The sequence below is a fragment of the Toxorhynchites rutilus genome, chromosome 3 (assembly GCF_029784135.1).
Source record: "Toxorhynchites rutilus septentrionalis strain SRP chromosome 3, ASM2978413v1, whole genome shotgun sequence".
Taxonomy (NCBI): Eukaryota; Metazoa; Arthropoda; class Insecta; order Diptera; family Culicidae; genus Toxorhynchites; species Toxorhynchites rutilus.
The window spans coordinates 268,980,679-269,250,875 of record NC_073746.1 but is presented as its reverse complement, the minus strand read 5'-3'; the positions used below and the strand labels follow the sequence as shown (position 1 = coordinate 269,250,875).

Below are 270,197 nucleotides of genomic sequence, written 5' to 3'. Positions count from 1 at the left end.
CGACATTTGAGTTTGGGATCCAAACTATTCTCTATCAGATTAGAAGGCTAAAAGGCAATTTTCAGTTGGTAAAATTTGAATGAAAATATCTACTTGGTATTATTCAATTAGTTGAAGCGCGTAGTCCTAACCTTAACTTAACCTATTTCCCCTGAATTTTCAGATATTCCTACTAAAATGTATTATTATAATATAACGTAAATTTCAGACATAATTTTTGTATGAGATTTTCTCACCACTTGCAGGAAAAAAGTGATTTGCATTCACATAGAATACTAATTTGATTCGTAAAAGTTAATTTTCATTCATAATTTACACTTTAGAATTCGGTTTTTCTCCTCAAAAATACATCATAATACTCGTTTCACAAATACAGACTGTTCCTTTCAGTTTCAGAGATGCCAGATTATTTTAGTTTGCGAAAATATATGCAGGTTATTTTATCTGCAAGCAAATGTTTTTATTCCATAAATGAGACTATGACAGTAGAACCCCGATTATCCGCGAGCGGGTGATCCGCCCTGCGGATTATTCGTGACTGCGAGTTCCATAGTAAATCAATAGGCCTTTCCGGAATTTGTTAGTGAGTGGTAGTCCCATGCTCTTTTGTTGTGGTCATGGCTTTTACATTATTTAGCCACTGGTGTACACGACCTTATCGGGATTCTACTGTAGCTTGAATTAACACATAATGTTTTTTCGTCTGTGATTTTCCCAGATCTTCTCATTCTCCAAATTTTATAGCGGAGTTCGAAGAAACACACAACCCGATCACTAGCGCAAAGAATGACCGAGTTCAACGTTCAAAAATTCCTAAAACGTTGTTAAGTTTCATCCACTCTCTCACCATCACATTGTCAGTTTACTTTGAAGTTTTGATTTGTATCGTGAAAAGTACCGTATTTTGCTATTCAAAGTATCGGTTTTCCAAACCAAAAGCTTCCATTTATGATTCCTACAATTTCAGTAGTTTATAAATTTTAATTGCAATCGCAAAAAAGACTAACAAAAATTAAATGTGCGCTTGCATATCTGGCAACTCAAGGCCCATTTATACGTTGCTAGTAGCTGGCTTCAAGCCGGGTTCAGACGGTGCGAGCAAGCATACGAGTCGGTCTAGTCAGTTACTGCAGTGCAGCTACTCACACCGTGTGAACACATCATGCCAGTTATTGTCATGTGTGATCCGGCGTGCGAGCTACTTCAAAGTTTTTTGAATTTACTCGCACTCGCATGCTTCAAAACGTCAAAAACAGAATTTAGCGTTCGAATCAGGGATGCCAAATGTAAAGAAATGTCTCTATTTTTAAGATATTTGAAAATATGCGAAGATATTTATAGACTTGAAAATTATTGGAAAAACAAATAAAACCCTCATAGTTTCTTAACGAAATCATTGTTATTCCGTTTTGCACGCTGGCGGGGCACGCTTTCTTTTTGAGATAGTTTTCTGGAGAATGTCTAATATAGAATCATTATCAGGCACAATTTTCATTCAAAATTCACTCACAACTTGCGAAAAAAAGTAAGGTTCTAAGAAACAGAATACATATTCGATTTAAAAAAGTACATTTTCATTCATTATTTTAATTTTTGACGCGTGTGAATAAAATTTTAAAAAGTCTTCTAGACTATCATTTAAAGCATCACATACTTCCGGAATTATCTTAGCTATGGATGCTTTCGAGATTCTAAAAAATATCGACAACAATCTGAACAATATTCCAGAAGAAAGGCATATTAATGTCATTTATATTATCACTCTTGCAGGTACAGCATCCTTCATGAGTGTATCTTGGCGTTGTATTTGTGGAGCAATTAAATTCAACAGTTTTTCCACTTGTTCAGGTGTTATTCTCAACACTGCTCTGTAATCTCTATAAAATTGTGTAATGATACATTCAACTGAAAACCTAAGATGAAAACTACCAATAAAGAAGTCGATTTCGGACCAATCATTTGACAAATTCGGACCTGATTGCTGTTTCTGACTATTTGATGGACATTTGAAAAATCGCCTGGCATCCCAGGTAAACCCGTGCCGTAGTATCTAGTTTCTCGCCAGCAGCTCACACTATGTGAACGGACAAGGCGAGTCAACCAATTGTCAAGCGAGTCCACCGGGTCAGTAGCTGCTCATTGTCAAGTCAGCTACTAGCAACGTATAAATGGGCCTTCACAATGAGCAGCTACTGACCCGGTGAACTCGCTTGACAAATGGTTGACTCGCCTTGTCCGTTCACACAATGTGAGCTGCTGGCAAGAAACTAGATACTACGGCACAGGTTTTCCAGAGATGCCAGGCGGTTTTTCAAATGTCCATCAAATCGTCAGAAACAGCAATCAGATCCGAATTTGTCAGATGATTGATCCGAAATCGACTTCTTTATTGGCAGTTTTCGTCTTAGATTTTCAGTTGAATTTATCATTACACAATTTTATCGCTAAACACACACTGGCCGTGTTTAAAAATACTTTGTGCTGAATTTCTTTGAACTGAAGGTACTATCCGGAAAAAGCAGAAAGAAAAAAGGATTCGGTCCAGGAATTGGATGCAAAAAAAAGGAGCAACAAATACAATATTGAAGTAACTCTACGATGATGATCCCCGAGAGTACAGAGCAGTGTTGAGAATAACACCTGAAAAAGTGAAAAAACTGTTGGATTTAATTGCTCCACAAATACAACGCAAGATACACTCATGAGGGATGCTATACCTACATAAGTGAAACTAGAAATGTTGTACCTTTCTTCTGGAATATCGTTCAGATTATTGTCGATATTTTTTTAGAATCTCGAAAGCATCCATAGCTAAAATAATTCCGAAAGTATGTAGTGCTACAAATGGCAGTCTAAAAGATTTTTCAAATTTTGAATTATTTCGCCTTGACAGCAGCTTCGTGTACCAATTTGTGAAATGAAAATGATAGTAGATTTGCAGGAGGAATGAATACGCCTCAAAAACTAAAATAATGAATGAAAATCTACTTTTTTAAATGGAATATGTATTCTGTTTTTTAGAACAATACTTTTTTTGGAAGTTGTGAGTGAATTTCGAATGAAAATTGTGCCCGATAATGATTTTATATTTAGAATCCCAAGAAAACTATCTCAAAAAGAAAACGTGCCCCACCAGCGTGCAAAACAAAATAAAATGAGTAAAAAAACTTTTTAAGTTAAACGGTTTATTTGTGATTAAACATAATAATGTACTAAAAGCTAGAGAAAATAATTAGGCAAGTTGCAGTTAGTAGTTATCACACCTCTCCTTCATTAGTCTAGGGCATTGATAAGACTAAAATAAAATAGTGGGACATATGATGAAATCACTAATTGTGGATAATGAAAATGAATGGATTTTATAATTTAAAAAGTTTTTGTTTACTCATTTTATTTTCTAGTTTTTAGTACATTATCTGTTTCATTAGAATATTTCTCTACAATAAAGGCATTGTACTGTATTCTATCAGTCAAAAAATTTCATTTGATACCGATATTGAGTAGATTGCAGAAAATACATAGTGTGTTCTCCAAGTCAAGTTCGTTGGTTTGATACACATATCTCAATCAACCTTTTTTTTTGAGATGATATGGAATCAGCGATTTTGAGCGGAGGCCAAATTGGATTTTTCAAGATAAGCAGTTTTAAAATGACAGCAGTTCCTATCCGGTCAGTTCCTATTGGTCAAATTTCTATTACTGTGGGACAATCCTACAGACATACATACATACATACGAACAGTTCAAGCTAAATAAAACCGTTTAATAAAGTATATTGCTATTTTGTGATTGCGGCCATCTTGGATTTTAATTTTTCATGATCTACTGTGATCTACTATTCAAGCCCTTTCATTTGATACCCATATTAATGGTGTTTTGACATAATATGTAGTCCGCCATTTGGTAGAATTTTGATGGATTTGCATTTTTCATAAATAACCGTGTTCTGCTAGTCAATCCCTTTCATTTGATACCCATTGTTACGGGGGTTTCGGAGGTTCTATTCAGCACGCGTTTTTATCAATGTATAGCGAGCTCAAAGCTGTATTTATTAAGAGAAACAATAATTAAACAAGAACTTTACATTATTAGGTTTTACCTACATTTGATCTCCTCGTTTTAAATTCAAAGCACGACAGGATGATTCAATTATTTAACAATTTGGGAATTCAACTTTATTTTGGGTTCTATCTCTACTCCTTTTTTGTGATTAGCAAAGAATGTGTGGTACGAGAGAAGTTTTCAGAATGACAGTGATGACAGCTAGCTGTCAATGATTGTCTGGGTGCGTCATGGAGTGGCACCGTCCGGATGCGCAGGTTCAGATCAAGTCATCAGTGGCGTAGTTTGCTTCCCCCCAACACCCATATTAATGAAGTTTTGGGAAACTATGTAGTCCGCCATTTAGTAGTGGCAGCCATCTTGGATTTGCATTTTTCTTAAATAACTGTATTCTGCTAGTCAAGCCCTTTCATTTGATACCCATATTGATGGGGTTTTGGAAAACCCACATTGATGAGGTTTTGAGGAAGAAAGGGATCCGCCATTTTGTAGCGGCCTCTATCTTGGATTTACAAGATAATGAAATACGCAGTTTTGTAATGACTACAGAGATAAAGGTGTGTTCCAAATTTCAGATCAATCGGTCAACAAGAAGGGGGTCAAATTTCTACTAATGTGGGACATGTTACAAACATACAAACAGATTACAGGGCAAGCTAAATAAAACCGTTTAATAACAACGATTCCGCTTAGAAACTATGAGGGTTTTATTTGTTTTTTCAATAATTTTCAAGTCTATAATAATCTTCGCATATTTTCAAATATCTTAAAAATAGAGACATGTAAAGACAATGTAAAGATTTGGCATCCCTGATTCGAGCGCTAAATTCTGTTTTTGACGTTTTGAGGGATGCGAGTGCGAGTAAATTCAAAAAAATTTGAAGTAGCTCGCACGCCGAATCACACATGACACTAACTGGCATGATGTGTTCACACGGTGTGAGTAGCTGTACTGCAGTAACTGACTAGACCGACTCGTATGCTTACTCGCACCGTCTGAACCCGGCTTCAGTCTGGAAGTCCGTGAGGTAAAACGTCAACATCATGCATCCATATGAAATGTCACGATATTGATGCTCGAAAATCAGAAAATCCGAATTTCTGCGTCGTCGGCCATGTTCAGCTGTCATTATGCTCCCAAATGTCATCATATTGTCAATAAAGTTGACCGTGTAAGGTCCGCTTTATACTTATGACAGACATACAGCTGTACTTGCGTTGTACTTCGAAAATTGTTTGTCTGTCACCATGTACAGCGCTAGAACCATGCAAGCAACTCGGTACAATCGCTGTACCTGTACCGACCTGTTTTACCGCTGTACATGGCTACAGTTGTACTGTGCGCAGCGCCATAGACGGTTAGTGGTGGGTAGCATGAACAAGCAGAATCAAATCACTTGATAAACGTTCTTTTCATTGACTTTCTTTAAAGTTAATAACTCAGATTGGAAACTTTTTTGTTGTGTTTGATAGTTTAGACACTAAATAAAAACCTTTTTCATTGAAATATGTGGTGGAAATTGGAAAAATATCTGATTGTCAGTTTGACATACGGTACAATGTACAACCAAAGTATGTCTGTCATGGTACGATGGTACCTGTACAACGCTGTACACGTACAACGCAAGTACAGCTGTATGTCTGTCCCTGGTATTAGGTTGCGGGTAGGCAGTAGAGCTGCAGATGCAACAGTGTTGGCCTACGCTACGAAGTTTCCGATCATCTTGCCCAGGAATCATCGAACTACGGATCTGCTGTTAGATTTTTATCATCGGAAGTACGGCCATGCCAACGATAAGATCATCGTCAACGAAGTGCGTCAGAAATTTACGGTTTTCACGAAGATACTCAATAAGAGTGTTCGCCACACCACCCTCTAACAGGTCTGTAACGGTGTGTAACGCAACCTTATCGGATGATCTGGGAAGTATAGGAGAAAGCGACAGTAGGAAAAAAGGTAAACATAAACGAAACAGAAATTATACAAATAGCTTTTTGTTTTTTCTCTAATGTCGCTTTGTTTATGCTTTTTTTGTATTTTTCTGTTTTGTTTGTGTTTACGTTTTTTTTCTCCTACTGTCGCTTTCTCCCATACTTCCCAGATCATCCGATAGGGTTGCGTTACACACCGTCACAGTCCTGTTCGATGGGCTGGTGCGGCGCTATGCGGCGAACACTCTTATTAAGTATCTTCGTGAAAACCGTATTCAAATTCAATAGTTTTATAAAGATATTGAAAAAAATCTCACACTGACTGTTTATCACCAAAACCATATAAAAAAGCAGTCAACAAAATAAGCTCTGTCCGGAAGCTGGCGTATGGTTTAGCCGAAATGAATGGTATTTATCACCCTTTCAATAGCCAAAAGCCATTAGTCGGAATAGATTAGTTGGCTGGTCTTAGACAGCGCCACCCACAACTCTCACTTCGAACACCACAAACAACTTCCGCCGCCAGGGCACAAGGATTCAATTGCGTTGCAGTCAGGAAATTCAACGATTTACTGGAGAACGTGATTCCAGTAACTATCTTTTATCTATCTTTTGAGATTCCAGTAACTATCTTTTATCGATAGGAGAAGGAAACTAAACATTAGTATCTTCATTCAACAGGTGCAGACCAAAAATTCAAAAATCCTAGCAATGCGGGGAAAAAAGCAAATGAGCGCTGTAAATTCAGCTGAGCGTCGAGTGCTGAGCACGGAATAACGATTATAAAATCTTCCACAGGACAACCTGTGTTGCTACACAATTCAGCTCCTCTGCGGACGACGATGGATGGAACCAATGTTATCGATGCCACTAACTGCACAGATATTCTCTGTTCCTGCTTTGAAAATTGCATTCCAATCACTTTGATCACATTGTTATTTTTTGTACATGCAAACTGAATGAAACCCAATGAAATATACGTGATAGCAACAACATAGATTTAGCTTTCCTTTTATGAGCTTGTTACGTTATTTCCTAGCGAAAACATGCTTAAAAGATTGAATCAACTAACATGGTCAAATTGCCCCGCACGGTGGCCCATTTTGCCCTGTAGTGCTTACGATCATAACGATATAAATTTTCCACATAAATCTTTTTTAAAGCATATTCATACAATATACATCGACCAATAAGGTTTCCAATCGTAAGGTTTCAACATGTAGCATAATTTATGAATGTTCCTACATGATTTAGGACGTTTCGTTCTCAGGGGGACCATATTGCCCCTATCTACCCTATGTACAGACATCCTCGTTCTGCCCGGTGCTCATTCTTCGTGCAAAACGAGAATCGGGTGAACATACTTGTACAAAAAAAAAGACAACAGCTAGAAAATATGAACACTTTATTCAGTAAAAATTATTTAGATAGGGAGCAAGTGTTTGGCTTCATCCAGATGGATGGCTATGTCATTTCGTTTACCATAACATTGTTCTATTCAGTTAAAAAGTATGAAGTAAAATTTAGCTTACATCAACGGAAACTACAATGGAAATTATAAATATATTTTTATATATGAATTTTTGTTTTAGAAGATCGTAAAATTTCATTCCGAAATTCAATATTGCAGCGCCATCCGTAGCATTAATCTCCCACACCAAAGAGATGATGAAATATGAAAACTTGCCATGAACTCGCCATGAACAGGGAAACAAACCAAACACACACGATTTTCTGGTAAACTGTTTCTGAATTACATTCAGACTTCGACTATTGGATCAGCGGGCTGATTTTCTACCGCTTCGTCCTCCTCTAAAACTGGAGGTGCAATTGTCACTTTGATTGGATTAGTTCGCTCGTAGACTATCACATGGCTTCCGATTCTATCGGTAGTATAGTCGGAGTGGAAAAACTTTACTTTAGCTTCGTAATTCGAGAGAAAATCGCTTATTTGTGGTTCCAAAACGTCGAACGCTATGACATGAGAGGGCAAAGCGCTACGCGGATAGACAGGGAGGTTCTTACGAATCCAGCCAGACGGGTCCTTGTAAAACATGTCCGCTTCATCTAAATACTCTTCCGCGTTCTGGAAATTCGGTTCACAGTGTAAGAAGCGCATCGTCACGTTCTGATGGATATGACTCAGATGCGGTGTTGAATGACATGGCATAAGCACGATGAATTTCGCCGGTTGATCGAATTCGTCCCGATAGTTGTGCGCAATGGATTGCAGTGTAGTCATCACATCTAGTGTACCTCGTTGGTGAATCCGGCTTAAGTAACCTGCTGGAATGGCGTTACAGATCAGCAATACCAATGCGCAAAACCAAACAATTTTGCTAGAATAAAGTCATAATCAGCGAATGAAATATCTTGAACAATTATATAATGTACCCGGATGCTTTCCTACTCCATCGTGATAAATAGTCAGCTGACATGTACAGGCATATCGGTAAGATCTGGAGCAAAAATCTGAATTCCTTGTGTGGGAATAAAGAATATATAACCAGAGTGAAACCGATGGTGATCAACAGAATCAAGCGCTCCTTGTAGGTCTCTCTATGGCGAATAGTTTCTACTGTTGCAAACAGGAACGGTATTGTTCCAATTCCAAGCACTGTCGGAAGTCCAACATTCGCGTACCAATACCAGGGATGTTCTCCATAGAAACTGCCGATTCCTCTGAGTACATTGAAACGAGCGAATTCAAAGGATGAGAAAAGCAGAGAACCGTAGAAAAAACTGTCAATAGCAACTGTAATAACTCCAACAATTAGTCCAATCAGGAGATATCGTTTCAAAAGCAGTTCCCAAACTGGGTGCGAAGATTTTTTCACGTGATACAAACATAAAGGTACCCAAGGAATTGCCGATGTTGGTCTCATGAAGACAGACAACGCTACTGGCCATAAAAACGTTGTGTCTTCCAAGGTAGACCATGGAAAATAGCTAAGCGCAATGATTGTCAAAGAGGCCTCTAATGTGTTAGCGAGGGTGCGGGAGCCAGTGTAAAACCAGAACCACGATGTAGCCAGTACAAATGCGGACCATTTGCTCTTATTGGACCACATATAGAATCGGTAATCAGAATATGCCGATAAAAGTGCTTGCATCACACGTGGCAATAATATTATCAATTCAACGGAATCTAGTTTGGCCAAGGCAAGAATTTTGTATATTCCGGCGATAAGGGCTGGATAAATGTAGCTTCGAATTCCGTGCGTCCATTCCCAGGTGAGATGTCCATATCTGTGGAACGATAAAAAAACATTAAACATCTCTAGTCCAAAACATATGAGGAGTAAGATTTAAATATGAAAGGCAAAGCAACGATAATATACACTAAATTATTCTTGATTTCTTGCAATGACCAAAAACAAGTAATAAGACTACTCGGTCACAAAGGCTGCTTTCTGCGTCATTGATTGGTGACCGTGGTCTCCGCAGACCGCGTTCTTTTCACCTCAACCATTTATTTTTATATTGGGTGACCCCTACCATAAATGCAAGCACGGACACAAACCACACTCAGATATTCATTCGCAAGCATTTCGGTACTTTGTATACCGCGGATAACCCTAAATTTAAAATCTACCTCACTCAACCACCCCCCCTAGAAAATTTTATGAATTTCCAAATACTCACCCAAAAGCAAGCCGATGAGCCACTTCCAGGCTTTGCCAATATTCATCCGGAACGTACCAGGTACCAACGATGAAAACCGACGCCAACCGCAAACCGACGAAGAATAGCAATATTTTGTTTATCATTTCACCATACGCCTGTTGACCGGGGTTTGGATGAATTCCAAATTTTACCGCAAGCAAGTAGCGTGATGCCTTGCACTATTGGAATTAGCGTTCGAATTTAGCACTTTTTCGGTTGTTTTTCATATACCAACCATGCATACAATCAATGTAACCATTGATAGAACATAATTGATGCTATCTTCCAAATAAAACTTTTGAAAATAATGGGAAAATGGTCAGAAAACTAGAAGCACCTCGCGGAAGCTGAGCCTCCCTCAGAGAAATACATACACACACACAACCACTCACACACTCAGATGATTGCTTCGGAACGAAAATAAACCTTTCAATAATATTCTCTCATCCCACCCCACACAAATCCAACATAAAAACACACGACAAGATACATGCGGCTACTGATGACGTTTTGTTTTCATTTTATGAATGACGTAACCCTTCGCGCTAACCGCCATTGGAGCAGAACGAGGGGTTGCTCAGTGTAACAATATTACCATTTCCCTATTATATTCCAAGGTGAATAAAAAGTATACTAAGGTGAGTCCGTATCGTCAGTAAGTTGTCGAGGGGAGTGGTAAGTAGCGAAGCTTGTAAGAGGGGAATGTGTACAAAAATGCGGGAGGGAGAGAGATGTGTACAAACTGTCAGAACCGTTGAAATTCCAGGGCATTGCGAAACGAATAAAACAGAATGCTCCCAATTCTTTTGTTTTTTATGTTGAAGAACATGCGAAAGTCGGGAGACAGAAGCCATTCTACCCGACGACTGGAAGTAATGTTTAGATATTTCCAATTTCTGGAAGAGAGCCGATACCACGCTGCTTCAAATTACCGTATGTGACCCATTAGCGCGTGGGCTATACTATGATGTAAATGGATGAGAAATTGAAAAAAAACATGCTCTACAAACATTGTGGGGGGGCTGGTAACACGTGGAGGCAAATACATGTTTTTCACTCATCAAATGCGCTTGTAGTCGTATGCTCTAGAAGTCCTTTAAATTTTGTTGTAGTAATAACCTCATTAATTGAATTATTACGATCCCGCGGTTAGTCGAATCACAACATACAGCATTCATAAAATTGTTTAAGCTATTTTTGGTGACCGAAAGTGTACGTAGCAGTACGGAAACGCGTTAGACGATTGAGTTCTTGTAAAAACAGAAATTTTATTAAATATGTACGTGTAAATTTTTGAGAAAGTATATTTTCATTCTTCTATCTAAACAGCAGCTCATTATAATTTATGATTATGATATACAATCGACCTGATTCTACGCGGCGTGTGAGGTGAGATGACAATTGTCACATCACCATCACGCAACTCTCCTCACTTTATTCCTCCAGTCGTATCGGATGCCGTGTGAGGTTCATTTTAGGTATGTGAGAGGATGAACAGCAATTGGCAAGGCGTTCATTCTGCTGGTTGCCAAATCTGATCAGAGATGCCACATTCGCACATATGTTCACGAATTTGCAGACATTTAACTTTTGTCGCAACTTTTTTTTCTGATGCAGGCTGTTTAAAATAGTGACAAAACATTATTGATTCCATATGATAAACGAAGCTGGCCAGTATGTCAGACATTAGCACATATTTACAAATATTTCAGATTTTTATCGCATATACTTGAGAAAAAACATCTGGCATCCCAGAATTTAATTTGTTTCGCTCATAGAGGTCAGATATTTGTTTTGCTACAGTCAGTACCGTATCTATAGATCTGATTTAACTTGGCTTGTTGTTAGCATAAAAATTTCGTTGTGTATCAGGACATTCTGCCGAATTTGCAGGTATTTGATTTAGATTTAGTGAAACGGTTGATTGTATCCTGTGAAGTTCAACATTTGTGTTTGTTTTGGTCGTAGTTGTTGCTGCTCTCTGCGCTCTCAGTGTTAAATTGTTGCTCTGGCTCCGGCTCCGGCGTATACCACGAAATGCAGTTCGGTGACGATGAATCGCGGCTAGATAGTTGAAACACAAGATCCATGTGATAGATATATTTTAGAGAAAATGAATAGATTTCATGAAATGGAAATAATTCCGGTGTGCTTATTCGTCCGATTGGGGTATAACAGATTCACTACCGCTTTCACAAAAAATTCAAACTACTTGCAATTCGTCACTCGCACTGTGAAAATTGAAGATAAATTGAATGATTGATACATACAATACCATTACTATCGATTCTATACGACCCAAGAAGACAATTATTATTCCTCTTCCATTTTTCATTTGTTTTTATGCGCTGTCGACACCTCAAGACATGTCGACGATTGTCACTCGCACTGTGAAAATTGAAGATAAATTGAATGATTGATACATACAATACCATTACTATCGATTCTATACGACCCAAAAAGACAATTATTATTCCTCTTCCATTTTTCATTTGTTTTTATGCGCTGTCGACACCTCAAGACATGTCGACGATTGTCACCTAGAAATCCCAGTTCATGTGACAATCGTCACGTGTATTTGAGAGCGGGAATGCGGTGAGAGTTCATTCAAGTGAGATTTCTCACGGCATACACCTGGTGGAATCGCGTGACATAAGTGACAATTGTCATCTCACCTCACACGCCACGCAGAATCAGGCCGAATGTCGTTGTTGCTTGAATCGATGCGAGTGGCTTACATAGGGTTGGGGAAAAAGAAATGTCGTATTTCTGATCGAAATTTTACACTTTATTTAACATACTTAAAATTATCCAATTTAAGTCAAATATGCGCCGTTTTGTTCGCAAACTTGTTGCCATTTAGAAGGCAACTTCATTAGCTCATAGTGGATGATTCCCTTGAAATCCCACCAAACACAGCAAATCCTTCCTGGCCGTTAATCTGGACTTGGCGATGGTTTGGGCCGGCTCATCGCGCTTTGACCACGACTTTTTTTCACTTTAGGTTGTCTTGTACCATGGACAGACATACAACTGTACTAGCGCTGTACGTGTACAGCGTTGTACAGGTACCACGATAGCGTGACACACATACTTTGGTTGTACATTGTACCGCATGTCAGACTGACAATCAGAAGTTTGAATTTATTGCATTGTATTTTCACCAATATTTCAATGAAAAAGGTTTTTATTTAGCGTCTAAACTATCGAACACAACAAATATGTTTCCAATCTGAGTTATCAACTCAAGAGAAAGTCATTGAAAAGAATGTATACCAAATGTTTTGATTCGTTTTGTTCATGCTACCCACCACTAACCGTCTATGGCGCTGCGCACAGTACAACTGTAGCCATGTACAGCGGAAAAATAGGTCGGTACAGGTACAGCGATTGTACCGAGTTGCTTGCATGGTTCTAGCGCTGTACATGGTGACAGACATACAATTTTCGAAGTACAACGCAAGTACAGCTGTATGTCTGTCATAAGTATTACGTGATCCACTTTTCAACACCAGTCACCATCTTCCTCCAAAAAGGGGTCGAGTTCGTTCCGTTTCAGCAGTGCATCGCAGGCGTTGATTCGGTCTAAAAGTTTTTTTTTTTGCGTCAACTCGTGTAGCACCCATAAATCCAGCTTTTTTTGGAATCCAATCTTCTGCAAATGGTTCCAAACGGTTTTTTGGTCTATACCCTGTTCCTGGCCAATCGAGCGAGTGCTCACATGCCGGTCTACTTGGATGATTTCAACGATTTTATCAGTTTCCACGACGATTGGCCTACCAGTACGGGGTGTATCTTCGACAGCCACTACACCAGAACGAAATCGACCAAACCAACGCTGTGCTGTGCGAATCGTTACAGTATCGTGTCCATAAACTACACGAATTTTTTCGGCCGCCTTCGTTGCAGTTTTACCTCACAGGTAGTAAAAATGTAAAATATGGCGAATTTCTTGCTTAGTGGATTCCATCTTTGACGCGCTATAACTTGAGACTGAAAAGGACAATCACAACACTGTCAAAAAGACACTTGTAGCTCAGATTGTCGTCTTTAAATAGCCGTATAGTATGACCCGATGCGATAAGTACATAAGTCCTCATCGGGATGTTCCAGAGCTAAGCTCATCCTTCCCGGTATTCTTCCTCAACCATCACCATTTGTTCGTTGATATATCCAATGCAGCGAATCAGTGCGATGAATATTTAACTTCAGAAGGTTTTGCGTACGTGGCCTCGATCGATTCCATCCTCCAATTTCACGTTGCCATCATTCGACTTCAGATCGCTATAAATAATATTGTCAGCGTTGCAATTGCATCTGCTATTTGACAAGTGTATTTACTTGCCACTCTTTCCTCAAACCAAGCCTTTTATAACTATCAATTTCTAAGTCAGCATAATTCAATCTTGGTTGGTTCCCGTTCATGATGTGTCGTGTTGCATCTGGTTCTCCGCAATAGCGCTGGAATTTGTTTTGGCATCGTACGGTTCGTTGGAAATGTTTACATAATGACTGCGCGGCTCGATGATTCTCTGACCTTGATGTGTAGTGTGGATTGTTGTGCTGCTGGGCTGGTTTCCGTACATAACTATATATATCTATATCTATATATATCGCAACCAATCTGCCAGGTAGGATAAGTGAATTTAACAAATTCCGAGCTGGCTTGAGAGTGGTCCGAGATAAATAAGCCACCGCCATTTGCCCGTCACCGCCACTATTACACCTCCCGCCTCGCCGCTCTCCACCTGTGCGCTGTTTGCCACTCTATTGCTGTGCATAAACACCGAGATTTTCCATCAAGCTCATTTCATCCGCTGTCGATTGCATAAACATTAGTTTTTGTGTATGTATGCTGCAAACCGGAGCCAATAAACAAAAGTTGGTTCCGCTGGTCTTCTCATTCTGCGCCGAAATCCGAACATCCACCCGTCATACAACAATCCCTTCATATTGCTGCCCAGCTTCATCACACAATTTGGCCATCGATTTCACAATCAAAAAGTAAACAAATTGTCGTCAACCTGTGTATGTGTAAACAGGGAACACTGGGAAACGGAACGAAACGCGCTCTAGTTGTGATTCTGAGAAGTAAGCGAAGCGGAAAAAGCACATTGGTCCCTGCAGCAGTGCTTCCAGTTCTGTTTCTGCTGTTTGTTCTTCAATAATAGTACTGCGATCTCAACGTTGGTTGATCTAACATAATGGAAATTTGTCACAGTTGCGCGTTAGCCATGACCAACCAAGAGGTTGTCTGCAAAGGTTTCTGTAAAGCGAATTTCCATTTTAATTGTGCAAAAATATCGGAGGCGCTTTACAAGGAAGTTGATAATCAGCCCGGATTTTTCTGGATGTGCAAAGGATGTCGTGACGTCATGGCGAACGCTCGTTCTAGAAACGCCATGGTATCGATCAATGCTGCTGCTAAGGAGGTAAAAGACGTGTACCAGAAACTTGTTGATGATCTGAAGACGGATATCAAGGAGAGTTTGATTGCAGAACTCAAGCAAGAGATCCAAGGTGGCTTCAATAAGCTGACCCCTGCTGTCTCGTCGCCTTTACCTCGTCATTTCAACTTTAATTTTGGTAATCGATCAACGCCGAAAAGAGGTCGTGATGAGGACATATTGCCGTCACAAGAACAACCAACGAAAATCTTCCACGGTACCGGTCAGTCCGTAAACAATACGCTTTTGAGATCAGGATCGAGAGCTGATGACAAATTTTGGGTGTATCTCTCCAAAATATCTCCAGATGTCAAGGAAGCAGATGTCCAACCACTAGTTAAGGAGCGCTTATCGACGGATGATGTTATTGCTAAGCCGCTAGTTCCAAAGGGTCGGCCATTGTCAACTTTGACCTTCGTCTCTTTCAAGATAGGCGTCAGTCAAGATCTGAAGGCCAAAGCTATGGACCCTTCTACGTGGCCCAGAGAAATCGAGTTCAGGGAATTCCTAGAGTATGGTACAAATGTACAACATTTTTGGAAGCCCCCGCAAGTCATCGACACGGGAACATCAGCAACGAACCAATCACAGCAACTCCCCATCCAGGGAGGGAGTCAGTAAACCACATCCCCCAACCAAGTTCTTCAACGCCTGATCTTGAACAACTTTGTCATCCAATACCTTCATCTAACGCAAATAATACACAGCTGACTGTCTACTATCAGAATGTTCGCGGATTAAGGACTAAGACCAATGACATGCTTCTATCACTTCTCGCCTGTGACTTTGATGCAGTGGTACTTACAGAAACGTGGCTTCATTCTGGAATATCAAGTGCTGAATTATCAAGTAACTACGTAGTGTATCGCTGTGATCGTAATTCACTCAGCAGTCACTTGTCCCGTGGCGGTGGTGTCTTGATTGCAGTGAAATTTGAGCTTAACTGTAGTTCGGTGCATCTAGTAGACTGTGAGAGTTTGGAGCAAACAGCCGTGCGCATCATTCTACCCCGGTTCTCATTGTTCATCTGTAGCATCTACATCCGCCCGAACAGTCATGTGGATACCTACGCCCGTCACGTTGAATCCATCCATCAAATTCAACAAATGGCCAACCCTGATGATGTGATCGTAATCCTCGGTGACTATAATCTCCCGAATCTAGTGTGGACCTTCGACGATGATTTCAATTCATTTTTACCTCTTAACGCATCTACGGAGCAGGAACTAGCATTAGTAGAACCAACACTGTCGTCTGGGTTATATCAAATTAACGACCTACTGAACGCCAACGGTAAGCTTCTTGACTTGACATTTGTTAACAACCCTGACCGTGTAAGTCTTGTCGACTACCCATCGGCGCTCCTCAAAGTGGACGATCACCATAAGCCGCTGGCTTTAATTGTTAACTTTTGTTCCCGAATGGAAGATGACTCTTCTTCTCGCTCTGAGCTTGATTTTTCTCGCTGTGACTATTATACTGTAAATAACAAAATTGCTTCTCTGGATTGGGACCGCATACTTGACCATACATCAGTTGACAATGCCGTATCTACATTCTATGAACAATTGAACGAAATTATTAGAGAAACAGTTCCGTTGAAGGCCCAGCCTTCTAGGAATTTTAATCAACCCTGGGGGACTCCACAGCTTCGAAATCTCCGCAATAGGCTGCGAAAAGCGAGAAAACGATTTCTTCACGACAAAACTCCAATACGCAGAAGAGAACTACACGAGGCCGAAGAAAAATACAAGAACTTGCAGCTTGAACGCTTCCGCAAGTACATAAATGCTCTTCAAAGCACATTCAAACAAAATCCAACTTCTTTCTGGAGTTTCGTACGGAACCGGAAGAACTTGACGCGGATACCGGACAAAATCGTTCATCAATCCAGCAACTCCGACTCACCACTTTCTTCTGCCAATCTCTTTGCCGAATTTTTCCAAAACATGTATGAAAGCAATTCATCTCAACCAACCCGCCAGTATATTGACAGTCTGCCATCTTACAATCTCCGTTTCCCAGTACTTGCGTTTGATGAAGATGTGGTGTATAAAGCACTCAGTTCAGTAGATGCAACAAAAGGACCCGGTCCGGATCTTATTCCCCCGGTCTTCATCAAGAACTGTGCAGCGATGCTCGCCAGACCAGTTTCTATGGTTTACAACCAATCTCTGCGCGAGGGTATTTTTCCCGAGACTTGGAAGCTTGCATCGATAACTCCAGTCCACAAGAAAGGCAGCTTTCACGATGTCGAAAACTATCGCCCGATATCGATTTTAAACTGCCTAGCGAAAGTGCTCGAGAGTCTAGTTCATGGTGCACTATGTCCGATTGTACAGCCTGTGATTTCAGAGTTCCAACACGGCTTCGTTAAAAAACGCGCAACCACCACGAACCTTATGGCATACACTCACATGCTAATCAACAAAATCGAGAAGCGGCAACAAGTTGATGCTGTTTACGTCGATTTCTCCAAAGCTTTTGACAAAGTACCCCACGACCTTGCTATTCTGAAAATGGATCGACTTGGTTTACCATCCTGGATCATAAACCTGCTAACCTCATACTTATCATCCCGCAAAGCTTTTGTCAAGGTCCACGGTACTAGATCCAACGAATTTACGATTCCATCTGGTGTGCCACAAGGAAGCATTCTTGGTCTTCTGATTTTTGTATTATTCGTTAACGATCTGTGCGAAAGGTTATGTTCGGAGAAAATTTTATATGCGGATGATTTGAAAATTGACCGAGTAATACATTCAAATTTAGACTGCTGCATACTGCAAGCTGACATTGAGCGATTAACGGTTTGGTGCCAGGAAAATGGAATGCATGTAAACGCTGAAAAATGCAAGGCCATCACATTTACGCGCTCTCGCTCCCCTATTGTACACGGCCACATGTTGAATCTCTCGCCACTGCAGAGAGTCAATAGAATCAAAGATCTGGGAGTTTTTCTTGACAGCAAGCTGCGTTTCCATGAGCACGTCTCGGTCACAATTTCAAGAGCAAATGCGATGGTTGGATTTTTGAGACGCAACACAGCTCATTTCGATGACGTCTACGCTCTGAAGTCGTTGTACTGTGCTTTTGTTCGCAGCGTCTTGGAATACGCAGTACAAGTATGGGCCCCATATCACGCTGTACATATCCAGCGCATCGAACGTGTTCAGAAACGCTTCGTAAGGTATGCTCTACGTGGCCTGCCCTGGAATGATCCAACCAACCTACCACCCTATGAACAGCGCTGTGCACTTATTGGAATGCAAACCCTGGAAAGCCGACGATTGATGCTACAGAGAATTTTTATTTTCGATGTATTGACAGACAAAATTGCAGCTATCTACTTCGAAACGTTAGCCTACACGCACCATCCCGACAGCTACGCCACCATCGAGTCCTGGCGATGCCTAATCACCGTACCATATATGGGCAAAATAATCCATTAGACGCTTGCTGCCGCGTCTTTAACGAGGTATCTGAACTGTTCGATTTTAATATTAGTAGGTTAATCTATAAGAATAGAATTAAGTCCCTATAAGCAGTCTGTACAACTATTAGGTCGAAGACGTTTGACATTAAACAAATATATATATATATATATATATATATATATATATATATATATATATATATATATTCTTATAAGTTCTATCACAAAATAAAATCTACACTCTTCATGTACCCGGATACAAACGAAGAATGTGAAAATGACTGGGGAGCAAACAAAAGTAAACATTAGAAACAATAACGAATTGCCATTATCTCACTTCAATCACAATTATATTTCGACTTCCTACAAAATCTGCTTCTCTGACCGTCCATGTTTGCTTTCTCCGCGCGAATAAACTCGACAGAACAACATAAAAATCAACGAGATCGTGCTTGCTTCCATCGAAGAGATGCTACTTGTTTATGATCAATGTATTGTGTTTTGTTTATAAACAGAACACAGTAGGCTTTCAAGATGGCTGCAGAGCGGTTTTAGCAGATTGCCCCACCTAGTAGTAATACTTCTATACATCTTGGTCGAAGCGAAGCTGCTGAGAGTAGAGTCGGTCCTAATTTTTCCAGGGGTTGGACATCAATTGAATATAGGCTACCCAAAATCAAAATCAATATGGCGTCATTTGTTTACTAACATATCATTTACGAGGATTGAAATCATTGAAATCACGGAGATAGTATGCTTTATTTTTAACTGCATGAGCGATTTTCATATTTCGGTTTACATGGAGGTGTTTAAATTTAACATGGAATTTAAAGATAGCCACTATTCGACTATATAACCTGACCGAGTTGTAAACAATAGTAAATGATAGAACCAAAATGTCAGTAAACCGCAGCAATATTGGGTACACTGGCAATACGAGAGATTTGACGTTTTAGTCATACCCCTGAATTTTTCACCTTCGAAGATTTCGGGCCCTGGTTGCAGATGCAAACTGCTTTCGGGCCTGCTGCCATCTATCAGATGGTAGAGATAATTTCGAAATCCCCACCAGACGTCGACACTGCATATGATTTAATGGGCCTGATCAAGAACGTCACTTCACGGTGAAAACGAACTAAATTGTATGCAATTTGTATGCACTTCACATCGTTTTCACCGTGAAATGACGTTCGTGATCAGGCCCAATTTATCCTTATGATCTAATCAAGGCGCCTAGAAGTATATACTAAGGTGGGCCAACTTGCTAAAACCACTCTTCAGCCATCTTGGAAGTCTACTGTATTTTGTTTGTAAACAAAACACAATACGCTATTGCCGAAGCTCGCTCGTGATCAGTCTGTCTCTTTCACGCTACAAGCAAATAATTCCCCTTCTACTTTCTTCCGTGCTGTTTTCATATACCGCTCCCCTAACCAACTTAGTGACGAAACGGCCTCACCTAGTACCATAGACCCGTCTTGGATCTAATATGATTTACTGTTCAACGGTTTCCCACAGCATGTAGTACGTATTTTCGCAGCAATACATTGATTAAAATAATACGTTTATGCGACTCACGAATTTCTATATCTTCTATACGAAAAAACGGCTATGCCCATTCTTGAGAAACTCTTTAGTTCAGTGGTCTACTGTCATATATCGCAGACATTGTGGCCATTGGTTTCCTCAATGTAGAATTTCTGAGATCGCGTACAGCACGTAAAATAGACAGTTGTGCTTTGCGCTATCCAGTCTCGTATCTCAACAGTTGATTGATTGATTCTTTGTTTTTAAGAGACTTTAAACTTTGCAGTTCATTCGCCTCTAACTCAAGAGTCATTGTCAGTCAAAGCTATTAGGAGAATATAATTACTTCGGCTTTGCGGATGCATTTTGGCCGGAAAAACGGGTAAACTAACTCTAAGAGTCCTCAAATGATTATTGGGAGATGTTCAGGTTTCGAGTAACAAAAGTTCAGAACACGAAGAGCCTAAATGCAATCATAATAGCTTAACGATCAATTAGAAGGTAGATTACGCTTTATTTGATGATTACATCCCGATTGTTATATCGATAGTCTTAAATTAATTTCTTTCAATTATTTTTTAGGGCATCCGTACCAATTGATTCGATAAATCCGCAGCAACTTTCGGGATCGAACAGGAACACGTTGTGATGGGGTGCTTCTTTCTGGGAGACGGTTTTTATGATTTCATGTGCGACAGCACCTCCAACGATTGCAGCCGCTGGCGAAATTTGTGCGAACAAGTGCGTGAGAGCCGAATTAGGAATCAGTTCAGCTGCAATTTCATCGCGTATCTTCATCAGTTTTAGAAGGTCTGCATCACGATCGGAATATAGTGGATCGCGATTTTCATCATCACGAAATTTCTGCAGCACTCGTAGTAATGGAAGTGCCGGCCCAGAGCGCTTCAGCTTGCGAGCATATGACTGGGCCTTATAATCGAAATCCAACAACGCTTGAAAAGCTGGATACTTCAGAATACGTTTAACAGTCGATGTTACCAGTTCAGTTTTTGTTTTTTCATTTGGTTTCGAAACAATCTTGTGCTTTACAACATCTTCGGCAAAATTGTGTTCTTGCAAATCAGCAAAACTGTAGCCAAACATTCCCCATAAATCAGCGGCAAAGAACTTTACTCCGGCTTCTCTGCATGCTTCATCAATACGTAGCAATTCGAGTGTCGGTGCCGCGATAATGCAGACCACGTCAAAATTCTTGAAGTAATCATTTGATTTTTTCGATAATTCTCCTTTATCAGCTTTCAATTCAACCATCGGATTCAATTGCTGGGCTCTTCCCAAAGAAGCTTCAGCCCGATTCGTCCCCAACGATGATCTCGGAGCCAAAAATTGTGAACAAAAGTCATCTTCTTTAACGTTCTGATCATCCAACAGAGTAACCGATTTCACGCCAGACAAAATTATATTTTTGGCGATTTCAGCTCCTAGTCCGTTAATACCAGCTATCAGAATGCGAGCTGATCTCAATCTGAAATTGCAATAGAAACATAAAAAGAATATTTTCCCGTATTTAATCCAAACCAATATGGTTGAGGTTAATAACATAGTTTACCTTTTCTGCGAATCAAGTCCCCATAAACGAATCTGTCGGTCGTACAATTCAGCCTCCTGTTCGGTGAGTTCAATACCATTTGTTTCGACCATTACGATTTCTCTACTGTGGTGTTTTCGTACAAAAAGAAAATTATTCTAGCGTCGTTTGCAATACGTGTTGACTGAAACCCGGCTTCTGTTTCATTGCAAATCAAAGATATACACATGAGGTGGAGCCAATTGAGGTGGAGCAGTATGCGAAGTGTATCTGTATTGGCAAGCAAATATCGTGTCGTAATTATTTACATTCAATATGGAATGTATATGGAAGAAACAAAACAATGTTGTCACGGTTGCATGATAATTTGAGCCAAAATTCTCATGAAATCATTCAACTGGTTATTTTTTTAACAGATGACAATTATATCGTGGCATATTTCGATTATTCATGTGGTAAAAAGGTCCAGAGAGCAGTCGTATGCTTAGTTCTCGTAAGCAGTAACATTTTCGGTGAAATTTTGTTTAATTGGCGATTATTATCTCACAACATACACACCGACACTGAGAGCCTTCGAAACATCAACTTCATAACGGTGAAATAATGAAACTTCGTTTGATTCTATGAACGTGGGGGACTGAAATTGGCGCATGGAATTATCATATTTATCCGTCTTTTTCGACGTGATTTCACAAATATTCACTCCACGCTATCACATTAGCCTCATATTCAGCGGAAGCTTTACAAAAATGTACGTTTTTAATTGATAAATTACTTCCTGAAAATAGCATTTTCACATGGATGCAGTGGGTAATCAAAGATAAACACAACGACTGACGTCACTATTTGCGAAATAGTTATGGCAGCGCATGCTATGTCGCTCGAAATTCGACCATCTTCGTTACCTTTTTTCCAGGACATTGAGGTGGAGCAATAGGCAGAGTATATTTGCATTGGTAAACAAAATATGGTGTTGTCATTATTTGCGTTCATTATGGAATGTATATGGAAGAGACGAAACAATACTTAAATAACTCACAATTTGATGATGTCATTAGCCAAAATGGTCATGAAATGTTGTAAGTGATTGTTTTTTAAAAGATGATAATTGTATTGTGACTTACTTCTATCATTTAAGGAGCAAAAACATCCAGAGAGCAGTCGTATTCTTAGTCCTCGGAAATAGCAGAATTTTCAATGGTATGTTGCTTAATTTTAAACTATTTTTCACAAATCACATTCACCGGTACTGGGACATTTCAAAGTATCATCATATCATCGCGAAAATAACGAAAATTTGTTCGTTTCTATGAAGATGAGAGAGTGAACATGACACACAAAAATATCACTTTTTTCATCTTTTCCTACATTATTTCACAAATATCCACTTCACACTTTCACATTATATGCATATTCAGTGGGAACTCCAAGAAAAGATCTGGTTTTAATTGATAAAGAACATGCCCAAAAAGCGTTTCCACATGGATGTGGAAGGCAATTGAATGTAAACACAATTCTTGACGTCACAATGAAAAAGTAGCTATGGAAGCGCATACTATCACGCACACTACGCTAGCAAACTCTGTCATCTGCTTCACCTAATAATTCTCGTGGATTGCAAATCTAAAATTTGATATCAGTAGGTAGGCTCATGCGGCTCATGACACACTAAACCAGCCTGAGGGCATCCGTATACTAGCACATAGGATTTGACAGCGTCAAACATGTCCGGGTCGCAAATGCAATTTGCGACCACCAAGCCCCGGGCAAGGGGATATGATCCGCGAGTCAAGATGTGCTACAAATTTAGCTGTCATTGCCAAACCTATCAAATTACTCGGCGAACTCAAGGCAAATCTATGGAACAAGGTGCGCCCATTCGCTAACTAAAAAAAGAATTGTTTTTTGAAAAAAAAATTTATGTGAAATGTAATGATCATGACAGAAAAGTAAATTTTCATTCATTATTTTTTGTTCTAGAAGTGTGTTAATTTCGTCCTTAATTTCGTTTTCCAAATGGCGCAAATCATTATGGTGCCTTCAACGCAAAGACAATAAATGAAACGCTTGCAGCGTAAAACGTAATGAATATAATGAATATAGAAATGAGTATTTCATAAAGTATCAGTATATTCCACAAATTGTGCTCAATCGTCTTAATTTACTTTTGTGTATTTTTTAAATGGCTGCAGAAAACCACTTCACGTTTTGACCCACCTGGTAGTATGTTAAGTGCCTTGTTTTACACCAGCTTGAGAGTTTGGCAGTTCTCGCGAGTGACAGTGGTCGCAAATTGCATTTGCGACCCGGACATGTTTGACGCTGTCAAATCCTATGTGCTAGTATACGGATGCCCTCAGGCTGGCGACCACTGTCACTCGCGAGAACTGCCAAACTCTCAAGCTGGTGTAAAACAAGGCACTTAACATACTACCAGGTGGGTCAAAACGTGAAGTGGTTTTCTGCAGCCATTTAAAAAATACACAAAAGTAAATTAAGACGATTGAGCACAATTTGTGGAATATACTGATACTTTATGAAATACTCATTGCTATATTCATTATATTCATTACGTTTTACGCTGCAAGCGTTTCATTTATTGTCTTTGCGTTGAAGGCACCATAATGATTTGCGCCATTTGGAAAACGAAATTAAGGACGAAATTAACGGTTTGTGAACTCTATTCAATAGAACGTTTTATTCGGCAAACGCTTCATTTTTTCCGCACGCAAAACGCAAATTTTCGAATAAAGCATGAGCAGCAGCTAAATACAACTGAAATTATTGAAATAATGCAGAATTCATTCAAACTCTTTTATTTCACTTAAATTCTTTCAATTTCTTAAGTTGGTTTACATTATAATATAATACTACATTTCAAGTGATCAACCTAGGGTTCTACGTTTTATATTATCATTCAGACCCTTGTGATCATCATGATCATTACATTTCACATAAATTTTTTTTTCAAAAAACAATTCTTTTTTTAGTTAGCGAATGGGCGCACCTTGTTCCATAGATTTGCCTTGAGTTCGCCGAGTAATTTGATAGGTTTGGCAATGACAGCTAAATTTGTAGCACATCTTGACTCGCGGATCATATCCCCTTGCCCGGGGCTTGCACTAAACGGTTTCACGGCGGTTTGATTTTTAGAGCATCCCCGCCAGCAGCTAAATTTCGGTTGCTGAACAAAATTAGGCAACCCTCCACCATAGCTTGACAACCACACCGGAAGTTGCCATTTTGGTTAGTAAGACCTTCTACACATTGGGCAACCGCAAACCGATCTGTGTTGGCGATGTCAATCATATCTTCAACTCGGCTTACAATCGAAGGTTTACAAATTACATACCGTGTCACGTTTTATATATTTTTTTGACAAACCGCGCGCGTCTCGACATGCTAGTTTTAATCGAAAATGTTGGTCCGACCTAAGTTGCCTAGAGTATGCTCCCATTTGATTACACATGCTCTCAACTTTTTTGCGATATTCGTTAACACGTTAAGCTCTCCCTGAGGGTCCCTAGGGGCCGACGTTGAGCTTTTTGGTAGGAAGGTGTTGACTGACTGGGACTGGCAGTTACAAAATAATAAAATAAAAATATATACGGTTTGTTTTCGGATTTTTGTAAAATTAACTTCACAACTGCTATCTATTCATCACACCCGAATGATTTGTCTGCCGGATTTATGTTGGTTGAGATGTTCAGCTGAGCGTCAATTTCTTATTTTAGCGGTGTCAATTAGTTTATCGTATTGTGCCGCCACCTGTGACTCTAAATTTCGCTTGTTGTGTGCTAGCGTTTTCTTTACATTTCCCCTCTCGACAATCTGAACCTGTCATATAAAAAAATCATTATTGTTTTGCTAGTAGAAAATTTTGTAAAACATAACAATAAAAAGGAAAATTGCTGAAAAAACTAACATACTAATGTACGCTAGCAGGAGTAAGCAACTTTTAAGTAAGAAATTGAGTCGAAAAAAAAATTCAATGGATATGATAAAATTTGCTTATGAAAGTTATACGTATCATAGAAGAAGCACTTACTTTCTGCCATTCTGAATCAAGACGCATTGGTGGCATCAGTACATTAAGCTACTCACTGAATTCCTCCCACCTTTCCTCAACTGGGATTCTATTTGAACTGCCTCCACAAAAGCCACGAGCAATGTCTACATTCGCTTTCTTTACCGGATACCGGATAGCTTCAAGGCCGGATAGCCGGATATTCGGCTTTTTATTTGCGAAAAAATACGAAAATGGAAGACACTGCATGTGTGCATGAAGCGAAGAAAGGATTACATTTTAGAAGAAATAAACACGTTTATACATAAAAATACTGAACTATGAAGAAATTTTCCGTTTTCGTGGAAATCCTTTCATAGAGAATCAAATTTTCTGCAAGTAATATTCAACAGGATTTTTTTCTGATAAGAATTGGACTACTTAGGAAAAGATCAAAATTGCTTAAGTTCAATCTTTTAGACCCGAGGATCAAGTCAGACTATTTAGGAGTTCTTGAAACGTAAAGAGTCTTGCTGGTAATCTTATTGGAGTAAATAAAATATCTTGCGACGAATCTTCTGAGAGTAACAGCTCATCGTCGTCTTCAAGACCAGTAAATGAAACAAGAGACGAAACTGAATCAAACCTTATACACGAAACTCACGGCACACAATTTGGGATTGTATCAACGAAGTGCCAAATAAAATAATAGTCGCGTCGCGTTGAGGAAAAAAATCCCGTTGCTAACGAAATCGACGAAATATGAATCATGATTGCGATCGATTCTAAATTTGGTGCTCATTAAAACTCAAGCAGCCAACCGATGGCCACGATTGCTAGAGTTTATCTTTCAGCTCCTTGCAGTAGTATTACAGCGATAACAATTCTCTGGAGTTGGCCTGGTGTACGAAACAAAGAGTAATCATCAACTTCTGAAAATGTATTATTTATTCATCATAATTTACCACTGGGTAATTTTGAGTACTGTTCATAAATTAATGTTATGAGTAAATAATTGATTTAAAAAAAAATCTGGCATTTGAGTAATCAAACCTTATTTTTAATTAGAGGTAAATGGATTTGCTATGCTATACTAGCTAGTCAATGAGCTGTTTTGTTTTGATTTATGTTGAGTCAATGAGAAATTGTGGATTTTTTTTTCAATATCCGGTGTCCGGCCGGATTGCAAATATTGGCCGGATGGACCGGATGACCGTTTCATCTCTGGTAGTAATGTTTATTTTATAGTTTCTATGTTTGACTTACTTTATATTCATAAGGAAAATCCTCTGTATTTTGTTTTTGAAACATGTTCAAAGTTTTGCTAAAAGTTATAAAAAATGTCATAATAATACCAAGTGGAAAGACCGCCCAAGAATATCAGGTTGAAGGCATGCGTATTTCATGAGGGAAATTGTCGTGGACTGCAATACAAAACAATCCGTACATTGCTTTTCCACAAGTTCCTTTTTATTAAAAAATAATGAAATAAATCCAAAATAGATTGTTTACGTCCATTAAGTACAAATTCAACCATATATCGATATGCGTCGGAAGTTTCCAGAACTTAACGAATACAACTTTATTGAATAATTCAGTTATCAGGATTAAGATCCAAAATGAAAACTGGACGTGAAGCATTTATTTTAGTAGTTTAAATGTTTAAAAAATATGTGAGCTTTATTTCTCTCCGTTTCAAATAGGGCAGTACTTGTTTTGAAAATATGAAACATAATATTATTGGGTTAAGGTAGGACATACCCAGCAAACATTAAATCGTATAACTTTGCACATGATAAGTTACATATAATTTCGACATGGAAAATCGTGTTTTTGCATTTTATACGAGTTTAGATATACATGATCCATATTTTGATTGATATTTTATGCGATTGTGATTTGATACGAATTTATATGTAACTTATCATGTGCAAAGTTTTACGATTTAATGTTTGCTGGGTTGAGTGGTAACGTTGTCGTATCAAATCGCATATCAGTCCAAAAAGCATCGCATATCATTATATACGGCTTTATATGCGTACAAAATATGGCATATACGTATATCGCCTCCACTTTTGTGTGTATATGCTAGTTATCTGCATCATATATCATACAAATGTGTCTTGGTTGAATGTATATCGCCTCCAATTATAGCTATTCATTCGACTTAATGTTTGCTGGGTATTCACAAAACGTTGAGAAAAAGATCAATTCTGCCCCATTCAGAAACATTCATTCCAAATAATTTATACTCCAAAAACTATTTCTGTATTGTTTATTTTTAATTCTGAGACATCTTAAAAAGTTACGTTATATCGAGGTTGCTTTATATCGAAGTTGCCTTATATCGGTATGACTGTATTGACAGAGTGATCGAACAGATCGTCAAAAAATTAGGCATTCAACAACTGAATATTTGCTTATCGTGTTTGTGTCAAATGTATTTGATTAGTACGCGTTCAACTTTTATCTGTCAAAAAGTGTCGGGAGGCGATCTGGCGTAGTAGTAACCCATACCTCTCACGCTAAGGGTCACGAGTTCAATTCTCACTCCCGACAAAATGTGTTGAAAGTCACTATAACAGAGAAAAAAAATTGTCGAATAGTTGGCTTCGGTCAAACAGCATATAACATCCTTAGCCTTCTTCAACCTCATCAAATATCTCCACTTTGAAATTATTATATACAATTATCGTCTGTTTTTATCTAAATTTTCAAAACAACTTTCCGAAAACGTGTTACTCTGTAACATACAATGTTCATTTCACAAGAAAAACATAAGTCTCAAACACATTTTTTTTCAGAAATGTGTATATTCCACGCCTTGAAAACCTTTGCAAGGATACGTGATGATACTCACGCAAAAACATACGCATTCCCACATGTACACACTCTTTACCCACAAATACATGAAAATGAAAATCACGAATCGTTCATTCCTGGGGTACACATAGCACTTTGTACTTTTGGTATAATTTGCGATGAAGTGCTTATTCAAAACTTTGATCAGATCAGCTAAATAAATGGCTAAACGTATTAGTATAAAACATTCACATGTGTTTTGAGGATACGCTAGACAAAAGAAAAAAATATTAGCATTAAAACACTACAAAAACCTTGACTTTTTTTAAAATCGATGCAAAAAAACAAATAGTTTTGTTTTTTAAACAAAGTATCTACAAAATTTATAGAATTTTTCTATCAGTGATGTGTTGCGTCATATGCGTTGTTGTACAAGACATTACTGGACATTAAGTAATAAAATGGAAGTGAAGCGAATGGTACAAATTGAAATAACAAATTTACTCGCTGAATGGTGTTTTGCTTTAATCTACGGTGATGCGATCGTTAGTTTGTGATTAAATATCATCTGATTACTTCAGCCAAGTATTTCAGTAAACACTGTCAGCAATCGCGACGCGACACCCAACGAGACACATTTTCAAATTGAATTGTTGACGCCACTCGCAACGCAACATTATCATCATTGCAGAAATATAATGAGAAAATCCAGCCGGCGATGTTTGGAATGCAATTTACGCTAATTTTGTCTCATTTCGTATCAGCTTGTACAAAATATGTTGCCTGAGAAACGAGAAAGCACAACAAAACAGCAAAAATTGGGATCAAAGAATAAAGCGCTACGAGTTTCAAAATATAAATACTTTAATCAATCGTTTGAGTAGGAGTAAATCTGTGAGATATTCACGTTTACGGCCATTTTCCCATAAATTCATTAGTCTATAAATTCAGATCTCACAAGTAGACACCACAGAAATGCTTCAACAAGAACAGCTGTTGAAGGTTAACCGGCCATGTCCTGATCCTGACACGAATGTAGCAAACGAAGCAAGTCCACCTCCCCCCAGTACGTATCAGATGCGTCCCACTCTTGAACAGAGCTTCAAATCCCAAAAGATCAAAGAAATTATCAATGATGTTTTAAATGATACATTAAGCGGCAAGTGTTTATAGCAACAAAGTGGTGTAATATTGATAATAACCAGGCTTCAATTGGTAACATTTTAGGACAAACCTACACTGCTGTTGATGCTGCCCGATGGACCAAAAACCTGGCCGATGAGATCAGCCTCAAGGTAAAGGATTTAGAGATGAAGCGATACAAACACGTAGTGCAGGTTGTACTCGGCCAGCAATTGGGCGCTGGTTGTAAGTATATAGCACGGTGTCGATGGGACGCCGAATGCGACAATCAAACGTCGAGCGAGTTCAAAAACGCCACTATATTCTGCATTGTCACTGTATTCGGTCTGTATCTGTACTGATGCAACAGAATGACAATAGCGCCCGCATTTACATCCCATGTATTGTCTGCGACTAATTTATTGAGTTCAATTTATAACATTACATACTGTATCGAGCGCAGCTTGAAATAGACGTAGGATTTAGCTTCGATCGTTGTGTTTTGTAAACTAAGATTCTAGTTATGAAGATCTCCGACAGAACTATAGGCGAAGGCCACCCAGTTTTCATTATTGCTGAGATTGGACAAAACCACCAAGGATCGTTGGAAATTGCGAAAGAAATGATACTGAAAGCAAAGGTACTAATATCGCTCTATTTTTTCATGTTTTATAGTCTGGAAGTATTGCAGGAAATTGGTGTCGACTGTGTAAAGTTCCAAAAATCTTGCTTAAATTCAAAGTTCACGCTGGAGGCTTTGAAACGTCCATACACTGGATATAATTCTTGGGGTGAAACATATGGCGAACACAAAGCTTATCTGGAGTTCTCTGTGGACGATTATCGTGAACTGCAACAATTTTGTTTTGAAAAAGAAATTTTCTTCAGTGCTTCTGCGATGGATCCTGTTTCCTTGAGTCATTTACTTGATCTCAAATTACCGTTCGTCAAGCTAGGTTCAGGGGATGCGAACAACATTCCTCTTTTGAGAGAGTCGATAGCGTCAAATATTCCACTGATTGTATCCACCGGAATGCAAACGTGGAGCCAGGTTCAGTGGATCTATCGAAATTTACGGAACCAATCAGGTGCTATACTCCATTGTGTCTCAGCTTATCCCACGCCACCATCTGAAGCACTTCTGCGCCTGATACCCATCTACATGGAACGCTTCCCTGAAGTTGTAGTAGGTTACTCTGGGCACGAGATGGGTATCCAACTCACCGTCGCAAGTGTGCTCTTGGGAGCGTGTATTGTTGAACGACACTTCACACTTGATAAAAGCAGTAAGGGAACCGATCATAAGGCATCCCTTAATCCCGAAGAGTTCGCTAAATTAGTTCGATACATACGAACGATAGAACAATCGGAAATAAACTGTGAAGTGCAACGCATTCCAGATGTGCTGTCGGAGATATTAGATAAAGAAGATTACGATCGTGAGGAGCTTCTTCTTGCTTTGCAGTCTACTTCTCCCGAGGACAGGAAATTACTGAAGTCGGAAATAGCATGTCATGACAAACTTGGTAAGTCACTTGTCTTTTTGAAAAATATCTCGGAAGGAAGTATTCTGAAGGAAGAACACGTCGGTGTTAAGGTGAGCCAACCGCATGGATTATCGCCCACGTTATACGACCGAGTGATTGGAAAGAAAGTTATAAGACGGTGCTGCAAGGACGAACCAATTTCGACGGGGGACCTTGTGGATATGTGAATTCATACTTCCAATTTACCCCAAGCACAGTTGTATGTTTAAATTTCCAATAAAATGCTTGCATTTCAACTATTAAATGATAATTAATAACAAAATGAATTTAATTTGTAAGAGCGCATATTTTGTAGTTTTACATCAGTTTGGATTATGTTTTTAACTGGTTAATTGCTATACAATGTGAAATTTAGAAGTACAGTTATTTTGCATCCTAGTTCAATTTTTATAGTAAAATCCGAATGCTATCTTGAACAACAATGAGTTGAACTATAACATTTTTCGGGAAACTGGAATTGAAGCGGTATGCGGACGCTGGAAATGGGCATATTTCTTAGGGTGACCACTATGCCCCCACTTCCGCTATATCAATATCTTTGACACTTATATATATATATATATATATATATATATATATATATTGTCATCGAAGTAGCAATCGGCTATTCTGGTTACACTGGATAGCAACGCAGGTTGTCAAGCAAACAAACAAACAGTGTAACGGAAGAGACACGTTTACTTTTTATTCACTCCATGTAAGCACTTCGTGCAGTTAACACCTTCGTTCTAATAAAGCGTTAATAGAAGTTTATTCGGTCTTTCTTTCGTGTTCCAGAACATTCTCAATAGGTTATGGTCCCATCACAGAAAGAGTTGACGAATGGAATTCCGCAGTTCCGTGGAAATGGAAGCGAATTTCAGAATTGGAGTTACCGAGTGAAGCTGTTTCTTGAAGCCGCTGGCGTATCAGAAGTGCTCACCGGGGTGGCCCCGGAAGTAGCAGCTGAGCGTGCGAAATTTGACGAATTGGACCGGAAAGGAAAATCGATGCTGGTGAGCTGTATTTCGGATGAGTGCTTGGAAGTAGTACGCGAAAAGAAAACTACGAAGGAGATGTGGGAAAGTCTCGAGGCAACGTACGCGAAAAAGTCCGTGGCGAGTCAAACGCTGATAAGGAAGCAACTGGCAAGGCTCCGGATGAAAGAAGGAAGTGACATGCGAAGTCATTTGGTTGAATTCGATGGACTAGTGAGGAAGCTCAAAACGGCCGGTGCAACTCTGGCGGAAGGCGATCTGGTTTCACAACTCTTCTTGACCCTTCCGGATTCGTTTGATCCATTGGTGACAGCGTTGGAGAACGTGAGTGAGCAGGATTTAACTCTTGATTTAGTGAAGCAAAGGCTACTGGCAGAGGAATCTAAACGGTCGGACCGTCAAGATGAACACAGTGAGGTTAATTCAGCTGCGTTTTCTGGAAGCAAATTTTTCGGAAAGTGCCACAAATGCGGCATGCGTGGGCACATGAAAAAAGACTGCAAACAACGTAGTCATGGCAACGGTAACAAAAACGATGGTCGTAGCAACAGTCATAGCAACGGACATGGCAAAGGCGAGGCAAACTGTGTTAAGAAGAGCGCAGTAAGCTTCATGGCAGATGCGGCAAATTCGACTCATGGTAGAACCAACAAAGTGGCATTCAAGTTGGATTCCGGCTGCAGCGATCACTTGGTGAGTGACAAATGGTTATTTTCATCTTTCCAAACGCTGGTGTGTCCCATCGAAATTAGAGTGGCGAAAGAAGGTCAAGCAATGATTGCTAAGACAATTGGAAAAATCGACGCGACGAGTAACAAAGGAGTCCTGTTTAACATGAAGGATGTCCTGTTCGTGCCGGATCTGAGGGAAAATTTAATGTCGGTGAAGAAACTGGCAGGAGCTGGCATTGATGTAGCATTTTCCGGAAACAAGGCCCTCTTGAAGAAAGGTGATGAACTTTTGGCGACTGGTAAGTTAGTCGGCAGTTTGTATGAAATAGTGCTGATGCTTGAAACCAAGTGCGCAAAAGTTTGTGATACGAAGCCGAGCAAATTATGGCACCGTCGACTCGGTCATATTAGCCAGCACGGAATGGACACAATGATAAGAGAAGGGATGCTGGGTGACGTCAAGAAAGATGAATCGGTTGGTTTCTGTGAAGCTTGTGTAAAAGGCAAGCAATGTCGTGAGCCGTTTAGTGGATATCGTAGCCGTGCGAGTCGGCCCCTGGAACGTATTCATTCCGATGTGTGTGGTCCCATAGACCCTCCAGCTTGGGACGGGTCTAGGTACATCGTTTCATTCATCGACGACTACAGCCATTTTGCGATGATCTACCTTCTGAGGAAGAAATCCGACGTATTCGAAAAATTCCGTGAATATGAAGCCAGTGTGTCGGCAGCATTCGGTCTGTCGATTTCGAGAATGACTGTTGATCAGGGACGTGAATACTGCTCTAATGCTCAAATGGAATTTTACAAGAAAAAAGGAATACAGCTTGACGTTACTGTTGCTTACACGCCACAGCAGAACGGAGTCGCTGAGAGATTCAATAGGACATTGGTTGAAAGAATTCGGACTGTGCTAATCGACTCAAGTGCACCGAAAGATCTATGGTCCGAGGCAGCGTTAGCGTGTGTGTATTTATTGAACCGAAGTCCCACGGCTGCTCTGCCTGTTGGAATTTCTCCGGCTGAGAGATGGTTCGGTTCCAAGCCAAGTTTGGAGAAGTTACGAGTGTTCGGGTGTCGATGTTTCGCATGGATTCCAAATCAACAAAGGAAGAAGTTGGATCCGAAGAGCCGTGAGATGATCATGATCGGATATGCACCGAATGGATATAGGCTCTGGAACATGCAAGCGCGTAAAATAAGCATTGCTCGTGACGTGAAATTCGACGAAGGAACGTTTCCGTATGCCCAGGTAAAGCCTGTTGATGATGACTCATTGGTGATGAATTTCCCGTACGACCAAGAGGGGGAAGTAGCTGATGATAAAGCTGTCGCTGTCGGTTCTGATGATGAGGCTGATGTTTCCATTCCTGACGGTGATGCAACCAGTTCTGGCGGTGAGAAAGCTGCTGGTAACACGATTGAAGATGGGGAAGACTGCGACGATTCCGGAGATGAGCCAGCAGACGCGCTCCCTTCGCAAACAGAAAGACACGACACTCTTAGTGAGTCGATGTCGAGGCGTAGCGAACGGGAGCGCAGGCTTCCAAGTAAGTTGTTTGATTTTTTCGTGAATTATAGAACAATTTCTGGCGACTCAATTTCCCCAGATGTACCCATGTGCTACGATGACATCAAACAACGCGATGATCAGCAGGAATGGCTGAGTGCTGTCCAGGATGAGCTGAAATCGATGGCTGCGAACAACGTGTGGCGTTTCGTAAAGTGTCCGGAAGGTGTGAAACCTCTTAAGGCTAAGTGGGTGTTCCGTGTCAAGGACAACAAAGACGGAATTCCTGTGCGATATAAGGCGAGGCTTGTGGCCAAAGGTTTTCTACAAAAAGCAGGACTGGATTACGAGGAGACGTTTGCTCCTGTGGCGAAGCTAGTCACTATACGAACGGTACTAGCAGCAGGTGTGCATCAGGGCTTCTTATTTCACCATATGGACGTTAAGACAGCCTTTTTATACGGAGATTTGAAAGAAGACATTTATATGACAGTCCCAGACGGAGTTAAGGCACCTCCGAACACCATATGCCAGCTGTTCAAGTCGCTTTATGGCTTGAAACAGTCACCAAGATGTTGGAATGAAAAGTTCAATGAAAAGCTGTTACAATTAGACTTCGTACGTTCTCGACATGATTATTGCCTCTATACCCAGATTAAAGATGGTGACGAAATCTACGTTGTCTTGTATGTGGATGACCTGTTGATATGTGGAAGGAAATCGGAGACTATCGTGAAGCTGAAAAATCAATTGGCGAAAATGTTTGCGATGACCGATTGCGGAGAAGTAAGAAACTTTTTGGGTATGCGATTGGACTACAATCTAAAGAAAGGAAAGATGAAACTGTCGCAGGAAACTAACGTTGACAAGTTGTTGGTGCGTTTCAAGATGGAGGAGAGCAATCCAGTGAAAACTCCCATGGAAAAAGGAATTCAGCTTACTCGAACCGGAGAACCCACAACCCAACCCTACAGAGAACTGCTCGGGTCGTTGATGTACGTGATGCTGTGTACTAGGCCGGACATATGTTATTCCGTGGGTTTCTTAGGACGGTTCCAGCAGAAGGCAACCGCACAGCATTGGCAAAGCTTGAAGAGAGTAGTTCGCTACATCAAAGGGACGAAAGCCAAAGGTTTATTATTCAATCGACAGAGCTCTGCTGAACCGTTGGTAGGCTACGTCGATGCGGATTGGGCCTCAGACGCCGATGATCGTAAATCAGTAAGTGGCTTTGCCTTTTTCGTGTTTGGCAATCTCGTAAGCTGGTCAAGCAAAAAGCAAGCAACGGTGGCAACGTCGTCAAGCGAGGCTGAATACATCGCACTCAGCTCGTCAGTATCGGAAGCAGTTTGGCTCTCTGGGATTCTCGACGATCTGAAATTGAAGAGCTCCAGTGTTCCAGTCACAATCTACGAGGACAACCAAGGTTGTATCGGGATGGCCAAGAACTGTGAATCGAAACGCTCTAAGCATATTGATGTGAAGCATCATTTCATACGGGATCACATTTCCAATGGCAGCGTGAAGATTGAACATGTGCGAACCGAAAATCAACTGGCTGATTTCTTCACCAAGCCGATGGAACACTATCGTCTAGAACAACTTGGACGCCGTCTCGGAATAGCGGATTGAGAGGGGGTGTCATCGAAGTAGCAATCGGCTATTCTGGTTACACTGGATAGCAACGCAGGTTGTCAAGCAAACAAACAAACAGTGTAACGGAAGAGACACGTTTACTTTTTATTCACTCCATGTAAGCACTTCGTGCAGTTAACACCTTCGTTCTAATAAAGCGTTAATAGAAGTTTATTCGGTCTTTCTTTCGTGTTCCAGAACATTCTCAATATATATATATATATATATATATATATATATATATATATATATATATAAATGGATTTATGTCTGTCTGTCTGTCTGTCTGATTCTTATTGACTCGGAAACTACTGAACCGATCAACATGAAAATTGGTATGTAGGGGTTTTTGGGGCCGGGGAAGGTTTTCGTGATAATTTGAGACCCCTCCCCCCTCTCTAAGGGGGGGCTGCCATACAAATGCAACACAAATTTCTTTAGTAAAAGGTGAATTCAACGGGGTTGATTAAAAAATCAATCAATGAACAGTTGTGCTATTGGACTTATGAACTTGCGCTTAGTAAGAAAACGTGAATGTTGGATAACAAAAAATAAATTTTGGGCGGGACAAAGTTTGACGGGTCAGCTAGTTATAAATAAAAACAAAAAAGTAATCTACAAAGAGCAGCTCGATGTAGATTCTCGTCTGCAGAGAATAAGGTTCTCATTGTTATCGAGTAAATTTTTGTGGTATTTTTCGTTACGTGAATGTTTTACCATCACTTCTCTTCCAGTTTATTGGATCAGCGGTGACGTTTTCTCCTGTTTACTCCAGAAATATTGACGAAAATAAAATACTAATCAAGTCGGTAAGACGGAAACTCCACTGACAAAAGACAAACATTTTGTTTTGAGAACAATTTGATTATCTCCTGCTTCTTTCATTAACAGATGCCCACTAACTATGTTTGCAAGTGCAACCACACATCATGGACGAATCAGCAGAGCGGTTTTCAAAACGTAATCTGAAATTGTGATTCCGAATGCCGGAAGCTATTTTACAAGCCCTTCTAGGTGATTTTAGTCTAGCCTTTTTGTTAGATTATTTTAAATGCATATTTGAGGACCTCCAAAACTCAGCGTACAGAAACTTGAATTTTCAGTTAGTGTCCATCAGTCTTCCGAAAAACACGTACATATATCCACGCGATGTGAAATTTTCACGATGATACTCAAAGATCAACATGCGTTGCCACATCATAAACAAACACGATGTTTATAATTCAAGCACTTCATGTCTAAACGTACCACCCGTTGTCGCAGTATTTGCTTTCGTTTCGTTTCATTTCACGCGCGGAAAAAATAATTCCTTTTAAAACATTTCTTTGTAGAGCACTTTTTCACAGAAACCAACTAGAAAACCAACGGTGACTGACAGTATAACATATGATAATAAAGGTAACGAATATAAGAATATAAGCTTATAAACATTTCCTTTCGAACAAAAATACATTCCACTACGATAACAAACGTTGGCCCTAATACGTTTGAAAATGTCCATAGAATCGCTAGAAAACCGTGGCATTCAACGTGTTAAATAATCCATAACTATTTTCCGTGAAAACAAAACATTCCCTGAATAGAAAGAAGCTTTTTATGAGATTTTTTTTCTCCGTGTGTGTTGCCAATTGAAATCTGGGGAACCGGGTGCACAGCATGGCGACGTCATACAAATGCTGACCAAAAAAATAAATTAATACCCAAAAATTAGTTTTAGATGGATGTTTTCAGGAAAGTTCACAACTACTCTTGGTATTTTGATGTGGGAAACTAAACATCTTCGCCACGCTCTAATCAATTTTAATACTTGTTCAAATAGCTGATAATAGCGGATGTTTCATAAATTCAATTCATAAATTGATGCGTGAACTAAATAATGAAATCAATTGTGAAGAACTCTGATATCAATTGATGCTTATTTTGTTCAGAAGAGATGAAGAGGTGTGTTTTATTTGCCCAAAATTTTAGACGACGCACCCATTATCATGATAGATTCTTCCCTTCCCTGTTCGATGTAAACACACCAACACACCGTGTGTTGAGTGGTGGTGGTGTGGTGTCTAATTCGGTTCTTTTACTCTACACATTGCCGTTGCTTGGGTGAAAATACAAGAGAAACTGCACATGATGTTTGAAACAAACATGTCACATTTTCAAACATTGGATACGAAAAAATCATGTTTGTCTACAAACACAAAACTGCGTGAGCAGCATGAACATTATTCGTCTCATACGCAGTGTTTTATGTAAACACGGAAGACTGGTATCCATCTTCCCCGCCAAGTCTCTGTCTTTCTCGACTAAATGTTTTTTTTTTCAAAGATGCCAAACACATTCATTTTTCAAAATTTCTGCCTCAATGACAAATTTTATTATGAAATAATTGTTAAATAATTATGTTGTGCGATAGCTATATATATTTTTTTTTGTGAAATTCACGGAAAAAAATCAACTTTTACTTAGGGTGTCCGTCATAACCACCTTTCCCCTACATGGTCGGTTCTTCAAATTCAATGATGAAATTTTGTAACAAATTATCCTTGTACAGAATTCATTGGAGTTTCCAAAACTGCCTTTCGATTTGCGATGCGTTCATTATTTATTGAACAATTGATCATCAAAGTCGAAGGAGAAATGTTTTCATTCAAACAACAAATATTTCAAAACTTGAGACTTTAAGCTTTAAAATAATGTAAAATAATGTACGTCCCATCTTTATGCGATTATTCTATGTACAAAAAAAAAGTATTTTATTTGTAATGAAAAAAATCGCCAATTATTTTTCGGACAACGCAATAGTTTTTCGGATAGTCTTAGCAGTATAAAAGACATTCACGCCTTGAAACAACAGATACAAGAATCATAATCACTTTCATTTGGATTCACTCACATTGCACTATTTCTGGTAATGAAAAAGCGGATTCACTCGCAAATCTGGGCAGTATTCAAGGCACAGTTTTAGAAAGGCCGTAGTGTATTGCGAATTTTTCTCCATTTGGCGACAGCCGACTCTTACCGCCAGGTGGTAAATAAAGAAGAAAAAAAATAACTTCATTTTCGACCAATGTTTGTTTTTATTAGAAAAAATAAACTCAAAAGTCTTCACAAAATGAAACGACCCTATTTCTGTTTCTTTGTTTTTAAGAGGCTTTAAACTTTGCAGTTCATTCGCCTCCAAGACGACCCTATAGTGAGTAAAAAGTTTTTAAAACAAAACTTTTACTGACAATTATTTCTGTGCAACGATCTAGGTTTTTATTATCGGCATATATAATAGCTTGACCTCCTGGCTTTGTTGGTTCGCATCGAAAAAGTGGCAAAAATCTATGCTTACACTCGACGAGGAATATGATTTTCGGATCAAAATATCAAATCAAACATGCGTCTTACATTATTTTCTCTATTGGAACAGAATGGGTAAAATTAAGTCCTCACTCTTCGCAGTTGCTGCTATAACGGGAATAAAAGTCTTTAAATAAAGAGAAATTTAGAGGAACTCTCTCTAAAACAAAAGTGTATCTGAAAAATATTATGTATCATACTAATATTTAGTTACACTTCATCTCATCTAACCAAACCGCGGTTCAAAAGAAACATCTTCCAATGATACCCGTTCTCACGCACGCGTAAACAACATAAATGAAACAACCCTCAAAAACGAAGGGATATCCTCTAAGACGAAAGAATACTTGCATGTATCTCATTTCCCGAAACATTCATCCACATTATCACATTGCTGCGTAGTCAAGCTGAATGTGGATTTGTCGCACGCCGATAGCTTCGAAGATCATCCGCGTGTGCTGCACTACATACCGGGGATCCACGTTTTTCGATACCTCGAGCTTGATAGCTCCTACGTAAACGTCGCTGCAGAGAGTCCAAAAACGGGGCTCTTGGACGCTGTAGACACCGGCAAGTCCGGTCACCTTTTGGTAGCACTGAGGTAGGACCCGATCGAGACTAACCGGCTGACGTTGCATTAGCACCATAACTGATTCTCTGATCAACGAGAGTGTGCTGAGGCCAATCGTGAGAGCTATGAATATGCTGCAAATTGGATCAGCTCGCATCCAACCGAACAACTGCATGAGGACGGCAGAAATAATCACCCCGACCGAACCCAGTGTATCAGCCAGAATATGCAGGAAGACACCGCGCATAATTTGCGAGTTATTTGACGAAATGGGCATTTCCACATTAACAGACGTAGAATGATTGTGATGATTATGCTCGACACCTCCGTGACTATGACCATGATTGCTGTGATTGGCCAACAAATGATTAGACTCAGTGTGACTTCCATGACTATGGCCATGTGAATGCCCATGACCGCCGTGACTATGGCCATGTCCTCCGTGGCTGTGACCGTGTCCACCATGCTGGAACGCGTAAATGCCAACCAGATTTACCAACAGTCCTAGCACCGAAACAACAAACAGTCGTTCGTGCTTTACCTCCGGCGGCTCTATCGCTCGTTCGACAGCCTCGGACATGATGAAGAATGCTATAAACAGCAGGAATAAACTGTTCACGAACCCGGCGAGTACCTCTGCTCGCACATAGCCATACGAGTATTTGTCGTTGGCTTTCCATTTAGTAATAACAGACGCAGCCAAACCAGCCAATAAGCCAGTGCAGTCGAAGAACATATGGAATGAATCCGAAATTAATCCTACAATCAAAACGATCATTACTGTAAATGAAAACCTCGGCGTATTCATTGCTCAAAGTCACCTAAACTATTAGTCCATATGCCGTACATCAGCTCGACAAACGCAAAACTCAAGTTCAGCAACAGAAACAAGAATAAGTTTCGTGAGTTCCGGTCCGAAAAAATCAACCGAACCAGACTGTTGAACTTTTCTCGTACTTTATAGGTGAAGCCACGGGAATCTTTATGTGTCAGTGGAAGCATCTTTGCAGCGTTTGATCAAGTTTGCTATTATAAGCTTTTTGTTTTCCACTTTTTTTTGGCTATTTACTCGGAAAATGGAGAATACAATCGTGAAGAGTTCTGACCCTGAAACGAAAAATGTGTAAACCCGATAAGAGTTAGTTACAATTGATAGTTACTGTAGTGTGGCATTGTCGGAAAAATAAACAGATTCTTTACGTCAACGATTACTGCATACGTGTTCGGACGTCGATTATTTTCCATTGAACAGATCCACGCATTGTATAATGGAATACTCGAATTACCTGAAGCCTAGAACTAAATCAACTAGAACGCTCAAACTTATCTGTACGCCATTCCAATTAATGAGATGCTTTTTGTTACTGAAGTAATTCGATTAATTTCTCATTACTAGGCTCTAATAACAGTTTTTTTTGCCAGACGGTCACAGTTCGTCATCACAAAAGCCGCATGACAGTTGTTTCTGACAAGGCGCCTAGAAATATATCCTAAGGTGAGGCCGTTTCGTAACTAAGTTGGTTAAGGGAGCGGTATATGAAAACAGTACGGAAGAAAGCAGAAGGGGAATTATTTGCTTGAAGCGTGAACGAGACATGCGGGCGCTACACGATTCGTCCAACGTTCCAATCGAATGTTGGACTCAAACATATGACTCGATGAATCGATAAATGTTGTGACGAATGTGCTGCTACACGGTGAAGTGAATGTTCGATTCAATGCAATCGGTCCAAACAATCGGCGAGTATTTGGATCGAATTTTTATTGTTTTTATTTACCATCAAAAACGTTTGGAAACTGGATGACGACCCGAGTGTTGAAATTGCTACCGTAGCAATTGTACTGATATCGGGCTGTAAATTAAAAATGTTTGAAATCAACATTATTAAACTGCAATATTTTGCCGAATATTTTGAATTTTATGAATCAATTTCATAGTTCCTTCATCTAAAACTAAAAACAAACCAATCTGTCAAAGATAGATTCGGACGAATTGTGTAGCGGTGTATCGAATATCATCGAGTGTCGAATCAACGAATGACCAAAATCCTTTAACTCGTGCCACTCGCGTTGGAAGGTAATCCACAACCAACGGATAACCTTCCAACGCGAATATTCGACGCTCGACATTGGAGGCTCGTAGCTCGTCCATCGACTACACGATGCGTCGAACCATCGAGCGTCCAATATTCGGGGGTGTTCGTAGCATCGTGTGGCGCCGGCTACAGACTGATCACGAGCGAGCTTGGGCACAAGCGTATTGGGTTTTGTTTACAAACAAAACACAGTAGACTTCCAATATGGCTGGAGAGTGGTTTAAGCAAGTTGGCCCACCTTAGGATATACTTCTAGGCGCCTTGGTTCCTGACAAGCAATTTTACGTCAAAGTTTGCGTTTTTAATTATGCAATTTATGCGTTTTCCGCAGCCTTAAGGCTGATTTAGACGATGCCAGTCAGCGCTCTAGTTGAGGTCAAGGCGCGTAGAAGTATATCCTAAGGTGGGCCAACTTGCTAAAATCACTTTTCAGCCATCTTGGAAATCTACTGTGTTTTGTTTGTAAACAAAACACAGAACGCTTGTGCCCAAGCTCGCTCGTGATCAGTCTGTCTCTTTCACGCTTCAAGCAAATAATTCCCCTCCTGCTTTCTTCCGTACTATTTTCATATACCGCTCCCCTAACCCACTTAGTGACAAAACGGCCTCACCTAGTACCATAGACCCGTCTTGGTTGAGGTATCCAGTGAACAGAGAACAGACACTCTGTTCAAGTTACTTGTACCAGTATCGAACAAGTAATAGCTGATTTACACATTGACCAGTAATTGGCGCCAGTTACTTGAACGTCAACGGCACGCCATATTTAGATCACCAGTTGACTGGTGCTGTGCGTTTATACACATTTTCAGCAACTGGACAGCTTGGCTGTCACTTTATCCTCGAAGACGAATGACAGTGGCGATTACCATTTTGGGAGGCAAATTAATCTTTATCGGTTTTGTAGGCCCGGAAGCAGTTTTAAATTGTCAAAATTTGTATGAAAAATTCTACTTCTCGTTAATTTACTAATTAATACACGTCGTACTGAACCTTCATCAGCTGTTTCCTGATATTTCCATGATTTCATTGTCTATTATCATTTTCGCTTCACAAATCGAACACATGAAGCACAATGCCGTCAACGCGAATGGAGATTCTTCCATGGATACGTTGAGGGAATTGAATTTGATGTTCCTTGTACCGTCGAACCATCCAGTGTTGGCAAATGTACAGATTTATCCGGAAAGGTATATTTTTTTAACTTTTTTTTGTTTTGTTCTGTACAGTAAGAACACAGATGTTTCTCATAAAGCACCGATAGGAACTGTTTTTAAACGGTTTTATTTAGCTTGCCCTGTAATTTGTATGTTTGTACGTTCATATGTTTGTAACATGTTTGTCTGTAGCGCATTACCACATCGATAGAAATTTGAGCCCCTTCCTGTTGACCGATTGATCTGAAATTTGGAAAACACCTTTATCTCTGCAGTCATTATAAAACTGGGAATTTCATGATTTTAAAACTCCAATATGGCTGCCGTTACAAAATGGCGGATTACATATTCTCCCAAACTCCTTCAATATGGGTATCAAATGAAAGGGCTTGGCTAGTAGAACACAATTATTCATGAGGAATGCAAATCCAAAATGGCAGCCACCACAAAATGACGGATTACATATTTTCTCAAAACCCCATCAATATGGGTATCAAATGAAAGGGCTTGACTAGTAGAACACAGTTATTCATGAGAAATGCAAATCCAAAATGGCCGCCACCACAAAATGGCGGATTACATATTTTCTTTAAACTCGATCAATGTGGGTATCAAATGAAAGGGATTGACAGTTATTTATAAAAAATGCGAATCAAAAACGGCCGCCACCACAAAATGGCGGATTACATATTTTCTTTAAACCCGATCAATATGTATATCAAATGAAAGGGATTGACTAGTAGAAGACAGTAATTTATGAAAAATGCAAATCCAAAATGACCGCAGTCCCCAAACAACTAATTACTTTTTAAATGGTTTCATTCAGCTTGACCTGTTTGTATGTATGTTTGAATGTTTGTAGGGTTGTCCCATATTAATAGAAAATTGCCCCGTTCCTATTGACTGATTGATCTGAAATATGGAACATATTACAATTCTACTGCCATTATCAAACTACGTATTCTATGACTTTGAAAAAATTATTTTGGCCTTCGCTAAAAATGGCTGAATGACTTGGCATGAAGAACACGAAACATAATAAACAACATAAATTCAAAAAGGTCGCCGCCACTAAATGGTCGACTATTTATTTTTTGCAATTCCCTCAATATCGGTATCAAATAAAATGATTTGACTAATAGAATACAATACATCATGAAAATATTCCGAAGAAAATTAGGTAAGAAATAAACGTTGGATTTCCATTATCCACAGTTAGTTGTTTCATCATATACCCCACGATGTTATTTTAGTCTCATCATTGCCCTAGATCAATGAAAGAACGGATGTGATAATTACTAACAGCTGCTTGTCAAATTATTTTCTAGCTCTTAGTACATTAAACCGTTTAACTTAAAAAGGTTTTTTTACTTATTTTATTTCCTAGTTTCTCTACATTAAAACCATCCAAAAAATATGTGTTTTTTCAATTTTTGTTTCTTACCTAACTTTCTTCGGAATATTTCGATGGTGTACTGTATTCTATAAGTGAAATCATTTCATTTGATACTAATATTGAGGGGATTGCAAAAAATACATAGTGGACCATTTTATGGCGGTGAACTTTTCGAAATTATGTTGTTCATAGTGTAGTGTATTCTCCAAGTCAAGCCATTCAGCCATTTTTTAGCGGCGGCCAAATCAAATTTTCCATTTTGGCCATTTTGGATTTGCATTTCTCATGAATAACTGTGTTCTACTAGTCAAGCCCTTTCGTTTAATACCCATGTTGATGGGATTTTGAGAAAATATGTAATCCGCCATTCTGTTGTGGCGGCCATTTTGAATTTGCATTTCTCATGGATAACTGTGTTCTACTAATCAAGTCCTTTCATTTGATACCCATATTGATAGGGTTTTGAGAAAATATGTGATCCGCCATTTTGTGGTGGCGGCCATCGTGGATTTGCATTTCTCATGAATAACTGTGTTCTACTAGTCAAGCCCTTTCATTTGATACCAATATTGACCGGGTTTTGAGAAAATATGTGAACCACCGTTTTGTGGAGGCGGCCATTTTGGATTTGCATTCCCCATGCATAACTGTGTTCTACTAGTCAAGCCCTTTGATTTGATACCCATGTTGATGGGGTTTTGAGAAAATATGTAATTTGCCATTTTGTAGCAGCCGCAATCTTGGATTTTTAAAATAATGAAATACCCAGTTTTATAATGACTGCAGAGATAAAGGTGTGTTCCAAATTTCAGACCAATCGGTCAACAGGAAGGGGTTTAAATTTCTTTTAATGTGGTAAAGCGCTACAAACAAACATGTTACAAATATACAAATTACAGAGCAAGCCAAATAACACCGTTTGATTATTGTCTTCACCATAGCCGAAAAAGATTTTTCCCCTTCCAGTACAAACAAATATATGGCACCACTGAAACTGCCTGGCATTTCGATTTCACACAAATGTCTAATATGACGCACTGTTTGGAAGAAATTGTCATTTATCTATTGGCGCCAGTATCTAGAAAATTATCTATTCGCTGGCGTGGCCAATTACTTGTGCGATACTTGCGCAAGTAACTGGAGCCGGGTGTTTACATGGCTCTAATAACTAGACTCTAGTGATTGGATTCTTCTACTAGCGCGTTGACTGGCACCGTCTAAATCAGTTGAAGTATACAGTGAATAGAGAATAGACACTCTGTTCAAGTTAGAGGCCAATTACTTGTTCGATTCTGGTACAAGTAACTTGGACAGAGTATCTGTTCTCTGTTCACTGGATACCTCAACTAGAGCGCTGACTGGCATTGTCTAAATCAGCCTTTAATTGGCCTCTAACTTAAACAGAGTGTCTGTTCTCTATTCACTGGATACTTCAACTAGAGCGCTGACTGGCATCGTCTAAATCAGCCTTTAAGCCGGGTTTATACGCTATACGCACAAATCAAATACGTACAAACCAAATGTAAAATTTTGTGGTATGTATGTCATTCGCTTAAGCGCTTAAGGCCAAGATGGTGAAGTTAACAGGTGGCTCGTAATTTACACTATTTAGAAAAGACGTATGAGGGATGACAAGACGAAAAGTTTGGATTTATTTATGTTATTACTTACGTTGGTATGGTTACATTTGATTTCGTCGAAGGTATTCGAAGCAGTATAATAAATAAACAGTTGTCGTTGAAAATAGTAACCTAGTAACCTTTATGCATATGCTTCTGCCCGCTGACTCGGCTAATGTGATTCAGGGAATGCTTTGATCGTGGTACCACCTCTGGCGCATAATTTGCAGCTTTGTTTTTTGTGCTGGTTCATAACGGTAATCAACCGTGCCGGCGAAACTGTAGTCAATGTTTAGTGTTGTTTGGATCACGGCGTTGTACTATAGGTGGACGGCAATGTCAAAATTACTGTTCGGCCATTGCTCGTGAAAAAACAAATTTGTTTACAAAACAAGTCGTATCTTTTGGTGACAAATGCATTCGTTGGCAAAATAGCTGCTCGCGCTTTATTGTCGAATCATAACAGTGCAGAAAGATGTTTTAGTATATCTTTTCGCCTTTCTTTCCAAGCAAAATGTACTTCTGTTTGGCTCCCATCGGCGGGGAAAAGAGTACTATCAGTAAGTAAAGAGCTTACGGCGATGGTGACAAAAAATAACGCTGATTGTGGCTCCACTGATTTCGCTCAGGGAAGAGGAGAATGCTGTGCATATACCGGGAAGGAGATCCGGAAAGGGCCGTTACAAGTAATTGGCTAGAGCAAAAGGAGGTTGTGCACTATATTCCACGAATATATATTTGCTTATTTTTTCCTTCAATTATTTTCCTTAGCGAGTTGACATTGAAATCATAACCACACACCCAAACAAAAAGTAAATAATTCTGAAAGTAACTTCTCGCTACTCGTTTCACGTCATGTCCTGAAAGTGTCAAGAACGAAACACCTATAGTTCAGCATCTTGGTTTGGATACCATCTATGTAAATAAGTTCAAACTTATAGCTGATTTACACATTGACCAGTAATTGGCGCCAGTTACTTGAACGTCAACGGCACGCCATATTTAGATCACCAGTTGACTGGTGCTGTGCGTTTATACACATTTTCAGCAACTGGACAGCTTGGCTGTCACTTTATCCTCGATGACGAATGACAGTGGCGACATCTGGTGGCGATAACCATTTTGGGAGGCAAATTAATCTTTATCGGTTTTGTAGGCCCGGAAGCAGTTTTAAATTGTCAAAATTTGTATGAAAAATTCTACTTCTTGTTAATTTACTAATTAATACACGTCGTACTGAACCTTCATCAGCTGTTTTTATATAAATTTCCTGATATTTCCATGATTTCATTGTCTATTATCATTTTCGCTTCACAAATCGAACACATGAAGCACAATGCCGTCAACGCGAATGAAGATTCTTCCATGGATACGTTGAGGGAATTCAATTTGATGTTCCTTGTACCGTCGAACCATCCAGTGTTGGCAAATATACAGATTTATCCGGAAAGGTATATTTTTTCAGTTTTTTTTTATTTTGTTCTGTACAGTAAGATCACAGATTTTTCTCATAAAGCACCGATAGGAACTGTTTTTAAACGGTTTTATTTAGCTTGCCCTGTAATTTGTATGTTTGTATGTTTGTACGTTTATATGTTTGTAACATGTTTGTCTGTAGCGCATTACCACATCGATAGAAATTTGACCGATTCATCTGAAATTTGGAACACACCTTTATCTCTGCAGTCATTATAAAACTGAGAATTTCATGATTTTAAAACTCCAAGATGGCTGCCGCTACAAAATGGCGGATTACATATTCTCCCAAACTCCTTCAATATGGGTATCAAATGAAAGGGCTTGGCTAGTAGAACACAATTATTCATGAGGAATGCAAATCCAAAATGACGGATTACATATTTTCTCAGAACCCCATCAATATGGGTATCAAATGAAAGGGCTCGACTAGTAGAACACAGTTATCCATGAGAAATGCAAATTCAAAATGGCCGCCACCACAAAATAGCGGATTACATATTTTCTTTAAACCCGATCAATGTGGGTATCAAATGAAACGGATTGACAGTTATTTATGAAAAATGCGAATCAAACATGGCTGCCACCACAAAATGGCGGATTACATATTTTCTTTAAACCCGATCAATATGGATATCAAATGAAAGAGATTGACAGTATAACACAGTTATTTATGAAAAATGCGACTCAAAAATGGCCGCCACCACAAAATAACTGATTACACGTTGTCTCAAAACCCCATCAATATGGGTATCAGATAAAAGAACTTAACTAGTAGAACACAGTTATACATGAGAAATGCAAATCCAAGATGGCGACCACTACAAAATGGCGGATTACACATTTTATCAGAACCCCATCAATATGTATATCAAATGAAAGGAATTGGCTAGTAGAAGACAGTAATTTTTGATAAATGCAAATCCAAAATGACCGCAGTCCCCAAACAACTAATTACTTTTTAAATGGTTTCATTCAGCTTGACCTGTTTGTATGTATGTTTGAATGTTTGTAGGGTTGCCCCATATTAATAGAAAATTGCCCCGTTCCTATTGACTGATTAATCTGAAATATGGAACATACTTTTAATTCTACTGCAATTATCAAACTACGTATTCTATGACCTTGAAAAATTTATTTTGGCCTTCGCTAAAAATGGCTGAATGACTTGGCATGAAGAACACGAAACAACATAAATTCAAAAAGGTCGCCGCCACTAAATGGTCGACTATGTATTTTTCGCAATTCCCTCAATATCGGTATCAAATAAAATGATTTGACTAATAGAATACAATACATCATGAGAATATTCCGAAGAAAATTAGGTAAGAAATAAACGTTGGATTTCCATTATCCATTATCCATTATCTCATCATTGCCCTAGATCAATGAAAGAACGGATGTGATATTTACTAACAGCTACTTGTCAAATTATTTTCTAGCTCTTAAGGTGGCCGTGCACTGTTTGCCCGGAGGTAAAATATTTGATATTTTTTGACAGATAAGGTTTGATTTGATATTTGTACAAACACTATTTTGTTTGCCACTCTTCAATTTTAAACAGTAGTAAACAATATCAAACACCGAACATGGAAAAAAATCAACTGAAATATCCAAGGTAACCTAACCATGTACCGACAGGTTCGAAGAACAGACTGAAAAAATATTTTAGGCATCCAATAATTGAATATTTGCTTGTCGTGTTTTGTGTAGAATATATTTGATCAGTACACGTTGACCAAATTTTATCTGTCAAAAAGAGTCAAATATTTGGCTTCGGTCAAACAGTGTATGAGCACCCTTAGTACATTAAACCGTTTAACTTAAAAATGTTTTTTTACTTATTTTATTTCCTAGTTTCTCTACATTAAAACCATTCAAAAAATTTATGTTTTTTCAATTTTTGTTTCTTACCTAACTTTCTTCAGAATATTTCGATGGTGTACTGTATTCTATTAGTGAAATCATTTCATTTGAGACTAATATTGAGGGGATTGCAAAAAATACATAGTGGACCATTTTATGGCGATGAGCTTTTCGAAATTATGTTGTTCATAGTGTAGTGTATTCTCCAAGTCAAGCCATTCAGCCATTTTTTAGCGGCGGCCAAATCAAATTTTCCATGAACATGGAATACGCAGTTTTATAATGACAGTAGAATTAAAAGTATGTTTCGATGTTTGTTGGGATTTTTCATGATCTACTGTGTTCTACCAGTCGAGCATCTTCATTTGATACCCATATTGATGGGCTTTGAGAAAAACATGGCGCCATTTTATGATGGCGGTCATTTTGGATTTGCATTTTTCATAATTCTCCATAAATTTCTGAAAATATGTAATCCACCATTTTGTAGTGGCCGCCATTTTAGATTTGCATTTTTCATAAATAACTGTATTCTACTAGTCAAGCCCTTTCATTTGATACCCATATTAAAAGGGTTTTGAAAAAATATGTGAACCACCATTTTGTGGTGGCGCCCATTCTAGATTTGCATTTCTCATGAATAACTGTGTTCTACTAGTCAAGCCCTTTCATTTGATACCCATATTGATGGGGTTCTGAGAAAATATGTAATCCGTCATTTTGTAGTGGCCGCCATCTTGGATTTGCATTTTTCATGAATAACTGTGTTCTACTAGTCAAGTCCTTTCATTTGATACCCATATTGATAGGGTTTTGAGAAAATATGTGATCCGCCATTTTGTGGTGGCGGCCATTTTGGATTTGCATTTCTCATGAAAAACTGTGTTCTACTAGTCAAGCCTTTTCCTTTGATACCCATGTTGATGATATTTTGAGAAAATATGTGAACCGCCATTCTATGGTGGCGGCCATTTTGGATTTGCATTTCTCATGAATAACTGTGTTCTACTAGTCAAGCCCTTTCATTTGATACCCATATTAAAAGGGTTTTGAGACAATATGTGATCCGTCATTTTGTGGTGGCGGCCATTTCGGATTTGCATTTCTCATGAATAACTGTGTTCTACTAGTCAAGTCCTTTCATTTGATACCCATATTGATAGGGTTTTAAGAAAATATGTGATCCGTCATTTTGTGGTGGATTTTGGATTTGTATTTCTCATGAATAACTGTGTTCTACTAGTTAAGCTCTTTCATTTAATACTCTTGTTGATGGGATTTTGAGAAAATATGTAATCCGCCATTCTGTGGTGGCGGCCATTTTGAATTTGCATTTCTCATGGATAACTGTGTTCTACTAGTCAAGTCCTTTCATTTGATACCCATATTGATAGGGTTTTGAGAAAATATGTGATCCGCCATTTTGTGGTGGTGGCCATCGTGGATTTGCATTTCTCATGATTAACTGTGTTCTACTAGTCAAGCCCTTTCATTTGATACCAATATTGACCGGGTTTTGAGAAAATATGTAAACCACCGTTTTGTGGAGGCGGCCATTTTGGATTTGCATCCCTCATGCATAACTGTGTTTTACTAGTCAAGCCCTTTGATTTGATACCCATGTTGATGGGGTTTTGAGAAAATATGTAATCCGCCATTTTGTAGCAGCCGCCATCTTGGATTTTTAAAATAATTAAATACCCAGTTTTATAATGACTGCAGAGATAAAGGTGTGTTCCAAATTTCAGACTAATCGGTCAACAGGAAGGGGGTTAAATTTCTTTCAATGTGGTGAAGCGCTACAAACATGTTACAAACATACAAACATACAAATTACAAGCAAGCCAAATAACACCGTTTAATAATTGTCTTCACCATAGCCGAAAAAGATTTTTCCCCTTCCAGTACAAATAAATATATGGCACCACTGAAACTGCCTGGCATTTCGATTTCACACAAATGTCTAATATGACGCACTGTTTGGGAGAAATTGTCATTTATCTATTGGCGCCAGTATCTAGAAAATTTTCTATTCGCTGGCGTGGCCAATTACTTGTGCGATACTTGCGCAAGTAACTAGAGCCGGGTGTTTACATGGCTCTAATAACTAGACTCTAGTGATTGGATTCTTCTACTAGCGCGTTGACTGGCACCGTCTCAATCAGCCTTTATGGTATACGTCCAAACGGCAATTCTGCCATTACGTTTTACCTTCCACTTCACTTTCCTTGCTTAATGGGCACCTTACACGATCAACCGGATTGACAATAAGTGTCTTCAATATCGTGACAGCTAGGCTTTCAACATCTGATCTAACCTCAATCAATATTTTTCCACCTTACACGGTCAATATCGCCCTCAACCCGAGACAACGAAAATATCCGCGATGGCTAGTGGCGACATTTGAGTTTGGGATCCAAACTATTCTCTATCAGATTAGAAGGCTATAAGGTAATTTTCAATTGGTAAAATTTGAATGAAAATATCTACTTGGTATTATTCAATTAGTTGAAGCGCGTAGTCCTAACCTTAACTTAACCTATTTCCCCTGAATTTTCAGATATTCCTACTAAAATGTATTATTATAATATAACGTCAATTTCAGACATAATTTTTGTATGAGATTTTCTCACCACTTGCAGGAAAAAAGTGATTTGCATTCACATAGAATACTAATTTGATTTGTAAAAGTTAATTTTCATTCATAATTTACACTTTAGAATTCGGTTTTTCTTCTCAAAAATACATCATAATACTCGTTTCACAAATACAGACTGTTCCTTTCAGTTTCAGAGATGCCAGATTATTTTAGTTTGCGAAAATATATGCAGGTTATTTTATCTGCAAGCAAATGTTTTTATTCCATAAATGAGACTATGACAGTAGAACCCCGATTATCCGCGAGCGGGTGATCCGCCCTGCGGATTATTCGTGACTGCGAGTTCCATAGTAAATCAATAGGCCTTTCCGGAATTTGTTAGTGAGTGGTAGGCCCATGCTCTTTTGTTGTGATCATGGCTTTTACATTATTTAGCCACTGGTGTACACGACCTTATAGATGGATAATTGATTGATTTCTGTATTGATAGAACATAGTTTTTATGTTGAAACATCTTTTTTTGTGTTTGCATTTTTTTTATCCTTTAATGGGTCATCCGCGATTTTCGTTAATCGCGGTGAGTTTGCCCAACTATTCCGCGGATAATCGGGATTCTACTGTAGCTTGAATTAACACATGATGTTTTTTCATCTGTGATTTTCCAAGATCTTCTCATTATCCAAATTTATATAGCGGAGTGTGAAGAAACACACAACCCGCGCACTAGCGCAAAGAATGACCGAGTTCAACGTTAAAAAATTCCTAAAACGTTATGTTTCATCCACTCTCTCACCATCACTTTGTCAGTTTACTTTGAAGTTTTGATTTGTATCGTGAAAAGTACCGTATTTTGCTATTCAAAGTATCGGTTTTCCAAACCAAAAGCTTCCATTTACGATTCCTACAATTTCAGTGGTTTATGAATTTTAATTGCAATCGCAAAAAAGACTAACAAAAATTAAATGTGCGCTTGCATATCTGGCAACTCAGTCTGGAAGTCCGTGAGGTAAAACGTCAACATCATGCATCCATATGAAATGTCACGATATTGAAGCCCGAAAATCAGAAAATCCGGATTTCTGCGTTGTCGGCCATGTTCAGCTGTCATTATGCTCTCAAATGTCATCATATTGTCAATAAATTTGACCGTGTAAGGTCCGCTTAAGGCCACGGTGATACTCGAGATGGAAAATGAAAGGTGGGAAGACTTTTTAAATCTGTGACGTCACAGATTTTGTTTATGTATGTTACTTTTCTTATAATAGCCCACTACATAGGAAAAGTGTTGTTATTAGAATTAAAAATAAGCAAATGAAATGAACGATCTATTTTTTTCCCTAAATCAATGCTAGCGTTCAAAATCATAAGGTCCCGACATTCTAACAGAAACTGAAATTTCAATATTTTTGAAGTGTTCTAAAATTAATTTCAATTCAATTTTACTTCTCGTTACGTCGACCAAAAACGTTAACGAACAAAGTCAGAGTCACACAATCTTTTGTTCCTTTGACGGATAAACATTTGACAGAGCATGGGAAAAAGGTTGCAAGTTATTTAATGTAAAATTAACTTGAAAAATAAATTTAATATATATAACGTATAACTTAGATTGAGACAAAAAGTTTTCCGCTTGCGTCTTAGTTTTAGACAACTGAAGTTTTCAGCACCCTAATTGTGAAAAAGTAATTACAATTGCTGACAAAAGTCAAACTTCCATGAAGTTGCTCTAAATCCATACATAGTAGATATTAGAATACTATTTCTGAAATCAAAGAAAAAATTAAACATTTTAGTTCGTGATATGTTCTGATTTTTTCCATAATGCGAAAAATATGAATTGGAAATTTGTAATTAGCTTTTGTATATCCTCTTTCAACGTTATTCGATGACACATTCAATTTTGTACCATTTGAGTAACTGACTGGTATGCCTGGTATGTGAACTTCCTATCTTCCTGGCTACTAACACAATCAAAATTTAACACAACCTAAACCCGTGAATCTTCCCACCTTCTATTCTTAATCTCGGGCGATACTGCCTGCAGCTTCTTACGAAAATAAGGCTGCACGAAACGCATACAATCGTGAGAAGTAAACAACCACATAGAATTGTATTGGTGTGGTTACATTGGATCGGAGTACGCACGAAAACATGATTGTGCGATAACTGACGAAGAGAAACAAACAATTTTGTTCGATAGAAGCTGACGAATTCGAACGAAGCAAGTGGAATGCAATGTAACCACACCAATAAAATTCTATGTGGTTGTTTACTTCTCACGATTGTATGCGTTTCGTGCAGCATTATTTTCGTAAGAAGCTGCAGGCTGTATCACCGTGGCCTAAGGCGGCGGTGACACTGGATGCAGAAAATTGGTCGTACGAAATGTATGCAATAGTGAAAGTAAACAACCACATTGAGTTGTATAGGTGTGGTTACATTGCTTCTCCCTTGCTTCGTTCGAATTCGTCAGCTTCTATCGAACAAAATTGTTTGTTTCTATTCGTACGATCAAATTTTCGTGCGTACTCCTATCCATAGTAACCTTAGCCTAAGGCGGCGGTGACACTGGATGCAGAAAAGTGGTCGTACGAATTGTATGCAATAGTGAAGCTAAACAACCACATTGAGTTGTATTGGTGTGGTTACATTAGAGGTGTGCAATCCAGCTCATCATGATGAACAGCTCAGATCAGCTCAGCTCATCTAGAAGAGCTGTTCTTTATGAACAGCTCTTCAGCTCAGTTGTCAGTGTCGACATCTGGTGGCGACTTTCAATTTGGGTCCCAAACTCGATAGTGTAATCTTTATCAGATTAGAAGACGAAGCCAGTTTAAAATGTTAAAATTTAAATGAATTTTTGTCTATACATTTCCGATATTTTTACTGAGACTTTTCATTATAAAGTAAAATTGTCTTCAAGAAGAATTTTTTGAGATTTTTTCACCGCCTACAAACAAAGTGTTTTAGACTAATTTAATACACAGATTTTAATTTTCATTCATAATTTTAATTTTAAAAACGTGTTCATTCTGCCTGAAAGACAATTATTATTTTTGGCGCCCCCTAAAACAAAGCCCAATTCCGTCAACCCGAATATAACAGTTGAAAAGACAAGGAACAAATGAAACTGAACTGATGTCATAACACGGAGAGCGAGAGACGGTCAGTTCATTTGAATCTTACAGCTCACACACTCTCTTCAATTCTACAGCTCTTTTCTCTCCTTCATCATCATCAAAGTGAGCTGAAGAGCTGTTTGATTTTTTTTTGCGAGCTGTTCCGCGTCAACTCACTTCAAAGAGTCGATTCTTCGGAACAGCTCATGAGCGGATGGCACATCTCTAGGTTACATTGCTTCCCCCTTGCTTCGTTCGTATTCGTCAGCTTCTATCGAACAAAATTGTTTGTTTCTATTCGTACAATCAAATTTTCGTGCGTACTCCTATCCAAAGTAACCTTAGCCTAAGGGTTAGGCCAGAGTGAACGCGACACACGATGCGATGCGATGCGACGCAAAAAGAACGCGATTTTTAAAGTGACATAGTGGCCAGAATGGACGCGATTGAATGCCGCAGACATACGCGACAGATGTAAACAAGAGGATTTATTTTCATGTTGTGTTCATGTTTCGAAATGGATTCTGACGAAGAATATTTAATGCCCGAAAGCGTACGTACGTAAGAATACGGAGAATACCGCCATCTATATCAAGACCTGGTTAAAGATCCGAACAAATTTCACAACTATACCCGTATGAGCATCGAAACTTTCGAATATATTTTAGGACATATTGAAGTTGTTCTCATGAAAAAGTGGACCAACTTTATTAAAACTCTAATCAGAAATAGCAGACTACTGAAGTATGGCCAGTTAGTGGAAATGCTGTCATCACTGGGATCCCTAGATCTCGACTGCGGCAGCTTTCGCAGTTCACGGCCAAAAGTATCCCGTAAATTTTGCCATTTTTTTAGCAGCATACTCTGAAATTCGAAAAATCCTTTCAATATATATTCAAACAATTTCATTTGTCTCACTTACCAGTGATTCCTAATTCATCCGAAACTTCTTTCCAACACTTACTAACAAGAACCCGGTTCCTGTAGTGTCGAGTTTGCTGATTCCAAAGTGCACTTCTTTGAAATATAGCTCCGATTAGTGCTTCCACATCCACAGACACATCTTCTTCCGCCATGATGTAAACAAAATATAAAACTGACATTCACTTGTCGCGTGTTCATCGCGCGAAAAAGCAGTGCATGTCGAGGTTGATTTTGTGTCGCGCAGAAATTCGCTTGTCGCGTCGCATCGCATCGCGTTTACTCTGGCATATGAAATAGTTTTTTGCCAGAATTGAATGAACGGAGCTTGGTCACGCGACTTGTCAAAAATTACGTAGTGTCGCATCGCATGTCGCGTTCACTCTGGCATCACCCTAACTCGCACCGAATAACTGACAACGCATTAACCCGGCTTTAGGGCCAAGATGGTGGGATTGACATGTGGCTCGTAACTTACACTATTTAGAAAAGACGTATAAGAAATGGCAAGACGTTAGGGTTTAGATTTGTTTATGTTACTTTCGTTGGTATGGTTACATTTGATTTCGTCGAAGAAAGTATTTAAAGCCCTATAATAAATGAACAATCGTTCGTTGAAAATAGTAACCTTGTAACTTATATGCATATGCTTCCACCAGCTCGGCTCGGCCAATGTTTGTCATAGTGATATGATTTATGCAGGGAATGCTTTGATCGCGGTACCGCTACTGGCGTATAATTTGGCAGCAGAAATCTCCGACGATTGCTTATGTGATGAACTGTAGCTCAATTATACATTTCCCCAATTTATGGCGGCTACTTTTTCATGACCGTTATGCAGACATTATAGGCTAGAGATGGGCAAACCGTTCACGAACGGTACGAAAGAACTAGTTCGCTGAAAAGAGTGAACGAGCGGTCGTTCTTTTTCAAAGAACGGTAGTTCTCCCCACGAACTGATTGCGAGCGAACGGTTTGTGAACGAACGGAACGAACTGATTCCGTAAGAACGGTTTGCGAGTGAACTGTTTGTGAACGAACTGATTCCGTAAGAACGGTTTGCGAGTGAACTGTTTGAGAGTGAACTGTTGGAGAGTGAACTGTTTGTGAACGAACTGTTTGCGAGTGAACTGTATGGCAAAGAACTGATTGAGAGTGAACTGTTTGGGAACGAACTGTTTGAGAACGAAGTGCTTGCTTGCGAACAAACTAGTGCAGCTGAACTGATTTGCGCTGGACGGAATGGATAAATATAACGAGAATGCTTGTAAGGAAAATAAAACGATTTGTCATTTATGAGCAAAATGCATGTAACATGGTTTATTTTGTTAATGTATACTCAATTTTGGGTTAAAAATTAAATCAGATTTTCGTAGTTTTAAAAGCAAAACTATATATTTTCAATTTCATGTATTTTTTCAATTCCGCGTAACAATCATATACTTTCTGATTATCAGAAAAAATCTGGGGGAAGCTGGGGCGATTCATGGATTAGGTGAACATAAAATATTATAGTGAGGGCATGTTGAGAAAAAAGAACGGTTAAAAAGAACTGATTCACTTAGATGAACGGTTAGTGAGTGAACCGTTCATCAAAGTGAACTGTTTTGCCCATCTCTATTATAGGCCCATTCGATGATATATGTCAAAAATGCTTCTTGTACTACAAAGCGTTATGGCGGGTTTACATTAGGGAGATCTATAGCTATAGATGGATTTATTCACGTGAAAATATGTGTAAACGGGTGATAATAAATATGATTCACTTATTCGAGGTATATATAACTTGAATAAATTCAGCATATGTAAACGCTTGTGAATTTCTCACTGGTGAGAAATCGCCAAAGTTGGATGCAGTTCTAGATCAGGTGAATAAATTCACCGAAAATATGAATATATTCATTATAGAAGTTCACGCTAGTGTAAACGGTTGATGCGATTTCTATAAATCTCATCATATTTCTTCACATGAATATATCGCTAGTCTAAACCCACCCTTAGATTATGTTTTCAAACCGGATATTTAGTGTTGCTTGGATACGATCTATGTAAATAAATATAATCTCTATGTGATATGACTGAACGGCAATTCTGACATACGGGTTTACCTTCTACTTTAGCGTCAGATCAACAATTGAGCATCTAGTGGAAAAAATTTAGTCCACAGACACAGTACAAAATGTTCCAATGCCAGTGAGACAAAGAAGTGCCCGTAGTGTCGAGAATATTGTCGCTACTAACATATTAATCCGGATTTTCATCGAAAAATAATCTTCAATTACGGTTTGGTGCGGTTTATGGTTCGCCGGCGTCATTGGGCCGTACTTCTTCCGTGATGATCAAGACCGGCACGTTACTGTGACTATTTCCTGTGGGACTACGTCAAGTCTATGGTCTATACCAGTATCGGCCGATTTATGCTTGAAAACCGTCGAAAATTGGGTTCAGCGTCTGGACTTCTGCAAACGTGCCCGTGGTGCCCATGCAAAAGAAATCGAGTTCCATACATAATGGCATTAAATGTACTTTCACAAGAATAAAGAATTTCATTGATATTCAAAACTGTGCAGTCCCGAACTAACGTTGGGGAAAAGGGGTAGTGAAACCAGGTTTCCGCACGTCTTACCTGCTTGACGGTTGAAGAGTAAAAGAGGACGAAATGACGTGGGTCGCTGCGATCAGCAGAAGTGGGCATTGATGTTTACAGCCAACGCGCAGGGTTGCCGTTTATGGTCAGCACATGACACACTGCCTCATGTACTTCAGTCCGTGCCACACAAAACGTTTTTGTTTTATTTAAAAAAAATACTTTTGATGCGCTCTTATTGAAAGACCCGATACTTGTCGATTTTCTGCTTGCAGAAGTTTGAAAAAAGTGAGTGAATGAGCCTGATACAAAAGTCTCCGTTGATTACTAGAAACAAAAGTAAACACTGAGACAAAAGCCCTAGTTTTTTTGACGATATTTTCGGCCAATAGTTTTATATGGGACGTTATGGAAATAATATCTCTCAAAAATTCACATACGCTATCATACTGAAATGTCTTCACATATTTCATCATATCTTCAAAATGTCGTCACAAAATCATATATCTTCACGATTAGGCAAATGGGTTCAAAATGAAGACATGTCTTCCAATCTGGCATCTCTGTCACTCGCGAGAACTGCCAAACTTTCAAACTGGTGTAAATCAAGGTGCTTAACATACTGCCAGGTGGGTCAAAATGTGAAAACCATTCTGCAACAATCTAAAAACAATACAATAGTAAATCAAGACGATTTAGCCAAATTTTTGAACTGTATTGATACTTCATTACATATTTAATACTATATCCATTACATTCATTACGTTTAACGCTGCAAGCGTTTCGTCTATTGTAATTGCGTTGATGGCACTGACCATTTGTCATTACGATTTGCACCATTTGAAAAACGAAATTGATAATGAATTTTAAGGATGAAATTAACACATTCTGTTTCGAATATGTATTCTATATAGTAGAGCAATATATTTTCTCGCAAATTGTGAAATAATATTAATCTTAAATGGTGATGATGATTTTATATTATAATAGTGAGTTTATGTGAACGTTGTGTGTTGTGAAATGTTTGGAAATATATTGCCAAATGGTTTGTGTGTTTTAAGAAATCGAATAACTTAAAAATCTCCATTCAAATTTTATAATTGCAAAACTGCCTTCTTTAAATTTAACGATTGTTTCGAGTTAAAATATATTTTGAAGTTTTTTAGTATTTAATTATTTTAAAAGTATTTTGATTCCTTGTAAACAAAATATAATAGTCTTGTGCGCGGTTTGTGAACTGTTCAATAGAACTTTATTATTTTTTTTCTACATGCAAAAAGTTTATTTTCGAATAAAGCATGAGTAACAGCTTAATACTACTAGAATAACCGAGAGAATGCGATTCAGATCCTTGTTATCATCCTTTCTTTTTAACATTTGACATACACAATTCTTTTCAATGTTTTTCTTAGTTAGCGAATGGATGCACCTTGCCGAACGAAATAAACCTTTGCATTCTGCATTTCAAGGTTGCAACATTTGCACAATCCGATAGGATTTGACTCGTTCAGATCAAGGGGGATAGGGGGACACGAATTTCGGACGTTTCCTCGAGCTCCGAAAAAGTAAAACAAAAAATATTTTTACCATCCATTATATCACTATTTGTTTATCTATCCTTCAACAATAAAACAAAAATTGAACGGAAAATAATATGTCCATAATTAGAATCTGATCAAGTGAGGGGGTGCAAAAAAAAGTTGTGCCATGGCGTACACGATTCCACCCCTTCTGGTTATCTGAAACAAACAAATCGAACAGATTCTGAATCAGTAAAGATGCCACTATCGCATGAACCTTGGACAAGTAAAAAATGTGTTTTTGACAAAATGGTGGAAATTTGAAGAAAAAAAATGCTGTTTAAAACATTTTTTTCAAGTTTCTTGATTTTTTTTTAAATTGTAAAGTTAAGAAATTGCGATAGAGAGATGCATACAGATTGTATTCATATAAACATAGATCGGATAAGTAGAACTTGAGATATCGTGTAAGCCAGTTCGAAAAAACATTTCGAGAAAAACGCGTTTGAAGTTAATTATTATGGCCGTACTAGATGAGATATCGCATCACTAAAATGGCTATAACTTGGTAAATAATGAGATTTTCGAAAAGTCTCTTCTATGGTATATTCTTAATTGTCTGAATTGGAGAAATATGAAGAAAAAAAATGATTTTTTTTCAAATTTCTAGACTAAGATTCCCTCTTAAAGAACGCAACATTGTGTTAATTTCAAACCCGACCAGATTCCGGAATAAGGGTTTATTTTACCGAAAAACACTTGAACGGACTTGTTTTATAAACGCGACGAAAATACATATTTGTAGCGAATTGTAAAGGGCAAATCATTCACAGAATGTTGAGTTAAAAAAATCTTAGCAAGTAAATGGAACCCCGAAGCAGGTTTTCGCTTGAAGAAAGTTGTGACTGGGTCTGGTAGAACTGGATGAAAATCTGTATCATGAGCTTCTACCAAGCAACTAGTTTCGATGAATTCCAACAAGTACTGCTAGCAGCTGAACGTATTAAAACAACGATCCAGAACGCTTCTAGGGCACTTCTGAAACTCCACTCGCCTTACTCACCAGATATTGCATCTTCAGATTATTAACTGTTAAGATTCTTGTAAGAACTTCAACTTACTGCATCGCATAAGTTCTGAGAGGATGGAATTCTCAAGTTGCATGAAGGATGCTGAAATAATCAGCAAAAAACGGTGCATATATGATCGAAAAGATGTATGTCTGGTTTTTTCCTTAGGGTGGGTTTAGACCTAGGTAGTGCGGACTGAATCAAAACGGCTGTCAAAAAAGATCCAATTGAAATGTCAAAAGAGATCCAACGATTAGGAGTGTTATTTTTCTTATGATAATCAACACTACAAAAGAGGTATTGTTATCAAAGGCAAACATAATTAAACTTATAAAATGAACGAACTTCATTTTTCCGTCAATTGTTTAATTGGCCATTGCATCTCTGAAAGAGAATCTCATATTGCAAGGTATCAGGACCTGACCGATCATCAACAAACTACGAATAACACTTAGTTCACTCCAAGATTTCAACGTGGGAGCGAAATTCGACATTGGCGAATTTGATACGTACATACATAGCAAAAGTGAAATGTTTTGGGTACTATTTTTTCTAACGTCGGTGAAAACAGTTTTGCTAGTGAAGCTGGCCGAATGAAATCCGCGTAATTATGATCCGCTAGTACTGGTTATGAATATAACGGTAAAGCAATCTGCGCTTCGTGGTTTCTTTTCCGGTTGAAATGTAACGATGTATCTCTATCAAAATTGTACAGTCACAAGCACACTGAAGAGAGAACAGATGCATGCGATGCAATCCCTCGACGCCAGACCCTAAAGTGCAATCCACAGCTCTCTTGCAAAAAGAAACGAACATGCTCCGCCAACGGATTGGATGATAGTTTTTGCTGTACAAGGACAGCACACCAGTTCGATTAAAGACAGCAGAGTGTACGCAACAGCAGCAAATTTGAAGCAGAATTTAAGAAGAAATTGAAGTGCTTGTATAATTTATAACTCTGTATAATTTCATGTATATTTCTATAGTATTAAGTAAAATACAATGTACATAGTTATAGTTTAGGCGTGTGTTGTGTTTTGTCTCCGATGAAACGAGTCCCTCAATCTGCCACAGTGATGTGAAGTTTCATGCGAATGGAAAATCCCCGCTGCATCACTTCAATGAAGGCAGTCTGCATCGCGCCCACGGGGGGAATTTGGTTTCTCAACGTTTGGCAATCCGCATAAAGGCTGCTTTGGTATCGCGCAGCGGGATTAACCAGCAATTTTTACAGTCCACTGCATTAAGACGCTATAAAAATAATCCTGAAAATGTGTATGAAAGGTTTGCTACAGTTTTGGTTTTCAATAATTCAAACATCGTACTTACTCCACAGATACGCGAATCCTCATTCGGAACTAGTTTGTCGTCTCCGCAAAAATCGACCCAGTGCGTCTGTAAATACGTTTCCGAAAGAATACGATAAAAGCTAACGCGAACATTTTCACTCGTATTCGGGCAGTCTTTCACTGAGCAACGCATTTTTAATGTCCACTTTCCCTGATATAATATTTCTTCGAATGAAATAAAAACAAACGAAGTCACAGTCACCTAAATGTTTACTCCTGCGATTTGAAAACATTCGATGAAAAGTGGAACGAAGAGTTGCCAGATGATTTTAAAAAAAAGGCTGTAAAAATATGTGAAAGTCTGTTAAAAATGTGGAAATTTCTGTAAAAGTGTGCGGATCTGTAGAAATATCTTTTAACGTTATTTTTTCCAGATTAATTGATACTTTGTACATCGCGATGCACGTGAGATTGTCTTTTGTATATTATGGTATATTTTGTATATGTACATCTTTTATATATACAGCCATTCCATGCCAAACCGATATAGTAGTTCTCACATTTCGATGAAAAGTGGTAGTTTTGTTCTTTATCGCGAAACATTAGACCCTTTTTTCCACCATTTCCATTTTAGGGTGGTCCGAAAAATAATTTTTCCTCAGTTTTTCCCAAAACTGACTTTTTTCAAAAATTTATAAATTTTGAATCACTGAACCGATTTAGATTATCGACATATCTAATTGAAGCCAATGAGCTAGCTTTTCATTAAAATATAATATATTGAAATTGCAATGAAAAAAAGGATTTTGTTTTCGTAATTATCGATTGTAGTTTTTTTTTATTATTTTTATGGTTTTAGACTATTTTTTTATACTTTTCTTGAAAGCTGCGGATGTTATACATTACATATCTAGATTTCAGGGATGCTATTTTTTTTTTGTTTTTGAGATATGATTTTTTGAAGTTAACCGGTGGTCCGAAAAATCATTTTTCCCCTTGAGAACCACTTTATTGGCATGAAATGGCTGTATATACAGTAGTTTACATTTAATGCGAAATTTAGCAAATTGGACAGACCTGTAATGCGACACGTTTAATTGGACATTTTTTTAAACATCAAGTTTGTGGCCTAAACTATGGTCAGCTGACCCGGCGAACTTCGTCCCGGGTCAGCTAGTATATGTAGTATATGTCATATCATTATTGTTTTGATATAAATTCTATAGAACGAATTTCAAAACTTTTTCTCATCATAACATTGTTCTGTGGGCAGAATACTCCAAATACAATAAAATGAAGACAGCTCAAAAGGGACCTTTCCTTCATCGGATTTTGGGATAAGCAACACATTTAGCCTTCCATTTTTATTTATATAGATAGATAAAAGATACAGGAATGCGTTGTTTTGCCTGAAAATCCATTTCCACTTTCGAACAAAGATCAACTTCGCTAGCGCAAATATTGAATGGACTAAAAACGCTTATCATGATGTAATTTTCGGTCATATGGAAATTCATTTTTACGAATTTTCCGACATTCCTTCTGAGTTTTCCGGAAACTTTCCGATTTTGCTCTCCACTATATTGATCTACGGGAAGAGACGAATACAACAAAATAAAGAAGGCTAAAATCAGATCATCCCTTCCTCGAGGCCCGCTTACGAACAGATTTGGCCTTCCATTTTCATTTATATAGATAGATATAGGCTAACAGTGCGAGATTAAAGGGATGCTCAAGGACTGGGATAAAACGGTCTCCGTTTTCGCTCGGATGTAGTCAATCTTAATATTACTCAAAGATGTTCAATTAACCCTTTCATTACGGCAGTGTGCTCCTCCGAAGTGCTACCCCTGTACGGAGTATTGCGCCGAAAAGTATGCACGTCGCGCTAGTGTGATCGAAGAGCAGTATGAATTTCATGCCGTCTAAAGACGACGCTCGTACACACAGCTCGTCGCGCGGATGTCGTCTATAGACGACGCTCGTAACGAAACGGTTAAGGCTTTGAGAATCAACTCATTGTCGTTTGCTCAAAAGATACCCCTCTAGGAGAGTCATTTTTAAGGAAATTAGCGACGCACATGTTGCACCGTACGTTTGCTAAAAATGATTCGCTTGGCGGCGGCAGCGCTAATTCGGTTTACTTGGTTTGTCATCGGCTGTTCTTGATATTCTCGGGAAATTACAATCTGTTAAGTTGTACCAATCGCATCGATAGTTCTCATAAGTTCTCGACTCTGTTCCCTCACTGTCATGAAATTTTGAAGCATAGTATAAATACATTTAATGCAATTTTTCATTCATCGTGAGGAATCGTATTGTCTGTTTCGTCTGCAATGAGTTCAGGGCAAAAGCACTTATGAAATCATGAAAAACGCTGACGTATACAACTTATTGTTACCAAACCAAACACCAACAGAATGCAAAAGATACTGAAGTACTGTCGTCGGTCACTGAGCGATACTATGCTCACAACATCACTGCAATGCGACCTATTTTGCGCACGTAATCACTGTGGTGACAAGGGCAGTTAGGCGCTAGTTTGCGCACATAACCACTGTGGTTACGCCGGACTAAATAAAAACTAAATATAAACACACGCCATAACTAATATAAAAACTTATTATGTATTAAAACTATGGAAAAATGTAATACGATCAGTCAAATATCTTTGATGTGATAAATAGAGCCTCTCATTTTTTAAAAACCTGTGAAATATTGTTGTATCCAAAAAGTCTGCAACAAAAATAAAAAGTATTTTACAGATATGTCTGTAAATTCACAAACATATCTGTTAATCTGGCATCTCTGGTGGTCTGAGAATTTATTGCAAGAAACCGCTTGAAAAAATCCATAAATTTGCTTGAAAATGAAGCGGATTGAGTCCGCACCACTTAGGTTTAGACTAGTGATATATTCATGTGGAGAAATATGATGAGATTTATAAAAATCGCATCAACCGTTTACACTAGCGTGAACTTCTATAATGAATATATTTATATTTTAGGTGAATTTATTCACCTCAAGTAGAACTGCATCCAACTTTAGTGATTTCTCACCAGTGAGAAATTCTCAAGCGTTTACATATGCTGAATTTGTTCAAGTTATATATACCTCGAATAAGTGTATCATATTTATTCTCACCCGTTTACACCTATTTCACGTGAATAAATCCATCTATAGCTATAGATCTCCCTAATGTAAACCCGCCATTAGAATCGGCACGAATTTTTTAGGATAATGTTTAGCATGATTTAGGTCAACGGAATTATCGATCACGATGATACTGCAAATGTTTTGTTTTTACTAGGTTCATTAGAGCTATCAGGCACTACCGAACCTGTAAAAATAACGTAATTGATATTTAGACGAGAAAATTCTGTTTTCAAACAAAGTGCTTGATTTCATTGGCTGATTTTCTGAAAACTCAAACAGCCAGCCAGCTTTAATAAAAATAATCGAGAATGAGTTCACAATCGATATTTTAAAATGGATATGGAGATAAAATAAATGGAGGAAAAAATCTGCCAGTTCCCATTGGAATTAAAAATTACATTCAAGCGAGTTTATTTTAATGTTTTCTATCCATATAATACTGCGACCACATACATTTGGTTTTGTGATTTGTCAATCAAGTGCAGTTAGCAGGAAAGCTTCTGAAGATTATTCTTCAGAACAAGGTTTTTTGTATCCAATATTGGATGCATAAAACCTTGAGCCTCCAACGTAACGCTCTGGTTTTCGAAATCCTCCAAATATTCATTTATTCATTCATTCAGAATGAATTTAGATTCAACTTCAAACAAATGATCTCTAAATCAACGATAGTCCTACGTCACCCTTGCGGTTATACCATAGATATAACCCACTTCCTGTTTTTAGAGAAACGAATTTCCGCATGACGAACGAATCTTCATGGATGTAAACAAATATTACCCCTCTTCTGGAGATGTAAACATATGACAATAATGAAAAAATTTAAATGTATTTATTTTTTGACGTAGGATTACGTCTTTCGGGAACATATTGGGGTACAAATTGAAAACCGAAAATCGATTGCATCGTGAAAATTGTCCATTTTCAAACGCTTATTACTCAGTCATTTCATGATGGATTGATGAAATTTTTGCGTCAATTGATTTCGGTACTCCATAACAATTTTTTTTTATTGAAGAATATAATATACGTCATGAAACTAACTATCGAACAATTGAAAAATCTCATCGCCTATCCTAACGGAAATACCCACTTCTGATTGGTCGAAATTGACTACACATGCGGCGGGTCCCTAACAGAGACATCAAAACCAAGCTGCCTGGGGGAAATCGACATTGCAAATATATGCAAGTCGGGGGTTGCTTCGTGAAATTTCATATCAATGACCGATCGTTTATTGTGAACAATTTAGCACCAAGTGTAAGTGTAAAATTGTATATGGAAGTTGTGTTAAAAATGACTTCATATATGAAACGATTTATTTTAATTTACTAAAATCAAAAACCAAGGTGCGTTCCCGCTCGAAAACAGGTCGTTTGGTTTAAGCTGTCTGTTTTGTTGTGTTCATTTTCACCCAAGGAAAGTTTATACGGCGAGAAAAATTGGAAAAATGAATAAATATTAGAAAAAAGTGATTTCCCATATCCTCTATATATAGTATTAGGTGTTGTTATTCCAATTAAAATTCGCATTGGATTGAATAAACACTCAGAAATTAAAAATTATAAAAGAAAAATACCTTTTCCATTCCAAATATGTTTTCTCTATATTAAAGTAACATGTTTTCACTGATGAGAAAAAATTATGATTGTGTTCGGTATTGGATTGGTAATTATCTTATATTACATTGGTGGGTTTTTTCCTTAATTTCATCCATTCATAACACAGGAGGTATCTCGTCTAGGATCGCAGAGGGCGGTTTTCATCATATCTCGTTTCACTTCGCTAAAAGATAATCTGATACGCACCATCTAACGACTATTTACCATCCTTCTGCCATCATCAGTCGGTAAACACTGGTGGAGTTAACGTACAATACCCAACAACCAAACAAAACGGCCCTTTTTTGGGCCACCAAATCATTATTAAAGAGTTTAACGATGTAAATTTCCAAAAATATCCAAAATCAACAGATAGACTAACGGAATCCTACGTCAACTATGCGGTCGTGTCTTGGACACAACCCTCCTGTGATTTTTTTCTAATATTTATTCATTTTTCCAATTTTTCTCGCCGTATAAACTTTCCTTGGGTGAAAATGAACACAACAAAACAGACAGCTTAAACCAAACGACCTGTTTTCGAGAGGGAACAAACCTGGGTATTTGATTTTAGTAAATTAAAATAAATCGTTTCATATATGAAGTCATTTTTAACACAACTGCTTCCATATACAATTTTACACTTACACTTGGTGCTAAATTGTTCACAATAAACGATCGGTCATTGATATGAAATTTCACGAAGCAACCCCCGACTTGCATATATTTGCAATGTCGATTTCCCCCAGGCAGCTTGGTTTTGATGTCTCTGTTAGGGACCCGCCGCATGTGTTGTCAATTTCGACCAATCAGAAGTGGGTATTTCCGTTAGGATAGGCGATGAGATTGTTCAATTGTTCGATAGTTAGTTTCATGACGTATATTATTTTCTTCAATTAAAAAATTGTTATGGAGTACCGAAATCAATTGACGCAAAAATTTCATCAATCCATCATGAAATGACTGAGTAATAAGCGTTTGAAATTGGACAATTTTCACGATGCAATCGATTTTCAGTTTTCAATTTGTATCCCAATATGTTCCCGAAAGACGTATTCCTACGTCAATAATGAGCTCCCGGAGAATGGTGAAAAAAAATCGAAGATTTCAAGACAAATCGTTACCATTGGTAAGGCTATAATTTTTATCAATAACAATATGGAGTAGAAAATAAAAATAAACTTGAAATGAAATTTAAGCGAACAAAATATATTTTTTCCTTAAAACCGAAGGAATGTCCACGTGGACAATAGGGGGAGGGGTATAAGGAATGTCCTCGCTTATCCACGGTGGGGGGGGGGTGTCTAAAATCATGCTTTTTCTACCACGTCAGCCCCACGTGGACAGCCCCTAAATCCAATCGCAGATCGTGAACCGGAATGAGGGTGACTAACAAAAACATAATGGTGATTTTTCGAAACAATCAGTGCATCCCTATTATACCTGGATAATTTATCCGAAAACAGATCAGTTTCAGTTTTAGTGTGTATTGTGATTTCCGAAGAGTCTACTGCTGTCAAAGTGTGCGTCTCTAAACTTCCTGTTTTTTCGGTTGTCACTCAAAGGTCTTTCCGAGTTCAGTCGCCAATATGGTAGGTTGTATTTTGTGTTTTCCTTGAAATTTCTCTGGTTCAGAATGTTAAACAGTAAAATTCTTAGTAGTATTATCAAGTTTTCAATTGTTGTTTATGCAGGAATAAATATTAGTATAATTATCACCAAGAAAGTTTATAGAAAATACTCAAATTGAGATTGTTTACCAATTATTTTTCGACATGTGGTGACAGTGTTCCAAACAAATTTATTAGTGTTAAAGTTTCCAACTTTGAACCAGAGTCGTTAGCTCAAGTGGATACGATACTAACGACTAATTGTTCATTTTAGCCACCGAAGAAGGACACTAAAGGATCGGCTAAACAGCCGCAAAAGACCCAGAAGAAGAAGGAAGGATCTTCGGGTGGAAAGGCCAAGAAGAAGAAGTGGTCCAAGGGAAAAGTTCGTGATAAGCTGAACAATCAGGTCCTCTTCGATAAGGCCACCTATGAGAAGCTCTACAAGGAAGTGCCCGCCTATAAGTTGATTACCCCATCTGTCGTGTCTGAACGTTTGAAGATCCGTGGCTCTTTGGCCAAGCGAGGTCTACGAGAGCTATGCCTCAAGGGTAAGTTAGCTAGCAATGATCAATTTCCCAAAAATGTTTGGCGCGTGGAAACTTGGCATTTGTATTTTTAAAGATTTGGGTTTACCTGGTAACACATTATTTATCTCTTTTAGGACTGATTCGGCAGGTGGTACACCATCACGCTCAGGTTATTTATACCAGAACCACCAAGGGAGACGATCCAGTGGCATAAACTGGCTTCGGTATCTGTATCGTTGAATTAAATACTTTAATGAGAAAAAAAAATCCACATAGAAATGTGGAGGCTACGAGAGCAAAGTGGTGTTGAGTGTGAAGCATTCCGGTTAATGCTGGAGACCGCTAATTGAACGAGAATAAATAATGTATACCATTCGTCTTTTTCAACCATGATATCGGATGAAAACGGAGAAAAGTATACCTTTGAAGTAAAATTCCACAATACGATTATTATTGAAATATAATGACGTCCAGAACTAGAAACATTTCCGCTATACAAGTGACTCAAACTCGTAGTCGTACTCTACCAAGCAGATCTCTTTTCCTTCTTTTAAAAGTCGAAAACAAGCTTCCGGAACATTCTATTCAGATAGAGCCATAGTGTCATATGAGAGTTAAAAGGTTTGCTATCTGTTTTCAGAATGATGATTTATATTTCTTTAGGAATGGCGAATGTATGCGCTAATGTATGAAAATTGACTCAAACTCATATGGTTGTGGTGGATATGGTGGTTGAAATCTCAACTCGATTTCGAAAGCGTTGATTGCAGGATTCAATGATTAGTACGTCAAGTGGTATTTAAAACCGTTATTTTCAGAAATTTTATGGTTTCTAAATTTCCTATACAAGATCATGACAGTCACTATAAACATAGTGAGGATGCACTCACTATGAAAGAATATCGATGCAACATCATCTGGCCATGTAGTAGTTACGACCCACCACAGGCGCTGTTCCCGACAAGGATAATAACGACGAGGCAACGAAGGAATAAATTATATTTTTAATGAAATATCGTCTGTAGTTTTAGTTAATAATTATGTAGCTAGAATATAATTAAATTTTTTTTTTCCTGTTGGGTACATTTTCCACTACGACCAGTTATTTCATCTATTGTGGCGGGCCCCTATTTGTTGTAAGCCTTATCAGGGTGTCGTATCGCTATTAGTTGGAGTGATTTCCACTTGCTGACTGTAGGCATGATCCCAATAAGGTATTATAGCACGAATGAACATTATTGCCTTATTGGGGGAAGCTATCCAAACATCTGCAGGTTGCATTAAACCTTTATCAAAGAAATTGCGCCTTCTATGAAAAAGTGCTTCGCAATTGCATAATAAATGTTCCGAGCTTTCACTTTCTAGGTTACAGAAACGACAGGTATCATCTTCTAATTTACCTAGTTTCTTTAGGTGGTATTTGCTTGGACAATGTCCTGTCACTAGGCCAGTGAAAGTGCATAGGTCTTTTTTGTTAGGCTGAGAAGTCTTTCAGTTACTTTTTTACTTGGTGATATAAATGATTTAGCCTGTCGAGCTACTGTACTATGTGCCCAGATATATTTAAATAGTTTAACCCTTTCTCTATGAGCGTCGTCCATAGACGACATCCCCGCGATGACTTGTGTGTACGAGCGTCGTCTTTAGACGACATCATGGTGATACTACGCATCGATCACAGCAGCCCGATATGCATACTTTTCGGCGCAGTGCTCCGTTCAGCGGTAGCATTCCGACGGAGCACACTGCCGTAGAGAAAGGTTTAACAATGTACTACTAGATGATGGCTCTTTATCCACTTGAGCCTAATTACATGAATGAAGGAAAAAACATCCTACACAGATAACTTTTAACTGGGATTGATGTCGGGAGATTGTGGAGGAATATCAATAACTTTTGAGCAAATGTAATGTGACCATGTGCGAGCTTTGTGATCTAGGTCATTGTCTTGGTAAAACTAGAATCCTCGATTTCTTTCGAATTTGTTGACACTTTGCTTCATATTTTCCTTCAGGATGTACAGGTAAACATTCTGATCCATTACACCACCGATAAAAATCAAATTGAGCCTAGGAAGAACAACTTGAATGCCCGAGCACAGAGGGAAAACCGTCTGAGCAAAATAAATCAGTAACTTCAATTTGATTTTTCCAAAGAGCATGGAACACATCAATTTCTTACCGGGAAGATGTTATTTGAATCAGGAAGTAACCTTTGAACATGATGGTGGTGTAGGGATGGTATGAGGAAGGAAGGAAGGTATTGAATTAAAGAGACTTCAAACTCTGAGAGTTCATTCGTCTCTATGGTATGAGGATGTTAACGCAAGCGTTTTCAAATTGCAACAGGAGTCTATGGTTATAGTCGCTGCGTAGGAACATTTCAGTTAGGAAAAATTTGTGGCAGACCAGTCGGCGTGCGAATGAAAATCCCGAAAATTGAATTCAATGGACCGTTGTTAGTGAAAATTTATACAATTATTTATAGAGCATTTAATATCAATAACATGTGAGGAAAAAATATCAAGAGATATTAGGCCCGATCACGAACGTTACTTCACGGTGAAAACGGAATGAAATGCTCACAAATTGCATACAATTCATTTCGTTTTCACCGTGAAGTGACGTTCGTGATCAGGCCCATTATCTAGAACTTAATATGCTGAAATTTGTTAGATTCTAGGTTAATTTGTATTGAGTAATCAGGGTTCTGAAGTAAAGTAAAAGAATCATAGATTTGCTAGCATAAATTAAAACAAACTATTATACTTTCAGCTTAAAAGCGTCGTTTAAAATTTGAATATAGACCTGCTAAAAGAACAGTGTATTTGTTCTGACGATTGGATCCCTGATTTGCAGCATTAACAGAGGGTGCATGTATGGGCAATTTGGTTTTCATCGATGGTGTATTGGATCAGATTGTGTACTTGAACATCCTGAAGGAAAATTTGAAGCAAAGTGTCAACAAAATGGGATGGAATCGAGGATTCATGTTTTGCCAAGACAATGACCTAGAGCACAAAGCTCGCACATGGTTGTATTACATTTGCTCGAAAGATATCGATATTCCTCCACAATCTCCCGACATCAATCCCAGTGGAAAACTAAGGAAGTAATCTGTGTAGAAAATTCAGAAACCATCAAATTTCTAAAAGAAAAACGATTTTAAAAACCACTTGAAGAAAAAATGGATGTACAGGCAAACTTTTTTGTGCGGGGGATAGGGGATAAAAAAAATCGTGCAAAACTTCACCAGTAGCTTTCAAAAACCGTGTTCGGTACACATTTTGAAAAAAACTTGTTGTGCGGTAAATAGGGACAGAATAAAAATGTTTCTTCCAAGAAAATAACTCAAATCCACGCCGTTCACCGTTCAGTTTCCTTTTGTTTCCCTGCTTTGCGAAGGGACAGTTTGCCTCTTCGGTTGCGCGTGGCTGTTTTGTGCTTTTAGTTGCATGCCGAAACGTGATGCTGTTGATATCATGTCATGCAAAAACTTAGAGAAACTTAAAGCATCTGATGGGAGGAGGGGAATGATTTCAGAAGTGGATAATTGGGACGCAAATATATGCTTTTTCGCACTGAAATGCATATAAACCATCGAAAAAAAACTAAATGGACGACTAATGGACTTCGTCAAATATGCTTCTTTTCATATACCGCACAAAAAAAACGCACAAGAACAGAAAACCGCACAAAAAAACCGCACACCTGTATATTCCTTCCGAATACACAAAAAACTCGTAGATAACGGCTAAAGATAGTTGCAATGAACGAGGGATGACGTACAAATGATTGAATCCTGGAATTGATCGACGCCTTCGAAATCGAGTTGAGATTTCAACCACCGTACGAATATGAGTTTAAGTCAAAAAAACAGATAGCAAACCTTTTAACTCTCATATGACACTATGACTTTATCTAAATAGAATGTTCCGAATGTTTGTTTTCGACTTTCAAAAGAAGGAACAGAGATCTGCTTGGTAGAGTAAGACTACGAGTTTGAGTCACTATAGTTGTTCTTGGCGGATTTTTCGTATTTTTCCAACCGTGTTTTTTTCCCTAATTTTATCAATTCGTTTGTGTATTTTGATCTGGGTTAATGAAAGAATTCATAGAATTTGGAGCGTTCAACGAAATATCAGTAACTCTCACATTTTTCAGTACCCTTGTTTCCTGGGCGTTCTACAGTGCTGCCTTCGTGACATGCTGAACCCTAAACCGGAAAAGCACTCGTCGTACTTCCTTAAGAAGATACGAGTAATATTGAGTGTTTTATACAGATGCAGTTATCTCATCACTTATGGTTTATCAATGGCAACTCGCTAAAGCTTGGTCGAACTTAATTAAAGGAAAGTCCCATATGTTCCAAACTAACCGGGCAATCGGAGGAAAACAAGTTTACTTGCGAGAGACCACCGCTTCCGACGGGGTCGTCGGCCAACTCGGATTGCGTTACCTCGGCGACTTGCGACCGCCTCGTTTCCTTTATGATGACTTCGCCCTCATTACATTGAATTCAGTATAAATTGCAATACGAAAAAAAAATCATAATATAAAATTGCGCTTTTTTCAGTTTGGCATTTATATCCAAGTATTAACTAAACGATTAGTTTGTATGACTCGAACCTTGGCGATGATGATTGGGGACAGGTTAAAAACACTAAAGTTATCATTGTTCACCTGTTCAACACAAACGAGCAGCAATTCATTTAATTAATTAAATCTGTTTCGCCGCCCTTTCGGACGGCCTTCAGCGAAAACATTCGCCGCTGCTGTTGAAAAAACATCCCATCTTCGTCCGGATTATATTTTTGGATGAATAAGGAAACTTCCGGCAGGCACTCTGTGCTATAAATCTCCCCGTTCACCGCATGTCTCGAACGGAGGAAGGGCGACTTTGTCATCCCCTATTCGCTGAAAGTTAGCCACAGTAGCACCTTATATGGGCGTTAGAGGAAAGATTTTGTCCATGATATATTGCTTCTTTTTAGAGAACAAAGTAGATACATATGAAATTGATTGTTTGATTTCATTCTCGGTTTGATGGGTTTTTGGGTTTGGGTGGCTCGATCACAAACTGTGGTTTAAGTGGTATTCTAGTCTAGAAATTTGAAAAAAAGTGAGATCACAAAAATTTTATTTATTTATAGCAACTTGATCCTGTCCATAGTGCTCCCGCAATTTTTAAAAACAGTATTCTATGGGCCCTATTATGTAAACCTAATCGAGATGTCGATACAATCTCGATCACTAAATTTCGTATTTTGTAAATCGAGATGATCTCACCGAGTCGAATTCTTCTTCAAACTTCATGTGTTGCAAATTGTTCATATTAAGCGTTCCTGAAACGTTTTCCAAAGGAGAATATCAGGGACGCAAATTGAAACAAAATAATTCACAGAAGACATGCAACAAGCAAACCAAACAATTCGCAAAAGTATGACAGTTGCATCGATAGTTTTCACTCGGTCAATACTATCGACTAGAGCTAACGAGCAACATTTTTGTCGACTCGATTTCTATAATAGGGTCCTATGTCACTTGGAATCCAAGCTTTCCGGCACCCGGCTTTTACGCTTCCCACGGCCAGGAAGTGTTAATAAAAAGTCAGTAGTTATCTACACTCGAATACACAAGAAATACGAATCCATGACATAGGTTTTCGTGTCGTCGCTACTATAACTGCACAGTTCGCACATTTTTTTCGAAACATTAGTGATAAGTGGAGTGACATTTGTAATAATCTCAAAATGGCTCATCAGAAACAACAATATATTTTCTAAATCGCTTAATCCCGTCTTTTCTCACGTTTTTTGCCCTTTCCGCTGGCACCAGCTGCCAATTTTCCTTTACGTTTGAGTATTTTATCCTTAAAATGTCGATCCCGACGGGACTTTTTCAACTGTTTCTGCTGCTTAGCACGCATAGATAATTGAAATGCTTTACTTTTTTGCATAGACTTCAGAGCATAACGTTTAAGTTTATGGTTAAGTTCTTTTTTCGAGCGTATTCCGTCTAAATTAAGAACCGGTACGCGCGGTTTTTGCTTGGGACTCGTTCCAGCTTGCTTCTCCTGCGTTTCACCATCTTCATGGGCGTGTTGAGTTACTTTAGATTTCTTCCTGTGAGAATTATTATCCAACTCCATACCTGGAATTGTTTCCATATCATCCTCTTCATCTCCGCTGGAAGGCTCCTCATTCGATTCTTCCTCGTCGCGCACCGCTGCTCTGTTCTCGCCGATCCAATTGTTTTGCTTGGCCAAGTCCGTGGTGGATAGTTCCACTACCTTTACCGTTACATTCTCGGTGTCATACTCCTGCTCCTCGTCGAGATCATCCGCCGTAAGCTCTGGAATCGGTTTATATGAGTGATACAATTTTTTCATGTTTTCCTTCGCATCGGATCGCATTCGGCGAGTGTCCTCTTTCAACTTGCGCTCAATTTCACTTTTAGCAATCTTTTTCCGATGCTGTTTGCGCTTCTGGAATCCGGTTAGAAATTCACTGGAATGATAATATACCATATTGAACTGGAATTGGTATGATTTGTTCTACTTACGTTCGTTTGTCCGGGTCGAATACCAGTTCTGTTTTTGTCTTCCTGAAGGCGGGTCTATTACCGTCGTTGGATTTCCGCTTCATTTCAATTTGCAATTGTCACAAAAAAACCAGTGTTACAGAAAGAAACTCTCAAGCAATTTACTTGACGATGTATGTGACGATAATGTAAACAACACACGAGGTTATCGGAGATCAAATTTGACAGTTGTAATTTTCTTCTTCGCACTGGCACCAATGATACACATAAGGCGGAGTAGCGAGCGTGGTATATTTGTATTCGTCAACAAGATAGGGCGCTTACAGCGTACTTATGATTAGTAATCTGTTGGGCAGGCAAAAGTGATCGCTGCATAAGATTTCTATGGATCGACAAGATTGAGCGTTGTTCAAATAATTATTCTAGCGAAATAGTTATAAAAATTTAGCGCTACTCCAAATTAATAACATGCGAATATATGTTTCTTTACATAGAAATATTTACTTTTAGCCTCAAAGCCATATATACGGAGAAAAATAGATGTTTCTGTTATGGTTATGATCCATATCGATGGAAGCATACTGTTTCTTCAAAAAGTTCCACTGCTGAAATAGTGCACATTGCACATTGCGGTTGTATAGCCGGATTAGGTGAATTGTGTTCCCATTTTGTGTTTTTTGCCCTGGAATGTTGGTCTCGTGAAGAAGTAAACTATAATGAACATGAACATGTGCAGATATTTGTAATTGGTGGTCCCGCCAATAAAGCAGTTGATTATGTTGAAGTTAAGGACATATTTAGCCAGACAGATCGATCAACCCTCAGATATGATTTCCGGGTACCTGAATGCTCTGCAGAGAAATCAAATATGTTTATAAGTAAATTGATCGGTAACGGAGAAAGTCCATCGGTAAGCCAATTCATGGAAAATACAAGGAAGCATTAGAGGCGAATGAACTGCAAAGTTTAAAGCCTCTTAAAAACAAAGAAAGAAGAAGAAGGAAGCATTCGAACATGAACTCGAGCCTCTGTGACTTTCATCTAAGTGCGAACATGTTAATAATCCTTTTTTTTTGGCAATTTTTCGATTAAAACCTAGTGGGAAAGTCGCTCAATGAACATAGCGAAATAAGTGCTAGTAAATTAAAAAATATGCGTCACACAAAAACTCTCGTTCATGAAATAGCTCGCCTTTCGTGCTATTAGAAATACTGCAACTATATTTAAATCATCTACGCCGATTGATAATGAATCCATTTCTGCTGCATAGAAACTACGAATGTAAATGGTGTCGTCATTATACGCATTAATATGGATATGGATAAACCAAAACAATGTTAAAAACACTTACGTTTTATGATGCTATGAGCCGATTTGCTCATGCAATCTTGCAACTGATTGTTTTTTAAAGAGGGCCATTGTACACATTGTGATTTATTTCCATTGTTTAAGGAGCAAAAAAGTCGTATTCCTAGTTCTCGGGAGCGGATCAGCGATTGACACCTTGGCGACTTGGGGCCGGCTCGGTTTCTTCTCCTCGTAAGATGGGGATAAATTTATTCCGAAAAAAAAAATCATAATGAAAATTGCGCTCTGGCGTTGTTCATGAGTAAACATCGAAAATCACAAATATGCATTTTCGCAGCACTAAAAACTCACAAAACACTGCAAACAACAAGGTAACAATAAGTAATAACTGAGCGTCTGAGCGAACAATAAAATTCCTGTCTATTGTATTTCGGCTAGGTCGGCATTAATATCATGGACAGACATACAACTGTACTAGCGTTGTACGTGTACACCCAGCAAACATTAAATCGTATAACTTTGCACATGCCAGGTCTCATATAAATTCGTATCAAATTAGAATCGTATAAAATATCAATCAAAGGATATGTATCCGAAATCGTATAAAATGCATAATTTTCTAAATCATTGATGGATTAAGTCGTATACATATTCCTATTTCTGGGGAGCAGAATTTTCAATGAATTGCAGACTATTTTCTCAAATCACATGAACCGACACTGTAATCCTCGAAAATATCTTCTTGTTATCGAAAATGAATATTTTGTTTCTATGAAGAGGAAGGACACACAAAATCACATTTTTTCGTCTTTTCTCAGAATATTCTACAAATATACGAAATATACGATATTTAGCAGGAACTGCACAAAAATTTCTGTTTCTAATTAATAAAGAACGTAGTGGTATGTCGGTATAACGATCATCCAACGGCATCATATATCATTCAAATGTGTCTTGGATGAATGTATATCGCCTCCAATTATGACTATTCAGATAATTGAATGTTTGCTGGACAGCGTTGTACAAGTACCATCGTAACATGACACACATACATTGTATCGTATGTCAAATTGACAATCAGAAATTTGTTTCAATTTTCACCACATATTTCAATGAAAATGGTTTTTATTTAGCCTCAAAACTATCAAATGCAACAAGCAAGTTTCCAATTTGATTTATCAAATTGGTTTACTAACGCTACCCACCACTACCCAGTTGGATTGTTGAAATTGACAAGCTGTAGCTGTGTACAATAATGGAACAGGTCGCTACATATACAGCGATTGTACCAAGTTGCTTGCGTGGTTCTAGCGCTGTATATTCATCCAGACATACAATGTTCGTAGTACAACGCTGATACAGTTGTATGTCTGTCATAAGTATAATACATAAGTACCAAATAAGTCTAAGTTCTAAGAATTTTATGATTTTATGCATTTTTGTTCGAAACATCATTTTTGTCTCACATATGTATGTTCAATCAATTTATGACGACACAATTTTTTGTTGACCAATCAACTATACTCCGTCATATACTACACCCGAGTATACCCAGCAAACATTAAATCGTATAATTTTGCACGTGCCAAGTCTTACAAGAAATCCGAATAAATCATAATCGCATATAATATCAATCAAAGTATGTGTCGTGTATATTTGAAATCGCATAAAATGCAAAAACTCGATTTTATATACCATTATCAAATTAAGTCGCAATTCGGTATAACAAACATCAATTTTATGATGTACATTGTCGTAAAATATATTTAATCCGCATCATATGCGTATATTACGCTGATGCAGTTTGTGTGTCGTATAAGCGTATAATTTAAATCGATTCAGTACTGTAGTAAATCGTGTTGCATGCTGAAGAAAATCATGAAACAGTAAATCATATTAGATCCTAATAAAGAACATATTACATCATATTGAAATGTCAATGAAATTCTGATGCACTCGAAAGTTTCCACCGCTGTTGAATTAAATTTCAGATAGCCGCGCGAGATAGCTGGTGGATGATAATCCAGACGACCGGAGTTCGAACCCACATCGGAGCAGTTTTCACCAAACATTAATCTGTGCCATTTTAAACATTCATATTCCACATTCATATTGTGTGTCTTTTTCACTCTCACGCCATCATAGAAACAAAAAAAAATTTCATTATTTTCGCAATAATATGAAACAGTGTCGGTGTATGTGATACGAAAAAATAGTTTACAATCCAGCAACATCTCATTGAAAATTCTTCTATTCCTGAGGACCAAGAATACGACTGTTTTCTGGAACTTTTTATCTCTTAAATGATGGAAATAAGTCACAATACAATTATCATCTATTAAAAAGCAATCAGTTACAAGATTTCATGAGCAAATTGGCTCGTGCGTTTTTTAAACATTGTTTTGTTTCTTCCATATAGATTCCATATTGAGGGCAAATAATGACGACACCATATTTTGTTTACCAATCCAAATACACTCTGCCTACTGCTCCACCTCATATGTATCTAATTGGGTAGCTCTTCTGTGCACATGTTTTCATCTGAGGTTTCGTTATTTTTCATCGTGAGGTTTCGGACGTTATTTTGGTAGGAATCAACATAACTAAACACTAGAATGCCGAAAATTCGTGCGGAGAAAAAGACTCGCGTCCACACGGATGTGGCCAAACAGGGTAAAGTCAAACTAAATAGAAACTGTCATTTCCTTTTTTTAAATAAAAACCTCTGAAACACAGGTATCGTTTTTAACAAGGACTTCGGCCAACACATTTTGAAAAATCCTTTGATCGTGACGTCTATGCTGGAAAAGGCCGCCCTTCGACCAACCGATGTCGTGCTGGAAATCGGCCCGGGTACAGGTAATATGACCGTAAAAATCTTGGAAAAAGTGAAAAAGGTGATCGCTTGTGAAATCGATCCACGCTTGGTGGCAGAACTTCAAAAACGTGTGCAGGGAACACCAATGCAATCCAAGTTGCAGATTCTGATAGGGGATGTACTCAAGGCAGATCTACCGTTTTTCGATGCTTGTGTTGCCAATATGCCGTACCAGATCAGCTCTCCGTTTGTGTTCAAACTACTGTTGCATCGGCCGTTTTTTCGCTGCGCGGTGCTCATGTTCCAACTGGAGTTCGCTCAACGTTTGGTGGCCAAACCTGGTGACAAATTATACTGCCGGCTTAGCGTGAACACACAGCTACTAGCGAGGGTGGACATGCTAATGAAGGTAGGCAAGAACAACTTCCGTCCGCCACCCAAGGTGGAATCCAGCGTCGTGCGGATTGAACCGAGAAATCCCCCGCCACCGATTAACTACACCGAATGGGACGGCTTAACGCGAATAGCTTTCCTCAGGAAGAACAAAACGCTCTCGGCTGCATTCAAACAGACTACGGTATTGGCAGCTTTAGAGCAGAATTATAAAGTACACTGTTCGTTGAGCAATATCGACGTGCCGGAAGGTTTCAACATTAAAGAGAAGGTAGAGCAGATATTGGAAAAGATTGATATGGGAGGTAGACGAGCGAGAACCATGGATATCGATGATTTCATGGCGGTTTTGCACGCATTCAACGAGGAAGGAATACATTTTAGTTAATGATTATAGATTTTCACATGTATATTTCCTAAGATTAGTATAGTATGAGTAAGATTTAATCAAATTGAAGCTCATATCCTGTGTATAAACATCGATAAAACACCGTTACTGATTTATGTCGATATTTGTTGAAAACTTGAAAAAGAACTGGCCTACGCTGCACCTATTTGTAGTATAGGAATGAATAACTGGAAAGCATCTTGTACATATGACGTGCTGTTGGAACCCTGCAAAAAAGTTATATGAAAAAACATGAATGTTGATTGTAAACAAATCACTCGACAGCCACGTATATAGGGGTAGTGGAGGTGAAGTGGTAACCTGCTTGTGATAATTTTGTGCGCATCGTATTTAAGGATTTTCTCTCGTGATTTAGTTTCTTCGGTCTACTATTTTCGCCAAAACGACAGTTTTGACGACTGTTGACATACTAGGTAAGCAGATATTTTGTATAATTTCAGCTTTTTATTTGCATCGAAACCAGCTTGCTCTTTAAGGGCAAAGTTGTCACCTAAAAGTTGATTTCTGATTTCATGGATGACTCATAATTATAGGAGGAAAACTGATTGGCAAAACTGGACACTACGTTCAACAATACCAACAACAACAAAAGTGGCTATTGAAGGGTTCAGAAATAAAGGGATTTACCCGTTAAACAGGGATGTCTCCACGGAAATAATAAATATATCAAAACAAGCCGTACTTCATCGATGAAAAGCGCAAAATCATCAAGCGCAAAAAATGCAAAATCCAATAGTAACTCTGCGCGAAACATGTGGTACTTTTTTCGGATTTCATTGATTGGCATGGATGGGTTAAGTGCTACAAATGATTTGTGCCATCGTTGCGAGTGGATTTCATTTCTTTTTTCTTATAATATTTTCGTTATTCTTATAACAGCTGGAATCTGATGTACGACGAATTAAAATACAAGATTCGATTTTGCATTTCTTTTTCAAATAATATCTTCCATTCCACTCTGTCAATGAAGAATAAATTTCTTCTCCTTCTCTTTGCTAACGGTGACTATAAATTTTTGGATTCAATCGGAGTTTCAAAAAGAATAATCATTTCTTCGAGTCATATGAGTATGAAATCAATCAACTAAAGAAATTCCACAACAATGTTCTGTTTGCTGAAGGTGATAGACCAGCCTGTTCACGTTAGTGAATAAAAATGAAATATGGATATGAAAATTTGAAATACCTATATTTTGACATAAGACTACGTTTTTCAGTAATCATACCAAATTGTTTTTTATCTGTATTATAGTGACTTTCAACTAATTTGGCTGGTTCGTCACTTTTACTTCCATTTTTGGAAGAATGTCGGGAGTGAGAATTGAACTCGTGACCATTAGCGTGAGAGGCATGGATGTTACCACTACGCCAGATCGGCTCCAATCATACCAAATTAAAAATTAGGTCATTTTTCCATGAAATAGTTTTTGACGTGGAACTACGTCTAACCGGAGTATATGGGGGTGAAATGGAAACCTAAACACAGAACATGCAGGAAAAAATTAAAGATTTCGAATGCTCATAACTCGAACATTTCCTAATAGATCGGAAAGATGTTTGCATCAATTGATGGGAAATATTTCTACGCATCTATCACAATTAAAAACATGTTATTCTTCATGAGATAAACAATAACTGTATGTCAAGTGTTATCTAAACGCCCTAACTACCTCGTTTTGATTGGTTCGATTTACGGTTTCCCCAACACAGCCGTCAAAATCGACGTGCCTGGGGGGAATTCGCTTTGCAAATATATGCAAGCTACACATATTTTGGTAGTCCTAGGCGTCACATCAAACGTGAAAGGACGGTCATCAAATTTACATGTAACGAAGAACCTAATCTATTACAATGCATGAATTGATCTTACATGGTTACTGTTCGAACTTTTTACTTACAAAGCAAATATGTTGAATTCAATTGAATTCGAAAATTGTTTCATTCAATCGATAATTTAATCAATACAATACAAATGCTCACTAATACTTATGACAGACATACAGCTGTACTTGCGTTGTACTTCGAAAATTGTATGTCTGTCACCATGTACAGCGCTAGAACCATGCAAGCAACTCGGTACAATCGCTGTACCTGTACCGACCTATTTTTCTGCTGTACATGGCTACAGTTGTACTGTGCGCAGCGCCATAGACGGTTAGTGGTGGGTAGCATGAACAAAATTTTTCATTGACTTTCTCTTGAGTTAATAACTCAGATTGGAAACATATTTGTTGTGTTCGATAGTTTAGACGCTAAATAAAAACCTTTTTCAATGAAATATTGGTGAAAATACAATGCAATAAGTTCAAACTTCTGATTGTCAGTCTGACATGCGGTACAATGTACAACCAAAGTATGTGTGTCATGCTATCGTGGTACCTGTACAACGCTGTACACGTACAGCGCTAGTACAGTTGTATGTCTGTCCATGGTATAAGACAACGGTAGTCCCACGTCAACCTTGCGATTGTATCATAGATACAACCCACTCAGTTTTTTATTCTTTATTTGAGAGCTTTTCAGTCGACGGCATTGCCGCAAGTTTTGAGATCAAATTATTGCACAAAAAATCATTACATAAAAATTGGACTTCAAATGACACAAAAATTAAACACATAAAACCATTTTCGAATCATAATTTGACAAAAAAAACCTACTGTTTGCCAGATGGTAAGGATGTCCTCGGACCATGGCTCCAGGCCAGTGGAGAGGAAGCCGAAGTGATCCTATTCGCCTTCATCGTGGAGGGGAAGGAACAGAGACCTTCTTGACTGATTCATTGTTCAGACACTAAATCTTGAACAATAGTTCGGCATCTTTTAAGTAGCAGAAAAGTTTATGAAGTAGTTTTAACGTTGATAAAAATTTTAGCTCTGAACGGATTCTGACGGTTTGTATTACAATCGAATCGGAAATTCTCTAAAATTTTTCGGTGCTTTATACATCACGGTTCTCTAACCCATAAATGGTTTAAATTAAAGAACATTGGAAGAATACACATATTCCTATCCTGTTCCAGTGGCCGAACTTATATCAGCGAGGTGCAATATTTAAATATCACTGCTAATCAGACGAGCGTAAATCGGTCGCTCGAAATACAAATTCAGCATTCGTTCTACAGACTATGAGGATAGAGAAAATATTGCAATCTTAGCTCCGCCGTATTCTATTCATTGAGTATAAACAAGCAATTCACGATTTCAAATTACAGTTTTCACAATTCGTCAATCATCTAACTAGCGAGCGGACGACAGCAAGGCTTTCGAAATTACCTTTCTAAAAGCCGAGTGTTTAGTTTAGTTTTCCAAATTGGTCTTTCTTAAAGCTAGAGGCGAATGAGTTGATGAGTTTTAAAGCCTTTTTAATTCAAAACATCATCATCAATTCAAAACATCATCATCACATCCACTGATCATTCAACAAGAGCCAAAGGTTGTACCGCTCATGACAACTCTACACGAGCTGATGATTGCGCCGGCTAGTGACCATTCTATCCTGGATTCCTCGAGTCGAGAAAGACGCACCACGCTAGATATGGGGTACAGACTAGGGAGCGTTGCTGATTAATGGTCAGCTGCATCCCAATAGGAAGTAGCCCGTGTCGGGCACACGTACAGAGCATCGAAGACTGCAACATACCAATTATGAGAACACTTGTAATACTAACCTCGAGCCAACCGCGAGTAATCGGTTACATATTACTAACATAGTTGTAAGACAAAAATTGTCAAAATATTGGACTCCCGGCCCCGTCAGGCTAACGCCACATGTGCCTTAATAAAAAATATATTTTGGGAAAAAAAAATCATCATCATCATTCATGTTATCTCGCTATCAGCTATCAGACAGCAGTCTTTTTCAATGCTGATGTCACAAACACTGTAGGTTTGCTCGATTCTAAGGAAGAATGAAGATAGATATTGCACAGTATGGTGCAATTTTGTTCGGTAGGGCACCACGTCGATTTGCATGCCGTCTGGTGGAGAGTGTCTCTGTATTTTTTCATCACTTCAAATGTGAATCTGTACTGAGGTGTAAGTTTGAAATTTTTGAAACGAGAGCGTTACGTTTGGAGTGCAAAATTTCGAGCGTTAATACCTCTTTCTCAGTTGAACAGTAGACTCGAAAGAGTTTCGTTATAGTCAGATACTCAAAGAGATTTCAACACAAAACCCTTTTCAGGACCACTAAAACTACCGACTAAAGTTGTTTTCAGAGGCGAATGAACTGCAAAGTTTAAAGCCTCTTAAAAACAAAGAAAGAAAGAAGTTGTTTTAGAGATTTAGTTGCATTTCAAAAATCTATTTTATATTCATTTTTGCCTGAAGGGAGGTTCTGTGAACTCTGGAGTGTGATTCGATTTATTGGTGTAATAATGTTGTTTTGAATTATAGAGGTTCTAAACTTCCTTATTTGCTTCTAGCCTTGAGAAAGAACAATTTGAAAAATCAAACAAAACAACTCGGTGGAATGCCGTGCTGCCGTCCAGTCGCTAGCTGGGTGTCTGATAAATCGTGAATAACTTGTGACTTTGTGATTCTTTTTCAATCGATCATTCATTTTTCGTAGTTTTAATTATTGTTTCCGGGTTCAAAGAGACGTAAGGTATTTTTCAGTGTTGAGAATTATGTTCTCCGGTGGTAAACTGAAGATGAAATTTTGCTTCGATGCTATTGCTTTCGCCTCCACCGCCACCACACAATAAATTCGGTTCGGATTTTCTGATACAGAACGGTTTTCCTAGATGCTTCGTTCCGCGTTGTAATATTGTAATATTGCTTATTTGAGAGATACTGGGAAACTACTTATATGTTCAAGAAGTTCAGTATTTTAGTTCAGTGTTCAAAACAGCGAGCATCAACAGTTCATGTTAATGCTTGGAATTAATTTGACAATCAACTCAAACTGTTCGCACTTTCACTTAGTGAAATCATTCACGATGCTATTGCTATCTAACATTTGTATCAAAGAGTTTCATTATTATTTTTTTTTAATATTTGTTCTCGCCGGCAATAATTACGTAGTTCGCTATTTACAATGCGGTCGTGTCTTGGACATTACCCTTCTTTTTTCTTGCGCCTCGCGACACCATGAATAACACGTGTTTGTGGACTCTATGAAAAAAGGTTGTGGTAAAATTTCAGTAAAATTATAGATTCAACAACATTTTCTCTAATCATGAAAAATATACTGTTTTCAATTTTTAAAATAAAAAGCTATCTTGAATAATAATTAGACGCAGGAAAATAGACATCTTCCTTAGGGTGACCACTTTGCCTCCACTTCCTCTACCCACATTTACAATTTACTTACCTCCAAAAATATGTTGGTTATCAAACTGTTATCACTATCTTCGCCAGCGGATCGTCGCATCTGAAGATCATCTTTCTTCAGTTTGCTCAACTCTGCAGAAAAACGTGCCGCAACTCCACTGAGATGCCAGCAGAAGATTGTAGTTAACTGCACTACCGCATCGGCTTCGTTAGCTGTGCTGTGATGTTCTAGTATGAGCAAAATCTCGGCGAGTTTATGCATACGCAACACACATAGAGCCGTTGTTTGAGCTAACGCGTGCATTGCCTTTTCGAAAATTTCCTGCCCGGTTCTAGGAACGGACTCGTCCGTCAGCCAATCTAGGTTATCCCTCCAACAGTTCAACAGATCCCGAAAATCGACTTTAATTTCGTCCAAATCAGTCAAGGCTTCCTTCAGCCTTTCCTCTAAATCCTGCACGCTGTGATTGCCATCGGTATCATCGTTTTCCGAGTCTGGCAGTTCACATAGTTCCTTAACTTCGTTCATAGTTTCCTGTAGGTCTGTCAGTGCATTTCCGCTCAACGGAGCTAGCAAAGAATTCAGTTTGAGTGAAGCTTGCTTTGAAAGCATCTCCAGTGCTTCCAAGTGAACTAGACCATGATAATCGTCGAACAATGTTTCGAAATGAAGCTTCTTCTTGTAGAGATGTTTCTGCACTTGTTTAAGGTTTCGTTCCCGTTCTTCTGTTTTCTCCTTAGCTTCGCGTAGTACTTGGCTCAACACAACACCATCATTGCCCATGCCAAGTATCTTTCGTTTGTTCAACAACCCCGGGTCGTTCTCTTGTAATATATTCATCGTCTTTTTGCCGATACCCTCCAATGTGTCCAATCCTCCCGTTATGACTTTATTGCTGATTTGAGTAACCCCAGAAACAATCTGATCAAAGCCAAATCGATCAGGAGCTTGCTGGCTCATTACCTCGTCTTCTCTGATGTAACCGTCCGCTTTGAGTTTGATGTTCTCTTCTGCTTGAAGCTTCGCCATTTCCTCGGCGGTGGGAACACCGATTCCAGACTCTAGCACCTAAAACTTTACAGTTAGATCAACATAAAAGAATATCATTCAATAGTGATATACCTGAGTTATATTTGTGGTGATTGAAGCTACGCTTTTCGATGCAGATGACAGAAATGAAACAGCTGCACCTCCCCAGCTTGGTTTCCATCCTCCCCACGACTGATTCACTGAGGATTTGGTTGGATCTTGGTCGGAAAGCCGATCTAGTGTCGAGCTCACTGCGGGTTCATTTTGTCGTTTCATGAAATCTTTCAACTTGTATTCTACCTCGTCGATGTCCACATCTTTGAAGCTTGTTCCGCTAGCTTGCTTCGGCTTTTCTTGATTAACCTCGCTCTCCATACTGAAGTCACCCCAATCGTCGTCGAAATCATCCCAGCCCTCCACGGTCGCCGTAGCAACTCCTGAATCTGGGCTAGATTTCTTCCCGAGTCCCTTTTCGGAAAGTTGTTCGGCTTCTGGAAGTTTTGCTTTGTCGGGGCGATGAATTTTCCTAGCCTCGACTGTCTCTGGTTCCTCTGATCTTTGCGGAATAGAACTGGGGATACTCACGCTTTCATCAACTGGTGCTTTTTCAGTGCTGGTGGGCTCCACGTCAGATGTTTCGAGGTTTTTGATTTTGCAAGATGAACTTTCTTTCGCACTGTATTTTCGAATGGTTTGAGCATTATCCTGATCTTCCAGCTCCTCATCTGCACTTTCAAATTCTTCATTGTCAGAATCACACATTTTTGCAAAATAAAAAAATTGATTTATGCTTTACGAGATGTTGATAAGACTCCACAATACTCGGAATAATTGAAAACGCAGAATGCAATAATATCAATAATATGGATATAGTGAAATGTCATCGAAGCAAGTTAAGAGTGCAATGAGTATGAGGTGGAGTAGAAGACGGAGTATATTTGTATTGGTAAAACAAAATTGTGTTGTCATTATTCAAAGTACGTAGAATAAGAAGGTAATATCATCCCAGCTTTGTCCAAGTAGTGGTAGGCAAAGAAAAAAAGCCAAAAAATAGCAATAAACCTTCGATCGAATCCATATGAATTCGAACATTTTTTATTTTTTTCAAATTAATTATTTTCGAGAGACGGGTATCGATTTTCTCTTCCTCACAACCCTTCCATGTGCAAGCGATGAGCCCGTTTTCAAGAGGTGGGTCAACTTGCTGCTTGGGCACAAGCGTATTGTGTTTTGTTTACAAACAAAACACAGTAGACTTCCAAGATGGCTGAAGAGTGGTTTTAGCAAGTTGACCCACCTTAGGATATACTTCTACGCGCCTTGGTATATCCCAACACTGGAGAAATAGTTTAGTAAAAGCAGCTACCAAATCTTTAGTAGCAAAAACATTGGTAAAATATACACATTTTTTGTAAATATTACTAAAATTGTGTAAAAAAGATGTCAGACGCAATGAATGTTCCTACCAGGAATTCGTATATTTTACTTCATACCATTAGTAAATTTGTTTTTATTGTCATACCTAACAACTGTGATGTGCGCACTTTGTCTTTTGTCTTTTGGAGACGAAGCGATTCGGAGGTAAGCACTTTGTTTTTATTGAATTCAATTATGTATTCATCTCCCCCGAGAATTTGTTTTCATGTTTTTCATTGACCTAATACCATTTTTTTCTTTTTTAGTTGACCTTAAAATTATATGCAGTACAATCATTCATCATAAACAAATCGGAGATAAGTATTCGTTTTTTTTACATCATTACATCAGTCACCTCGGTCGGGAAACTATTTTCATATTCCCGCCAAGGATAAACATCAGTTATATTCTATACATTACAACACTTTTGACCTTTTCCCTTGTCTTTACAGCTGGCATGATCCCAGACTCGTAATACTTATTTACCAAAAACCATCCAAGTTATGGGATTGAAGGTAACGGCGAGTTTGTCGCTAAGATTGGAATCTTTCTTCAACACATCATCGACCGTAAAAAACTTAAGGTGAACATACATAATTTATTGCATATTTAATATCATTAACATATGTATTTCTTTTCTTCATAGGGACACGAGAGAACAAAATACGGATGAAACGTGCTAATTCTACCGTCACTCTGCTAATCAGCTGCTAATCAGCTAATGCAAATTAGAGCGATGCAGCAGGAAGAGGAACGGGAACTTGCTTTGGAAATGCTCATCAAATTGAGGTGGTTGAGGCTGCGATTAAAATTTGCCTCTTGTACGCAGTTTATAGAATGATTCCAACGAGAATTATTGATGTTGTTTATAGAATAAGTTATTAGTATAATGTATTCTAAGTATGTAGAATTAAACGCAATCAAATACAATTTTTTAAATTAAAAATGATCATTAAAAAATATTGTCATTATCCCTGATGATTACTTCTCACAAATATGAAGCAAAATTTTCACTGTTATTGCACCAATGTTGGACCAACAATTTGTAGTTTGTTTGACATATGTGCCTACCATTCTTTTTTTGTAACATGTACCAATGATTAGTAGGGTAGAAAATGACTAGAGAATTGGTAACATGTACCAAAAAATTCGTCATATTTACTAAATTTTCCTCTCAGTGAAGACGGGTCTATGGTACTAGGTGAGGCCGTTTCGTCACTAAGTTGGTTAGGGGAGCGGTATATGAAAACAGTACGGAAGGAAGCACAAGGGGAATTATTTCGTTGAAGTGTGAAAGAGACAGACTGATCTCGAGCGAGCTTGGGCACAAGCGTATTGTGTTTTGTTTACAAACAAAACACAGTAGACTTCCAAGATGGCTGAAGAGTGGTTTTAGTAAGTTGGCCTACCTTAGGATATACTTCTACGCGCCTTGGCTAAAACCTTCGTTTTGTTTCCACGGAGCTCGAAAAAACGTCCGAAATTCATGTCTCTACACTAGAATATCCCCTCAAACGTTCACGCCACAAATTTTAATAATTTCTAAAAAAGTGAACCGATTTTTAATTAAAAAAAACCAAAATAAAGCTTATTTTAGGACATTTTCGATGTGACCACCCCTTTTTTCGATAACGCGTTTTAAGCGTAAAACAAAATTCTGCATGCACAACTCTAACATTACGACTTCTATGCTGTTGAAAATCAGAGTTAGTTCTTCTTTAAGTTCCTCCAAATTTTGTGCTCTTGTGGCCGAGTGGTTAGCGTCACATCTAACATGCCGGGGGTTCGGATTCGATTCCCATTTTGGTTGGGGGAATTCGAAGTGTGCTCATTTATGATTTTTTTTTATTTACTATGGACCGTTTCCCATAGCATGTAATACGATTTTTAGCAGTAATACATTTATTTGAATTATACGTTTATGTGATTCACGAACTGCTTCTGCTTGATATGCATATATGATGTCGATTGGTTGGATTGGCATGTCAATATCATGGAACCGATAATTGTTATACCAAACTACGACTTGATGTATTGTGATGGATAAATTCGGATTTTCGAATTTTATATGGTATATACACGATGTCTACTTTGATAGACATCATATATGATTGTAGGGCGTCTCCGTAGCCACATTGGTTGCGCGTTCGCTTAGTAAGCGATCGATCGAGAGTTCAAAACTCAGGGACCTCATTGGCCATCTTTGTGTTGTTACAGAATATCTACGTCCACGCAACAATCATCAGCGATGGAGATCGATCCATGGTCGAAATAAGATCGATTCATTCATACAACGGCTCACATCGAGCTGCTGTTCTATAAATAACTCAATAATGATCAATCAACTGTCTACGCTATCCGGTCTCACTGGATAATGGAAGAACAGAAGGAAAACTCGTACGCCTAAATGGCTACTGTGTAAATGTGTACCATATGCAATGGTATAGAAGGGAATACTCTAACGCCGAATTATAGATATGATAAACATGTGACATGTACACGATTAAATTCGGCTCTGTTATAGCTAAAATGCTAATGCCTAAAATAAAACAAAAGAGATATATATATATATATATATATATATATATATATATATATATATATATATATATATACATATATATATATATATATATATATATATATATATATATATATATATATATATATATATATATATATATATATATATATATATATATATATATATATATATATATATATATATATATATATATATATATATATATATATATATATATATATATATATATATATATATATATATATATATATATATATGTATAGAGTAATGCAGAAATTTGTGTTTTATTTGTATGGCAGTCACCCCTAAGAGAGAGGGGAGGGGTATCTAACCACCATAGAAACATTCATTGCACCCTAAAGTTTCCATATGCCTAATTTGGTTTAATTTGCTTGATTCATTCTCGGGTAATGCAAAAATTTGTGTTTCATTTGTACGGCAGCCCCCTCTAAGAGAGGGGGAAGGAGTATCTTAACACCATAGAAACATTTCTTGCATCCTAAAACCTCCACATGCCAAATTTGGTTTCATTTGCTTGATTAATTCTCGAGTAATGCAGCAATTTGTGTTTCATTTGTATGGCAGCCCCCCCTTTGAGTGGGGGAAGGACTGTCTAACCATCATAGATATATATATATATATATATATATATATATATATATATATATATATATATATATATGTGATTGTGGTTCGATCCCACTTTATATGCGACTTGGAAAATGCGAAGGTATACGATTTAATGTTTGCTGGGCAGATATTTAAAACGAGTGGTGGTGATGATTGAGAAAATTGCTCAGATGGGATTCGAACTCCAGTTGTTTGGATCATCAAGCAGCAGATATCTTGCACGGCTATCTGAAATATTATTCTAGATGCTGAAATATATAATATGTGAGGGACTCATAAGGAAAGGGGTGTAAGTGATTTGATCGATTGCTCTTCATCAACTTTTTCTTTAGTAAATAACCCAATTGCAAAAACGTTACAATTTGAGTTTGCTACAGAATCCTCAGGTGAGTTATGTACAAAAGAGAGAGTCGATGTAGAGAAATCTATGATGTAACTCACACCCCTTTCGTTTTGAGTCCCTCATGTATATTACGATATGAAATATGATATGAATACAGGATAACTTCGATATAACGTACATTTTACTTTCAAAATTGTACGTTGTATCGAAGCATAATAAAGAACTCTGAAACGTAGCTTATATCACTTTATTGTGTTGCTGTTTGAGTAAGGTTGATGAATAAAATCAATAAGAAGACGAAGCCAACTTTTCTCTTGATGTTTCCCTTCGTTCTGTTGATTGAAGATTGATTCATTTAGAATCCGGAATCACAAAACAGTTGTATTTCGGGATTGGTTAAAGTTACAACACAAGCTTTAGTATCAAAATACAGATAATTTATTGTTCTTTCAGAAAAAAAATATTAAAAAAATATTTTTTTGAACTTTGATCATGTGTACGTTATACCAAGGTAAAATGTACGTTATATCGAGTGACGTTATATCAAGGGTACGTTATAACGAGGATACGTTATATCGAAGTTTCCCTGTATTATGAAGTAAAACGATGCTTCTTAAACTGAATTACGTCTCAATCTGTCGTGATGAATAAATTCATGTTTTATGCGATTTTAGATGTACACGATGTATACTTTGATCGACATTGTATACGATTGTGATTCGATTCCCATTTGAAATCAAAGTGTTTCAATATTAAAAGTTTTTAAATTTTTTTTCGGTACTCCAGTCAATACTACATAAAAGTAGGTAATGAGTAGACCATTTTGTCATTTTACTATCGTTGATTTATTTTTTAGAAAAACAAAAAAATGACTTGTTTCTCAATGAGTACTTTAAAGGTATGACAAAAAAATCCACTTCATGACTTATTTAAAAAAAAATCAAAACAAATAATTAATAGTCCATTTGGCCTCGATAACCAACTGACAATGTTTTGGCATACTCTCCACGAGGTTCCGAAGGTCTCGCGGATCTAGTCCCGAGTCTTCTTCAATGCAGCAAAATAGTTTTGCTTGTTCGTAATGGCAGTTTTGTCCACCTCGTTGTCTAAAGTCGTCCATAAATTCTCAATAGCATTCAAGTCGGGGTTTTGGGGTGACCGCACCATTGGTTTGATCCGGGCCGATCGGAAGAATGCTACTGTTTTATTCGCAGTATGCTTCGGGTTCTTATCTTGCTGGAAAGTGTAGTCCCAATGTCAGCATGGATTCTTCCAGGTTCTCGCACAAAATGGCGACGTAACCACCGATAGTCATAATACCGTTGATCTGCGCTAAGTTTCCCACCCCAGTCCACGAGAAACACCCCCGCACCATGATGACTCTTGACACTCTTCCGCCACACTCGGAGGAGTCGTATGTTCTTGTTTAACAGCACGAACTTGGACTCGTCCGACCAAATAACGCGCTTCCAAAACTCCATCTGAATCGGTCACTTTTTGGCGAAGTAGCTCTTCAGGTCCCGTTCCACCAAGCGTCGTCGAATGGTGCGATTGAAAAGGTCCACATTCAACCTTTCTTTAATTACCTGAATGGCCGTTCGTGGGGCTTTCTTTACTTCCCGGATTATTAGCGTGACCGTTCTTGCATCAGTCTTACGTTTCTGTCCTCTTCCCGTTCGAACGGCCACACTACCGAGCATCTCATGCTTCCGAATGACCAGCTGATGCCGTGCTTAATTCACCAGAATGGAGATACGAAACTTTGAAGAAATTTCCATACTTTGTGAACCACAGTATACTTAAAATTTTATCTTTCCTAAATGGTTTCTTTATTTTCCAACAACTTTGTCGAACATCATATTTCAATCAGACATCTGGATTTTGAATCATAATTTTTTGAAAAAAAGGTCAATGGTTTTGAAAAAGCCCTTTTAAAAAATCAGTCGTAATTGAATTTGGTCATATGATAATGAAAATTATGATTTTTGGTAGCTTCCATCATGTGTACCAAGTTTCAAAAAAATCGAAGTCAAGTCATAAATTACTGTTTTCTGCTCATTTGGAATTGGAATTGCTCTATAATAACGACAACTAGTGAAAACGTCGTAAGTTTGAAAAAAATTTCGTATCGGTCTTAACTTATCGATCATAAAAACTGGATATATTCTAATTTACACTGAATTATACGCGAAGAACTTCCCGATTTTCTAAATCTTCATTCATGCAAGACCAAGTAGACGCAAAAACTCAAAATCCGAAATCCAAAAACAGCTCGAACGGAATACAAAATGGAATTTTATCAGGTCGTTCGAAATGTATCGAATCGATCGAAATACAGAATAGGCGTGATTGAATTGTCAACGAACAAAGAGCTACAAAAGCATTACAACTGAACAACTGAGGACGAATCACGAATGAACTACGAAGTTTCCACACATCAAAAAATTAATTTTTCGTGTATCGGATCGAATCCGGCTCAGACGATCCAGTAATACACCAGACGAGCAAGGCGACACTCGACTCAACTTACAAACTAGGCTCTATTTTCTTTCTGATCAGTAACTCGAGTGAACACTTCTTTAAATACGATTTATTTCCATTCCATCGCTAGGATTGTTCAACATAATACTTCCAATGAGAGTGAACTAAACTTAATAAACTGCAAATTCATTCCTAAGTAGTAGTAGCTCAGTGAAGTTAAAATGTACACGATTTAGGTTCTGCTTAATCGATCACTCCACTGTTGTCTGGATGCGCTAGGGTTGTTGTGAGAGAAATACCCAAAATTGAACAAGTTTACATATTACGAATATAAGACTGCGAAGACTTACATTATTACGGTATTTGATGTAAAAGTATTTTGTGTGTGTATTTCTATGCTCTGCTCTTTTCCATTTTCTGTGTGGCTGTAATTATAGGTTGCGTTTGTAGTGTAATATCATTTTCTCTTTCGCATTTCTTTTTTTCTTCATTTAAATGTACTATCGTTATTAAGTTAGGTTTCAAATTACTTCCTCGTTAGTATCACATTTGTTTTCGCTTCACCGCCTGTAGCAACTTCATCCCTAAAACCTCTCGCACTAGCAAGCTCGGTACTTAAAACACAATCTATGTTTACTTTTGATTTTTATTTGCAATTCTAAGTAATAGGAGCTCTACAATATCTACGTAACCGTAAAGGACAATGAATGACTGCTTCTCTATATAGCACATATAGCTTTTTCGTATAAATAGTAACTAAACCTAGATGCAAATTAACATTTTTCATGTTTCGCATGCCGTGACTTATTACAAACATTAAATGTTTTAGTATTCTTAGGCACCGACCCAGAAACAAAAAAAAAAGGTTTAAATTAAAACAATTAAGAGAAAATGGCAAGATAACACTTACTGATTGATCAGCACTGAAAAAATATGTAAAAATAACTTAGGAATTAACTTGTAGCAATTCCTTTGACTTTGAAGTTCGATTCAAGTTTTAAGGTAATCTTATATAAATAATAGCGTTGTGTGTTATGTGGATCTTAAACTAAAAATCAATGGAAGCGTAAAAAAATCTTGTCCGATTAATACAAGTATCAATTAACAACCTGCTGCCAAAGACCAGTGAGTGCTAGTTTACAACAATTGTTTATTTTCACTTGTTTGATCACTGATAGTACAAGTGACTTCGTGCTTGAAATCAATAGCTACACTACAACTTTCAAACAGTAATGCAACGATAAAATCTACGATGCAGAATGTCCGAAACGCTTGTTAGGTGTGCGCGTCATAATAGAAAGGGCCATTGCGAACGAATATCGCACATAAAATAAGTGCAGAATATAAGAAGTTCGTAGTATTGGAAATGTAAGCGAGATATTTGCACCCAAAAGCCTAGCGTCTGCTGACATCGCTAAAAATGATTTTCTCGTTCAAAAGCAGGAAGAAATAGTGATCTAGTTCTAAAACGGTAAAATTTAAGTTTTGTACATGTAATTTCTCGTTATTTATCAAAGTTACAGCGATTAAAACCCCTAGAGAGTTAAAACTCGAGTAGATGTGTTTGTCTGTACGTTGTAAAATTGTCTACATAAAGAATTCTTAGTTCGGTTAGACTGTTTTTGTAACAGATATTCTTGCTTCGCACAATGCATACTTTCTACTTACAGACAGTTTATCGAGAGCTTGGATTAAAATGTACATTTGAGAAGTTTTGCTACTTGAAAAACTGTATCTGCTATGGATAGCACGTTTATCAGAATATATTCGTTTTTAATACATAAAAGCACACTATTTACACATCGAAATATTTATCACTTGAGAGAGTTTATAGAACTACAATGAAACTTTTTTGCACAATTAATTACAATTTTTGTTACTTGCTTACATTATATATAATACAAGTTGGATGATTAACCATTCCTACTGCAAAGTATATGCAAACGTTTTAGTGTTGAGAGAAAAAATCTCAATCATTAATTTTGTTTTGGTTATTCAACATCTTACAGCAGAATATATCGTTTTTCATTATTATACCTATTCAGAGCTGTGTGACTATTTTTTGTGATGCATCCCAAATATCACGGTTTCATTCATTCTCGGTTTTCTATACAGCAGCAGCACCATTATTTTTTTTTTCATGTGATTAAAATTACAAGCGTAGTTTGCTACACACAAACACTCTTCACTGTTCCAATCTCGCTAGAGAGCGCGGTAGATATACGATTAGTTAGTTTAGATATTTTCGACACTTTTTCGATCCGCATGAGCAGGGAATTTTAACATCCTCGAATGGAAATTTGTAGTCGTACGTTAGCTCCTCCCCTTGGACGATGCGCCGGAGTGCAAAAATGATGATATGCTTGTGGCCGAGGATGTCAACGACTTTCGAGTAACAGTTGGGCTGTGTGTGGGTGGAACAAGAAGAGAGAGTGATTAGACACATGTATGTGATTCGAGGAGAAGTACGAGAAGATATGTTTGATCGTTCACTTACCTCGCACGAGTGGTTGATGAATCGAGCTGCATTACCACGCATTGTTGCGTCCACAACAAAATTTTCGTCGATTTTGAACATATAACATCCAATGCCGCGACCGTCGTAATACCGTTCGCGTTTGTCCGTCAGCGTAGATCGAATCAATTCACCGGCGTACTCAATGACCATTTCACCTGGAATTGGAAGGATAATTGAAGGATGAATAATACAGTAATATCTGAGTGCACAAAACACGTAATATTAACTCTTCCTTTACTATTTGTCTATACATTGAAACGACTTGTTTCATAAAAGTAACGAAAATTTCTGGAATATGGCTGGGATGTGCTATCCCATTAACTAAACTAACCGGATATTGTACCTACAGATTATCACAGGTTCAGGTCCCTGCAAAAATCACTTAAAGGCAAGAACTTCGACTTAATGTCAGCATAAAAAATAACTTGAACAGTTTTCGACGGGAAATTCTTGGGGGAAAGAATTTTTAAGCTGCGAAAGGTTGTGAAACGATGCTTTTGTTTTCCCAAAAATCGGTACGAACTTTCCAGACAATCTAATATGAGCTATCCTGATTTCTTCCTGATTTTAATTTTTATTCAGTGGCGTCTCGTGAGTAAATTGACTAGCTGTGCACCTACACGGTGAACGAGAGAAACGAGAGAAATTTCTGTTCAACATTGCAAAAGAAAGGGGTTAAATAGTGCTCGAATATTGTGGATTTACTGAACTATCTCGTGTTTCCTTATATTTCAAACATTTCTGAGTCTAATTCTTATTTTGAGCTATTTTTCATAATCGTGCGTAGTAGATTGTATATAAATTCAATATTACATTGCATAAGTTTAGATGTGTAATGGAGTGCGATAGAATATTTCTTAAACATAATATTAGAGTCTTGTTTGCAGAGTCAAATTATGTTTTTAATCAATTTTTTTCTGGTGATACGGTAATGAAATTTAAATCGCAAAACGGGCGCAACAAGGTTTTTCAAAAAATTGCTCTGATGTTGAAGCTCAAGAAGGGATTTGTTCTAAATAGCTATAATCATAAGCTTTTTCAGTCGCTCCCATCGTTGATCCTAAGTATCATTTCAGATAAATCAAAACCAATCTTTTCAAAATAAAATGGGATCCAGTTTCTTCCAGTTTTTTTGAGAGCAATCTTCCAGTTTTTTGAAAAATATTGTTGGCAAACCTGGCACAGAGTCTGATGTCAATGACATGATAAATAATCGGCACCAAATGGGCTTTCAGAGAGCTGCTATATCAAAGTAGCTTACGCAAAGCGCACCAATTGCGAATCCGGAGCGTGCATGGATGGCCAAATTCGGGAGAGAAATAAGATAGACTTCTGATGAGGAGATCTGTTCTCCGTTCTCTTCTCATGTGCACAGAGTCCACTGCACGAAATCGTTGCCAACACATTGGCAGTTTAGTTACCCGAAGCTTCAACACAATTTTATCAATCAGTGTGTAGATATACGTAATTTTTGTGCACTAATCGATGTGCACTGACTGGGGAGAGCATAGAATAAATGGTACAAAATAGAAATCAGTATACGTAAATCTGCATAGTGCGTGGACTGGGAGAGCCGTTTGTTTTCCATACTTTCCATACGTTTATTTTCTATGGTCTAGTCTGTGCATAGCATAGTAGGAGCGTTTCACTTTTCAAATATTAGGTTGTGCAGTGCACGAGGTGCACATATGGACGAGACGCCACTGTTTTTATTCTTTCTAATTTTTCAAAATTATGGTTGGCAACCCTGGTGCCAATGAAAATGGTTATTTCGATTTTTCAAACGGGACATCCTGCAAAATGTTGATTTGTTTTCGAAAAAAAAAATTAAATGCCAAACGTCTTAAAATTGCATGAAACGTCGGGATTCACTGTTATCTAAAAAATATATATGACCTTTCGGACGAAAAAATAAACGAGTGCCAAAAAGTCAATTTTTGACAAAAAAATTTGGCGAGATTTGTAAATGGTGTTTATGGTGCCGATACTGTAACAGTAAAATACTTGTAATTTTTTTATATATTTTTTAGTGCTATACACTGAATTCGAATTTCTCTACGGTCAACAAAAGGGCTGTTTGAAGCTAGCGATTGACCAGAAACGTCCAGAATTGACCAAAAGAATAGGTGTTGAACATGAACATCCTACATAAGCCATAATTCTCTCTTGGTAACTATAAGTTGACCAAAGCATTGCTAGACTGAATCTAGTTCGAATAATTGAGTTACTTTCCTTCCTCGTTTTGTTTACATGTCGTAACAAGAATTTGCTCCATTTGAATGAGTATCTCTATGGCGTACGCTTTACGATTCTCGCTCTCTCGTCCGGGCGTTCAATTTTCCTCTCCGAGCGCGTTTACTTCGATGAAACTGAATTAAAAATATGCGCTACAGCAGATAGGACGACTTTAATGTTTAATTTTCCACAAAGGATTTCTCATATGGTGTTTAAATTCATCTACAAAAGAATCTTTGGTGATTGTCTTCATACTACAGACAATAATCCCTCCCAAATCACTAATTCTATGAGTTAATGTAAACGCGTTAATTGCCAAGGCTATTACGACATCGAGCACGTGGTCTTGCGAAGTATATTCTTCCGCCAACCCAAAACACTCCTTTCGGTCCCGAGAAAACTGGTGGCTAGAAAAGATCTTGATTACCTTAAATTAATCAAAAACATAAATTAGCGCAAATATTTCAACACCAATCGCGTTTTTTTTTCACGTGAGCACGTAAATACTCGTATTTACTCATAAAATTGTAGGATTGTGGAGCTCCACATAGTTTGTATGCAGATAGACTATTCGCCGTTTGCGGGGGGAATACTCATACGCCTCAAATGGGTAATGATTATCTGCTATCACAAAGCTTTGAAAGTTCAAGATGCTTTGTTTTTACTACTGATTCATTAACTGATTATTTTTTTTCTTATCCTGAGACTGGTCCACCTATATTGCACTGCTACTAAAACCGTACGCTAAATTCAAGGATATTTTTTACTAATTTTCGGCGAATAAACAATAGTGTGCCGTGTAATGAAACATCTGAACAATAGTAAGTTGCAAAAACAACATCACGATCACAAGGTGTTGGTTTGGTTATTCCAGACGACATTGGAATACAGTAGAACCTCGATTATCCGCAAAAGCGAGTTCCCTAGTAATTTCATTGACCTTTCCGAAATTTATCATTGAGTTGTAGTCTTGCGCTTTTGTTTTGGTCATGACTTTCACATTATCTGAACATTGGTGTACATGACCTTACAGATGGATACTTCAATGCTTTCTGTATTGATGGAACATAGTTTTTATGCTAAAACATCTTTTTTCGTGTTTATACCTCATTTTCAACCCTTCATTGCGCTATCCGCGATTTTCGTTATACGCGGTGACCTACGGTGACCAACCAAGGCGGTATAATAAGGTGGAACGTTATGTCAGAATTGTTGTTCAGCCATTACTTGAGTTCGAATTGACAGCGGCCAAATGATCGGCTAGCGTTTCCGAGAAAGAGGATAACAAATGGCATGCAATGAAGAGTGCATACCGCTATGTGTTTGTTTGTTTACGCTGGTGGCATCATTGTTGTGTTTCGGTGACTGCTGCAAGTTATTGTCTTCATTGCTGTTTTACGGGACGTGAGGGTTGTTGCCGTTGTTGCTGGGATTGGCAATTCAGCGATTGTGGGAACTGTGCTAGTGGGTATATGAAGGAGCCACTACCGGCGGGCTTGTACCGTACTGCTCTTAGTTCCATTTGCTTTGATCACATTAGTCGTTGACGACCCATTACGATTGAGTGAGCGCAGCGGTACGGTTTGGATATCCAGGCATGTCGTTTCCCGACGACTGCTGCTTCAGCTGGAGACTCACCTGATCGTGCGGGTTGTGAGACACAACAGCTAGTTCGATTGAAACCGGTCCAGCGTAGGTAATTGTTAGTGTGCAGAAAACGCTATGTAGCATAAAAATTGGACCTGGTTTGTTTATAAACAAAAATAGTCGCTGTCATTTTTCATCCCCTCTCGCATCTTCTATGCCTTATCCTCATACTGTCGAAAACAAACCACCTGTCAATTCCAGCTCCTTGCTTCCAACCAAGGCGGTATAGTAAGGTGGAACGTTATGTCAGAACTGCTGTTCAGCCATTACTTGAGTTCGAATTGACAGCGACCAAACGAACGGCTAGAGTTTTCCGAGAAAGAGGATAACAAATGGCATGCAATGATGAGTGCATACCGCTAGGTGTTTGCTGCGCATAAACGTTGGTTTTGTTTACGCTGTTGGCATCATTGTTGTGTTTCGGTGACTGCTGCAAGTTGTTGTCTGCATTGATGTTTTACGGAACGTGAGGGTTGTTGCTGTTGCTGCTGGGATTGGAGCGATTGTGGGAGCTTTGCTAGTGGGTATATGAAAGGGTTACTACCGGCGGGTTTGTGCCGTACTGCTCTAAGTTCCATTCGCTTTGGTGGAATTAGTCGTTGGCGACCCATTAGGATTGAGTGATAGCGATACGCTGTGGATATCCATGCATATCGTTTCCCGGCGACAGCTGCTTTAGCTGGAGACTCACCTGATCGTACGGGTTGTGAGACACAACAGCTAGTTCGATTGAAACCGGCCCAGCGTATGTATATGTTGGTGTGGACCGCTATGTAGCATAAAAATTAGACCTGCTTGGTTTATAAACAAAAAAAGTCGCTGTGATTTTTTATCCCCTCTCGCATCTTCCATGCCTTATCATCATACTGTCGAAAACGAACCACTTGTCAATTCCAGCTCCTTGCTTCCAACGTGAGTGGCACGAGTCAAAGAGTTTTTGTCATTCGTTGATTCGACACTCGATGCCATTCGATACACCGCTACACGATTCGTCCGAATCTATCTTTGACAGATTGGTTTGTTTACAAGTTTTAAATGAAGGAACTATGAAATTGGTTCATAAAATTCAAAATATTCGGCAAAATATTGAAATTTAATAATGTTGATTTCAAGCATTTTTAATTTACAGCCCGATATCAGTGCAATTGCAACGGCAGCAGTTTCTATACTCATATCATCAACCAGTTTCCTAACGTTTTAGATGGTAAATAAAAACAATTTACATTCGATCGAAATACTCGCCAATTGTTTGGACCGATAGCATTGAATCGAACATTCACTTCACCGTGTAGCAGCACATTCGTCACAACATTTGTCGATTCATCGAGTCAAATGTTTGAAACCAACGTTCGAATGAAACGTTGGACGAATCGTGTAGCGCCCGCATAAGCATATATTCCAATGCCGTCAGTTCGAAATTCTTCGCATACCGTTTGATGATTAGGTAGGATGTTGATAATCATTTGCTGCGATACCGATTGTTCCAACAGTATGCATTCGACAATATAAAGACTGAATACCTGAAATTAACCAGATTCAACCAAGCAAATCTGCGGTCCAAGCAGCATGTACACTTAAGAGATGCAACAAGTTTGAAGGGATATGAAAAAAACATTACTCGTTCGATAAATCTACTGCCACATATGTCGTAGTCCACGATATATGAATAACATAAAGGGTGTGTCACATCAAATTACATCACGGAAAAAACGCTGTAGAAATTTAATTTTTGGAATTATATCTTCAGCTTTCGCTTATAATCAGATAAGAGTGTATAGATCACGTTGGCCATGCTTCACTGTCAATTTTTCGTAAATTTGGAAAAATGTCGTCGAACGAAAGAGCGTCGTGAATTAATCCTGTGCACTCATTTCGAGAATCCGGAGTTGTCACATCGGGACATCGGTAAGATGCTGGGAATCGTCCAATCCACGGTCAGCAGAGTACTAAAACGATACTTCGAGAACCTAACCATCGACCGGAAGGTGAAGAACGGCAAAAATGGATGCTCCGTCAGTGAAAAAGATCACAAGTAGTTAAGCAGTTTAGACGTGATCCGAGAAGTTCGGTCCGGGATGTCGCCAATAAGCTGAATTTGTCAAGTTCATTCGTCCAGCGGACCAAGCAGCGGGAGGGCCTGCGTACATACAAGGTTCAGAAGGCTCCTAACCGCGACGAAAGGCAAAACATGGTGGGGAAGACGCGAGCCCGGAAGCTGTACACCGAAATGCTGACGAAGCCGCATTGCCTGGTAATGGACGACGAAACCTACGTCAAAGCGGACTTTCGTCAGCTGCCGGGCCTGTTGTTCTTCTCCGCAGAGGACAAATTCAGCGTTCCGGAGGAGATTCGCAAGCAGAAACTATCCAAGTTTGCCAAAAAGTACATGGTGTGGCAAGCGATCTGCTCTTGCGGAAAGCGGAGCGCCCCCTTCGTGATGACCGGCACGGTAAACGGGCAGGTTTACCTTAAGGAGTGGCTACAGAAGCGCTTACTACTACTATTGAAGCAGCACGAGGGCCCGACCATCTTCTGGCCGGATCTCGCTTCGTGCCACTATTCAAAGGACGTGTTGGAGTGGTACGTAGCCAACGGGGTCACCTTCGTGCCAAAGGAAATGAACCCGCCCAACGCGCCGGAGCTTCGCCCAATAGAGAAATATTGGGCGATTATGAAGCAGGCCCTCCGGAAGAACCCAAAAGTTGTCAAATCGGAGGCGGACTTCAAGAGAAAATGGATTTCTGTTAAAAAAAAAACTACAACCTGACGTTGTACAGAACCTTATGGACGGGGTAAAGAGGAAGGTGCGAGCATACGGGCTTGGGCTCGAAGTATGAATAAAAAGAAAATGCCAAAAGTTGCTTAATAGTTTTTATTTTTCCGTGATGCAATTTGATGTGACACACCCTTTACGTCCATACTAATTCATTACATTTATTCGCAACGAAGAACGTAACCACACATAACTGAATTAATCAAATATGTGATCCGTTTTATCTACAAAATAAGAAAGGGGCTGAAATTCAATCGAATTCGAAAGGTGTTTAGTGAAGGCGCTAATTGAATTACTATTGGAAAAACTATTTGGAGAGAAATGTGAATGTTCAGAAATATTGGAATCTACAAAACGATTTTGGGCGGGGTGAAATTCGCCCAAATCTGCTGGTGGTACGTCAGTGCGACATGCAGTCTTAGTGCATTGTGTCTCTAGCTGCTCGGATCATTTGGTAATGTTTTTACGACGGAGCAAGAGAACGAGTTTGTAAATTATTTTCTTGCTATGGAACAACGGTTCTAAGGTGTTACGATGAGAGAAATCCGGAACTGGCGTATGATTTGGCCAAAGAAATGATATATCTCATCCTTCCAATAGCCAAAAGCAATTAGCCGGAATAGATTAGTTGGCTGGTTTTCCAAAGCGCCACCCACAATTCTCACTGTGGACACCAGGAGCAACCTCCGCCGCCAGGGTACAAGTATTCAATCGCGTTACAGTCGGGAAATTCTACGGTTTACTAGAGGACGTACATCAGCTATACAACATTCCACCAGTAAGGCAATTCAACGTCGATGAGACATCAGTGATTCCAGTAACTATCTTTTGTCAATAGAAGAAGCAAGTAAACTAAAAATTATTATCTTCATTCAACAGGTACAGACAAGAAATTCCAAAATCCTAGCAATGCGGGGAAAAAAGCAGCTGAACGCTGGGTGCCGAGCACAGAATAACGATTATAGAATCTTCCAAAGTATACCCTATGTTGCTACTCTGGGGCAAAATTCAGTTCCTCTACGGGCGGTGATGGATGGAACCAATGCTATCGATGCCACTCGTGGGCACCTAACTGCACAGATATTCTCTGTTTCTGCTTTGAGTAACGTAAAATTGCAGTCCAATCACTTTGATCACATTGTTTTTTTTCATACATGCAAACTGAATGAAATCCAATGAAATATACGTGACAGTTGCCAAATAGCCCCATGGTCATATTGCCCAGCTTGGTGACCAATTTTCCCGCGTAGTGTTTTCGATCAACGGAAATGGAACAATTTTTTAAAAGTGTTCCTCTCTGGTCGATGCATGAATTTCCTGAGGGTTGCATCATAATACCCATACCCAAGATCGATCAGAGCAGCAACACTGTTAAAAGTTGCCGGTCAATTTCAAAGTTTAACTCTTGTACATCCAAGACTCTAGAGAGCGAACAAACGTCTAGGTACCTTCCTGTCCAAAAACTCGCGGAAGAATGACCATATGGTGATATGCGGCCACAGACATCAGGGCCTTGAACTGATGTGTTTGGTCGGAGACAAATTTCCAAAACACTAGCACCAATTTATAACAAAGCACAACGGGCTGACTGCCATTTACAACAGTAGTTTCTGTATACGCTGACAATATAGAACAACCTTCCCACTTACTCATCGATTCTGCGACCGTGTCCAAGATTGCAAGTTCTTGCAAAAACCAGCGGTAGGGAGAAAACACGCCTGACTGTGCTTAGTAATACCGTTTTGTAGCGGGCGTCACATTCCAACCTGTGGAGGCGATTTGGTGTAGTGGTAACATCCATATTTCTCACGCTAAAGATCACGAGTTCAATTCTCACTCCCGACATTCTTTCGAAATGGAAGGTAAAAGTGACGACACAGCCAAAAGTGTTGAAAGACACTGTAATACAGAAAAAAAAACAAAAAACCATTCCAATCTTTTCATGAAACAAATTCTCCCAATTTGGTGAAACAAATTTGGTCTAGGGCGAATGATTGGAGTTTCCCAGCTGATCGAGTGGAAAACGGTATCAGGAACAAGTTTTTCTAGCTGGAGCAAGCCCGGTCGGTTTACAACAGACTTTCATGGCAATGACAGCAGGAAAATACCGTTTCCACGATATAAGGTATACGAACGGCTCTAAGGGATCATTGGGTGTTGGTTTTCGGGATGAGCGACAGAAGTAACAGACTATCACCCCTATTCTGTATTTCGATCGATTCGAAATATTTCGAACGACTTGATAAAATTCCATTCTGTATTCCGTTCGAGTTGTTTTTGCATTTCTTTCGATCTGTTTCTCTTCGAACATTCAACGTGCAAAACGCTCGAAATAGAGAATGCGAAATTATAATTCGAACGTAATAACGGTTTCGAACGAAATGGAAATCCGTCGGAATAAAGAATAGGGCTTTATATTTCAGCAACAAACTTGCCGTCATCTTCAAAGGTTCCATCACTAGGTTCGAAGATTTCAAGATAATGATATTTTCTAACCTTTGTTAAATTCAATGTAAAATTATGTTTGATGTATATTGTAAAAATTTTTGTAATTTCATCTTGCGGCATTATTAATGACCGTTTCTACAGAGACAAACCAGCCCAGGTGACTAAAGGTCTGAAGTGCACGAAATAAAATAGCGAAATATTATCGGAATGAAACTCAGTGTGGCTTTTATTACGTGAATAAATATAACGCGAAGTACAAAGCGGAAGGAAAACGGACGCGTCCAAACAAGAATGAAATCAGTTCACAGATCTGTCACTGGAGTTGTTGCTGAAATATAGTGTGGCCAGTTTGACTGCGATGTGTAGCACACCGCAGGTCTCTAAAATAAAAAAATAAATAAAAATATCCAAAATTGCGGATCATGCTTGCTTGTCTGATTCACTAATTCAGGTGATCTTCTCTAATGAAAATAAATTCAACCTGGATAGTATTACTTCATACTGAAGGGATTTACCGAACGAGTCATGTCATTTTTCGACTCGTAACTTCGGAGGCGGAAGTTTGGTGGTTTGAATTTTCTCAGTTTGAATTTTCTCTGTGCAGATTGTTTACCACATCAATGTCTTGGTTTGGTCGAAAACACACCGAATATGCTCTATGAACTGATTTAGAACTAAGGATGACATACGAATTGTAAACTTGTTGTGATTCATGCGAAATATCTATTTTGTATAAGAATTTCGTTTTTCATCTGGTTCTATAGTTATAGAACATCAGGATTTTGGTTGTTACGGCATCATATTGCATGAAAAGCAACTTAAAATATGCTTCAAATAGTATGTTATAATACAAAGTTATAATGAAAAAGATTCCCATTGATAGCATATTTTGGTTTGAGGGAAAATTCTACACTCACCGGCTTCGATGTCGCGATTGCAGAACAAACCACGACCGTGAATGTGTGACCGATAAACACCCACAGATTCCTTGGACGTTTCCTTCAATGTTCGATAACGCATCGCCATTGGGAGATTACTGCCACTACCTCGTCTGTAATAAAAAAAAACGAGGATATCTTTAAAATGAAATATTTACTCCAAGAGCCAAATGTTAGTTTGCACTTACCTAGGAATCACGGCGTCATCAAGGCTCTGTGAAACGACAGGCATCGGCTGTTTTCGGTGACGCGATGCGAGCCAACTGAACATATCGTACTCCGACCGTGAACTGTACGGTTCGCATCTTGCTGCCTCGTACGGATTCTCTTTTATGTCGTCGAAATAGTCGGCGTAAATGGAGGAAATGCCATTTCCAACCGATACAGCGCTATCAGACGGCAATTTTTTGTGATATTGTGGCTTGTACTGGGAACACTTGTCAACGCCTGGCAGCTGTTCCAGCAGATATCGGATGGCGTTAGTTTTCAGCCCCAGCATTTGAATGCCTGCCATCTCTTCTAGTTGTCCCTCCGGAAGCGGCTGCAGACCATGAGCTTTACGGGCGATTTGAACCGCTTCGAACAGTTTGTCACATATTTCAACAATCGATGTTGATTTGTAAACAAAACCATCCTGGGATTGAATTTCGTACAGCAGCTTCGGGCTACTGATTTGCGGCGGTTTGCTCGTCGATAGTGGATTCATAAATTTGGCCACGACAGGAATCTCGGTCTGTGTCTCGCTTGCTGTCAACAAATGACTGCTTGTGCTAGGGGTAGGGCTTGTCACGTTGGAAATAAGCTCTAGTCCATCCTTTTGTTCTGCGGCATCATAACCCGAATCGTCGTCCTTTTTCGGCTCAGGCGCAAAAATCGACTCAACCGAAATTGTCAACTCTGGAGCGTGTATCGATCCAGCTGGTGATGCATTCGCACTTGCTTCCAGTTCCTGGTTTAGCTCTTCCACAAGTTTCTGCTCTTCGTGGCTTTTGATCGGACTGGAGATTTCCATGGCTGGTTCCTCTTCGATTGTAAGGAAGAGGTCCGAATTGTCCGAGTCTTTGCACTCACTGAATTCATCTTCCTCGTTCGTCTGCTGTTCGAGGTTGTCCAAAATCTCGGATATTTTGTTTTTTATATCCGGTGATTCCGATTCGTCATTCAGACTGTGCGAATCCACACTGGTTGCATCCAACCGGTCATCCTGCATGCTTTCGACAATCATTTGTTCGGTCTCCTGCAGTAGAGAACACTTTGACATTTCCATAGAGATTCTCGGTGGTTCTACTGGGTTTATTCGGATCTCGGCGACGGTCGGCGGAAGGGATATATTTACCGGGTACATCATGGAAGAAGCGCTACTGACCGGAATCGTCGAATCTTGGTGATCGAGGTTTAGGTTCATCTGAATGTTCGGATGAGATCCGATCATATTGAATTGATGATGAGTCTCGGCGGGCGGAGGACTTTGTGACGACGGGACGTTTGGACTGTATTCGACGGATTTGATTTCGATTTCGAGACAGTTTTCCTTAAGTGGTTTATCGGAGCCAACCTTTAATCCTATAGAAGGATTAATCGCAGCGTGAATCGGTGGTGGTTCCGGACTGAAGGTGTTGTGATTGGGTATGATTGACAGCTCATCTATCTTAATATCCGACATGCCGCCGCCGTTCAGAAGCTTGAGGGGTGGTGGTGTTTGAGGAACATCCGGAGATTTAGGCAAGATTGTTGTGGCTTGCATCGGGAGGACCCGGTTGGTAGGGCGGTTTAGAACAGTCCCGGAACTGGTGGTGGTTGTGGGTGGTATTGAGCTGCTGTTGTTAATACTGTTGGTGGATTGTTGGATCGGATTGACAACATTGGTTGGTATGTTGGAGTAGAGGGGCATCGGATACGGAGCCGTCGGTAGTGTAATGCTCGCCGTCTGGGTCGGAGTGATCGTTATCGAAGAGTTACTCATCGAGAGCGAACCGGGTATGGCGGGAGTCGACGAGCAGCTGCTAGTTGCGAGCGACATCGTTATTTGGGATGATTTTTTCTTGTTATCAATTAAAGAGAGAAGCGATTTTTGTGATTGGGATGATTGTACTGGTGGCTGCTGTTGGATATTGTGAACGTTGAAGTTGCCCGTCGAGGCAGAATTGATCAGGAGCGACTGTTGTGGCAGTATCTGTGATTGATTCCCTGGAAATGGTATGTTCGCCGGGTTGCGCGATATTTGCTTTACATCCGGTTTCTTTAGAAGAGAGGTTCCTTTCAACGGTTGACCAGATGGGATGAAATCCATGGCGCTTTTCAACGGGTTGGAGTTGATTTTATTGGTGGCTATGGTCACCGATTGAGGAACCTTTTCAACGTGTATCGATTTCTCGTTGATAATACTTGGTTTGATCGGAACCAACTGAGGCTGGGATGTGACACCAACCGGCAAACTGACATGGCCAATCTGCTGTTGCAGTTGATGCGTTTGTGGGGAAGAATGTGGTGGTGACAATAGTGATTGCTTGTGTTTCACTGGTTTTGCTACAATTTTTGGTTTGTTTTGATTTGTGGTAGGTTTCGTGATTGGTTTGATGATGTTCGATACTTTGCTCGTTGTGGTCATAGCAGTTGCGGTTGTATAAACTGTTGTAGATCCAACCGACTGAAGTCGAATAGACGAATTCACAGGATCCAGGACAGTCTTTATCGATGTGTTTGGCATCACCTTGTTCACGAGCTGTGGTTGAGCCTTTGATACGATGGTCTTGACAGCTGGGACCGATTTGATTGGATTCATGACTGTGGTTTGCGGCGTATTTTGTGGTTGTTGTTGTTGAATGAACGTTGATTGTGGTTCAAGTTTCCAGGTTTGTACATTTGACGGTTGACTGACCTGTACTTGCTGGGGCTGTGGTGTCGCCGAGGGTGTTGGTTGGATCTGAGCCTGCTGCATTATGCCGGTGGGAGTCTGCAGTTGCATTTGTGTGAGCCCTTGTTGGGTGGTGGTGCCGTCGTTATTCAGCACAACATAACCGGTTGGTACCTCAACGATAGGTTCGATTTTACTCGCCTGAAACACTTGGGTTGTGGTAGCGGAAAAGCTTGAGTTTTGACTAAGCACACCTTGCATGGCTGTCGAAACGAACTGCTGCGAAGACATGACCGTATTCTGAACAATCGTCTCTAGTCCGTAGTAAACAGAAGGACTGGTCAAATACATGCAGCCAGAAGTCGGATCGGTTACCATCTCCAGAGTGGGCGTCGCCGCTGCTCCCAGCACCATCTGCTCTGTGGACATCATTCCACACTGTATGGTGGTGGCCTGGGGCTGGATAATTGTGCCGATTACTTGAGGCTGTGGGGCCGCCAGCTGTAGAGCACTGGCAGGAATCATCGAGTACCCTCCAGTGCCATTGGGGATAAGAATATTGTTAGTCGCTGTTGCTAACGTCCCATCGCCCGCTGTAGTCATCGTGAACCCATTCTGGGCAAGTACGTTTGTTGGTGCCAAGTATTGCACTTGATTTTGATCCGTTACGTAGGATATTTGATTGCCTCCGACTTGTTGGACGATGATCGGTTGGTTGGGCTGCTGGAAAATGATGGAATTCGCTGATGCAGTCGTTGATTGATGAGGGGCTGTTGTGTTGGCCTGTCTAATCAGTGGGTAGGAGGATGTATTGATAAGCTGGATTTGCTGCTGCTGTGCGGACACTGGTTGTTGAGTTACCGTTTGGATAGTGTGATGTGGCTGGGGTGTTGCAGCTTGCTGAATGGTAATGGGCTCTTGCCTCTTCATTTGAATCGATTTATTTATATTGTTAGAAGTGGCGGTCGCAGTTGGGGTCCTTTTTGCTTTGATAGGCGTTGGTGAATGTGACACTTTTGTTATTATTTGCTTCTTGGGCGAAGCCGTGGGAAATATAAGCTGCTTCTTCTGGGTGTGATGGTTTTGCATAATACAGGCCTGCTGTTGCTGCTGTTGTTGTTGCTGTTGGGGAGCCGTAACAGTGACAATCTGGGGTTGTCCATTAGCTCCAATAGAGATGATTTGTTGCTGATGCTGCTGGGGAAGTACGTTGATTGCGTTACCTGTGTTGACAATGTTATTCGCAAGAGAGATTGTGTGCGGAAGTTGTGTGGTAGTGGCAGGTTGAATGAATCTCTGTTTGTTCTGAACATATCCTTGCTGATTGTCGAGCTGCTGCTGGAAGTTCACAGGTTGAGTGAATATTTGTCCTTGATTTGAGATGATCATATTTCCACCGAGATTCGAAAGGGTACTCTGTATTGGGATTTGATGCGTTCCAGTAGACGTTTGTATTGGAATTCCAGACGAGAGTTGGTTGATTGTGATCGGCATCGAGACCGGAATATTGGAAAGTATAGTTTGATTGTTTAAGTTGTTCAGATTTATAGTCTGATTGTTGAGACCGGAAATAACCGAGATAGTTGGATTCTGCGACTGGGACTGGCTTAGCTGTCCAAACATGTCGGTGGTCATCGCTTGAGAGTTTGAAGTTTGGGGAAGGATAAATGCTCCGGCCCCAATTTGATTTGCCACTTGGGCTTGCTGCTGCTCGGGACTCAGCAGCCGCGGTGATCGTGTTTCAGAATCACTTTCGCTGGTGGAAAGGACTTCGCAAGAACTTAAATGCCTCTGATAGGACTCTTGATTTCTGTATGTAGCATGACATCGATCGCATTTAACAGGAGCTTCCATCATGTTGGACGAATAGATTTTTATCTCTCCTGATTCTCCGCAAAAATCGTCCATTCCGTCTAGCTGGGAAATTTTCAGCTTTTCGAATACGCTCACTCCATCATTCAAACTCTCTCCGGTTACCTTCCTGTTAGTGGCACTCCAGATAAACTCTTCGTTTGGTAACGACTTCCGACGTTCCAGCATGGTTCCTGGATTGTCATCCTTGATTCTGCTCAGTGAAAAAACGTCGGCCAATTTGCTTATCTTCCTTCGTTTAGCCACAACAGCGGCAGTGGACTCGAGCTTCGAGTTCCACGAAAAACTTCCCGACCGTTGACCAGCAACACGTCCGCCCGCTACTGCTGCTCGTGATAAAAATTCAGATTTGCTTCGTTTTAGCTCCCGGCTGGACGACGGTTGCTTCATAGAAGTCAGCAGCGCATCTTCAATACCAGGCATCCCACCATTGCTCTTCATCCAGCCATCATTACTCAATTCCCCACTGGTATATTTCATGATGGCTTCGTTAATGTCATCTTCGTCAACATCCATCTCATCCACCTTGGTTCCACCAGTAGTGTTGGTGCTGTTGTTGCTACTGCTGCTACCACTATTACTACTACTACTGCCGCCGCCACCGCCCACGTTAACCTCCTTCAGAATCTCTGCGTTGAAGTTGTTCTCGTTCTTCAAATCCATAGCAATAAGATCGTCGTAAGTCATGAGCTTTGGTAATATATCTAGCATGCTGATACCATCCAAAATATCGTGTGGAATATCTTCGAAAATAGCATCCTTGATTTCCTGCGGTAGTAGATCGTTATTGTTCTGTGGCTCTTCATCGTTAGTGTCATCTCCCGGTCCACAAACCGCCTCCAGCAATTGCTTTACTGTCTTTTCTTTTTGCACACCCGCCGAAATGTTGGGTAGCGGTTGTTCAGCTTCTTGTTCATCACTATTCAAACTGTTGTGCCACTTAGTTATCTGTGTGAGACCCCACTGAACCAAGCTACTGTTCAACGTGTGATCTACCGTGAAGTTCCTCCCAAGATCCGTACCGTAGCAGTAGCTGTTGTTTTGAATGGTCGTCTTGATTTTGTACTCGACAATTTTCCACGGTTCCTTCGAACTCCAGTAGAGTCGAGTGCATTCGAAATCGGCCGGTACAATCGCGTCCGGGTGATCACTGAACATAGGTACGACGTGGCCCAGCTTCTTAACGCTCAAGGATCCCATTATGAACTGCACTTTGCTCGGCTCGACGAACTTCTTTTTTCGCCGATCCAGCTCCACATACACCGATCGGTTGATTTCGAAATTTTTCTCCACCTGACACTTCTTTCTGCTAGCCTCTGCCGAATGTTGTGTACAGTATACGGTTTTGTCCTGCATGAAAATACAGTTCACCTGTCGAGCGCACGGAAAATGATAATGCTCTCCGCAGTTCTTCACGTTGCACCCAACAGTGGCCCCCTTTACACCACAGTGACAGCACTTTATTAAACGGCCCCTCGAAACGGCGGAATGAACATTCTGCAGAGATCCATCGATTTCTTCAAACACCTCGGCAGACCACAGTGCACAATTCGCATGTGCCCAGTTATTCTGGCCACAATACAATAGTCGAGACTCGTGCAAAGGTAATCCCTCGCCCTGCTGCTTACACAGCATACACGAACGGCTGTCCTTAGCTTCAACAGACTCGTAAAAGTAGTTATCTATTTCGTCCAGCGGAATATCAATACTCGGTACTTTTTGATCCTGCTCAAGTTCCATACCGGTCACGTGGCTGTACACGCCCATCTCCTCCCCACACATGGCTTCCTCGAGGGCATCCGTACATGCCTTTGTTTCATTTTGGAACCAGGGAAACGTTTCACTTAGGAACTCTTTATAGGTAGTCGATAAATCCTCCGAACCTATCGAATTGATCAACGTGTGCATATCGTAGTTGAAATCTTGCAGGGAGTAATACTCGTTTGCATTTATCTTCTGTTTTATGTCCACCAAGCTGATATCTGTCGATTTGGCAGGCCTCAGCGAACAGTAGCACTTTGTTGTTGGCGGAAAACTGGAATTGCTGCTACTGTTCTCGCTATTAAAGTCATATATAGAATCTTCGTCGAGTTTCGCCTTCTTCGAAACTGCCCCCGATTCCTCCTTGGTCGAGCTAAAGCCGAAGAAAGAGATGCACTTTCCAGAGCTAATCGAGCAGGTGCAATTGTTGGTCTTTTTTCGTGGGCTCAGTTTCAGAAGCGTACACGCCTGTCGGCTTTTACTCAATAGTTTAACCACACTTAGCAGACCCGCTTTGAACTCCCCTGCGACGGCATCCCTCCAAACGTTGGCATTCTCGTTGCTCTTCCCACACTTCTTGCAGATAAATTCGATGTTCTCGGGTAACGCACTCAGCATGTTGTATTGCTCATCGGTGAGGCCTTCGCATTTGGCGTGGACCCACCTCTTACAGTCACCACACTCCATCATCTTCAAATCGAAGTCATTGTCCTCATAGCAACGTTGGCACAGCGGACAAAAATTGCCCTTCTGTCGCAACCGAAAGCACGGTGTACACATCGGCAGATTGCCGATGAATTTGGTCACATTCGTTGTGGAGCAGCTCTTGCACTTGAGGCAGGCTGCACAAATTAATGGTCTATCAGCGCCCAGCAGCCGTTTGCTCGTCCCCAGACATGTGGTGTGATAGTTCTTCCCGCACTTCTGACACTTAACCTTACTACCGGTAGCCATGTTACAAGTGTAGCACACCGTGCAGCGGGGACACATCCAATTGAACCGACTCAAAGCTTGCTGCTGTGGACAATTTCCAACGGTCGTAGTGGTTGTTAGCTCCAGCAAACTCACGTTGGTATCATCCAGAGAAACGTGGCGAATATTATATTCATCCTTAACACAATACTGATGGTACGGTTCGCAGCAGCAAACGCAGAAAAGCATTTCGTCAAGGCCTGAGCTACCGCACAAAAAACACAGCGCCTTAAGCGGGACGTCTTCTGAGAGAATCAAACCGAACCCGGTTCTGCTGACTTCTGCCGGATCGTAGTTCTCCCAGAAGTCGATCGAAATCAGCGGAACGCTAGGAATCTCTGAGGCCGCTAGCTGCCCAGCAGTTCGAATGTTGGTGTTGAAACTTTTTGTTATAGCGTTAATGTTTTGCTTCAGAACCTGTGGCCGGATAGAGGATGCTGCTTTTCTGGTGGTTGGTCGTTCGATTTCCTCAACCTTTCGACTGATGCTTTCTTTTTCCTTCACCTCCAGCTCGATTTTCATCTGCTGTGACGGCAGATCTGTTTTGGAAACTTTCATTTCTACCTCTTTCGTAGGAGTGGTTATATCAGTTTCCGATAGCTTATCCTCATCAATCACAAGTTCCTTCTCCGTCGAGCCACTAGTATCCAAGTCGGCAGGTGTTGCCGGCGGGGACAAAACTAGGCTGTCTGGTTCCTTGCAGTTTGCACATTGAGATTCTTCGCTTGGTTTGGCGGCATCAGGTATCGATACTGCTGCTACATCTATTGGAGTATCCATCGTAGAAGCGATATCGTCAGCAACATCGGCTACACTATCGCTAGGAGGTGTTTCAATATTCTCCAATGCCGTAGCATCGTCGGGGAAGGTTGCCAGCGGTTGTCCAAGTACGATGGAAGCACTTCGGCAAACGTGTTTCACGCGGGGACCTTTAAGGTCTATACGTTGTCGTTTGTCATTCGGTGCATTTGTAGTCGCTGCTATGGACGGGGTTGTTGTAGCAGTAACGGCAGATGTCGTAGAGACAGTAACCTGTGCAGATGTTGGTGCTGTGGCTGTGGCAGTTGTAGATACAGTTGAAGTGCTGGCAGCTGTGACAGTACACGCTGTAGATACCTCGGGTTTACTCCGAGTAATTCTAACACTTTTAGTCTCTGCAACGTCCGTGACGGTTGCCATTTCTGATTCGACTTTGTCCTGTTTCTCTTTCGCGACTGGCAGTTCATTATTGTTGACCGGAGGACTCTTGTTCCCTCCTTGAGGACTCGCAAGCGCACTTGGAGATGAGTGTATAACCTTATCGGTTATGTTCAACTTGAGCTGGGGCAAACTGCCGAACGTGTTGTTGTTCTGAACCAAAGGATTCGAAAGCGTAGGGAACGAACCAGTTTTGGAAAACTCGCCTTTCTCGGTATTCCAAAGGATTCTAGAAGTGGACGCAGTTTGGCTACTGCTCAGTGAATTGGAAAAGATGTTATTTTCAACCGATTCCTTCTTCACGGCAGCACTATTCGATGGCACGATGGGTCCTTCGATCTGTCTGAGACTTGGCGGTAGGGTTTGAGTGAGACGAATCTTCAGAACCGGAGGCAATTGGAAGCTTGCAAGACACTTCCGCAACCAGCAAGCATGGCACCTTTCCTTGAAAATATGTCGGGTTTTAATGTGATCTGGTCGTACCATCGTTGGTGGACCGACTGAGCATTTACCCTCATTCTTGCATTTCATTGTGATGTGGCTATTGGGACTAGATGAGCTGGCCAACTTTTTAATCATTTTTGAGATGAACTTTCGGCAAACATCACAACAGCTGACGCTGTACTTCTTAGTGGTTTGCTGGTAATACCGTGTGTTGGATGCGATTTCGCAAATACTGCAATTGGAACTGGTAGTTGTGGACGGGTTTGCAGCAGTTGTCACTGCCGGTACAGCGGTACTGGATGATCCGAGACTCGCCGATAAGGCGTTGGTGAAGATTTTCGAAGAATTCAACTGCGTGCATGGTTTCCGATGAAGAGAGAATGGCCCATCAGAACCGGAAGATCCCGAGGCAGTGGAGCTGTTGATGGTGTTGTTTCCAGTAGTGTTGCTGTTGCATGCTCCCCCAGCGGCTAGTGGATTTGAGTTCATAAGTGATGTTGTGAACTGTAGCCTCGGCTGCCGGAGTATGCTCTTGCCAAAAATGGACGAGACACTCGCTAGTGTAGTGGCAGATGCTGCGTTCGACGAAAGATTAGACGCCGCTGATGAGAGTGTAGATGGTTTTACGAGCTGCAGCATACCATTGCTGCCGTTGTTGTCTGCAATGTTGGTTTTCGCGAATGGATTGTTGATGCTGCTTGGAGGACGCGCTGATTCGGTATCGGTGGCTTCTGACGGCACATCTGCAACGGGAGAGTAAGGATTATTTCGTAAGATAAATGTTGATATATTTGATCTGCATAACAGTTATTGTAGGTTTGATAATGTTCTGTGCATATTCCACTTGTTGCAACAATTCCACAACATTGGTTATTTAATTACTTATCTAATCTTAAAATCCAGTGTTTGGATTTCGATCAGTATCGAATGATACACAATGTGTCATGCAAGTAACCTTTCACGAACATATAGGGGAGATGGGAATAAGACGGACATGTTGAGAAAAACTACAATTGTATCTTTGGAAACTCATATTTTTAAAATTTTAAGAGCAGTTTTCGAAATAATTGGCCAAATGTTTTATAAAAATGTGTTTTTCATGTTTTTTACTGAAATTTAAACAAGCCGAAAAGTAGAACATTTTTATCGATGCGGGTATTATAATGGACATGTAGTGGGGGAAATATGGACAGGTCAATAATATACGAAGCGTAGAAGTTTATCGCTCGCGAGAGGATCTCTCTCAGTATTTTTGCGTCCAGTAACTGAAATAGAACAAAAAGAGGAAACAACCAGTGCAATTATTTCAATAATTTATCCATAAGTCATATCCATAATCACATCCAATGCATGATGGAAAGTGAAGGGCAGAAGGGATTGAATTCTTTTTTATATTGCTTTCTCTTTTTGTTCTATTTCAGTTACCGGACGCAATAACACTGGGAGAGAGTGAAATTATTCCTCTCGCGAGCGATAAACCTCTACGCTTCGCATATTATGAACCTGTCCATATCCCCCCCACTACATGTCCATTATACCCGCACCGATAAAAATGTTGTACTTTTCCGCTTGTTTTAATTTCAATAAAAAACATGGAAAACACATTTTTATAAAACATTTAGCCAGTTATTTCAAAAACCAGTATATTGAACTGTAAGAAACTGCTTTTATATTTTTGAAAACATGAGTTTCCAAAGATACAATTGAAGTTTTCCTTAACATGTCCGTCTTACCCCCCATCTCCCCTACCACTTACGAAAGGATTTACTTTTCCGTACATACCTAATATCGCTTCTCTGTCACAAACCGAAATATAACCATCAGCGAATTCAATTTTGCAATTAAACCACTCAAAATGCTTAATATCGAAGCTGGAAAATTTACATCCACACGCGGAATCATGTTTGATTTTCGGTTTTTGTTTCCCTATTCCACTTTTGATCAGTATTCATTGTCATAGGATCGTCTAAATATTCTAGAATAGCATGTAGAAGGGGTTCCCATCTACAGAAATTTGAAATTCATAATGCAACTATACAAATCAACCACCTGTCTATCATGCCCCCACTGTTCGTCTTACCCGCGGTTCCCCTAACCAAATATAAGTGGATCATTCAGATACTTGTATGAATGACAGTAATCCCATGTGTTACACTAAATGATTAAACCAAGAGAGGAACGAAGACTGTTGATTGCATATCCGAACTGTACCAAACATCGCACATCATTTTCGAAGCCTGCATACAAGTTTGAACGGCATATATCGTCCCATTCTACTATAGCGAAAACCACTGCACAGACAAGTGCAGAGCGAGAAGTGATACAAGAAAAATTACGTCTTCATTCGGTCACCATTTGTGGAGAGCAGCGAATTTTCTTTAAAAAACATCAAACAAATTGAAATAAATACATAAAAAAATCATTTTAAAAATTGAAATCATTTTTTCTCACAAAATGGGCACTTCTACACTTCTACTTTTTCTATCAATAATATTTTCATATTTTCCCTCAATATACAATATACAGCCATTTCATGCCAAACCGATATAGTGGTTCTCAGATTTCCATGAAAAGTGGTAGTTTTGTTCTTTATTGAAAATATTAGTCCAGTGTTTTTTCATTTTTTCGTTAGGGTGACCATTTCCAATTTGGGGTGGTTCGAAAAATCATTTTTTGAACTTTTTCCCAAAAATACCTTTTTTCAAAAATTCATAACATTTGAACTACTGAACCGATTTAGATGATCGACATATTAATTTGGAGCCAATAAGCTTACCTTCTTCGAAGAAATATTATACGTGTGGGAAGACTGGATACTAGTCGCATAGGTCTAGTCCAGTCACATAGGAATATTGAACGAAGAATTAAAACATGTTAAATTTGAAAAATCATATCACAAAAACGAAAAAATTAGCATCTCTGATATCGAGATATGTTATGTAAAAAATCTCAGCTTTCCAGAAAAAAATATTAGAAAAAATATAGCGCCGTCTATCTTTAGCCGAGGAAACTATGAAAAACTGACTAAATCAATAATCACAGAAACGAATTTTTTTTCCAAAAGTAATATTTTTTCAAAAAAAATAACGTAAGCTTTAGTTTGATATGTCGATCATCTGAATCGGTTCAATAGTTCAGAAGTTATGAATTTTTGTAATGGAAGAAAGGTGGAAAAATTGTTTTTCGAACCATCGGTTAATTTTCCAATCATGTCCTAAAAACAAAAAAAATACATCTTTGATTTCGAGATATGTTAGGTAAAAAATCTTCAGCTTTCATGAAAAATATGAAAAAATATAACGCCCTATAGTCCAAAGCCATGAAAACAACAAAAAACGACTAGAATCAATAATTACGAAAACAAAATCCATCTTTTTTTGCTTCTTTGGCTTGGCTTCAATTTGATATGCCGATCATCTAAAACGGTTCAGTGGTTCAAAAGTTATGAATTTAAAAAAAAGTAATTTTCAAAAAGTGGAAATACAGGTCGGACTTGATTATCCGGAGTATTGATTTTTTTTCACTCCGGATAATCGAGTCAAAACATTTTTTTTTTCTTTCTTTTTTTTTGCATGTATTTATCGTTTTTTTGAAAATAAAAGAGGAATTTTATGCTTGATTCATCCCCTTAAAGTCAGAAAACACCTTTCTCACATGAAAAAAATTATTTTATCCAGATTCTCACGGGAGGTGATAGACGATTATATTTGATGAAAAAAAATCCTCCTACGCATCTGTTCGAATTTCAACAATGACAGAGTTACAAAACTTTGTTTTTGTTCCGGACTCTGTTGCTTCAAACTGGCTCTACATTAAAAAGTACGCTACGGAAGACGATTCTAATGCTTTCATTTGAAAGATGAGAAAATTTAGTACAGGATATAGTAGTGGAACAAGTAAATTAGTGAATTTTAATAACATTTTGGAAGTGAAACACTTAAAAGTTAGTAATTTTTAATGTGTTATTATTAATTTAATCCTAAAAATTTATATTAAACTAGATTGTTTCTATCAATTAAAATGAAGTTCTTCAACCGCTCCACAATTTGTTCTTTGACGCACAACTTCTATCTTTCTTAATTTGGCTGCAATATAGATATAAACAATTCCTGGTGAAAATTCAATCAAAATCTTCAAAAATCACGATTTTTACCCCACTGTACATGTAATAGACACTTAAACTTCACCTTAACGTTGAAAGGTTACATTTCTTCATGAAATGAGACATATTTGAAATATAAAAAAAATATTTTTTTTCTAAACTGAATATAATCGAGTCCAAAATTGTATATAATCGAATCACATATAATCGTGTCTGTATATAATCGAGTCCGACCTGTACTGTATTCTATTAGTCAAATCATTTCATTTGATACCAATATTGAGGGGATTGCAAAAAATACATAGTCGACCATTTTGTGGCGACGACCTTTTCGAATTTATGTTGTTCATAGTGTAGTGTATTCTCCAAATCAAGCCATTCAGCCACTTTTTTGTGGCGGCCGAATTGAATTTTTCAAGATCATGGAATACGCAGTTTTATAATGACAGTAGAATTAAATGTATGTTCCAAATTTCAGATCAATCATTCAACAGGAACGGGATCAATTTTCTATTAATGTGGGACAACCCAACAAACATTCAAACATACATAGAAACAGGTCAAGCTGAATGAAACCATTCAAAAAGTAATTAGTCGTTTGGGGACTGCGGCCATCTTGAAATTGGATTTTTCATTATCTGCTATGTTCTACTAGTCGAGAACTTTCTTTTGATACATTTTTGTGCATTTTCATAAATAACTGTGTTCTACTAGTCAAGCCTTTTCATTTGATACCCATAATGATGGGGTTCTGAGAAAATATGTAATCTGCCATTTCGTAGTGGCTGCCATCTTAGATTTGCATTTTTCATAAATAACTGCATTCTACTAGTCAAGCCCTTTCATTTGATACCCACATTGATGGGGTTCTGAGAAAATATGTAATCCACCATTTTGTAGTGGCCGCCATCTTAGATTTGCTTTTTTCATAAATAACTGTATTCTACTAGTCAAGCTCTTTCATTTGATACCCATATTGATGGGGTTGTGAAAAAAATATATATGGCGCCAGCTTGCGGTGGCGGCCATTTTGGATTTTCATTTTTCATAAATAACTGTGTTCTACTAGTCAAGCCCTCTCATTTGATACCCATATTGATGGAGTTCTGAGAAAATATGCAATCCGCCATTTTGTAGTGGCCGTCATCTTGGATTTGCATTTTTACATAAATAACTGTGTTCTACAAGTCAAACCCTTTCGTTTGATACCCATATTGATGGGGTTCTGAGAAAATATGTAATCCGCCATTTTGTAGTGGCCGTCATCTTGGATTTGCATTTTTCATAAATAACTGTGTTGTACTAGTCAAGCCTTTTTTTTGATACCCACCCTAAAGCTAAAATAAAAAAATACGGGTCTAATGTTTTGTGATAAAGAACAAAATTACCACTTTTCACGAAAATCCTAGAACCACTATATCTAATCGCGAGAATTCACACACAAAAATGTTACGAGTAGAACATTAGTAGTGTTTTTTCAAAGAATATATGTACAAGTTTTTGTTGGGAATACTCCTTTCCTGTAGCAGTACCCTTCTTTCGATGTATAGATGACTTGTTGGTTATTGTATGGGCTATTCATTTAATTTTTGCAAAATTTAAATTAAATACGTTTTTGAGAAAAATGAGATTTAATTTTAAAAATATTTGTTTTTCTAGTGTGTTTTTCTGAAATTTGTTTGATTTTTTTTTGATGAAAATTTAAACAGTTTGCTACATTTCATTCATAGACAATGTTTTCACAACCACAATGTTTCGTGATAACGTGAGATTGTGCTGCCAATTCCTGAGAACAGTCGGTATAAAATTTGACAGTTGTACAATGTGATAGCAAATATTTTCGACATTTTTTATTCAATAAATATTTTTTCTCAGTCTCTTTCGGATGAAACGAATTTCAAGTCCTCATACATTTTATTCAAAAAAGTTCATGCAGTTACCGCACTTTATCAAGTGAGAACATATTTCAGATTTATTCAGGCCAATTTTTATTATACATTTCTAATTAATTGAGGCAAACTTTAAGTTTAGTGGCCTGAGAGAATTCGTGAAATGAAAATTGTAGTATATTTTTCTCTATAGCCAATTTTATAAGATTTTTCGATTCCTCATAACTTTTTATAAATTAATGACTGAAATCTAGATTGAGTGAACTCGGATCGTTGAAATTCGCATAATCAGACTGAATTGCTAGTTCCGACCGACATTCAGTGTACTCTTTATGCGATTTTGCTGAATTCGGTTGATAACAGGGGTGGTACAGTTATGTTCTTATAGATATAATCTATTTTATTATTGCTTATGAATACGTTTGGACTCTAAAGTAGTTAACCGCCGCGTGTCGCAGTCTGAGTAGCAGTAGCGCTTAGTAAACTTCACCGAGCGTCTGTTCACCATGAAAGGGAGGCCCAAGCAACTTCTGAGTAGCATCCATCCAGCGGTTGAAAATGAAATGGTTGAAGATGCTGGTCTCGTCATAGAGGATAGGGGTTCATGGACTACTAACGTTTAAACCTCGAAAAAAAATTTATTATGCAACCTGAGGTAGAAATACAATAAATTGGATTAACTGCAACGACATTTAGCTTAACAACGGACACAAATTGATACATGGAAATTTCGACCCTGGCGCAGTAGAGTAAGCTAGCTCAAATGGCTAGCTAGGTGATGCACATGAAGCTGTAAATTCTGGGGGTTAGCAAAGTCTCTTGGTCAAACTCATAGACTTCATTCGAAACAGGTATTACTATACTTTGGCATACGAGATAATGTGTAAGATCATACACATTTACGAAAAACTGTTGAAATGGGACCCTGTAGACGTGATCGTTACAAGATACAAGACACGTATGCGCAACCATACCATGGTTCAGACGCTACCAATGCTACCGAACTCCAGGAAAAATATAGCTACTACAGCCAACTGAATGCTATCATGGATAAGATCCCCAAAGATGATCTACATGGGCGACTCCAATGCGAAGATTGGCTCTGACAACACGGACTATGAGCGTGTCATGTTCCGCCATGGTCTAGGAGAGAAGTGTGAAAACGGCTCATATTCTCGTCGGTGAAATTTTCAGCTTTGTATGGCGAAACTGCGGCGGAAGGAAAAGCTCGGGAGTCGATAAAACATAGCCAACTCGGGAACCCCGTTGTTGAAAGGTTCGATGAACTCAGGATCCGATCCTTGACGGCACCGGTTGGTGGCAATATCGAAAACCAGTGGACCGTTATCGAGAACGCTTTCCTCGCACCCGGCGAGAATAACCTGGGTGAATTGCGCACCGGGGAAAGCAGTGGATCTCTGATGTCACCTGAAGGGATATCACTAACGGAGGAGCGCCTATGTCGCGATAGAGAGTGTCAAGGACACATCCCATCGACGGTACCATGCACTTGAGCAGAAAGTGATGCGCTTGTGTAGACGGAACATGAAGCCAAATCATTTCGACCGGAAGACGATGCTTGGTGTGTGATGGGACCAAGAGGGTATGGTGTACCATGAGCTACTAAAACAGAGTGAAACAGTGAATACAAATTTGCTACCGAAATGGTAAATGAAAAAATTACGGGGAGTGAAGCCCAAAGACAATGTGAAGTGATATTACAACACCACAACGCACCGGCGCACACCGAAAAGGATACAATAAACCCTCTTATCTGGGAAACGTTCTTGCACCTGGCGTATTTTCCAGACCTGGTCCCGTCAGATTATTAGCTCTTTGGTTCAATGGTACATGCACTTGCAGATCAACACTTCGCCGAATAAAAAGATGTCGAAAAATGGTCGTCGAATGGTTATCGACAAAAAAGAAAAAAAAATGGATAAAATCCACAATTTACCTGAGCGATGAGCGAAAGTGTAGAATCAACCGGGTATTGCTTCGAATAAAAATATTTTGTTCATGAAATACTATTAAATAATATTTACCTTTTCCATTCAGCTTCCCCGCATTCTTGTTCTGCTCCTCACCTTCCTTCTTTGTCTTCTCTCGTTTCTTTTTTCCATCCACTGCTTTGTCAATGCATTCCTCATCGGCACTCTTTGCCTCGGGAGTGGCGTTTTCATTCTTCTGGTTCACTTCATTTTTAAACAATTTATCTCCGAAGAAGTTACTTTTTTCACCATTTGTATCACCACTATTAGCAACCTTGCCGCCACCAGCACTTGCGCAAACACCGGCGCCAGAGGAAGCGGCCATCGTCACCGCCGCAGCAGCAAGATTTTTGTTTTTCTTTTTGATTTCGAGCTCGAACTCGTCCAGGAATCGTTTGTTGGGCTTTATCACACGACTAGAATGAGCACTTCGTTTTGGTAGGATAAACCGTTTATCACCAAACTGGGTTCCACCACTTTCGAGATTACGCGCCTCCGAAGATTCGCTCGCACCGAAAGGTCCATCGGAAGCGCTGGATTGTGCCGCCTCTGACGTCAAACTATTCGTTCCAACCGAGAAGTTGGATGACTGTGGCTCGGATGGAGCTGATTCATCCAGCTTGTTGGATTTCTGCACAATCTCCGTCAACCGGGAAGGTCGTACGATGCATTCTGATTTGGTGGAGGCAGCTGCTGCTTGCATTGCCAACCGCTGGAGACGTTTCTTCATCTTACGATTGAAGCTCTTCTTAAGTCGAATAGGCCGTGCTAGGCACTCCTTCTTTATAATGGGGATCAAAGGTACAGTGGCTGGATTGTAAACTTTCTTCACCATATTTTCGTCACTTGTTTCCAGTGTGCTGTGAAACGTCACCGACTTCTTTTTCGGTTTTGGTGGTGCTTCGACAGCGGAGGAATTCATTTCCATCACTGTCTGATTCGAACGTTCTGCGGAAGAACTAGCCTTCGTTGAACCACCGTTGGGAATAGACTGAGATGATGAATCCTTCGAGGTTGTCAATGATTTACTTAGCGACGAACTCACAGCAGACAGCAAGGATGGCTTCATTTCGAAGCTATTTCCGACTGGTGTTTGCGATACACACTTTCCGTTACCGCTAGACATTTTGCTGTCGGCACCATACAAAACGCATTCGTCATCCTTACGCTCGGTTTGTAATCTGGCATTCTTCTGTGAACCGCTCCCGTTTTCTTTGTTGTATTCGTCGCCATCATCAGCATCGTCATCCCTTCCATCAACATCATTGTCATCATCATTGTCATCCTCCTCGTCAACGTCGTCATCATCATCATCGTCATCATCGTCTTCTTCCTCGTCGTCATCGTCGTCCTCATCATCCTCGTCATCATCGTCATCTTCACCGTTTTCCGAGTAATTGGAAGCATGCTGAAAAGAGGAACAAAAAGCAGGATTAATTTAATTGTTTGAAAAAATCCTTATAGTGGGGGATTAGATAGTTATTCAAATATACAGACAGAAATAACTGCATTAAACTGCGTCTTTTTGTGTTTTTACGCAGTCTTTTGAACTTCTTAGATCGACAGCTCGGTATGATTCAAATCAACCTTGGACGTGCGTCTCAGCACCGAAGAACCCGGAGGCAATTCTCACATTCACTTTCTGGCCAATGGAAACAGCGAATAGAATGCAGAACACACATTCTCCTCTTGGGTTTTCCGTGTAGAGAAAAAAACAAAACAATGCAAAAAAAACCGGCGTTGAACCACGAGGCAACAGTTTGAATGTTCAAAGAAACAAGCTCAATTATTCTTTGTTTATGACCACCCCACACACAAAACCAACACACACACACATATCCCCTCAGTGGAGAACACAACGCACGGTATGCAAGCAATTGCAGTTTCAGACCGGGAACATGGCGCGATCCCGGGGACGATATTTACATATACATAATGTGCGTGCATCGAGCGCCTCTGGGAATAAAAGCCCGGGGTGAAAAAACAAGCCACTTGAAGAATCGTCACGCAAAACCAGAATAAAAAAGGTCATCGCCGTCAACGCCGGTTGTCGAGGGCGCAAAAAAACATTGGAAAGTATGTACGCGGTGCAGCCGCGCATATTCCTGCTGCCTCCTTCTCGTTTTTTGCTGGTTTCTGATTCGTGTACCTTAAAGAACTTTTAATTAGTTTATAACAGAGGCGAAAGGGTTGCAGCGAAAGAAAAATCAGAATTAATTACAGAAAAAAATAACTCTCTCACTGGCACATTTTGTGCGTTTTTTATTTATACCATAAAAGGTGTGGTCTCGAGAACGAGGATTTGCATCCGCAGTAATTTATTTGTTCCATATATTTATGAAAATATACATAGGAAAATTTCAACATTTGTTTAAATAAATTCAAAATTTTTTAGATTAGTTTTACAGTAAAATCACTCACAGCAATGAAAATAACTACAAAATAAAACTCATCGTTGGCCTCATATACCCTATTTTTTTCTTCTCTTTTTTGAAACGAAACTCGACATATGTAAATTTCTTTTTTTTTACGTCTTTTTTTACGTAGGACTGCGTCTTCAGTAAAGGTGTCAAATCAGCACATTGATAGCTGTTAATAACGTTGAAACTGCAAAAGGATCTTGGTGATTTACGATGATTTATTTTTTTTTTTATTTTTATTACGATTCACTCTAGTGTTTAAATTAACGAAAATTAGAGACGATCTTTTATTCGGTGCATTTCCGTTCTGACCCGACCCCCTAAATTGCAACGGCCATTCGCCTAAAATCATTGTTTTGTGGCTTCGGCATTCTTAGACTATGGTTCGTACTGGTCGGTAGTTCTTTTCTTATATTTCCAAAAAAAGTGGTCCTAAGCCGAACGCCCCATGATCCTGAACCGACCCTATATTTTTTGCAGCGAATCTACTCTTAATTGGCCGCACCTACTCCCACATGCACTCGAAAATTATATAGGTAATTTATGCAAATAACTGTCGATCGGAAAACGAATACAGGAAAACCTGTTTTTGTGCGGTTTTTGTTCTTGCGCGAAGCATATTTAACAAAGTTATGGTCCATTTTGTTTTTTTCGACGGTTTCAGTGCGAATAAAGCACATTTGCGTCTAAATTATCCACTTCACAAATCATTCCCATCATTCCATCAAATGCTCTAAGTTGCACATGAAATGATTTCTAACAGCAACAAGTTTCGACATGCAACTAAAAGCACAACAGAGCCACGCGCAACCGAAAAGCAGGGAAACAAAAGGAAATCGAACGGTGAACGGCGTGGATTTGAGTTATTCTCTTGGGGGAAACTTTTTTTATGCGGTCACTATCTACCGCACAACTTTTTTTTGACGTAGGACTACGTCTTTCATTTCTGTACCGGGGTGTAAGTTTATAGTTTCGAAAACGAGAGAGTTACGCCGGACTGCAAGGATTTGAACGTTAATACCTCTTTTCCGGCTGAACGGAGTGGTATGATAATCATTTCATTCGAAAGACAAAATGTCCACGAGTTATATGATTGTTAATTATTGACCCGAAAACTTGTTTCAATAGCTTAGAAAACAGCTTATTGAAACCGTATAAAAACTCGCATACGCTCTGGAAATCCCTTCAAATGATGCGGCGATGTAAGATGAGGACGGTCGCACTCAGATGCCTATGCATTATGGTCTTCTTTTTCAATTTCATTCCTCTTCTGCAGTTGAACCGAACGGATGGCTATAAAACATGACGCTTCCTTTGCTTTCGTTCGTTTCTACCTCTACTCTCGCACCGTGAGGACTCGTTTGATTGGGACCAAGCAGACAGCTCGTAAATCTATCGGTGGTAAGGCACCACGAAAGCAGCTCGGAAAAGCGCACCAGCCGCAGGAAGTGTGAGGAAGCTATATCGCTACCGACCGGGAACCGTCGCTTTGTGTGAAATTTGTCGCTATCAGAAGTCGATCAAATTGCTGATCCACAAGCTACTTTTTTGTAGCGTTTGGTTCGTGGAATTGCCCAGGACTTCAAAGGAGAGCGAGCTATTACCTTAGCATATAGCCAACGGCCCTTTTCAGGGACACCAAATTTGATGGATTTGAGCTCAGAAAAGTTTTTGTTCGTTTAGATGCATTGTTAGATAATATCCGAAGTTATAAAAAGCCGGGAGAGCTTGTGTGAATTTAGGAATGTGTTCATACGTATTGGTAACTTTTTCGGATCGATCATTCAATTTTTGTGTTTTTGGGAGGAATGTTATTTGAGATTTAGTCAATTGCTATACTGTTGATTGAACTGAAGGTTGGCTAGAATACGTTAAAATGTAACTGTTATTCAAAATTTTAAAAAATGAAGAAGTCAAAGATCGAATTTTCGATTTTTTCATGTTTATCAAAAAATTTCTGATGAAATCGATATTTATTTTTCATTTTCTAGACTACTTTGATCCATGAAATATATGGCATACCGTTTTCTTTACAATTATGTCCTGCAAGTTACATTATACCGGAATTACCCTGTGTTATACCGAAAGGTCAAAGTAACATCGACCCTGATTATGACACAACCAACGCCATACTGGAAAGTGTTGCACGTCTCCCTCGTTTGCAGACATGGCTAACTTCATCGCTCTTTGGTGTCAACAAGACACATTTTTCAGGCAAAATGCATTCCCACCCACCGTCAGTCACCTACTACTGTTGGATAGAATTTACTCATTTTGCTAAAGTTTTTTTTTGTGACTAGTTCAGTTGAAGTGTGCTTTCAACCCTTTCATTTAACACGTTCGTCGCACAAAACGACTTTTCTGAGTTTCTATCGGAGCCAAACTTGCGGATAAACTATTAAATGAAGATCAAAGTAGTTCGTAGACAACTTTTACATGATCTAGCAATATTTTATTCAATTTGAAGATGAATTGACAACAATAACACATGCCAAAGTCATATTATATGGGGTTCGCAAAAAGCTGCAGTACAAACCATCCGCACCATAAATTAATAAAAAGTATAGTATAAACATTATAGTGATATGGTTATAATTTTACTATTTTTCTACATATCCTATAGTTACAATTAGGTGCCTATTCCATCAAATTCCTTTTATAAATCCTATACAATTTGAACGAGGAAAGTGTCACCCATATCTGGGTGATGGGGCGACGAAAGTGTTAAGGACCAACCCCGCTTCGGATGCAGTCAAACCAGGTGTGAATGTGCCAGTGCTTGAGCAAACAGCGGCATGACCGTCAGTAACCGAGCGTTGTCGGCACTTTCTCATTCATTGGTTTGGAGGAAACTCCCACCCACTAACAAGAGCCGACCACCATGTGAATGGGAGAAGTCGAGTGTTCTTCTGTGTTAGTACTAATTTGTAGCATTTTGTAGCCAAGTGGGCGAACGAAGGAAATCTTGAGCTGAGCAGCCTAATCACGTTACATAAATACTTCTTGCCAACGCTTTCTTTGTAGATTGAAAAGCATTTTGCGAATCTCATTAGAAATTTCCTGTGACGTTTCAAATTTTCTTTCTTTTAGCAAAGGCAATGTTTTCCTGCGTGGTCGCTCTGTTTGAGGGGTTTGTTTTTCACAACTCACGTGTAAGTCTCCCTCTTCGCCGACTGCTTCTGTGGTTTATAATTCGTTGGTAAAGTTTGAGCCGAGACATGGCTCTAGTTGTTAAATCATTTCACAGTCGACAGATCGCCGCCGTTTTTTTGCAGTCGCTCTTAGGTGTCGTTGCCTTGTGTGGGCAGAGAACGCGAAATGACGTAATCTTTTTTTTTCGTCGTTGATTCCGTCACTCCACCCCCTCATTCTTCTCAAAGTCTACCTACTGTCGGTTGACAATTTGCTTTCACCACTGTCTTAGTGCGCCGCTGTTTCGAAGAGCGCCAAACTTGGCGTCATTTGTTAGTTGGGGTGGTGTATTCGAGGTGTCTCCAAGGGTTGAATAATATGTGAACAAGCAATTTTGCGCATATTCAACCTCTTAACGTGAGCGGTTGACAATACCGTCAACCCGCACAGGGGGCAATGGCAGGACATATTAGAAATGCAAAACATGAAAAAAAAAGCTTTATCATGTAGTGCACGGATGGAGAGAGTGTGACGTATCGACTACAGTGTAAACTTGGGAAGCCATTTCATCGCAAGTATATGGAAAATTGAAAGGATTTGCATTCTAAGGGAGCAAACATAAGAGTGAAAAAAAGGGTTGATTCATAGCAGCGGGCGAAAGCGTTTATTTGGAAGCAATTAGCTTGCTCGGGTATAGTTGAGTTCATGTATATGATAAATCGGAAATATTTTTCTGCAATTATTCTTCCATGCTTTGTCAATTGCAGATTCGGAAAGATGATTTTTTATCCACAGGAATAATAAACGACACAACCAAATTGCCTAGGTTCTACGATATTCTGGTTCTTACGCTTTAATTAGAAAAAACGGAACTATGTTCCGTCTTTTCTAATTAAGTGTTATAACTGAGATTTTCCAATCTAACTACCAAAATGTGGCTCAGAACTCTCGGTAAAACGGAGATATATTATAAAGATTCTCGAGCGCCTGAAAATAATATGAGAAAAACATCAAGAGAAATAATTGCAACTTAAAAAAATATCAAAAACAATAAATTGATTGATCGATCTCCAGCGTATTCTCAATCTTAAACCATGTTCCCAAACGTTGGTATGTTCGTTAAAATGACATGAAAGTTTCCTTCGATTTATGAGCAATGCAATTTTGAGCAAATACGACATAGACCAGAATCTCAGACATGCAAAAGAACTCTTCGAAGTCTTTTGGCATCAGTTTATATAGTAGCTTTTTGATGAATCCAATGATTTAATTCTATGCAATTGTTTTATAAGAGCGTATCCAGAATTTTCAACTTTTTTTTTGCCAAAAATCGTATATCAGATTAACCCTTTGCGGTCGCTTGTCTGCTCTCAGCCACCATACCTTTTTTACCGTTCCGATCGTTCGTCTGCTCTCAGCCACCACATCAAGGATGTATATTAATCTCATACTTTATGCAACAACATAGCAGTTCACACTTTTTCTAAGCGAATTTTAATGTCTAGTGAACTTGTTCACGAATCAAAACGGTGCTCCTATCAATAAAAGATAACGGTACGCAGTATGAACAGAAGTTGTCACCCATGCTTGAGATACGCTTAATGGAAAATTTCATGTATTGCGGCACTACAAGACACCAAATCAATTATTTTTGTGATACATCCAGGACTTCGTTTTAGGGACTGTTTCGAAAGATAACACGTGAATGGAAGTTATAACATATATTTATTATATGAAAATAATTGTTTAGTAAACAGTTATGAGAAGTTTGCAAAAAAAAACCTCCGTAATCTCACAAAGTTACACATCACTGCTTTTTTAAGTAAAAAAAAATCCAACCAGTACGATACCCATGTCCAAATTTGATACCACCGCTATTGGTTAAATGATGTACGGCAAAGTTGTTGGAAATTAACGAAATATGTAGAAACAAAAATTGGATATAAATTTTAACAAACGGTAGCGTGACCGTCGACGCTGGCCGAACATGTGATAACGTTTTCTACTTTCTCTCTCTTTCTTCCTTTCTCTCTCTCTCTATATATATCTTTCTCTCTTCTCTCTCTATCTTCCTTTCTCTCACTCTCTATCTTCCTTTCTCTCTCTCTCTATCTTCCTTTCTCTCTCTCTCTATCTTCCTTTCTCTCTCTCTCTCTATCTTCCTTTCTCTCTCTCTATCTTCCTTTCTCTCTCTCTATATCTTCGTTTCTCTCTCTATCTTCCATTCTCTCTCTTTATCTTCCTTTCTCTCTCTCTATCTTCCTTTCTCTCTCTCTCTCTCTCTCTCTCTCTTTTCTTTCTCTCTTTCTCTCTCTCTCTCTCCTTTCTTTCTCTCTTTCTCTCTCTCTCTCCTTTCTTTCTCTCTCTCTCCTTTCTTTCTCTCTTTCTCTCTCTCTCTCCTTTCTTTCTTTCTTTCTCTCTCTCTCCTTTCTTTCTCTCTTTCTCTCTCTCTCTTTTTTACTTTCTCTATCTCTCTCTTTCTTACTTTCTCTCTCTCTCTCTCTTTCTCCCTTTCTCTTTTTCTCTAACTCAAATCTTGACGATTCCAATTTAAATGCTGTACGTTGGGACGTATGTGCACCCGTGGCCGAGTGGTTAGCGTCATAACTAACATGCCGGGTGTTCGGGTTCGATTCCCGTTCTGGTCGGGGGAATTTTTCGTCAAAAAAATTTCCTCCGACTTGCACTGTGATCACGCGTATTCTAGAGCTTGCCACTCAGAATGCATTCAAGGCGTGTTATTTGGCATAGAAATCTTAACTAAGTACTAATAAAAATGACGCAAGCAATACTACGTTGAGACGGCGAAGTTCCTCTAGGAACGTTAGTGCCATTGAAGAAGAAGAAGGCGTTGGGACATGTTGCTTTTCCATTTGCACGTGACTGTGCAAACTTGTTACTATTTAAAAATTATGTCATGCACATCATATTGCATTTGTTGGAAGGATGGGAATGGACGAAAATTTATTTTTCTGCTCTATTCGTCAGTTGCAAACAAACTACAATTTACACTTTGAAGTAAATCAGATTTTTTTCACTTCAAAACTTCACCTACTCATTTGCGCAGATCGTAAAATCTACTCTTTGCTTCCTGCATTGAGTTCCTACTTACGCGTTTGAAAAAACTGAAGAAAGCATGCGACTGGTAATTAGTTGACACAATACCAATGTAGTACGATGAAATACACATCAAAGATCGAAAAAAATATATAGGGGGTTGTATCTACAACACACGACCGCACTGTTGACGTAGGATTACACATTCATTTTACACTGGATGTATGCGTCCAAAGGTGGAGTTTAGATCGCAAATACTCTCTTCTCGTTTTTTCCTTTCAGTGTTCTACATAAGTCTACATAACTACATAAGTCAAGTGCAATCATTGGAAATGCTTTAATTTTCATCAGTTTAAATCATTTACAGGCTAGAGCATATCATAGCATATCAAACAAATCTCAGAGAAATACGATTCCGATTCGATTATCTTCGCTTATTTTTCGTTGGCCTATTTCCGCCACTGCAGTGCCAATCACCGACATCAGGGAGGCGACTCCACCTGTTCCTACCTATCAGACTCAACAACTCATGAGCCGGGCCAACTTCCTTTACTTCCCCTCCGAAGGAAGGCGTAACCAGAGATTTTTCGCCTCAGAAAATCCCAACGATGCCAGCTGGGATTGAACCCAGGCCGATCGGATTGTGAGGACTGTTACGCTAACCACACAACCACTGGCGCCGTCTATTCGATTCGATTGATATGTAAATTGTCGAAATCCTTTCGCAGCAGAAGTAATAATAAATGTTAATTTTATTTCATTAAAACGTGAACAACACAAAACAAACAAACGAAAAATTTAAGACAAATTTAAACATTAAACATAATCAATGTAGAATCGAAAGACCAACCAAAAACACAACATCGGACCACGCTAGAGCACCGGGTACCACATCCGTCTATCGTATTATTATATACAGAACGATCGAGAAGTACGAGAACCCACGCGGTTGGGTGAGTGGATAGAAATTTTTCTCTTTGCGGCGCTGCACGCAGCACACTCACCTTAGTGAAGAATTTTGCACTGCCAGCTTCCCCCCTCCCAATATGTGACGAAGTAGGTAGCATATAAACGGTTGCATAGGAAGAAAATATCGCCCGGTTCTCTGTAGGACGGGGAGTAAGGTGAGGAAATGCAAATTGTTGTTTATACGTGTGTCCCTTGAACAAACTTTGAAAGTTACCTCACTCTTCCCATTTCTCCCAGCCCTAGCGACCGATTTTTTGTTTCGTGTCGCACACGAATCCGGGTTCTGTAGCATTGCATGGGAAGTTCGCTGTTTATCGCCGTGAAACTGTTTTTGTTTTCCTGATATGGCAGGCTTCGATGCGCCGTCAAAGTTTTAAGGCTTAGGGTTCGTTTTGTTCGAGGTGTGTAATGCATTTCGGGCCAGTTTCATATCAAACCAGATTCTCAACGTGGCCGCAGTAAAGCAGGTTACCGTATGCGTGGTGGGAGGGGTGCACTTACCATTTTTATGTGCAAGGTGATGTAGTTCTTTTTTCTCTCCTCTCATTTGACCACCATCCCCTTTTCCCCGCTAACGAAATTCCCCGGGTTTCGTATCAATTTTATGATCGCATTTTTTTCCTTCCCCCTTAACACCACTCGTGTTCCTGGATCAGAAAAGAAGCCAATGCCGGTGTAGCATATCATGCACAACTGCATCCCATTCTTATTGCCAGGCTAGCACTTAATTCAGTGCTCGTTCGCTCTTTTGCCAAGTTGGTCGGTACACTGCTGCACGGAATTCTTTCCCTCGCGCCTTTTCGCTTCGCCTTGCCCCCTCAATAGCCGCGAATCGCCGAATCCCGAACGATTCTCATCAATGACGAGTTCGATGGGAGTTTTGCGCGCAAAAAGAAGAGGAGAATGAGTGGCCCTTCTCCTGACGATTTATACACATCTATATCTGTACTTAACGAACACGCTGCATCCAGAACCAAGGTTCTCGAAAGAGGCCGTTGTAAGAGCCGGTAAGTTGATGCGTGTCGTTGATGTTGCTGTTGCTGGTAACGCAGTTTGTATGTGCAGACCTAGAAGGGGTTGGCACACGCAGAGCGGGAAAACTGCACAAGTATATGATATGCATGCATGGATGCAGTATGTGCGCGCCAATTGGGGTTCTGGAAGAATGAGGTACTTGACCATAAATGGTTATCACGTGATTGCTTTATTTCAGGTTTTTATTTACGAAACAGGAGGCGGCTTCAGAAGATTGTCGTCCTGACAGGCTTGTTGTATATGCTGGTTCCTATGCGTTTTTTCATTCCTCTTGTCGATTGTGACGGGCTGACCTAAGAGATGCTTGCTCGTAATAACATTTACGGTGAGCTGAAGCCGGTGATTATTTGAAACGATTACAATGGAAATTAGTGGAATTATATACTGGAATCGTGTGTGGGGTCATCACGTTAGAAGGGTTGAATATTTATCACTTTCAGACCGCGAAATTTTAGCCTAATGTGCGGTGAAGGATTGTCCCGAGTTGAGTTGTGCACTATAAGGATATTTAATTGTTTTTGCTTGGTTCGCATGATCATTGTACTCTTAATTTTCAAAAATAGAATGCTGAAACTGAGCATTATCTGTAAAATATTATGGTGCAATTGCACACATAATTGTCTATCCGCTACTTCAAACTAGGATTGGGCGATTTCGGATCGATATTTTCCATTCCGATTTCCGGTTTTTTCGTTTCGATCGTTTCGATCGATCGAAAATCGTTTTTTATTGCTTTCGATTATTTCGATCTTTTTGTAGATTTTTCAATATACATATACAATATACATCGAATTCAATCTCGCCAAAGACCACCTAACAATTTTTTCAAACATAATATCAACATTTGGATCGCATCTTCTACGGTTTACTTCCGTACAAATACTGACAGAAACAGAACTAGCGGCAGTTACTGTGGGGATGTACTGTAATCAGTGGCATCAATGGTAATCGTTGAACTAGATGTTGACATCAATTCCAGGTGAAATGTTGTTTTTTAGAACTGGCGTCAAAATCAAGAATCGGTTTCGAATAAATGACAGACGTATGGCACGATCGGCTTTTATGGGATCGTTGTCAGCTGAGTTTTGGGCAGAGTAGTTGTTGAATTTCTAATAATGCTTTTTTAATTAATGTATTTAATAAAAAGATGCTCTGAAGAATTTTTTTGGGCTTCAAAAATGTTTATGGCCTGTATACTGAGAAACAAAACAAAATGCTTTTAATGTTTCGTTATAAATATGAAATTTATATTCCCTGTTTAAAGAAAAGACGACACTCCTATAAAATAAGCGAATAAATTGGAAAAAAAAAGATTTCGATTTTTCAAAGATCGATTCGGTAGAGATTGATTCTTTGGTACCGATTTAATCAGTGAATCGATCTTTGCGTCGGTTGAAAAATCGATTCGACAAGATCGATCTTTTCATAAAGATCGCCCAATCGTACTACAAACCTCACCATTTTTTTTAATATGATGGTAGGTATCCAAAATGCCTGTAAACACACCATATAGGATGGCCCAAACCGCTCGTATAGATTCAGACATTGTACTCTTTATAACTTAACGTTTCTATCAGCCCATCATAGCATCTAGTAGCTATCTGCCGATCGTTATCAGAAACTCTCGAAGTCTTCCGTATTCACTCATCTTCACGATAAAAAACCAATAAGAATAGATAAATCAGTCTTAGTCTTCATCGATACGTCACATACATCATACTGTCCATCATGACGAATGTCGTTGTATTAAAACTCGACGGTGAATAAATTCGTATCGCTCCAACTTCCAATTCAAAAGCACTGATTCCTAAGGTCCGTAAGAAAATCAATCACGATAACAATGCCATTAATCATTTTCATATGACCAATTTCCAATTTTTGTTTTGACTAGGTATATCTATAGCTATAGCGACCTGAATCTGGAAGCTTGATTGTTTCGTCTTCAACGGAAGAAAGAAATTTGTATTTCTAGCAACGCCCATCGGAGGGTATGAATAAACTTATTTTCTGTACAACCAGTGCGCGACTAGTGATGTAGTCATCCTTTCACTGGATTGCCGACCATTGTTTGCAGCGCATCAGAACAAAACCAAACGCGAAGTGAACACGTTTAAACGTGGAATTGAATCCGAAACATTACAGCAGAGAAATATAGAGAACATTCCAAACCCACAAATAGAGTGTAAACAAACTTTGACAACTGATGTCCTTTCTCTGTCGGCGCGTTATTCAACCGCCCGAACATCGATTTCCAATTTGCTCTTCAGTTATCAAAATGGCGTCCTAGCAAGATTAGAAACGTTTCAAAATTTTGCTCGCACATCGCTAGTATCAGAACTACTCAAATGTCGCGTGTCAATTGTCACTAAGGTAATACGAGTTCGAGGAACGTTTTGACAAAAGCCAGGAATCATTAAACGGGGAGAAATCGAAAATCGGAAGCCATAGCGACAACAAAAAGAGTGGTCAGCGCGTTCAGCGCGGCGCAACGGAATCTCAACCTCTCCGTCCGAGATGTAGCGAACAAGTTGAGAATGTCGTTTACAATCGTGCATCGAGCTAAAAAACGAGTCGAACTATGGACCTCAACGAAGGTAGTGAATCCAAATCGCGACTATACACAAAACAAACTGACCAGACCACGATAGACAGGTGGAAAATATTTTAAAGCAAATTTTATTCAGCAGATTGTTTGTACCTATGTTTTGAAAAGCGACATTTTCATTAAAAACGGGACTGTCAACCGAAAAATTTACGTGAACCGGTGTCTAGAAAACGTCTACTGTTTTTTACTGAAACAACTCGGTTGTTCCGTGCTATTTAGGCCGTCATGGTTGTCCTGCCATTACGGAGTAAATGCGAGTGATTTTTATTTATTTATTTATTTATTTTGGTTTAACGTCTTTACAACATGGCCTGATTCACAATTTTATCTTCTTGTGTATCGTTCGTTGCTTGGTGTTTTAGTGGTGCGGCTTGCAAGGCCTGCGACCAACCCCACTATCTCGCAGGAGGACCATCGTGATACTGCTGCTTTACGTCTCGAGTACACCAGGACTGGGCAAAGACGCTTATAGCGGCGTCAATTCGCTTAGAGGAGCTGTTTCCGGGTTTTTGTGGCTTTTCTTGGGGACTGGCAATGCCCAATGCTCATCCCACCACACCCTAGACAGTTCCCCTTTACCAGTGCAAGCCAGAAAAACGATCTATGACGATAGAATTTGTGACCCGAACGGGAATCGAACCCGAAGCTCCCATCTTGGCAAGCGCAACGCTTACCACTAGGCCATGGGGACCACGAGTGATACACAGTAGAACTCTGATAATCCGCGGAATAGCCTGGCAAGGCCACCGCACATAACGAAAATAGCGGATAACGCGATAAAGGACTAAAAATGAGGTGCAAACACGATATTTTTCAGCATGAACACTATGTTTTATCAACATAGAAATCATTAAACTATACATCTGGAACCCGCTTTCGTGGATAACCGGGGTTCTACTGTACTGTCACCTACATGCAGGTGGTGCCCGTGGACATGAACTCTTTAAACATTCCAAGAAATGTTAAGCCATCGTTAAACCTAAAATATTGTTGGAAGATAGAAGCCGTGGAATGCGTTCTGTAATTCTTGTTTGACAAAATTTTGATCGTTACACCCTTTACCAACAACATTGGTGGTAAAAGACTGGACAAAGCGTATCATCGGTACTTCGTAACGACTGCGAGGTTCAGCAAAACATGTATAATGTGTGCACTTGTTGAGTCAGAATTTGATGCATTGAACAGAACAGAACTGAGGAATGAAAGAAATGGATAATTTGCTCTATGAACAAAACGGAAAAATTCTATCCCAGATTCTCTTCCACCGTTTTTTCACTTATTGTGAGTAAATTTGTGGAAGTTACAGACTGGTTTCATGTCCGGTTGGGTTCGGCGAGCACGGCTTTTCCCGAAAGCTGACTAGTTTTATTCTGTTGTGCGGGTCTCAGATGTTCTGTTAGAATGGATGATGAACTCTCCTGTCCGCGAAGGTAACAGATCTTTATATCCGACTGAAATACCATACACGGCTGATTGGGCTTTGCATCAAATTATCTGAGGCTGAATACACGCTAGCTGACCGCAACCAACTTCTTTTTGCTGGTAACTTTGCAATTGGTGGTGATGAGCTCGAGGTGGTAGACGTATTTGTCCAGAACAGCTCTCGGATAACAACCAACATCAACAGCCGTGAAGACGCATAGTCAACAGAAGTCATGCTTACTGTGGGTTTCACAAATCTCTAAGGTCAAAACAATTCCGATCTGGACTCACAAGCACTTGGTGTTTTCGAGTGTCGAGGAAAACAGAGTACGTAGATGAACAATTGACAACGAACAGGCGCAACTTTGCGGCAAACCCAACAATTAGAAAGTCGCCAAGACAGGACAAGTGCGATGGTCGTCATCCGAAACCGCCCCATGATATTTGTGAGAGTAACGAATATCGTGTGCATCGAATCCAGTGGAGACAAGAAGAAGAGTCGAACGAGTGAGCTGTTAGGATCAAGTGAAGTAAGGCTTAGAAAGAATGGGTAAAACAGGAGACTAGAGAATTGTAGTCGGGGTACATTCACGAAATTGTGTTGTGATGATCTAATTTTTTTTTTTTTTTTTTTTATCTTCGCTTATTTTTCGTCGGCCTATTTCCGCCACTTTAGTGCCAATCACCGACATCAGGGAAGCGACTCCACCTGTTCCTACCTATCAGACTCAACAACTCATGAGCCGGGCCAACTTCTTTTACTTCCACTCCGAAGGAAGACGTAACCAGAGATTTTTCGCCTCAGAAAATCCCAACGACGCCAGCTGGGATTGAACCCAGACCGATCGGATTGTGAGGCTGTTACGCTAACCACACAACCACTGGCGCCGTCATGATCTAATTCTATGCCATTAAAAATAGTATCAATCTAAATAAAAATAATTTTCCAATATGAACATAAAACGATCATAGGTCAAATTTAACTTCTATCAGCAAAAACTCGCACGATGAAACAAGCTGCAATTTGAATGACAGCCTCCACCGGTGTCATCGCCGTTATCTCTCCGTCGCTAGTGTCACCTATAGCGTGACCTTCACGCCTTCCTTCCAGCGGCAGGCAAAGACTAATAAATCACCCCCCAAACAGGCGGTAAAATGTCAAACAGCCATTCATCAAAAACCTAACCTAGGCACTGAACACATTCATTCAATGGCGAAGTGGTCCGACTTGATTGTTCCACACCACACATTAGTCGACTATGGATATGAATATATCATCAACGTCGACAGATATTCGTGCTCTCTCTGCCGGATGCTTTTTTTCTCTCCATTTAATATCTTGCCGCCACTACCTACCTCGGTCGTTGCGCGCTTTTACACGCATAATTTGAAATTTATTCCGCCGATTCCCTCAACGTCGTCACGTTATTAGCTTTGAAATCGCGATATTCTGAGAAATGTTATGGGAAGCTGCAAATTTGAAAACGCTGGTGGCTGGATCATACGAAACTGGCTCTGAGCGAAGCGAATGACCGTTTTCGCACCCACCCTACACGAGAGGCTGGTGGGGAGGATGAGTGAGAATAGGGCCGTGTGTCCGGCAGCCAATTCTCTTTTTTTGCTCTCGCTTATTCAATAAGCGCGTTTAATGTAGTGATTAACCTTGAGATGAAACGATTATTATTAATTCAAAATGGCGACTGCGCACATATATAAGCAATTATTTATAGGGGAACTGTGGGCGAGCCGGACAGTGGATAATTTAAATAGTTAACTACAGAAATTTGTATTTCGTACATTTTATTCCAAGAAAGAGTATCCAACTTGCTTTTTGAAAAACTTGTTTTGTGATATATTTAGCCAATCAATTTGAAAAACCGTAGATTGAACTACAATAAACTCCATTTACGTTTTGAATACATAAGCTTCTTATGATACAATCAAAGCTCTTCTCAACCTGTTAGTCTCACCCGTTGGTCCCCTACAAACCATCCTCATCTTGGTCGTGGTCGTCGTAGCCGATCGACGATACTCCACCGCTGGAGAATCGAACAGGTGCGATGATGGTGGACGAAGGTAAGGTATGTGTAGTAGGTAGATTGGTTGTGTGAATTTCATCGTGCCGCAAGTTGGGTCTAAAAATGCGGGGTGCGGCACCATTCGGTGTGGGGTCAAAGACTGTTCAAGCGAGCGGACGACTTGCCGCCGTGCTTGCTTGCTTGTATTAACCTTTTTCGGCCTACAAATCGGCGTAACCGGTGTGACTTGCTGGGGTCAATTTTAAATCGTTTGAGGCAAGCAATTTGCTCGGGCTATTTGGGACGATCAATTGAGAATCGTAGCTATTGATAGAAAATAATGATTTATTGCTGTTGTCTCACGTTATACCATTTTTGTTTGTATTCCGTTTGGGTTGGAGGAAATATGAGTTTTCTACAGCATTTGGGATTTTTTTGACTCAAGTGTAACTTTTGAAAAGAGCGTATCGATTTTAGTAAGAGAAATTTTTGATAATTTATATATCAAAAACTACGAGTCCTACCGAAATAGTGTCTTAGAAAGAGTTATAGAGTATTGATGTCAAAACGTGAAAAAATATACACTGAGAAAAAAAAGTGCTTCTTTTTTATTTACAAACAGAAACTTTAATTTTTAATATTTAAAAACATATTTTTTATTTTTTAAATTCGACCAAAAAGTGCTAGTCTGGCATGCCTTTTACCCATGTGACTTACGGTCTTCTATTTTTTTTTAGCAAAGGGACAAAAGGTTTTCAATTTTATTTGGACGAATGCTTGAAAAAGTGATTGCCTCCATTGAGCTTGAGCTTGGGTAGACTGTACAATTCGTAGTTGCTCTCCGTGATTGACTTGAACCAACCAAATTGCACAAAGAACACACAGAATGACGCTTGCGACTAACAAATCATTAACGACGCCGGCCACGTCCTTACAGTCACCAGGGGAAGGGAAGGAATGTTAGTATGATAATCGCCGCCCGAAGGCCAGAAGGGTCGCCTCTATAGCGTAGTTCCCTAGTGAATGTCATGGGAGGCATAATTGTTAGTGGGAAGAGGTAAGGTTAATGATTTTGGTTTGTCCAGTCGAAAATATGATCATGGTTTGCCCACTTTTCTGAATACTCTAATTCAGCGCTCCTGTGTCAAATAAGGTATTCGAATGTTCCAAAACATATACATAAAATTGTCTTTTTCATGATTAACAGTAGTTTTATAGTATATTTATACGGAATCACATGTTTCAAAGGATTATAAAATACACCTTCTATTTGTGTCAATGCACCCCTCTTTCGAGCTAACTTTTTATCGATCACCAGATGATTATTTGGCACGTATTCAGACCTTTTCTGGATTATAACACTTACAAATATTGTAAACATCATGCTTGCACACCATTTGTATCAGATTTACATAGCTAAACCATTAATTTGACGCATTTTGATGAACTCAATTGAGGACCTTAGAATGCAAGGGGTGTAAATGACTTGATCGATTTCTCTTCATCAACTTTTTCTTTAGTTAATAACTCAACTGCAAAGAGGTTCCAATTTAAGTTTGCTATAGAATCCGATAGATGAGGTTCTGACCTATCTTCCACATTGTCAAATACAACTGGGAATGTATTTGCAGCTATGTTATGACCAGAGGAGAGAGTCGATGTAGAGAAATCGATCAAATTACTTACACCCCTTTCATTCTAAGCCCCTCAATTCTGAGCATGAGTTATGCAATTCAATAATGTTATTTTGTCCACATGATTTCTATGGCAACCGCTTGGCGCGCTGCAGTTTGTTTATTGTGTCTTTCGCTCATAGCAGAAATAAAGTTTCTCTGTGTAGAGTGTGTTGAGGGTAACACTTTTAAAATGCCCAAGAAAAGGCAATATTCTGAAGAAATCCTAAATTATGAATAGATCAATATGATGACAGTAAACTCAAGCAATGATAAATGCAACATCTACTTGTGAATTCGAATGTTTTCATTCAAAAATGGTGATTTCTAAAACTGGACAAACCATGATCAGAGGTGGTCAAACCATGATCATAATTCCTCTTAAAGGCAAATCTTTAAAAAAAACATAAAAATTTGAATAATTTCAACACCTTATGGTAGTATTAGCAACTAGAGACTTGGGGATTTTCAACAAACCCAAACTCGTATCGATTATGTGTGATTTTCATGAAGAAAAATCGATTTGCATTTACTAGTTGCGTAAAAACACCCCAAATCGGACAAACCAAGATCATTTACCCTATGAATCAGGATTCTCTGAGGTAAGTGATGTGATTTTGTAAACACGGGCGGTCGAGCGCTCGACGGAACAAAAATTACATTTTCATGCGTCACAACACGCTGCAGAGATTTTATTAGGGTATCCTGATAAGGCAACCTTGTAAAATTAATTGAACCGGCTATATATTATTATATTTATCGTACCTACTTAACTGTGGGGAACCTGAGAAGGTAACCGAGAGAAATTATCTAAAACCATTCGGACCGGCGGTATGTTCCGTTATTTATCACGCATACTCTATCTCAAGCTTGAATCGCGACGGTGGAGAGTTTTGTTTTGGGATACCTGAGAAGGTAACCAATATCTATGTTATACCATTGTAACACTGTATTTCCGTATTATGTCCATTCAACTCCCCGACGGATCACACATACACCCCCCGGGAGCCCCACGTGAGATCAGCTTCAGCCATGTGTCCGTCAGTAGCATAGAATCCGCGGGCTCGATAAACAACACTCTCGATGATCAACGAAATATGATTATCCAGCGTATCGTTAAACACACAACACAACAATATGAAATCAACAACCGCCTCCACCCCCACAACAGCATCAAACTACACATTCAGATATAATAAATGAATGAAAAAATGAAAATACTTCGCCTATTACATCGTAGCACTGTTCTCTCGGGTGATAATAATGAGAACTATAGAAATACCAGAGAAGCGTAAACCAGCATTCATATATTTTTAGGACCTGCCTCAGAAGCACGTGGATAAATAAATGAAAAAAATGAACTTATCTGAAACCACTGTCTGCTCTCAGCCATGTCAATGATTCCTCCGGTTGTGATATATCACTATGTCACATCAACTTCGAGCTCGTTATAGAAAATATAGGCACTAACACTTATAAAGGCCCCGGTCAAGAGGATATGATCCGCGAGTAAAGATGTGTTGCAAATTTAGCTGTCATTGCCAAACTATCATACTACTCGGTGAGCTCAAGGCAGATCTATCTGCTTGAAAAAGTGATTGCTTCCATTGCCTCCACGAAGTGCACGAAGGCTACTGGGTACGGTCATTCTAAAGAAATCAGTGATCTGTGTGAACTACTCATTCTACTGTCTGCCCAAACTATAAGCAATACTATAACATGTTAAACTAAAATTTCCAACAACCTCTCCGCATTTTTTTTTTATTTTTGAGAGTTGGAGATTACTTTTCCATACACTTCTTTCGTCATCTTTTGAAAACCTTTCAAACCTTATTTGTAACATGGTCTGATGTGGGCTAAATATAAAGCGTTCCAACTAGTCATTGCCTAGTATACCAATATGAGGCATAGCATTGTCATCACAATGTACTATAGTCTCGTTCTGATCCTTTCTCGGTGATAGCTTCTTTTGGTTGGTTCTTTTGATTTTTTTGACGTTGGAATAGATCATTCAGCAAGGATGCCAAATCAGTAAACAGGTCACGTTTCTATGAACTAATGTAATCGTTGATGTCTATTTTTGTTGTGATCTGATTTCAATGTTATTGTATTTCAATCGAATCGGAAAATCTCTAAGATTTGGGTTTGCCCACCCGTACTGTCAATAAGGAATAACATTGATCGTATGCATCGTATGTATATGTTCACATGTGAACGGACACTGTGGAGAGAGGACACATTGCATTCTAAGCCCCACCCGATAACAACGGCCAGAACGTAAAAGCACAGCGCTTTCATTTTCTATTATTATTCACGGTTCTCATCCAGCTAGCAGATAGTCGTCGGTGAGGGCGCCCAAAATAGTCTTCGTCAAGACCGATAGTTTATAATAAGTAAATAAACTGCAAAGTTCAAAGCCTATATAATTCAACACTCTCTCTCTCTTTTACACAGTCTTGCTTCTACCAGCGAGCAGTCAACTTCGAATCCAAAGTGGAGCCCGATACAATGCATCGGGTTTCATCAAACGCACACATTGTTGTTGGTATCCATTCAATGCAAAATGTGGATTGAAATGGTTTTCACACCCAAAACAAATATTTTGCATATATTTTGACATCCTCATTCATTGAGCTTGATAGTAACACAAAATGTGCTATTCATCCATACTGGAACATCATTTACTGGAGCGAGAGGGGTATAATATATATGCCATAGAAATATAACAGCAATATGAGAGGGCAAAATAGGAGATACTTCGCAAATAAGCACGCATTAACCCTTCCGCGACGGGGCAGCTGTACCATACTTTGCCACATACACGGCACCCGTTGCAAAGGGGTCATTCCTTCTATGCTCGCGCATACGGTCTTTAAGACCACATCAATAATTTTGTTTTGAGGAGGCTATTAAAACTGGATAAAATTGAAGAAAAAATATTTTTTGGACTTTTCATTCAATTATATCATTTTGTTTTTCTTTTCACCAAATACCAATAACGCCTAAAAATACACAATAGCAATATTACAGAGACACACACAGTCTGTGGCAACGTGAGAAAGTATACGAGTTATGATTCTGCGCGCGAGTACAGAAGAGGTACAGGCTCTCGTTGCTTCAGTTCTTCCTTTTATTCTCAGAAAACACTTTCCGTGTATAATTTTAAGAGCCAACTTCATTTTAAAATGTGCTATAATATTCTCGTGCATTAGTTCAGCAGCAGCAATGGTTATGTGGGTTGCGTGGTCGTGTGGAACCGCCTTATAACCCAACCAGCCTTGGTCCAATCCCTGTTCGGCATCGTTTGGAACTTGTTTTGGGTATAATTCCAAGCTGATATTCAGCCTGAGAGAGTGGGAGGTCTGCTCCATACATAAAAACATTTGAACACTCTTAAAAACCGGTGCTTTTATTTGTGCATTTGACCATGCAACACACAAAAAAGCATCTTTTCTGCCATATATATCTTTTCTGTCAGTGCTGGTTTGGGTGCAGGAGGTGGGTGTATTGTTTTGTTTATTATAATATGGAATAATAATGAAAATGTTGAATAAATGTGAAATATATAAATGGCCGTGTGCATATCAACTTGAAAAAGTCCGCCGTGATAGCTGTTATAGCTAACACAGCAAGAAGAAAAATACTTGCTCATTATTCTCGCGCTCGTCGTATTCTTCTCGTGATGGTAAGAATGAATAATAACTCAACCATCTTCAGTTGATTCTACAAAACCACGCAAACCAATACGTTTTTTTCAGGGCTTTCTACCAAACAGCTGTTTGTAAAATTTCGATGCATTCTGAAATAACACACGAAGTAACCAAAAGCGACATGATTTTTACATTTTTCCCCGGGAGAGACCTTGTGTTGGCTTTAAACAACAAGTTTCATTTGCATCTAGTCTGGAAGAAGGCCAACCAATCAATGAAGGGTCCTGGGATTGAACCCACGATGGTTCGTTTGATAAGCGGAAGCACAGTTTCCGGTTTGAAAGTAGCGTCAAAGTGTAGCATATATCAAGTATTATGTGAAGAATGTGTTTTACAGTGGTGAGAGTTGTGTTCTTCGGTGGGAAACTCAAGGTGAAAATTTGTTGTACTAAAGGAGTCATTCCTAAATGTATACAATGTTTATTCTCGCCAACAATAATTTCATTGCCATTGCCATTATTGAATCTCCATAGGTTCCCCACAGGCCCACCACAATAATGCTTCTGTACTTGGTGGTAGCCGAGTTCAACGGTGAACTCGTGGCAGTAAATGTGTGAAAAAAAAGACTCGTGGCAGTCAATGTGTGAAAAAAAAAAGACTCGTGTCAATAACGTTATTCATCATGACAAGAAAAAACACACCTATGACAAAGAATCAATCTTTCGACTTCTAATGAAAGAAATAAAGATGGAATATTATTTTTTCCCGACAATTTTTTTAAAACGTCTTGAGTACTCTTCTGTCGATTATTAAAAGTTGTGTCAAATTTTTGAAGGTATGCTTGTTGATTCTTTCGGCATTCATTATTCAACCCGATGTCTTCTTTAAAGTTCAGGCCACATTTATTATATTTTTAATTTTGACAACGTGCACTGACACCATTCATACACGTACACACTCAAGCGCACCAGAAAAATGACGATAGCGGGGACACGAGCCAGGCATCGTTTTCAGCATCACTATAAGGCGGCAGACATCGCGAGTTGGATATAGTGTGTCGGTGTCAGTTATACCTCTCTATTATTATAATTGATAGCAGTCGGTACGATCGGTACGGCGCTGTTGGTGTTGCTACTTCATGTTTGTTGTTTGTTTGCGATCGGTTGGTTGTGGCGTTCAGTTGTGTTGTTTTACGGGTGGTTTCGATTTTCGTGTATCTTCGCGAGTATCTTGAATAACAAGTTTCGGACACCGCTACAACCTGTGCTGCGCTGTAGTAGTTTCTGGTAGTAAACTTGCGGCTTGTATTAGTGAAACAAGAGAGAGATTAATGTAAAACTTTTGGTACATGGCCATAACAGCGCTCGATGGTTGGTATGATATATTTGTGCTTGTTTCAGTTTCTCGAAACGGTTACACGATCGGTTCGCGGCACGGTGTTTACCGTCGAAGATATTGCCAGAAACGTCTACATTTAAGTGATTGGAGATTTTTTCTTCTTTGAACGGCCACTTTAATCCATCGGGCGAACCATAGAAGCGATCTAAAGTCCGAATAGATTTTGCCTAAGATAGTGCCATTTTGGAACACCGCACAAATCAAGCGGCGCTCCGCAACAGTATCCACCTAACAAATGAGAGCTATTAGAGAGAATGTGGGGTTATGTGCCCGTATTACTTGCACACGCTTTGATGGTTGATGTGGCGCGTTACCACCGCCGTTGGCCGTCGACGGTGCGTGATGATGTTTACAAATGGTAATTTTCAGGTTTTTGGTACGAACGAATGGATTTAATGAGATCTAATTGATTTAGGTAGGCTTAGCTGGCGGTAAATAAAGAGCAATTTGTTCGCCTGTTATTTTATTTGCGGAGATGAAAATTAAAAATTATGTTTTGTGTGCAATCGTTGCATCGTTGCTTTTGAGAGTTGCAAAATGGCTAATGGCGATAGTGGACAAAACATAAAGTCAACAAATAATGTCATATGTTAATCTAATAGTAAATTGGGATTCCAGAGTAATTGTTGAGCGTGCATATTAAAACAAAAAGACAATAGGCTTTTTTTTGTTTTAATATGCACGCTTAACAAATTGAGGAGTTAGATTCGATGTTCTACGGGAAAGGGTTAATTTGCTTACCCGCATCCTCAGCATTTATGTATTCTTCTTGACACAAAGAACTCGATTTATTTTCAGGTATTTCTGGTAATGGATGACTCAATATTTTAAAGGCGATATAGAAATACTCCACATGATAAATAATACATAGCATAATGTGACTATATCCATGATAGGTCAGTTCACCTTTCGATTCCTATTCCCATTCAAGAAACCTCAACCGAAAACAACACAATATGACTGGACAGACTATTCAAAGACATTTCAGAGTCAATATCAACAACACACAATTCATCCAATCAGTCAAAGGTGACGGCACATATTAACAAGCTGTGGCAGAAGACAAAGTGCTCATTTTCAATTTCTCAGCTGCAATTCCCCCCAGCGATAACCTCCGAGTTCATAATGGAGTCTTTCAGACTGTCATAAAAGTCCCCAGACTTGAAGCGAACAAGAAGTGGCGACGGCTATCAGCTGTTTTGATTAATGCTGTTAAGTGCATAATAATAACCCCCTTTTGCAATTGGTGTCATTACAAATGATGAACTGTTATTATGGTCTGGGGTTTGTAAGACTCCGGATTTATTTGATAATCAAATCATATGGAGGTGCCTAGAGTTTCGCTGTGTAGTACCATGCAATGGTGTATTTCGTATCTCTCTTCATACAATTATATAATTTTGATGGTTGTACATAAACTGAAAATTGAAATGGAAAATGGCGGTTCCTTCGGCTGAAGGAGACCTGGATGATAGTTCAGGATTTTGGAATGTGGCTACCATTTGTTTGGTCTTGTGGAAGACCAAACCGTTTGGAAGTGAACTTGTATGGAGAATGGAAAATACTTTGGTAAACTTAAAAAAAAACTCTGGAATTTATTCACGCGATCGTACATGGTTAAAGGTATGAATTGGAATGTAATGTGGTTTTGGTAGGAATCGGTTTGTATGCTGTTTCATCGTTGGTATTTGTTTCAGTCTATGCTTTACTTCGGATCTTGCTGTTGTCTGTAATTGTGTTCTGCACCACACACTGCATTTAGAATCGGAGGGAGTGATTTCGATGGGAATAAGGATAGAGATGGACATTGGAATTTGAAAATAGGGATACTTGCTTCTTTTACGCCCTGTCGGTCGCGAACATCAATTGAGAAGTTAAACACTTCTTAAAACCAAATAACATTTATCTATGCAATTCGTTAGTTCAATAGCGGTACATACATAAAAATGAATAAAACAAAAAAGTGGGTGTCTAAAACCTATTTAGTTTTCTTGACTCCCATCCCGTACAACTTTGAAAGACAGTGGTTCCAAATTCTTAGTGACTAGAGTGTTATCACCGAAAATAACTAAACAGTATACATGGTAAAGGGTGTGTCACTTCAAATTGCATCACGGAAAAAACGCTGTAGAAATTCGCCCAGTAGACCGATTCTTTGAAAATTTTAGACAGTAAAATAAAAACTATTAAACAACTTTTTCTTGCATTTTCTTTTTATTCATACTTCGAGCCCAAGCCCGTATGCTCGCACCTTCCTCTTTACCCCGTCCATAAGGTTCTGTACAACGTCAGGTTGTAGTTTTTTTTGAACAGAAATCCATTTTCTCTTGAAGTCCGCCTCCGATTTGACAACTTTTGGGTTCTTCCGGAGGGCCTGCTTCATAATCGCCCAATATTTCTCTATTGGGCGAAGCTCCGGCGCGTTGGGCGGGTTCATTTCCTTTGGCACGAAGGTGACCCCGTTGGCTTCGTACCACTCCAACACGTCCTTTGAATAGTGGCACGAAGCGAGATCCGGCCAGAAGATGGTCGGGCCCTCGTGCTGCTTCAATAGTGGTAGTAAGCGCTTCTGTAGGCACTCCTTAAGGTAAACCTGCCCGTTTACCGTGCCGGTCATCACGAAGGGGGCGCTCCGCTTTCCGCAAGAGCAGATCGCTTGCCACACCATGTACTTTTTGGCAAACTTGGATAGTTTCTGCCTGCGAATCTCCTCCGGAACGCTGAATTTGTCTTCTGCGGAGAAGAACAACAGGCCCGGCAGCTTACGAAAGTCCGCTTTGACGTAGGTTTCGTCGTCCATTACCAGACAATGAGGCTTCGTCAGCATTTCGGTGTACAGCTTCCGGGCTCGCGTCTTCCCCACCATGTTTTGCCTTTCGCCGCGGTTAGGAGCCTTCTGAACCTTGTATGTACGCAGGGCCTCCCGCTGGACGAATGAACTTGACAAATTCAGCTTATTGGCGACATCCCGGACCGAACTTCTCGGATCACGTCTAAACTGCTTAACTACGCGCTTGTGATCTTTTTCACTGACGGAGCATCCATTTTTGCCGTTCTTCACCTTCCGGTCGATGGTTAGGTTCTAGAAGTATCGTTTTAGTACTCTGCTGACCGTGGATTGGACGATTCCCAGCATCTTACCGATGTCCCGATGTGACAACTCCGGATTCTCGAAATGAGTGCACAGGATTAATTCACGACGCTCTTTTTCGTTCGACGACATTTTTCCAAATTTAGGAAAAATTGACAGTGAAGCATGGCCAACGTGATCTATACACTCTTATCTGATTATAAGCGAGAGCTGAAGATATAATTCCTAAAAATTAAATTTCTACAACGTTTTTTCCGTGATGCAATTTGATGTGACACACCCTTTATTAACATGCCAATTGGTTGGCCGACGATAGATTCTTGACCCAGGACTACGTCTTCAACTTATTTAGTATATATGGTATAAACATCCCAATTGGTTGGCTGGCAATAGATTCTTGATTCTTGGTATAAAAAAGTTGTTCGAGATTTTAAATATACAGCACGACAAAACTGACAAAAAGGGAACAAAAACAGCTAGTGTATTGTCCTCGCGAGGGCAAGAATCATTAACGAATCATCTTCAACTGCTTCTACAAAATTACGTACACGCTCAGCAATTTTCATGGTCAACAAAACTTTCAACTCTAGTTATTACTAAAATTTTGACGCTTTCTAAAGCATCAAGCCAATCATCAGCCAATTGAATAAAACAATTTCGTAGTCCTACGACAACAATGCGATCGTATCTTGGACATACCCATTTAATTTTTAACTCGACTTTTGGGAATATTCTCATCTACATTTCCACGATAGACAGGAATATACTATAAATTGATTAAATTACATTATTATGCACATGAAAGATGGAAATCTAACACGTCAAGCGATCACAAAGCATAATATGCATAGCGTGATTGAACTCCCAATATGATTAGTGCCACACAATGCACCCGATGGGTTGGAAATTGCAGTACGTACTTCGAGTGTTTGGTGTAATTCAAACTAGATTAGCAGCAGCAATTATGCATAACAAACTGCCGCTAACCACACGGCGGCGACTCTGGCTTGCGCTCTGCACGCCTAGATTATTACCGTAGCACGACATTCCGCCTCTGCCCTGTGCCCGTTCTCCGCAGATCGGAACGTGTTGTCAAAGCTAGATCTTCTAGTTCTAAGCGCGGCAGTTGCTCCCATTAGTGGAAGTCTTAAGCCGTTGCTATAATATGCGCCGTTCAGGCACAAACGAGCTATTAAATGCGGCCGGCACAAGCACACCCTAGCAGACATTGGCTACGGTCAATGACACCCAGGTTCTCCCCATAGAGGAATTGTTGTTGTTGCTGTTATACCGAACAACTTAACTCTTCTCGGCTATGTGTATTTGCTGCTGCGCGGAATCTATGTCTTTATAAGCATCGATTGCCGGATCAGCTCAACACTTTTGCAGCAATCAACGATTCCACGAGAGTGGATTGCACGGTGGGAGGAAAGAAACCCTCAATCGACTGCCATCATTTGATTAAAAGTCACAGTGTTTTACTCAGTGCAGAAATTGCAGCTCGAATCGCAGGTAAACTTGAGGAAATAATCCAGTCTCCTGGAATGAAAAACACACTTCAGTTGGACAAAGGCCAATATAATTGAAATTTTAACGGAATAACTGATGGTATGACTTTTTCATATGGTTCCATATTCGAGGAACACCTTCGGGGAGAAATTGATTTTGCACTTACCTACAAAGTTGAACTTGATACTCGTGACATAATCCTTGAGAGATTAATCAAATGAGCACCGATGGTTTTAAACCAACCGTCAATCAACAACTTGCTAATTCGGCCAGAGTGGAAGAGAATTTAAAAAAAATATATAAATATAAACAGGTTTGCTTCAAAAAACAACGGAGACAAAACGCGCGACACGGTAATCGCGGTTTTGATGGGAATTTAACCGGTTTTATGCTGTTGGTGCTGCGGCAGCGATTACTCCTCTCGCAAGGAGCTCACACACATTGCAAGTAAATTGCAGCGCGCGCGAGAAAAACTGTGATGCAACCTATTACAGACTGATATGGCGCGCAGAACGCTCTAAATTGAGTGTTGAGTGGCAAATTGGGTGAACATTGAACGCTAATAACTCGTTTTGATTAATTTAAATGAAAGCCGCGACGGTTTGATGGTTGGAATTAAGATGGAGGAACGCCTGGTTGTCTATAAGCTACACACTGTGCTGGTGGTAGGCAATTAATTAAATTTTAACAAATGAGTCGCATATTTGACGATATGTTAGCGATGGTAGGTTATCGGTATGTGATTTCAGTCACTGAAACTTCTCTAATTGGTGCTTCCTAAGACTGTTGAGTCATCATTTATCATGCATACGACAGTGGAAGATAAGATTAATATTGTAGAATAAGTTTGGTTCTCAAAATATACACAACACGCTATTTATACGGCTAAGTATTCAACAGATGTCGCCAATCTCTCTCTCATAATTCATCAAAATATCGATGAATTCTGAGAGGATGTGGGTGTGAGAATATCAGTTAATTAATTAAGCATCTTAACATGCTTAGCTTCTTCAAAATAAGTCTTTACTCTCTTCTGACAAGACGAAACATTTTGTGCATTTTTACAATAAATCAATATAGCTCAAAAATTGCAGCTCCCACGAACATTCCTACAGTTAAAAATGCATCTTGAAAACCACAATTTTCATAGGACAGGCAAATTATGGAGGAGTTCTTCAGGAACATTCTGAATCACTTTATCAATTATAGCAATCTGACGGCATTCTAGTTCGGTCTGGGCATATGAACATTTCTCTGCTCTTTGTTAGGCACGAAGCAAAAACATCTCAATAGGTTCTTCACCTCAGGCATCGACCAGAATTGATATCTTTCAAAGCCTTCGTGTTGTTTTGGGGAAAACTAAACTGTAAGTTTCTCTTCCGTTCTCTGGTAAGGATCCGACCCATCTGACCTGTCGGAATCGGCAATTGTGGTCATCCAGAATGTTTGTTGCAACCCTAACGTTTTCAACCCACCTAATCCATCCAGACCAGACCACTAAAATTTTACAGGCAACATAGTTTAGTAAACAATGACTTTTTTGTGATCAAGCTTACGAGAATTTTAAGGTTTAGTTAACATCTTTAACAACTACAAAGTACACCTACTATCATTACTGCCATTTCCATGTTCAAAGTTAATGGCTATTCGTTTTATTTACGTTTCTATGCCCTTCGTTTTATCATTGTTTTTGTCGCTGCTCCTTGAATAAAACAAATTATAGAGAATGTATCATTAACACGTTGAGTGCCACGGTTTTATAGCGACTCTATGGAATTTTTTAAACGTATTAGGGCCATCGTTTCTTATCGTAGTGGAGGGTATTTTCGTTCGAAAGGGAATGCTTATAAGCTTATATGCTTATATTAGTTACCTTTATTATCATATGTTACACTGTCAGTCACCGGTGATTGACGCAGCCTTAGCGAAAATTCGGTGTCAGTCACCGGTGACTGACGCGGCAGTCAACGTTGTCAATAGAACATTTCCGATTTTCCTGGAATGGATCAATTTTTTGTTTTCAGAAAAAAACTGCAGCATTTTGACGAAGCAATTCCGCACGATTGGTCGGATTTTGAAAGACAGTTCAGTTTGCAGTTGGTAGCCTGATAATTTTGCCTTTGGAAAAGAACCCCATAGTGACCGACCTACTGCTGAAGGTCATGATGGAGGTTTCAGGGCCGATTTGAATAGTCTGAATGAATCCATTACAAACAATCCAATTAACTTTTAAAAGCAGAGGGTTAAACAAAGTTCACACAAAAAAGTTGATGGGTCTGGGCCTAGAGCACGGACATAGAATTGTGATTGTTGGTAGTAATTCAATTCGAATTGAGTTTTTTCATTGTTCAAAATCTGTATTTTTTACATCAAATGGAAGCCCTGAAACCAAACCCTTTCCTGTATGAATTTGTATCCTTTAAAAGGGTTGATAGATGAGATGACGTGGTAGAATTCGGAACCACATTCATGTAGCATTTTTAAACACAAGTGTAAATAGTTGAGATCTGATTAAATATAAGCCTTAGTCAAATAAATCTATGACTTCAGAAATATATTATAGATGAAAATAGCATTTTCTCCTTCGTCGCCACGTTGTCCGTTGTTTGTAAAAACTTTATAGCCCGGTGATGTATATTGAGTATTCCATGGCCATGAGTGCTCTCTTATGAGAAGTTCGTGTAACTGCTGTAGTGAATTGATCTCATTGGGTGCTAAGTTCTGCTTATGCATAGCAAAGGGAAAGGAGAACTGACATGTGAATTCGAGGAAGTGAAGCGGGTTCCTTAGGAAGACATGTATAGAAAGCAGAATATTAAGATCACGACTAATCACGCTATCATAATCTGATATGCGTGAGTATACCCTTTCGATCTTCTAAACCAGCAGCCAGTTAAATTCATTTTTTGCAATTTACATTACCAAATAACATGCTCGATATTATGACATTATGGAGCACAATTACATAAATTGTTAGTAGCAAGACCTACACAATAAAAACGTGAATTGATCTCGAATTGATTGGGCAATTCACATTGTGAGCTAACGCCTGAATTTAGGCAAAAAGATTGCTCGTTGCGTCGGGGAGGAAAGCGAGTGGTTAGTGCAACCGAACTGATTAACTCTTGAATCACGCTAAATTCCGATTGTGAGCTGAAATTTTGCATAGGGTGGTTTTTCGTGGGAATCAACATTTTCAAGAAAGTCCCGTTAGAAAATTCGAGATGACCATTTCCATTGACACTCTCATCCACACCAAGTGTTTTCAGTGAAGTCTGGCTATTGAAGGACAATTGGATATTTGTTAAATCAATATTTTTTAAACTTGCGCTGCGAATGGTGATTTTTGTTTGAACATTCTAAACAAATGGACGATTACATGATGAAATATTAAGTGCAAGCTCTCTCCAATACAGTGTCAAGTAATGTCCCTGGTGACATACCATCACACCTTCTATACCAAATCCGATCAAATTACTTCAGCACATAATCTTAAGCAATGAAACAGCTTCATCATACAAGACTTTTAAATTCGTTTCGATAACCTGGATAAGATCGTAGGACAATTTTCCTCGTACTGTTTACGTTCCTTCTCGTAATCTATCTTTCTTGAATTGTAACTTCAAGTAATCTATCCATATCCATCCTGCTTGGGAACTAGAGCAAGTGATTTCTTATTTGATAAGTCCGTACGTAAGCACGATTACCCAAAGGCATGATGAGCTTCTTGAATTCATAACCTTCCAGAAAATTTGTGATCATTTATGTTACTTTAGTTCGACCAACATTGAGTTCAGACATTTGTCGAATATATACCGGGAATTTGTAATTTGAAGTCTTCCCCCTTAAGTTGGTACCCCTGTCAGTGGTGGCGCCATCTGTCATCTGTTTGTTTACAGTGTCATTACGGCCAAGTTGACTTTTTTTTCGCTCGGCGATTTTTGATGCGGATAACTCGAAGATATTGTGTGAACATTTCTTGTGCCCAAACGTTGAAAATGTTGCAGAATACATGTGGTGACTCAACAATGTCGAAAACACGTGTGTATGAATAGTATAAGGCATTCAAAGACGGCCGATTAAATGCCAAAATATGCTTAGGATCACCTTCCACCTCTTCAACTGACGAAAACATCGACAAAATAAAAGGAATGGTGTTCGGAAATCGTTTTTTAAGTTTAAGAGAGATAGCCCGTGAATTAAATATCTCTCACGAGACCGTTCGTCTTATTTTGGTTGATGTTTGGACTCGAGAACAGTAGCAACACGACTTGTGCCAAAAGAGCTTAACTTTCTTCGAAAATTTCATCGCAATCAAATTACCTTTCTATTTTGTTACACCCAAAATTTACCCAATTTTTAGTTCATGTTTTGTCATCCCGGTTTATTACATTAAATGAGACATAACATAACAGAAAATGTCATGACTCACAAATACTGGTAAACCATTTGTATAATATACATGGTACAGCAGTATAAAATTAATACGAGCGAGCGAAACAAAAGACAAATAAGCTTTCCGCATACTTTACCACATGCACGGCCCAGACCGAGATAGATATTGCTCTCCTTCATGCGCTTCTTTTTTACGCTTAAAAACATTTTCCAACTTCATTTTATAATCAGGTGCAATATTATATAATATCACCCCAGAATGCACCCTCAAAAACATAGAACAGAGGTTGCACTTTTCAGCAATCTTTCGAAATATCAATTCATTGAGAATTGATTCAAATGCAACTTCGAACAAATGATTGGTTAGCCAATGGTAGTCCTATGTCAACCTTGCGATTGTATCACAGTTGTAGTCCACAACGAAAAACAAACGCCTCTCTGATTTTTGGATACATTATGTGAAAAAAAACCTCGGCTTTCATGAAAACCGGTACCGGTAAGATTCTTCGTTTTTTTTCAAAAATTAATGCTTTATTGTGCAAAAATGGTTACAAATTTAATATTCAATGTATTGCCCATCGCTAATCACAACTTTTTCCCATCTTTCTGGCAATTCACGGATCTCTTAGCAGAAAGAATCGTCGGCTAATTGTCGGCTAACCACGAATCGATCCAATTTTTGACTTCATCAAAATTCGAGAAGTGCTGGTAAAAGATAGTAATCGAACGGATCAATGTCTGGAGAATACGGCGGGTGAGATAGGACCTCCCATTTCAGCGTTTCCAATTATGTTTCAACCGGTTTCGCGACATGCGACCGAGCATTGTCGTGCTGCAAAATAACGTTATCGTTTCTTTGCTCGTATTGTGACGGTTTTTTCTTCAGTGCACGGCTCAAACGCAACAAATGTCGTCGGTAGAGGTCCCCCGTAATGGTTTCATTCGGTTACAGCGGTCGTCGATGTTGATGCATAGCCGAGGTATCCATACAATGCCCGTCGTTTAGGATTGTCCTAATGGACCTACTTTTCATCGACAGTAACGATTCGATGCAAAAAAACCCTTTCTTTTATGCCGTTGGAGCAGTTGTTCGCACGTGAAAAAACGACGTTCGACGTCTCGTGGCTTCAATTCATACGGCACCCAATGTCCTATTTTTCGGATCATTCCCATTGCTTTCAAACAATCGAATATGGTTTGCTGAGCTACTCCAAGTGTATCTGCAAGTTTTTGTTGTGTTTGTGACGGATCTTGAGAATTGTAGGCTTTACTCGAAGCCTAACTACAATCGATATATCAATTTATTATTTTTTCTGTTTTTTGTTGAAAACTGAGATTTTTTTACACAAGATATCCAAAAATCTGAAATGTAATTTCTATCGATTTTGAGTTATGATTTTTAGAAGTAAACCGATGGTTCAAAAAATCAACTTTCCATTAATGACTTTCTTCAAGAAATAAGAAGCTTTCAGGAAACAATACAATTATTTATTTTCTTATAACATCAAAGTTTAGTGAATTTACAATTAAAAAAGAAGTGTTCGGGATTTGAGACAAAACGGTATATACACATTAGGGTGCCAATGAATGTATGGGAAAAAATTGACCCTAAAATTTCAAAAAGTTACCCTATACAAAATGTTCACCACCTCGAAAAAACACCCTATGCCAAATTTCAGCTCAATCGGAGAGTGGCACAAAGCGGTTAAAGTTTGAGTTTTTTGAAAATCGAAATATCACCCAAGGGGGGAGAGTAAAGGAAATCGGGGTATTCGAAAAAAAAATTTGATGCCAAATGTCTTAAAATGGTATGAAACGTCGAGATTTAGTGTCATCTCGAAAAAAAAATTAGTCAAAAATCGGCACTCTGGGACTTAGTTTTTTTGGTTTAGTGTGCTAATAAAAATAGTTATCTCGATTTTTCATTCGGAACTTGCTACGAAATGTTGATTTGCACAATAATATACCCCATGCAAAATATTAGCTCATTCGGACTTCATTTACTGGTGTCACAAACGTTAAAATTTGAGTTTTTTGAAAACCAGAAAATCACCGGAAATCGGGGTTTAAAAATAAAATTGATGCCAAATGTCTTAAAATTGCATGACACGTAGAGATTTAGTTATCTCAAAAAAAAAAGTTTTTCGAAAATCGATTTTCCAGACAACCAAGCGCAAAACAAATTTTTTTGTCAAAAAAAAAATTTTTTTTTGTTAAAAAAAAATTTTTTTTGTCAAAAAACAATTTCGAGATAACTGTAAATCTCGACGAGTAATGCAATTTTAAGACATTTGGCATAAATGTTTTTTAAAACCTCGATTTTCGGTGTTTTTTTGTTTTTCAAAAAAACTCAAATTTTAACATTTGTGACACCAGTAAATGAAATCCGAGTGAACTAATATTTTGCATAGGGTATATTATCGTCCCAGTGCCGATTTTTGACAAAAAAAATATATCAAGATGACACTAGATCTCGACGTTTCATGTCATTTTAAGACATCTGGCATCAAAAAAAATTTCGAAACTCCCGATTTCCTTTCCTCCCCCCTTTGGGTGATTTTTCGATTTTCAAAAAACTCAAACTTTGACCGCTTTGCGCCACTCTCCCTTAAGTCCGATTGAGCTGATATTTTTCATAGGGTGGTTTTTTGAGGTGAAGATTTTTATGGGGTAACTTTTTGAAACTCGAGATGACCATTTTCATTGGCACCCTAATACACATTCATTGTTGTGTTTAACACTTTCGACGCCCCGTCACCCAGATATGGGTGACACTTTCCTCGCTCGAATTGAGTAGGATTTTTAGAAGGTATTTGATAGAATAGGCACCTAAATGTAACTGTAGGATATGAAGAAAAATAATAAAATCATAACCATAATATTATACTGTTTATACTATACTTTTTATTAATTTATAGTACGGATGGTTTGTACTGCAGTTTTTTGCAAAACCCCTATACTATGACTTTGGCATGTGTTATTGTCATCAATTCGTTTTTAATTGAAAACAAACATTGCTAGATCATGTAAAAGTTATCTATAAACTAAGTTTGATCTTCATTTAATAATTTAATCGCAAGTTGGGCTCTGCAAGAAATTCAAAAACGTCGCGTTGGGCGTCGAACGTGTTAAAAAAAACTGTATAACCATAATACAGTAAAACTTGTTAATGACCCCAATAAAGTTATCGATGGTGAAATCTTCGCTAATCACATTTTTAGAACCGAATTTCTCACCTTTTACATGGTGCTTTTTGCAACCACGCAACACAGTAATAGACCAGCAGTATTTGATATACATGGTTCAACGGTACCAGCCGACTGTAGCTGTTGCGGAGTCCCTAAACATCATCAATCATCTCTTCACGTCGTTCTGAACGAGAGACGCTCGCTTCGCGGTTCATCCGATTGTAGGTCAACAACGATAAATGGTGGTTTGTGCGCACAGGAAAAGCAGCATCTATAAGAGAAAAATTATGGTATGGTATGGAACCCCTTAAAAACTATTTCCTGACTATGCTAGGGCACACCAGACATTTGGTTTTTGTTAACGCGGTGTTTGCCCATACGCGCCGCGGCAATTTGATACATATTTAAGGCCTAAACGGTTAAGAATAGAAAGAAATCCAAGGATTGATTCAGGCAACAAGGGAAAAAACGATGACTATCTTCCTCACAGACAAGGGCATCGGAGAGGATCAGTAGGATCCTATTTGTAAACACCCTCCCCTCATCAGCCGTCACCCATTTATCTTCGTCAATAAAGCTGTGCCTCCTTCCGGGAGTTAGCCTCCGGGGTAGAGGACAGCCGACAGCAGAGTACAGAAAAGGAAGGAAAGAAAATAAAATACACGGATAGAGAATGCCTTCAAGGAGGCAATCATTGAAGGGCGATTGCTATGGGGAGAATAAAGGCAGATTAACTTAAGAGAGCTGACGTGCGGAGGGCGAAAAAGATTGTAAATGTTTTGGTTAGAGATGTTCACAAATAAATGTTGATTCCACGCAAATGTGTGTTGTTCGAAACCAAGAGGCTCCAAGATTAGTTTGGTATAGAAATAACTCAATCATTTCTCGTCGGAGAAGTCATGGATATATTTAGACACAGAGAAAAAAACACAGAGGAATACGAAATTAACGAATTCCAAATCAACACTTCATTGAATGCTTTGTCTAGATCGCACGAGCTTCCAAGACCTTGGAAATGGAAGAACGACAGACTGTGCGAAATAAAAAAAAAATGATACAAGAGCAAGACACTCTGCACTGTGGAATATAAAATCTAGCTAGAACTGAAGCTAGATGCGAGGTCACGATAGATAGTAAGTAGAGGAATAATCGTAAAATGAACATAAGATTAAGAAAACAGCAACTGCTGCGGAACCAACAGAAAACACAGAAGGGGTGAGCAAAAAAATTGAACACTCGAGACCAACCGTGTTGCTACCAAACGAATAACATGATTTTCAGGGATAACTCACAGATGGGAACCGAGCGGACGACTGAAAGATGAATGGTTCGTGAAATTTGGTTCTGTAACAACGCGAGAAGAAGGGGATAGTATCAACACACATCTGGATCTAGTTTACGGGCACCAGCCGCTGTCGACACGGTGTGGTTTTTTTGTACGCTAAAGTCTTCCTTTGTCTAGCCGAGAGTGTTCCGCAGATGGTACCAAAGCCTGTGGAAATAAAATGTGATGGACTGTGTGTTTGCTCGCTGATCGAATGTTCACTGAATGTATATTCTTCAAGCGAGCGCTAAATTGACTTCAAAATGTGCTCGTAAACTATCCATCCGTGAAATGTCATCATCACTCGTTTGAATCGTAATATAATGGGGTTTCATCATTCGGTGTTGGGAATGAGTTCGAACGAATCGGTCAAAAAGCTGTTATTACTTGTCAACTATAATTAATGTCCTCCTTCTAGCAGTCGGTTCGAGTGGGATTGTATACACTTTAGATCGACACTTTTTCGCGATAATGTCATGATGGTATGCTAATACTTTGACTCCAAATAATCCATTGTTAAAATTGGAAAATTTGATTGAAATTTGCATCACATGAAAAGTTGCAGGAAATCGAGCGAAGTTCGTTGATGATTTTTAGCTGAAATGTGTCTCGAAAAAGCTCCCAAAAAGATTCTAATGATTTTTTTTCAGAAGAAATTATAAAATTTCAAATCGCCATTTGCAGTGCCTCGCTATGAGCTCGTTTAGTATGGTTGTTCACAGATATGTCTACCATAGGACCAAGAGCTCTGTAATGAGAGGAGCCGATCTCGGCTACACGACTACAGATCCCAGGTTTAAATTGCGCGTTCGTATCCCAAAAGAGAGATTTGATGGATTATACCTAGATTCCAGATTTTAAGCTTAGTTTGTATTTTATGTATTTACCAACTTATATTCGGATTCCCGATTTAAATCAGAGATACAGAATCAAATTCCAGATATCAGATATCAAACATTTTGTTATATGATCATTTTAGATTCTGGTCTTTAGATTTTTTTTCTGGATTCTGAGCACTGTAAGTTATACCATTAAAAAAAATTGAAATTAGATATTTGAAGTAGTAAATGCTACCAGGGGTATGAAACGAAACCGGATTTCGCACATATACTTATGTTAAAGATTGACAATCATATCAATGGTAATTTTTAATTTTTTTTATTTGTGTCAATATTATCCAGTTGAAAACATTATGAATTCCATGCAGCTTCCTTTTATTGGTATGTTAAAATGGTGGTTCCTGCGAACCACGATCTGCAATAATAACGCACAAAACAATAAATGTTGACCGTTTCCAATTAACAGTTTCCCGACGTTTCAAATCCATGGCAAACATTCTAAAGGTTGGAAAATAGGAGCCACATGATTTGACCGACAGACAACAAGCAAAACGAAAAGACATTTGCGAAATTTTGCTCACTAGATAAAAAATAATGTCATTTACGCACCGGTTCGTGACCGGGGATGTGAATATAGTGAATATATTTCAAAAATCCCAAAAAGATCATATGTTGAACCCGGCCAATCGCCCACAATTATCGTTTTGGAAAAAAGACAATGTCTGGTACGAGCAAAAACGATTGAGCGAATTGAACCGTGCTTTGCTCCAAAAACGACCGGAATATAAAATCATTTTCCTTGATGACAATACTCCGTCACACCGAGCAAAACCGGCCAGGGAAACGATTGAGCTACTCAATTGCATGTGGCTCATTAATCAGATTTGGCTCCTTTCGATTACAAATTGTTTCCGTCGATTCTAAACGCAGTGAGCAAGCACAGGTAACTCTTACGAAAATGTGCGAAAAAGATTGGATGAATAATCGAATTCAGAACTGATGGTTTTTTTTTCGTATTTCGAACGAAAACAGGAATAAAGATGATAGGCCACTTAAGAAATAAAATGCTCTTACTGCATTAAGCGGGTCACTGATGCAGTAGACCTTCTTTATCGCGCAACTCGTGAGATTTGATCCATAATCCAAAAAATGGACAACCTGAAGTTTTCTGATACATGTGGCGTCAAACTTGAGGATTCACACAAAGTTCCAAGATACGTCAGGATTTCTGGTAACGTGAAGATTCTACGTGGTGAACCTCCGAAACCCATGAAGCTTGGCAATCTGGCAGTTTCTGGACCAAGCGATTTGAACTCAACCGCTACCACAAGAGGATTAGGAACTTCGATAAAGCCTTGTGAAAATTATGGGATTCCGACACACCCCATCGAGCTAAGCAAGCGGACAATCCAACCAAAATTAACCTCCATCACCTAAAAGCGGCTTTTAGTGTGCTATCTAATCTAGGAGGTTTGCCAAAGACGCTGCGGATCTAGCTCTAATTCAAGAGCTTTGGGTCCACAAAGGAAGGTTTATATATGGTATTTTACAATGACAAGAATGACTCCCAAAGAGCTGCTGTGCTGTTAATGCAAATATTGAAAGCTTTCCTATTACACAGATCATTAAACGGAACATTGTCGCGATCAGAGTTGAGGTTCCAACCACCAAGGAAAGATCCGACATCATAACTGCGTCGGGTTGGTTTCCTAGTGACTTTCCTGAAGTTCCCATTCAAGAGGTCGTTCGTAGAATACTGCAGAGAAGTAAACAAAAACTGCAACATCGATTATCATTTCAAAGCGTATCACACAATGTGGGGAAGCCCCAACATTAACAATTGAGGTGAAGGTGTTCGAACTTTTAGAATTTCTCTTGTCAGACAACATAAACATTTCTAATACAGACAATGTATCAACGTTTACAAACGCTATCAGAGACTTCTCTGACCTAATATTGTTCAGTATCTAGAAAAAAAAACATAACTGGCACGAAAGAGACGTCTTTGTCTGTTTGACAAATTATTTAAAAAAAATCCAATTAGGGTCGATATTTACTTGAACTCGAGTCACAAATTCTCAATACAAGAATTAGGTCGAATCAGCAGATTAAATCAGCTTCAAAAGAATTAAATCTAACGATAGCCTCTGTCTACAACAGTAATTGTCAGCTGATTAAAGTTTTCTCGACAAGAAACGTTTCTTGATGGAACAAAACGCTCGAACGGCTTTGCAAAATATCGCGGACTGTTAATTAGAACTTAAATCGTTTCAGATTGGGTTCAACAAGAGAGCTCTAATCGAATACAGCAAGGAACTAATACGATCTAAACGATAGATCACATATTTCCAAGACCTCTTATATTTCTTCGACTTCAAATCGTTACAGAACACCTCTTAAACTTTACATAAACCATTCTACATTTTTTTGAGTAGAATTCGAATTTTGATAGAATGCAAAAATTGATGTTCTCAGGTGAAACAAATGGGAATGCGGGTAAATGAGAAAAATTAATGAAAACTTGTTGCAATAATTTGAAAGTACTAAGAGGCTATCCATATTCTATGTGGACATAGTTGGAAATAGGTAGGAATAGTTACAAATGATACGGAATTGGATTACAAAGATTTTTAATGATAAAAAACCAAACAAGATCCAATATTTCGGCAACAAAAACTGTTCACTATTGGCTTATTGAGCCCTATAGCTCTCGCTGCTGATATAGTCCCAGGTTTGTAGAACGAATGGATCGGATTCCGGTCTAGAAATCTCAGCCAGCAATTATCTTTCTCTAATTGAAGAGGTGTTTTACATTGTTTTTTTTTTGTCAATTCAAAGGCTAGACGACGAATATCGGCAATAAGGTTCTCAAGATTGAGCAGGAGACGGACAAACTCCTATTCCTGGTCCGGAGTGAATAGTTTTGATCCCAGCTTGGGCGAGCATCCGCCAGAGATTTGGCCGATGAGCCTTTTTTTTTGTTGACATGCCCTACTCAACGTTGGTTCTGGCTGTTTTAGCTGATTATCAATCCAGTTCTGCCGTTTTGTCTACCAAACAGAAATCTACAAAAGCATCTACAAAAAATAAGGACGCATTTTGCCTGTCAGTGAAACACAAACCAGGTGTCGGACCGGTGTAGATTCGAAATTTCAAAACAATGTTTCTGAGCATTTTTTTTTTTGTCTCATTTATTTATTTTAGGCTCATTAGCATTTTAGCTGTAACAGAGCCGAACTTTAATCGTGTACATGTCACATGGTTATCATATCTATAATTAGCACATTACACAGTTGCCATTTGCCAGTATTCCTTCTATACCATTGCATATGGTACATTTACAAGGAGCCATATAGGTGTATTCTTTCTGTTCTTCCATTATCCAGTTAGATCACCGGACAGAGGAGACAGTTGATTGATCATTGTTGAGTTATCTGAAGAGCAGCAACCCGATGTGTCTTGCAGAGCAGAGCAGTGGTTTGGATGAATCGATCTTATTTCGACCGTGGATCGATCTCCATCGCTGATGATTGCTGCGTGGACGTAGCTATTCTGCAACAATACAACGATGGTTAATGAGGGCCCTGAGTTTTGAACTCACGATCGATCGCTTACTAAGCGAACGCGCAACCAATGTGGCTACGGAGACCTCCCTTTCTGAGCATTGATAAGCAACAAAACCACCTACTGTCTCACATAATACACTGAACAATGATCTACGATGAATTAAGCTCATAAAAAATATAGAATTTTCTCGTGTATATCGTTTTCCATGCCGAACTGCATGATTACAATTATACAAAGTACCCAAATTTGATCAATTTTCAGGAATTGATATTTTTATTCACGTAAGATTCTATCAGTAGTTAAATTTTAGAAAATCAACACATGACTACTATAATGGAACGAACACACTTTTAAGATGAACATTATGAATGAAAAATAACTTTTCTATATTTAATATGTAATATGTTATATATCCTGTTTATCAGTAAATTGTTCAAATTTGGACTGAAATGTTTACTTCAGTAAAATAAACTAAATAACTTAAAGATTATTCCAAAAATGTTGATGCATTGCATTGTGGATTGAATAATCTAATTCCGTAGTTCTTCGTCGAAAATGCGGTCGTATCCTATATACAAACCCTTACGATAATTTGAAAATAAAATAATAACAATTGTTCATATCATAATGAAATAGGTGATTCGCCACGAAGTTAAAACAAAAATCGGAAAGAGTCCGGTAGGAATCGGTTGTTCGACGGCTAATTCTCAGTATGGAATCGCTCTATATAGTTTTCACATCGCCTGTGTGGAAGCGATTAAATCAAACGAGATAAACGCTACCATACGCCTTCGGAAAACAAATTAGGGCTGAATCGAAAAGCAGAAATTGATGTACGAGATATAAATTGATTGTAGCCGTTTTATGCTGTGGTAAGATATTCCAAGCATGAATCAAATGCTCAACGCGCTTCCCTCCCTATGTAGTGATTGAAACTAATAGCTATCGGAGTTCGATACCGAAACAAAATTGAATCGTTATCTGTCTGTACCTAAAAATCAATTGGAACCTGTTCGCTCCACTCGCCCTGCTATTGGAGGAGGTAGGAAACAAAAGCAAAACGCCAGTGGGCTCCGCGCACGCGATCGGTGGTCTTCTTCGGTCAGCTCTGTTTTCGTACATCATTCGTCATACGCATACAGCATAATATTGGAATAATAATTATAAACGGTTCGCTGTCTCTCTGCCACCCTGTCTGTATTTGTTTATATTTTAACTCAATCTGTATGCTTGACTACTGCCAGGTACTGCCATAATTGGGTAATGATGATGGTTGGAAATGACGATGATGGCTGGCTACAACAAAAATATCGCTTAGATAGTGGAGCCTTCGAACCGCTAAGAGGAAAGCCATAGTAGGTGGGGGTGGCACGAATCGTCGCATTTTAACGCTCTTATAAACGATGTTCAAATAAATTCGAAAAACCCGCCAAACTTCTTCGATACAAAAAAATCGTTTTCTTCTTTTTTTTCATTCGTTCATGTTCTCTGAATCCATATTCTTGGACTTGTTTTGCGTCTCAGTGTCTTTTTCACCTTCAGTGTTTTTTCTCCGCTGGTGTTGCTGTATCTTCCGTTGCTGAATCTACATGTATTTATTTCATTATATTTTATGAGGAATCATTTCGTGTCGAGAATGGGGAAAAGAACTCCACTATATAACATGGAGCTCCACTCTTTTTCGATGGTGTTTTGTGTTGTGACTGCGTGTGTAACAGCGGGGGAATAAAAGGCTACGCTAAAATAACTGACCAGGAATGATGCCAAATCGTGGCGTTAATTTATGATGAACCTGCTGTTGCTTGTGGTGGTGGTGGTGGTAGTGGAAGGGACCTTACATTTTTGCATGGATCTCTTTCTTTACCTAATGAAGTTTCAATTTCATTTATTTATTTGATATGCGGAACGTTGTTATGCTATAAATTGTGGTGCTTGTTGAAATTGAATATCCTCAGGATGCAGCCCAGCAGACATCGTAAATTGAACGTTCTGACGCTTTGTTAGGAGTAGCCAAATTTATAAACAAACATATTTTTTAGCGAATTTTGTTCGCCCTTCTTTTGAGGAACACGGACATTCACGAATGATATGATTTTGATTGGTCTAAGTAACTGAATAAGGACGCCAACATTCTAAGGAAGAAATCGATAGCGATCAAGTGATAATTTTTATTGTCTGAAATCGTTTCCTTTTAATCGTGTTTTGCTTTTCAAATCGTTCAATATTTTGATAGTTCTGTTATAGTTACTTGCAGACTAGCCTACTGCCGATTCGGCTAATTTTTTGTTTTAGATTGAACGAAATTGAGTAGAATTTATTCGATAAAATTCTCTCTGTCGTCACGCTATCATTGAAACAAATTTAGGTAAAATAGGGTCAGCTTTCCAAATCTGGCCAAACTTCCCTACTTGAATGTACGGGAATATGTGTTTGACAGGCAGTCATTGTAGTACATCTTCTTGTTCATGGGCTTCATCCGCAACTGGCAATTCTCGGCCATGGTTAGAGAACGCAACTAGTAATTCCATGGTTAGAAATGTTCTCTAACCTTTTTCCAATAAAAACGAACCCGAACATCCCGGCGACATTTCCTCGAGCCGGACCTTTAGAGAATGCTTGACCTGAGAGCGACTCTAAATAAAATTTTACGTATCAGCTATGAAGAGCTTTCCTCAATGTTTTTTGACACTTAAAAAAACACTTTAAAGTTTTTTTGCCTCTAGAACCGCGAAGTAGAACGACCTTTCAGGTAGATGCTGCACCATGTTTCTTTTTTTTTGGCATGTTCATCCCACTGACAATTAGAAGTATATCATGAAAAAAGGAAAAAGAAAATTCCTGAAAGGAAATCGTTCAAATTCGCATTTGCTCCGTCACGGCTAGAGTCTCACTCATTACGAATTAGATCATGTGGGCAACTGAATGTTCAAACTCGACCCAACACAACCAGCTCCTCTTATTCTTTTCCACAAAAAAACGTTCGATCGCTTTTCGATAAACATACATCCATGCTTCAGTGACTAGTGCTATGATGTTGGATTGGCATGAATTAAAAACAAGACTCATTATTTTGAATAATTAGTTAGTGGGCACCGATCATTGAATATTCGAACACTTTATTCTGATAAAATAATCAACAAAAATGTAACAAGAAATGCGCAGATATTTACACAACTGATAAACAAACAGAGAAAAATTAGAACACACATAATAAAGCCAACGTGATGATTATTGAACAGAACAAAAGATATTACTGTCGTTTTTTTCTTCATTCTGAGACCCATGTTGCGGCGGGAAATATCGGAATATGAATTGAAAAACTAAATCAGCTATGCGGTATTAGGGGTTAACAACTATTTGCCGACCATGAAATTGAGCAATTCCTGAACGCCACAAACGGACAAGAAAATATTCTACCAGCGCTTGTTTAGTATCGTCCTTCAGAGTACGCGATAGATCTCCTGCCCCAGGACAAAAAACAAGTAATAAGTCTAACAGAAACGGAGAAGCATAACCTCCCAACCGGGACGAATAATTTGGTTCCGAGTGGGTAACGATGTATGCTTCTTCTTCGGCTCAAACCGTTCGTTGTGATGCAATCGTACGCCTTTGTGATTTATTACTTCAGCTTGTGATTCTCCGAAAGTGCGTTCTTCAGTTTCGACAGCTGGTTAGACAGACGTTATGGCGCTCGTGGCGAGGTCGGTTTAGCACCATCATTGTGCACTATTGAAGGTGCCGCTTGCTATGAGAAGGTATGGGTATTCCTGAAGTGCATTCGTTCATTTCAGCAAACGAGAAAAAATCATTTTTTACGCCTGAAGTATTTTTTGTGTGCCATACTTTGTTTCGAACCGTTTATATAAGAACCCCGAAATATTTTCCGAGAGTCAAAATTAGGTGTTCAAAAGATCGGAATTCGTGCATTTTCACAGAAGAAACAAACCTGTAGGTTCACTAGTTTTATGAATATAATGTAAATGATTTTGGTTTGTCCAGTCGGAAATATGATCATGGTTTGCCCAATTTTTGGACCCTCTAATTCAGCGCACCTGTGTCAAATAAGGTATTCGAATGTTTCAAAACATATAAATAAAATTGTGTTTTTACATGATTTATAGTAATTTTATAGTATATTTTTACGAAATCACATGATTATAAAATACACCTTCTTTTTGTGTCAATGCGCCCCTCATTCGAGTTAACTTTTAATCGATCACGATTCAGATCTTTTCTGGATTATAACACTTACAAATATTGTAAACATCATGCTTGCACATCATTTGTATCAGATTTACATAGCTAAACCATGAAATTAACGCATTTCGATGAACTCAATCCTGATCACGAGTTGTCCAATTCAATAATGTTGGTTTGTCCACCTGGTTTCTATGGCAACCACTTGGCGCGCTGAAGTTTGTTTATTGTGTCCTTCGCGGATAGCAGAAATAAAGTTTCTCTGTGTTGAGTGTGTTGAGGTGAACACTTTTAAAATGCCCAAGAAAAGGCAATATGCTGAAGAAAGCCTAAATTATGAATGGATCATTATGATGACAGTAAACTCAAGCAATGAGAAATGCGACATCTACTTGTGAATTCGAATGTTTTCATTCAAAAATGGTGATTCCTAAAACCGAACAAACCATGATCAGAGGTGGTCAAACCATGATCATAATTCCTCTTAAAGGAAAATCGTTAAAAACATAAAAATTTGAATAATTTCAACACATTATGGTAGTATTAGCAACTAGAGACTTGGGGCTTTTCAACAAACCCAAACTCGTATCGATTATGTGTGATTTTCATGAAGAAAAATCGAGTATCATTTACTAGTTGCGTAAAAACACCCCAAATCAGACAAACCGAGATCATTCACCCTATTATACTGCCGTTCTACGCATAGTTGACTCATATTTCAAAATCAACAACTGATAAAAACACAATCAAAGTTTTCTACCATATTTGTCTACCAGAACTAAGCAATTCACTTTTGCAATACACTGTTTTTTTCATAGGAACTATCCAAGCTTGATTACAGGTTTAAAAATTCATGGTGAGACAGTTATACCTAGAGTATCAACATGGGACGATTGAACTTGGTGTTGTTTTCTGGAATACTGGTAACAAACAAAAGGTTTTTGTGTTTTCCCGAATGATTATGCATAAAAACATCGTTTTATGAATCAGTTAGTGATCTGCGATACCTTTGCAGAATAAAAATCTCATTGTTATTGGGCATTCGCTAACAAGGTGTACACGTGTTTTGTTATTTTTTTTTCATTTGTTTGAGAATTAGTTCGTTCTTCCTAACCAGAAATGAGTGCATTAGCCCTGCTAAAAGCGTGACATAAAATTTTTGTACTTGAACCGATTAACTCATTGTGGATCTACAAAAAAAAACATGGGGTACAGTTATGCAGTTATGACAGTTGTCAAAAAGTAACATGGGACAACTAGGCGTAGAACGGCAGTGTACCTGTCATCAAAATATCGATTCATGAACATCCCTGATCTATTTGAAATGGTAAAAAGAAGTGATTCAATTTCCATAACATTTTCTCTCTCTATATAGTTCGCTTTTCTGACGAAGACTGCATAAAATCATCGTTTGAGAACAAGGTGTTCTACAGAGTACAAAATATTTACCTAGGATTCAATCTGAACATGGCTACTATTATTTCGAGCATGTTGTCTGGTCGTGTATCCGGTTCCATGCTGCACGCTCTCAGCTTTCCATAGCACTGAGGACACATGGCAGACAATTGGATATCCCTGTTCGCGACATCTCAGGTAGCCGTGATTCTGATCTTCTGCTCCATCTATACATGTTCCTCAGAAACGCCGATGACTACCTTTAATGATGTTTCCTCCGTTGTATTCTTGTATCACATCCCCTCCCATCCGATCGATAAACTTTTACTTAATCGCGGAAATACATACACTAGAGTGTCAATAAAAATGGTCATTTCGAATTTAAAAAAGTTACCCCATAAAAAATGATCACCACCTCGAAAAAACACCCTATGCAAAATATCAGCTCAATCGGACTTAAGGGAGAGTGGCACAAAGCGGTCAAAGTTTGAGGAAATCGGGGTTTTAGAAAAAAAATGAGGCCAAATGTCTTAAAATTGCATGAAACATGAGATCTAGTGTCATCTCGAAAAATTTTTTTTGACAAAAATCGGCATTCTGGGATTTCTTTATCGGAGTACGAAACGAAAAGTATGGTTTTGGGTGCCAATAAAAATAGTTATCTCGATTTTTCATTCGGAACTTGCTACGAAATATTGATTTGCACGATAATATACCTTATGCAAAATATTAGCTCATTCGGACTTCATTTACTGGTGTCACAAATGTCAAAATTTGAGTTTTTTTGAAAAACGAAAAATCACCGAAAATCGAAGTTTAAAAAAAAAGTTTGATGCCAAATGTCTTAAAGTTGCATTAATCGTCGAGATTTACAGTTATATTGATAATTGTGTGATAATCATCTCAAATTATTTACAGTAAGCAAGGTGCGCGAATGCAGGTTTATCGAAATTCATTCGTGCTGTTTTCATTCAATATAGTAAACTAGATTCACACGTCCTTGACATGATTTGAATGAACTCTTGCGTTACACTCACTATGATGTTGATATGATGTTGTGTTTCAGTAGAAGAGAGTTCATAAGACACTGGTAAAAAGTTAACTCTTACTGTCGTGAATGAATTTTGATAATTTATGGCACTGGTGCGGTATATGGAAAATAACGTATTTGATTAATTCATCAGCCATTTAGTTTTTTCTATCTTTTATTTGTATTCTTCGCATTTCATAGGTACTGTGTCAAACAATTTCTAGTCTCATGATTTGTTTTGTTTATTTCAACGTATAAGCTCTCATGTTCCAAAAACGTTACGATAATATTTATTTCAAATCGTGAATTTTAATCTGTTCGAAGCTGATAGTGCGAAAATAGCAAGTTTGTATACAAATTTTCTACTAGAATCATTCCTATTGGAATTTTATACACAAAACCGAAAAGACAATCTGTACCAACGTACAGAACCGTAAACGGCGAGGATTTAATTTGTTTTCTTGAGGGACCTTTTTTTTATGCGGTTCCTATCCACCGCATATTTTTTTAAAACTGTGCGAACACTGTTTTTTAAAGCTACTGGTGGAGTCTTGTTCGATTTTTTTCTGTACCTAGCCCTCGCACAAAAACAGGTTTACCTGTACATATTGGAAAAAAAAGTTCGGTATGCTAAACGTTACGATACCCCACAAAATTGGAATAATTCCCATATTTCAATACGTTCTGTACTCACCAGTGTTTGCCAAATGATCCACTCATTGAAAAAATCGCTTTAGTTCGTTCAAATATGATCTTTCAGGAAACATTTCTTCCAGCGGTATTCTATTATTGTTATGTGCTGCAAATCACGACACAAAAGAGAACGAGACAACTCTGCATCGGCTCGCACTTCATTGCACACCAGCATGCAAGCAAAGCTATCATATACGCTTTCAGTGCAGAAAGCTTATTTTCTTCTTTGCCTCTAACATATGCATACCGACCTCTCCATGCATCATGAAACAGCAGAATCATACGGACAACGCAAAGCGAAAGATTCATATTCAGCTAATGTAGCAGATCCTGATTTTTAAGTCTCAGAGAGTGCAAACTATATGATTATTTAGCTCGATAGAGGCTAAGGGAAGGGTAGTCAGATTATATTTTCCATTTTTAACGCCGCTATCCCTTGAAATGTGTATATTCATATAGACCGCATAGTTTTACTAGCAACACCGCTCCAGTGAGAAGCAAAAACTCTCGCGTTTTATCTCTTTTCCCATTCGCTGCTCTCCGCAAATGGTGACGTAATGATGACGTAATTTTTCTTGTATCATTTATTGCTTTACACTTGTCTGTGCAGTGAGTTTCGCTATAGTAAAATGAGACGATATATGCGGTTCAAACTTGTATGCAGGCTTCGAAAATAGTGTGCCATGTTTGATACAACTCGAATATGCAAACAACAGTCTTCGTTCCTCTCTTAGTTTAATCACTAAATGTTACAAAAGTGATTGCTGACATTCATACAAGTATCTGAATGATCCTCTCATATTTGGTTATATGTTCGTGAGAGTTTACTTGCATGACACATTGTGTATGATCTTGGAGACTAATACAGCAAAAACTTGCAGTTATGTTAGGAGGATGGCAACGTCCCTCTTTCGGAGAATTATTACGGCCGTCATTAAATAACATCACAAAAAGCCAACGAATTCAAGTACTGAAAACCTTCACGAATTATGTGGAATTCATAAATGAAACAGAAGGGCTGATAGATACTGCAGCCTTAGAATTTTATTTAGATGTAAACATATAATGACAACTTTTATACAATGAATAAACTTGACATTGGAAAAAAAAAAAAAAAAAAAAAACCTCCTTTGCCAACCCGCTGTCTCCCGGGCAAAGGAGATACACCCAGAAAATGGAGCTACGTTCACGAAGAGTAATTAGAATGCGATCACCCGAGGAGGGTCCCCGAACTGGAGCTGGTCCTGGAACGGGCGTAAGAGCGAGCGGCCAGCGGCTGGAGGGCGATGTGCAAGAGCGGGCCACCAGCCGGGTTCAACCCGAAGAGCTACCGCCACACGGAAACAGCAGCCATCGACATCACCCAAGAAACGCTGCGCCTACGAGACGTGTTGCGACTGCCAGACGACAGTCGTCCACACTTGTGGGTACCACTAGGCGCCGGATCATGTGGACACACGAAATGAATGAATTCGTGATCCGCGCCTATTACATCTGCACTGCTTTGGAGACGGACATGAGCGGTCGCCCTCGAATACTAACAATGTTCGAGGAAGCGTATCCAGAGTTCGTCGGGAGGCTTGATCAGAACGCGATGAACGCGAGGCGTAGAGCGATAGTACGCAACAACATGCTCTCCCAAACGCAAATCGACGAGATCAAGCAGCAGGTGCAGAGAGAAATAAGCTCCAGGAACAACAGAGCAAGCGATGTGTCGAGACGAAGTTCAGTACGGCTGAGCAATTCATTCGCGAGTGGGGCACGCGAATCAGCACCAGTGGAGGCCACAGTACTACAACCCCCTGAGCCGGAAGACCCACAGCCAGATCAACAACTACTACGCGATCTGGTCTTCCACTACGACGAGGCGATCTCACAGTTCCGCGACACAGACCCATTGTCGCGCCCCAGGATCCCGAAGTTGCAGCATTCCCGCAGGCTGACAAGTGCAGTAAAGCTCATGAACGAGCACGTTCTTCCGCTGCACTTGGTTGATGCTGAGAACATGGAGGAGCTGCAACTGAAAGTTTACTGTGCTGCTGTGGCGACCGCCAAAAGTTTAGGATACCGTATTAGGCCAAGAGGCGGACTGCTCCAACATCTCCGTGAAAGGCGTGAGCCTCCATGGCGAAGGAGATTGGAGCAACGGATCCTAAACAAGCGCGCCGCAATTGGAAGACTGATGGCGTACAAAAGAGGCAACAGATCGGCGAAATTATGTCGCCAAGTTGCTGTGATCGTGCGGCCTACTGAACCTCGCCAGCTGGGAGCTCACCAGCTGACGGAAAAACTCGACACACTGGTACAGCAATTGAGCGTCCTAACTAAACGGCTGAAACGTTACTCTGACTCTGCAAAGCGCCAGGAACAAAATCGGATGTTCAGAGATAACGAAAAAGCGTTCTACGACCACATTAGCGACGAGAAGCCCGACTACCGCGAAGGTTTGCCAGATATTAGCGATGTGACGAACTTCTGGGCTGGTATTTGGGAGACCCCAGTACAACATCGTGACGGGCAAATGTGGTTAAGACGGGAGGAGGAGAGTTGTGGTGAAATTGGAGAGATGCCAGCTATCATCGTCGAAGAGAACGATGTCCGCGAAGCCTCGCGGTACCTGAGGAACTGGGCAGCACCGGGCCCCGATGGTGTTCAGAACTTCTGGCACAAGAAGCTGACCGTCGCACATCAAAAGATAGCTGAGTGCTTCAACAAGGTGCTACGTGACCCACACAACCTCCCTGAATTCGCCACCCGTGGCGTCACATTCCTCCTCCCGAAAGACAGCAACACATTGAACCCATCAAAGTACAGGCCGATAACGTGCCTATCGAGTCTGTACAAGATATTAAGCAGCATCATAACCGCCAAAGTTTCTGCCCACTGCGAACAACACCATATCATCGCAGAAGAGCAGAAAGGATGCAGGAAAAATACGCATGGCTGCAAAGACCAGGCCATCATCGACGCAGCCATAGTCGGCCAGGCGGTATATAACCAGCGGAACCTAAGTATGGCCTACATCGATTACAGGAAGGCTTATGACTCCATACCTCACTCGTTTCTCGTCCGGGTATTGGAGCTATACAAGATTGATCCCGTCGTCGTTAGGTTCCTGCAGCATGCGATGAGGCAGTGGAGCACGTCTCTGCACCTCAGTGATGGGGAAAATGTGTTGCAGTCTAGAACGCTGCAGATAAAGAGGGGGATATTCCAAGGCGACTCTTTCAGCCCGCTTTGGTTTTGTCTGGCACTGAACCCCCTCAGTAGGACGCTCAATAGAAACGGTCATGGCTATAAAATAAGGTATGGCGACGGCGCCCACGAAGAAGTGACCCATACCTTCTACATGGATGATCTCAAGGTCTACGCTGATTCACGTCAGCGTCTAGGTGTAGCTATCCGGGTTGTCGAAGACATAAGCAGGGACATCTGCATGGAGTTCGGCCTCGACAAGTGCCGCTGTGTCCATCTGCTGAAAGGGCAGCTTACCGAATCCGGAGGTTACGAGGTCTATGACGGCGAGTTCATAAGAGACATGGTTCGTGGCGAATCCTATAAATATCTTGGATTCCGACAGCTCACCGGGATTCGCCACTCCGACATCAAGACGGAGCTGCGAAACAAGTTCTTGAGTCGAGTGAACTGTGTCCTGAGGACTTTCCTCAATGCGGGGAACAAGGTACGCGCGATCAACACATTCGCGGTTCCCCTACTGACCTTCAGTTTTGGTGTAGTCAAATGGAGCAAAACTAACCTAGAGGACCTTGAGAGGAGGATGAGGAAAGCATTCAAAGAGGCCGGAATGCACCATCCTCAATCGGCACTGGAGAGAGTTTCACTGCCACGCAAAGAAGGGGGACTTGGAATAGTCGACATATCTGCACTGTGTGTTGCCCAGGTACGACAACTGCGCGAGTACTTCGCAGAACGCGCCAACCAAAACGCGCTATACCGGGCTGTCTGCGCCGCCGACAGAGGATACAGCGCTCTGCACTTGGCGCAAGCGGAGTACCAACTCAACTGCAATCTGCAGACAGTGGAGGAGAAGATTGCAGCTTGGAAGCAGAAGGCAGTGCATGGTGCCCACCCCCATCAACTGGACCGGCCACACGTCGACAAGGCCGCATCTAATCTGTGGCTAACGCGTGGTGAACTCTCTTCAGTAGTAGAAGCCGACATGATAGCCATCCAGGACAGGATAATGCCGACGAGAAACTGCAGGCGGTACGTCTGGCATCAAGACGTTGATGACATTTGCCGGATGTGCCATCAACCAGGTGAAAACATAGAGCACATTATGGGAGGCTGTCCCGTTTTGGCCAACGCAGCCTACACCGAGCGCCACAACAACGTGGCCCGTATTGTTCATCGACAACTGGCGCTCCAATGTGCTCTACTGGAAGACAACGTACCAAACTACCGGTACCTGCCTGCACCTGTCCTGGAAAATGACCGTTTCAAGCTGTACTGGGATCGCACTGTTCTGACCGACCTCTCGATCCACCACAACCGCCCAGATATAATGGTTTACGACAAGAGCGACCGCAAAGTCACCATCATCGATGTCGCTATTCCACTGAACCAGAATCTGGAGGAGACCCACGGTCGCAAAATCTGCAAGTACCGACCATTGGCCGTGGAGCTCAAGGAACTGTGGGGGCTAAGGGAGGTCCCAAGAATTGTTCCAGTCGTTCTCTCTGGAACTGGAATTATCCCGAAGACACTTCTGGAAGCGCTAAAGGTGTTGAACATCGAGAAGGAATTGGCCGGCATCCAAAAGTCGGTCATCCTTAGCACCTGCGCGATTGTCCGACAATTCCTCGGTCAGGACTAAAACAGCACGAGCATGCAGATACGTGCATTCCGCAGAGCCTAGTCCCCCTTTGGCATTCAGAAGCCCGGGGGCAGGTGAAAATTCTGGCTAGGTTCGCCTAGTTAAGAAGTGAGATAAGTCTGCCAAAAAAAATCATTTGATTTTGATCGAAATCCAAACACTGGTACTCACCTATTAGTGCAATAACGAGCGATAATGTATCAGCGAGGTACAGTATTTGAGAGGCGAATGAACTTTTAGACCTAAAGCCCCCATAATATAAGAGATATAAGAGTTCGTTCTACGGACTAGGATCGGGCGATCTTGGATCGATATTTAGAAGATCGATCTTTTCCTCTCCGATTTCCGATTTTTTGAATCGATATTTTGTACTCCAAATAAATGGCTAAAAATCGATCTTTCCGATCTTTTTGGACGTAGTTTTTTTTTGGAAATTTGTTTTTCAGTTAACATCGATTTCAATCTAACCAATAACCACCTGACAAATTTTATAACCATTGGATCTCTGTCAAGGTTGTCAAATTAGTGGTCGTAAATTTAGGACCAGTTTTGAGTAATTTGGCTATTGCAAAACAAGTGGTCACAAGTTACATGCTATAAGCCATATAACTATAATGCGTAAATAGCCATCATATTCACTAGGCTGATTGTGGCGAAATTGTGGTGACATCAGGTCCAACCGAAACGTTCTTTTTCAAGAATTGGGACCAAGATCTCGACTGAATGCCAGACGTATGGCACGGTTGGAATCTTCGGGATTACTGTCAGCGGAATTCTGGACGAATATCAGTTGTTGAATAATAATTTTCGATTAATTTATTTGATTAAATGATTCCATGACGGTACAAGACGAATGCCCTGGAAAATACAATTTTTTGGGCTTTCAAAAAGAATTGACCTTCATGCTGAAAACCAAAATAAAATACCTTTCATATTTGAAAAGAAATGTGAAATGTTTATTCCAAGTTTAAAGAAAAAACGACACTTCTATAGAATACATAGAAAAATGGATAAAAAGACATTTAAGGATTTTTGAAAGATCGATTCTTTGGTACCGATTCAATCAGTTTAGAAAATCGATTCGTCAAGATTGATCTTTTTTCTGAAGACCGCCCAATCCTACTACGGACAATGTAGAAATATTAATTTATACTCCTTGCATTTTCAAGGTATTAGGTATAAATAACCCATTCGCATCCATTTTCTCATCCAGAGGTGTCTCGTCCGCCTGTTCAAACTGTTCATAGGACGGGTAGACAATCTCAGAAAAAAAAATCAAAAATGTTTCTTTCTTATTATTTCACATTTGTAGCATGGATGAGAAACTATTGAGGGTAATTTATTTGTAGTTTCCATACTATCACAAATATTCTCATTTTCTTGTCTGTTTGAATGAAACTCCTCCACCGAAAAATTATAACGTCTGTGTTTGTGCCTTGTTCATTTACGTTTCATCAATCATCCAACTAGCGCGACCAGACCACAGCGAGGGTTTCCAAATGGCTTTTCTCAAGGCCAAGGAGAATTTAATTTAAGTTTTACAAAGGCTCAATGCTAGAGGCGAATGAACTGAGAAAGTGATAAGGATCATTTGTTTCGTTGCTGTCCAGCGTGTTTTATTCTACCGTTTACTATGCAAGAGGTTTTTTTTTCGGAACTATTTCTCCAAGAGTTTTGGCTCTGTGAACTTTTATAAGTTCAAGCGTCCAGGGGCACGTTTCCACCGGAAAACCGTATGCTGTCCAACCATACCCTTCGTTCGCGTGTTACCGATCCAAGACCCAGTGGTGCAATTTTTTTATTCGGAAGAAGCACAGCGTCGATTTTCATGTTTTCTGGTGAGAAGTGCATCTGCAATTTCGCATCACACGTACACATTATTGTACCTTTGGTAACGCATGAAAGTAATAATTGCGCCTGTGTCATTTGCAAAAAAGACCGCCACGAGAGCGTTCGCAATAAATGTTCAGTGCAATGCGTATATTGCCATAAGGAAACGAATTGCAACGTTTGACTAGCCTTTGTATTGTTCTCGCGAGGTCTACAATGAACCATAAAACAACCATAAAAGCTCGATGCATTTCAAATTAACACCCAAAGTGATTAACAAACTAATTGAATAAAATAGTTTCGAAATCCTACGTCAATAATGCGAACTTGTCTTGGATGCAGCCCCCTAATTTTTTTTCATATTTTTTATTCTCGAAAGTGCAACGAAAAACTTTTATTTTGATTCTCATTCTATCATACCCTACCAAGAAAGAAGTGCTTTATATGGATTCTGAGAGATTTAGTTGTTCTAGAGGAAGGAACCAGATATAATTTATTCAGTTTCAATTCTTGTTTAGGTTTGATTGTTCCGCCAATATACTTGTTGGTCTTATACTGGTGTACGTTTTTCTTGAACTTTCTACACAAAATACAACCAAGCAACATTTTAGGCATCAGAATATGAATGAGTAATACTATGTGAAAATCTGCTGACTTTGTCTTCCAAAAAATTAGTAATATGAAGAAGGCTTTCGTTTGATTTTGGTATGATGAATGTCCTATTTATTGCACAAAGTAACGATTCTTCCAAACGCTTTAGGTTACATTTTGGTCCAACGAATTCCATTTCATCATCGTGCAACAATTCGAACGTGGAATTTTCCCTCGTGAGCTGGGCTGCACGTGAAAGAGCTCACCACTGGGGCAACAACGCTGAACAGAGAAAAAAAATTTCAAACCGCTATATGTGTAACGACGATACTTGCGCTCTGCACAAGTGCGAAAGTGGCAAGAGGAAAACAAAGAGTACGAACTCGGACATTAACCATACTCATACTACCACAGGCACGGGCACTCCTCGGTGCCCCCTCTTCCATTCCCGCGTGTGCTCTCCCCTCCCGGAAGATCACCGCGATAAGTGAGCCAATAATATGGACGAACGGAATTAATAAAACAAGACCAAAGCGCGGCGGTGGCTGTAGCAGCATGTAGCGCCGCGCATATCGGTTTTCGTTACCGAGGTAAAAAAAGTGGCAGTTGATGTGCAAATATTTGTGTGTGCGTTTTTTCAGCTGTAAAATGATGGATGCTGGGTTCCTCTCGGAGCAAATACTCGATAGGGTGGTTACAAGGAGGAAGAAGAACGGTGGAAGCACTAGTACAAGAAAATGAAATAAAACGTTGAATGCCAGAGGAAATTATGTGACCAGCACTTCGCTTCAGTCGATCACACTCAATTGTTCAGTGTGGTTTTGGCGTCATGTATTTATATAATAAAAAAGTTAATCATCATTGATCGGTTCATTAGGCCACTTCAACTGTATTTTCTAGATTTACTGCTTACCACATAAACACAAACGTTCGAGAATCATTTCTGCACTTGTATACCCCTCCAGAATTCTTGTGGCAAGTTTCATCCATCCCGTTTCATTTTGTGGTTTAAATCTCATTCTGCGACAACATTATTCTTCCGCGTATCAATTACCAGCGCAAAATATACACAGCCAAAAACAGGTTTCTCATTTTTAAACATGGAAATATCAGCTTCGAAACCGGTATTCGGTTCTACTGGTAATGATTTAAGTTCCCACCTATAACATTGAAACAATCGTCGTTTCGAAGATTTTTATATTCGTCAAGCATGCAACGACGGATCGACACCGGCACGGGAAACTTTGATAGATTCATCCTTCAATTTGCAAATCGCTGAGATCTACGTCTTAATAATTATACACATTTACTAACTTTTTCGCAGCGTAAATAGCAAACGGTGTGAAGGTAAAGCCGCACGTTTGCATCATCATCGCTCATACGTATGCGCTTTGCCGATGGAACAGCATCCCCACTTGCAGCTGTCACTGCATACCCGCCCTGCATCAGAGCGAAAATATCGACGCTCCAACGGTCAATCCTGAACCGGAGGAATTTAAACGTTAACGATATTTTCCCCCACCACCCAAGGCGACAACAACAACAATAACGACGAATGCATTCGCTGTTATTCATACATTATTGAAATTTCACACGCTCATTCCTCTCTCTCTCGTGTGGCTCAACTCAATTTTTAGCATTCATCATGTTTTCAACGCATTTTGGTTCCACTCGCTCTATTTCTCTCCTGTTAGTATGACACCATGCCCGTACGTTGTCCATTGTCGATTTTTTGTTATTTTTTCCCGGATAATTCCCATATTTTGAATGGCACCTCTTTCGCATCCTGGGATTTTCGTACCACCGTTTGGCCTGCTTGCGTATTGATTTATTCGTTATTTTTTCTATTTCTCTAGGAATTTATTTGGGAAACCGTTTACTAAGCGATCGATCGTGAGTTCAATCTCAGGACTCTCCATCAGTTGATCTTAAAATTGGCGAATGAGCTTTGTCTCTATAATATCGATCAATCATGATTTATTTGCCCAACGACAACTACCAGTGTCAGGAATTCGTGTTGCTAACCAATACATTAAAGGGTGTGTCACATCAAATTGCATCACGGAAAAAACGCTGTAGAAATTTAATTTTTAGGAATTATATCTTCAGCTTTCGCTTATAATCAGATAAGAGTGTATAGATCACGTTGGCCATGCTTCACTGTCAATTTTTCGTAAACTTGGAAAAATGTCGTCGAACGAAAGAGAGCGTCGTGAATTAATCCTGTGCACTCATTTCGAGAATCCGGAGTTGTCACATCGGGACATCGGTAAGATGCTGGGAATCGTCCAATCCACAGTCAGCAGAGTACTAAAACGATACTTCGAGAACCTAACCATCGACCGGAAGGTGAAGAACGGCAAAAATGGATGCTCCGTCAGTGAAAAAGATCACAAGCGCGTAGTTAAGCAGTTTAGACGTGACCCGAGAAGTTCGGTCCGGGATGTCGCCAATAAGCTGAATTTGTCAAGTTCATTCGTCCAGCGGTCCAAGCAGCGGGAGGGCCTGCTTACATACAAGGTTCAGAAGGCTCCTAACCGCGACGAAAGGCAAAACATGGTGGGGAAGACGCGAGCCCGGAAGCTGTACACCGAAATGCTGACGAAGCCGCATTGCCTGCTAATGGACGACGAAACCTACGTCAAAGCGGACTTTCGTCAGCTGCCGGGCCTGTTGTTCTTCTCCGCAGAGGACAAATTCAGCGTTCCGGAGGAGATTCGCAAGCAGAAACAGAAACTATCCAAGTTTGCCAAAAAGAACATGGTGTGGCAAGCGATCTGCTCTTGCGGAAAGCGGATCGCCCCCTTCGTGATGACCGGCACGGTAAACGGGCAGGTTTTCCTTAAGGAGTGCCTACATACGCGCTTACTACCACTATTGAAGCAGCACGAGGGCCCGACCATCTTCTGGCCGGATCTAGCTTCGTGCTACTATTCAAAGGACGTGTTGGAGTGGTACGAAGCCAACGGGGTCACCTTCGTGCCAAAGGAAATGAACCCGCCCAACGCGCCGGAGCTTCGCCCAAAAGAGAAATATTGGGCGATTGTGAGGCAGGCCCTCCGGAAGAACCCAAAAGTTGTCAAATCGGAGGCGGACTTCAAGAGAAAATGGATTTCTGTTCAAAAAAAACTACAACCTGACGTTGTACAGAACCTTATGGACGGGGTAAAGAGGAAGGTGCGAGCATACGGGCTTGGGCTCGAAGTATGAATAAAAAGAAAATGCCAAAAGTTGTTTAATAGTTTTTATTTTACTGTCTAAAATTTTCAAAAGGATCGGTCTACTGGGCGAATTTCTACAGCGTTTTTTCCGTGATGCAATTTGATGTGACACACCCTTTATACTCCCGTCACGATTCAGCAGATAGATGGGCTTTTAAATGGTGTTGAATAGTGCTAAATCATTTTGTGCGCGGTAAGCAATGGCTTTTATGTGCGAATGACAAATGACATACTCTAATGCACGTAATATTTGCAGAAATTCATACAGTACACAGTACAAATGAAAATCAGTTTTCACGTCTTCTTATAACAGACTGTTTATATTTAACCAACAAACAGCGGTTGAGCATTAATTTTTAAAATGCTGTGCATTTCATTTCATATTTTTGAAAACTAAATACTTCGTACCCGAACATTCGTGGCCTCTCTTCATCCATCTATGCTCTGCTCTGCAAGAAACATCGGGCTGTTGTGGCGTGGAGGCGATCTGGCGTAGTGGTAACATCCATACTTCTCACGCTAGAGATCACGAGTTCAATTCTCACTCCCGACATTCTTCCAAAATGGAAGATAAAAGTGACGAACCAGCCAAAAAGTGTTGAAAGTCATTATAATACAGAAAAAAAAATTCGGGCTGTTGTGCTATTAATAACACAAAAATGATCACATCAACTGTCTCCGGTGTCCGGTGGTCTAACTGAACAATGGAAGGACAGAAAGAATACTCTAAAGACTACTGGCTGCAGTGTAATGTACCATATGTAATGGAACAGAAGGAATACTCTTACGTCTCAATTGCTACTGTGTAATTTACAATTTAAAGACACCATAAACATGTAACATGTACTTAAATCCGACTCGTTTACAGCCGAATAAATAAACAAATGGGATAAAAAATAACGTCTTGACATTTTAAGGCAGTATTCTAGTCTAGAAGTTTGAAAAAAAATCAAATTTTTTTTCCTTCATATTTCGGTAGTTTAGGCTTTTAAGAACATACGCTAGAAAGGACTTATCGAAAATCATATTATTTACCGAGTAACAGCCATTTTAGTGATGCGGTATCTAACCTGGTACGACCATAACAATGAACTTCAAAAGCGGGTTTTCCCGAAACTAGTTTTTCCAAACTGACGTACACGATATCTCAAGTTCTACTGAACCGATTCATGACGAATTTATATGGATACAATCTGCAGGCATTTCACTATCGCATGAACCTCTGAAATATGATATTTACCAAGTTTTACCATGTTTAAAAAATTTGGAAACATAAGAAAAAACTTTTCAAACCGCATTGTTTTTCAAACGGCCGCCATATTGTCAAAAAATATGTTTTTGACTTGTCCCGGATTCATGCGATAGCGGTATCTTTACTGATTCAGAATCTGTTCGATTTTTTTGGTTTCAGATAACCAGAAGGGCTGGAATCGTGTACGCCATGGAACAATTTTTTTAGACCTCTCACTTCATCAGCTCTTAACTATTCTATTTATGAATATTTTTTCCCCGTTCAATTTTTGTTCTATTGTTAAAAGATAGATGAACAAATAATGATATAATGGATATCAGAAATATTTTTTGTTTTACTTTTAACGGAGCTCAAAAAACGTCCGAAATGTGTATCTCTATACTAGAATACCCTCTTAATGAATTTAGCTGCGGCGCACTCATTGAAGTCACTGTCCATATTTGAGCCTAATAGTTAGAAAGCGATAATTTGTCTTAATTTTTTTTTCAAACTTTGTACATAAACGATGGTAGTGTCGGCTACCCAATGCTACAATTTTCATCATCACAATATATTATAAAAGTCAGATTTCAATTTCAGTGAACCCACTTTCAGAAGAAAATATGTCACCCTACTAAAAAGTAAAATTGTTATAAATTAATAGTTTTAAAAAATAAAGTTAAGAGTTTGGCTCCTTAAAATCTATGTTGCTGAACCTGTAAAATAAACGAATTAATAAAAAAATATTAGCGAAAGTAAAAGTAATATCAGTTAGGTTCCCAATAACCCAACGCCCACGAATGCTGTTGCGCCCCGCAACCTTCAATAAATTTCCGACCATAATGAAGAGCTAACCTCCTAGATTTTTTTTTTTTTTGTCTGTATTATAGTGATTTTCAACTCATTTGGCTGGTTCGTCACTTTTTACTTCCATTTTTGGAAGAATGTCGGGAGTGAGAATTGAACTCGTGACCTTTAGCGTGAGAGGCATGGATGTTACCACTACGCCAGATCGCCTCCAACCTCCTAGATTAATATCCTCAAAATCGAACTTGATAACCTGCGATCGTCCAACAACGAATTAAACGATCGCTTGCAGTGTCGTATACAGGATGTCAGTAGATAAGAAGAGTGTACATCATACAGTGAAGGTATGATGTAGGAGAAAAGTTCCCACCTTCCTGGAAAAGAGTCGCCGTTGCCCCCATTCCTAAATCGCCTAATCCAGCTGCTCTCAGCTTCTGAAATTTCAAAAATCTTTGAAAAGATTTTTTTTCCAAAATTCCAGTTGTAGATTCGTAATTAAATTTTGTACTAGCTCTGTAGTTTTTGTTCTTAAAACATTTAATTAGCTGAAACAATCAAATTTATGAACGTCGTCGATATCTTCCAATCAATGAACTGTTTTTGTTCAATCGACGACTGAGAAGTGTCGTAAAAGATAAGAAATCGGATCTATTGATACAGTTCAAAGTAATCATGAAAGATTCTTAAATACTACAGAAGTTACAGAACGAATCGTTTTCATTTTGGTTCGGATCAATTTCACGAAACTGTAACGAAACATTTTTTTTGCAATCTTTCGACTTCCTTTTGTGCGTTCAGCAAAATTTTCTTCATTTCACTTCGAGAGATTCCGCTTCTGCTTATCATAGTCTTTTCATTAACTTTGATTCATTGAATACAAAAGATTCATTCTTCCGGCTTTCCTTGTCTTTCAGATAAAGATAATGATAATTTCGAACTCGTTGAAACGACTAGCTCGACATTTTTATTGATGCTATCCCTCCAAAGTGAAACATAGCATCAAAAATTTGTTGCATAGTACAATCGTTTCCTCCCGCATGTTTTCATAAAAACAGAGACCGAAGCTCCCCAAGAATGGTCCAGTCGTGCATTTTTCGGATCCCAGTGAGCAAACCTTTTGTTGCTAGCAATAATATGTCCAAAATCCGTCAATATTGTCAAAAGCATCTCAAATCATTTTACAGACATTTTTGAATCGAAATCAATGAAGGAAGGGTCATGGAAGGACATAATAACGCTTCATAAACTTTAAAATCAGCGCTTTTAACATTTGCCCTCGAGATACTACAGTGGATGATCGATTTACTCTATGACTACTATCTACTACAGCACCTCCAGCCTGTAGTGTACAAGGTGCTCCGCTTTTCCATCACACACGACCCGATAAGTGTCTACATCAGTGGAGCTTCAACATGGAATCAACTACCAAGGTACCAACATTAAAATTAATGTTCGACTACATTTTAGTCAAGTGTTTCAGACAAACCATCACCACTTGAAATATGAAATTCAATTAAGTTCTTTTTTTTTCCTATGCCCGATATTTTATGTCAAACCGATGTAGTGGTTCTCAGATTTCCATGAAAAGAGGTAGTTGTGTTATCCGAAGTATCTTTTTTTCCACTTTTTTATGTAAAAAAAAACCTCAGCTTCTCAGAAAAAAATATTAAAAAAATATGGCGCCCTCTAGTCCAAAGCCATGAAAACTATAAAAAACGGCTATACAGCCATTCCATGCCAAACCGATATAGTGATTTTCGAATTTCGTGAAAGGTGGTAGATTTGATCTTTATCGCAAGAAATTAGACCCTTTCTTATTTTATTTTTTGTTAGGGTGACCATTTCCATTTTAGGGTGGTCCAAAAAACCAACTTTATTCCAAAAATTAATTTTTTCGAAAATTCATAACTTTTGAACTACTAGACCGATTCTGATGATCGACATATCAAATCGAAGCCAGTGAGCTATTATATGGCTTTGGACTAGAGGGCGCTATATTTTTTATTGAAAGCTGAGGATTTTATACATAACATATCTCGATACCAGAGATGCTATTTTTTCGTTTTTGAGATATGATTTTTGGGAAAAAGGTGGAAAAATTGATTTTCCGGATCACCCAGAAATGGAAATGGGCACCCTAATAAAAAAATAAAGAATAAAATAACCACTTTTGACGAAAATCTGAGAACCACTATATCGGTTTGGCATGGAATGACTGATGTTTAAAACCTCATGACCCGAGTAAAAATATCAAAAACATTGGTTCAGCTCGAGTGTTAAAATAACTTTAAAACGAACCAGGATTTACTGGAGAATCTGTTTCCAAACGCTCATACCCCATGGTAAAGGTCTTAAAGAAGAGAAAATAAGTATAACCTTGTTTGAAAATGCCATTCATAGCCGTTTTAATATCACACTTCCTGTGGTTGCATGGCAAAAATGTTTTCTGTGGAGTATTATGACTGTCCATGAAAAGTGTATATATAAGGACAATACCAAAGGCAAGAAATCATTAGTAGTCCCAAAACAACCACCGACATATCGTCCAGAACGGAACATCTAGGTCATGAATTAATGCTTCGCATGTGGATGATGATATGAAATGCTTTGAACCTGAACCTGTAGAAATACAACTTGTATTATCTGCCATCGAAATCCTAAATAAGTGCTAGTGACTGAATCTCGACTGTGGTCATCGCCATTAAAAATCGAAAGGATTCATGGTAGAAAATCGCAGTTACCTTTAAACATTATCGTATAATTATCTGTGAACATAATCGTAAAATTACTCCTACATCACTCCATCAAAAATAACAATATCGCTGTCACTCAACTGCTCACTGTTTTGTTCGAATCTAACTGACAGTAAAGTGCGTGGTGCAGAAACATAAAACACCGGCGCGCACCTGTCCCGAAACAGCGGAAAACAACAGCAATAACAATCAATTAGCACAGCACAATGCGGGTGTAGAATGGATATGCTTACAATAATAAACTCTCAAACACTTTGTCGAACAGCGAAGTGCAGTAAAACCCACTTATGTTTGGGTTTGTTTACATTTTGCTCTGCGAGTCAAAACAAATTCCCCAGACAGCGCGCGAGTGTGCGCCAGAGCTGCTAATCTCATTCAACCGTTCGCTCGGTCCAAGTTGTTGTTATTTTTGCCATTTATCGTTGTTATAGGCAATACCATGTTGTTGGTTCTGGTTGTTCAGTGTGCTATCATCATCGACCACTGCTACTGCTGCTGATGCCATGATATTAGGAGAGACTATGATGTGTGTTCAGTGTGGAGGTGTTACACAACCTACGAAATGTTTGAATGCGATGGCGTCACAAACACAGTGCCGCATGTAGTCCCTGTCGGAACACGGCAGAAATATGCATTGATCCATCACACTGCCACTGCTGTGGTAGTCTCTCGTTCTCCTGCTATGCACCTTTTCGGCACAATGTAGTGGAGGTGAAACGTTCGTTCGGAGCTGAAAGCCGGCACGGATGCCAACTTTGGTGTATGCTATGCTGTGTGCATAAATTAGGCATGCCCGATATTCCCTACGATGTGCGTTGTATGTATTATGTTGTTACGTGACTTTGAAAAGGACTCTCCGAATGCGTCGTGGCTTATTTTTGCGTGTCGATTGTTTGCACTAAATACTGCGTATTACCGAAAGAAAACGTAAAACGTAGCTAGCAATTAGAAGGGGTTCTCATTCTGTTCAAATAAACAGGAAAGGAAGTCGTCCATATCCCGGAAATGTATTTTTCGAATGTCTTAGACATTTTTGATATGTGTCCATTCTGGTCTAATTGACTATCTACGAGTGCAATATACAAACATTAAGATTGAAAACAGTCCTTACTATGAAAGATTTTGCAAGAGATTTGTTTTGTTGAAGATAATTGCTGTTCATAGTTTTTTATATCAACTTCAGCATAGAATAATCTTGAAGTCAGTAGATGTTTATACACTTACCATCGCAATTGCACTTACGTTCGTAGAGGTAAACTTGATTGTTTGAAATTAGATTTCCAAAGCCTAATATCACCTCTGGATTGTATACCAGTCCAAATCGGAAACATTTCATTCGACAAAGTAAAGCCTTGACCCAGACGGGAGTGATTTTTCTGATAAGAATAGACGTAGATCATCTTCTTGATCATGGGTCCTCGTAAGGATTGAGCGATCTTTATAAAAAGATCGATCTTGACGAATCGGTTCCCTAAACGACGTAGTGGCGATTCACTGATTAAATTGGTACTAGAGAAACGATCTTTGAAAAATTAAAAGCCTTTTTTCCAATTTATCTATTCTATATGATTGCCCTATTTTCTTTAAACAGGGAAAAAAACATATTTCTTTTCAAACATCGAAAGCATTTTCCAGAGCATTCATCTTGTGCCGTCATGAAACCATTTAATTAAATAAATCAATTGAAAAGGCATTATAAGGAATTCAACAGCTGGTATCTGCCTAGAACTCAGCTGAGTACGATCCCATAAAAGCCAATCGTGCCACACGTCTGGGATTTTGTTGAAATTGATTCTTAATGTTAGCGCCAGTTCTAGATAAAAAAAAAAATCTGGACTAGAACTGATGTCACCAACTAGTTCAGTGATTGTATAAGTCACTGGTTACAGTACATCGCGCGCGTCAGTAGCTGCCGCTAGGTCTGATTCTGTTAGCATTTGCACGGAAATAAATCGTAGAAGAATCAGACTGACTTTGTCAGCATACTTAAAGAAGCGATCCAAATCTGACATTATGTTTATACAATTTGTTAAGTGGCCTTTGGTGAGATTGAAATCGATGGACACCGACAAACAAATCTACAAAAAGTTTTTCTGAGATCGAAAAAATTTAAACAAAAAAAAATCAAGATTTTTCAAGGAACAAAGAATCGATACAAAAAAATCGGAAGTCGAAATTGAACCAATCTTCTAAATATCGACCCAAGATCGTCCAATCCAAGTCCTCGCCCTTGTAATGTCACTTGTGAACATATCCAGCTATTTGAGAGTATTCTTCTCGTGTTTGTCAGCAATACACAATTCTACCCTTCAACTGTTTGTTTATTCCTTATGCGCTTTATTTGGTGAGATATCTTGTGCACTATGAGCTGATGAAACTGTCTATTACATAGGTGATGTCAAAATGCGTTTGAAAAACGACATGTAAAGGCATATAGAATAAAGACAAAGTTCCATTTCATGGCCACTTATTACGGTTGCCACAAGACTTCTTCAGGCAAGGAGAATTGTCTGAAATTGGGCAATTTGGGGGCTGCCATACGAATGAAACACAAATTTCTGCATTACTCGAGAATTAATCAAGCAAATGAAACCAAATTTGGCATGTGAAGGTTTTAGGGTGCAATAAATGTTTCTATGGTGCGGTTTTGGCCTGCCATACAAATGAAACACAAATTACAGTGGGCACACAAACACAAACTTCTGCATAACTCGAGAACTAATCAAGCACAATTTGAAATGTGAGGGTTTTTGGGTATGAGAAATGTTTCTATGATGGTATGACACCCCTTCCTCCTCTGGAATGGAGAGCGGGTCCCATAAAAATATTACAGATATTTCAACCAAAAATATTCCAACCAAACATGACAATTGAAATTTTCGGAAAACTCTGAAGGAAAAAGGGAAAACTCGGAAAATTAAATTCTCATATGTTCTACGCACTCCTATATCTACTTCTATCTATACCAATACAAAAGTATCGCCGAATGTGTTGATAAGAGCAGAACTCGAGGAAGGAATTGTCCGATTTAAGGCTGTCTTTATTCTATCATATTTTCTGTATAAAACATTTATTCCATGTAACGGAGGAACATGTTATTTACAAGTGGTTGAAAAATCTTGATAATTGATAACAAAAAACAAATTTTAGGCGGGACGAAGTTTGCCGGGTCGGCTAGTGAAATAATATTATTGAAGAATTTCGACTTACGCAAATTCAGTTGCATGTAAAATGGAATGGGTAAATCTAATAGCTTCGGTGTTGGAGGCAAACAATCCTTCTTCTTTTATGTTATAATGGCACATCAAACATAACGCTCTCGATTTTGAAACTTTGAACTTACTTTCACATAGAAATCCTTTCTCGAAACATAACTTAACAAAAAAAAACTTGCTGTTTGCTCGATGGACCAGATGGCAATGATGCCCCCGGACCATGCCTCCAGGCCAGTGGAGAGGAAGCCGTGCCGTTGATCCATTGCTCATACGCTAGATCTTGAAAAATAGTTCAGCATTTTTTAGAAAGCAGAAAAGCGCTGCTACTCTTGCTGAATCTTCCCTCAAGATGTCTCTCATACTCACGCTGATTCCATGAAGATTCCGCTTTTCCTTTCCTTTAAATAGGCAGAACTTAGAACCTCTTGAGATCAGTGTCTACACAAACATCACACAGGAGCAGTCACGGCCATAGAATACCTAATCTACACTACCTGTCGACATAGTCATTGTTATAGCATAACTATAGCATCACGAGCAATGTTCTGGACAAGGATAATGTCGAAGGAGAAAGTTCTCCATAAGATATTTCTTTAGGTACATGCTAATTAGACTTGAATTTTAATTCAGAAAAAAATCAAAAATTCAGACTTAAGTTAGAAAATGCACTTATGGCTGATCCTTTTCCTATTCGCCAAATTGAATAAATAGAGTAAATAAGAGAAACCGATCGTTTAGTATTTTGTTGGGATTAGTTTTATTAGGTGACCGGAATAAATCGCCACAGTAAACAACTGCAACAGAAACAACCGCTTAGAAAAAGTGTAGTAGGCTAGAAATATTTGGCGCGGGAAAAACATCATGTGCCTCACATTTCTATTATAAATTTATTCTCTTGTTCTCGTTTTTCGAAATTTATTCTGAGGACAATGTAATGGGGACGAAGTCCCCATTTGGCGAGGATAAGGAATCGAGGCGGCCCATGCCGCCAAGATGACGCAATCCGAGTCCACCGCCGACCCGCCGTCGGAAGCGGCGGTGTCTCGCACGCAAACCTGGGATCCACTGATTGCCCGGTTAGTTTGAAACATAGGATACGATCCTTTAGCAATGTCCGACCGAGCTCTAGCGAGCGTCGGACGGTATACGTCTGCCCGGGGCGTTACGTTTGCCTGGGGCGATACGTTTGCCCGGTTAATTCTTGTTTTGAAATACAATACCGCGCCACAATATTTATAGCCTACTACACATTTTATAAGCGGTGGTTTCTGTTGCAGTCGTTTTCTGTGGCGATTTATTCCGGGAACCGTTTTATTAATAGTGTTCTGTGTACATCGTTTTAAGAAACCCTGAGAATGCAGAGCTTATCATGTTTATGTTGGAATATCTGAATTTTATTCAAAGGGCTTGGCTTGCGAAAATACGCTTTAACCCTTTAACGGGTAGTGGCAGCTATATTGCCACTAACGATTTTATTTTTTTCTCTTTTTCAATAATGAATCATCACTCCTAGCCTTATGTGGTAACTAGTTCTGATATCTAGCAACATGCCTGATTTTTTCATCCCTAGAAAATCAAAAACTACTCATTTTGGAGCAATTTTCGTCATAACAACTCCCAATTTAGTGCAGCAAGAGAAAAATTTCCCGAAAAGTCATTGAAAAACAGTCAATTTGTTGAAGTTTTCAAGGCATATAAACTGTGCATGACTTGCTGGGTCTGATAATGAGTTTTACTAGTTGTTTTCAATTGTTTTGCGTATTGAAAAACAAAATGTTTTGTGTATTTTAGCATGTAAACATGTCGTTGTATCGTAGTTTGCGTTGATAACATGCTCAGTTCTCAGGGCCCGTTAAAGGGTTGAAGTCTCTCAAATACAAACAAGAAAGGAAGGAAGATCCTATACAAATCAATGAAGTTGATGAAAAAGGGAAATGAACTGAATTGCAGCAATACGACCGATTTCTCATATCTAGTGAATCCGTTTTTATGCAGTCGTTTTATATTTTCAAGGGCAACAATTTACGTGTCGGTTGTGCAATGACGAATATCCTGCACGTTTCAAACGCTTTAAATATTAGAAAACCGAAGTAGAAAACGTGGATTCATTCATGCACAGGTTTGACATGAAATCTTCCCCCATCAATCAAAAATCTTCACCTCGCGTGTGCTAATAATTTTTCAACACACTCATTTTGCACTTTTGTGGCCAAACGTGAAATCGTTTTTCACTCCAACATTTCACCCTCCAAAGTGAACTACGGATTGAGTCATCGCATGTCCTCGTCGTCGCACACCGAAAACAGACGGCATCGGTGGTGACAGAAGAGGCGGCAGCAACTTCCCAAAAAATTTGCGCACTATTTTTATTTATTTTTCTCCTCTAATTTGTCCCATCAAACAACACACACACACACAAGCACCTTGTTGGGTTGCTCGTGCTCTTGTTGTTCGTCGGCAACCACTACTCCGAGCGACTGTCGTGTGTTGATGGTGAGAAAGCGCGTTGCTCTTTCTAGCCTCGTACACTTTTTGCTTGTTTTGATTGTGTTTCATTCGCACCCTTGCGCATACACGCACACCATTGTGGGGCGTCGATTTTTCCCTCGCACACTCGACCAAATTGCTTCTTGATTGTTCTTTTCAGCTCTTCACTGACATGGGCTGTGTGTATTTCGACTTGCAGCTGCAAAAAAAATCCGCAGTTTTTCTAGGGCAACTTTTCTGCAAGATGCGAAATCTCACTATGGACTTCCAATGAATGTGTGCATACTCTGGACAAAAACCCATCGAAATATTAACCAGAAGATTACGTAGAAAATCCATTTTTTCTTGTTTCTAGCAAAATACGGTAGTGTAAAAAACTGCTCATGACACTTACCTTACTAACATCATCATCGCCATCTTGGTCGATTTCTTCATTGTCTGATATTGTTGATACCTTCGGTGGCGGCTGCTGATTCTGCTTTTGCTGCTGCTGTTGTGAATGCTGTTGCTGTATTAGTGACTGGTCCTGGTTCAACTTTTCCGTCGACGTCGAATTTTCTTGATGGTGCTGCTGCTGCTGCTGGTTATTATCCTCATCGCTGCTGCCACCGCTTGCGAGCGTATTTAACCCAGCACTGGACAGTACAGAGACGCGTTTTTTGTTCACCAAACGCGACGGTTTGCCGGGAAATTTTGATTTTCCCATTGTGGAAAACGGGTTGGCAAATTCTTACACATTACTTGCCTTTCAGCTCTTGTTCACCCACCAAAAAACTTCACACAGCTTTTCTTCAGGCGCGCTCCTTTCTCTTACTTTTCATCCCCATTCATTCACTACATACACAGATCAGTGAACGGTGTTTTTACACAACACAAAATTTTTGTTCTAAGTGACTTTCAAGACACAATCTCTGTTGACATTCCCGAGATCTAACAACCACACATTACATCTGGACATTCACGTGAAAATTAACCCATTTTATCTGACGGGAGCGAATGCCACTCCAATTTTACCGTAGAAATTCTCCGATCGAAACGAAGATGTCAGTGACACGTCTGTTTGTCTGCGCTCGATCACAACATTTTGAACACTGGATGACACAAACACTGGTACAAGGTATTACACATGCACTAAGAACATAAAACACAGAGGACGCGCAACATGCACGGATCTTGCATACGGCTTTCACGCGGATGCTTACATAAACACGACCGAACCGAAAGACAGTACTTTGCAGACTGACACTCGAAGCCGAAGGGAAATGAATTTTCGCTGCGCCGCTTGTGTCAGATAGTAGCGGGATAAACGAAACATCGACAGCCCTGTTTGGATAGCGTTGCTGCTCGAATTTTGCGCAGTTCCATAGCCCCCGCAGACTGCGACTGACTAGTGATCCCCGATAATCGTTCGATTAATCGAATACTTCCTACAGAAATCGATTGTTAATCGAACGAATACTGCACAACCAATAATCGAAGCGAACGAATAATTTACGTCGATTAATCGATCCAAACCCAGAGAGAAAAAAAACCTTAGACCGCTGCAGTTTTATCCTGAAAATTAATCATTATCTTCGATGTTCCCCTAAGTTCGTAAACGATTCTAAATGGCGTCAATGCGAATTAAGCTTCGTTTACAACTTTAGGGGAGCGTAAAAGATAATAATTGATTTTCAGGCGGAATGAACACTTTTTTGATTCCATATGGCTTTCTTGAAAATGAGAAATATTGGCTTAACTAATTATTTCTCTCAGTGTGACGATTAATCGATTAATCGATTATTTGGGGCGATTAATCGTATCGAATAACAAACTGCTGAAAACTATTCGATTAGCTGATGAACGATTAATTTCAAAAATCGGGAATCACTAAGACTGACTTGTTGACCGATAGTTCGATCGGCTTCTTAATCAGTACGGAGAGATGTGCATGTGCGCACATTACACCGATTCAGTTGGGTCGGTTTTTGCACCAGTAGGCCGATCCAAACTGTCGACTGAAAAAGTCTGTAGTGTGCGGGGGCTCTTATATGCCGGATTAACAATCATTCACAATAAGCGCGATTTTTTTGGTACAATTACGATTTTTATTCGTGCGAATAAAGTGCGCAAATAGAACTCTCCAAGCTTTGGCTACGAAAATCGCGTTACTTTGACAGGAGACACTACATACATCAAACAGGTGGAACAAGATATGCTAGATGGGTGGAACGATATATCTAAATAAATGTTCAGCTCTATACATATGGAACGCTTCATCAAGTGAGAGCTGAGTCGATCACCTGTTGCAAGCGTATTGCTGCATAATCACAATTATTTTCACACATTTTTGTTAATATTCGATTGAATTTGTTGGTTTTTCGATTATTAATTATCTGGCTTTTTATACTTGAATTCACATTTCTAGCGATATGATTTTGTTCTACCAATCTAGTACGACCTTGTCCATAGCAAATAATGGTATTATGATTGGAGGGATGCAGGTTTGACAGATAGATTATCGCGTAATATTGCGCACCATTGTAAAGAGCTGCATTGAAAAAATATTGCGAGTGAGTATATCGCATGCGATTAAAATGTAAAATTGGATTGAATGCCTGAATTGTAAAGGAAGGATTATTCGAAGAAGCAGAATTGCTGATAATTTGCGGTAATTTTTGTTCCACCTTAAGTGCTCTACACATATAGCGTCACCGTCACCGTCTCGTCAACTATGCTCTTGGACTTATTTTTTTCCGACGTCAAAGTTGCCGGAGATTATGTACGTGAATGCTACCATACGATTTCCATTGGAGTACATCCATCTCACTGATCTAGATCAACGGTACAATCAAGTACTGCACAAAATATTTATCTATTGGGTAATTTGAAAAGTATAAGTAAAATGTTATGTTTTGTTCAATTTCTGAATGATTTTTCTTTATTGAAGATCCATTTTAATCAAGTATGTATTTACCATTATTATTTCATCCGTATGAAGTTCACAATCAAAAACTTTTTCGGATTATTTCCGACAGCTATAATGTCGATAAAACATTTTTCGATCAAGAGAGTTCTACAGAGATCAGAACAAATGGTAGCCACGGTGCAAAGTCCAGGCTTAACGGTGGATGAACCAAAACTTCTCAATCCATCATTTTTGTGGGCATCATTAAATATGTGTGTGGTCTCGCGTTGTCATGATAGAAGACAACACTTTTTCTGTTGATCGATGTTGATCATTGTAACCAGTCCAGTTGAGAGCAGTTCATGCGAGCTTTGGCAAAACTTAGACGTCTTTCGATGTAAGATGGTGTGAGATTAGGAGCTTTAACCTTTTTAGCCCTCTTTATGTAAGGACGTTTTATCAAAACTTGACAAATTGTCAAATTTAGGTGTCGCATGAACTAATGTAGTTTTGCGTCAATTCGTCAATAATTCTTTTTTTTTTCTTTTTTTTAGGCGATGAATACCGGAATATATTACCGGAGCGATTGATTTTAGAGAAATTCTCTTGGTTGCCTTCTCAGGTTTCCCAAAAATAACTCTGGAATATATCGCCAGTGCGATTAGTTTTAGAGTGGTTTTCTCAGTTACCTTCTAAGGTTTCCCATAATAAACTATTCGATCCTGATAGGGAAAGCTGTTGTTGTTTGTCGCTCACACTTTTTAATCGATATCCATTAACAAGTGCTTGCGATGAATAGTACCTGAACGGGGTTTCCTAATCAGGGTACCTTAAGATGATATCTACTCAGTGTTTGGATATCTCCAATATATCTCCACGAATATATAACCTAACATGAATGGATGATTCAAATACTTGACCGAGTGACAGTATACACTTTTGTTACACCAAATGAGTATACGAACCGAGGAACAAAGCATGTTGATTGCATATCCGAGATGTACCAAACATCGCACACCACTTTCGATGCCTGCATTCAAGTTTGAGCCGCATATATCGTTCCGTTCTAGCTATAGCAATGACCGCTGCACAGACAAGTGCAAAGCAAAAAATTATACATGGAAAATACCGTCATCATTTGGTCACTATTTACGAAAAGCGGTGAATGGATGAAGAGCTGAAACGAGAGAGTTTTTGATTCTCACTGGAGCGGTGTTGCGGTGTTGATTCTCACTGGAGCGCTGTTTCTAGTAAAATTTTGCGACCTAAATGAATATACACGTTGCAAAGTATAACAGCGTTGAAAATGAAAAATATAATCTGACTTCTCTTCCCTGAGCCTCTATCTAGCTAAATACTCACATAGTTTACACTCTCTCAAACTTATGGATCAGGATCTGCTGCATTATTTGAGTATGAATCAATCGCTTTGCGTAGTCCGTATGATCCTGCTGCTTCATGATGCATGGAGAGGTTCGACATGTAATGAGTTAGAGGCAAAGAAGAATATAAACTTTCTGCACCGAAACCGTTCATGATGGTTTTGCTCGTGTATCATGAAGTGCGAACCGAAGTAGAGTTGTCTCGTTCTCTTTTGTGTCATGATTTGTAGCACGTTAAAGCAAAAGAATATCACTGGGGGAAATGATTTCTGTAAGATCATATTTGGACAAACGAAAGTGAATTAATCAGTGAAACGATCAATCGGCAAACACTGTCTCTACTGCGTATTGTGACAGGTAGAATTTTCAGAATTTCGTTTCGCCGAGTGGCCGATAATTCGTGTAAACATAATCATATCAGTTGTCTCAATGAATACTGATTCTTACCTTTCCTTACTAACAACTATCCCTTCCTTGATATTCGCTAGGGTACCAGGCTATAGAAGCGACCCTTCTGACCTTCTGGCGGCGAATATCATACTAACATTTCTTCCCTTCCCCTGGTGACTGTAAGGACGTGGCTGGCGTCGTTATTGACTATTTAAAGCTCGAATCACCGAAACTTGCACAATGAGAATGATTTGCTTCGTCGTTCAGTGTGTTCTTTCTGCAATTTCGCTGGTTCAGGTCAATCACGGAGAGCAAGCTACGACATGTACAGTCTACCCAAGCTAAAGCTCAATTCGTCAGTAAAATATTCAAGATTTTTTTTTAGTTTTATTTACGATTGATATGATTTCAAATTGACGTACAGTAATTTACATTTAATGCGGCATGCCGGGGCACCGTTCACCGCATTGGAGGCAATTTTGACCTGTAATTGGACATTCGCGAAGACAGTGATACAGTGTCGCATCTGGTTGCGACTTTTAATGTGGGCCCGAATTCGATGTTTACAAAAAATGTCCAATTAAAGGCGAAAATGTCTAATTAAACGTGTCGCATTACAGGTCTGTCCAATTAGCTAGACGTCGCATTAAACGTAACTTACTGTGTTTTGTATTGGCATCTGTACAAATATTGCACAATTCTATTCGCCCTAAAAAATTTCGAGTACTTCGAGCTCATCAGTCTCAGTTGTCAAAAATGGTAAATAAACTTTAGGTGCAGCAAAATTCTACGCGAGCATGTACGATATTTGCTGATAGTTCATGAAATAACGGTGTATCACAGCATTTGCAGGTTCAATTGTTGAGTTTTTCAGGAATATCGGTGAATCTTATTGTACCATTCCATAATATTTATTCACATGGTATGTAATATAATGATTTGTACAAATGGCATCCCTCGTTAATGGTGTCAGATGATGAGCTCATATTTTTTTCAAAGATGGAATCTCTGGACGTAATTGCAAAGCGCATCGATCAATTGAGTCAGTGCCTGGGCCCAGCGCCAGCTATTGAAAGTCAAGGAGAAAATCTAACCGATTCAGTACTATCTGCGGCATCGTTCTTGCCCTCCGCCAGCACGGGTCATCTGGAGGATGGGAGTGACCGGAGCAACATTCTGGATGTCTTCGAAAGGAAGGAAGAACTTGAGTCTTATCTTGATCCGTCGTACTTGGAAGAAAAGCAGGACATCAGGGCCAAGGAGATATATATCAATACAATTGCGAATGACTTAGCCGGCACGTTCGAGACATTGCAGAAAATAAAGACACTGGAACCAACCTTGGGAGCGGAGTACTTCCGGAATTTGCCCGACGTTAGTGAACAGTTGAAAACGATGACAGCTACGACGGTCGAACAAAGAAACGCAAATGAGCTACTTGAAGAAAGTTTGGTAATTGCGATGCAGCGCTATAGTGAAATTCAGGCTGGTATTAAAGGTTCGCTGAAGGCAATGACTGACCGCTTGGACAAACTGGAAGAAAGGCTGCACGAGCGCAAAATGGAGGATAAGGATGTCTGAACATGAGAGACCGATGTGTAGAGTGGATCATATAGTGGATTAAATTATTTATTATAACGATATATAACAGAACATTTTTCGTTTTATAGATTCTACTGTCACAAATATAGATATTCAAAAAACAGCAAAATATATCAACCTAATAATGCTTGCAATAAAAATTGTGGATGCCATTTCTATTGTCGAAACAAGTTATGTTAATTTTTGTTCTTCTATTTTGTGTAATCCATTGATGTAATAAAAATTTGGGAAAAAATTTCACGGTGTCCATCTCTTTTCTCTACTTTATCCAAGTTCATCATCATGATCGTAGTTTCAACGAGTTGAAGATTTTGCCTACATTTATGCAAAATTTTGCTCTATACACAATGTAACTGGAGAATGTATTTCAAATACTTTCCGCTAGGTGGGTTTTTACACGTAAATGAAGGCTGTTGTAGAGCAAGATGGTGGAGTTAACAGGTGGCTCGTAATTTACACTATTTAGAAAAGACGTATGAGGAACGGCAAGACGAAAAGTTTGGATTTGTTTATGTTATTACTTACGTTGATATGGTTACATTTGATTTCGTCGAAGGTATTTGAAGAAGTATAATAAATAAACAGTTGTCGTTGAAAATTGTTACCTAGTAACCTTTATGCATATGCTTCCGCCAGCTGGCTCGGCTAATGTGATTCAAGGAATGCTTTGATCGTGGTACCGCCACTGGCGTATAATTTGCAGCTTTGTGTTTTGTGCTGGTTCATAACGGCAATCAACCGTGCCGGCGAAACTGTAGTCAATGTTTAGTGTTGATTGGATACCATCAATGTAAATAAGTTCAAACTTACGGGATACGTCCGAACGGCAATTCTGACATTACGTTTTACCTTCCACTTCACTTATCTTGTTGTAGAGGTCGTAGAAAGACATTACCAAACAAAACCAGCCGTTCAGGTTATGCCGGCGCTACATGATTCCTCCAACGTTTTACTCGAATGTTGTACTCAAACATTTGACTCAAATAATCGACAAATGCTGTGACGAACGTGCTGCTACACGGCGAAGTGAATGTTCGATCCAATGCATTCTGTCCAAACAATCGGCGAATGTTTATTATTTTACTTACAATTAAAAACGTTTGGGAATTGGATGACATTGTGAGTGTTGAAATTGCTGCCGTAGCAATTATACCGATATCGGGCTATAAATTAAAAATACTTGTAATCAACATTATCAAACTGCAATATTTTGCCGCATATTTTGAATTTTGCGAATCAGTTTCCTTTAACTACAACTTGTAAATGAACCAATATGTCAAAGATATATTCGGACGAATTATGTAGCAGTGTGGTGCACCCGTGGCCGAGTGGTTAGCGTCTCACATTATCATGCCGGGTGTTCGGGTTCGATTCCCGTTCTTCTGGCCGGGGGGTTTTTTCGTCAAAAAAATTTCATTCGACTTGCAACTGTGGTCACGCGTATTCTAGAGCTTGCCCCTCGGAATACATTCAAGGCGTGTTATTTGGCTTAAGAAATCTTAACTAAGTATTAATAAATGACGCGAGTTGATACCTGCGTTGAGACGGCAAAAGTTCCACAGGGAACGTTAACGCCATTCAAGATCCCACAATCCAACCCACAATCCAATCGACGAAAAAAACATCGACCTAACAACGACCGTAACGCTGTTACCTATTCACGATGACGACGATTAGGTATCGACATCTGGATACGGCATTAGTTTGTATGAGGCAAATTCTCTATCATATTAGTCGGCCCGAATCAGTTTATATTTGCTAAAATTTGTATGAAATTTTTTTCTTGGCATAATTTTTTCTACTTAAAGTACGTTGTCATGACCCTAATTTGAATTATTTTCTATAGACGTTCAGATATTCTCAAAAAAACTTGTCATTATAATATAAAATTATCTCAAAACATAATTTTTTTATGACGTTTTTTCACCACTTGCAGGCAATGGTGATTTTCACTTACATAGAGTACTAATTTGATTAAGGAAAAATCATGTTCATTCATAATTTTCATTTTAAAAGTGTATTCATTCCTTCTGCAAATCCATACTGTCATGCCTATTCCCCAATATCGCCAACGCGGATAGTTCGTTAGTCGTAAATACTGAATAATTAAACAAACCAAATGGCATCACTGGTGGTTCTTTTTTCCACTCCGCTAAACTGTCATCTCAAACAAAAACAAATGGATTATACAACTGGTGAGTAAGAAATATATTTCGGCTTTTTAATTATTAATTATTTTATCTTGTCTTGTCAGCTATGAATACATTCGACTCGTTTGCTTCCATCAATCGGTAAGTGAGAAAGATGATTTCTCCCATCACCACAGTGCGGATTTCCACTTCTATCATAGCAGCCAACAACATCCGTTTTCCTGCAGCAGTAACCTCCAACCCCTGTTGGCAATGCCGGGGGACAGCATTAACAGCAGCAGCAGCAGAATTTGACCATGGTATGGTATTGCGAAGAACTTTCCCCATTAGAGGTTCCGTGCTTCGCGCACATTCAAAAATCCTCTTCAGACACGAAAACTCAACGACAAGGAGGTATTTATCAACTTGCTCAGCTGAATTACCACCCGGAGGAACCCGAATGCACTGATTCCGTTGTATAGTAGAATGAAAATAGGCGAGGTAAGCGAACGTAATCGCATGATATTTAAATGTTCGCATTTTCATCCGGATCATACAACTGGTGAGTAGGGAATTCATTTTTGCTTTTCACTTACTAATCATTTTATTTTGTTTCAGCTATGAATGCATCCGACTCAATCAATCGGCGAATGAGAAAGATGATTTCCCTCATCACCACATTGCTTATTTCCACTTCTGTCACACCAGCCAACAGCATCAGCTTTCCCGCAGCAATATCCTTTAAGTCCAGGGTGCTATTCCGGGGAACAGCATCAACAGCAACAGCAGCAGAACCTGGCCATCGACAGTATTTCGAGCAATTTTCCCCATCGGAGATCCCGTGCTTCACGCACATTGAAGAATCGTCCTCAGCCACATATCTGTGTCATCAAGGGCAAGGAGGTATTCATCAATGTACTCAGTCGGGTTTGAATCGTCAATCCAGACAACCCGGATGCACCGATTCCATTATATACCTTATTTTTATTATACATGGATTTTTATAAATTTTTTTCAATAAAATGATTAAAATCGATCAATGTATTTCCTTTTCATTTTCAATAACAAACCAATACAAACAAGCAGCAAGCAGTGCTGGAAGCAGCGCTGCAAGCAGGTCGACGCCTTGCACATGTTGGCGAAAAAGTGGCGTCAAGTTGTTCGATGAATGCATATGAAAGGTCGATAACTCGATTGCAAGGTGGCAGCATTTGAGGTCGATTGTTGACATTTCATCGACCCGATCTTGGCAGGCAAAACGGAATGTGGGAAGCAGCAAGCAGTGCTGGAAGCAGCGCTGCAAGCAGGTCGACGCCTTGCACATGTTGGCGAAAAAGTGGCGTCAAGTTGTTCGATGAATGCATATGAAAGGTCGATAACTCGATTGCAAAGTGGCAGCATTTGAGGTCGATTGTTGACATTTCATCGACCCGATCTTGGCAGGCAAAACGGAATGTGGGTTTTCATTTTCAATAACAAACCAATACAAACAAGCAGCAAGCAGTGCTGGAAGCAGCGCTGCAAGCAGGTCGACGCCTTGCACATGTTGGCGAAAAAGTGGCGTCAAGTTGTTCGATGAATGCATATGAAAGGTCGATAACTCGATTGCAAGGTGGCAGCATTTGAGGTCGATTGTTGACATTTCATCGACCCGATCTTGGCAGGCAAAACGGAATGTGGGATGTAGCAGTGTATCGAATGCCATCGAGTGTCGAATCGAGCGGATGACGAAAATTTTTTGACTCGTACCAAAAAAACCCACAACGAACGGATTACCTTCCAACGCGAATATTCGACGCTCGACATTGGAGGTTCGAAACTCGTCCATCGACTACACGATGCATCTCCATCGAGCGTCCCACATTCGGGGGTGATTGGGGGTCGCGGGGGACTCGTTTCAAATACACTAGGTTTAGCAGTAAACATATGCTTTCTATATTTGTTTATAGCTTGTGTAATGAAGGGCGGCATACCTGAAAATTTTATATGCGTACGCCCAACTAGTTCAGCGGTTGTGTGATCAACTAGCTCCTCTATATATGAAAAAGAATATTCATGAAAATTGTATCAAAATAATTTGAAAAGCGATTTCCATTAACATTTTAAACCAAAAGGGTAGGGCGGGGCTTGTTGGTCATTTTTGAATAAATTTGGTTATAACTTTGTAGTAAGAAGTTCTGCGTTAGAATTTTATTTACCATTGATAGCGTACGTGGATTTTAAAAAGATATTATTTCCATGAAACTATTGGCCGAAAATATCGTCAAAAAAGCAGGGCTTTAATCTCAGCGAACGAAGATGTCCGAATATCATATTATCTCTATAAGACATTAGTTCATTAGCGCTCGAAAATTCGAATGATTGTGACATTGAATTTCTATTATTTTGGCCCTACTATACAATAGATTAACCTAGATCTTTCAAACGACCACTTCACAAATCGAAGGTTTCCGATTACATACCTTTCCTACAATTAGTTTCATGGATATGGTTTGAGTTAAAACCAAAATTTCAAAGCTGAATGAATGACATTTGTACCGTTCGTATATAGAAATAGCCTCCAGGTATGCTTCATCACTCAATGCATTATTGTGAGTTCTGGTAATCAATGGTAGCGTTTATTATATTTAATGAAAATTTTACAGCAAAGAATATAAATACGACAATTATATTGCAAGTGTTTTGTGTGGTGGTTGTCTCGTTTCAAATACACTGGGTTTAGCAGTAAAACATATGCTTTCTATATTTTTTTATAGCTTGCGTAATGAAACACGGCATACTTGAAAATTTTATATGCGTTACTCTTAAACGAGCAATTTGTGTGACCAACTAGCCCCTCTATATATGAAAAAGAATATTCATGAAAAGTCCAACAAAAATAATTTTAAAAGCGGTTTCCATTAACACTCAAAGCTAATACGTACAATAAAGCTTTGTTTTACGTTTGAGCCGATTTTTTTCATGGTTATTAACCAGTTTTAGAACACATTTTATAATGCGCAAACCGTGAATGATTATGATTGATTGATTGAAATCGGAACCATGTCCGTATTTTTTAACCTACTTAATAAAAAGTTTTCCCGATTTGCTTATTTCTTTGTATCAGCAATTCGCTATTTTTCGTCCATAGATCGCTATTTTTTGGACGCTCAAATTCCAAGATATCGTCACTGACCAACTTACCCCTATGACCAACTAGCCCCGCCCTACCCTACATACAATAAATCTTGGTTTTACGTTAGAACCGATTTTTTTGACGTGGGACTACGTCTAACCGGAATATATGGAGGGTAAAATGAAAACCTAAGCACAGAACATGCAGGAAAAAATGAAAGATTTCGAATGCTTATAGCTCGAACATTTCGTACTGGATAGGAGAGATGTTTGCATCAATTGATAGAGAATATTTCCACCCGCCCAGCATCTATCGCAACTAACAAAATGTTGTTTTTCATTAGATAAACAATTGAATAACTGTAAAATATTAGGCGTTATCTAAACGCCCTAACTGCATCGTTTTGATTGGCCCGATTTACGGTTTCCCTAACACAGTCATCAAAACCAAGCAGCCTTGGGGAAATCGGCATTGCAAATACATGAAAGTAGGGGGACTTTTGTTCTCATCGAAAAATGTTCCCTAACACAGACTTTAAAACCAAGCAGCGAAATCGGCATTGCAAACACACGAAAGTAGGGCGAGCTTTTGTTCCCACCGAAATGTGTTCCCTAATAGAGATTTCTAAACCAAGGTGCCTGGAGAAATCGGTATTTCAAATTCATGCAAGTCGGAGGTATTTTTGTTCCGACTGGAATGTGTTTCCCTAACACAGACTTCAAATCCATGGAGCGTGGGGAAATCGGCATTGCGAATTCATACAAATCGGGGTATTTTTGTTCCGATTGAAATGTGATTCCCTAACACAGACTTCAAAACCGAGGATTCTGGGGAAATCGGCTCTGCAAATAAATGCAAACTGCGAGTACTTTTGTCCTCGCTTGCCTTTGTCCAGAGTGGAATATGTCTGTCCTAACAAGATCTTCTAAACTTAAGGCCCATTTATACGTTGCTAGTAGCTGACTGACTGAATGAGCAGCTACTGACCCGGTGAACTCGCTTGACAATTGGTTGACTCGCCTTGTCCGTTCACACGGTGTGAGCTGCTGACATGAAACTAGATACTGCAGCATTGGCTTACCAGGGATGCCAGATGATTTTTCAAATGTCCATCAAATAGTCAGGAACAGCAATCAGGTCCGAATATGACAGATGATTGATCCGAATTCGACTCCTCTATAGGCAGTATTCGTCTCAGGTTTCCAGTAGCACACTGTTGGATTTCATTGGTCCAAAAATACAACGCCGAGATACACTCATGAGGGATGCTATACCTGCAAGAGTGAAATTAAAAAACGACATTGATGTGCCTTGCTTCTGGAATATCGTTCAGATTGTTGTCGTTATTTTTTAGAATCTCGAAAGCATTCATAACTAAGATAATTCCGGAAGTATGTGATGCTATAAATGACAACATTGAAGATTTTTTTAAATTTTATTTAGTTCGCCTTGCCAGCAGCTTCGTGTACCAATTTGTGAAATAAAAATGATGGTAGATTTGCAGGTGGAATAAATACGCGTCAAAAATTTAAATAATGAATGGAAATGTACTTTTTAAAATCGAATATGTATTGTGTTTTTTAGAACAATACTTTCTTTGCAAGTTGTGAGAGAATTTTGAATGAAAGTTGTGCCTGATAATGATTCTATATTAGAGATTCTCAAGAAAACTATCTCAAAAAGAAAGCATGCCCAGCCAGCGTGCATATCAAAATAACAACGATTTCATTTAGAAACTATGAGGGTTTTATTTGTTTTTCCAATAATTTTCAAGTCTATAAATATCTTCGCATATTTTCAAATATTTAAAAAATTGAGACATGTCTTTACATTTGGCATCCCTGATTCGAACGCTAAATTCTGTTTTTGACGTTTTGAGAGATGCGAGTGCGAGTGAATTCAAAAAACTTTGAAGTAGCTCGCACGCCGGATTACACATGACACTAACTGGCATGATGTGTTCACACGGTGTGAGTAGCTGCACTGCAGTAACTGACTAGACCGACTCGTATGCTTACTCGCACCGTCTGAACCCGGCTTTAGGAACCTGGGAAAATCGTGCATCGACACTAGAAGCGAATGAACTTCCCAGTTTCAAGCAAATTCGAGATTCGAGAAGTATGTACACTTTTGGGATGTAAACTTCAGAGGGAAATGTAAAATAAAATAATCGTTTGATAATTTTTTTTGTCTTTATTGGAAAGATTTTCAGCCTTAGGCTGGTTCATCAAACGATTGATAATTCTTCCGTACATATATTTTGTTCTAGTCATATATGCATTTTTGTATTGCAAGTAAGTTAAGTGATACGATTAATTCTAGCAAATGAAATTTAAATTTGGAGCTTTAATGTTGGTTGCTTCGTGAAATTTCATATCAATCGAGTATTGTGAAAAATTTAGCACAAGTGTAAGTGTAAAATGACTCGATATATGAAACGATTTATTCCAATTTTCATAAATAAGAATCAAGGTGTGTTCCTGCTCGAGAACGGGTCGTTTGGTTCAAGCTGTCTGTTTTGTTGTGTTCATTTTCACCCATGGAAAGTTTATACGGCGAGAAAAATTGAAAGTGAAGAGATATTAGAAAAAGTGATTTCCCATATGATCTACATATTGTGTTAGATGCTGTTAGTCCAATTAAAATTCGCATTGGGTTGAATAAACACTCAGAATGTGAACATTCTAAAAGAAAATTACCTTTTCCATGAGAAAAATTGATAATTGTGTTCGGTATTGGTAATTATTTGATATTATATTGGTGAGTTTTTTCCTTTATTTCATCCATACATAACACAGGAGGCATCTCGTCTAGGATCACAGAGACAATTTCGGCATCTTTTATCTGATACGCACCATCCAACGACTGATTACTATCCTTCTGACGGAATCCTACGTCAACTATGCGGTCGTGTCTCGGACACAACCCTCCTATGTCTTTTTTTACTCACAGAGCAAATATATTGAACTCAATTGAATTTGGAAACTGTTTCATTCAATCAAGAATTTAGTCAATACAAACGAATGATTGCTAAGCTAAGGTAGTTCCACGTCAACCTTGCGGTTATATCATAGATATAACCCACCCATTTTTTATTATTTTCAGAACAAATTTTATAATGCGCAAACAGTGAACAATTTTTGGCAAAATCGGCACCATGATCGTATTTTTTAACTTACCTCATACGTTTTTTTTCCAATTCGCTTATTTTCTTGCATCAGAAATTCACTATTTTTCATCCATAGATCGCAAATTTTTTGGACGCTCAGATTTCAAGATATCGTCACTGACCAACTTACCCCTATGACCAACTAACCCCGCCCTACCCTAATAGGTATGTTCTTTTTGTTCAATTAATAAGCGTTTTTCCATTAAAGTTTTCCTTCATTATTAATTAATTAATTGAATCAAAACAAAAACAGTTTACGAATATCATGTTGTCAATTAAAAAAACAAATTAATGAAAATTTCAAATTCTTATTTTTTATCTGAAAACTACATAAAAGTCTTGAAAAGTCTGGCTCGGTTCAGAATAGTAGCTTCCGGCTGTTTAATCGATAGTGTGGAATTCCGTTGTTGGAAATCAGTCAGGCAATCTTTTCCAGCCATTTCGTCTCTCTTCCATGTAGCTGGCATCAGAATACGGATTTTTCGGCGCACAGCCGGTTTCTTGCTTGCATTTGTTTTGACGTTTGTACCGTTCGCCCCAAAGTACATTGAAATAACCTCCAGGTATGCTACATTACTCGATGCATTATTGTGAGTTCTGATATTCAATGTTAGCGTTTATTATATCTAATGAAATTTTTACAGCAGAAAATAAAAATATGACAATTATATTGCAAGTGGTTTGAACGGTGGTTGGTAGCGGGTTGTCTCGTTCCAAATACACTGGGTTTAGCAGAAAAACATATGCTTTCTTTATTTGTTTGTTTTCAATTTTATACACGTTGCTTTCAAACGAGCAATTTCTACAACGGTGCTATTCGTATACCCAACTAGCCCCGCTGTTGTGTGTCCAGCTAGCCCCTCTTTATATAAAAAAGAATATTCAAGAAAAAACCAATCAAAATAATTTCAAAAGCGATTTCCATTAACATTGAGAACTACTACATACAATCAATCTTTGTTTTACGTTAGAACCGATTTTGTTCATGATTATTAACCATTTTTAGAACAAATTTTATAATGCGCAAACCGTGAATACTTTTTGGCAAAATCGGCACCATTTTCGTATTTTTTAACCTACCTCATAAAAAGTTTTTCCATTTTGCTAATTTTATTGCATCAACAATTCGCTATTTTTCATCCATAGATCGCTAATTTTTTGGACGCTCAGATTTCAAAATATCGCCACTGACCAACTTACCCCTATGACCAACTAGCCCCGCCCTATCCTACTTCTACTTTGCGGATAGGAAGATGAACAACAATTTATTTGGTAGGTACTTTGTATCTCTGGAGGAGTGTTCCTCGCAGCAGAAGCTTTTCTTCATTGGGACATTGAGGTTTTTTAATACGTTTTTATTTCCCAAGATTTACAAAGTTTTTTCAATGCCCGAATAGTCAATTGTTAGACGAGACTGTATTATTTCAGAATAATGGTGATAATTCAGAACGATCGAGACAGAGCTGCTCGAATGGATTTCAATTTCGCATTCCGCAATTCGATCGAGTGAAATCCAATCGGGTTGTGCAAATGTGGCAATCTTTCCAGGCAATTCGACATTGACGGTATCGAGCTTCGTGTCCTGCATATGTAACGCGAAAACGGTAATGGATTTTCGGATGTAATAAAGGCACTTTCAAAATAAAAATTATGAATGAAAATTTACTTTAAATTTACAAATATGTGTTCTATGTAATAGAATAACATACTCTGTGCAAGTGGTGGAAATTTTTTTAACGATAATTGTTATCGATAATCTATGTGGAAAAAATGGAACGCCAAATGTGTTGGTAAGCGCAAACCCCAAAGAAGGAATGGTCAGAATTGAGCCGGCTCTATTTTGTTGTATTCGCCTATATGCTCGTAGACCAATGTACAATGGTCCAGGAGATGTATTTAAGTGGAAATTAGCATTAAGAGCTCGACAGTTATTCTCTAGATAAAAACTGTCTTCGACAAAGTTGTTACAAACAATAAAACGCTCATTTTTATGTTATCAACCATGAAATAAACGGTTTTTTGTTCTAACTTTTATATTGCAAATTTTACATGTAAACTGTCTTCAAAAGAACTTTAAAGATTACTAAGGTAAACATTTTGCGATGCAGAACTTGTCAATATCTCAACATTACTCAAAGGTATTGATATTTCTTTCCAAAAATACGCTCTCTTCATTCGCTTGTCAATCTTTTTCGAGCAAACATAAAAAATGTTCGTCGAGGGCATTTGAAAGAGCATACTTGACTCTACATAATTTAAGATTTCCAAAACTATGTTATTTTTTGTATTTGAGTAAACAAAAATTGAAATCATGAGTTTTTGGGTGAAAAAGAATCAATAACTTTAGGTAGAATTAAGATATTGACAAGTTCTGCATCGTAAAATGTTGGTATTGATAAGCTCTAAAAGTCGTGCGAAGACAGTTTTGATGTAAAATTTTAAATATTAGGCTGTCAAAAAAGTCCTGCGGTATTTCCGCGAGGTGTCGTTGTAAGCGTGTAGTTCTAGTTGTATTCATTGTATCGAGTCATACTATAGCTTGTTGGCAAGGTATTTTTGCGCGCTATAATATAGTCCTTGACAGAGTTTTTTTTGGTTAAGTCGTTCGTGAGTTATAGTGTCGCAAATATGGAGCAAAATAAAGAGAAAATCCGACAAATTTTATAGTACTACTATGACAAAGGCAAAAATGCATCTCAAGCTGCCAATAAAATTTGTGCAGTTTATGGACCCGATACAGTTTCCATTTCCACCGCACAACGATGGTTTCAACGTTTTCGTTCTGGTGTAGAGGTCATCGAAGATGCGCCACGCTCCGGAAGGCATGTCGTCGAAAATTGCGACAAAATCGCTGAATTAGCCGAGAAAGACCGGCATAGTAGCAGCCGTAGCATCGGCCAAGAGCTGGGGATAAGTCATCAAACCGTTATTAACCATTTCAAGAAGCTTGGATTCACAAAGAAGCTCGATGTATGGGTGCCACACACGTTGACGCAAAAAAACATCTTTGACCGTATCGACGCATGTGAATCTCTGCTGAATCGCAACAAAATCGACCCGTTTCTGAAGCGGATGGTGACTGGCGATGAAAAGTGGGTCATTTACGACAACGTGAAGCGCAAACGGTCGTGGTCGAAGCCCGCTGAAGCGGCTCAGACGGTGGCCAAGCCCTCATTAACGGCCAGGAAGGTTCTGCTGTGTGTTTGGTGGGATTGTCAAGGAATAATCTATTATGAGCTGCTTCCCTATGGTCAAACGCTCAATTCGGACCTGTACTGCCAACAACTGGACCGCTTGAAGGCAGCACTCATGAAGAAGAGGCCATCTTTGATAAACAGAGGCCGCATTGTCTTCCATCAGGACAACGCCAGGCCACACACTTCTTTGGTGACGCGCCAGAAGCTCCCGGAGCTCGGATGGGAGGTTATTTGCATCCGCCGTATAGTCCGGACCTTGCACCAAGTGACTACCACCTGTTTTTGTCCATGGCGAACGAGCTAGGTAGTCAGAAGTTAGCCACAAAAGAGGCCTGTGAAAATTGGCTGTCCGAGTTTTTTGCCAATAAGGAAGCGAGCTTCTATAACAGGGGTATTATGAAGTTGGCATCTCTTTGGGAACAAGTCATCGAACAAAACGGCGCATATTTGACTTAAAACAGATGATTGTAACTAATTTTATGAACAAATGAAAATTCAAAAAAAAAAAAAATACCGCAGGACTTTTTTGACAGCCTAATATAAAAGTTAAAGCAAAAAAAGCTGTTTTTTCATGGTTAGCCTAATGCAACTCAGATAGAAAGCGCAAAAAACAACTTTGTGCGAGATATTTGTTCTTTAGACAAAAACTATCTTCAACAAAGTTGTTACATATGGTAGAGCGCTCATTTTTATGTTATCAAAAAAAGGGTGACCAAAATTGTCGATGAAATAAAAAATCCAACTTTCTTATCTTTATAGATAGAGATAAACATAGTTGAACAATGTTGTAGCCCCAATCATTTTAAACAACTTTGTAGAACAAAGCTTTTTACTATCTTTTAATATAATCGATTTAGCGCGTTTTTTTCTAAGTTGCAGTAGGGTGACCATGAAAAAACGGGTTTTTTTTGCTTTAACTTTTATATTTCAAATTCTACATCAAAACTGTCTTCGTACGACTTTTAGAGCTTATCAATTGCAACATTTTGCGATGCAGAACTTTTCAATATCTTAATCCTTCTTAAAGTTATTGATGTTTTTTACCCAAAAGCTCATGATTCCAATTTTAGTTTACTCAAACACAAAAAGTAACATAGTGTTGAAAATCACACCGTCAATAAACTTTGCTTATGTTTGCCCCAGATAGAATGACAAACAATTGAAGAGAGCGTTTTTTTGGGAAGAAATATCAATAACTTTGAGTAAAGTTGAGATATTGACAAGTTCTGCATCGCAAAATATTTGTATTAGTAAGCTCTAAAAGTTTTCCGAAGACAGTTTGTATGTAGAATTTTCAATATAAAAGAGCAAAAAAACAGTTTTTTTTCATAGTGACCCTAACGTAACATAGAAAAAAGGCGCTATATCGGTTATTTCAAGAGATAGAAAAAAACTTTGTTCGACAAAGATGTCTCAAATAACTAGGACTACAACATTGTCCAGCTATGTTTACCTCTATCTATAAAGATGAGAAAGTGAAATTTTTCATTTCATCGACAATTTTGGTCACCCAATTTTTGATAACATAAAAATGACCGCTCTATTGTATGTAACAACTTTGTCCAAGACAGTTTTTGTCTAGAGAAAAACTGTCGAGCTCTAAATGCTAATTTCTACTTAATTACATCTCCTGGACCATTGTGCAATGTTACGGAAAGGCAAATCGAAAAAAAATCGTAAAACTCTGAAGAAAAGTCAGAAAACTCGAAAATTGAATTCCCATATGTTTTACAGTTACATCGAGACATAGTCATAGTTACATCAAGTTATTCCATTCGATATTTGCGCTAACGAAATTGATCGTTGTTCGAAAGTGGAAATGGATTTTCAGGAGAAAAAACAAACTCCAACATCTTCTATGTTTATAAATAAAATGAATCGCCAAATGTTTTGGTAAGCGCAAAACCCGAGGAAGGAATTGTCCGATTTGAGCTGTTATTTTGTTGTATTCGCCTCTGCCCGTAGATCGATGTTGTGGTGAGATTTTTTTAAACTTCGAGGGAAAGTTCAAAAATATGTTCTATAATGACATCGTTTTCAGTCAAATTGGATTGCGCCATTGAAGGAACTGAAACTAGCTTTTCGATGAGAATGAATTCGGGAAATATGAAAATAATTAATTTCGATTCCAATAATTTTTATATTTTAAAATTTAACAATTCAAGTTTGAAAAATAACAGCGAGCGATGATGATGTGATAATTTAGTATTTTTCCCTACTCGGAAGCCGGAGGTCGAACATTTCGATCCTTTCCACTTTGTTCGCGAATAGGGCGATGCGCATGCGTAACAATAATAGCGAACAATACTTAAAACAATAGCTGACTATATCACATGTATACATATTTTATCGCCATGCTGCACCTGCCTCCTTGAAACGACGTTTGCACTGCGTTGCACTTTGGTTCGCAAATTACGACGGATGTGGAAAATCGAGTGGCTGAGCTGGCTTGGCTGTACCCGGTGCGGTGTCCGTGCTGCTTAGCTATCCTCCTGTTCCTCAACCTGGCCGTAATGGTGTTCGTAGTCGTGACCAAAGTCCTGAGCAACGTGCTCCGATCCTGCATGGCCAAGGTCGTATCCATGGCCGCCGTGGAGCTTGGAGTCAAACTCGCTGTGGTTTTCCAGGGTCAATCCATGACCGTGGTTGTGCTCAGTCTCTGGGTGGACAATCTGTGGGATAGGATGAATGAGATAGTTTTTACTATTAGGAATGGCGACCAACAGAAGAAGGTTCGTGGAAGAAATCATTGTAATGTCAAAATTTTCTTTGTTTAATTGTCAAAAAAGATGAATCAGCATTTGCATTGCAGCTAACAATCCATAAAAATCCATATGTCATTAGGTTCTTTCTTTGAACAATATTTGATCGAATAAGTGAATTTTTGTATCATATTTAATAATATAAAGATCGTTTTATTTCTTCAATCGCATAAATTCTTGAAGAATGTGAACATATTGTATGACAGTATGATGGTTTCGCGACCGACAGCGCGAAAGATAAGCAAATGTCCTAACATTTCCAACTCCAAATTTCCTTTCCAATCCTTATTCATACCCTATTAAAATTTAATGTGTGGTGTATGACACAAGTACAAACAGCATAAAAATCGGATGTACAGCAAAAGGGTTACGTATATGAACGAAATAGTAATAGCGCACTAATCAATTCCTATAAATTCCATGCAATCATTCCGTATCCCACCTTTGAACGTTTAGTTGTTTAGTTCAATCCAAACGGCCTTTTTCAAGACCGCAGTTCCTAGATTCCTGAGCTACCGACATCCGCCAATTTTGTTAACGGTCAGAGCCACCAATGCACAATGGTCCAGGAGATGCATTTAAGTGGAAATTAGCATTTAGAGCTTGACAGTTTTTCTCTAGACAAAAACTGTCTTAGACAAAGTTGTTACTCATAATAGAGCGCTCGGTTTTATGTTGTCAAAAATAGGGTGACCAAAATTGTCGATGAAATAAAAAATCTAACTTTCTTATCTTTACAGATAGAGGTAAATATAGTTCGACAATGTTGTAGCTCCTATTATTTGAGACATCTTTGTACAACAAAGTTTTTCTCTATCTCTTGAAATAACCGATATAGCGTCTTTTTTTCTAAGTTACGTTAGGTTCACCATGAAAAAAACTGTTTTTTGCTCTAACTTTTATGTTTCAAATTTTACATGCAAACTGTCTTCGAAAGACTTTTAGAGCTCACCAATACAAACTTTTTTCGATGCAGAACTTGTCAATATCTCAACTCTACTCAAAGTTATTGATATTTGCAAACATAAAAAATGCTTGTTGACGGAATTTGAAAGAACAGATTTCACACTATATAATATGTGATTTTCAAAACTATATTATTTTTTTGTATTTGAGAATATTAAAATTGAAATCATGAGTTTTTGGATGAAAAACCATCAATAACTTTGAGCAGGGTTAGGATATTGACATGTTCTGCATCGCAAAATGTTGGTATTGATAAGCTCTAAAAGTCGTACGAAGACCATTTTAAGGTAGAATTGTAAAGTTTGAAACATAAAAGTTAGAGCAAAAAAACAGTTTTTTCCATGGTGACCCTAACGTAAATTAGAAAAAAGGCGCTATATCGGTTAGTTCAAGAGATAGAGAAAAACTTTGTTCTACAAAGATGTCTCAAATAATTGGAGCTACAACATTGTCGAACTATGTTTACCTCTATCTATGAAGATAAGAAAGTTAGATTTTTTATTTCATCGACAATTCTGGTCACCCTATTTTTGACAACACAAAAGCGAGCGTTCTATCATGAGTAACAACTTTGTCTAAGACAGTTTTTATCTCGAGAATAACTGTCGAGCTCTAAATGCTAATTTCCACACAAATGCATCTCCAGGACCATTGTGCAATGGTGTTCATTGTAGTGCTTCAAGACAGTTCGATTTATAAAACAATGGAGTTATGCCCAAAACACGATCGCATCATTGACGTAGGTCCAGGAAATTATTTTATAAAATTGACTTTGGATATTATTATATTTTTTTGCACTGAAAATTCATCGCGAACGCTATTGCGGCGGTCTTTTTGCAGTAGACACTTACTCATTCACAGGCGATTACCTTTCGTTTATTATTCCACATTTCATAACTACTTCACTCTACTCATGGTAACGTGTATAACCAACAATAATGCGTGCGTTTGATGCAAAAACCGAACAAAATTGTACCACTGTGTGTTGGATTTATAACATGGGAGCGAAGGCTCTGATCGGGTGTAACACGGTTTTCTGTTGGTAACGTGCAAAATAGATGCTGATGATGATGCTTTGAATTATTAGAGATTTAAAACTTTCTTAAACCATTCTGTTGGAAAAAAAGTTCTGTAAGAAACTAATAAATTAACTCCATCTTCTTGGTAAAAGGTGGAATAAAAAACGTTGTGATATGAGCGAAACAGATGATGATTATGATGCTTTGATTTATAAGAGACTTCAAACTTTCTCAGCTCATTCGCCTCTAACTTGTCGCTGCCGTCTGGTCGTTAGCTGGATGACTGATGAATCGTGATGAATCGTGAATGGGCGTAGTAGAACAAATATATGGGTGAATAGAAAAGCTTCCGATTTTCGTTAATTGAAACCATTTATGGATCAGGGAATCGTAATGTATAGCATACCAAATAAAATCTCAAAGGTTCTCATATTCGATTGGTATGCCAAAATGCAGTAAAATAATTATTGACATTAAAAGCTTATTTCATAAAGAAGTTACTTGTTTTCTGATTTGGCACCATTACTGAAAGATGTACTCCCACGTAAAAAAAAACAAACAATTAAATAAATTATAAAAGCCTTGGCTTATGAGCTAGATTGTGATAGCAAATTGACAGACTGCATCAACCAGGTGTTATAGAAATCGTTCATAGCCGTGACGTAAACGCGTTTGCAAAATTTTGCAATTGTGCAAAAAATAGTGTTCGCTTCTTCTTATTCCCAAATGACACCAACGTTCCTAGAAGAACTCCACCGTCTCAACGTAGTATTACTTGCGTCATTTTTATTAGTACTCGTACACGCCTTGGATATATTTTTAGTGGCAAGTTCTAGAATACGCGTGACCACAGTGACACCAACTGGGATTCGAGTTAATTTAAGTTAAAGCTATAAATTAATAGAAATAGTCTCCTTAAGAAATGTATGCTGTTGGGGTAAGACCGCCACCCTTTGAGTGGAGCCCGGCATGATTTCCAGTTAGTTGAAGGTTATTGTGACATATTTTCCATCTAATTCAGATGCCTTGCAGCTCCCAAGGAAATGGAATTGCGAGAGTGGGTCCCAGGAGAACCTCACCCTTGCAAAAGAGGCTATCGTTGAAGTAGTTTCTGTCAAACGTGCTTTGGAATACCCAGATCCACATTACAGACTCACGTTTTGTGAAGGTAGGTGACATCGAAATTAGGACCTAGATTCCATCGAACTAGTAATTGTATTGTGGTTTAGTTTGAGGAGCCGCATGATAGATTTGCCTAATATCAAATTCCTTTCTTTTCCATATTCCATGTTCACCGGAGCTTGTTCCGACCATATCTCCGGAATCAGTTGAGCGATTCGACCCATATTCGATAGCGACATCTAGAATTAGAATGCCTCCCATTTGGCGGTGGCCACATTCAAACTGGTTCAGCTGGTGTCAAGTATATTTATTGACAAATTGAGGGTACCGGTGTTACCCCCATGGGGTGCTGGTTTCACCCGCACTGGTAGGTAAACTCTGTTTTTATGTCATTTTTGAAAATTGACTATTAATTGCAGTTCAAAAGCACTGATCTTTCTCATATCTCATGGAAAATCTAGACAACAATTCTGTGACGGAAACATAACAATATGTGCCCTCAGATCTAACAAAACAATACTTTCCCTTATGGGAACGGGCTTACCCCTACCGCACAAAAAATTGCTTATGAAAAGAAAATCACAAAAAAAATCGCAGGAAAAAGGCACACAAAAACAGGTTTTCCTGTATGTGACTGTAATGCGACTTAAGTACTTAATGGTTTCCAGTATGATGATTAATAAAATGGAAATAATGGTTAAAAATCAAAAACCATGCAATGCAATATAATTGATTCAAAATGGAAATCGATTTTGCTCGCTGCATGCACATTACATGAACATAATTTACACCAATCTAATGCCGTTCTTATGCAGAAACTTGCATTGAAGATGTCTTCCGTTTTTGATAAAGCTACTCACCTTCAGATTATGCTTAATTCCAGAGATCTCAACTGGGTGCTTCAGGAACTGCTGGTCTTCCTTCTTGACGTACACCGGCACCGGGTGGAAGTGGTGGAACTTGAAGCTCTGATGTGAGGTCGCATGCTTGTGATCGATATTGTGGTGATGTTCTGTTTCCGCCACCTCTTCATTTTCCTGTCGGTGGTGGATGAGACCGGCGAAGCAGGCAGCGAACAGTGACACAAAGATCTGCGATAATACAGAACGTTGATCAGTTATGAAAACTCAGCACTAATTTTTCACATAATTCTATTGATACTCTCTGCACCATCAGTACACTAATTGATAAATGCTATTGTGAACTATAATTATCGTCTGGATTGCACTCACAATTGCACGGAACATTTTCACTCGGTATGGTGGATCAATCTGCTGGAGCGAGTTATATTTTTGGGGACACACACTGGGAATGTTCACGAAGCGCCGGTTGGTTGATGGTATGATTGAAAAGTTGCCACTGTTTAGTGCTTTATACTTGCGGTCCCCTCCCGAAGAAGTCTTGGTGCCCAAAGTATGGAGCGTGAGTTTTCCGTTTTGGAGTCCGGACCCATCCGTAGAAGAAAGGGAGAGCGCTAGTGAGAGCGAACGAGAGGCACTTGCAATTTATGTAGCAGGCATCGCAGCAACATCCCAAACCTGATTGTGTATGAGCGGAGCGCGAACGGAGTTCCATGCACTCTTTTCTTTCACCCCGGGTGATCCCTCCCAACTCCTACTGCCACCCGGTTATTGTCGTTGGTGAAGCCGAAAACAGCGAGATTAATGTTTTTAGCATGCGTATCATGCAATGTTGCAAATTTGTAGATAATGATGATCTTTTTCAGCTGTGGTTATTTTCGGCCGCATGTAGTTTCTGTTTTCGTGGGAATTGTAGCGATTTAATCGACTGCGCGAAAGCAATCTCATCGATTGAGTACGGATCAAATTATGTAGATCATTTTATGAAAGATCGAATAATTACTCGTGTTTTTTATTTACCACTATTTTCAAATTAAATATAAATACGACACGGATATTTCATGATGTTGGATTGTTCGATTTTGGGTGTATTCAGGTAACTAGTAAATGCGAATAGATTTTCTTTGTGAAAATCACATGTAAACAAAACGAGCTTGGGTTTGTTGAAGAGCCACAAGTCTCTAGTTGCTAATAATACAATAAGGCGTTGAAACTGTTCAATTTTTTGACGTAGGACTACGTCTTTGATTTCTAAATAGGGGGGTCACTCTACGTAAAATGTAACGTTTTATTAGGAGTTTTCAAATGCATATTACGCAGAATCGTTCTTACTATATATGTTATAACATATACCATTAGACGGTAAATTTATCCAACATTTTTTTCGCCTTAGGCATCAACAGTGGAAATAATTAACAAGTGAGCAAATTAACAAATAAGAGAGGTATGTTTTGCGAGCGAATGCGAAGGTGAATCATGTATTATGCCTTCTTTCTTTCAACTGTCTTTTTTCCCATGAATGTTGTAGCAAGACCTTTTTTGGATCTAAAAAGAAATTAGATGCAAGATTTCATACATCACTCAAATTTCATGCAAGATTTTATCGATGCAATGAGGAAAGTGTCACCCATACAGTGATCGTTAGTTAACCCGTTGCCACATTATTTAATTTCCAACAACAGGGCCCAAACACGAGCACATTGAATCGTCCCGACACTCTGTTGAGTGTGTGCATCTTATTTACGATCGTAGCAGTCCCGCATCATCACACGCCTGAAGCATGTATCCATTTCACATCGATAGACTACGAGTGAGGTTCGATTTTGTACGTTTTGGCACAGTCTAATCGCAACGAGTGTGGTTCGACGTTATACATGAAACGGGGTTAATTGGGCCAGAAAATCAATACAATTATCGAATTTCACTCGCTAACTGGACTGCAAAACAGCAAAAGCTATACTTCGAATTGGAGATGACATCTACTATTGACACATAGTGTAGAGATCTAACTGTTAATATTGAGATGATGTTTTGTATCAGTGTTTATTTGTAGAATCCACCTATTTGTCAAAACCCGAAATGTCAGTTATTCGTGTTACTGTGTGTGTGTGGTCGTGAAACTGCGCCAACCAACGGCTCGTCCATTTTGATCCCGACCAGCACAGCGAGTAGCAGCAACCGAACTTAGATCCAGAACGAACCGACTCAACACATAGCTGCTTTGCTAACTGGGCTAACGTACGCCCAGTTATAGATAAGTTCAGTTAGTGAATGACCTCTGTATATGACGGGGTGACATCTTAAGCGAGTGTTTTCCGAGCTGCGGCAACATGGGTAATTGTACAGCGAAAATGATATCAATATTAGGAGGGTGGCATCGATTATCATCCAAGGACTTCTTGAGACCGGCATTACATCACATCACAAAAATGAAACGAAATGGAATATTAATAATCTTTATGACTCATATTCAAAATTCTCAATGACTCAATTCCTTCTATGATGGATCGAGCAGTAGAATATACGACTTGAGCTCGAATTATCCGAAAAACGTGAATAATGATTTAACAAACGAACGGGATTCGCAAGAAAAAAGTGACGTTTGGTAGGCAGATGAAAAAACTCATTTATATGAAAACTAGAATAGGCGTTTCGTTTGAATTGTTTAATTTTCGAAAGAAAGTTCGAATGGATAGATTTGATTCGAACGAATTTCATGTGTATTTTACCTCAAAATATAACGAAATCGCTTCATGTGTATTTTTTATCTCAAATATAATGAAATCGTAAGTATTTTAATTTTTTTTTGTTTCTTCCCCATAAAATTCATATTCGATGTAATCAATGACGATATTTTTTTTTGTTTGCTGATCCACATATACTTTGTCTACCATTCCACCCTGTTGTGTGTCTAAGTTAAACTAACAGATCTCTGAACAATGAAAAGAATTACATTTAAAAAAACAACCGTTCTGAACAATCACAGTCCTACGTCAAACTACCGTCCGTGCCCATAGGCTAAGACCCTTCTACTTTTTTATGTTTTTAAACGATTTTATGATCTGTTCAAGGTTTGTCCGAAAAATGATCATGGTTAGAAATCACTATTTTTGAATGAAAAAAAAAATCGAATTTTCAAGTAGATGTTGCATTTCTCATTGCTTGAATTTACTGTCATCATATTGATCCATTAATAATTTAGCCTTTCATCAGAATATTGCCTTTTCTTTGCATTTTAAAGGTGAACACAGAGAAACTTTATTTCTGCTATGCACGAAGGACAACATAAACAAACTGCAGTGTACTATTCCTTTCTCGAGTTTTGCGCTTACCAACACATTTGGCGATTCATTTTTTTTTATATAGTAAAAAAATATAGAAGTGCGTTTTTTCACCGGAAAATTCGTTTCTACCTTCGAACAAAGATCAATTTCGTTGGTGCAAAAATCAAATGGACTAATCACGCTTATCACGATGTAATTGTAGAACATGCAGGAATAATTCTAAGCCGGAATGGAATATGGCAGCCAAACAAGTGGGAAAAGGGCTTATGCAAAATATGATGGATCGTGTACGAAGAAAAATTTGAACAATGGCCTATGGTAAGAAGGAAGACTGAAACAACGGTCTCACAATAATCCTACTAATCATAATACATACTAATTTATACCTGTTACATATGGGAAATAAAACGCATTTTAAATCCCAACAAGATTTTCGTGTTCGGATTTTTAAGTGATAAACATTGCAGAAACGGCCATGGAACAAGATTAATTTTCCATCCAAAGAACCACAATCAATTTCCTTGATTGGCGTGATTATTTTTCGACGATGATTTAGTGTGACTGTTTTATTTGAAAAAAAGTCTTTGGCGACGTTTAAATGAATCGTTTCAATGAATCGTTTTTGTTGTTAAGAAGAAAGAAAACTTTAATGCGTCTGAAAATTACTATGAATTAGATGCTTTACTCCATCAGAGCTATGAACATGATTATATAATAAAACAGAGGCTCGTCTTGAAACAAATAAAAGTCACCGATTCGAATCATTCACAGAGAAAATTCGATAGAAATTCGAAATGCTTGTGTTCTTCACCGATCGACGATACTAGAATACTTTTTGCTGCAAATCTTCGACGTTGCGTACTGCCTGAATGTTTCACTCGATGCTCATCCAAAATATTATTTTCAATACTATTTTATCAGGTTTTCTACGGTTTTCAGTGACAAACTCAACGTGTTGTTGGGAGAAGTTTTCGACCACACTTTCTTTTGCTCTCTACAGCGATGAGCAACGGATTTTAAAGCACCAATATTTTAAAAATATGATAATTAGATTTCGTATAAAGACATAAAAAATTTAACCTACTGAAAAAAGTTGCTAATACAATAGAGGAAAATATTTTTCCACTCGCTCTAACAAATCATCAAATCACCGAAAATTGCGAATACCCATTCACATTCGCGGAATATTTCCATGGAAAATGACGGTACTTTTGGGTTGTAATTCGTGTAACCCGCGACGCCGGGGAAGCGCGCGAGTTCGTCGCGACCGGGGATTTTGCGCAGATAAGCGGTCGGCTTAAGCGCCACTCCCGCGAGGGAGACCGACCGCCGTGTTTTATCCTTGCCCGGCAATGAGACACCCACTGAGGGCGGGTTTGTCCTTTTTCTCACAAACCCGGTTATTTCCGCGACTCTTCTGCGCTATGAAGGACCCGCGACACCGTTTATCCGCGTTCCACAATTCAGGCAACAGAGGCAATACGGTTGTTTCCAATGAACACCGTTTATGCCAAAATTCTCATCATTGGACCTACGCAATGATGCCAAACCCACCCACCTTGAAGTTTCAGAGGACGAGGTGCGGGGGTTGAAAAGTTGTCCACAACAGAAGAGGAGCCCCAACCCTGGGCTCGTGACCTATCTGAAAATTGTATCGGGTGTTTAGGCTACCGCTAGCCAGTAAATGCACAACATTTATGTCTACTTCAAATTACATTGATTCTTTAAACATTTATTAAGTTCTCCACATCTTCCCACGAATTTAGGTTATATTCACATCTATATTACATACGAAATCATCACAACAAATAACGAAAAATAATGGTTACTAAATTTATTTCACTAAATCCTCATATGGGTTTCGAACACCGGACCCTGGAATTCAAGCCCAGCGATCTTACTATCGAGTCTAATTCTCCATCTTGTGTGAACCCTTCTTGCTAGCGAGCAGCATGTGCACGCTGACGGTATTGCTCTATGCTTCTAAATTGTGTGGCATTTTTTTGTGTGGCGTTGTTAATTTGTGTGTGGTTTTTATTTTTGATCTTAACCCTACATGCGCATGTTATTTTTAGGGTGAAAGAAGTTTTGTACTCACACTACCTAGGCTTTACGTGCATCAACTTTACCGCCGTTCCACGGTAGGCGATGAATGACGAGTCCGTAGGCGTAGATGATGGGACGTAGACGTTGAATGCGCATCCGACGTGTAGTGGTGCCGTGCGGCGCCTTCCCTTGATTCGAGTGACGATTCGCGCTTCGCGCGGCCACCTGGTTTGACTGATGTGGTGGCGAAGATCCAATCTTCGATCATGGGGTCAGGATACGGCTCCTTCCTACACACAACAAAGATTAAAACACCACACATATGCCACAATTAATTTTAGCATCAGCCACATGTCTTGGAGCTCTAAGCTTACCTTTGATTTCGCTAAACGGGAACACAAGCGAAGAATTACACTTTTCGATTTCTCGGAAAAACTTATTTTAAACTAACTAAACATGAAACAAAGAGACAAAAAAAACAGAGAAAAAAACAGGAAGTGGGTTATATCTATGGTATAACCGCAAGGGTGACGTAGGACTATCGTTGATTTAGAGATCATTTGTATGAAGTTGAATCTGAATTCATTCTGAATGAATGAATATTTGGAGAACTTCGAAAACGAGAGCGTTACGTTGGAGGCACAAGGTTTTATGCATCCAATATTGGATACGGAAATATCCTACTGATGGGGAAGAATAATCTTCAGAAGCTATCCTGTTGATTGCGATTGATTGAAAAACCACAAAACCAAATGTATTTGGTCACAGTGTTACATGGATAGAAAACATTCAATTAAACTCTTTCACATGAATATATTTTGAAAATTCCCAAAGGAACTGGCAGATTATTTTCAGTAACGATTAGATATTTCCACATTTTCCTCGATACTTGGAATGCCAACTCGATAACCACCTGTTAATAGCACTTGATTGAAACATATTTGGTCACAGTGTTACATGGATAGAAAACATTCAATTAAATTCTTTCACATGAATATATTTTGAAAATTCCCAAAGGAACTGGCAGATTATTTTCAGTAACGATTAGATATTTCCACATTTTCCTCGATACTGGAAGCCCACCAGTGGTTAATGCCTACTCGATAACCACCTGTTAATAGCACTTGATTGACACATATTTGGTCACAGTGTTACATGGATAGAAAACATTCAATTAAACTCTTTCATATGAATATATTTTGAAAATTCCCAGAGGAACTGGCAGATTATTTTCAGTAACGATTAGTTATTTCCACATTTTCCTCGATACTGGAAGCCCACCAGTGGTTAATACCAACTCGATAACCACTTGTTAATAGCACTTGATTGAAACATATTTGGTCACAGTATTACATGGATAGAAAACATTCAATTAAACTCTTTCACATGAATATATTTTGAAAATTCCCAAAGGAACTGGCAGATTATTTTCCAGCAATGATTAGATCTTTCCGGAACTTTCTCGATGCTGAATGGCATCCTAACGGAAAGAGTTCTGCGCGTGTATGTGTCGATCCTTCGCCAGCATGTTAGGCAACGATATTGTCTTGTCGATGTCCTCACGAATAATGAATGTGTCTCACCACCAGAATATCGCTTAAGTATGCTTTTTGTGTGTGATTGAATCGAGAGAAGGTGTGGTTTACAATGGCAATTTGGAAGGCAAACTAGAGGGGAATGAACTATCTGAGCTCGGAACTTTCGGCGACTGAGCAATAATCGATTGCGGGCGCATACAATATTGGATACGGAAATATCCTACTGATGGGGAAGAATAATCTTCTGAAGCTATCCTGTTAATTGCGATTGATTGAAAAACCACAAAACCAAATGTATTTGGTCACAGTGTTACATGGATAGAAAACATTCAATTAAACTCTTTCACATGAATATATTTTGAAAATTCCCAAAGGAACTGGCAGATTATTTTCAGTAACGATTAGATATTTCCACATTTTCCTCGATACTGGAAGCCCACCAGTGGTTAATGCCAACTCGATAACCACCTGTTAATAGCACTTGATTGAAACATATTTGGTCACAGTGTTACATGGATAGAAAACATTCAATTAAACTCTTTCACATGAATATATTTTGAAAATTCCCAAAGGAACTGGCAGATTATTTTCCAGCAATGATTAGGTCTTTCCGGAACTTTCTCGATGCTGAATGGCATCCTAACGGAAAGAGTTCTGCGCGTGTATGTGTCGATCCCTCGCCGTCCAGCTCGTCCAGCAACGATGTTGTCCAGTCGGTGTCCACACAAAGAATGATCGTTACTGCAGCGGAGCGGGGATTTTTAAGCTGACTGGCTGGCTCGAGAATTACGCATGTGTGATACTGCGACTAATGTTTCGTTCATTTTTTTTTCTTTTTCCTTTCCAATCGTGCTTCATTCTATTTCGCTGCTGCTCTGGTTGCCCGTTTTGGTCGGTACGATTTGAGGAGCACAAAATGGACCAATCAAAAATGGGCACATAGGGCATTTGGACAATGCTTGATATTTAACAATTATTCAATTATTTATCTCAAGAAAAATGAAATGTTATTCGTTATGATAGATGCGTAGATATATTTCCTATCGATTGATGCAAAAACCTTCGCGATCTATTGAGAAATGCTCGAGTTATAAGCGTTCCAAATCTTGCATTTTTTCCTACTTGTTCAGTGCCTAGATTTCCATTTCACCCCCTATATCTTCCGGTTAGACGTAGTCCTACGTCAAAACCAAAAAAAACTTTAGTCCACTGACTAGCACGTGTAGCCTTTCACCTACGGTACCTTTTTACCGTCCACTCGCGATGCAAAAAAAACTGGTCCGCCCTGCCTATTCCACGGTCGAAGTCGGAATGGGCAAGCATATCTCAAGATCCTCAGATCAGCGAGACATTCATTGGAACCGGAATTACGTAATAGTTAACGATGTTAACTATTCCGTATTCACACCGAAATTCCCCTGCGCTTTCATTGGTCGCGCATTCAAGCATTCGCGGGCGATACCCTTTAACCTCCCGAGCAGAGTTCAAGTCGAAGCGCTCGCCGGGTTTTGAAATTTGAAGAACAAGAAAACCCCGCCGAAAGACTCTGCTATTTGGGGGAAATATCCAAATGAAAAAATAGCAAAAAAAAGAAAGCATGAGTCTTTCGGAGTGTTGGTATGTGGGTGTCTTGGCTAAAACAGCCGCCCAGTCACATCCAGCACCCATTATGGCTAGTTGCTCAAATCTAAAATCGGGAGCGGCACTCGCGTTGCCAAACATCCAATACATAGAAAGAAGAGAGAATCCCAGATCCACACAGGAGAGATTGTGTTGGATCTGAAATTCAAAATAACGAAACGAGGGGCTTCCAAAAGTCGAAATCAGTACCGTGCTACATCATTCCCTGCTTAATTTTCGAAAATTTGATTGGCCTGCACCAATCAAATTTTCGAAGGCGAAAATAGAGTCTCCCTTCGCAGAATTGTTTAGTAACATTTTCGGGGTCATATGTGGTCATCGTCAAACTGAATTGACTCATCCTCTATTTCCAGTATCAGATCAATTGATCTGTCTGTAACTGACCATCAACGCTTTGCAGCTCCGGTCTCCAGCGAAATGTCATGTGAAACCCTGCAAAGGTTAACTCTAAACGCCCATAAAAAATTACTGGTATTATAGAGAACTAACTAACCGAAAACTACTGAACTGAGAGACAAGAAAAAACTCGAGAAAAAAAAAAACATCAATCGATCTGACCTTCCAGAGCTACTATTTAGTTGACAATCCTATTTACACAAAATGAAGAAAAAATATACTCGAAATTACTCAAAACTATAACTAAAATCTTTACATCCTCCACTTCTCATAAATAGAAGTATTTCTGGAGATGTAAAAAAGAACGTACTATCGACCTACGTCGAAAAAATAACTCGATGAATATTGTTCATTCCGACCTCAGAACTTTATCCAAGTAAAAAGGAATGAAAACAATATCCATCTTAAATTTGCCCGAAATTTCTTCGGATATGGAAACTACTCTGGAAGGATCCAAAGATTTCCTGCTCCCATCAGAAGAAAGATCTTAAAGTTCGTCATTCTCAATCGTTGGCATGCTACCAACGATGAGATGACCTTTTTCCTAACAAAATCACAAAACGAAACTAAATATTCAACCAATCCAACATTCACGCACCCCTCGCTTACAAGCGATGTACACTCATTCTCCCAATACACTCACACAATTCACTCACGCTATTGCCAACTAAAACAGTGTTCGAGAAGTAAACAAACCGGTGCGATGGTTTGTCAGTGCAGTGGAAGTTCGAGTTTTAATTTTTTTATTACACGGACGATTCCGTGTTTTTTTTTTTTTTTTTTTTGAGAAGGAAAAACCTTGTGAGCGATATGGACGACGTTGAAAAAGGAAAGTAAAAATGGTAAGTCGTTCCAACTATTAGGTGTAAAGCTCTTTGTTTTTCTCTTTCTTTCACAGGTTAGGTTCTACAAGGGAAGCAGCATCACCGGCTGGACTGGATTGTTGCTGGGGAAACGATCGAACGAAGGACGAGGATAACCAGGAACGAGACCGAGAAAAGGACTAGGACAGGACGGTTTTTGAGAACAACAACTGGAGGAAACAGAGGGCTGTATCGGAGGACGAAGGAAATACAAATGAAAAACCGGACAAGGATGGGAGCTGCTAAGGACAATACTGGAAAACATACCGAAACGAGGATAACCGAATCAGGCCAATAGTGAAACACTTCCCCGACGAGAAACGGGACTACTCTCAAGGAAAGGAAAGGGAAACAAGCTGGACGATAACGACGAACCGGAACCACAACGATGATTATAACAAGTAAATTATAAAATCAAAATATTTATTAATTTTTACATATTATTTTAGGAACTAAATCAGGAAGTCATTCTACAAAAAAAACTAAAGAATTTCTTCGAAAGAAAACAACAACAAAAATGGAATACTGGAACGGAAAAGTGACGATGAAACAAACTAAGCAAAAAAAAGACCATAAACGAGGAAAAAACGTGAGTGACTATTACTTTTTAATAATTTAACAACTAATTTAACTAGATCTAGGACTAATAATAGAAAATAAGGGTTAGGGAAATAGGAAGAAAACTAATGAATTAATCTACTACTAATAATTACATTGTATTTACAATTCGAGTCGCGTTGTTCACTCGATTCGGTTCCGAAGGTCGGTCTCTTTTTGATGTTTTCGTTGGGATTCCCGTTTGTCACTTCGGCTACATAGCTTTCAAAAAAACTTGATTCTACGGAATCAACCAATCGAGAGGATTATCAAGTCTCTTCTTCTTCAGACTGCTCTCTAGTGCTGAGGCGCTCTACTCTTCGTTCCTTCACAAAGTCCACTACTGATTGTTTCGAAAGTCATCATCAGTGCTCGCTTTACGCTTCACGGTACCATGACCGCTACTTTGCACAGGTCATAGCTCCGACTCGTTAATTTTCTTCGTGAACTTTGCTACTTTTCCCGGATCATTGTGAGCTCTCAACTCAGACTTCAAGCAATCTTCCAAAGAATCAACGATTCCTCAATCGATGGGATTCGACGTAGGACTTTCCACATAGGTGTGTTTTTTGTTATTAGTTCCTTCATGAAAGGTACATAGCTTGAACATCAAAAAACACACACACAAATATGCACATAGGAAGACGGGGGGAGTAAATAGGAAAGGCGTCTACCTGTCGCAACTTCTATCTTGAATGAAAACAGGCCTATCCTGATTCCTTTGACCTGTGCTATAGGAACAATTTTCACAGGATCTTATAGTTCTACCCAAATTTCCACAGCCATAACAGAAAATTAATCTTCGTTCTATACAATTTCTCCAACAATGTCCTTGCTGATTACAGTTCCAGCAAGTTCTTGTGGTACTAAAATTTCTACTTCTTCTTCTGTTGACTGTCCAGTTTCCTGTTTCATGCTGATTTTCTATTGTTTCAATCGAGTGAACAGATTTGAAATGAGGACTTTCCCATGCTTTTTGTAGAACCGGATCCGTTGCGTCGATGCGGTTATTCAGATTCATCAAATGATCCAAATCATTTACGTCAATAAATGAGATCCTCGAACGATAATGTTGTCTCATGTTGTCGAGAATAATCTCGAATTTCCGTCGCTTTGACAGTGGTTTGGAAAGCATTTTATTTAGCTGTTCCATGCTCGATACAAAAGCAACGAACGTTTCGTCTCGCTGCTGTTTTCGTTCGAGTAACCTTTGACGAATCGCTTGGTCGTGATTTGGGTTCCCAAAACGTTGCTTAATCCGCCGTTCAAATGAAACCCAATCGACAAACTCATCAATGTGTGTGAAGAACCACTCCAACGCTGGTCCATCCAGAAGTGCATAAATTCTTTTGAGAATTTCCTTTGCGGACACATCCTCTCTATAGGCAATCTTCTCTAATCTATATAAAAAATTCTCAACGCTTAGCGTACCAGGTTGGCCTGTGAACTTCAGTTGCCATTTTTCGATTTTATCACTTATTTTTCTTTTATCATCCTTAAACTTGTAACGTCTTTTCCTACGTTGTCTAGCGCCGTTTAATTTAGAAAACTGAGAGTTCACTGTTGAATCTGATTCTTCTGCGTTTTCTATTCTTCTATTCGACTTTTTATTTTTTTGTCGTTGAGGCAATCTGTTTGAACACCATTCCATATCATTTTCTGAACTGGTATCTACAATTTCTCGTCCAGGTAGATTGGACGTACTTCTCACATTATTCTGTTCTGACAAACTAACTTCCCCAGTTCTCTCCCTCATTCCTAAAATCGACATAAGATCACTTAATGTTTTCTCGAGATGTGTCACCTTCTCACGCAAATCGGCTATTTCCTGTAGCATATTTGTTTCAGTATCCACATTAGTTTCTGTCCCTTGTAAATCAGGTTCAACCGCATGTTCTGTAACTAGTCTTGCATCTTCATTCGTACAATCTCTTTTAGTTTCACCTAACAATTTTTCTGCATCATATTCTTTGATCATCTTACCTAAACAACGCAGTACTCCATCTTTCAGCAGCTGTTCCCCTTCATCGTTAACCGTACATCTTTCTGTTCTATACAAATAATGCAATAACTTTGATTTATGGTTCGACTCAAACCCTTTCTGCTTAACTTCCCTTCCAATCGCCGCCACATTTTTTTCCAAAACATTAAGTTCGTCTCGAATATTAATGGACGAGCTGTACTTGCGTCCTGACTTCGCATCTGATTTGAATAACTTTCTCAAACGCCGTTGCTTCTCTAAAAGATCTAAACCGACCATATTCCCATCGAGTTGATTTCGTATTCGCAGTTCGTAATCAGTTTCCTCCAAGCTCAGATGTTCAGTACATGGAAACTCCATTTTAGAAAGTTCAAGTAGTACCACTAACTGCTGATACTTTATTTATTTTCAGGGTAAAAATGGCGTAGCTGACAGATGACGGTTTTTTTAAATTGCAAAAGTACAGAATGTCCGAGAATGCAGTGAATTTATTAAATGCTAAACACAATTTTGTGGAAGCAGTGACCGAGAAGGAGAAAATGCCCAATATCGTTTACAAGAAAAGACAAGGATGATTGTTTAAATTGCAGACGAGGATGATTATTTCCTATGAAGACTAGATGCGAGAGATTATTCAAAATTCTTTCTGAAAACATTTCATTATTAATTTTTATAAACGTTATAATTGTTAAAAGAAATCCTACTGAAAATAAACTAGAGACTATTTCTCAATATAATTCAGAAAAATACTAAATGTGTACCGGAAAAAAAAATATTTCCACCCGAAATAAATTTTCCTGAAAACCTGGAAAAATTAATCCAATTTTCCAAAATAAATTTCTCAAAATTATTTTGCAAATGACCGTAAATGTCGTGCCAAAAACCACGTTGGGCGCCAAATGTAACCCGCGACGCCGGGGAAGCGCGCGAGTTCGTCGCGACCGGGGATTTTGCGCAGATAAGCGGTCGGCTTAAGCGCCACTCCCGCGAGGGAGACCGACCGCCGTGTTTTATCCTTGCCCGGCAATGAGACACCCACTGAGGGCGGGTTTGTCCTTTTTCTCACAAACCCGGTTATTTCCGCGACTCTTCTGCGCTATGAAGGACCCGCGACACCGTTTATCCGCGTTCCACAATTCAGGCAACAGAGGCAATACGGTTGTTTCCAATGAACACCGTTTATGCCAAAATTCTCATCATTGGACCTACGCAATGATGCCAAACCCACCCACCTTGAAGTTTCAGAGGACGAGGTGCGGGGGTTGAAAAGTTGTCCACAACAGAAGAGGAGCCCCAACCCTGGGCTCGTGACCTATCTGAAAATTGTATCGGGTGTTTAGGCTACCGCTAGCCAGTAAATGCACAACATTTATGTCTACTTCAAATTACATTGATTCTTTAAACATTTATTAAGTTCTCCACATCTTCCCACGAATTTAGGTTATATTCACATCTATATTACATACGAAATCATCACAACAAATAACGAAAAATAATGGTTACTAAATTTATTTCACTAAATCCTCATATGGGTTTCGAACACCGGACCCTGGAATTCAAGCCCAGCGATCTTACTATCGAGTCTAATTCTCCATCTTGTGTGAACCCTTCTTGCTAGCGAGCAGCATGTGCACGCTGACGGTATTGCTCTATGCTTCTAAATTGTGTGGCATTTTTTTGTGTGGCGTTGTTAATTTGTGTGTGGTTTTTATTTTTGATCTTAACCCTACATGCGCATGTTATTTTTAGGGTGAAAGAAGTTTTGTACTCACACTACCTAGGCTTTAAGTGCATCAACTTTACCGCCGTTCCACGGTAGGCGATGAATGACGAGTCCGTAGGCGTAGATGATGGGACGTAGACGTTGAATGCGCATCCGACGTGTAGTGGTGCCGTGCGGCGCCTTCCCTTGATTCGAGTGACGATTCGCGCTTCGCGCGGCCACCTGGTTTGACTGATGTGGTGGCGAAGATCCAATCTTCGATCATGGGGTCAGGATACGGCTCCTTCCTACACACAACAAAGATTAAAACACCACACATATGCCACAATTAATTTTAGCATCAGCCACATGTCTTGGAGCTCTAAGCTTACCTTTGATTTCGCTAAACGGGAACACAAGCGAAGAATTACACTTTTCGATTTCTCGGAAAAACTTATTTTAAACTAACTAAACATGAAACAAAGAGACAAAAAAAACAGAGAAAAAAAAACCAAAAAAAACTTTAGTCCACTGACTAGCACGTGTAGCCTTTCACCTACGGTACCTTTTTACCGTCCACTCGCGATGCAAAAAAAACTGGTCCGCCCTGCCTATTCCACGGTCGAAGTCGGAATGGGCAAGCATATCTCAAGATCCTCAGATCAGCGAGACATTCATTGGAACCGGAATTACGTAATAGTTAACGATGTTAACTATTCCGTATTCACACCGAAATTCCCCTGCGCTTTCATTGGTCGCGCATTCAAGCATTCGCGGGCGATACCCTTTAACCTCCCGAGCAGAGTTCAAGTCGAAGCGCTCGCCGGGTTTTGAAATTTGAAGAACAAGAAAACCCCGCCGAAAGACTCTGCTATTTGGGGGAAATATCCAAATGAAAAAATAGCAAAAAAAAGAAAGCATGAGTCTTTCGGAGTGTTGGTATGTGGGTGTCTTGGCTAAAACAGCCGCCCAGTCACATCCAGCACCCATTATGGCTAGTTGCTCAAATCTAAAATCGGGAGCGGCACTCGCGTTGCCAAACATCCAATACATAGAAAGAAGAGAGAATCCCAGATCCACACAGGAGAGATTGTGTTGGATCTGAAATTCAAAATAACGAAACGAGGGGCTTCCAAAAGTCGAAATCAGTACCGTGCTACATTCGTTTGCGTCGGGAGGCGATCTGGCGTAGTGGCAACATCCATACCTCTCACGCTAAAGGTCACGAGTTCAATTCTCACTCCCGACATTCTTTCAAAAATGGAAGTTAAAGGAACGAGCCAACAAAAATGTGTTGAAAGTCATTAGAATAGAGAGAAAAAAAATCGTTTGCAATGTTGTCATATTAGAGCTTTTGTGAAAAAAGCTACCGATTTCTGAGAATAATGGCGGAGGCTAATATTTCGTATACTTTTACTTTGAAAAAAATGTTTAGACCATCCGCTGTGAATGCAAAAATTTAACTCCTCAAAACTATTTGCTTCTCTATTTGTCAGAAGTGGTTTGACTGTCATATTGAGAAATATTGTAGTTTTGAAGCAAAAATATGTATCATTTGCTGCAGCTTTTCCACTGTGCAAACTTGTCATTCCAATAAGATAACGCATCAGTTCATAAAAGTAGGGAAGCCTTTACATCGTTTATTGGACTGGTCCTTTAGATTTTCGACCATCCTGTTTTTAACCGGCTCAAAACCCAATCATAAGCCGATTGGGAGCAATCGTATCGTAGAATATATGAAGCTAAGAGCCAGTATTAGAATTTAAAGGAGCCTAAACAAGCAGCTACCTTTACGTGGAGCGAGAAATAAATTTCCACATGCCGTAGCTTGTGGAAACAAGTTCAAATAACCAGTCTTATGAACGAAGATAGTTATACACATCTATATTAGGGTGCCTTTGAATGTATGAGAAAAAATCGACATTAAAATTTCAAAAAGTTACTCCATAAAAAATGTTCACCACCTCGGAAAAATGCCCTATGCAAAATTTCAGCTCAATCGAACTTAACCTTTTCGCTACGAGCGTCGTCTATAAACGACATCAGCGTGATACTGCACATCGATCACACCAGCGCGATATGCGCAGTGCTCCGTTCAACGGTAGCACTCCGTCGGAGCACACTGCCGTTGAGAAAGGGTTAACAAAGCGGTCAAAGTTTGAGTTTTTTGAAAATCGAGAAATCGGGATTCTCAAAAAAAAAAAAATGATGCCAAATGTCTTAAAATTGCATGAAAAGTCAAGATCTACTGTTATCTCGAAAAACATTTTTTTTATCTCGAAAAACTTTTTTTGGTCAAAAATCGGCTCTCTGGGACTGGGTCTTTTTTCGGAATACGAAGCAAAACGTATGGTTTAGGGTGCCAATGGAAATGATCATCTCGATTTTTCATATGGAACTTTGTGCGAAATGTTCATTTACACGAAATGCAAAATATTATCTTAATCGGACTTCATTTATAAGTGTCGCAGACGTTAAAATTTGGGTTTTTTGGTAAACCGAAAAATCACCGGAAATCGGGTTTTCAAGAATAATTTTTGGTGCAAGATTTACAGTTATCTCAAAAAAATTGTTTTTGTCAAAAATCGATTTTTCAGATGGAAAAATGACCGAGGGCCAGAAATTTTTTTTTTACAAAAAATGTTTTTTGAGATAACAGTAAATATCGACGTTTCGTGTAATTATAAGACATTTGGCACCAATTTTTTTTGAAAATCCCGATTTCCGGTGATTTTCTGTTTTCAAAAAACTGAAATTTCAGAAGTAAATAAAGTCCGGTTGGGCTAATATTTTGCATTGGGTATTTTATCTGGAAACAAAAAAAAATGTGGTTCTAATGTTATGGCACGTAGTGTATTTCAATAATTCAATGCATCGTACAGTTTATGCATTTGCATTTGTAACGAGACGTATATTTTCGACACAGTAGTCGTTCGCTAACTGGGCCTGCTTTAACTGGACTGCTTATCAAGTTGTGCACCTATTTATGTACCAATAATAGTACGTGTACTGTATTAGATCACAAACATCACTTTGAATAATGTTAAGTTACACTGATGTCCACAATCGATTATATTTACTGATAGTTTAATGACTATATTACTGGGGAAGCGAATCTCCAAACAGGAAGTAGGTGAGTGAGCTACATGGCTGATTTCTCGGCAAAAAAAAACAAAAATAAATAACGCTAGAAACTACTCCGCTGGACGCCGTATACATCGTGTAAGGTGTAAGCATGCTATAGTACTTAATCATCGCGCATACTCACATGGGTAGTGAGTGGTGACCAGTTCGACTCTAATACTATCAGCCACGTACACGCGCCCATTCCAAGTGGTTCAGCAGGATCATGTGGATAGTGACTTGGTGGAAAAGTAAAATTCATTGATACCTACCGAAACCGGCTTCTTCTCATACGGTTAGGATTACGCAATGCCAAACATTGAACTTATTCATGAAAGAGTGTGGTTCAGTGGTACGATAAATATAACGATACACGATGGAGAAATGGGGAAAACTGCTTTAACTCGTAGAAACAGTTTGTTTCTACGGAAAACGTAAAGTTTTTATAAGAGATGAAGTAAATATAAACAAGCTAATTTATAATATCTTATAGAATACAAACGGAACTTAGAACGACAAAAATCACACCAAGACACTCCAAACATATGATCGATAGCTTTGAAGATATAATATACACGAAACAAGTCTGGGACGTCTTTGTTTAGAAATCAGAAAAAGTTGCAACACTATACAGGCAATTAGCGTAGAATGGCTTAACACCTGCTATCAGATGTTTCCTCATCGTGTTTGCTCGTTGTAGCTATTTCATTTGCCTTTCAAATTCAAAATAAGTAAAAGTGCTTCGGTTATCACACCACATCCACGCCCTTGTTTACCTGGCTTCGTGTGTTCATAACAATCGTTTATAAAATAGAATTTCATCGATTTATGATCGCTGCGGCAATAAACGCAAGCATCGTTGCGGCGAGTGATTGGTTGCATATCTATTAAAAAAAAAGTGGATATGATAGATTCTATCTCTGGTTCCGATGGAACCTCGCATTATTTTAGTTTAGTTCAACTCACAATCAATCTGATATTGATGAGATGGAAGGTGAAAAAATTGTTGAAATAAGAAACCTTTGTTTAAGGGGGTATTCTAGTCTAGAAATCTGAAAAAATCGAATTTTTTTTTACCATATTTCTGTAGTTTAGGCATTCAAGAATATACTCTAGAAAGGACTTATCGAAAATCCTATTATTTACCTAGTTAGAGCCATCTTAGTGATGTGGTATCTAACCTGTTACGGCCATCACAATGAACTTCAAACGCGTTTCTCTCGGAACTAGTTTTTTTCTAACTGGCGTACACGATATCTCAAGTTCTACTGAACCGATTTATGTCAAATTTATATGAAAATAATCTGCATACATCTCTCTATCGCATGAACTAATAAAAAATTATAACTTTTTAATTTTACTATTTTTAAAAAATCGGTAAACGCAAAAAAAAACGTTTTAAACAGCATTTTTGTTTTCAAACGGACGCCATTTTGTTAAAACCCATGTTTTCGACTTGTCCGAGGTTCATGCCATAGCGAAATCTTTACTGATTCAGAATCTGTTCGATTTTTTTGTTTCAGATAACCAGAAGGACTGGAATCGTGTACGCCATGGCACAACTTTTTTTTGAACACCCTCACTTCACCAGCATGTAACTATTCTAATTATGAATATTTTTTTTCCGTCCTATTTTTGTTTTATTGTTGAAAGATAGATAAACGAATAATGATATAATGGATGGTAATAATATTCTTTGTTTTATTTTTACGGAGTTCGAAAAAACGTCCGAAATTCGTGTCTCTACACTAGAATACCCCCTTAAGCTATCTATTAGGGCACCGCTATATTCGCAAGAAAACATCAATAGTGCGAACAGGCTGATATAAATAAAAACCTATAATCTGGTTAAGCTCATTAACAATCTGTTAAAGCTGATGGGTGTATCGATATTACAAAAAATTGCCCATCTACTGGCTTAATCAAAACTAAAGCAGAGAATAACATGATTTCATTGTTCAGCATAAAGGATAGTGAACATGAGAGACGATTTGCAACATCTGTTTGCATATTCAATAGCTTTGAATGTATTCTCGGTCGAAATATTTCCTTTGCTGTTTTGTTTGATCTCATTTTCGATCACATCATATCACAATAATTCGGAAAATATTGTGTATGATTCTAGTACTTATTATGAGAGAAAAAGGTGTAATGTCACAAAAGCCTACTACTAAGAGATGAACCAGCTTACGGCTAAAAGTCTCTATTATAAAGAATTAAAATAGGCTACTAGAATCATTCTGACGCGAAAAGGCCTCATGTGTATAAATGCCACACGGAAAAAATAGCAATGTTTTTACTAACGGATGAGTCATAAGTAGTTTGGTAAAAAGTATTTTTTCAATTCAATTCTTTATTGCATTTTCACAAGTCCATACAACGTGCATTTGAGAAAAAATGAAACAATTAGACAGATAGTGGTTCTTAATCTTCAATCTTCTTCAAGATTCCCGGAACCCTCGCCATCATTGTTCGGAACACTTTGAGGTCCACTTTTTCGTCACATCTGATGATACAGAATTTGTGTTGTTGAGCTGTGGTGGCTTCCAAACCATTTCCGTACACCGACTGGGACAATATGGCTTCAAACGACTCGATTGCCGCGCCGGGGTACGTTTGGGGGATTGTCTTCTTTACGTACAAACGGTATGTTATGAGCGGTCAATCAATATTGTATTACTTTACATAAACAATCAATATCTTGTATTACTTTACATAAACATAAGTACTTTTTTCCGATTTTACACACTGGACCAAATCACCCCACAGACGGTCCAAATCACTCTGCATCAAATTTTAATATCCAAAAATTATCTCTCTTATTCTATGATATATTTGGTTGTTTGAAGCTTGATATGATGATTAAACATTATTGATTGAGAGAAAACAAGTGTAGTTAAGTGTGCAATGTGATTTTTTTTTATTCAGACCGTATTGGTTTGGGAATATTAGGCGATTTAATTAGGGGGTTCAAATTCCCCCCATTTTCCCTATATAAAAGGGACAAAAAATTAGAGGAACAAAGTGCGAAGTCGAAAATTTTGAGTGATTTTTGACATATTGTAACTTCGTGAAAAATCAACGCATATCGATGGGATGTGCATCATTTTGAAGCTACAACTTTCAGGTATTAGAATAGAATATTTAACGTACATATTTTTATCTTAGTGTGTGTAGGTATAGTCGGCAACAATATCGGGAAGAAACGAAAAATCGATTTTTCTTTGCATTTTCAAGAATATTCTGGACTAACACAATTTTTTGCTAACCAACTCAATAGCAAATCTAATTAACCTTATCAACCAGCTTTTAATTGGTTTCAAGAACGTTCCTTTCTACACAGAGATATTTCAGTTTGAATGAAAAATTACCTCTTCACTTTGATGATGAATAATTCAATAAACAAACATCGCACCGCAAATCGAAAGGCAGTTTTGAAAATTCCAATAAATTCTGCACAAGGATAATTTGTTACTTTGACGAAAAAAAAATATTTAATTTTTTTGCATCGATTTAAAAAAGGTGGCAAAAACAGGATTTTTATATTGCTTTATAAAATCCACTGTAGTTCTGCAAATATCGCAGTAAGTTCCAATGTTTGCAGGTAAATTTTTAGCCTAGTGTATTCCCTAAACATCCGTGAAGGTTTCATATTAATACGTTCAGCCGTTTTTTCTAGCTGATTTTTCAAAGTTTGGAGTAAATTAGAGGAGCATTTAATCGCAAATCGTATCAGAAGTACAAAATCCTAGGCGACTCTCAGAATGAACCATTCGTATCTTTCGTTTTCATGCGTTTGTAGGTACAAATATTGTAAAGAGTGATGATACTTACTCATATTCATACGCATTACCACACATACATGCACTCATCACCCACAAACTCATAAAGACGAAAGTTACGAATCGTTCATTCTGAGAGTTACGTATGATTTTATATTTGTGGTACGATTTGCGATTGAATGCTCCTCTAATTTACACCAAACTTTGAACAATCGGCTAGAAAAAACGGCTGAACGTATCAATATGAAACGTTCACGGATGTTTAGGGAATACTCTAGGCTAAAAATTTGCCTGCAAACATTGGAACTTACTGCGATATTTGCAGAACTACAGTAGATTTTGTAAAGCACTATAAAAATCCTGTTTCTGGCACTTTTTTGAAATCAATGCACAAAATTAAAATAATTTTCTTTTCGTCAAAGTAGCAAATCATCTCTATGCACAATTTATTGGAATTTTCAAACCTGCTTTTCGATTTGCGATGCGATGTTTGTTTATTGAATTATTCATTATCAAAGACGAAGGGATAATTTTTCATTCAAACTGAAATATCTCTGTGTGGGAAGATCCTATAGGAACGTTCTTGGAAGCAAATAAAAGCTGGTTGATAAGGTTAATTGAACTTGCTGTTGAGTGGGTTAGCAAAAAATTGTGTTAGTCCAGAATATTCTTGAAAAATCAAAGAAAAATCCATTTTTCGTTTCTTCCCGATATTGTTGCCGACTACACCTACACACACCAAGATAAAAATAGATACGTGAAATATTCTAATATCTGAAAGTTATAGCTTCAAAATAATGTGCATCCCATCGATATGCGTTGATTTTTCACGAAGTTACAGCATGTCAAAAGACAATTAAAATTTTCGACTTCGCACTCTGTTCCTCTAATTTTTTTTTGAGTGTAGTTTTATCAAGGACTTGTCACCTTTTTTTTTAATAAAACACAGGTTTTTTTTTGTGATAGTGAGTTCAAATTTATTCTGGTTGTAGTCCAACTCTTACATTTTAAGAATTGAGAGATGACCAATTCTTGAGAACGCCGTGCAATTGACTGATTTGGGTCATTTCGGATAGAATCACTACTTGCGGCTGCAATATTTTCGTTGCTTCATGCGGGGTGGCTTTTCGTTAGCATGGAAACATCCAATATACTCAAATTTGGTCACTAAACTATGCACAATCTGTCGGCTGGGACGATTTTTACGGTTGAAAATTGGAGTATGCGCTGTTAAAGCCGCAACCATCGACTCCGAATTTCGGTAGTAACTTTTAACGAATATTAAGCTTTGCTCGTTCGTGTACTTCACCATGATGAAAACGTTGATTTTGACTAACGTTCTTTATCTCTAGGTAATTGAGAAATATAATGATCAAGTCGGGTATATTTTTAGGAAAAATAATTGTTTTGTATGTTCAAAAATGGCGATTTCCTTGAAAAAACAATGATATTGATTGATGAAACTTTACAGAAAATATTACATTATTTCAATTATTTCAATTATTTAGTGACCGACAATATTTATGTTTTAAAATAATTTTTAATTGAATTCATTATTAGTATGATCCATGTTTTCCTTGAATTGACCGAGACCGTGCCTCATCCGAGATTCAATAATTATTGTTTTAAGGAGGCTGAATCACATGACTATTGAAACTGAATGAAGTTAAAGAAAAATATTTTCTGAAGTTCATTCATTTGATTATATCTTTTTTGCTTAAAAAAAATTTAAACTTGAGAATTTTCTCAAAAAGACCTGGTTTGGATAGCTTACCACCAAAACGAATGAACAGTCAGAAGTGCAACGAAGTACCTCAGAATGATTTACGGCTGTTTTTGCATCAAAAACAATGTGATAATTGGGTAATTTCGCATCAATTCATAAAATCTGGAAGGTCATGGCATGGTTTAATGAATAGGGGCTTCAGATTCTGGACTGGTCAGCATGTTTACCAAATCAAAATCCTGCCAGGAACTTATGAGGAGTGATCGGACGAATAGTAGATGCAGGTTACCAGCAGTATGAGTGATTTGAAGAGCTTAAACGAGCAGTATCCTCTGCGTAGAAGAAGATATTCACTACAACATGGCGTAGCTTGGTCGTAACCACCCCGAATGGGTTATTTGAACTGATTGAGAACTAAAGATGACCTAAGAATTAGAAACTTATCGTAATTCATGTTAAATAGGCGTTAATTTTGTAATGGAGTGAGAGTTCTTCCATCTGGTTCTATACTTATGAAACACTGGAATTATAGTTTTTCGAATGTTTCGCGCCTGAACACAACAATAAAGTTGAAATGACCAGACTTATAGATGAAGATAATTATTGTACTCTACACTATATACTTCCATTCAACCGACTTCTGACATTTCTCAGGAAACTCAGAAAAAATGAGTGGTTCTATAGTTGTGAAACGCAGTGCATTACATTCATTTTCTAATTACTTTTTGACACAATCAACATTGATAGACCGCGGCCTAACATTTGAACAATTAGTCGCCCGTAATGTCTAAAAGTTTGGCCACCCCTAGTATACAATATAACATATATAGCAATAACGATTTTACGCAATATGCATTTCAAATTCCTTGATTTTTCGTTACATTTTTCGTAGAGTGAGCTTCCTTTAAAAAAAACGAAGACCTAGTCCTACGTCAAAATTACCGTGTGGCATGTGACTCAAACTCGATTACCGTCCCAAAATTCAATAACCGGTTATTCGGTAATGAAAATTACATTACCGGTAATACCGGTAATTTACCGGTTAAAAAAAATACTTTAATTAATACTTTCATTGATAATGATTAGTTTACAAAAAAATAGCAAGTTTTTGCTACTTAGTTTGTTGGTTAAAGTAATACTTAAGAACACATATAATGTTAATTTTGTCGTCTTTTAATCTAGATCGGAACTCATTAACAAATTTTTAGAAGGGGAAAACGCACGTTCAGAGTCCAATGATGTTGGGCGTACAGAACGAGGAGCATCGAATACCATTGTCATGTAGGTATTTGCATCTAATGCTCTCTGTACGAAAACTCTTGTCTGAGCGTTTCCATCAATCCGTTTATAGACGTTGAGCTCGGGCTGGATGTTGATAAGTTTGATTGCTGCTGATTGAAGTTTGTCCTTGATGCTCAACTGTTCTGCAGGTTCTGCATCGTCCAGTGGATTTTTTCCCTCCTGTTGTTCAGTTACTGAATCAATACCGTCAAATTACATCAAGTCACGAACAATTTTAAATGCCTGCTTGATTAATACAGTGACGTTTGATAGAAGACGCCGAAGTCATCATTAATTGTGTCATGACCTCGGGAATGATAATTATACGCGAACAAATCTGCATATACGAAATGTTTTACTGCAATCAGGGCTTCAAGCAGCTGCTTCGAAATTTCTGATGGTTGCTCCGATAACTGTTCTAGCATAAATTGCAATCCGATGTCAGCTTCATAAAGGGTGTGGTTTTGACGTAGGATTACGTCTTTCGGGAACATATTGGGGTACAAATTGAAAATCGAAAATCGAGCACATCGTGAAAATTGTCCAATTTCAAACGCTTATTGCTTAGTCATTTCATGATGGATTGGTGAAATTTTTGCGTCAATCGATTTCGGAACTCCATAACAATTTTTTATATTGAAGAAAATAATATATATCATGAAACTAACTATCGAACAATTGAAAAAACTCAACCCCTATTCTAACGGAAATACCTACTTCTGATTGGTCGAAATTGACGACACATGTGACGGGTCCCTTAGAGAGACATCAAAACCAAGCTGCACGGGAGAAACCGACATTGCGAATGCATGAAAGTAGGGGGGATTTTTGTTCGTACCGAGATGTGTTCCCTAACAAAGACATCAAAAACAAGGTGTCCGGGGGAAATCGGCACTGCAAATATATGTAAGTCGGGGACATTTTTATATTGCAAGTAAGGTGAGTGATACGATTAATTCTAGCAAATAAAATTTAAATTTAAAATTTGGAACTTTAATGTTGGTTGCTTCCTAAAATTTCATATCAATGACCGATCGTGTATAGTGCAAAATTTAGCACAAGTGTAAAATTGTATATGCTAGCAGTTGTGTTAAAAATGATTCGATATATGAAACGATTTATTTCAATTTTCATAAATAAAACCCAAGGTGTGTTTCCGCTCGAGAATGCACCCGTGGCCGACTGATTAGCGTCTCACATTATCATGCCGGGTGTTCGGGTTCGATTCCCGTTCTGGCCGGAGGATTTTTCGTCAAATAAATTTTCTTCGACTTGAACTGTGGTCACCCGTATTCTAGAGCTTGCCATCGGAATACATTCAAGGCGTGTTATTTGGCTTAAGAAATCTCAACTAAGTATTAATAAATGACGCTAGTTAATGCATACGTTGAGACGGCAAAAGTTCCAAAGAGAACGTCAACGCCGTTCAAGAAGAAGTGTTCCCGCTCGAGAACGGGTTGTTTGGTTTAAGCTGTCTGTTTTGTTGTGTTTATTTTCACCCAGGGAAAGTTTATACGACGAGACAAATTGGAAAAGTGAAGAAATATTAGTAAAGTGATTTCCCATATGCTCTACATATAGTATTAAATGCTGCTAGTTCAGTTAAAATTCGCATTGGGTTGAATAAACACTCAGAAAGTAAAAGTTATAAAAGAAAACTACCTTTCCCATTTCAAATATGTTTTTTTATATTATGTAAAATGACGTGAAAATTTTTTTAACTGACGAGAAAAATTGATAGTTGTGTTTGCGAGTTTTTTTTTCTTTATTTCATCCATACATAACATAGGAGGCATCTCGTCTAGGATCACAGAGGGTGGTTTTCATCATATCTCGTTCCACTTCGGTAATTTTTATCTGATACGCACCATCCAACGACTGTTTACCATCTTTCTGTTATCATCACTCGGTAAACACGGGTGGAGTGAACAAACAATACCCAACAACCAAACAAAACGGCCATTTTCAGGGCCACCAAATCATTATCAAAGAATTTAACGATGTAATTCTTCAAACATATCCAAAATCAACAGATAGCCTAACGGAATCCTTCGTCAACTATGCGGTCGTGTCTCGGACACAACCCTCCCGTGACTTTTTTCCGGCATAGCAGTCCAACAGCGACCAGAACTGGTTCGAGGGCATCAGTTCCTTCATTGCTGTCAGTTCTTCATCGCTGAAGCTTATTTGGTGTTTCGTTTTCAGATCGAGCAGCGACACTGCTAGTTTTTTTTCGATTTGATTCTCGGGTCATACTTCGAAGCGTCATAAAGACAATTTTATTATTGGTGTTAAATGAAAATTACGGAAATTACCGGTTTTTTATTGTAAAATTATCGGTAATTCGGTATTGAAAAATGACCCGGTCGGAAACAAGCTTTCGAAACATTGTTTTTAGATAATCATTTTAAAGCTTGAACCTTCAGCTTTCAGAAAACTTCACAAACATATTGATTTCTCTCTGTTTTTTTCAAAAATTTTGTGGACTAACACAATTTTTTGACAGCTAATTCAATAGAAATTCCATTTAACTTTATCAACCAGCTTTCAATTGATCCCTATAATGTTTCTGTCAGAGGTTGAGGAGTGCATGTATATGTGGAAATGCGTATGTATACATGTGAATATTATCACTCATTACAATCCTACCTACAATCGCATGAAAACGAAAGTTACGAATCGTTCATTCTGAGAGTGGGGGTAGTACGGACATGTTAAGAAGAATTTAAATTATATCTTTGGAAACTTATGCTTTTCGAAACTTAAATGCATGTTTCATGCATGCATTTTTCTGTTTTTCGAATTGATCCGCCATATGTTTTACAAAAGTTTTCCAATGTTTTTTACTGAATTTAAAATAGACCGAAAAGTATAACATTTTTGTCGATGTGGGTATAATGGACATATAGTGTGGGGAATATGGGCAGGATTGTAATATACGAAGCGTAGAGGTTTATCGCTCACGAGAGGAGTAATTTCGCTCTCTCTCTCATCGTTTGTTTGTCCAGAAACTGATATAGAACAAACAGAGAAAGCGAGCGAAAAAAGAGTTGAATACTCTTTCTATTACTTTCCATCATGTACAGTGAAACCTGTTTTTGTGCGGTTTGTTTTATGTGAATTTTTCTTCGTGCGATTTTTTTTGTGCGATCGCACAAATGCACCAACAATCTTGTGCGACTTTTTTGTGCGGTATTTGAGAAAAATGAAGTCATCGGTCATTTTTTTTTTTCTATCTTTGATATGTACTTCATCGCTCTACATACGGACTGTGTCAGCTAATTCCCATTCTCATGTTTTGTTTTGTTTATTTTAAGGTGTCAGCAGGAGCTTATTGAAAGGAGCAAAGAGTTGATTTTATGATCTGCGCAAGTGAGTAGGCCGCTTATTAAAGTGAAAAAAGGAAACCGAATGTTGATCACGAATGGAATCATTAGGATTTGGGTTATTTTCTCAGGGAAACTTTTTTTATGCGGTCTTAATCCCCCGCACAAAAACAGGTTGGCCTGTATTGGATGTGATCTCAACACATCACTGTCCATCTCACCCCACCAGTACAATTTTGTTTTTATTATTTAGATTTTCCACTCACAAATAACTATACTTTGCCGTACATACCTAATATTGCTTCTCTGTTAACTCACAATTAAACCTCTTCTTCTTCTTCTTAAATGGCACTAACGTTTCTAGAGGAACTTTGCCGTCTCAACGTAGTATTATTTGCGTCATTTTCATTAGTTCTCAGTTGAGATTTCTATGCCAAATAACACGCCTTGAATGCATTCTGAGTGGCAAGCTCTAGAATGCGCGTGAACACAGTGAGTGTCGGATGAAATTGACGAAAAATTCCCCCGACCAGAACGGGAATCGAACCCGAGCCCCCGGCATGTTAGGTTTGACGCTAACCACTCGGTCACGGGAGCACTATTAAACCACTCAAAATGCTTAATATCGAAGCCGCTGAAATTACATCCCCACGCGGAATCATGTATGATTTTCAATTCTAGTTTACTTTTTAATCAGTATTTATTACCTTAGGGTGGTTTAAATATTATAGGGTAACATGTAGAACATGTTCTCATTCAATTTGAAATTTGACATTCAAAATGTAACTATACAACTCAACTACCTGTTCTATTACCCCCACTGTCCGTATTACCCGCACTTCTCCTACGTATAGCGCATTGAACTTCTGGTACGATATTCGTTGAAGTGCTCCTTTAATTTACTCCAAAATTTGATCGATCGGTTTAAAAAAGGACTGAACGTATCAATTTTGCTCGTTCTCTAGAATCGCAACAGCAGATCGATGCAGTATATACTGATTTTTCAGCGGCTTTTGACAAAATCAACCACAAAATCGCAGTAGCTAAACTTGAACCACTGGGGTTCCACGGCCCCTTTCTCAGTTGGTTACGTTTTTACCTCGTCAATCGTGAGATGTCAGGGAAAATAGGCGACATTATATCCACTCTTTTTCGTGTGTCATCTGGCGTTCCACAAGGGAGTCATCTCGGTCCGTATATTTTCCTGCTGTATCTCAATGACGTTAATTTACATTTGAAATGCTTCAAACTATCCTATACGGACGACTTTAAGCTGTTCCTTCCTGTGAAGTCTACTGAAGATGCAGAATTTCTACAACAGCAGCTAAATATTTTCGCGGAATGGTACACAACATATAGAATGGTTTTGAATCCTTCGAAATGTTCTGTTATTTCGATTACATGCAAGAGATCTTCCATTGTTTTTAAGTACAAGTTGCGCGGTGAAATTTTAAACCGTGTTAATGTTATCAAAGTCCTTGGGATCATGTTAGATTCCAAGTTAATCTTTCGAGATCACATCTCATAAATCACCTCTAAGGCGTCTAAAACTCATGGTTTTATTTTTCGGGCAACAAAACATTTCGAAGATGTACATTACATAAGGCTCTGTATTGCGCATTGGTTCGTTCGATGCTCGAATATGCCTGTAGAGAATGGTCTCCGTACTACAATAATAGTATCCAGCAAATTGAGTCGGTTCAACGGAAGTTCGTTCGTTTTTCCCTTCGAAAATTACCCATTGACCCATTGACCCATTGAATCTTCCTAGGTATGAAGATCGTTGCCGGCTAATTCATTTACAAGTATTAGCTTCAAGAAGAAAGGTAACCAAGGCATTATTTACTGCCGACCTTATTTCTTAAAATATAGACTGCCCTGAACTCCTTCGGTTGATTAATTTAAATATTCATCATCGTGTATTACGCTCACACAGCTTTTTACACATACAACCTGCACGAACCAATTATGGTTATAACGAACCTGTAACAAGTATGTGTCGTGTGTTTAATTGTTGTAGTTCATGTTTCGGCTTCCATCTGTCTCGTGCGTCCCTTTAGAAGCTCTATTCGGTGACACTTGTGTAATAGTTAGATGTAGCTCGTAGTAGAAATAGTAGTAGTTGTAGTAATAGCAGTAGATTTATGTTGATTAGGGCAAACGTTAGGCCTGTTGACTCTTGTAAAATAAATTAAAAAAAAATGAAACGTTCACAGGGGTTTTGGGAATACACTAGACCAAACATTTTCCTACTAACATTAGAACATACTGCAATATTTCCAAAATTACAGCTGATTTTCTAAGATCCCTGTTTCTTGCACTTTTATTTTAAATTGATGCAAAAAAAAATATTTTCGTCAAAGCAATAAATTAAATTTGTACAGAATTTATTTGGATTTTCAAAACTATTCGATTTGCGGTGCGAATATTGTTTATTGAATTCATCAAAGACGAAGGGGTAATTTTTCATTTAAACAAAGTTGCTTCATTCGTCTAACGCGATACTGTCGGATCTCTTTTTGTGGTTTTCGCTTCAATGTTCGTTTCATGTCTAAAAATTCAAGTTTAAGTATAGTCTGGAAATATTTATACTCACTTTTCATTACTTTTTGCTTTTCTAAAATAACGAAAATCTAAAAGAAACGTAGCGGAAACATAAGGTTGGTTTCGGATAACTTCGCCTTTTTCAAATAATGGGTTTACTGAAGGCAATAGGTGGATTCAATTTAAATAGCGTGTGTTGATTATCATTCCGTTATCTTTTGGAATTGTTCGCAATAAGAACATCATTTTTAAGCACTGTGTATTCAGATGGCACAACACCTCTAGAAGTCTAGAATGCTAGTAGGGAGCAGGGGGAATGTCACAATATAACCAGATTGGCAGCGCTGTGACGACATTCCTTAGACAATACTGAAAATTCGGTGGGAGCACATTTTTTTGAGGCTGATTTAGGACCACCCTTTCTTATATATTTTCCATGGATTGCGTGGCAGGATATCCTCCACAATAACACCCATACACAAGTGTTAAAACCTGTCTCACTTTAGCTAACCCTATCGATAGAGCCATTCCATCACGTTTTAGGATATTTTATGGCGTTGTATAAATTCGCATTGCGCATAAAAATTCAAGTTTCGTAGCCTCTTCCGATGCTATTTATGTCCGCGTCATTATCTCGTCCACCTCACGTCCACCATTATCGCCATGCACGAAAAGCGCGATTCAAATCTTATCCCAACCTATCAAGCAGTGCATACACATTAGTACAAATTAGTTAGTAATTGCGTTTACCACACATCGGTACGAGTTCGGGATCATTTTCGCATTCAAGCTCATCGCTAAGCGAAAGTCATTCCGAGAGCAGCACGGTTTCCTTAGTGAGTCGAGACCAGCTGTCTGTCACTCAGGACTTGGTTTTAATTACCCAGAAGGTATTGATGATTAGTGTGTGGTCATTTATCTGGTATAACTATCTCGTTTCGATGTTTTTTGCGCATTATATTTATGGTCCTAATGACACTGAACCACTTATGCTTCAATTTTTTATATCTTCACACCGATCAGCAGTAGTTCACAGCAGAAAAAGCTTTCATCAATTGTCAATTTGATTTTGATTGCTTCAATCCACAGCTAAACCACACCGAGGCGCTGAAAACAAATTTAACGTAGAAAATGTTCTGCGTTCATTCGGCGCCAAATGGCCGTATAAGATGCTAATTCATGCTCAAACGTGAAGAAATGGATTTAATTTCATTCGTTTAGCAGGTAACTCTAGAAGAGCGTGAAATCTGTGGTCAGATAGGAAAGACTGCCGCCGGTGCAGTCTTGCGGCAATGATTTAATAAGCCGCAGCTATTATCCGAATGGATTAACATATTTTTCTATGCCTCGTTCAGGACGGCTTTATAGGTAGGGTATCCGTTTAAGTACTTATGATTGGCTTCATAAGGATGCCCTTGTAATGATACTCTCCCGCAAATTTTGCAATGTGATCAATCGGAGGTAACTTTTCTCGAGGGTAGGAGAACCGAGCGTCATGATCATTATTTTATATAACGATTGCACCAGGCGAAGGCAAAGGAAAACCTCAATTGTATTGTCATTGAACAGGAGATATGCTTAGACTCCGAACAGTGTTCGTATCCCCGTGTCGCGGCTTTTTCTGTTCACTTCTTTGCTTTGATGATTTTATGACTCATTCAGACCACCGAAGGTATCAGGCCATTTCTCTCTGGTTTTACAATGCCTGATGTATGTATGTTTGTGTGTGAATGCATGGTGACATAGAGTCTCGGGTTATGCAATGATCTCAACTTCTCTGGGTTAGTGTACGGGAGTTAGGCCCTACTTTTCGTTCTGCAAGCACTCATTCATACGGTTAATTACAATGCTTTGAGTAAATAGGACGTGTGTAAAGATCCCTTCCTCACTAAACTAGATGTCAGAGTAAAGTTTGACATTATTCCAATTCGTATGGCAAAAGCTACGGAATGTGATGGAACATCAAAATTGAAATATAAAAAATTATATTTGTTGAACAAGAGCAAAATGTCAGAATGCAATAGTTCGAACTAATTATTCGCTGGTAATACCGTTTCTTTGCATGAGGTTAACATTTCGTTAAATACGAATCGAGTTTGGTAGACAGAATTTCTGCCCCGTTGTTGTTTTTGCTGCTTTTCACCGCTCTAGATAATTAGCCTATATTGTGTGTAACGTAACAACAAACATAAGGCATGAATGTCAAATTTTAGACGGTCACAGACCGCGCTTTCAGTGGATTGGAGCGATAGCTGTTACGTGGTGCTTGACGGCGAATAGATTAACATCAGCTCATTTTACAATAAGCTCAGTTGATGGATGCTGATCGACATATTATATTGAACCAATTATTTGGTCGTAAAATGCGCAAATCTGCCTCCAGCTAATGAGAGAGCCGGTTTGAGGCATTTGTCATACATATGGAGTACCTTTCAAAAGATCCAACATTTATGTTCTTGTGTTCACGTATTGCAACAATTTTCTAGTTAAGTTCAGTTAGTTGTCCAATCAGTTATTAGCATACTCTCCGGTAGCACTAAATCCGCTGAACTCGACGCAATGCAGGCGTATCTTCTCATTATCTGAACCACGGTGCTGGAACCGTTGGTAATTGAGCCCCCAAACGCAGGACTGCTGTCCACCCAGCCACCAGCAGAATCTCAACTGACTTTAGAGTGGCTAGATAGGAGAATATTTGAACAACAAACACAAATCGAACAATCGAACACCTAACTACTGGTTAGTTTGACTGGAACTGAACTAGGGATAGTCATTCGATATCATTTTGACTCGGGTTTCACGGCAAACGAAGCCGTCCCCTTGATGTTATGACCCATAGGGTGTGGTATTCTAGGATTGAAGAATACAAGAGTTACAGGAACTTGTCATGTTCAGGCCGCCCACATGTAATTGAAATAATTGAGCGCGATGTCTCTAGAGATAATCAACAATTTTCGAATTTCCAAAAACTCCTATGTAACGCTTTAGGTATAGTCCTAAAGTTCCAAAATATTCATTGGAATATTGGCTTTTTTCAAATAACGGCATGCCATGTACTACAGGTAACATGTAAATTCAATTTACAAGGTATGTTCAAAAAGTATCGCGAACTTTGAATTTTCGCGGGTTACGTATATTCGAGTTTCGATTATTTAGTGGCGTTATGTTGGTACTCATGTCCCTTACATATGCCGACAAGTTCGACCATTTTGAATGTTCAGTTAATTGTTGACAGCTGCTTTGCTTGCACGTGTTTTGGCTCGTCTTCGATTTTTTCTCATTCAAAAAAATAGATCAAAGAACCTGTATCCTGTATGCCGTTATTGGTGCACCGAATTCTCATTCACGGAGCAGATATCATTGGCACAGCAATTCTGCCGATCGGATGTCTATCAGAGGAACCTCAAGAGTGCAGAAATAAAGATTTAAAAGAGGTTTCGTGAAAATCGATCCGGAAAATGTTCAATCTTAATATACAGCCATTCCATGCCAAACCGATACAGTGGTTCTCAGATTTTCCTCAAAGGTGGCAATGTTGTTCTTTATCGCAAAAAAATATACCCGTTTTTTTTTATTACGGCGTCTCTCTCGAACCACAGAACCGATTTAGATGATCGACAAATTGAATCAGCTGATATTTTTGGTCCAATAGTTCGAAGGTTATGAATTTCTGTGGTGAAAAAAAACGGTTATGAATTTCTGTGGTGGAAAATTGATTTTTCAGACCATCGGTTAACTTTGAAAACATATAACTCAAAAACGAAAAAAAAGGCTCTCTGGTTTCGAGATATGTTATAATCCTCAGCTTTCAAGAAAAAATATAAAAAAATAAAGCGTTCTTTGTCCCGAGACCACGAAAACTATAAAAACAAATGCAATAAATAATAACGAAAACAAAACTCAAATTTTCTGCAATTATAGTATTTTTACAGTTTAAATATCGGCTGATAGATTTAATTTGATATATCGTTTCGAATGTGATGGATATCAATCTGTTGCTTTTAATATTCAAAGTGAGGGGCTTAGAATGCAAAGGGTGTAAGTGACTTGATCGATTTCTCTTTATCAACTTTTTCTTCAGTTAATAACTCAACTGCAAAAACGTTCCAATTTGAGTTTGCTATAGAATCCGATAGATGAGGCTCTGATCTGTCTTCCGCATTGTGAAATACAGCTGGGAATGTATTTGCAGCTAAGTTATGACCAAACGAGTGAGTCGATGTAGAGAAATCGATGAAATCACTTACTCAAGTATAAATAACAGCGAAGTTATGAACCCCACTCAATGCCACATTCATTCATTACAGCAAATTTGTTCATGCATCAGCGATATGAACAGAATGAACTCGCTTGTTATTGTCATCAATATAATGAGGACAGTGTATTACAAGCTGGAAAAAAGTCATTTTCACTGAAACAAAATCATATTCGTTACTCGTGAATATTTGTTGATATTCTAAGACACTGGTTTTAAGGGGGTATTCTAGTGTAGAGACATGAATTTCGGACGTTTTTTCGAGCTCCGTAAGAAATAAGTAAGAGTAAATGGTGGTCGTTTGAAAAACAAAATGCGATTTAAAATGTTTTTTCTTAAAATTTCACAAAAATATTAAAATTTGAAAAATATGATTTTTAGAGGTTCATGCGATAGAGAGATGCATACAAATTGTATTATTCATATAAATTCGACATGAATCGGTTCAGTAGAACTTGAGATATCGTGTACGCCAGTTTGAAAAAAACTAGTTTCGAGAAAAAAAATTATTTTTTTTCAAATTTCTAGACTAGAATACTGCCTTAAGTAAGTATCAAGTAGTATCAAGAATGTATTGGTCTACAATAGATTGACGACAATAAATAAATAAATAAATAAATAAATAAATAACTAAGGGCACATGTGTAGATGATTGTTTAATGTAGCGGACGTAACACCATTGGTTATTCAACATCGTAAATAAATCAATCATCTGTTGATGAACAAACGGCAGTTAAATTATTTGGATATTGTTTAAACAAAAATACTAATAGTGGTTAAGAATAGCGGATAGGGGTTGAGAGGGTGAAAATTTGGGGTTATATGTGATTTTGAAGCCAAATTCAAGAAAATAATATACAGAATATTTAAAAAATATATTTAGAAAAAAAATATTTCTTTCTGCATAGGGCCACACTATTCGGTATTCATTATATAGTAATCGGTATTCTTGCAATATGAAATATACTTTACGACCTTCTCAAACAACTTTTTGTGTAGAATTTCGTTGAAATCGGTCGAGTCGTTTCGGAGGAGTTCGACAACGAACATCGAACCAAATGACACATTTATTGCTCATTACAAAATTTACGTCAATTCCATATGAATTACCGAGCTACAATTATTTTTAGGTTTAGGTTTGAATTTAATGCACAAAACTACATAACGTTCCGGTCCCCTAACAATTGCAATTTTTTTGAACATTGGATACTATTTCATCTGTTATTGATTAATTGTAATTAAATCAATTTTTAATTTTATTCAAACGTGTATGTTTGTATAACCTCTCTGTGGTTTAATGGCTTACAACTAACTCACTGGGAGGCAATCAATTAATAGTTCAAAATCATCCATGAAGCACGTAGTACAATTACACTTGTTAATTTTATACATAACCTGCATATGAAATGTAGTATTTCAATACGAGGAAGCACATCGGTGGACATTGATAGAGAAGAGAAATAATTGCCTCGTTTAAACAGTTCCGAGCGAAGATCGCGGTAGCAGGGGGCAGGCGAGTTGGGATACCACCAGCGATCGATGTAATTAAAATGCACGCCCTCATTTGCCGACCACATGCGAAGGCAGAAGAAATTGCTGCAAAGTTGGTGTAACAAAAAGTTGCAATCCACGGAATGCCCTGTCAGCGCACTTCTGAAGAAATTGACCGAAAAAATGAAAGTGCAGTTGGAACCTCGGGCTGAGTTACGCAATCTCCTCCTTTGCTCGTATCGCTCTGCCACCACTAAAACAATGATCAACATTAGACGCGATTATCCTACACATGTGACGGAGATTTCAACCGATTGGCGCATAGTCAAAGTTTGGAAGAGATCGTTTTTCTACGTGAAGCGGGATTTTCGCCGATTAATATAAAGTTTGTCTGCGTCTGCTGTTTTGGAAATGAGCAATCTGCTATGGCCAAGCATCGAAATTGAGGCAATTAGTATTGCCGGGAATCCAATCACAGATCGCCACCAATAACAAAAAAGTTGATTCGCTTACGAGTCACGATTTCTTGAAGCGCGAATGAGGAAAAAGGAAATTGGATAAGTGAATGCTTACACTTTTCCTGTGCTGTGTAATTCGCGTGGAAGCTTTAGCATGTCAACAATTTGACGTAGGGCCCGGACGCTTGTTATTGTGGGCAATGGGTGGGCAGAGTACGCATAAACGCGTAGCATGATGACTGGGGGACCACTGGTCGTTCGATGCGCCAAGGTATGACCACATTCAAGCATCGTCTAATGTCAAGTTCAATGTGGGTAATTAAACATAGGTAGCATGTACACTCGTGTCGAATGACCAAACATAAAGCTTTGGGTTTGGGCGAATTTATACAATAGCCTAACTGTAAACATCGATATAAAGTACTATATTCAGAAGAGTTTTCAACCAATATGAGAATAACGTCCATATTGAGTAATTTTTTATCCCCAGTCCTGTAGCCCATTCAAATGTTTTATCATGAAGTTAGAGAGTGTCGTTGATAAATGCGAACGCGTCGCATCGGATTTGAATCATCGAGTTTGAGTAATAGTGAAAACCTGGTTACATGTAGTGACAGTTGCATAATATTTTCATATTCTCGTGATCGGACTTACCATCCTGAGAGCAGCAAGAAAACACATATGCCACAGATGCAAATACTGCACGCCAAAGTATAATGATCGAGCAACACGTTGTACATAACATTTTTGCAGCTGACTTTCGTAGAAACCACTGTGGCTCTATCGGATTTTTTTTTCTATTACCTCCCGAAAACTCCCATAACTTTTAGCGTAGACCTGACGGAGTCCTTTCAACAATTGAATTTACAAACTATGTTTATATTAATCAATCGAATATTCTCGGCCCACTCGAGATTAGCTTCACAATGAATGCGTTGCTTATTCGAAAATTTACAATTTATCGGTAACTTATAATATAATGAGGAATATTCAATTTTTCGGTGCGTCATTGGTGCGAGATTTGGGATTGGGATGCAGCTGACTCCAAGTCTGTCCACACATCGACGTTAATGCTTCTCTCGTGGATTGAGGGGTACTGAGTTAATTATTGACTTACTATGAAAATATTAATTTTATAGCAAACTTTTCATAGACACATTCGTTGATCAAACCTGCGCAAAAGTGGCGGCTGCCCTCTATCGTTGAAAAACTCAAACACCTCCACAATCTCTCATCTCTTGGGGTGAAGAAAAACCGCGAAGCTTCAAAGCTTTCATTTATAGCGCTATCTGTTCTTCGCTGGGAACTGGTTTTGTATGATTGTATATATTGTATACAGGAGGCTGCTAAGCCGTCATCTTTTCGTAGCCAGCATAGAAAATCATATAAACACGCATAGAATTCATAATCTAAAATTAAAAATAAAGCATTTCGTGCGATCCTGCAGCAGTGCTTCTATTTGCAAAACGTCAAAAAAAAACCATTCGGGTGGGTATTCAAATATCGTTTCAAAAAGGAAACTATCTAACGGATAGCAGAGAGCACAACCTTATTTACCTTAACCCTCCTATACTCGCGCACTGGTCTCACATACCCAGCGTTGCCAATGTTCCAGTTTAAACTGGATTCTTCCAGTTTTTTTTCCTCGATCCAGTCATCCAGTTGAACCCTAAAATCTTCCAGTTTTTTGGAATATCGTCCAGTTTTATCCAGTTTTTATATGTGTGCTCTAGTTTTATCCATTTTATGTAAAAACATTTTTTGATGACAAATATTTTAGGATTTTAAATATTTTAATTTTGATACAATGATAAATATTATATATCCCTCCACCTACCTGTTCCTTGGGCAATATTTTTGACATTTATCGTTCGACCTGGGATTGATCTCTCTTTTCTTACATGCTTACATTTCCGAATTCAATACGGTTAGCGCGCAGTGCGTGTAATGAAAATATACTGTTTTTCAGTCGTGTTTCATGTACCTCATGGACTTCTGCGACAGGCGAGATTGTTATTTGGTTCTTCCCATTTCGTTCAATTCGTCGGTGTTTTGTCGAAAATGCTAAAACGAAGAGCAAACCAAATGCTGTAAACTTATCAAACTACTTCAAAAAAAAGGCTATCACTCAATTTCTATCTTATTTAACAGCCGACCCAATGTGCTACACTTTGATTCAATTTATATAAATTCCAGATGTTGTAGGTCCTTCAAACCATTCTGAAGTTCAGACCAATTGATCTATCATAAGAGGTAGTATTTAAGGATATCTCATTTTGATCTTCATACGAAAATTCTGTTGGACAAGTCTTATATAAGAAATAAATTACCAATGAGTAATACCTAAAAAATGAGAGAAATAGCTTTTCAATACCAAAACTTGATCATTTCAATATCAAAGTAATACTTGAGCAGTGTTGTTTTGACATTGAATGTGCTCATTTGAGCATTGAAATAAAATTATGGGAAGTTGTTTATGGTATTTTTCTTCGGCATTCGGTACCTTTTTTAAGGTATCGAACTTTTCGCAGTTATGCGACTTCTATCAGCGATTTTATGGATATGAAGCGATAAATGCGAGACTCTTCAAGTTTTGCCCAAATAGAACAGTCCCTCAAATATCGTTTTACAGTAATTACAATTACAGTTTTATGAACTCCATACAATTACTACACGAATCTTCATAGATTTTTTTTTATTTCTTTAGCATTGGAATGGATAAAAAAATAATTTTATATAAATCATAACCAATCTTCTTCAAATAAAACGGTTCTTCAGGATCCAGTTTTCTTCCAGTTTTTTTGAGAGCAATCTTCCAGTTTTTTGAAAAATATTATTGGCAACCCTGCACATACCGTGAAATCAATTATTCGTTCATTTCTCAGAAAACATCAACGCTTCGACTTTGCGATTCTCTCTAGCTTTCTCTGTTTGACTTTCGTATAGTTATTCGCTAAATACATTCTTCTTCTTCTGTAGGAGCATTGTACCACTGCGACCATTAGTTTGATCTATTGTAGTGCAATCCAGTTTGCTGTGTAAGCAGTGTCAGTTCGTTCCATCACTCACGGAATAAGTGATAGTCGCACCAGGACTTTGCACATCCCGCCACGAAGGTATGACTTCCTTTAGGGGCTGTCTACATACCACGTGGACAGAAAAATCATGTTTTTAAACAGCCCCCACCGTGGACAAACGTGGACTTTTCCTATACCCCTCCCCTATTGTCCACGTGGACATTACATTAAATTACAATTATTTCTAAAAAGATCAAAATAAAATTGAACTTCACTTAAATTTCATTTTGGGATTGCTTCTATTACCTATTTTATAGTTTTATGGATAAAAATGTTAGTTTAATTAATAATAATGGTTTGTTTTAAATTTATTTATTCGCTTTCCAACATTCCCCGTAAAGTTATTTGTATCGCTATTTAGTTTCTTCCAAATTCCACTTATGTTGTCAGATTGTTTTCACCGCTAAAATCCACATAACAAATTTACTGTTCAACCTCGTATGTCTTGGAAGATTTTAGGTTGTTCCCGAATTCGTGCCGGCTTGAACCCTCTAACGGACTGTGAGAACTAGGCATGTAATCAACGCAAACAACAATACAGCGACATGTTTACATGCTGAAATACACAAAAGATTTTTTGAAATAAACAAAACAATTAAAAATATTGAAAAAATTGGTGGCAATATAGTTGTCACCTGCCCGTCTAGCGGTAAACACTTGATGGTAAAAATGTTTTTCTTATATTTGAATTTTTGGGGTTAAAATTAAAATCTAGGCACTGAACAAGTAAGAAAAAAACAATGATTTCGTGCGCTTATAACTCGATCATTTCTTAATAGATCACAAAGACGTTTGCAGGGTCTGGGCTATTCCGTGGATGCATCAAAGCTTCCCAACTAATCGCCCTATTTTTTTTGGCGCGTCATCAGAGATTTATGTGACACTTTTCTGTTGATCGATTTTGGTGGTTTCTTCCATAATCGCCTCGTGAAAACTATCCAGTTGTGAACCGCACAACACTGAATTAACCTTTTGGCTATCTGATCGCTCATGATCGAAGATTCGCTTCCAGTTCCATCATACACACAGCGTCCCTTTTTTGGAGTCAAGGCTTTGATGATATTCGTAGTGGTTTGTCTTATCCCATGATATTTTGCGAACGATATCGTATTTTTCCAATTTCTATCACCCGTGATTATATGTTCCAGAAATGGGTTGATTTAGTTGTGCTTCGCTGATGAAAATTAGTCAATCAACTTCCTTTAGAATAATTCATGCGGCTTCCAAACATTGAGTTTCTCTGTGTGGCCTCTTTTTCAAACTATTGATTGTCTAATTCTTATTTCTAGTTTACACATTGTGCGGTATTACTGAATCGATCCTACCGCAACATCTAAGCCCAACCTCCCAAAACATGTTTGGTTTCTCGTAAAAAACTGGGCAAGGTTATTTTTTATGCTATTCTATGAGTCGAAATTATTGCGCTCAAGAAAAGTGGCCCGAACAATTGATTCTAGTTAGTTCTGTTAGTTTGTTCTGGATCGCTGACTTTAATTTCGTTTAGTTATAAGCAGTACTTGTTAGAATTTATCGAAGCTTTGTAGAAGCACATAAAGCAGAATTTCTTTTCAATCCCACCAGACACAAGATGCAATAGTATGGAACCGATATATTGTAACGTTCTACGTAACCAAGCTTCACCATGTAATTCGTTGTTCTATTTCCTTCGGTTCATCACCTTTGGAGTTCTCCAAAGACAGATACAACAACAAACCCGTACCTAAGAAAACCATGTCGCGCATTTTTCAAATTACAAGATTCTAAAGTTCTTTGATGGTGTCTTCGTCCTGGCGGAATGTAAATAAGTTCATCACTCTCAGTTTATGTAAGTTACTCTCAGAATGCGCATTTCAGCGAAACAGTTCAATGATATGTAAAAATATGGTCTTTTACGGAGTACACTTAAGGAGCGGCAATTCAATGAAAATGCCGAGCAGATTTCATTCATTTTTGATTATATTGTATTTTCAGAAATATTTATTTTTATTTAAGGTGATACCTGCTCGGACAGTGTCCGGTCAATAGACCGGTTAATGTACTCAAATCTGCCTTATTCAAGCTGAGTAGGTTGCGTGTTATTCTGTTACAAGATGTAATGAATAATTTGGATTGTCTTGGTGTTGATAGAGCCCTCCAGTTGGCTTCAATCATTGATATTTCCCAGGTTTTGAGCTCCGATTTCATGCATGATGTAGATAGTCCACAAAATGGCTCAGGCCCGACGAATTCAGTTGAAGATCCTAATCTTGCTAAGAGATCGGCTTTTTCATTACCTTCTATACCGCAGTGACCAGGCACCCAGTATAGGTTAACTTCGTTAGTAGCAGCTAGTTGTTTCAAGGATAAAATACATTCCCAAACTAGCTTTGACTGACATGTGATGCTTTTACTGCATTAAGAGCTGCTTGGCTATCTGAGAAGATATACCTGTATTTTCTAGTCAAACAAATATTTGTACATGTTAGAATAGCTTGTATTTCTGCTTGAAAAACTGTAGGCTACTGTCCCATTGGAATTGACATGTCGATTCCTGGTCCAGTAATACCAGCTCCCGTAGATTTACCGATTTTAGATAGAAAAGAAACACGAGTGATCCTGGACGAGTTTTGGGACCACCTTCTTCCCATTCGTTGCGATTGAATTCAATCACTTTGAAGGGAACACTGAAGTTAGTCTTTGTTTCCATCCAGTCTTCATTCATGCTTACTATAGTGTTCAGTTGAAAATCTTTCAAGATTTGTAAATGCCCTGTGAGATTTCCTTCTAGAAAATGTTTTATACGTTTCAGCCTAAGAGCACCTTTTTCCGCTTCAAGTTGCACATACTGGTGCAAGGGTAGAAGGTATAAAAGAACATCTAGGGCTTTGGAAGGTGCGCTAGGCATTGCTCCAGTTATTGATAAGCATGCTAGACGTTGTAGTTTATCGAGCTTTTTCTGAGCTGATATTTGTGTAGGTTTAGGCCACCACACTAGCGAAGCATATGTTAGTCTGGGTCTCACAATTGCCGAGTAAATCCAGTGAATCATTCTAATACATAGGAATCCGTTTATAATGACATCGACGGGAATTGACAAACGCGTCATAATAAGCGGACGTCATACAAATCGTGTTCTGAAAAAAATGTCATTATAACCGGACATAATTTATTTAAAATGGATCATAATAGGCGACATGCCACTGTGAAGGAAGTCATCATATCCGACTTTTGTACAAAGAATTTTAAATGAAACCTAACTTGGTTCTGCAATTACGTCATGATAAGCGGTTGATTAATATAAACGGAGTCATAATAAACGGATTCTACTGTACAATGGTCATAAATATACACATTTGTGAAACAATTGCACTTGTGGAATAATTGTAAATTGTAAACTATAAACTAATCGTTGGCTTATGGTTATTTTTTACAATTACAGTTTCGTGGATATTTTTTTTTTATAATATACGGGCTGAACAATATCAGCAGGAAACTTTTCATATCCCATAAAAAAACAGGCATAAATTATAGGCTTACCAAGAACACAGATATACAGAATATTATATATCTTACATACATACTAGAAGGTCCTCTCTCTCTTCGAAAAAAGACCCGAAAAACACGCTACAATTGCATGGAATTTAAAAAATATGTTTGTCTCGAGCATGCAGTTATTGTATGTTCTGATTCTTACACCAATGGAACCTTAATCGATTAACACGTTTTATATGTTGTTTCATAGCCTTTTAAAATTTCATGATTTATATTTATTTCAATTAATAATAGGAAAAAAGTCAAATTTCGTTATTTGGGTTGGGGTATCAAAAATTACAAGAGGCTGAATAAGATCACTATTGAAACTGAATGAAGATAAAGAAAATATATTCTCTGGAGTTTTATTTCACTCAATTATACCCTCTACTTCAAATGAATACTGAAAAATATACAATAGCAATATTATAGTGAAGTTCAACTTTCGGTCTGTGACACCGTGCGAGAGTATACGAGTTATGATTTTGCGCGCAGGACAGGAGGGTTGGTTACGATTACTTGGCATCTTTATTCCTCCTGTATTACACATGAACTGGTAGGGAACATAGTACAAGAGTCTTACTATACATTTGAATGCTGATGTCGCCGAAAGCCTTATACACTGGATTCTCTTGTTACGTATTTTTTTCCCGTGATTTCATTTCATGATTTCATTCTCTCGAAATTAGACGATATTTTTCTAGACGATTTTTTCGAAATAACGCGATTTCGACTCTTTATTTGCGAATACGAACGAAACAGGGAGAAACTTCATTACATAATGGGGAGAAGTGTCGAACCACCATAGAAACATTTATTAACCACTAAAACCTCCATATGCCAAATTTGGTTCCGTTTGCTTGATTTTTTCGCGAGTTATGCAGCTTATTCTTAGATAGGGGGAGGAGTGTCGAACCACCACAGAAACATTTATTGACTCCTAAAACCTTCACTTGCCAAATTTGGCTCTATTTGTTCAATTAGTTCTCGAGTTTTTGTGTTTCATTTGTATGACCCCTTAGAGAGAACCATCATATGAAACTTTCTCGGCCCCAAAAACCCTACATACAAATTTTCACGCCGATCGGTTCATTAATTTCCAAGTCTATAAGAATCAGACAGAAAGGCAGAAAGACAGAAAGACAGAAAGACAGAAAGATAGAAAGATAGAAAGACAGAAAGACAGAAAGATAGAAAGACAGAAAGATAGAAAGATAGAAAGACAGAAAGACAGAAATACAGAAAGACAGAAAGACAGAAAGACAGAAAGACAGAAAGACAGAAAGACAGAAAGACAGAAAGACAGAAAGACAGAAAGACAGAAAGACAGAAAGACAGAAAGACAGAAAGACAGAAAGACAGAAAGACAGAAAGACAGAAAGACAGAAAGACAGAAAGACAGAAAGACAGAAAGACAGAAAGACAGAAAGACAGAAAGACAGAAAGACAGAAAGATAGAAAGACAGAAAGACAGAAAGACAGAAAGACAGAAAGACAGAAATACAGAAAGACAGAAAGACAGAAAGACAGAAAGACAGAAAGACAGATTGATGCAAAACTGTTCATAATTACTCGAAAATGCGCAAAAACTTATTTTCTATCACCCACAGTATTTATAAACCTTTCTTATGCCAAACATGACCAGCAGTGTTGCCACATTTGAACTGTACCAGAAGGGTTAAAATCTTTCTCATCTGTACTTTTTCTCCCAAAACATTTGTACTAAAAATCTGTACCATCGAAAATGTTCGTTGGAGAAATTTAGCTTGAAAAAATACTCATTTATTTACTAAAAATACTACATTTACATTTGCAAGTCCATCGTGTGTTTTATAAAGCTTATAAACAGTTTTCTTTAAATCTAGATTGCCTATTATCATGAATTATTTTTTTTCAAAAATCGCTCCAAGTGATACTGCGGCATAAAAGTCGTCATGTACCTTAATGTTGCTGTTGATAGAAAAATGATGGTTGGAGCACTCTTCCTAGTCCTTAAAAAGGCTTTTGACAACATCGACATATTACTGAATAAGCTGAACAGGTATGGCATCCGTGAAGTAGCCAATGATATTATTTAACACGTTTAGCCCCGATTTTTTTTTTTTTTTTTCATTCACTATCCAACTCTTGACGAGTAAAGTTCAGTGTCGTTATTGTGCGTTGCCACTTTTACTATTGTGCGATTGGTATAGTGTACGAGTGAAGGTCATTGCTGTCCGCTTTCGAATTGACCTTTTGTGAAGTGGAACAAAGGAAGCAGCGCTCTTGCAGCTTGCAGCCCTTGGCGGCTGTTGAACATCGGCATAACGGGATCGCCATCGTGTGGCTGTCGTTAACGGGAATTATCATCACGTGACCGTGTGAGCTATTCTTGCGCTATTGTGTTGATCCATAGCGCGTAGCCTCTGTCTCTCCCTAGTTAGGGCAGTAGAGCGCAGTATCGGAACAACTTTTATATTAAGGTACACATATTTAATATTAATATTATTATTCAACTCATTTGTTCATTGTTTAATATTATTATCATAATTTATTTTTGTTTTGTTATTTTTTTTTCGAGATTATTGTTAAAATCAATAATATATTAGAAATAAGACAGAAATTTTTGTAAAATGGAGGATAGTGGAGGATCTCCAGAGATGGAGATCTCCGATAATGAATCCCATTTAAGATCTGGGAAAAAACATAAACGAGTCCCTCAAAAAGAAGATAATTCTTCTGGGGACGAATCTGCTCATCCTTCCAAGCCCCCCTCTAAGAAAATAGCAAGCCTCCCTTCTGAACCCACTGTTACTTCCACTCCCCCTCTCCCATCATCGATTTCGCTTCCCCCTTCTGATGCTTCCGATCCAACCCAATCCTCGTCCTCGTCCTCGTCTTCTCCCTCTGTTGTCTCCGCTCCACGTGTCAGAGTTTATCCAGAAGATGCACCTGGAACTGGCCCGTGGGTTGTTTTCCTCCGGCCAAAACCAAAAGGAAAAAGCCTTAACGTGATTCAGATCATGAAAGATCTGGCCAGATAGACTTCTGTATCTGAAATTCGCAGGGTTAGACCGAACAAATTGCGGGTTGTCGTGAATGAACGGAAACACGCAAACGAGATTGTTGCTGACCAACACTTCACTCTCGAATATAGAACATTTATACCCTCCCATAACGTAGAAATTGAGGGGGTGATAACTGAAACGGGTCTGACGAGCGAACAAATAAAAAAAGAAGGAAAAGGCAAGTTCAAGAAGCTTCCCTCAATGGAAGTAAAGATCTTGGACTGTCGCCAACTTGGGAAACTCTCCCATGATGGGGACCAAACTAAATTTACGCCGTCAGACTCGTTTCGAGTCACCTTTGCTGGTGCCGCCCTCCCTGACTACGTTATGGTGGACAAATTGAGACTACCTGTGCGACTCTTCGTCCCAAAGCCCATGACTTGCAACAAATGCAAGTCAGTTGGTCACACTTCAGATTATTGTGCCAACAAGGAGCGCTGTGCCACTTGCGGAGAGCAACATGAGGGGAAATCCTGCAGTGCGACTGAGCATAAGTGTCCATATTGCGGAGGATCCCCACACGCGCTCTCAGCTTGTGAAACTTACAAGAGTCGCTGGGAGAAACAGAAGCGCTCTTTAAAGGAACGCTCGAAGCGCACTTTTGCGGAAATTTTAAAGGGCGCTTCTCCACTGGCCCAACAACAACAACAACAACCAATCTCAACACACAATAGCTTTTCCACGTTGCCAGTTGATGAAATGGAAGCGGACACAGCTAGCGGGGGCACACCGTTTATTTTCAAAGGGAATCCCCGGCGCAACAATGTGACCACTCCCAAAGTTCAAGAACAAGTCCCCACGGTTATATCCTCTGTTAGCTTGCCTAAAAAATCGAGTGCAGCGGACAAGCAAAATCAGGTTCCTCCTGGCTTCCGTGGAAATAGTTCACCTTCGAACGACCCAGCACTCGAGGGGACATCAAAAACCCCAACTGTCCCTGTTTTTCCGTCCAGCTCAACTTCCCAATCGGGATTTATAAAGTTGTCTGACCTTTTGGATCAAATCTTCAAGTGTTTTAATGTTTCCGACTCCATCAGAACCCTTGTCATCTCAATGCTTCCAGTATTAAAGACAATTTTACAGCAATTGATGCAAACATGGCTCCTCCTTGCAATGATTATCTCTCTTGATGTCTAATTTAGTTAGAGAGGTCGGAGATATCACTGTTTTTCAGTGGAATTGTCGTAGTCTTATCCCTAAATTGGATACATTCAAATTTTTAATTCATAACTTCAATTGTGATGTTTTTGCTCTGTCCGAAACTTGGCTTTCTTCGCGAGATGATATCGTTTTCCACGATTTTAATATTATACGCTTGGACCGCGATGACAGATACGGAGGGGTACTATTGGGGATCAATAAGTGCCACTCATTTTTTCGAATTGACCTTCCACCTATTGGAGGGATCGAAGCTGTTGCTTGTCATGCAAACATCAGAGGCAAAGACCTCTGTATTGTCAGCTTGTATTAGCCTCCGAGAGCTGCGGTTAGCCGCAAACAACTTGATGACATGTGCTCACTCCTTCCTGAGCCACGATTGATCTTGGGAGACTTCAACTCTCACGGAACTGCCTGGGGGGAACAGTACGACGACAATCGTTCATCGTTGATATATGACCTTTGTAACAACTTCAATATGACCGTTTTGAACACTGGGGAAACAACACGTGTACCTAAACCTCTTGCTAACCCAAGTGCTCTTGACCTCTCGCTTTGCACGAATTCACTATCGTTAGATTGCAAGTGGAATGTAATCCAGGACCCCAACGGTAGTGATCACTTGCCAATCAAAATTTCCATCACCATTGGGTCGAATTCTTCTGAATCTATAAACATGGCATATGACCTCACAAGACACATTGACTGGAAAAAATATGCGGACGCGATTGCTCTAGCCATCAATTCCAGAGATGGTTTACCTCCATTGGAGTATAACTTCCTTTCTCGTTTGATCTATGACAGCGCGGTTCGCGCTCAAACGAAACCCATGCCAGGTTCCACTATTCGTCGAAGGCCTCCCAATCTATGGTGGGATAGCATATGTTCCAAGCTTTATGTAGAAAAATCGAATGCATTTAAAGCTTTTCGGAAACGTGGAACCCCTGAAAATTTTCAGACGTATTTGGACCTTGAAAATCAATTTAAAAGAATATTCACATCGATGGATTTTTAATTTTGCACGGAAGGTTTGTCCTGATTCCGCTCCTGTGCAAAAAATTGTTCGAGATATACCACAAGATAGGTGCGATCTTGATTCCGAGTTTTCGATGGTAGAATTCTCTCTTGCTCTCCTTTCATGTAACAATTCTGCTCCGGGATCGGATAGAATTAAGTTCAACTTGCTGAAAAATCTCCCTGATGTGGCGAAACATCGCTTGTTGAACTTATTCAATCGGTTTCTGGAGCATAATATTGTTCCAGATGATTGGAGACAAGTACGAGTTATAGCTATTCAAAAACCCGGAAAACCCGCGTCCGACTTCAATTCGTACCGCCCAATAGCAATGCTGTCTTGTATACGGAAATTGTTGGAGAAAATGATCTTGTTTCGCCTTGATCGATGGGTTGAAACGAATGGCCTACTCTCAGATACACAATATGGGTTCCGCAGGGGCAAGGGGACGAATGATTGTCTTGCGTTGCTTTCTTCAGAAATTCAAATGGCTTACGCCGAAAAAAAAACAAATGGCTTCAGTATTCTTGGACATAAAGGGGGCCTTTGATTCTGTTTCAATAGAGGTTTTGTCAGACAAATTACACTCTCGGGATCTGCCGCCTCTATTGAATAATATGTTATATAACTTGCTTTGTGAGAAACATTTGAACTTTTCTCACGGAGATTCGGCAGTAAGTCGGGTCTCTTACATGGGCTTCCCCCAGGGCTCATGTTTAAGCCCCCTTTTGTACAACTTCTATGTAAGCGACATCGACAATTGCCTTACACAAAATTGCAGCCTAAGACAACTTGCAGATGATGGAGTGGTGTCTGTCGTAGGATCAAACGAATCCGACCTGCAAGGACCCTTACAAGATACTTTGAACAATTTTTCAACCTGGGCCATTGGGCTAGGGATCGAATTCTCCACGGAGAAAACAGAGATGGTGGTTTTTTCTAGGAAGCATAGACCAGCAAAACCAAAGCTTCAACTTTTGGGTAAACCGATCACTCATGCTATGTCATTCAAGTATCTTGGGGTCTGGTTCGACTCCAAATGTACTTGGGGGGCCCATATTAGGTATCTGAGTAAAAAATGTCAACAAAGAATAAACTTTCTCCGTACAATTACCGGCACCTGGTGGGGAGCCCATCCCGAAGATCTTATTATGTTGTATCGAACAACTATTCTCTCAGTGATGGAGTATGGCAGTTTCTGTTTTCAATCAGCTGCCAAAACACACCTCATTAAACTCGAGCGAATTCAGTATCTTTGTCTCCGTATTGCGTTGGGATGTATGCCCTCAACGCATACCATGAGTCTCGAGGTTTTGGCAGGCGTACTCCCACTAAAAGATCGCTTCAATTTATTATCTCTTCGGTTCCTCATCCGGTGTAAGGTTATGAATCCATTGGTGATCGGAAATTTTGAGCAATTGATCGAGCTAAATTTTCATTCTGGATTCATGAGTTCATATCATGAATTCACCTCTATGCAGGTTGTTCCTTCTTCGTATATTCCCAACCGTGTTTGTTTTCCTGACTACATCAATTCCTCTGTACATTTCGATCTGTTCATGAAGGAGAAAATCCATGAAAATCCAGATTATCTTAGATTGGGGTTCGTTCCTACAATCTTCAATGCAAAGTATGGGCGTATCAATTGTGATAATATATACTTTACTGATGGGTCCTCTATGAATGAGTCCACAGGATTTGGAGTGTTCAACGTATTTTTTAGCACCTCACACAGTCTTCAGAATCCTTGCTCGGTATATATTGCTGAATTGGCAGCGATATACTGGGCGCTGGACAGCGTCGCCTCACGACCTGTTGAACACTATTACATTGTAACGGATAGTCTTAGCTCTGTCGAAGCTATCCGTTCAGTGAGGCCGGAAAAGCACTCGCCGTACTTCCTTGAGAGAATACGAGAAATTTTGAGTGCTTTATCCAGACGCTGTTATGTCATTACCTTTGTCTGGGTCCCTTCACATTGCTCAATTCCGGGTAATGAGAGGGCTGACTCTTTGGCAAAGGTAGGTGCAATTGAAGGCGATATATATCAGCGTCAAATCGCCTTCAATTAATTTTTCTCTTTAGTTCGCAAAAATACCATCGCTAACTGGCAACGCAAGTGGAATGAAGATGAATTGGGCCGGTGGTTTCACTCGATTATCCCAAAGGTTAGCCTCAAACCGTGGTTCAAAAGTCTGGATTTGAGTCGGGACTTTATTCGCACCTTCTCCCGACTCATGTCCAATCACTGTTCGTTAGATGCACTACTCTTCCGTTTCAATCTTGCCAGCAGCAATCTCTGCGTTTGTGGCCAAGGTTATCACGACATCGAGCACGTTGTTTGGTCGTGCGAGGTGTATCTGGTCGCCAGATCGAATTTAGAAAACTCCCTTCGGGCCCGAGGAAGACAGCCCAAGGTACCGGTGAGAGATGTGTTGGCTCGGTTAGACCTTGATTACATGTCCCATATATATGTTTTCCTTAAAGCTATAGATCTTCGTGTGTGATTGTCCCTACATCCTTATACCCTCCTTTCCTTCCTTTGCGGGTAATTCGTCCCCTTGCTATAAATAGTAGAATAAGCTGAAATGTAAATAAACTATAGATATACGAATAGATTTAAGAATTGAGTGCTCATCAACATTGTTACAATTTCCTTATGTCCCATCCTTCTCCTAAAAATATGTCACCCTTCTAAACTCGAGTACACCGCGAGTAATCGGTTTTCCACCTTACTAACCATAGATGTAAGAAAATTGTTTATATATATATATATATAGTTTTAAAAATATATTTAAGAATTCGGCTCCTTTAAACTTAAGTAACTGAGCCTGTAAAAATAAACGAATTAATAAAAAAAAGCCCCGATTTTTACTCGCTGCGCTTTCCATTCAGCTCGCATCGAGAGTATTTGCACAATATCAGTGTCGGTTCCAGCTCCCAAAGATACTTATTGTATAATTAGAAAATAGTCAGAAATTCGACTATAAAATATTCACTTTTTGTAAAACATCTGAAAACAAACCGTACATATTTTTATTTTCTGTCAGTCCCAGTCAGTCAGCGCTTTCCTACCAAAAAGCTCAACGTCGGCCCCTAGGGATCGACAACGTGTTAACTGGTAGGCAGCAATATGTAGCAATAAATAATGCCAAAAGCACATTGTGTTCCATAGATATTGGGTCACCTGAAGGCAGCAATATTGGACCTCTGTTATTTTTGTTATATGTGAACGATATTGGCGATCGACCTTTAAAAGGGACTGTAAAACTGTTTGCTGATGATACAGCACTATTTTACCGGACTCGGGAACTATAGTGTCACATATTGAGCATGATCTGGCTCGCCTTGGGGATTATTTAATGGCCAATCTATTGTCGCTCAACCTAACGAAGACCAAATAGATGTTCTTCCATTCACCTAGGAAGAAAATAATGATAGGTCCCGATCCCCAGATTTTAAATGTACCTATATTCATTATGACTGATCAAATTAAAATGCTATGTGAATGAAAAATGAAAGGTGGGGAAAAATATTATTGACCTTAAGCCATAACCAATATAGGAACGTTATTTAAAAAAGAACTGTAAATTCTGTATGTTATCCAAAAAATCTGTAATCTGTATCTACAGATTCTTTTTTCAAATAGTCTGAAAAATCTGTAGAAATACAGATTATTCTGTAGATATGATAACCCTGAAAACATATCGCTGCCAATTGCAAAAACAAACATCTGCTTCCATTTTGAGCAACATGAGAAACGTATTCTAATTGATTCCTATGATTAATCGAAGAAGTTTTGTATGAGAAAGAAAATTAAGCTAATCTCGATTTGTGCAATTTGTGCATAAGAAACTTAAACATAAAAATTAGTTCCATGTGGAAGAAACGAATACATTAAAATAAAGCGTAACAGCGTTCACGAAGAGGAACCA

At 38.8% G+C, this 270,197-nt stretch overlaps 13 protein-coding genes and 5 long non-coding RNA genes across 22 annotated transcripts; 9 read left to right on the top strand and 9 right to left on the bottom strand.

Moving 5' to 3' along the window:
- Nucleotides 1-3,461: 3,461 nt before the first annotated feature.
- On the bottom strand, nt 3,462-4,730 carry LOC129778403 (uncharacterized). The gene is made up of 2 exons (XR_008743429.1): nt 4,104-4,730; nt 3,462-4,042 (listed from the first exon to the last, which is right to left on the bottom strand). It is a non-coding gene; the product is annotated as an uncharacterized LOC129778403 (long non-coding RNA).
- A 943-nt stretch (nt 4,731-5,673) lies between these two features.
- LOC129775658 (uncharacterized) lies at nt 5,674-7,458 on the top strand. The gene is made up of 3 exons (XR_008742993.1): nt 5,674-5,876; nt 6,349-6,584; nt 6,676-7,458. It is a non-coding gene; the product is annotated as an uncharacterized LOC129775658 (long non-coding RNA).
- Nucleotides 7,383-10,164, bottom strand: LOC129775657 (GPI mannosyltransferase 3). The gene is made up of 3 exons (XM_055780643.1): nt 9,640-10,164; nt 8,389-9,243; nt 7,383-8,333 (listed from the first exon to the last, which is right to left on the bottom strand). Exons 1-3 carry the CDS (start codon nt 9,762-9,764, stop codon nt 7,754-7,756), a joined length of 1,560 nt encoding a protein of 519 aa, XP_055636618.1. The 5' UTR covers nt 9,765-10,164; the 3' UTR covers nt 7,383-7,753.
- Nucleotides 10,165-14,894: 4,730 nt separating this feature from the next.
- On the top strand, nt 14,895-15,728 carry LOC129774218 (uncharacterized). Its single transcript, XM_055777928.1, has one exon. The coding sequence runs from the start codon at nt 14,895-14,897 to the stop codon at nt 15,726-15,728; it is 834 nt and encodes a 277-aa protein (XP_055633903.1).
- Nucleotides 15,729-20,564: 4,836 nt separating this feature from the next.
- LOC129778164 (SUMO-activating enzyme subunit 1) lies at nt 20,565-21,857 on the bottom strand. Its single transcript, XM_055784897.1, has 2 exons — nt 21,641-21,857; nt 20,565-21,556 (listed from the first exon to the last, which is right to left on the bottom strand). The coding sequence occupies exons 1-2, from the start codon at nt 21,730-21,732 to the stop codon at nt 20,638-20,640; spliced, it is 1,011 nt and encodes a 336-aa protein (XP_055640872.1). The 5' UTR covers nt 21,733-21,857; the 3' UTR covers nt 20,565-20,637.
- Nucleotides 21,858-29,191: 7,334 nt separating this feature from the next.
- LOC129778165 (dynein light chain Tctex-type protein 2B-like) lies at nt 29,192-30,038 on the top strand. 2 transcript variants are annotated; one of them, XM_055784900.1, is made up of 3 exons: nt 29,192-29,321; nt 29,392-29,586; nt 29,655-30,038. In XM_055784900.1, the coding sequence occupies exons 2-3, from the start codon at nt 29,403-29,405 to the stop codon at nt 29,909-29,911; spliced, it is 441 nt and encodes a 146-aa protein (XP_055640875.1). In that variant the 5' UTR covers nt 29,192-29,321; nt 29,392-29,402; the 3' UTR covers nt 29,912-30,038. The 2 variants fall into 2 exon arrangements, with proteins under 2 accessions (XP_055640875.1, XP_055640873.1); XM_055784898.1 differs by having other exon boundaries at nt 29,379-29,586.
- LOC129778162 (sialic acid synthase) lies at nt 29,925-31,452 on the top strand. 2 transcript variants are annotated; one of them, XM_055784896.1, is made up of 3 exons: nt 29,925-30,189; nt 30,241-31,075; nt 31,147-31,452. In XM_055784896.1, the coding sequence occupies exons 1-3, from the start codon at nt 30,073-30,075 to the stop codon at nt 31,314-31,316; spliced, it is 1,122 nt and encodes a 373-aa protein (XP_055640871.1). In that variant the 5' UTR covers nt 29,925-30,072; the 3' UTR covers nt 31,317-31,452. The 2 variants fall into 2 exon arrangements, with proteins under 2 accessions (XP_055640871.1, XP_055640870.1); XM_055784895.1 differs by having other exon boundaries at nt 30,241-31,402.
- Nucleotides 31,453-36,498: 5,046 nt separating this feature from the next.
- Nucleotides 36,499-37,281, top strand: LOC129780511 (uncharacterized). The gene is made up of 3 exons (XR_008743949.1): nt 36,499-36,566; nt 36,624-36,698; nt 36,781-37,281. It is a non-coding gene; the product is annotated as an uncharacterized LOC129780511 (long non-coding RNA).
- Nucleotides 37,282-39,273: 1,992 nt separating this feature from the next.
- Nucleotides 39,274-41,282, bottom strand: LOC129776468 (zinc transporter 7). 2 transcript variants are annotated; one of them, XM_055782128.1, is made up of 3 exons: nt 41,003-41,282; nt 40,624-40,909; nt 39,274-40,561 (listed from the first exon to the last, which is right to left on the bottom strand). In XM_055782128.1, the coding sequence occupies exons 2-3, from the start codon at nt 40,802-40,804 to the stop codon at nt 39,618-39,620; spliced, it is 1,125 nt and encodes a 374-aa protein (XP_055638103.1). In that variant the 5' UTR covers nt 40,805-40,909; nt 41,003-41,282; the 3' UTR covers nt 39,274-39,617. The 2 variants fall into 2 exon arrangements, with proteins under 2 accessions (XP_055638103.1, XP_055638102.1); XM_055782127.1 differs by having other exon boundaries at nt 41,089-41,282.
- Nucleotides 41,283-68,730: 27,448 nt separating this feature from the next.
- Nucleotides 68,731-69,848, top strand: LOC129776505 (40S ribosomal protein S25). The gene is made up of 3 exons (XM_055782186.1): nt 68,731-68,866; nt 69,159-69,435; nt 69,549-69,848. Exons 1-3 carry the CDS (start codon nt 68,864-68,866, stop codon nt 69,626-69,628), a joined length of 360 nt encoding a protein of 119 aa, XP_055638161.1. The 5' UTR covers nt 68,731-68,863; the 3' UTR covers nt 69,629-69,848.
- Nucleotides 69,849-75,171: 5,323 nt separating this feature from the next.
- LOC129777735 (nucleolar protein 12) lies at nt 75,172-76,176 on the bottom strand. Its single transcript, XM_055784192.1, has 2 exons — nt 75,978-76,176; nt 75,172-75,922 (listed from the first exon to the last, which is right to left on the bottom strand). Exons 1-2 carry the CDS (start codon nt 76,058-76,060, stop codon nt 75,205-75,207), a joined length of 801 nt encoding a protein of 266 aa, XP_055640167.1. The 5' UTR covers nt 76,061-76,176; the 3' UTR covers nt 75,172-75,204.
- Nucleotides 76,177-79,775: 3,599 nt separating this feature from the next.
- Nucleotides 79,776-81,069, top strand: LOC129778709 (probable dimethyladenosine transferase). The gene is made up of 2 exons (XM_055785780.1): nt 79,776-79,937; nt 80,001-81,069. Exons 1-2 carry the CDS (start codon nt 79,880-79,882, stop codon nt 80,861-80,863), a joined length of 921 nt encoding a protein of 306 aa, XP_055641755.1. The 5' UTR covers nt 79,776-79,879; the 3' UTR covers nt 80,864-81,069.
- Nucleotides 80,867-88,068, bottom strand: LOC129778708 (protein FAM114A2). Its single transcript, XM_055785779.1, has 3 exons — nt 87,280-88,068; nt 86,197-87,225; nt 80,867-81,090 (listed from the first exon to the last, which is right to left on the bottom strand). Exons 1-3 carry the CDS (start codon nt 87,946-87,948, stop codon nt 81,016-81,018), a joined length of 1,773 nt encoding a protein of 590 aa, XP_055641754.1. The 5' UTR covers nt 87,949-88,068; the 3' UTR covers nt 80,867-81,015.
- Nucleotides 88,069-94,695: 6,627 nt separating this feature from the next.
- Nucleotides 94,696-195,050, bottom strand: LOC129774683 (histone-lysine N-methyltransferase trithorax). The gene is made up of 6 exons (XM_055778524.1): nt 194,216-195,050; nt 124,297-125,650; nt 107,349-117,003; nt 107,140-107,273; nt 97,099-97,274; nt 94,696-97,005 (listed from the first exon to the last, which is right to left on the bottom strand). Exons 1-6 carry the CDS (start codon nt 194,525-194,527, stop codon nt 96,832-96,834), a joined length of 11,805 nt encoding a protein of 3,934 aa, XP_055634499.1. The 5' UTR covers nt 194,528-195,050; the 3' UTR covers nt 94,696-96,831.
- A 4,193-nt stretch (nt 195,051-199,243) lies between these two features.
- LOC129778117 (uncharacterized) lies at nt 199,244-200,254 on the top strand. Of its 2 annotated transcripts, none has more exons than XM_055784808.1 (2): nt 199,244-199,402; nt 199,454-200,254. In XM_055784808.1, exon 2 carries the CDS (start codon nt 199,480-199,482, stop codon nt 200,059-200,061), a length of 582 nt encoding a protein of 193 aa, XP_055640783.1. In that variant the 5' UTR covers nt 199,244-199,402; nt 199,454-199,479; the 3' UTR covers nt 200,062-200,254. The 2 variants fall into 2 exon arrangements, with proteins under 2 accessions (XP_055640783.1, XP_055640782.1); XM_055784807.1 differs by having other exon boundaries at nt 199,480-200,252.
- Nucleotides 200,255-202,198: 1,944 nt separating this feature from the next.
- On the top strand, nt 202,199-203,212 carry LOC129778212 (uncharacterized). The gene is made up of 3 exons (XR_008743400.1): nt 202,199-202,277; nt 202,337-202,773; nt 202,830-203,212. It is a non-coding gene; the product is annotated as an uncharacterized LOC129778212 (long non-coding RNA).
- A 10,427-nt stretch (nt 203,213-213,639) lies between these two features.
- On the bottom strand, nt 213,640-218,993 carry LOC129779319 (histidine-rich glycoprotein). Its single transcript, XM_055786727.1, has 3 exons — nt 218,794-218,993; nt 218,422-218,652; nt 213,640-214,364 (listed from the first exon to the last, which is right to left on the bottom strand). The coding sequence occupies exons 1-3, from the start codon at nt 218,806-218,808 to the stop codon at nt 214,173-214,175; spliced, it is 438 nt and encodes a 145-aa protein (XP_055642702.1). The 5' UTR covers nt 218,809-218,993; the 3' UTR covers nt 213,640-214,172.
- A 13,276-nt stretch (nt 218,994-232,269) lies between these two features.
- Nucleotides 232,270-233,621, bottom strand: LOC129778919 (uncharacterized). Its single transcript, XR_008743527.1, has 3 exons — nt 233,035-233,621; nt 232,862-232,937; nt 232,270-232,777 (listed from the first exon to the last, which is right to left on the bottom strand). It is a non-coding gene; the product is annotated as an uncharacterized LOC129778919 (long non-coding RNA).
- Nucleotides 233,622-270,197: the final 36,576 nt, after the last annotated feature.

Bases quoted from the DNA above. Each gene is read 5' to 3' on its own strand.
- LOC129778709 (XM_055785780.1), top strand. From the start codon at position 79,880: ATGCCGAAAATTCGTGCGGAGAAAAAGACTCGCGTCCACACGGATGTG. The intron at 79,938-80,000 runs GTAAAGTCAAAC...TCTGAAACACAG, and splicing joins CACGGATGTGGCCAAACAGG to GTATCGTTTTTAACAAGGAC.
- LOC129778164 (XM_055784897.1), bottom strand. From the start codon at position 21,732: ATGGTCGAAACAAATGGTATTGAACTCACCGAACAGGAGGCTGAATTG. The intron at 21,557-21,640 runs GTAAACTATGTT...TTGCAATTTCAG, and splicing joins GGACTTGATTCGCAGAAAAG to ATTGAGATCAGCTCGCATTC.
- LOC129774683 (XM_055778524.1), bottom strand. From the start codon at position 194,527: ATGGGAAAATCAAAATTTCCCGGCAAACCGTCGCGTTTGGTGAACAAA. The intron at 117,004-124,296 runs GTAAATATTATT...CTCCCGTTGCAG, and splicing joins GGGGAAGCTGAATGGAAAAG to ATGTGCCGTCAGAAGCCACC. The intron at 97,275-107,139 runs GTGAGTGTAGAA...TTCCAATTCCAG, and splicing joins CAATCGCGACATCGAAGCCG to GTGAAATGGTCATTGAGTAC.
- LOC129776468 (XM_055782128.1), bottom strand. From the start codon at position 40,804: ATGCTTCCACTGACACATAAAGATTCCCGTGGCTTCACCTATAAAGTA. The intron at 40,562-40,623 runs GTGACTTTGAGC...TTTTGATTGTAG, and splicing joins CATATGGACTAATAGTTTAG to GATTAATTTCGGATTCATTC.
- LOC129776505 (XM_055782186.1), top strand. The intron at 69,436-69,548 runs GTAAGTTAGCTA...TATCTCTTTTAG, and splicing joins ACGAGAGCTATGCCTCAAGG to GACTGATTCGGCAGGTGGTA.
- LOC129778162 (XM_055784895.1), top strand. From the start codon at position 30,073: ATGAAGATCTCCGACAGAACTATAGGCGAAGGCCACCCAGTTTTCATT. The intron at 30,190-30,240 runs GTACTAATATCG...GAAGTATTGCAG, and splicing joins AAATGATACTGAAAGCAAAG to GAAATTGGTGTCGACTGTGT.
- LOC129778708 (XM_055785779.1), bottom strand. From the start codon at position 87,948: ATGTGTGATTCTGACAATGAAGAATTTGAAAGTGCAGATGAGGAGCTG. The intron at 87,226-87,279 runs GTATATCACTAT...GTAAAGTTTTAG, and splicing joins TCACCACAAATATAACTCAG to GTGCTAGAGTCTGGAATCGG. The intron at 81,091-86,196 runs GTAAGTAAATTG...ACTTTTTTGCAG, and splicing joins TAACCAACATATTTTTGGAG to GGTTCCAACAGCACGTCATA.
- LOC129777735 (XM_055784192.1), bottom strand. From the start codon at position 76,060: ATGAAGCGGAAATCCAACGACGGTAATAGACCCGCCTTCAGGAAGACA. The intron at 75,923-75,977 runs GTAAGTAGAACA...TTATCATTCCAG, and splicing joins TTCGACCCGGACAAACGAAC to TGAATTTCTAACCGGATTCC.
- LOC129779319 (XM_055786727.1), bottom strand. The intron at 214,365-218,421 runs GTGAGTAGCTTT...CCTATCCCACAG, and splicing joins GAATTAAGCATAATCTGAAG to ATTGTCCACCCAGAGACTGA.
- LOC129778165 (XM_055784900.1), top strand. From the start codon at position 29,403: ATGCTTCAACAAGAACAGCTGTTGAAGGTTAACCGGCCATGTCCTGAT. The intron at 29,587-29,654 runs GCAAGTGTTTAT...GTAACATTTTAG, and splicing joins TTTAAATGATACATTAAGCG to GACAAACCTACACTGCTGTT.
- LOC129774218 (XM_055777928.1), top strand. From the start codon at position 14,895: ATGACCAACCAAGAGGTTGTCTGCAAAGGTTTCTGTAAAGCGAATTTC.
- LOC129775657 (XM_055780643.1), bottom strand. From the start codon at position 9,764: ATGATAAACAAAATATTGCTATTCTTCGTCGGTTTGCGGTTGGCGTCG. The intron at 9,244-9,639 runs GTGAGTATTTGG...ATCGTTCCACAG, and splicing joins GCTCATCGGCTTGCTTTTGG to ATATGGACATCTCACCTGGG. The intron at 8,334-8,388 runs GTACATTATATA...ACTTTATTCTAG, and splicing joins TGGAGTAGGAAAGCATCCGG to CAAAATTGTTTGGTTTTGCG.